General features: G+C 37.7%; 2 protein-coding genes and 1 pseudogene across 20 annotated transcripts; 2 read left to right on the forward strand and 1 right to left on the reverse strand.

The window, feature by feature from the left end:
* Positions 1-1,320: 1,320 nt before the first annotated feature.
* On the reverse strand, positions 1,321-242,259 carry MLLT10 (MLLT10 histone lysine methyltransferase DOT1L cofactor). 14 transcript variants are annotated; one of them, XM_081133058.1, is made up of 23 exons: positions 242,133-242,259; positions 231,960-232,119; positions 228,784-228,863; positions 186,025-186,079; positions 147,232-147,341; positions 120,324-120,427; positions 118,543-118,636; positions 116,529-116,624; positions 89,388-89,483; positions 70,023-70,275; positions 66,353-66,922; positions 59,319-59,363; positions 58,457-58,489; positions 26,670-26,848; positions 15,848-15,965; positions 14,391-14,463; positions 11,395-11,549; positions 9,316-9,504; positions 8,825-8,913; positions 8,328-8,689; positions 7,159-7,255; positions 5,084-5,293; positions 1,321-3,097 (listed from the first exon to the last, which is right to left on the reverse strand). In XM_081133058.1, exons 2-23 carry the CDS (start codon positions 232,117-232,119, stop codon positions 3,053-3,055), a joined length of 3,213 nt encoding a protein of 1,070 aa, XP_080989184.1. In that variant the 5' UTR covers positions 242,133-242,259; the 3' UTR covers positions 1,321-3,052. The 14 variants fall into 14 exon arrangements, with proteins under 14 accessions (XP_080989184.1, XP_080989182.1, XP_080989188.1 ...); XM_081133056.1 differs by lacking the exon at positions 242,133-242,259 and adding an exon at positions 232,256-232,748; XM_081133062.1 differs by lacking the exon at positions 242,133-242,259 and adding an exon at positions 232,282-232,611.
* Positions 189,081-189,881, forward strand: LOC308562765 (large ribosomal subunit protein eL8 pseudogene; annotated as a pseudogene). Its single transcript has one exon. The product of its transcript is annotated as a large ribosomal subunit protein eL8 pseudogene (transcript).
* Positions 242,260-247,196: 4,937 nt separating the features above from the next.
* Positions 247,197-253,111, forward strand: SKIDA1 (SKI/DACH domain containing 1). Of its 5 annotated transcripts, none has more exons than XM_081134217.1 (2): positions 247,197-248,063; positions 249,030-253,111. In XM_081134217.1, exon 2 carries the CDS (start codon positions 249,143-249,145, stop codon positions 251,807-251,809), a length of 2,667 nt encoding a protein of 888 aa, XP_080990343.1. In that variant the 5' UTR covers positions 247,197-248,063; positions 249,030-249,142; the 3' UTR covers positions 251,810-253,111. The 5 variants fall into 5 exon arrangements, with proteins under 5 accessions (XP_080990343.1, XP_080990344.1, XP_080990345.1 ...); XM_081134218.1 differs by having other exon boundaries at positions 247,940-248,110; XM_081134219.1 differs by having other exon boundaries at positions 247,940-248,110; positions 249,033-253,111.
* Positions 253,112-288,358: the final 35,247 nt, after the last annotated feature.

Genomic DNA, 288,358 nt, shown 5'->3' on the forward strand with positions numbered 1-288,358 from the left:
CCCAATATAGGAGCACCTAAAGATTTATAACTTCTGGAAAACTTTAAGGTAGAGATTGACAGCACTACAGTCACAGTATGTGACTTTAACACCCCACTGACTTCACTAGATAGATCTTCCAGACAAAAAAAATCAACAAGAAAACAGTGACTCTAAATGACACACTAGATCAGATAGATTTATGAAACTGTCATTTGACCTAGTGATCCCACTTCTAGGAATATATCCTAAGAAACCTGAAGCACCAATCAGAAAGAATCTATGCACCCCTTTGTTCACAGCAGCGCAATTTACAATAACTAAGATCTGGAAACAGCCCAAGTGCCCATCAGTAGATGAGTGGATAAAAAAGCTGTGGGACATTTACACCATGGAATACTATGCAGCTGTAAAACAGAAGGGTTTCTTACCCTTTGAGACAGCATGGTAGGACCTGCAGAGTATTATGCTAAGCCAAATAAGCCAGTCAGAGGAAGACAAGCATCACATGATCTTGCTCATATGTGGAATCTAAAGAACAAAATAAACTGATGAACAAAATAGATTCAGAGACATAGAAGCATGGACCAGACTGACCATTTTCAGAGGGAAGGCGGGGGTACGTGGGTGAGAAGAGATTAACCGAACTTATATGCATGTATGCATGACCCATGAACACAGACAATAGTGTGGTAAAGGCTGTGTGTGTGTGTGTGTGTGTGTGTGTGTGTGTGTGTCGGGGGGGGGTAGGTGCAGGGTACAAGGGGGAAAAAGAGGGACATTTGCAATACTTTCAACAATGAAGATAAATTTAAAAGAAAGAAAGAAACCAACCCTGTGTTTGTGACTACATTGATGGGACTTGAGTGCATTATGCTGAGTGACAGAGAAAGACAAATACTGGATGATCTCATGTGTGGAACCTATATTAAAAGGGGGGAAAAAGAAAGAAACCTAATAAGAAAAATGAAAAAGAGAACAGATTTGTAAGTACCAGAGGCAGGGTACGGCAGGAGTGGGAGGGGGAACTGGTCAAACGGTACAAATCTTCAGTTATAAGATTCAGAAATAAGTACTAAGGGATATAATGTACAGCATGATGACTATAGTTAACATTGCTTTATGGTATATTTGAAAGTTATTAAGAGAGTAAATTCTAAGAGTTCTCATCATAGGTAAAGAAAACTTTTTGTTCTCTTTTTTTGCGTATCTATAGGAGATAATGATAACTAAACTTGTAATCATCTCACAACATATGTAAGTCAAATTGTTGTGCTGTATACCTTAAACTTATACAATGCTATATGTCAATTATATCTCAATAAAACTAGAAAAAATGGCAGAGTTATAAACATTATTAAATTTTATTAACAAAAACTTTGTACATTTTCTTTAATACATGTGGAATTTTACATCTAGATAAAATAACAACACATTCAAAATTTACCATTTATACAAATTGTTACAGAATAACAACCAGTGGGTTAAATAAGTAAAATAAACCACACTGATTTTTTTAAATTATCTACAAAAGATTTGACTTTCTTTAAAATTCCCCTGAACATATAAAAATAAATTAATTTTACTTTTCAATTAAATCTACCAATTAGAAATATTACAAATCAAAATATCAATGTTATCTTACGAATTTTTCACAATACAAAACAGATTCACAAAACCTTATTTACAGAAATGAGGTAAGAACTGTGCAATGTTTAACCAAGAGACATATTGCAGAATTAACATGTTCTTCCAGCTAAGTACACAGTGGAGGTCTAATTACAGCTGGGTCTTTTCCACTAATAATTCACACATTTAAGAACAGTTCAATGATTACATCCCCAATTGTTTAATTTATACACTGCCATACTGTCACACCAGGTGTGTAGCTACCCAAAGTGGAAGGGTTGTAATACATATTTCACCTGTTTCAGGAACTGTAGTGGTGGGTTGCTTGTCTTGTTTTGTTTGTTTGAAATCGTCAGAAATGGAAAGTTATTTAAATTAAAAAACAAAAATTCTTAACAAATCCACTCATTTTTCTTGTGACTCATTAGTGGATAAACACCCAGGTAATAGTTTTGCCTGAGCTATCTACGGTGGCATAGAAAGTTTTTAATAAAGGCAGAACCATGGGGAAGGCTGCTGGTGCAACACTGACTATTCCTACTACTTACAAGGACTGACTATAGTATAGTGCAAGCTCAGCTGTCTAGAGCCATTTCAACACCATGGAGGTACTAACAGGCACTTGATTCAGGCCAAACCCAACCATCAGTTTCCAGAGTGGCCCCTCTTTCTGAAAGAAGTATTTCATTTTGAATTGATCTGGTTCCCCCAGCAGCCTTAGAATTCACTTAACTCAAAGTTTCTTTGAAATATGAGTAGGTCTTAACACTAAAGAAAAAGCATTTAGCAAAAAAAAATTACCTTTAGCAGAAGCAGACATTACCATCCTAACTTGATTACCAAAATTGCCCAAATCCCATTAGAAATGAAATTTTTATAACAAAGATTGCCAAGCCCCAGTTGACGACCTATTTATTTGCAATAACCAATAAAATTCCAGACGAAATTGGACAGTTCCTTGAAATGTGTTTTAAGTTTTGACTCACAGAGCAAGCACACTGTAACCCAAACAAAATATATTTTCATATTCCAACTTATGCAATGAAATCAAATAGTTTATAAATGGAATAAGTCTTTAGTTTTGCTATTCATTTCTCCAATTTGTAACAAAATTAGTTGTGCACCAACTATATTAAATTTCTCTTAGGTTGATAAACTCATTGCATGTAAATTATTTCACTGACAAAAGTTAGTAATTAAATTTTCTTTCAAAGTTCAAAAAATCTGAGTGAGGGATGGGGCACATGGGAATTCCATTTCAGTGCAATAAAGCAACAAGAAAATTAATCAAAGCTTTAAAAGAATGTCCTTGTGGTAATTAATCCTTTGTTGTGCAGTTAGCTTCTTGTTGCATTTCTTCATAGGTGTAGTAAGGGGGCTGCAACAGCAGCCAAATGAAGTGCTAGGACAGCAGGATAGGCAATTTCTAGACGTTTCTCAACTGTCAACTTTTCTCTTGAGTGACAGGCCCGGTTTTATCACTAAGTCTCTGCAGTTAAAACAAACAAAATCAGATGCGTTAGCTAAATCAATTTTTGGCCCATATTTGAGGTAATATCCTAAACTGAAATTATAAGTGAGGGCCCGGCCGGGCGTGGCTCAGCGGTTGAGCGTCGACCTAGGATCCAGGTGATCAGGGTTCAATTCCCGGTCAGGGCACATGCCCGGGTTGCGGGCTAGGCAGCCCATCAGTGACTCTCTCATCATTGATGTTTCCCTCTCTCTCTCTCCCTCTCCTTTCCTCTCTCTGAAATCAATAAAGACATATTTAAAAAAAAAAAAAAAATTATAAGTGAGGTAAAATGTGTATATACAGTTATTCCTTTTTTCCTACAAGTCAACATGGCTCTTTTTCAGCATAATATAAAGACATAAATTTACTGGTAAACATTATCAGTTGTTTTATAAACATGGAATTCAGCGGTAAACAAAGAGAGAAGTGCCCATCTGAGGGACAGAACTTACAAGGAATGAATTTAGATATCAGCCCCTGAAATCGACTTTTCCACAATAGTAACATGGTATTATGGAAAATGAAATTTTTATGGACTAACAAAGTCATGGGTTCTGATCTGACATATGCTATTTATCCTTTGATCTTTAATCTCTTTGAGTCTACTTTTACTAATCTATAAAAAATGGGATTACAGCCCATTATTATTTTAAAGATTGAAATCATGCATACGATTATATCTAAGATGTCTGGTATATAGCAGGTACTCATATATATTAATTTCCAGCTTTACTTTTCTGCATTAGGTAACTAATACTGTTTAGATTCTATTACTTACTATTGGTGGTTTTCCATTCAAAGTACATTCATATTGTAGAGAAAGTTAGCTTGCAATTAATTAACTTTTTAACACAAGAAAAAACTCAAGAAGAAAAAACAGTACAAAAAATTTCTAAATTAATATGAAATCATTTAAATTTCCCATGTCAGCTGAACATTAGAGAGGTAACTAAGTCTGTGACAATGACAGCATGTATTTACAATCAGGAAGTCAGAAACAGTAGGGCAACAAACAAAAAGCATTGAAGAGTTCATGAAAACCAATAATCTACATTTTAAACCAATTCGTGTTACTAGATACAAACTATAGTTTTTAAAAACTAAAGGCACAGTAAACAGCAAGCTTTCAAAGTTATGGGAAACAGCAAACACTGATTTTTAACACTTTTATTTGCCAAGTCTCCCATCTCATGCTTTCCCTTCTTCCTTTTCCTGATATCCAGTCTCCACTCTATATCCCAATATCCTTCCTCTAACAGGGTTCTGCACTGACCTGGAATTTAGGGAAAACATGTACTCCAGTTAAGTAGACCTAATCAAAGGGGAGAACTGATAGAAATAGCCATAAAATGTGTGTTACTATATGTATAATATACTGTTCCTGCATCCATTTTTAATTTATCTTAACTTATACATTGACAGGGTAGGATGCTATCACTTAATAATTTAAATTCCATCATAACTGTGATGATAATTTACTTTCTTTTTAAATGTAACCTGGTAAAATAGTTGGATTATCCTAAAATTTATATGTTAATTTTATTATAAATATGTCAGTTTTAGGAAGCACTTCAGAGCAAAATAATAAAAATATTTCTAAAATATCTAGACTAGCTCTGTAATTAAACAAATTAGATTCTCACAATGCACCAAGTATTCTTTTGAATGGACTGTCCCATACCACTATAAGTAAAATGTACTTTCATTTTGAAAACTGCTAAACTGTAAGACAGCCTTCAAACCTTATGTACATATTCAAACTGATATACTTAGGGAATAAAGAACTGGCTTAGGTCCTTTGTATTTACAATACCCAGCTGCTGAAACAACTGGTTTTAAGAAGAAATTACCAGGGGCATAATACATTTTTCAAAAAGGGAGAGACTGGAGAAAATCATCTCTAATTAGTGAATAAAATTCTTTTTATTATTTCACTACATATAATGAAACAAAGATACTTACTGTTCCTTTCTGACTTGCATTATCTCCATGGATGGTGAGAAATGGGTTGGTGGTAGCTGAGTGAAGTGGTGGCGCCTGAGTACCTGCAAGTAGGTTGTTTATGGGTATTTGTGTTGGTCCAGAGATCTGTAGCTGCTGTAGTTCAGGTTGGTGGTGCTGCTGGTGGTGATGCTGTTGCATTAACTGATACAGAAGGGCCTGATGTTGCTCCTTAGGTAAAAACATGTGAGAGAAGATGAGTTCCCTGTCACAGAATTCAGCAGTCAGTAAAGCCTGCCTTTTCTATTTTCTTCTTTAATATTTTAATTTAAGTTACATTCAAAATACAAAGAAAGAAAACTAGTATCTCATTGGGGAAAAATATGCTGCACTAGATAATAACGGTCTAATATAAAATGTCAATAACATCAGCGAATGGCTTATTTTCAAAAAGGGCAAAAAAATACAGGAGACCTCTATTTTAAAATTAAGTTAGCCTAGCCAGTGTGGCTCAGTGGATTGAGTCATCCTATGCACAAAGAGGTCACTCTTTCAATTCCGGGTCAGGGCACATGCCTGGGTTGTGGGCTTGATCCCCAGTCAGGAGAGTGCACGAGGCAGCCGATCAATGACTCTCTCATCATTGATGTTTCTATCTCTCTCTCTCCCTTTCCTTTCCTCTCTCTGAAATCAATAAAGATATATTTAAAATATATATATATATATACAATTCCAGCCTTGGCTGGTGTTGCTCAGTGGTTAGAGTGTTGGCCTGTGCACCAAAGGTTCTGGGTTTGATTCCTGGTCAAGGGCACATAACTGGGTTGCAGGTTCAATCCCTGCCCTGGTTGGGCACGTGAGGCAGCCAATCAATGTCTCTCTCTCACATCAGTATCTCTTTTTCTCTCTCTCCCCTCACCCCTTTTCCTCTCTCCCTCCCTCCCCCGCTCCTTCCTACTCTCTCTAAAAATGAATGGAAAAAATATCCTCGGGTGAGGATTAACACAAAAACAAACAAAATTCCAGAGTTTTCCGCCCGATTTCCAGACATGTGTTGCACTATTTTAAGACACCAACATCTACCTAGACTGCTCCTGTTTCTATTGTTGCCACCATCTCCTCTCTCAACACACATAAGACTATTTTCCATAATGCAGTAGCTAAACTCATCTCATCTTTTTAAAATATGATTGTCATGTTACTATTCTGTTCAAAGCCCTCTAATTCTTTAAAATAATCCTGGGGGGGGGGAAAGTGAGAATGTATGAAACAAAACTTTTTTTAAAATTGGGATAATTATTAAAGCTAGGTGATTAGTATATTATACTCTCTTTTGGTACACTTGAAAATGTCCATAATAGAAAGGTTTAAAAAAATCATCAACGGCTTTCCATCATACTTAAAATAAATCTAAGTTTCTTGTCACAGACAGCCAAACAAGACAGTCTATTACCTCTGGACCAAGCCCACCTATCTGACCTCCTCTCTTCTGCATTAGCCTCTCTCATTCTGCAGCATGCCAGCCTTCTTTCTAGTATCAAAAACACAAACACTTGTCCCTTTGAGGTCTTTTACAACTGCTGTTCCCTCTACCTGGAATGTGCTTTTTCTTCTATTCCCATGTCAGAAAGTCATGCTCCTTCAACTTTTATTCAGATCTGTGCTCAAAAGTCATCTACTCAAAGAAGCTGGATTATACTATCAAAAATGGCCCTCACACCACTGTTTTCTATCCCCTTATCCTGCTTTATTTTCCTTCTCAATATTTATCACTACCAAAAAGTATATATTTATTTACTGTCCATCTCCCCTATCAGAATGAAGTTCCACAAAAATACAAAGTCTTGTTCACCACTCTATCACCAGAGTCTACAAAGAGTACCACAGTACATGTTCTAATATCAGTAAATGAATTAATATGTCATTACTGGTATCACAGACTATACCAAATGACAAGACAAACTATTTTTGCATTATGCATCCCATAATGTTATTTTTCACAAAATGGGTAATCAATAAGGCACATGAATATCTATTTATAACTTAGATAACTTTCTCCTAATAAAAATCAAATATCATCAAAAAGAAGCACTTACTGGTGTGAGCTGTTGAGAATTTAACAACTGCTGAAATTGCTGTTGATGAAGAAATATTTGTCTTTGCTGATCAGATAGTAATCCTAGTCCTGAGGCACTGAAAAAAAATTAAAATTCTTACTTTCTACTATATACCTTTAATGTATTTTTAAATGTAAAATGAAAGACCACTCTTCGATTTAATGTTTAATAAGTTAAGTCAAGTTTTTAATCATAACACTTTTTGAAAACAATGGATGTACAAATTTATTTTTGTGTGTGTGCACACACATGCAAGCACGCATACAGATGAACAAGAATTCACATTGTCGAGAAATGTTTTGTTTCCTTTTTTATTGTAAACCAAGCAGGCACTAAGTTATTTTTATGGAATAGAAATTTACATGTGTTTATAACATGTACATGTAATAATTTATTCTTAACTATTCAAGAATAATTTAACCCACACTAAGTAACACATATTTAAAACAAGAAATAATTCAAACATACTACTGAGTGATTTGACCTAACCTTTTTAAATGGTCCCAACGGTCAGTAAAATTAAGCACCAATGAAGAGAGGGCCAGAAAAAAAGTTTACTAGTACCCACTGAAAATCCATTTAAAATGACTTATTCCTCAAAACTATGTTCAATAACATGTTAGTCTCATTTTGAACAAACATTCAAATGAAATTCCAATACAATGAAACAATGAGTCTCACTCCCTAGATATTCAAGTATTTAAACCTTCATCCTATTATCAAAATTTTTTCATTATAAAACTAACAAAATTACATAGCTCAATTTTAAGAAACCAATATTCATATGTGATCTTCATTACAATATCACTTTTCTTCAGAATTTATGATACATGAAGGCAACATACACATGGACAATAAAAATTAGTATTTAAAATATACATCACAGATCAAGACCAAAATTTTCAGCACAGAATATATTTAATGTTTTGTTATTAAAGTCATTTAATTTTGTTTTAATCTGAATTGCTTAAGTTTCAAAAATAAATGGCTCTCAGTAATAATATACTTATTTAAAAGTTTGGTGGGTTTTAATTTCTTAAGAGTACATCTAGAAGGAGCACATAAAAATCCCAATCTAAAACGTGGACAACATGGTATTATGTTGCACTGAAAAACCTAAAATATATTTAAGTAAGTAAGTTTCTTACCTGTTAGTCAGTGTAGCTGGCATTGGATGAGTTGCATTAGGTGGTACAGTTGTGTGGGTGAGGGGAGTAGGGTTCTGGGATATTGTGACAGGGGTCTGAATAACCCCATTTAAAGCTCCTACAATGCCATTAATTGCCAGTTGGTTACCTGGCAAAGCTCCAATTATCCCACCCACTCCAGGCACTGCAGGAATGGTGGATGTTACAGTCTGCATTCCACTAGCTAGTGCCCCCACCGTCACTCCATTGACCTGCTGAACTCCACTAACGCCTGGGCCCTGCTGAGCTGGACTCTGCCCAGCAGGAGGTGGAGTAGAAAGAGCTGATGAGCTGCTGGTGCTTTGTCCACTGGAGGTTAAGTCCTAATGGAAGAAAAAAATAGAAATTTAAATTGTAAGGGACACAGAAAAACTGTTTAAATAATTTAAACCATTTAATGTGATATACTATTGTTCATAAGTAAAATACACAAATGAAACTGACTACACAAAAATTACCTGATTTAACACAGGAAGAGAATTATCAGGTAAAAAGCTGTTTCCTAGATGAGGGCTCTTACTGCTGTTCAAGGAATCAGTAGTAGGAGCTAGAATAATAAAAGACAAAAAGAAAACCATTTACCTTGTTAAATTACATTATGTATAAGATTGAAGACCTATCTAAAAGCTTATATTGAAGTTCACATTAAAAACACTTAAAAATTAAGTCTTGCTCATCCTAAGACCAGTTTAAATAAAATCTATATCTTTATTAAATACCACAGCTTTAAATCAATAAAAAGATCATTACACATTTAAATAAAGTTTATCATTAAATTATGTGCAAAGTTAGAACAAATTCAGGTTCATCACTAAACAGGATTCTTTATGCTCTTTGAAATAACCTATTATTCCTTTTCTAAATCTTCATATAAATTATTTTTCACTTATTTAAAATGTATTGAAAGTCTAGCCTACTTTCCATAGATACACAATAAATATTTTCATACCATTCTGTGCTGAAAATGCATGAATTTGATGAGATGGACTAGGATTTGTTGTTATTGCTGGAAAAGGCACTGAGAGCTGTGCATTCAGTAACTGAAGGCGTTCCTTTTTGGCAGTTAAGTTTTTAATTTGTTCCTCTAATCTTCGATTTTCAACTTGAAGTTGGTGCAATGACTTCAGCATTCCTAAAACTAGCAAACAGTTGGATCGTTTTTAACAAAGACAAGTTCACACACAGGGTTAAGTACTTTAAGGACTTAAGTGTCAATAAGTTTAGAAATAAGTTGAAATAGAAAAGTAGAAATTCTGTAAAGCATTACTAAATGATTAGTTTTTATTTCTAAATTTATATATAGATATAAATATACCACAATATATTTTTACATATATAAGCATAACCAAAAATGCACCCACCTGGTGCAGGTAATTTCCATTCTCAAAAAAACCCAACAAAAACAAAAGACATTTTATTTTCATCAAAATAAAGGCCTAATTAAAAACTCAAAGGGCCTGCCATATTTTACATTAATAGCATAAAGTGGAAAAAAACCACAACAATATCCTTCAACACGATAAAGACCACATGTTTTTGTTTGCTGCTTGCTGAGTTAAGCTAAGTATGCCACCAGACAGGTGAGGAACCTCCAAGTCCAGCTGCTCAGCATGCTAATGCATACATCTCCCAGCAGGGGGCAGTGTGTGTGCATCGCAGTCCCCACTCCCAGAGAAGGCTCATCATCTGGAAACAGGCTGTTTTTGTACTGCCTCATCACCTCAAACATAACTCCAACTTTTAGACTGACAATAGAGTGCTACTGTTATGCCACAGTGATAGACACCAAAAGTTCTATGTCCTCAAAAACTGTATTTGCTTAACATGCCCTCAGGGCCTTAAAAAGTTACACTAATGGTACAAACACATAAGGTCATTTCCCAAGGATTTAAATATTATCCCTCCTCTTCAAGATCCCACAAAGAAACTCTTAGTGCACCCAAATGAGATGCAATAAGACTAAGCAAAACCTGTCCTCCAGCTATCATTTAAAGGTTTATCCCAGCATGAATTTCAGCATATTTTTTGCCAGGGCACCATTCATAAAAATACCAATTTATGGCACTTGTCTACTAACAATAAGCAAAATGTTTTGTTTTAATAAAATAAAGCACCAAAAGTTTATATCCCAAAATGATAAAAACCACCTATTTTTCCCCTCAAAGTATATTTTTAACACTAGGCCACTTTTCCAGCTAACCACCACCTGTACTATAACTTTCCTTTTTAGCACTTTTCACACAGGGTCCACCTGTAAATACTTAAAACTGTAAAGATACTAAATATGTATATATAACATATATAATATAATTTTAAAAAGTAAATGAAATGTAGTATATAAAAGTTTTATATATATATATATATATATATATATATATATATATATATATATATACACACACACACACACACACACATACATACAATTTGGTAATTATTATTCTTTCTTATCCAAATTATAAAATCAAGATAGTTGGCCATACTTGACTATATGCACTGTTTAAAATAAAAATAAATTCTCCAGAGATGAGCAAGTTTTCTTCAAATTAAGCTAAGAGAAAAATATAACTCGTGTATTTTAGTAAAAGTTAAAAATTGATAAGAACGAAGTACAATGAGAAACAATGCATCAATATTAGTATAATTATAAACAGTAACAATAATCAGTGAATAGTTAAGTGGTTTCTATGAGTCAGGCAATGTTTTTACAACACTATGATATAGGTACATTATCACTCCCATTCTACACATGGGATACCTAAAGTACAGTGACATTTAAAGAAACTTACCCATAACCATGATTCTAACAAACAGGTAAAGACAGGATTCAAGTTCAAGCAGTAAAACTGTAGAATTTGTTCTATTAAGCTACTGTATTACATTTTCTTACTATATAATATAAAATATATATCACAATTTTATTGCTATTCTTGATGAAGTGTGACTTCTGCATCTATCCACCTCTGTGTCAGTTCATCCACCCATCCATCTCTTCATCTTTCTTTAAAGACAAGACAAGAATACTTACTGTCACTAGGAGTACCCTGTTCTAATAAAAATTGCTGTCCTTCACTCCACTGCCTCTCCAAAAGCTGTTCTATGCTGGCTGCTACTGGAGGCAGATTTTCCAAACTGCTGTTGCCTGGTGGATCATAGCGAATCTGTAAGCTGCTTACAGGGGATCTGTTGAAAACATTAATTCTCAGGTTAAACAGAAGAACCCTTTGAAGGAGAGTGCATTCACATTTCTCACCTTATGCTGACCCCTTTCCTGTACAAGTTTTCTAACACCAAGCTGCCTATGCCAGAACAATAAAACTATAATCTACCTTAAAATTTAGTAACTATTCTTCCTTCTCAAACTGTAAAATCAAGAGACTAGGCTGGCCATACTTGATAATTAAAAACCACTATAAGGCATAGCACGTTTTGCTCAGTGGGTAGAACGTCAGCCTGAGGACTGAAGGCTCTCAGGTTTGATTCCAGTCAAGACACATACCTTGGTTGCAGGCTCGATCTCCCGCTCTGGTTGGGGCATGTGATGGAGGCAACCAATCAATGTGTCTCTATCACATCGATGTTTCTCTCTCTGACCCCCCACCCGAAAAGCGATGGAAAAGATATCCTTGAATGAGGAATAAAAACAAACAAAACTAGAAAATGTAAACACATCACCAATAACCTCTGAAAGAGACTATACAAGAACTTGAAACATGTTTATAAGACAAAAGGATTAGAAAGACTTTAACATAACTAGCCCGAAGAGAAAAGAGATCCACCATTCAGCTTTAATATGCAAAATATCAGAATAACATTGAGCAATTATAATAATGGAGATCTATTTTAATGTAGAATATATTTTAATTTACAATCAACAAAATCTCAATCAAATATTAGTAAAAAGAAATTTTTAATAATTTTAAAGGAGCCTTTTGTTCTAAATTCTAAAATACTTATTTGTAAGTATTTTCAGTATTAAGAAACATTATCAAAACCAAAGCAATTTTTATTTTGTGTCTTTTATACAAATTTTCCTAAAATGTCCTATCTGTAGTTAAAATGATGACTTAACACTTTCAAAACAAATATTACTTATATTAAGATGAATATGCAATTTCTCAATCACCCACTTTTTGTTTTAAATTAGTAAATGTTCCCAGCTTCCATATGAACATAACACATTAGAAAACAGCTTTAGAGTTTCCAAAGTGTTTCCACATAATCATCTCATATGATCTTCTCAACAACCTAGTGAGAAGTCAAACCTGGCTTATTGGCTCTATTTCCATCTGAGGAAACAAATGGGGCTGAGTGACCTGTCCAAAGACACAATGCCGGTAAATGACAGAGCTGGGGCTACAAGTCAGGTCTTCTAACAAACCACTATTGTTTTGCCACTGCCTTAAAATCCTTCTCTAGAAAAATGTCTTTAAATAAGAAGTTAAACAAATGAGGCTTTTTATTCCATATGAAAACGTCATGTGCTACATACATTGGCCATCACGCTCCAAACAGTTTATTATGCCAGGATAATTTAGGCTGTTACATTTCACGCTGATCTTTAAAGGGTAATATAAAGTTGGAAATATATGCTAAAAATAATTTTGTACCACTTACTGTGTTAAAATCCACTTAGCTAATGAAAAAATGATACCAAGCAAAACAGTACTAAAAGATCTTAAATAATTTCTGGGTAGCTTGTATGGTATTTTAAGTTTTAAAGGGGGAACACAGAAATGCTTCCTCTACTAAACATATGAACAAAAATTCATTAACTTTTTTCTTGAAAAGAATAAAACAATACAGAAGTAATCACAGCATAAAATTAGAGATCAGTCAGATGTTATCATTGTGTACTTCATATTCCTAGTTTCAAAAGAAATAACAATTTTCTGCAGAGTTCAATTAGGAAAAACAATACTACTTTTAGTTCATTCAAGAATTATATAGGAAAAAGGCACTGCTAGATATACTACCATCCAGGAAACAGCAAAAGTAGAGGTTAACTGTACTAATCTCTTTAATGACAAATAAATTTCTTAATAGAACTTCCCTGATTATATCAGCAACACAGATACTCATGGCAGCTATCACATAAAAATTCTAATTTTTAATATATTTTTTTGAAAATTACCATAGTTGAACATTTTGAGTTTCCCATAGTTGGAAAAAAGTCTCTAGAATGGGCTTTTTCCTCCTTCTGCTCTCCATTCTCACTTGAGGCAGAGATTACAAAATTTGAGAACAGAGAGGAAACAAACTAGGAGAAGGTGTAAGAAGCTGAAAGTGGAATAAAATCAGTAAAAAACGGACACATTTCCTATTATCATTCTCTCCATTGAGAATAGAAGATATGGGACACTTAGATTGTGCTCAGAGGAATTCAACCCTTCAGTACAACTCTGGTTAAGAGTGTCCTGCTAATAGGAATAACCTCACATATATTATATATTAATAAATGGTATATGAATTCTTCAATCCCTAGGGCAATTTCAAATAATAATATAATACATTTGCTATACTTTGATTCAAATAATTTTAAGGTTCAAACAATTTTAAGAACTAGAGGGATTTTAGAGATGAGCAACAAGAACCTCATTTACTAAATTAGGAACTAGAGACTAAAGGATTAAGTGAATTCCCCACAACAGAAGTAAAACTGGATGCCAAAGTTGAAAGCCTTGACTCTGTAGTAGCTTTAAGAGATTTTAAGATTTTATGAGCAAAAAGAATTACCTAAATTAATACATTAATAATAGTACCAGTAGCTGAATATATAAATAATAAAAACAAGAGCATTCAAATTGATTGGAAATCTAAAAGTTCTAGCTTTTAAAAAGCTTAGAAATCTGTTTAATATTCAAATAAATTCAGAATCATTTTTCTTGTCTGTCCAGACATGCTTCTTATCTTCAGAATGCTTTTATAGCCTCACAAATGTACACTCTGCTGATATGAGATAAAGAAGTTTCCAAACTCAAAATGTTTCTTTTGCTTATACTTTTCAGTGTAAATAATGCTTACCGTGGTGAGAGACTTCCTCGGGGTGAGCTTCCTCTGCCAACAAGGCTGCGGCTATTGTCTCCAAGATCCTGATCTGCAGTGTAAATATTTCATAGCCGATAAAGTGACTCACTAGATAAGGGGTTTTAAGCACTTGCCCTAATTTTTCCTAAAACATACATAAAACCTTTACCACTATCTTTGTAGTTACTATGAAAGTAGAAGATCTAGTATGTTGCCAGTTTAGAATTGCTGAACTATGGCATGTAAGGCGTTGTCCCTACACGTTTCTGTGGGTGTAGAAGGCCATGGATTATGTTTCATTCTTTCATTCCTTTCAATTTTACAGCACAGAAGCGTGGTTTGCATTTGCAGTACCCTCCCCTCAGCCACTTTTAATTTCTACGGTTAAAGTAATGAATCACAGCGGTGGACAGCTAATCTGTATGCTTATCACAGCAAATCCTTACGCTTTGTATTTTTAACACTTTGCAACCCAAGACAAGTCATAAAATAATGTATTACATAGAGACACACCAAGACTAAAATTATATATATATAAACATATACATATAACACACACATACACACACACATAAATTACATAGATGCTCACATCAAGAATAAAAGTTACATATAATGTTAAATATCCAATTCGACAAAAATAAGTAGGAACACAGAATTCTAATTAAAAGGAAAAGAATTTAATTTCTTAAAAATATTCCTGAGGTAACAGAATATCTCTGCTTGAAAAGTGACTTGTATTTCCTACAGTTAGTTACTTATAAAAATCATCCTATCTGGCCTCTTTCAAGGTTTTCCTCCCCTTATTCTGAATCAGGTAACCTCTGACCCTTAAAGGGTAAAGACATGACTGATCCATTCTTGGTGAACTGCTAAACCCATTCCCTTCCCCCAAACAGGCATGACTACTTGGACATGTCAACAAATCCTTAAGGATGGAATGAAACAAAGCAAATCCAGCAGCTCATTAAAACAGTACAAGAGGCAAATGCTACAAAATGTCAACTGGTAAAAATTCACAGGATTACTAAACACTGTAGAAATTCTCTAACAGGATTTTTTTAACCAAGTTTGTGTAATGCAATTTCATGAATTATGCAAATAAAGGTTTAGGCTATTCACCGAAAAGCCCAGTGTTATGTTACTTTCATTGCATAGAACTGAGAACTGAACACATCAATCACAGAAGTCACAGGAGACATTGTTGCATTCCTGCTTGCTGATGGCTCTGCTTAAACATTTACATTTCAGACAGTAAAAAAACCACATAACTATTTTCAAGCACAGCATACTATTTACTTCCCACTGTGATTCTTCTGGTAAAAAAAAAAAAAAGGCATAATTCTATATAAAGCACACCTTTAGACTTTTCAAATAAAATGAGCCATTGAGGGGAAAATCACGTTGGGTAAGGGTAAAAGAACTTTGGAGTTTAAAAATTCTTGAAAACTTACCTGTTTGAGTGTTTTCAGACTGAGCTATAAGAGCTGCCATTGAAGAATTTGGATTTAATCTATTGCCATACATATGAGATGGTGCCTGACTGAGAGAAGATCCAGATAGGGTATTTGCCTAAATAAAAAGAATTACAAAAATAAGTGAATTATATTTGAAAATATATTAATACTTTTCCTTCTGATAGACCTAATAACTATTTTTTCCAGCCTACAAATATAAGCAAAAATTCATGACTATCTGAAGAGCAAATTTCATTCTCACTTGTTTTACCATTACATTTCAATTTTTGAAAAGTTGCATAACTTCAAATTAAAATAAATAAATAAATAAAAAAGGATCAGGACATTCAAAGTGAACTATTCCTGCTTTAATTTCTAAGTATGTCGCCAATACCAAAACCCAGTGGCATGGTAACCATGTGAACATATGACTATTTAATCTTATTAAACCACTACAAAATAAGGGCATGTAGACAACAGATGTCTAACATGCTTTTTAGTCTTTTACATCATAGGATGCTAAGAAGGTCAAAACGTCCAACTTCTACTTTTAGTATTTTAACTATATAGAGCCATATTTCCATTGCTTAACTGTCATTAGTAAAACCTGCACACTATTTTGTTACTTTCTATTTTGCTAGACTTGGAAGCCTGCTGCTTTTTCTGTTTTGTTTTGTTTTTATTTTAAAAGAAAGCAAACAGGCATCACAAGTATGTTTTCTATACAATGCAAGGCTCAACGAATCACAGCTTTGCCCTGACCCCATATAAGGCACTGTCTTTTTGGCAGGAAGCCAGCTCTACTAACTGAAGAGCTGGTCCAAAGTTTGTGATTCATTCATGTTGCTAACCACAATTCTGAAGGCCTCTACTGGGACTTGTGCCAAACAAGCGAAAATGAACCCTTAAACAGATGAAGCTAAGGAGGCTGGCCAAAGTCTTGCGTAATCCAATGTAATAAAAATGCCTTCTTTGATGTGAACAGTTTCTCCCACTTTCCAAGAATATTATAACCTTAAAATGTGGCATTTTGGAAGCAAATCTCTTGTATACAAAATACTGTTATACTCACAGAAGGCTATTACTAGCCCGAAATACTCTTCAGATTTAACAGAAACACAAAATTTAAAGTATACTTCTTATTTGTTTTCATGAATGAAATCAAACTTAAGTTTTTATAAAACGAAATCATTGTACAGTTATTTCAGAATAAAATTCTGAAAAATAATTTCAAAGAATTGAAACACATCTAATATAAAGAAGCTGGGTAACAGGAGAACAAAAGATGTAGGACATTTTGACATGTATAACTGCACACAAGAGACTAAGATGACATAGTAGTTATAACAAGCAAAATATTACAGAGAAAAAATGGTGTTTCTGGAAAGACTCAGGCCCTGACATTATCTCTGGCCTCTATACAACTTATTAAGCAGGAAAATTGGACTTAAAATTCACAGAAAGAGTCTCCTTGATGTAGAATCCTGTCCTTGCTTTCCATTGTTTCAAAGAGCATATTTCACAATTCATACTTTAATGTCTAAGATCAATTGGTCAATTTCTGGGTTTCACTTTTCCTCTTATTAAAGATATGTATACAATGCCAGCATGTCTGTACTGGAAAGTCTTGTTTAACCATCAATTAGCCTTAGTAAAAGGTAAGTCATAATTTTAACCTGAAGATCATACCAGATACTTGCCATGTATATAGTGCTACATACATAAAATACACAATTCATAAACAAAAATATAGTAAGATTTTTTTTTTACCTCTCCAAAAGTCAAATACCAGGAAATCTTTGCTACTTATAAAACAACTTAGAAAAAGAAAAGTCCAAACAGACAAACAGAAAGACCAGATGTTACCAGAGACATGTGTTAAAATCTCGGATACCTTATACATAAAATTGCCTTTCACAGAGCCAATTTACTCTTACTCTAGACATAATTCTAAAAAGATCAACTATGCATATAACAGATTAGAAGTGGAAAATTAATTAGAAAGAGAAAGAAAAAGTAATATCTTAAGACAGTTTGTTGGCAGCAAGAAGTAACAGCTGACAGCAAGAAAGGAGAGAGAAGAATAGGAGCAAGAATAAACATATTACAGAGTGCTGGTAGGGTGGTGCTCAAAGAACATGGACATCTAGATGCCTTAGCATCTGCACCTTAGCCTTTTGATTCTCCTTTTTCATGTAGTTGTCTTTTGGCTGAATCAGAGCTATTATTATACCAGTTGGACTACTTTTTTTAGTTCAAATTATCAGTTTTATGAGCTGCCTTAGTCTCTTGATAAGAATCAAAAGATCCTATTCGAATCAGAAATACACCCTTTTCCAGGAAGGGTTCCTTCTGCCAAGGGCCTATATTTACCCTTATTAGCTTCAAATTTCTTGAGGTGGTCTCCAAATTATCTTCGTTTGCATATCACACACTAGGCTCACTATGCTAAAAGATCAAAATGCAAAGTAGTGCAACAGTACAACAGCTGATTCGCATAATGACTATTATTAGGAAAAGGATAAATCATCTTTAGCATAATTCCAAAGCAGCTAAGTATATATTTTATAAAGATGGTAGGCTAAAGTAAATTAATAAAATAATAAACTAAAATGGAAATGCATTCTTTATTATCCTACATGACCAGTTTTCCAAATTTTCTGAATGGGTAAAAATTATCTGGTAGTTGTTTTTTAAAAAAATTACTGCATTTATCTAAATGAGAAACTTTCAAAAGAGATTTTAAAATGTTATTCATTTTACCAGGTAGAGTTTTGTGGTATATTAAAACATCTACACCACTCTACATTAAAACTCAATTAATTAGCATCATATCATGTTAAGCAGGTAACATGAGCCACCAAAGACCCCACAAATATCTGACACCACTTAGTTTACACTTCTGAAATGTTTAGAATGACTAATGCTGGAAATCCTTAATAACTGTTGGCACCATAGGTAGGGCCAAGAAATCCCCAACATTTTAGTAAAAAGATTCCACAACTTAGTATCAATGAAGGAGGTAAGTGAGAGAGTGGGGAAAAGAAAGACACCTTACTAAGAAGAGTACACATGTAATGTCTGGCAATCTGTAGACTCAAAAACCTTTGTTGTCATTAATAAGTAACATGGGGGATGGAAAGATGTTCATGTGAACCTAAAGAAACTGGTTATGAAGCATAAAAAGCACTGAAAGATTTTATATGAAAGAAATCTGGAACAAGGAATAAAGGAAACCATGCATGGACTTTAAACAATACTATAAAGCAAATTACTAATGTACCATAAGTCTGCTTCAGAAAACCTGGCCAAGAGCAGAAATTCTTTAACTGCAGGTATATAGAATATTCCTAGAGTCTTCACTTCTGCAAAAAAATTAGCCCCCTCCCAGTTTTCTTGGTCTACTTTTGTTTTTTTAATATTTGATAGAGACATGAATATAATAAAATTTTTCCACTTTAACTACAACAGCAGCAAAATTTAAGTACTAGGTCATGCAACTGTAGACTAAGGCCAATTTTAGAGGACACAAGAGAGGAGTATAGTAAACAGGACAGTGTGAGTCCCACCAAGGAGGGTTAACCATTACTCAGGTACAGCCCACGGTTGACACATAGAAATGATGGTCCATAGTTACCAACTTTTCTAATTTTTAATTTTAAATGCTGACAGGAAATTCAAATTTAAAAAATACACATATGAAAACATGTTCCCACAAAATTTTGTACGTGAATGTTCACAGAGGCATTATTCCTAATAGGCAGAAAGTGGAAACAAATCAAATGTCTACCACTTCATAAATGGATTAACAAAATGTGGTTTAAAAAAAAAAGACTGGCAATTCTTTTTAGAGGGAAATACCTACCTTATGATATGTCAATTTTTATCTTGCCCAAGTAAGGAAAATGGCTATGTGGACAGATATCCTCCTTGGATCTACTGGCACTATAAGAATATGAGTTGTTAACATTGAGTGAAGGGTATCCATGATATATGTGAACTCTGTACTGTTTTTGCAACTTTTCTATACATCTAAAATTATTTCAAAATTAGAAGTTAAAACAAAAAGAATATGACTAAAAACAAACTAGGTACTTGCTTTATAGTGTCCTACTGAAATCAAGTCATCTCAAAATGTAAAAACAGGTGTGTTGGATTAGATCAAAGATAAAATACTGTATAAAATGATAAAAACATATTGGCATAATAAATTTTTGTTTTATCTTCCAATATATGTTATCTTAGAGAAGTTTTTTTGTTCCCTTCCCCAGATTAATAGTTGAAAGGAACCACTTCCACTCAAGATGTTACATTACACTTACTCTAATAACACTCTTGTAAAAGTATCGAGAAGCATAATTATTTTACAAGATGGAACCAAAAGACAAGCAGAGTAAGAATAAGCTGAACAATTACTGAGGTAAAGCTAAGTTATTCTGAAACAAAATATGTTTAGGTGCCTGAGTCAAAGAATACCCTTAGCAAAGTTCTAACTTACTATGTTAAACATCTAGAAAGATATGTGAGTCTACCAAGACAGTGTTCAAATGCAAAATAAATCAAAGAAATTTAGTGTTTCCTAAGTAGACTAGACTGACAAACCGTGTTAAAATATTAACAAGAGGGAAATTACATTTCAGCTTGAAATGTCCTTGTTAATAGTTTACCTCTTATATGAAATGTCTGCTTGTGACCACAGAGAAGTTTTAAAAGAGCTCTCTCAGAGTAAATCGCCAAATTCCTAGGCACTCGGCTCAACCTAAATGAGCTAGTTGTGGAGGGAAAAAGTCAGACTAAGTTTACTCAATTATGTGAATATCAGATTTAAAAGTGGGTATCGTTTTGGTAGATTTATTTCCCCCCCTAATGTTGAAAAAAGCAGAAAAATATGAAAAGAAAATTTAGGTTGGAAACAATAGTAACTATAGGAAAAATTTCACATTTACAAAGTTTCACATCAGTACATCATCTAGAGGTAGATATGAAACTTCAAACTTCACCATCATTCAGGAAGAGGTTATAGCAAGCATGTTTTAAAGTACAATTAAACTGTTAATAAACATTAAAATCAAATGATTCAAACAAGTTCTAAAACACAGTAGCTTTTCCTTCAAGCTTTCCAACCCTGACACGATTTAAAAATACATTCTTCCAAAATTTTGTCAGACTCACTAAACTGAATATTATTTTTAAAAATTCCTATTTCATATATACTATTCAAAGAAAACCTATTTATTATCACTATATCTGCCATAAACCAAGCCATCTCACTTGGGCAAAGTACTTAACCTCTCTGTTGTCAATCTGTAAAAATGGAGGTAACAGTACCTACCTCATAAGAATATTGTGAGAACTAGCTGAGTGAATATATGTAAAGGGCTTAAAAGAATATTTGGCACACGGTAAACCCTCAAATTTTAGCTTGTTATTAAAAAATTATTTTCATAAGTTATTATGGTTTCCATCTTTGCCATTAACTTTGTTAGAGAATATAATCTACCAATTATATTCTAGTTAACATGGCTATACTTCAAAGACTAAAACATAATTTACATAAGAAAAATTTAAAAAGGTATAAATGTTGCCCGGCCGGGCGTGGCTCAGCAGTTGAGCATCGACCTAGGATCCAGGCGATCAGGGTTCGATTCCCGGTCAGGGCACATGCCCGGATTGTGGGCTGCAGCAGATCAATGACTCTCTCATCGTTGATGTTTCTATCTCTCTCTCCCCCTCTCCCTTCCTCTGTCTGAAATCAATAAAGATATGTTTAAAAAAATTAAATTAAATTAAATTAAAATAAAAATAAATAAAAAGGTATAAATGTCTTCTTATGCAAGGATATCTTAATTTATATACAGGGGTGGGCAAAAGTAGGTTTACAGTTGTGAGTATGTGAAACAGTGTTTATTCTTTCATTATTTTTTTATTATTGTATTATTTAGTAATAATAAATAATACAATAATTAATCTACTTTTAGGTTAATTTGTTAACCTACTTTTGCCCACCCCTGTATAATAACATAGCAATACTACAAATATAATGTAAGGATCCAAATATTTTAATGACAATTTATGTCTTTTTTCAATTTGCAAACATAATTTGTTTGACTAGAAAAGCTTCCAGGAAAAATTGGGAAACACTAGAAAGCTTCCTATATTCTCTAACTCAATTCAAACTTTGCACTATGAAATGTATTCTGGTAACAGACCCCATTTCTGTGTCAGCTACCACCACTAAGGCTTTAATACTCAGCATGTGATGAGAGATGAAACCAAGTGTGAACAACTTTCAGGTCCCATGAGTAGGCTGACTGTTAAAGCTGTCAGGTTCAATCGCATCATTCTACATTAGTCAATGCCCCAAACTGCTCCCTAATTGTTAGGAGCTTAACATATTCAAAACCATTGTTTAGGCTAATGCTGAAATGCCCTACAATTGAGTTTCTAATAAAGTAGTGGGAGGGATCAAATTGTAGTTAGACCTTCACTGAACACTCATGATTGGACAACAGGACTACATAGAATAGCAAACGAATTCTAAAGTTTCCTAATTGGTTAATATCTAATCAATATCTTTTGGGGGAAAATTAAGTCCCTAGTACTACAGTAGTTACTGAAATAAGAACTGGAAGAGGCCTTAGTGAACCTAAAATGGGTAAAACTCATATATCTGTGTTAACATGGAATTATGAGTTTTAAAAGAAAAATGTAACACTATTTTTAGCAAAGGAAGTGTTTCTGTACAGTTTTTCTCATTGGTAATCAGGCTGCTTCTGTAACAGTTGAAATTAATTGTGTCCTATAACAATTATAACATCAGTATAATAGCCATTAATTCCAAAGTACATTACAGTTTGTAAAGTCCTTACTTTCATTTGAACTTCATAACATACATGTAAAGCAAGTAGAACAGGTACTTAAAGTTTTCATTTTATGTATGAAAAAAATGATGCCCACAAATTTAAAAGGCCTGTTTACACTAGTTACTAGTCACAGTTACACTAGTGAGTAGCAAAGCTCCTGGAACCCAGAATTTCTGACTCATATTTTGCTATTTTGCATTGTGTCACACAAATAGAAACAGTAAAATTCCTAACAATGCTTTTTAAAGAGATGCCTCTTGACAACGAGGCACATAATTGGGAAATTCATTTTTATGTTACAGATTAGTAAACCAGAGAGCAGGCTCAGGAGTCAGACTGCCTTGCTTCCAAACTTAAGTTTTACCACTTACTGGATGTGTGACCTTGTGCAGTTACTTTTAACTTTTTCATCATCCAGGTGATGTTACAGAGCACTGATAAAAAGTTACTTTGCTCAAAATGCTAATTTCCTTAAAATTATAAGTAATTATAAAATTATTTATTGAAACTTTTTTTTGACCAATCAAGTCAGGAGAACTGGCCTGGACAATTCCTTTTTATTAAAGGAATCATCTTTCAAACAATACACACTTTTTTTCTCAAACAGAATGAAAGTGTCGTTATCAGACACATCATCTGAAGGGAAATCAAGGACTACATCTAAGGCAACTCCCCAAAACAACCCCCCCCCAAAGTTATGCTATTGGAAAACAAAATATTCAGAGCTGACTGAAGTAAGTCTCACAGAAATCTACAAAACATTAGTCACTATACTGTACCTTTAAAATACTTAAATATCTTCATTTACTAAACATCATATAAACCTTGGAAGTTCCTTTATTTAAATTATTTAAAAATCTGTATCCTTCTTATAACAGCAACAGAGAGTTGACAATGAACCATGATTATCTACATGAACTGTATCCAAAAGCAAAACCTAGAATGCAGAATATATTAGAATACAAATTTTTTTCATTACATTCAGCCTTAAATTTTTTGTTAAAGGAATCATCCTTCAAACAATAAGCACTTGCATTCTCCCAAAGACAGAACAGAATGAATATAGAACTAGGAAACAGAAGGGAATTTGAAAGGCAAAATGGAAAATTAATGGCAGACCCACAGAAACTAATTTATACTTGTACTCATGATACAACAAGGGCAGAGCACATCATTAAGAAAATCACACGGACAGTAGTCCTCTGTTTCAATAATGTAAAAGAACTATAACTATATTGCTGATATCTGTGAAAGAATAATTATTCTAAAAACAAGTATATGGAATAAAACATAATGATTTAACACTGAAGAAAATAAAGCTGAGTTACTCAACATTTTTAAAAAGGTTTTTTCAAATCAGAGCACTGAACATCAGACACCCCCCCATCCCCACCATTAACACACAAAAATGTCTCCTTTTGTTCCCATTAAAAGCACAAATCTATTCCCAGTTTTAATTTCTATTAGTTTCCTGATCTTACCTCCCTGACCACTTTGCAGGGGACAATTCTTAAGACAGCAAATAATCCAAACAAGAGGCCTATCTAAAACCAAGGCCAGAAGATCAAGAATGACCTCTGGATTTTTCCTGCTGACACCAAGCCAGTCACTAAAAATTACAACTTTCATTAAGTTTTTTGGGGAGGAGGCAAAACATTATTCAAATTTAACATTTCTATCCTTTGACTTATATATCATGGTTTTCTTAACAACTGTAACAAGACTTCTATAATTACATTTTAAATACTGACCATTTTAATTTACCTTATAGCACTGCTCTCTTAATTTTAAATCAACTACCTATAAAGAAACCCTATATAAAAGGCTAGGATCTGATTATCTAAACATAATGATGTGTGTGACTTGAAAACAAACAGGGCCTATATGAAAATTATACCAGACATAAACTTTTGTCATTTTGAAAAGAAGATTCAATTACTAAGTACATCATAATTTTAAGGAGACCTATCTAAACATTCAATTTATTCTAAACATTTTTGTATCTTTTCCCTTGTACACTGCCTAGAAAATTCACATTTTGCGCATTCAATACCAATACTATTGTCTCAGGCAGCTAAATTGAAGTAGTTATGCTCTCAGTTCAACTGAGAGGTCAACGTGCCTCAGTTGCCTAGAGACTGATGGTTGCTACAGCAGCACCAGATAAGCCAGGCTAAATAAGCTCCAGCTTGAAGGCAGAAAGCCTTTACTGCTGGACAGAAACATAGATGCAGTTGTCTCAGCATGTAGCATTTGAGTCTAACTGGCTGATCACATTTATAAGAGACGCATCTTACTGAAACATGGAAAGAGGATAAACCGTAAAGATTTTAATTGGACTGAATCCTGGATTTCTTGCAACTATGATTTCTTTGTTCTTTAGTTGAGTCATATGTTAAGTGGAATTTTCCCTCTAGCTATAAATTTCTCTTTACCACCACTTCCCCCATCGACCTCCCTAAAGCCAACCCCTAAAACCACAAACATAATGAATAAGAAGAAATGAGATTTTTGCTTAAATCAGCCTGGAATTAACTGGAGAGTAATTGAAACAGACTTTTATAAAGAAAGAAAAGAAAAATGCATCGTGAAAATGTTCATGAGACTTAATCTAAGAATATAAAGCTATCAACAGCATATGGCTACACTTAATTAAAATTAAAAGAGATAAAATAAAAACAGATAAAACTATTTATCCTTTCACCCTCTCTATCCCCAAACCCCTATTATTATGGCTACTTCACTAAGGCTAGTGAAATAAGCTAAAGAAGAACTCTCCTAAACCAGTCAAACTCCCCTTATTCATGTTGAGAGGTTCACCAAATAGTTAACTTTCATTTTCAAAGATAATACCACTAATTATGCCATTGATTTTCTGTGCTGAATTTTCTGTTGTTTATTCTAATATGTAACCTAATTATAATAGTGATGGTTTATAATGCACCATTATAGACTTTAAAAATAAAAATGCTGTGCTTTATATACAGCTTACAGAAAATACTGGAAAAGTGTATACATTCTAAAGGCTCATACAATGAAAATTATGAATATATACATAAAGCATAAGGTTACAGCAAGTTACAAACATCTACTTAACTAGTTATTTGTAATTTATCACTGTTATAATTTTCTCAAAATGTTAACACATTTACTACTAGAGCTTTGAATAAAAGTAAAATAATAAAGAATTCCAAATAAACAAAAAAATATATACTTTAGGAATTTTAATATATCACCTTTAGGGAAATGTGGGGGTGGGGGTGGGCTGGAGAAGGGGTGTGTATGTGTATGTCTGTGTGTACATAGCTTTGCCCATTTACTGTCCTTTTTATGTAATTCAAGATGATGATTTTTCTGATTTGACTCTTGCTTTTAAAGCATTCCTGTAGACTAGGTCACCTATCAAATAACAGATTGAAACTGGAGGAAAGGATAAATAAAAAACCAACAACACAGTCACCATTATTTACAATATTTATGAACATTTCTTCTCTCCTACTAGGAGGACGGCCATATAGAACTTAATGGGATCATTCACTCTTTATTCTTTATTCTCCTACACTGGTTTTCAAAAATTTAGACAACAGATATTCATACATTATTTGTGTGGGTTTTGAAATTATAAATGGAATTTTTAAAACCACAAGCCCAAAACTGGTTCACAGTTCTTTTAAAAAGTCCAACTGTCTGAAAGAATAAAAGCTCCCCCACAAATTACTACTTTATATCGTTAGAAAAAAATTTAGAAACTCAGAAATTGAAAATAATCAGTTGGTGGCACCATATTCTTTTGTCTTCTCTCATGAGTATCATGTAAAAATGTCTATGATTTCCACTAACATGTCATTACAAATTTAGATACTTTATAAACTCCTATAGGAAGCCCTGTCTCATTTTTCTCTCTCCTCCAAACTTTCAAAACTGATAACCCGTCTTCATGCTACTTTATAATGTACCTGAGTTGTAGCAACAGCAGGGGTTGCAGATGATGCCACTGATGGGGACAGAGCTCCCACTTGTTGCAAATGCCCAGAAGACTGCTGAGGTAAATGAGAACTGGAGACAGGAGTACTAGATCCTGAGCCAGATACTACATTTGGAAATGATACTGCTACATCATTGCTGTTATAAATACCTGAAAGAAAAGAAATATTTTATAACTTAGCAGTGAAATTTGTCACAGACATACATTAATCAATAATCAATGAATCATTTCCTCCTGATCCCTCCCCCAATGACAAATTTTATTAGTGGTGGTAATAAAAAATAAATAAATAAAATACCAGTAATTAAATAAATAAATACTGATTTTTCATAAAACATGTTTCTAAAAGAACCCAAGTCTTTATTTATACATACATACAGTGCTTTGTAAAAATAATAACAAGGATTTTAGGAACTCCTAACAGTAAGGAAATGTTTCTTAAGTAGAACAAAGCAATTAGAGTTGCTTAAAAAGTACCTGGTAAGCCTTTCAAAATGCAGATACTAAAGGCCCCAGAACTCATGATTAAGAGGAGGTGAAATGGGAAGAGACTTTATTTTAAAAAGGTCACCCATGCTACAATGTAGAAAATAAAATGGAGTAGGACTAGACTTGAGATTCAGAGACCAATAAAGAGGCTGATGACATTGTGGGACACAGCTGTGAGAATAAAGAATATAGATGGATTCTAGGGATATTAAGGAGGTAGAATAGACAGGGCTGTATGACTGGCTAAATGGGGTGTTCAAGTTGGGGTTAGGGTGGAGGGTTACAGAGGGTTATGGGATAATCATGACATGGACTACTGGGTGGGTGGTAACAGTCTCTTCAAGGAACAAAGAACACAGTGGCACCACGGTGAAAGCTAGAAAGAAAGGGGGAAATGATAGTGGAAGCAAGTCATTCTAAAAAAGTGGGTGGGAAGGGGAAGGAGAGGGAAAATGAAAAAAAGAGAAAACAAGGAGTTACTAAAAAAATAATAATAATAAATAATAATAATAATAATAGTTTGTTTTGTGTTGTGTTGTGTTTTGTTTTTTTTAAGATGGGAGATCATGGCCCTGGCCGGGTAACTCAGTTGGTTAGAGCATCATCCTGACAGGCCAAGGTTGTGGGTTCAATCCCAATCAGGGCACATACAAAGAATCAACCAATGAATGCATAAATAAGTGGAACAACAAACTGACATTTCTTTCTCTCTCTAAAAATCATTAAAAAAAAAAAAAAAAAGATGCGAGGTAACGAAGAGCACACAGAGAAATAGAGGATCTCTGCAGATAAAGGAGATGAGATTATTTATAAATCAGTGGGGTTCTCAACTAGGGGTGATTTTGTTCCATAGAAGAATCTAACAATGTTTGGAGGCCTTTTTGGCTGTCAAAACTAGGGATTGCTACTGTATCTAGTACATAGAGGCAATGGATCTTAGAATGCCCAGGACAACTCCTCCCAATTAAGAATTATCTGGTCCATAGTGTCACTAGTGTGGATGTTGAGGAATCCTGTTATAAACTAAGGCTTTTGATAGAGTGGGAAGAAATAAGATCCTTAGAGCTTGACACTGCAACAAGAGGAAAACAGAAAAAAATGAACATAAGGGGACTACAGAAAAAAAAAATCTTTTTGAAGGTAACAATAGTTATTATTATATCAACAGTACAATTTACTTTGTTCTAAAGAACATAAATATTATTGATTCATAGTAAATAAAAGCACCCATAATCTTCAAACAAGGAGAATAAAAGAATTGGGACATTATAAAGTCCTTACAACTATAATTGAGGCTTCTAAGATATCTACAGTTTCTCCAGAAAAAAAACGTAATTTATTCATTCAACAAATGCATCCATTACGCAATCATCTGAGAGCTCACGGTTTGCCAGACATTATTCTAAGCCCTGGAGATATATACCCATTCAAGATATGTGGTCTCCGCCTTCAAGAAACTCAGTGGAAAAAAAGAGACAATAACAAAAGACTGTGAAGAGTGATAGAAACATCCTCAGGGGGCTATGAGTGCATATAAAGGGGAATCTAACCCAGACCTGGGGCAGACAGGGTAGGGTGAGGCCAGTCAAAAAAACTCACTGGAAGAGGCGGGTAGCTGCCTTTAAAGCTATAAAACAGAGGCAAAGGGTGGTTTGAGGAAGAAACATGCAACAGAGAGCAGGGTAAATTCTTTAGAACTTATAAGTACCATTTGTATAGAAATGAGGCAAAAAAATAAGCAGGAAACAAGTCAAGAAGAACATTAAAAGTTAAAATGTTAAAAGTTTAAAAATTTAGAGACAATAGGAAACTACTGAAGGACTAAACAGAAGCTTGGTGTGATCATATTGGTGTTTAAGTAGAACATCAATCACTGGCACAGGCAGAGAACAGATTAGGGGAGATATTAAAAAAAAGACCAAGAAAGCTATTAAGGATTACTACAATAATACTGATGAGCAAAAAATAGGGATTAAACTAACTAAGGTAACGGCAGTAAAGAGACATTACAAAGGCAAAGTTCATAGGACTGATAACTAATTAGACCTGAAGAATAAAAAAGTAGGAAGACACAGGAATGACTTAAGCACCAGTAAAGTGGCGAGAGTGGTGATACCAGTCACTAAAGCAGGAGTATTGAGAATATCCAATTACTATCTGGTTACTATTAAGTCACTAGCAAAATAGCATAATGAGGTAAATATCACTTTCACCTTACATATGATCAAACATTAGTGTAAAGAAAGAACTTGAGGTGTTTGCAGCTGAAGCACCACCTCATGCTCACTGAGCTCCAACTGAAGGAGAAGAGGGGTAAGTAAGGAGGTTTCTATACCGTGGCTCATACAAAGTGGACTGTCTGCAAATTGACCAGTGGTAAAGCACCAGGAAGTAACTGGCTACAAAAGCTGTTCCCAAGGTGGACCTTCTATTGGAGGGGTGTAGAAACTTCATGTTACAGGCCTGGTACCATGGCACTCCATGAAATTAAATGTTATCAGAAGTCCACTGAATTTCTGATTTGCAAACTTCCCTTCTAGCATCTGGTGCAAGAAATTGCTCAGGATTTCAAAACAGATTTGCGCTTTCATGGTGCAGCTATTGGTGCTTTGCAATAGGCAAGTGAGGCCTGTCTGACTGGCCTTTTTGAAGACACCAACAATTATGCCAAAAGACATCCAGGTAGCACACCATATACGTAGAGAACATGCTTAAGAATCCACTATGATGGGAAACATTTCATTCTTTAAAAAAAAAAAATTCTCTTCTTCCTGTTATTGGCAGTTCTAAACATTAGGTATTTTTTCCCCATAGAATCAAGAGGTACTTAAGTATATGATTATAAGTGAAAAATAGGGGACAGAAATCAGGTATTGGCAGTTTTTCCACTTTCATTTGTGTTTTTAAAATATGTTTTTATTGATTTCAGAGAGAGGAAGGGAGAGGGAGAGAGAGAGAGAGACACATCAATGATGAGAGTCATTGATTGGCTACCTCCTGCAAGCCCCCTACTGGGATTGAGCCCGCAACCTGGGCACGCGCCCTGACAGGGAATCAAACCGTGATCTCCTGGTTCATGGGTCGATGCTCAACGACTAAGCCACACTGGCTAGGCTGTGTGTGAATTTTTAGAATATAAATGTGGGCACATAAAAAATTAATGTTAGTCAAAATGTTTCAGTGACAAATTTCAGCAATTCAACTTTATAACAATTATAAAGAAACCTGTTAAATTTTTCTGGACAATGCCGGCATTTGGATTTTTTAAAAAACAAGTACATATATATGTATATTTTAATGTTCAACCAGGAATATTTTTTCCATTGCTTTTCAGAGAGTGGAAGGGAGAGAGACAGAGAGAAACACAGAGAGAAACACCAATGTGAGAGAGAGACACATCGATTGGTTGCCTCCCACACATGCCCTGACCGGGGCCGGAGATCGAACCCACACCGAGGCTTGTGCCTTTGGCAGGAATCAAACCCAGGACCCTTCAGTTCAAAGGCCAATGCTCTAACCACTGAGACAAACCAGCTAGGGTAACAACTACATTTCTTACTGATGGAACTATATGGTGTTTGTAGCATTTTTTAAAAAGTCCTCACCCAAAGATATGTTTTTATTGATCTTTAGAGAGAAAAGGGAGAGAGAAACACTGATGCCCCAACTGGGGATCGAACCCACAACCTAGGTATGTGCCCTGACCTGGAATTGAACCTGGAACCTTTTGGTGTACAGAATGATTTTCTCCAACCGAGCCACCTGGCCAGGGCCGGTGTTTGTAGCATTTTTATCACATAGTAGATGTCCCATCCATTCACTATACTTTTCTGAGTTGTCCTACATACAAGTATATGTTTTTAATGTTTTCTGTCTCCTGTGCTGTTCCTGTAAGTTTGCTATTAAAATACACTAAACTATAAAAAAAAAAATAAAGTCACTTGCTTAATGACCTAGTAGGTGGTAGAATCAGGATTCAAACTCACAGCTGTCTGATTCTATATCTGAAATCACTTCCTAATACAAGTTTAAGGTTCAGGTTGATCATTGTGGTCTTTGAGATACCTATGAACACAGAACTCTTATATAGTCTAAAATAGGATAAGATGAACCTAAAAATAAAACTTGGCAGAAAAGTCAGGTCTAGAGATACAAATCTAGGAATTAAAAGCATAGTAAAGTTACAACAAGTAAACATGAAAACTCAAAGCTTTCTGTTGGTGTGCACCATGTTTGACAATTTTAACTAGTTCATATTTAGAAACATGGAAATCTTACAAAACTCTAGATTTCTAATTTCTCGTGGCAAACTGAAGCTCTGTCAACACTGGATACTATAGTACTCTGAAATAACAACAATCTGCTGAAGCTTTGGGTAGACGCAGATTCTTTAATCCACCAAAGTCCCATTATTCCTTATTCTTCACCTCTTCTTCATTCATTACTGATTCATTTTTATCTTCACCTGAGGATATTTTTCCCACTGATTTTTAGAGAAAGTGGAAGGGAGGGAGGAGAGGGGGGGGGAAGAGAAACATTGACGTAAGCAAGACACATTGATTGGTTGCCTCTGGCAAGCGCCCTGACTGGGGCCAGGGATTGAACCTGCAACCCAGGTACGTGCCCATGACTGGGAATTGAACCCGAAACCCTTCAGTGTGCGGGCTGATGCTCTAACCAGTGAGCCACACCAGCGAGTGCCATTATAGATTTTTAATCCACCAGAGTCCCATCATTCCTTATTCTTCACCTCTTCTTCATTCACTTATATAACCTATCTGGCCCCAATAAGTATTTGATTTACAACTCCTGATATGAAAGTAGGTCAAAGTCAAGGAATGGAAAAATGAGACCACCCAGGGAAAGTTCTTAGCATGATCAAGAGGAAAGGACCAAAGATAAAAACCTAGGGAATATTACCATTTAAAGGGTAGACAATAAATAATAAATAAATAAATAAAACAAAAATAAAAGGTAAACAAAAAAAGACCACAAAGAACAAAATTTAAAAACTAAGAAACTCTTAGAAACCACTTGGAGGATTTCAAAGGAAAGGTCCAATGATCCTATTGGTCATTTAAGGTTAAGGCCAGAAAAAGGTGTCACTAAATATGACAATAAATGTTGGCAACATAACTCTTATAAGGTTGCCTGTGAAGAACAGAAAAGAGATAGCATATAAATGAAGCAAATATCTATAAACCTTATATTCCAAAGGACAGGCACGTAGCTGAGAAAAAAATTTTTTTAATTTTTACCCCATAGCTCATTTACCAAATATTTATTGAGGTTCTTACTATAAAAAAGGCACTGAAGATCACAAAGAACAGAAAGAAATTCTGCCTTCAGAGAACTTACAGTCTCATAACAGAGGTAATCAGTACTCATAAACTACTGATACAGGATAGAAATGCTAGATACAATGAGAAGGACATATGCCATGAAGGATGATTTCAGTTCAGAAGAAGAGACTGAAGTGGAAAAGTTCCAGCGAGAAGTACTTAATGAACTCTGCTTTTTAAAAGTTCCTTGAAAGGTAGAATGATTAGCTGTTTTTTTTTAATGGTGAAAATCATACTATACATGGAAATCTCCCACTTCTATTACTAAAAGACAAATGTTAGTTGGAGGCAGCATCTCTGAAATTCTTCTTTTCTATAAAACCAAGATAATAGCTACCTTAAAGGCTTTTATTTGAGAATATCCTTATAAAGACTGCAGCAATTCCTAATACACAATAAGTTTCCATAAATGGCAGCAATCGCTATTTTATTTTATTTTATTTTTATTTTTTTAAAAAATATATCTTTATTGATTTCAGAGAGAGGAAAGGAGGGGAGAGAGAGAGAGAAACATCAATGATGAGAGAGTCACTGATCAAGCCCGCAACTGGGCATGTGCCCTGACCGGGAATCGAACCCCAATCGCCTGGATCCTAGGTCAACGCTCAACCGCTGAGCCACGCCCGGCCGGGCAGCAATAGCTATTTTAGAGTTAATGCTCTAATTAAAATTTTATCTTTAAGTCAGGAAAGTACAGTATTATAATTGTCAGGTCCTCTAATGTCCCTACTACACTTTGAAAACTATAAATACCATTACCACACACAACAATATATAATAAAAGTACAATACTGAGAAGCAAAACTGTGGTGACCGAGGACCTTCAAGCTCAAACTTAATTTGTTTTAAACATGACCTAAATGGGAAAGCGCATAGCTAAACGTATAATGAAGTGATCACACTTTGAAACTGTGTCTGGTACTCAGGTTACTGCTATAAAAGAACAAATCAAAATTTTCCTTTCCTATCAAGACATGAAAGCATAAAATTCTAAATCTTTTTTTGAAAATGAGAATCATTGACACCTCAACTCCTTCATACCTCAGCTATAACTGGTACAGCATAAGCAGTTTACTAAGACCTCTATATCTTTTTTCACATCGCAAATAAGCTTCCTTACATTTTTCTGTACCTTCTTTCTATTTAACTTCACTCAATTTCCACCTTTTTACAAGTTACATGCTATTCCAATCCAAATCAAGGTGACACTCATCAAATTAAATAGAACTGAGTCCTGCAATGCACAGCTCTATGAAAATACCCTGAAATTCATCTGTTAAGGATAGAGAGTAGAAACACAGATGCAGAATCATAGGGTGGCCAGTGACATAATGATTCACTCATTCATTCATTAATCCATTCATCTATCTATCCACCTAACAAACAAATAATTATTAGGAGACAGGCACTGTGCCAGGAGCCAGGAATAAAGTAGGTAAACAAGACAAGATCTCTGCTCTCTAGAAATTTACAACTTAATAAGGGAGGCAAATACTAAAACAAACAGGTGACTATAAATTGTGACAGGTACAATGATGGAAGACAAAAGGGTCCCATGAAAGTGAAATATTAGGAAGAAGAAAAGAGTCATCTAAAGAAATGACACTAAAGCGATGACCTAAAAGTTAAGTTGGTAGAGTTAAGTAGAAAAGCTTGTTCAAAAGATAAGGAAAAAGAATAAACAGACAATGTGGCTAAAGTATAGTGGAGAGAGTGGTAGAAGACATGGCTGGAGAGAGGGAAGTCGCAGATCTCACAGGACCTTGTAAGCCATGTAAAGGTATTTACAATTAATGTTAAGATTAATAGGAAGACACCACCAACAAAGAACATGACTTAAGACATTCATTTAAATGATCATCCCTCTAATTGCTATGTAGCAAATGAACTGAAAGAGGGAAGAGTAGAAACAGAAAGATCATTTAGGGGGTAATTCCATAATCTCGATGAAAAGATTATGTACCTCTGGACTATAGCGGTAGTGGTAACTGAACAAGAAAAAAGGGAATCTAGAAGTTGGAATCACCTAAACTTGATGATAAGCTATATTTGGTAGATAAAGAACAGTACTATGAATGAATCCCAGGTTTCTGGCTGGTGATCAGAAGTGCCATTTACTAAGATGATGAAAAACGGAACAGGAAGAATGGATCAGGAAGAATGGATAAAAGTAAAAAAAAACTGGTTTAGGACTAAGTCTTCTTCAAGACTTCCGACATTTCAAGAATAGTTAGTGAGGGAAATTTGTAAAGAAAACTGAGATCACTAGAGTAGAAAGAAAACCATGAACACAGTGCTACTGAAATCAAGAAAAGAAAGTCCGAAGAAAGGCAGGACACCCATCAGCTGTATCACACAATGCTGAAGGCTAGTTAAGAAACAGATTGAAAACTCCATTGGATCTGGAAACATCAAGACAGATATGATCTTAGGATGAACAGTATAGTGTGGGCAGAGCCAAGAAAACATTGTTTAGACCTAAGCTACTTTTAGTATGCCCACTGGAGTTACATAAAATCAATATATAAGACAGAAGTATACTTCTGCAGTGACAAATATTACTGTTCACCAACCAGAGTTTCTGCTTCCCAGTTTCAAACTGCCTGGGAGGCCAAATCAGTACCACATCAAGTTGCTCATTCAACAAAGAGTAAATGAATGGGATAGTCTTGAGGAATATTTAACGAAGCAAATGATTAAGCCTGGTAAGTTATGTCTAACCCACATCCCAAGAGACTAAATATTCTTTTCTAATGGTTAATGTGTGAAATAGTTTAAAAGTTCAAATCCTGCTCTCTCATGCAAATAACAACCTCTATGAACATAATACACCTCATCTATAAGATGAAGATGGTACCAATGATTTCATATGGCTGGTGAAAGGATTAGCTAATATATGTAAAGCATACATCAATATTATTAGTATACTGTCTACCATACAGTAAGAATTTCATAAATAGTAGCCATATTATTAAAGGAGAAACAATGTCTATTAATGTTCAAAGAAATAAATAGGATAATATATATAATAATAGAAAGCTTCCATTGTTAATGTTGCCTTTATGTCCCTTCCCTTTGGCGACTAACGAATAAACACTTAGGATATTCTGTATCTTGGCTTTCCCTTTCTAGATTCTAGAATATGTCTCTATATGATGAACACGTTCATTATTCAGAGAGGGTAAAATAAAATATTATGTTGAGAAAGTAAGGGGAAGGAGGATGGGGAGGTGGGGAGGTGGGGAGGGAAGGTGTTTACAGTAAGAAGAAGTCTCAACAAAAAAATATGCTAAAAGGTCATCTAAGATGAAAACTGAAAAATACCTACTGGACTTGGCAATGTAAAAACTATTCCTGACCTGAGTGAAGTACTAGTTCTAGAAGCCAGTATGAAGTGGTTTAAAAATTCAATCAACAAGAGAGTTTCTGTTTCTGGCAATGAGGCAAACTGAATAGCCTAAGATCCTTCCTAATTAAAACCTAAGAATGAATAGCTAAGCCCTCAGAAAGTAAGAGATATCCTTAGGGGTAAAAATGGGGGACATCTGTAACAGTGTCAACAATAAAGAATAAAATAAAGAAATTAACATGTCTCAAATAAAATACATGTCTCAAGTGAAAAAAGAAGAGGAAAAAGCTTTAATAGGTGGTCCAAGAGGGGCCAGCCTATGTCAGTAACCTAGGAGCTTTGGCTTTAATTCCCACAAGGAAAAAGAGATAGGACTTTGGATCTCAAAAGGATGGAAAGTTGAAACTGTTGAGAATCCATTTATACCCTTTTAGGGGAAAGGTAGCACCATCACCCAAAACTCACAAAATCTAAATATCACAAGATAGGGAGAAAATAAGGATGCTTGCCCAATTTGACCTGAGTTCTGAATAGGGAATAAAAAGTCTGCCCGAGAATTTATGGCCATAGCTTTGGGCTGAACTTACACAATGTGCCTGGCCTGGTAAATTCCAAATATTGAATTAACGTAAGAAGGGGTCAGGTGTACTGTCACTTGAGTACAAAGTAAACACAAAACCTCTCTGAAGGGATAAATCCTCAATTCAGGCTATAAAATGAGTTCACAATCCAATATTAGAAAACACAGAAGGAAAGAATTCCTTTGAACACAAGTTAGCAGACATAAACATTAAAAATGAACATCTTCCAAGAACCTTAGAAAACAGAAACAGCAAATAAAAGTTATGAGATAAATACTTTAAATTACTATAAATCTAAGAGGAGGAATCAAATATGTGAGGAAAAACACAACACTCTAGCCCAGCCAGTGTGGCTCAGTGGATTAAGTCATCCTATGCACAAAGAGGTCACTCTTTCAATTCCGGGCAGGGCACATGCCTGGGTTATGGGCTGGATCCTCAGTAGGGGGAGTGCAGGAGGCAGCCGATCGATGTTTCTCTCTCTCATTGATGTTTCTATATCTCTCTCCTTCTTCCTTGCTCTCTAAAAATCAATAAAAACGTATTTTTTTAAAAAACAGAAACAAACAACACTCTATAAAAAAGAGGAACATGAGATACTGCTATGATAGGCGGATTTTAAGGCTGTCCTCCCAAGTTACCCATTCCTTGGTTATTCAAACACTAATCTAGGTACTACTGTGAAGAGACTTGGCAGATTGAATTAAGCTGCCAACTGATTAGCTGATCACCTTAAAATGGGTGGATTATCCTGGATTATGAGGGTGGGCCCTGTGTAATCACAGGAGCCCATAAAAACAGAAGAGGGGCAAAGTCAGTGGGATACGTAGCAGAAGAGAAACCAAGAGACATACAGGAGAAGGGGAAGTCAGAGAGATTCTAAGTGTAAAAAGGATTCAATTCACCTTTGCTGGTTCTAAAATGTAGAGAACACATGTGCAGGGACGGAAGAGAAGCCTCTAAGAGCTAAGGAAGGCCCTCAGCTGACAGCCAGAAAGGAAATTTTAACCTCAGTCTTATAACTGCAAGGAATAAACTACATTCTAAAAAAAACCTGAATGAGTTTGAAAGTTATTATTCCCACATAATAACAGCTCAGCTGGCCACCTTGATTTCAGCCTTGTGAGACTCTAAGCAGAGAAACCAGCTAACCCAACCTAGACTTCTGTGTGCTAATACATTTGTATGGTTTTGAAATGCTAATTTTGTGATAATTTGTAATGGAAACAGTAGAAAACTAATACACTTGCAGTGCCAGAAAGTAAGAGAGTGTTCAAAAAATAATGAGGGCATATAAAAAGACGTAGAGCAGCACTGGCCTGCAGACCAAAGGGTCAAGGGGTTCGATCGCAGGCCAAGTCGGGGCTTGTACAGGAGGCAACCAAAATTGATGTCTCTCTCTCACATAGTAGATGCTTTTCTCTCCCTCTCCCTTCAATGCTCTCTAAAAATCACAGGGAAAGTATCCTCATGTGAGGATTAAAAAAAAAAAAAAAAGGACATGGAGCCAGCTAAACTGAAAACAATTTGAGCATCATAACAGATGGATTATAACCCGTATTACTGATATAAACTGCAAGTTTGATTAGGAATGGGATATTTATGTGGTCTCACAGTTTATTCCAAAAAATACTTACTAATTATTAAGTGGAAAGGATAACCTTTTCATTGGAAAAGTCTGATTATGTGCCACCTGAAAAAATGCAATAATAGATCACTTCTATGATATCCTGTTTCAAAAAATAACCTGAGTCTAACAATAAAAAAATAAACCAAATCCAAAATAACTAGCCCACAACCTTCAAAAATGCTGATATAACTGTCAAAACGTAAATGGAATCTGAAGACACGAAAGATGGTAGTAATATGGTAATGTTTATTTCCTATTTTTGACAGTTGTACTGTGACTTTGTAGGAGAATGTCCTTGTTTGTTAGGAATATTTAAGTGTTCAGGGCTGGATGGGGTACTGCATATACAATTTACTCTCAAATTGCTTAGGAAAATAAAAGTTCTCTATACTAGCAACTTTTCTGTAAGTTTGAGACTATTTCAAAATAAAAATTTTTTTGGATGTGAGAAAAGAGCTACACATTCTTAAAAACAAGAAAGAAAAAAGAAAAACAAAATCTGACCCAGTCAATTTTAAAAAGGTTCACAAAGAATTACTAAAATTGAAAAACATGTTCACTAAAATTCTTTACTGAATAACCAGGTGAAACAAATTAATAGAGCTAAAAAAAAATAATGAATAAACAAAAAAGATCAAAAGAAATAACCCACTCTCAGCAAAGTGGGAATAGAGAGATCATACTTCAACATAATAAAGGCCATATATGAAAAACCTACAGCCAACATCATACTCAATGGGCAAAAACTAAAAGTATTTCCCCTAAGAACAGGAACAAGACAGGGTTATCCACTTTCACTACTCTCATTCAACATAGTACTGAAAGTCCTAGCCACAGTGATCGGACAGGAAGAAAACATAAAAGGCATCCAAACTGGAAAGGAGGAAACAAAACTGTCATTATTTGTATATGACATGATACTGAACATAGAAAAATCCTAAAGACTCCACCAAAACACTACTAAATTTAATAAATGAATTCAGCAAGGTAGCAGGATACAGAATTAACACCCAGAAATCGATGGCATTTTTATACACCAATAATGAACTCTCAGAAAGAGAAACTAAAAAAACAATCCCATATACTGCTGCAACTATAAAACTAAGATACCTAGGAATAGACTTAACCAAAGATGTAAAAGATCTGTATTCGGAAAACTACTGGACACTGAAAAAAGAAATAGAGGAAGATATGAACAAGTGGAAAAAATATACCATGTTCATGAACTGGAAGAATTAACATCATTAAAATGTCGACACTACCCAAAGCAATCTATAAATTCAATGCAATCCCTATTAAAATACCAACAGCACATTTCAAAGATCTAGAACAAACACTATGAAAATTTATATGGAACTAAAAAAGACCCTGAATAGCCATGGCAATCTTGAGAAAGAAGAACAAAGTTGGAGGGATCACAATACCAGATATCAAGTTATACTACAAAGTGACTGTAATCAAAACAGCCTGGTACTGGCACAAGAACAGACAGATAGAATAATGGAACAGAACAGAGAACCCAGAAATTGACCCACGCCATTATGGTCAATTAATATTTGACAAAGGAGACAAGAATATATAATAAAGACAGTGTCTTCAATAAATAGTGTTGGGAAAAGTGGATAGGTATACGCAAAAAAATGAAATTAGACCACCAACTTACACCATATGCAAAAATAAACTCAAAATAGATAAAAGACTTAAATGTAAGATGTGAAAACATAAAAATCCTAGAGGAAAACATAGGCAGCAAAATCTCAGGCATCCCCTCGTAGCAATATGTTTGCCAATACATCTCCTAGGGCAAGAGAAACAAAGAAGAAAATAAACAAATGGGACTGCATCAAAATAAAAAGCTTCTGCACAGCCAAAGAAACCATCAACAAAACAAAAAGGGAGCCTACTGTATGGGAGAACACATTTGCCAACGACACATCTGATAAAGGGTTAACATCCAAAATATATAAGGAACTCATACAACTTAACAAAAGGAAGACAAACAATCCAATTAAAAAATGGGCAAAGGACCTAAATAGACACTTCTCCAAAGAGGACATACAGATGGCTAAGAGATATATGAAAAAATGCTCAAAGTCACTAATCATCAGAGAGATACAAATTATAACCACCATGAGGTACCACTTCACACCTGCCAGAATGGCTGCCATCAACACATCAACGAATGACAAGTGCTGGCAGGACGTGGAGAAAGGGGAACCCTAGTACACTGCTGGTGAGAATGAAGACTGGTGCAGCCAGTCTATGGAAAGCAGGATGGAGTTTCCTCAAAAGATTAAAAATGGAGCTGCCATTTTACCCAGTTATCCTACTTCTAGGAATATATCCTAAGAAACTCGAAACACCAATCAAAAGGAACTTATGCACCCCTATGTTCACAGCAGTGAAATTTATAATAGCTAAGATGTGGAAACAGCCCAAGTGACCATCAGTAAATGAGTGGATAAAAAGCTGTGGTACATTTACACCATGGAATACTATGTAGCTGTAAAAAAGAAGGATCTTTTATCCTTTGGGACAGCATGGAGAGAATTAGAGAGTATTATGCTAAGTGAAATAAGCCAGTCAGAGAAAGAGAAGTACCACATGATCTCACTTATATGTGGAATGTAATAAAATAAACTGATGAACAAAACGGATCTCAGAGACATAGAAGCATGGAACAGACTGAGGGATCTCAGAGGGAAGGCAGGGGTGGAGGAGTGGGTGGGGAGAGATTAATCAAATAACTTATATGTTTATAAGCCTAACCCATGGACACAGACATTGGTCTGGGGAAGGCCTGGGGGTGGGGTGGATGCAGGGTGGAGGGGATCAATGGGGGTCAAAAAGAGGACATCTGTAATATTTTCAACAATAAAGATTAAAAGAAAGAAAAGAAATTACCCAGATATAGCATAGAAAAATTAAGAAATGTAAAGTATGAAAGAGTGATTAAGGAACATGAAGGACACAATGCAAGGCCATATATGTCTACCAAAAATTCCTAAAGAATATAAAAAACAGGAAGAAGCATATTGTAAAACATAAGGGCTATAACTGTTTCCAGAATTGATTGAAGACACAAATTCTCTCAAGAGGAAGCACAAGAAGTTCCAAGAATAAAGTTAAATAGAGACATAACTGCCCAAAACAGAGAGAGGATCTTGAGTGGGTAGGGTAGAACAGTTTGAGGGGTAGACAAATAGGAATGTGAAATTTTAAAGTTTGGGGTTGTTGTTTTGGTCTTGGGTTTTTTCAAGAGGAGAGACACTGGAGCATGTTTAGATAAATGATTGTGGACAAGAGAATGAGGAAACTAAAATGATAAGGTCTCGGGGTGGGGATGGGGGTGGGGGTGTGATCCAGAGAACAAGGACTAGTCTGACTGCAAGCAGAACTGGGGAGAAGGAAAAGAGGATGGATACAAATCAAGTAGGTTTGCAGAACTGGGAAATAAGATGATGTTTTTTCTGGGAATAAGAGACGAAGATATCTAATATTCTGCATATGGAGAAGGAGAAAAAAGAGTTAAGAAAACAAATAATCATGGTAAAAAAGTACAGAGGGTTTCCTAGAGATGTGTATTAACATTCAAGCAATTTAAATGCCAGTCGAGGCTAGTATCATGAATTGATAATTATATGAATTGGTACATGGTGCTATTTTTTTTAAAATCTAGAAACACTTAGCTCACATGAAATATAAAAATATAAGTGGTTAAGTTAATGAGGGAGAGTACTTGAACTAAGAAGAGATGAGACACACCTAAATTAATACCAATCATAAGCCTAGATGAGAAACATCACGTAGTGCATTACATGGTAATTTTGTTTGTTTGTTTCTATAGCTTAAGGCAATTAAAAGGAAGGTTTAGTGAGGGGGGGGGGAAGCCAATTAAAATGAAGAACATAATCTTATTAGATGTGGCAGCTTTTAAAACAATTTGTCATTCTTCATTAAAGTAATAACATTAAATTTTAGAAAATGAAGACAAGAAAAACTACTCTGCCTGGCCGGCATGGTTCAGTGATTGAGCACAGACCCATGAACCAGGAGATAGCAGTTCAATTCCCAGTCATGGCACATGCCTGGGTTATGGGCATGATCCCCAGTTGGGGGCGAGCAGGAGGCAGCTGATCAATGGCTCTCTCATCATTAATGCTTCCATCTCTCTCTCCCTCTCCCTTCCTCTCTCCGAAATCAATAAAGAAGAAAAAAAATTAACATTTTATTCTGTAATTATTCATTTATATTTCTGACTCTTCAAACTATAATCTGAGCCCTATGAAAACGAGAATCATATAGTAAGAAATTGACAGTCCTCTGTCATATATATATTATTTTATGCATAATACATACACAATTTGCTGTTCTGGGTTTGGTGTATGAGAAAATATGTCATGGATATACTTCCAAGTTGCTTGGTAAGTTTCCTAAATATCACTTGATAATCAAATCCAGGAGATGCTACAAGAAATATGAGTGTAATTTTTACACTTCCAGTATTTCTAATTTTTTGCTATGATAAATACCTCTACAAGTCCAGCCTTTCCATATGCTCCTTGAGACAGAAGTCACTTCTATTTAGTCCTTTTAGATCTCTTCCCAAGAAACATTTCATTTTAATAGTCAATGCATTAGAATTATTTCCTTGTTTTTGGTATTTTAAAATTTCCCCATAACATGTCCAGAAAAAGACTTTTCCTTCCCTCTTTTTTCTTCGGCACTCCACGGGCCATTTCAATCTAAGATCTGTCTTTTTTTTTTTTTTTTTTTAATATATCTTTATTGATTTCAGAGAGAGGAAAGGAGAAGGACAGAGAGATAGAAACATCAATGATGAGAGAGTCATTGATTGGCTGCCTCCTGCACGTCCCCGACTGGGGATCGAGCCTGCAACCCAGGCATGTGCCCTGACCGGGAATCGAACCCCTATCACCTGGATCCTAGGTCAATGCTCAACCGCTGAGCCACGCCCAGACGGGCTCTCATTTTTTTAAAGGTGGTTTACCTCCATTATTTCTTCAGATTATTTCCCCCTGTGCATTTCTCTCTCTCTTCCTTTCTGTTATCCAGGGCTCCTGTTATCTGGGTTCTACTTCTGTCTTCCATATTATATAGCATTTATTGTGTATGTGTATAGTCTTGGTCCTCTCCTCCTTCCTAGGAATTTTCTTACTCTGACCTACCCATTAAATTATTATTATTATTTTAATCCTCACCCAAGGATATTCTTTCCATTGCTCTTCAGAGAGAGTGAAAGGGAGGGAGGGAGGAAGGAAGGCAGAGTGAGAGTGAGAGGGAGAGAGACATCCAGGTACATGCCCTTGGCCACAATCAAACCCGGGGCCCTTCAGTCCTTGGGTATATGCTCTAACCACTGAGACAACCAGGCAGGGCCCATTAAATTATTTTGTTCCTAGGCTATATCCACTGTGCTATTTATCCCATGTGCTGTGTTCTTTACCTCGACTATTATAGTTTTCCATATCCCAAATTTCTAGTTGTTTCTTTTTAATATTTTTTCAAATTATTATCTTCCCTCATGTCTTTCATATGTTTATCACACTAATGTGTTTTCTCTATATAGTTCTATGAGGACTGATTTGGGTGGAAAATCATATTTCCTATTATTGCCAACATGGACTAAAGATTTTTGGTCTCCTAAATCTTGACATACCCAGAAACAACTTTCAATATAAGCTTCCTAATACACCTTTTGAATGAAAATACTACTTGCTCCTATTATTATTAGCATTTGGAGAATAGTCTGAGAAGCATAATTCCAAATACATAGCTGTTATATAAATATACTATTCCATCTAGAGATCCTGAAATAAAAATGACTCTCAGAGCATGACACTAATATTAGCCATCTATAGAAACAGCTCACCATAATACATGGTCTATAACTACATAATCAAGGTGATCGGGAGATAATTTCTATGAACACACGACTCGAAATTAATGTGAAAGGAAGCTGCAAAACAATCAACTGCATTATACAGAAGGAAAAGCATCTTATCAAGGAGGTGATAATCTTTAAACATGATTTAACTAACTGTCCTTTCTCTGTTGGCAGATTCACTAAGCAAGCAACTTCCCAATTATAATTCATCTTTCCAGGTTACTTTCGGGAAGAATAAGGCAAGTAAATTTGTTATTATAGGGTTATGTTTTTATCATAAATGACTAAATGACATACTTCCCTATCATCATTTCTGAGATACTGACCTGAGTAAGCCCACTTGACTGACTTTAGGTATACCGGACAAAACCTAAAGAAGGCTAATATTATTTAATAACCTGAGAAAGAGATGATGAGAGTATGAACCAACCCATAGCCATGAGGAAGATGGATTTAAAAACAGTAACGAAATTAGATATAAAAGTAATGTAAGGCCAGCCAGCGTGGCTCAGCGGTTGAGCATCGACCCTAAGATCCAGGAGATCAAGGTTCAATTCCCAGTCAGGGCACATGCCCGGGCTTCAGGCTCGATTCGAGCAGGGGGCGTGCAGGAGGCTGCCAATCAATGATACTCTCTCATCATTGATGTTTCTATCTCTCCTTCTCCCCCTTCCTCTCTCTGAAATCAATAGATATATTTTTTTAAATAGAGAATTTTTTTTAAAAAAAGGAATGTCAGGAAGCTTCAAATTAATTAATTAGAGAAAAATATTTAGAACGTACCATCTCGATGACCCATTCAATTAGGAGTAGGCAGAGAATAGGATGAGAGACAGAGACGCACATTCTTACCAAAGAATACAAGAGGAGAGGCAATAACATTTTAGGAGACTGTAAGATTACAAAAGAAAATAACTGTAGCTCACATGCAATACCTGACTCTTTACCTATAAAGGCACTTTTATTATTCTATGTAATAATCATTAAAACAGTAGTCTGAAGTACACTGAAAAACACTTTTGTAAACACATGTTACTACACATATTAAACACAATAATCATCGCTTTTGTGAGGAAACCTATTTTTAAAATTCCTACTAATTTAAACATTCTTTAGTCCAAAATTATGAAGATATTTTAAAATATTTTTAATTGATTTTTAGAAAGAGCGGAAGGGAGAGGAAGAGAGACAGAAACATCGATGTAAGAGCAAAACATTGATTAGCTACCTCCTGCATGCCTCCCACTGGGGATCGAGCATGCAGCTAGGATATGTGCATATGTGCCTTAACTAGGAACAGGCAACCAACTGGTGCAAGGGACAACATACAACCAACTGAACCACACCGGCCAGGGAAGAAGTTTTGTGGGGTTTATTTTACAATGAATGTTCTCACAGCTATTCTGCTTTCCTTCAAGTTGACTTTTTCTACTTGTTCACTTGATTGCTTCCCATCTATCCAGATTTTTGGTCCATCAAATATTACTCTCTTGCATCTTAATCCATTATCTTTCTAGAGTCTTCCTTCCCACCTATTAAGACTTTTCTATCTTAAAATAAACCTGATCCAACCTCTTTGTTTTCTCTATGGACATTTCTCAGCTATGATCAATCTCAGAGTTTCAGTTATTTACTCCTATATATGGACTACTTTCAATTTTCCTTCATGTACAAATTCTAATCTCATCTATTCAGTTGCATGCTAAATATCTCTACTTAAATGTCTTGTTGGTAAATGAATACCCATCCTCTCTCAGCTACTGCCATTCAATTCATTGACAATTACTAGCAGTTCTTCTTGGGTAATATACACACCATCAACTTGACTTCCGTTACCCCTATTCGGGCCCTCTACATTTGACTAGATCAGCAATTTTCAACTAGTGTGCTGTAAGAACTTTTAAAACATGCAATACCTGACTATTTAGTCTGCGGCACTGACTTCCCTTATATTTTCAAATTAAAAAATGACAACAGCCAACACATTAATAGCTGTCCTGTGTGAATGAATCAAAATTATACCTATATCTTTGTCAGATCAGCAAAAAATATATTTTTTGGTGTGCCGCAGAATTTTAGTAGTTAGTTTATGTGTGCCAGGAGATGAAAAAGACTGAAAATTCCTGGGCTGGACTGTACAAGTCTAACTGATTTCTCTGCTCAAACATTAGCTCCTTTCAATCTTATATGCTATGCAACCAGATAAATCTGGATTTTATCTTTTTTCCCCAACTTGAACACCAACAACTTTCAACTCCTTGGCCTAATACCTAAGGCTGTTATTTCTCATATATGTCATATCAAATATCAGTATCACCATCACTTCACACGGCCTGTGTATTCTCATTTATGTGCCATTGCTGGTGCTATCTGTATTCCTGGGATTGGGCATCTAGCCCTGATCCCTATCTCCAAATACCTAAATTCTACATAGTCTTTAAGCATCAAGTAAAATATTGCATTTTCTGGACATCTCGTTCCCTCAGTTTAAAGTAATTTTCCCTGACCTTAAACTCTTACTGTACTATAGATCATTAGGGAGCTCTAACTATGTATCCTGAAATTTTTATTTATATACACACAGCTCTTCCTTTTAGCTTTTATGTTCCCTATAGGCAGGATCCATGTGCAGTATAATATACTTATTTCCCCAAAGCAACTAACCAGGATCTCAGACACAGAAAGAACTTTTTACTTGTCAAATGGAAAAAAACTAAAACACTCTTGCGAAGTTCCATATTGCAGATACTCATATTGTGTAAAATGAGTCATATTAATATGTGATATGGAGTTTTTAGAGGAGGGAATGGGGTAGAATAGATGCATATATTAACTGATTAAGACTAGTGGATTCAGGATACACATGCTCACTCTCAACTGATCTCAAAGTATTTGAGAGATACATTACAGAATTAAAGAATTATTATATATCATAGTATATGGTCTCAGCTTCTTTCAGTAAGAAAGAAGGGTCACAGATTTAGAAAATGGTCTTAAAAATTAAAACCTAGGCCATCTAAACCCTGACAGGTAAGTAGTTTTAGAAATCCTAAAACCCACCCTACCATATCTTAAGCAATATGACAAGTCCAAGTATAACAGGTAAAAACATGTTCATCCCACCAACTATTCAAGATTATGGAGAATTCTTTTCAGTTACCATTTTTGTGACTACAGAGCGCTAATACTGCTTTATACAGGAAGGTTTTCAAACTACATTAGAATTAATTTAACACTATTACCTTAGAATTATGCTTGAGTTTGGTACACACCTATGAATTTAAGTTCGTGCTTTGTTACTATAAAACTGTCATCTCCATCTAAAGAAAAGACTCATTTTGATTTGGAATTTTTAATAACCTGTCCCTATAAACTACCATTATAAACAAGTTGAGAAACTTAAGTCATATGAGAGGGGAAAAAAGCGGTAAGGCTATGGTAAAAAACGAGCAAACAAACAAAAAATTATGAAAATTTTAAGTAATTATACATTTGTTTTCATGAAAATAAAAAGGTAGCACTCTAAACAGATTATTAATGGCATTACCATTTAATGAACTTAAAATTAACATAAAATTAGCGTAATTTTCATTTACACTAATTTCTTCACTTAATAGGAACTTTTCAGGTTCTGTCTCTCTTGCAGTTTCAATGAGAAGCTTATAAATTCATTTTACTTTGTAGTGGTTAACATGCATACTGAAAATTACTTTTTCTCCCCAGTGGGTGACTCACCATCCAAACGTTAATATCCTTCTGTGTTTATCACTTAAGAGTCTTTGAAGCCTATCTTCCAGAAACTTATACCGATTCAAGAGACAAAGAAGCTCGGATGCTTTGAAATGGAAAAGGTCTTACTGTTTCATTTACAGTATATGTACATAGTACGTATATGCTAAGACTGTATAGTACTAGTCCTCCCTACACATGAACAAACACTGGAACAAATAGTAGCATTTGTTTTATCCTAGGATGTAACAATTTATTGTATAGAAATAAAGAACATACCAACTGATCAGGTAAGAAGAAAAAACAAATCTATTGTGATTAAAAAGAAATCAGATCTAGAACAATCTATATCAATGGTTCTAAATCACTGTTCATAGCGACAACTCCTCATCAGTAATATCTCATTATACATAGTAAATCTCAAAAGATTGACAGACTATGGAACTGTTATGCCTCAGAATTACAAATCTCTATTCTCAGATCCATACCTTCATAATGCTTCCCTGAAATAAAAAGGGGACACATGTAAATAACACAGATCTAGTTTCCTATAAACTATTCCAACAAACCTGAGTAGGATACCATTCTTAAGGGAGAATGTTCATCCTAAAATCAATTAGCATTCATACTTATTCTCAATACTATAGCAGATATCTATGAATATTTGTTGGAATTACTTTGCCTCTTCCATCAAATGAGATTTGTTTAATGAGATTGGTCGTGACAAACTATAAGCACCATAATTAAAGGGAATTTAAAATCATAGTAAATGGAGCACAGAAATCAATTAACAATATACTGCTGTGAAAATAGATCCAAGCTTTTTAACTACTTTAATCTACTATTTCAAAATTATAAGTGAGAGTCGCCAAGACAAATGAAGCAACTCCATTACTACAGCAAAGAACCAAGTTACAAATTTGACAGAAACATGATTGACTAATGCAAAGCTTAATTACCAAAGAAAATGAACATTTTATTAAAAGTATATGAAATCTGCCTGGCCAACCTGGCACAATGGTTACAGCGGTGACATGTGCACCAAAGGGTCACAGGTTTGATTCCCTGTCAAGGGCATGTACCAGGATTGCAGGTTCGATACCTGGCCTTGGTCCAGGTGCATGTGGGAGGCAACCAATCAATGTGTCTATCTCACATCAATGTCTGTCTGTCTCTCTCTCTCTCTCTCCCCTCCTTCTCTCTCTCCCTCTCTTTCGCTCAGTAAATATGAATGGAAAAAAGATCCTCAGATGAAGATTAACAACAACAACAAATACATGAAATCCATTCAAGGACTGTGTAGCAACTGACAACTTATTTACTCATTAGGGAAATGCAAATTAAAACCACAAGATACCTCTTCACACCCATGTGGATGGATATGATTGTAAAAAATAAAAATAACAAGTCTTGGTGAGGATGTGAAGAAGCTGGAACCCTCATACCCTCATACATTGCTAATGGCAACATAAAAAATAGTGCAGCCTCTGTGGAAAACAGTTTAGCAGTTCCTCAAAAAGTTAAACACAGAGTTACCATATGACCCAGCAATTCTATTCCTAATTATATACCCAAAATAAAAACATATGTGCACATAAAAATGTGTGCTATGAATGTTCATAGCAACATCATTCATACTAGCCAAGAAATGAAAACAATCCAAATGTCCATCAATTGATGAATGGAAAACTGTGGCATATCCATACTATGTATATTATTCAGTCATTTTTTAAAAAAGTACTGATACATGCTACAACATGGATAAACCTTATGCTTAAAACATGGAAAACATTATGCTAAGCAAAGGAAATCAGACACAAAAGGCCACATATTGTATGATTTCCTGTACGTCTAACACAGGTAAATCTCTGAGACAGGAAGTAGATTAGTACAGTGATTTTAAACCAGTATGCCGCAAGAATTTTTAAAACATGCAATACCTGACTATTTAGTCAGCACTGACTTCTTTTCCCTTACCAAGTAAAAAAAAATAACAACAGCCAACACAACAGTAGTTGTCTGGTGTGAATGAATCAAAATTATACCTTTTTTTCCTTGTCAGATAGGCAAAAAATATATTTTTTGGTGTGCTGCAGAATTTTAGTAATTAGTTTATGTGTGCCATGAGATGACAAAGGTTGAAAATAGCTAGATTAGTGGTTGCCAGGAGATTTTGGGGGATGGGGAGAAGGGATTGGGATATGTGATTTCTTTTGTGGTTGATGGAAATTATCTGAAATTAGACAATGGTGACATTGCACAACATTTAAATGGTTCAAATGGTAATTTCTATGTTATATGAATTTTATCTCATTTAAAAATTGGGGGTGAAAATAGATACAGAAATACTGAAAAAGTCAAGCAAGAAACATTTATTCAAGAAAGGGAAGAGAGAAATGTAAAATAGAATGGGGGGTTTATTTTATACATACATACATGAAACAACTAATTAAAGCAAAGGAATAACAAACATAAAATTCAGGACAGTTCCTCTGGAGATTGCAGTGGTGATGAGCATGTGCTAGATTCAACAGTGTTGGCAATATTCTACTTCTTAAATTGGTAGTAGGTTCCTGAGTGTTCATTTCTTTAATGTGTGTAACTTCTACATATTGCTTTTAATGTACCAAATATTTCATAAAAGAATCAGAAAAGGATCTATAAATAAATGGAAAATATTAACAGGTGTTATATCTTTAATGAATTCATGATGTCTGTATTATTCTCTGTATTTCTGAAATATTTCATAATTTAAAAAAAGAAAGGAAAATGCTGTAGTGGAATACAAAGAACTTCAAAACAGAGTAGTCAACACTTTCACTTACAAAATCAAGTAAAATAAAAACCTATCTGTCTCCTGGAATGGTAACAAGAACTGGTCACTAGTAATTTAAAGGAGAAGAGTTAACCAAAAAGGTGTTAAGCCAATATTATCCATTAATTGTCTGATAATAAAACCTAACCCTAAATGATTTAAGCAATATCTTCTTGAAGTAAAGCAGTTAGAATAATTGTGAGCAAATGTGGTGGTCAGAATGCCTCCCCACACATACACCCCACCAAACACATCCATGCCTTAATGCCCAGAACCTGTGAATGGTACCTTAAATGGTAAAGGGGACTACACGAAAATGTATAAATTAAATACCTCAATATGAAGAGGTTATCCTGGATTGCCTAGGTGGGCCCAATCTAATCATCAGAGTCCTCATAAACTCTGAATCTGAGTACCAGATAGACGAAAGCAAGAGAGAAACTCCACCCAACATTGCTGGCTTTAAAGACAGAGGATGGAGCTAAAAGGCAAGGAAAGCCAGCAACCTCTAGAAGCCGGCCATAGTAAGGAAAGATTCACACTTAGAACCTTCAAAAGGAACAGTATCTGGAAACCTTGATTTTAATGCGATCCATGTCAGACTTCTAACCTATAGAACTGTAAGATAATAAATTTGTATTGTTTTAAGTTTGTGATAATTTGTTATAGCAACCATAGAAAACAAATACAGGAGAATAAGATAAAACGTAAATTCTTCTTTACCCTTCCTCCTCCACTGATAAGTCTCAAGCTTTTTATTGCTTGATGCCCAATGTAATGAAAAAAATTTTAAAGCTAATATTTGACACCTCACACTCATTAAACTGGTTACTATCAAAATATAGTATGTGCTGACAAGGATGTGGAAACACTGGAAGCCTTGTGCACTGTCAGTGGGAATGTAAAATGGTACAGCTACTATGGCAAACTATACGGCACTTTCTCAAAAGTTAAAAACAGAACTACCGTATGATCCAGAAATTGTACTTATGGGTAGAATGGAGACTCCAACAGATATATGCACATTCATAATTAAAGCAGCTTATTCACAATAGTCAAAAGGTTGAAGTAACTGAAGTATTCCTCAACAGATAAATACATAAACAAAATGGCATATCCACACCATGAAATATTATTCATCCAGAAAAAGGAAGAAAAGCCCCTGACCAGTGTGGCTCAGTTGGTTGGGTGTCGTCCTGTGGACCTCAAGGTCAATTCCTGATCACGGCACATGCCCAGGTTTTGGGATAGATCCCTGATAGAGGGCATGCAGGAGGCAGCCAATTGATGTAGCACTCTCACATTGTGTTTCTCTCTTTCTTTCTCTCCCTTCCTCTCTCTCTAAAAATCGATAAAAATATTTTAAAATTTTAAAAAATAAAGGAAGAAAATTTTGACACATGCTATAACATAAATAAACCTTGGGGACATTAAGTAAAGTGAAAGTCAGTCGCAAAAAGACAAATACTGTATGATTCTACTAACATGAAGTAGCTAGAAGTCAAGTTCATACACACAGAAAGTAGAATGGTAGTTGCCACGGGGAGCTGTTGTTTAATGAGTTTTAGATTTTTTAAGATGAAAAAGTTGTGAAGATTGGTTGTACAACAATGTGAATATATTTAACATTACTAAGCTGTACATTCAAAAACAGTTAAAATGATAAATTGTATGTGTATTTTGTCACATTTTTTTAAAAATAGCTAATACTTGGAGGGAAAAAAGACAAAAAACACAGAAATACGGATTTTTCAAACTAAGTCCAAGCAACTGACCCTAATCTTCCATAGGCTAAATATCACTTCACTAGATGCAGGATAAGTCCAGAGCAACTGCACAAGAAAAAGAAATAAAAAGCATCCAATTGTAAAGAAAGAAATAAAACTGTCACTATTTGCAGATGACATGATATTATATATAGAAAACCCTAAATATTTTACCAAAAAACTGTTACGACTAATAAATTCAATAAAGTTGCAAGATACAAAATCAATATACAAAAATATGTGCATTTCTATACACTAATAATCAATTATCAGAATGAGAAATTAAGAAAACAATCCCATTTACAATTATATCAAAAATAATAAAATGACTAGAAATAAATTTAACCAAGGAAGTTAAAGGCCTATACACTGAAAACTATTAGACATTAATGAAAGAAATTGAAAGACACACAAATAAATGCAAAGAGAGTCCACGATCCAAAGCACTCTACATGCAACTAAAAAAATAAGATACCTAGGAATAAACTTAACCAAGGATGTAAAAGACCTGTACTCGGAAAACTATGTGACACTGAAAAAAGAAATAGAGGAAGATTTAAACAAGTGGAAGAATATACCATGCTCATGGATTGGAAGAATTAATATCATTAAAATGTCCATACTACCCAAAGCAATTTATAAATTAAATGCAATTCCTATTAAAATACCAACAGCATATTTCACAGACCTAGAACAAACACTTAGAAAATTTATATGGAACCAAAAAAGACCCCGAATAGCTGCAGCCATCTTTAGATAAAAGAACAGAGTGGAAGGGATCACATTACCAGACTTCAAACTGTATTACAAAGCCACTGTAATCAAAACAGCCTGGTATTGGTACAACAACAGGCATATAGATCAGTGGAACAGTACAGAGACCCCAGAAATAGACCCACGCCATTATGGTCAGTTAATATTTGACAAAGGAGGCAAGAGTATCCAATGGAGTAAAGACAGTCTCTTCAATAAGTGGTGCTGGGAAAATTGGACACATACATGCAAAAGAATGAAACTAGACCACCAACTTTCACCATACACAAAAATAAACTCAAAATGGATAAAAGACTTAAATGTAAGTCACGAAACCATAAAAATCCTGGAAGAAAACATAGGCAGTAAAGTCACAGGCATCCCATGTAGTGGACTTTTCACTGATACATCTCTTAGGGCAAGAGAAACAAAAGAAAAAATAAACATCTGGGACTACATCAAACTAAAAAGCTTCTGCACAGCAAAAGAAAACAGCCTCAAAATACAAAGGAACCCCACGGCCTGGGAAAACATATTTGCCAAGGATGAACCTGATAAGGGGCTAATTTCCAAAGTGTACAAAGAACTCATAGCACTCAGCAAGAGGAAGACAAACAACGCAATTAAGAAATGGGCAAAGGACTTGAACAGACACTTCTCCAAAGAGGACATACAGATGGCCAAGAGACACATGAGAAAATGCTCAACGTCACTAATCATCAGAGAGATGCAAATTAAAACCACAATGAGGTATCACTTCACATCTGTCAGAATGGCTACCATCAACAAATCAACAAACGACATGTGCTGGTGAGGGTGTGGAGAAAGGGGAACCCTAGTACACTGCTGGTGGGAATGCAGACTGGTGCAGCCACTATGGAAAACAGTATGGAGGTTCCTCAAAAAATTAAAAATGGAGCTGCCATTTGACCCAGTGATTCCACTCCTAGAAATGTATCCTAAAAATCCTGAAACATTCATCAGAAAGAATGTATGTACCTCGATGTTCATAGCAGCACAGTTTACAATAGCCAAGATCTGGAAACAGCCCAAGTGCCCATCAGTAGATGAGTGGATAAAAAAGCTGTGGGACATTTATACCATGGAATACTATGCAGCTGTAAAGAAGAATCTCGTACCCTTTGGGACAGTATGGATGGACTTGGAGAATATTATGCTAAGTGAAATAAGCCAGGCAGAGAAAGACAAACATCACATGATCTTGCTTATACGTGGAATCTAAAGAACTTAAAAAACTGATGAACAGAATAGATTCAAGGACACGAAAGCATAGATGAGACTGACGAATGTCAGAGGGATGGAGAAGGGCGGGTGGGTGGAAGGGGAGAGAGTAACCAAAGAAATTATATGCATATATGCACAACCCAAGAACACGGACAATGGTGGGGAGAGCGACTGGGGAGGGGGAAGGGACGGGGTGGAACGGGTCATTGGGGAGAAAAAGGGACATCTGTAATATTTTAAACAAAAATAAAATTGAAAAAAAACACAGCAATCTACAGATTAAATACAATCAACCTCTATCAAAAGTCTGAAGGCATTTTTCACAGAAATAGAATAAACAGTCCTATAATTTGTATGGAACCATAAAAGACCCCAAATGGCCAAAACAATCTTGAGAAAAAAGAACAAAACTGGGGCATCACACTCCCTGATTTCAAACTGTATTACAGGCTCCCCCTTTCTCCCTTCCCCCTCTTCATCCCACCAGGGCACATTACCTTTGCCTTTCTCTCTTTAAGCTCCAAAGGCCCTTCTTCTGCCCCTGTAACTTGTTTCCTGAGCCTATGAAGCTCAGCTGGCTCACTTCTACTTATCTTTGTAACTTTCTAAATAAAATTTCTCTTATATTTTGAAAAAACAACAACAAAAAGACCCACTCCAAAATTGTATAACATAACTATAGCAACTGAAATAGTATAATATTGGCATAAAAACAGACACAAAGATCAGTAGAAGAGAATAGACAGGTCAGAAATAAACCCACACATATATGGTCAATTAATTTATGACAAAGGAGCCAAGAAAATATACAACGGGGAAAGAGCAATCTCTTTAATAAATGGTGCTAGGAAAACTGGACATCCACATGCAATGAATGAAACTGGACCACTATCATCCACCATACACAAAAATTAACTCAAAATGTATTAAAGACATGAATGTAAAACCTGAAACCATAAAAGTGCTAGAAGAAAACATAGGCAGTAAGCTCCCTGACACTGGTCATGGCGATGATTTGTTTTTTAGATCTGACACCAAAAGCAAATATAAACTAGGACTATACCAAACTAAAAGGCTTCTGCACAGCAAAGGAAACCATCAACAAAATGAAAAGGCAATATACTGAATGAGAGAAATAATTGTAAATCCTACATCTAATAAGGATAAGGGGCTAACATCACAAAATATATAAAGAACAAAAATAAGGAAACAAACAAAAAAATCCCCTAAAACATCCAACTAAAAAAATGAGAGGATGTGAACAGACATTTTCCAAAGAGGACATTCAGATGGCCAACAAGTATATGAAAAGATGCTCAACATCACTGATCATCAGGGAAATAAATGCTATCAAAACCATAATAAGATAATCATTCCATATCCATTTCTTGATAGTTAGAATGACTATTAAGAAAAACAGAGCCCAGCTGGCATGATTCAGCGGTTGAGCATTGACCTATGATCCAGGAGATTGAGGTTCCATTCACAGTCAGGGCACATGCTTGGGTCCTGGGATCAATCCCCAGTGTGTGTGTGTGTGTGGGGGGGGGGGTGCAATAGGCAATCGATCAATGACTCTGATCATTAATGTTTCTATCTCTCGCTCCCCGTCTCTCTGAAATCAATAAAGATTTTTTTTTAAAAAAAAGATATAAACATTTTAGGGAAAAAGAGAAGGAATAACATGTTGGTGAGAATCTGGAGAAAGGGAACCCTTGTGCACTGTTGGTGGAAATGTAAATTGGTGCAATCACTACGAGAACCAGTTTGGAGGTCCCTCAAAATATTAAAATAGAATTACCATATGATCTAGCAATTCCATTTCTGGGTATTTTTCCAAGAACAACAACGATGACAAAAACACTAATTTGAAAAGATACAGTTGACCCTCCCCACATCCATGGGTTCCACACTTGCAGATTCGACTAACTACAGATTGAATATATGGGATGGGGGGATGTTATATTGTTGCTAAACATACACAGACTTTTTTCCTTATCATTATTCCCTAAACAATACCACTATTTACATTGTATTAGGTATTATAAGTAATTCAGAGATTATTTAATGTATATGAGAGGATGTCTGTAGGTCATATGCAAATACTATGCCATTTTATATAAGGGACTTGAACATTCACAGATTTTGGTGTCCTTGGGGGTGTCCTGGAACCAATCCCCTGTGGATACCAAGGGATGATTATATATCCACCCCATGTTCATTACAGAATTATTTACAATAGCCAAGACATAAAAACAACTTAAATGTCCACTGACTGATGGATAAATGGAAAAAGAAAATACACACACGCATGTACAACACACTAAAATATTATTCAACCACAAAAAATAACTAAATCTTGCCATTTGTGATAACATAGATGAACCTTGACGGCTTAATGCTAAGTAAGATAAATCAGAAAGAAAAAAAACAAATACCATATGCTCTCACTTATATGTAGAATCTTTTCTTAAAAATGAACTCACAGATATGGAGAACAGATTGGTGGTTGCCTTGGGGGAGAGTGGGGGAAGGGCAAAATGGGTTAAAGGGGGTCAAAGGTATAAACTTCCAGTTATAAAATATTTAAGAGAAAATATAAGCCCACTACAATTCGTTTCTCTATACTATATGGCTAAGGCTACAGAAGTACCTGACTATTAGCTCTCTCTCAAACACAATCTTATAAAACCAAAAAAACTTTTTAAAAACCTATGTTCATTATATTAATCCCATGACACTAATTTCATTCATCCATACAGAGAAACATGACAAATGTCCCATGAAATTAATACATCCCAGCACTTTGTTAATAAAGGCAAAAGATTTATATGGCAGTTCATCCACAATTGCTCCCCACGACATGATTATCTACTTTGTTTTTACTTCAGGTATATTCTTTCCAAACTTCCAGCATACTTCCAAATTTTAATATCTCAAAATTAAAGAACAAATCTAAATTTACCTCTGCAAACTGAAAAAAAAAGTTTAACCTCTTCATTTCTTATACTTCCCTACCAAAGAATGGGTAACATGTTAGTTTATTCTCAAGAACAGTTCCAATGCTTTTTCCTCTAAATACCTAATGTTCAAGAGTTTCTTTTTATCTAGAGTATTCATTATCTAATACTCTTCAGTTCCAGGTTACATAGGGAAGCAAGAGTTATAAGTAAATGCATGCATTAATAAAATGATCACTTATAAAACCATGTCCCAACCACCCCTACCTTCAAATCAACATGAGTATCTATGTCTGCTCATCATGCCATTCATTATTCTCTTGCTGGCTGTTGATTTGTAAACACCTGACAGATAATGCAAACGCAATGCAAATTGACCACAAATTAAACTACATTACAAAATAAGCAAGATTTCATAAAGTTAATGAAAATGTGTTGGAAAAATGCCTGGAATCATATAAACAGTCTTGAACAAATAAGAGTTATGTCAGTTAAAAACCGAAAATCAATAAAGATGCCACTAGATTCAGAAGGTTTTTTTGAACATGAAAGAATTACAGAAGGTTATTGAAAATTAAACTCAAATATTTTTGCAAAAATGACCTTCATTATAATTACAAGGCAAAGGTGAAAACTGGTAGAAGCATTTGCTTTATATTCTGATTGCAGAGCCCAAACCAATCGATTCCCCTTTAGAAAACCTGGTCCCAAATTAGACATAATTTAAACGGCTATCTTCCTTTTATTCGTTATATGGAATACAGGTTTAAATTCTAAAAGTATTCTAAACATTAATTTGAAATCCTAAAAATAAAATTTTCATCTCAAGTTGTGGAAGACGCAGTAAATTCCTGATTCAGGTACCAATTACTAACTGCACTGGCAAGAGAAAACTCAAAAGAACTACAAAAACTATTTGCAAAAAGGGAAAAGACAAGACTTTCATAAAGTTAGAACAACACTATTGTATTTTGCCTCACAAAGAAATAAAAGCCAAACTGATGAACTATATTGACCTATTATCCTTCTATAGCCAGTCTACAAAAAGTTTTCACAAAGGTGCTGAACTGACTCACTGCAGAGCTGAATTTCATCTCCTCAACAGAACATGCAAGCTTTCAATCAGAATTCTCTGTAAAAGGCAACTTTTGTGATAAATGAACCACCAGAGAAGATTCTAATACAACTTACCATTGTGTATTGCATTCAGCAACTCTGAGAAAGCTTTTAAGTAAGGAAAAAAGGACTTCAGGTTAAGATCATTCTCAAACACAAAAAAGAAATACATAGGCATAGACTGAATCGGTATGATAAAATCCCACTAAGTCTATCATGTATCATTGTTTGAATCATTAAAACTGCAAGCTCATTTTTTACATGGTATAAAGTTATATTTGTCAACATATTACCTACTAAATTTAAATGTTATATTATCATAATTATGACAAATGCAAAATCACTTTTATTTTGTTTTGCAAAAATCACTTTTAAAAAGATACCTAGTAGTATAATTATGTAATGTCTTTCTTGTATAAAGTGAGTACCTAGATGCAATTCTATATAGGTAAATCCACCTTTGGTCACACTCAACAATATTTATTATAAAGAAAAAACTCATTTTATCACCTAACCCAATCAAACATACTCATATCCTGGAATTCAGTACAACAGTCTCAACAAATGTAGTACTCTGAGAGAGAAAGCTATCTAATACCAATATACAAAAATTGAAAAATTATATTAACATCAAGATTACTGGAAACCAAAATATTGAAAATATTACTTCACTGGTGACAGATGTCACAATTCTGCAATGGAAGCACCATATTAAAGGGCCAAACAATAATTAAAATTTGTTCACAATTTTTACTGTAATATGGATACTGCACACAGGACAAGGCAGCAATTAAGATATCTTTGTATGAGAAATCTATTCAATTAAAAACAAATTGCATTTTGGAAAATTAAAATTTAGATGTGGCATAATATACTAGAAAAAGCACTAGAGTAGGAGTCAAAAAGCCTGGGTTACCAACCCAGTTTGAAAACTTACTAGTTGTTGGACAAGCTCCATCATGCCGATACTGCATGGAAATTTCTGTTGGGAGGGAGAAGAAAGGAAATCAGCAAAGAAGTTGCCAGTGACTCAAGAGTAGAAAAAGAAACAGGCCAGAAAAACAGGAAAATATTCACCTAAAAGTCTAGCCAAGACGGGCAAAAAGAACTGTGGGAACAGAAATTATAGGCCAGTAATTGGGATGGGAGGGGTAGGAGGACCAAACATGATGGAATTCTCACGAATTGTAATGGGATAGTGTGCGAATATGTGTGTGCATGTGTGGGCAAAGAATGAGGAAAAGACATAAAGGCTTACAAATGAATCTGTATAACAAATGTCTAAGAATAAATGAATTCGCTACTAAAATAAAGTGTAGTTAGGCAACATGATAAACTAATGTGTTTTATATAATTCATTAGATGTGAACAGTTTATCAAAAACATTTAGAAATTACAAATTTAAGTATAAAATTATTTAGTTTATATATGACCAGAAATCCATTATGATTTATAGAACAGTATAAAACTCATTAAACTACACTTTCTTGTAACCTTTCGTTTTTGATGACATTAATGAATGAATAAGCCATTACTCTTATTCCTTTACTCTACCCAAATGAGAACAAGCAGAGGGTGACAAGAGGCAATAAAACACTGTTAAAACCAAAGCTGCTCAGAAAATGGGAAATAAATTTCTACTTGACGTTGGAAAGGCAAAAACAGTTGATAAAACCAGGACTAAGGTTCTGACTCACAAGCCCTGCTAATTCTGGAAACAACTTGTATTCCATGTGGCTAACACTGTTGGCCAAATTCTTTTAAAGGAGGGGTATTTGGGAATTCTCTGGATATTACTAAACCAAAAACATGACCTCTAGGAACCATGTGTACAACAGAGCCTTTCAGGTAACCACATATGTACCTCAGAAGTTGAGCCTAATCTTGGCACACTCTGAAAACTTGAAATAAGACAAAACAAGATAGAGCAAGCCAGTGCTCAGTTTCAATGACTGTAATGTTAAAAGAACTTTACATTCAATGTTGTTTAAAAAAAAAAAAAAATCAAACATTTAGCCCAGTTTATTGTAAGTCCTTTCCAGGGGACACTCAAAAATGAGACACAGTAGGAGAATTTGACACCTTAATGCTTCATTAACAAATCCAACACAAGTGAGATTTAAAAAGTGACTGAGGGCTATAGAAGAGACTAACATGGTACATTATAGAGAAATGGTAGCTGTTTGGAATGGTGTTGAAAAATAATCAAAGGACACTCAGAATAGCCAAAGAACTTTGTCAATGGAGTGGAAAAAAAAGAAATATGGCTATTCTGGCCTTTGATCTAGTACTTTTGTAGAAAGACAGCTTATATGAATTTTCAACTTATCAAAGACCAAAACAAAATCAAGGAATTTTCCAAGAAAGCAAATGCCAAGGTATATCCTGGTTTCAGTAGCATCCAATTCCCTATATGATTTTCATTTATGACCAATATAATCAAAGTATATAAAAATCACAAACCTGAGTCATCAAGATAGGTTTGAATTATGCTCAATAACTGTACCTACTCCTTAGTCTATAATACTGTATTAGTAACTCTACTCCTGTGAGTTAACTGGATTAATATTTGTATTTTTGTGTCCCTTATTTGTTTACAGAATCAGCCTATTCCTAATTAAAATATTTACCAGGGAAAGAAGTCTCAGTTTCATTTTACAACCTAGGTAGATATGAATGACATAAATAGGGACATATTTAACAAGAACCATTTCATAGTTATATGGGCTCAGGTTAAACTTTCTTAAACTTCATATTTCACTATAAGTCAGAACAAACTTCTCTTGAAGTGATATTTGCATTAATAACTCATCTCCATGAAATCTTTAAGATTTTAACACTAAATAGATTAGGATCACAACCAAAAGAGTGCCTTTCCAGGATCTCCTTTTGTAGCATTTATCACCACTAGAGAATTCCACCACTGAAATAGATTTCAAGTATCTCAACTTAGAAAGGTATGGCATTATATTAAAGAACTAGAGACAACTAAGATTTTTAAAAACAGAGAACCGTATACCTCGAAAAACAGTATTCCAAAAAAAAAAAAAGTTAATGTTAAACCATTAACTCCTTATCATTTAATGAATACCAGATTTTTCTCAGAGAAAATAACAAGATGTTGATTTTTGTGAAGAAAAAAAAGTTAACTTTCTTTGGGGGTGAGTATAGAATGGAGTATATAGATGTTGTATTATAAAGCTTCACACCTGAAATTTATATAGTTATAAACCAATGTTATCCCAATAAATAAATGTTAGCTTCCACTTTAGTACATCATAAACTCTCATAACATGGTTGAGATAAATAGGAGAAAGGAAAAGGACAAACACATGTCAACTCTTTAAATGCTGCACTAATTTTCAATGTCTCAAAAGACTGGGTGCCTACTTGTTAAGATCTCAAAAGAATATCTGTAGAAAAGAATTCCATCAAAAACTTAAGATAATCTATAAACCAAAACTTACAACCTGTATAAGTCACTGTAAAACAGTTAGGCCATTTATCAGGATGTACTTTAATTTATTATAATACAAATCTTACAATCCATACCCTTGATCAGACAAGGAGTTTATAGGTATTTTCTGGGTTTCTATTCTGATTGGATCTGGGGCTCCTAGAATAAATATCTTGCTACAGATACTCTATTATAATTTGAATATGTCTTAAGAAAATCACATCATAAGGACCTAATTTCTACTTCTGTTTTATATCCTAGTTGTGGTAAAACAGGAGAAATAACATCATCATCATCAGTAGTAGTAACTGTCCTGCCTATTTCATAAGGTTGTTCCAAGGATCAAATGAGATAGTAAAGAGTTCTTTAGAAACTGTTAGGTGCTCTCAAATAAAAGATATTAGTATCATTGCCCAGCCGGCATGGCTCAGCAGTTGAGCATCGATCTAGGATCCAAGAGATCACAGTTCGATTCCCAATCAGGGCACATGCCGGGGTTACAGGCTTAATCCCAAGGGGGGCATGCAGGAGGCAGCTGATCAATGACTTTCTCATCATTGATCTTTCTCTCTTTCTCTCCCTCTCCCCTCCTCTCTCTGAAATCAATAAAGACATTTTTTTTTTTAAAAAAAGATATTACTAATTATAAGCTGACAGAAGCAGTACTTTTTTTCTATTAGTGAATTTTTTTTAATAGTAAGTTGCCAGAATTAAGTCCAGGATGTTTATTCTGAAAAAAGACTACTAACCTATTAAGTGTGATTTCTTTAGCCTGGCATTCAACTCTCCATAAACCCATTCATTCTACCCTATTTAATTAATATTACCTCCAGCCCACAAACACAAGCTTCTTCTTTCTATTAGGTTAATCTTTCAAATATATCTATACTTACTTTTCTGATAATATTGCTGGCCTTTTTCTGCCTACTCCAAAGTACAATTCAAATCCCATCTTCTCCAACCTAATCATATATCCTAAACTGGTCTGTAATACTTACTACATGAATAGCTTTACAAATAATTAATTTCACTTGCAACCTGGTTATAAACACTTGGAAGGCAAGTAAAAAATAACATGATATGTTCTCACTGATTACTAGTAGTATTCATTCATTTTTTTAAAAGATGTTTAACATTTATTAAGCTCAAAGCACTGTGCTGGCAGTGAGCAGACAGTGGCGAACATGACAAACACAACCCCTAACCTCATGGAGCTAGGATTATAGTGCATGTGATAGTCTAACATCATAGCCAGCAGGTGCTTACAAAGGTCACTTTATTATTACTAAATTATGAACGTGTCATTACAGAAAATGAATCTGTTTTTAAAGGGCACCATGAAAAACAATTCTTGATAACACAGTACACAGTATGCATTTTCTCCTTCCTACTTATATAGGGCGAAAGCTTCCTGTTTTTACAATTACTGAATGATTTCCCAATCTAAAATTAATCTAAAGAAAATATTAATATTTTCATGCTAGTAGGAGATACTACTATTGCAAGTTAAATTATTGGCTCAAATTCTCTCACTGATCCTGTTCCTTAACGTATGATTGACAATATATACTAGTGTGGTTTTAGACTCTCATCAGAAAACATCCCTTGAATTTTATAATTGTTTGAAATCAAGGAAAATGCATAGGTCTACGACTTAGAGCTGTGAGAATTCTATCTCAGTTTCTTCTTCTATACGAGTAATAATTCTTGATACTTGTCAAGTGCTTAAGACAGTGTGTAACATATACTAAGTGTTAACAGCAGTTAGGAATTCTTAAATGTATGCCAAGAAGGCATAATTTCTAAATATTCATGGCATTTAGCCAGTTTCTTCTAGGTAAGAACAGACTTTTTAGTACTAAGTTTACCAATAAGAGAGTGATCTAACCCTAAAACTTTTATTAAAATGTATAAAATTAAAGAATATATTATCTTGAATAGTTTTCAGTAATGAATCTTATTACATTATTATAGCTTTAACTTTATAAAAAGACATACAAGTTTAAGAAACAACTTAGGTATAAATTTTAGTTTTCTAAGCACAACTTTTAAGAAAAAATTCCCAGGAAGTCTAAATTTAAGTCATTTGTTTTCAGGAAATAATATTTATGGAAATTTCTACCTAAATTGCTGTTTATCTAATGGTGAGGTACAAGGAATACAAATTCATATTTTTCTCCCACAGATATACCACAAACATTGCCCTCTGAAAGTAATCATTGTATAAAAAAATGGTATTTCCCATGCCTAAAATCTCTCTAAATCTGTAACAGGTAGGAAAATATTTTCAGGGATGTAAATCAATTAAATTCCACTAATTTGAAGATATGGGTTTCAAATGGCATCTTAATGCAATTTCTGAATTTCACTAATTATCAGACTAGGCTTCTATGTATAGGAAATCAGTGAGGCTCTCTTTTCACAAAAGCAAATTTAGGCTTAAATTTTTCATTAAGTACTCATCTGATTATTGTGCCTCTTGCTAAAAATGAATATAAACTCAATTTTTTATAAGTAAATTTATTTAAATTTACTTTTTGTGACTAGAGGCTAAAGCTAATTGCTAAGACATGCTGGTCTCAAATGTCAAATATGTTTCATATTACATAAATAAAATGTATTTTCAAGTGTGTGATATATTTGAAAATTTTCATAACCTCATTTCTCAACGCAATTTTTATATTTCTCCCCCTCTAAAACAGTAGTTCTCAGCCAAGGGAAATTTTCTGCTTCCTACCCCATGGGAGGGAACAGTTTTTGACTGGGGGATAGGGGGTCTTGGCTGCTACTGGCATCTAGAGGGTAAGGTCTAGGGATCCCGATAAACATCCTACAATGCACAGGACAGCACTGCACAACAAAAATTATCCCGATCAAAAGGGAAATAGTGCCAAGATTGAGAAATCCTGCTCTAGAATCACCCCTAATGCTGCTAATGAAACAATCCTTCCATACTTTCCACTCATTTCTGAAAAAAAACAAAAAACAAACAAACAAACAAAAGCTTGTCAAACAGGTCCACCACAGACATGGAAGCTAGATAGAGAGAAATCCCTGGTGTGTGACCTTAGGCAACTTATTTTACCTGTCTAAGCCTCAGTTTTATCAGCTGTAAAACAGAGGCATTAATAGTTTTTACTTCATAAGACTGTTGTGAGGATTATACAAGATAATAATTATAAAGCACTTAACAGACCCTGGCACAAAACAAATGGTAGTTATAGTTACTATTTTTCACATCTGACCTTTAAATGTGCTTTTCTCCCTTAGAATAGGTATCTTAAGCTTACTAACTGAAATTATCTTCAAAGGATAAAATTCGAATATTCTGCATTTATAAAATATGCATGAACATTCTTCATTAAATTGTATTTATCATTTTTCCATACTATTTCCTACCATCCTCTCCAATAGAACTGATAAAATCCAAAACAGTTTATTTTAACCAAAACCTCCTCATTTTTACAATCAGAAATCTAAAACCAAAAGGATGAGGTTTACAATTAACACATTTAAAATCATTTACCTTAAATTCAAGATGAAATTTAAAATATAAATGTGGGGATTTAACTAATATTGAAACTGTTAAGTTTCTGTCTAAAAACATGCATCTTAAAGTTTTTTAAAAACTGAAAATGATATTCATAACATAAATACATTTTGTTAAAGAAGCATCCCAATGGTGTGAATAACAACATATGTAAATTCACTTATACTAAAATAAAGATAATAGTAAAAACTGTTAAACATACTGAAAAACAAAAAGAATATAAATCATTTAATATATTTCGTAAAATTGTTAAAATCCATAAATTTAAAACATTTATCACTGATTGAAAAATATTCCAGATGGAGCTATTCAAGTAGAATTTGTGTGGGGAATTGTTGAGAAAATGAAGACTGAAATTTAGAGAAAGAAAGCTCAAAAGCAAATATCAATCAAAAACAGAGTGCAAAAACTGTCACAACTCAAATGTAAATTCTGAGTTGGTTTTTTGGAAAAAAAAAAAAATGTTTTTATTGACTTGAGAGAGAGAGAGACAGAGAGAAATATCGATGACAGAGAAAAACATTCATCTGCCTCCTGCATGCCCCCCCCACTGGGGATTGAGCCACACATGCCCTGACCAGGAATCTAACCATGACTTTTAAATGCATGGGAATGGGACAATGCTCAACCAACTCAGCCACACCGGCTGAGTTGGTTTTAAAAATACTCTGCAAGTGAAGCAAAAACAAAAATGGGAAATTAATTCTAGGTGTTTCATAAAAAATGACCAATAAACTATTTAGCCTATATGTAGTTAAGTAACGTCAGATTAGTGCCAAATGTCTTTTCCAAACACCAAATGTCTTTCTAAGATCACAGCACATTTTTTTCATTAAGATAATCAAATGTCACTTAGCAACTCAAATATTATCACAACAATAATTTAAAATGAATTTACTTCTTGGGGTAATGGAAGAGTGATGGTGATGGAAGTAAGGGAGAAAAACAATGGGCAAATCCCTACCTGAACCAACTGGAGATGAGCCAACACTAAGACTTTGTAAACTTCCATTCCTGAGCAATGTAGGAGATTTCTGAAGACTAGAGCTTGTTATACTTCCTGCAGCTGATGCTACAGATGATGTTGGTGAAGCAGAAGAAACTGAGAGATGAGAAACATTCTCTTGATTTTTGTTTCCTTTGGGTCTACCAGGCCCATGCTTACTTTGTTTATTTCCTTTTCTTTTCTTTTCCTTTACAGTTTCTTCTTCTATGCCAGAAGTTTGAGCCCGCTTATATCCTGCTGCAGGAAGGCTGGAATTACCCAAATCTCCAGGTGAGTTTTCAAAGTTTTTAGGCTGTGAAATAACAGCTGAGGTCGAAGGGAGACCAATTATGGAACTAAAACTATTTACCCCCCCTTCCTGGCTTCCAGACTCTCCTTTATGTACATCTTTGGTTGATGATGTCTGTTGGGAGTGAGTATAACTGTCATTACGTAGATCTGAGTCTGTAAAGCTCAAGAAATCCTGGGGAGACTGTACTGAACTTCCCGAAGATGACTTTACACTGCCTGGAGTTCCTGAAAAACTACCTGTAGTAAAAAAAAAAAAAAAAAAAAAGGGGGGGGGGGGATAGGAAAAGAAAAAAATTGGATGCAAAAGTTCCCATGAGCAGTAGAAATGATACAATCATCAAAAAGAGAGGGTGGGGGGGAAAAAACCTATAAAATTTAGGGCATCACTTATGTAATAAAGGTAGGTTTTGAAAAGGGTTATTACTGAAAACAAGTTTTTCTATAAAATTATCTTTAAAAATACTTGTCATTTTATAGTTATTAAATTAAATTACAAGCTATTACTTATACAATTACCACGCTATAAGATGTGCTTTATTTAACCTACCTTTTACCATTGGCCGCATTCTTCAATTCTTTCTCAAATATGTGTATACTTGAGGAAGGACTGAAGAATAGCAAAGTCTCAAGGAGACTTTGACAAGACTACAACTGGATTCAATGGCACTGGGAACTTCCTCTTTTTTAATTACTGAAGATATGATTATAAATGTTCCCAACATACAATAAGAACCAAGAGATGTTTGTTAGGTTATAAGTTCTAAGTTTTAACTTCTAGATAATGTTGGTGAATGTTGTCATTCGTTAAAGCTTCCCCACCAAAACACAGATTTAATCAAATAATCATCATCACATAGAACCTGATCTATATACCTTACATTCTTTCAGTCCACTTCCCACAGAGCTGCATAAAGAAAAGGAACCATCCACTAACATCCTGCTATTGTTTTTCTGAAAGTAAAGTCATAGGAAAGGCTCCTCTCATGAATCTCTTTCACAACTGCTTATTCTTTCCACACTCTTCAGTTAAAGAGCATTAGTAGTCCAACACATCATGCTATAAGTACCTCAGGTTCTTATTAACCTGGTAGAAAAATAATATGGTTGGGATGAAACAACAGTTTGGTTCCTCATCCCATGTGACCAAACCCTTTCTTCATGCTTGCCAAATAAAACAAGTAGACTTAGTTGTGACCACATAAGTTTCATAAAACTAAAGTCTATCATTTTAACTAATAATCCAAAAGTTAATCCATTTTAACTAATGGGTTTAGAAACAAAAGCTCAAAATAAAGTGTTTTATTGGAGTGGGAAGGAAATTCAAAGCTAAGTGTTAATTTTTATTGCAGAGAACATTTATAAGTAATCACACATAAATCCACCTAAATATTTATAAAGATATTTTTCTCACACAAAATAATTTCTTTTAAATAAAGTATCATGGTTTTGATTTTTAATTTTTAAGCTCGTATGAAATGGTTTATTTTAAAAGAACATTAATAGTTTAAAATTTAACTCTTTCAAGACAATATCTGTTTTATGCACTCATAAAAGTATTTTTTCCTATGTTAAGCATTTTCAGGCTATGTCTATATAGAAAACCATACATATTATGAAGCTATTTACATTACATCAATCATTTAAGGATAACGGCAATTTGCCACTTAATTAGCAGCTATAAAGAAGTTCTTTATTATCCATTCTGATCTGTCGTCATTCGTCTTTTTTCTACACATTTTTGTTTTTACAGCTGGTGCTAAAAGCTCACTACAGTGTAGCAAGTATTTTAAAATACTTAGTATACCCAATACTTTAAAGGCATATTTTCTAATATTCACATACTATCTGCAATGAAAAAAGTAAAACCAATTATTCTAAATATCCTTCCTTTATATTTCAACTTTTAAAACTTTTATAGACTATTACCTCAGATATAATAAAAATAAAATTTGCCACCACGTTTTAACAAAGGCAAGAAAAGATTCAATGTTGTGAAACTTAAGGAAATGAGAGATTTCTTTTCTAAATGGATTAGTGCTTCAAAGACATATTAAAAACTCAAAAATACAATTTTAACAGTGGAAAATAAGGTCTTAATTGTAGAGATGACTTAATTCTGCTAAAATCACATTTAAAATGTGAATGAAGTTACATTAAAAATTAAGGTTTTACTATTTATTTTCCACAGTGGCATAAAAAGAAAAACAAATATAAATAAACTTAGTAATATAAAACAACAAATTTGGCATTTTATTTCTTTTCTATTTGTCTACTGTTTTTGTATTCTGAGGCAAAATATATATAAATACATATATATATATTTGTGTATATATATGGGACTTGGAAGATCTTGAAGCTCAAAATAAGTATGAGTTTAAAATATATAAACAGAGTTTTTAATAAGGTCAGCTGACTAAACAATCTCTCTACATACTCAAATTATATCCTCGTACATTTTAGATACAATTTTTATCATTAGAAAAAGCTTGAATGGAGTAAAGAAAAAGACTATTTCCCCCCCTCATTTACTCCTAGGGGACAAAGGGGGAGGGCTTTTACTATACTTGACACATATTTATCTCAAGCAGTTTTAAAATTTCTCAAAAAATTTATGCTCATGTTAAGAATTACACAAAGTTAAAACCTAGAACACAGGGCTAATGTATTTTAAAGTTTAAATGAGTTACTCTGTTCTCCATAAAAGAGAGTTGCCATGTAAAATACAGCATGCCAAGCTAATATTAAATTTCAGCTAAATAACAAATTATTTTTCAACTGGGCATGCTGTAAATACAGTAGCCTTACCAAAAGATATGTAGGCTAAGCAAAATTCTACTTTAAACATCAAGTTTTATAATCAACGCATTAATAAATCAACAACTACTATTTACCGAGGACTACTTAGATCCCCTAAAAAATTACTCAACACTTGTTTACTTACTAAAAATATATACCTTAACCTTTTTTAGTGTATAATTAGGAAAGGTAAATAAAAACAATTTATAAAAAGAATAACCGTTCTATAGAGCAGAAAGGAAAACTTCAGCTTTTGCTGCTTTTTCTCCCCAAACTTAAGCTTTATTCCACATCTATTTAAACATTAAAATTACAGTTTAACTTTGGAAGGACATGTCACCACATAAGAAGAAAGCAAAAGTCCCCAAAATATTTTAACATGGAACACTAGTCTTGGAAGTAATCTTACTATAGCAACTAATCATAAAATAATCTCCAATGATCCATTAGTTATAAATAAAAAATAAATTCTTTTACAAAACTTAACTACTATTGATCATCATAAGAACAAGTATTTTAACTAAAACATCATAATTAATACCTTGCTGGAAAGGACTAGCTGCTGATACAGTTGTTCCTGGATTTCTTCCACCAGGCTTTCTTCCCCTTTGACCTGAGCTGTGAGTTGAAGATTTCTTCCCTTTGCCCTCTGATCCTCTAGCCTCTGAAACATCTTTTCCACTAGTTGTGTGCGTAGAAACTTCCTGGAAATTTGCATTTGTAAATCGAGCTGCAGTATCTTCTAAGCGCTTCAATGATCCAGATATAGAGTTGCTGCTAGTGCTCGTGTAAGTCTAACATTTTCATTGAGAAAGGAAGTAAAAGGAAAAAAATTTGATTATAATTTGGCTACATATAAAAAAAGATGGAACATTAATAATAAATAATTACTGGACTTGTAAGAAAAACAGAGGCAAATTTCTGTTATAAAAATAAGTCAGTCCACCTAACCAAATTATGTAAAAACAACTATTTTAGAGCCTGTTACAAATACTATTTTTAAAAATGTAAATAACTTATACTATGGCTGTTTAAGCATCAAACTGAAGCAATTAGTAAAAGTACATATTAGTCATATTTATTCAGTGACACACAGTAAATAATACTGAAGGTATTTGTTTCTCAAGCAACAGCATTCCCAACAAGAACACACTACTTCTTACACATGAAATTAAAAGCAGCTTTATTGTTCAGCACAGGAGACAACAATTAGAACTGAGGTGCTATAAACTGATTAGAGGAATATATCCATGAGATTATAAGGATCGAGCTAGTACAGGTTAGAGTAAGAATTTTAAAATTCAGGTGAAGGCTGCTTTTCAAAAAGAAAGACTAAAGCCTTTAAAACAAATTATTTCTTCCAAATACTAAGGTGAGAAAACAGTTATATTATGCAGTTAAGATTTTTAAAACTTGAAAGTATTATTATACCCTAAAATTGATTCTCAATCATCCCCTTGATCTAGGTATGTTAGGGAAAAGGACAAAATAAAGATTTGCTTAAACAATTAGTTTCCAGTTTTTAATATCATTTTAGTACAAGGTGTGTGCAAAAAACAGCAAACCAAATTACTATGAAAATGGGAAAATGTATTATACCAGATATACATTAGCTAACATGCTTCAAAATAAAAGGTGTTTAAGGTCCATAAGGTCCATAAGGTCAGGGATTTTTGTTGCTGTTAAGTTCACTAAGTACCTAGAATATAACCAGCTCTAAATTTCTGTTGAATAAATAAACTATTTAATATTTTTCTAAAAAATCTCCAATGCAATACAAATTAAAAACCTAAAAATACACAAAACTGAAATTTCCATATATAACCTTCACGCAATACAAACCGTTACGTACATAAATGTGAAAAATGAGAAAGTGACAATAAAATTGGGTTTCAAAATAGTTGGCATTTTTAGCAAAATCAATGTTCAGAAAGAAAAATAACAGAATACTTCAAATGTTTTGAAAACCGAATACTCTTCATTATTATTTTTCTGCTATCACTTTCTGGTGCTTTCCCCACCCCACATCATTTCACTGCTAATAACAGATTATCATCATCAAATAAGAGACCTTATCTCATAAAAACAAACTATAATCAGTATTCTAACAAACTATAATCCATAAATAAGACCAAAGGGTTCAATGTAAATTTCCAGAAGAAAACACACACTCATTTAACAATGGTTAAACTTCACAGATTATTTCAGAAACAACGCATGCTGGGCAGGTCACTTAGGAAACCTCTTACACTTCACAAATAATTTTCCCCAATAACTAGAGTTGATCCTGAGGTTCCCCACCCCACTCACATCTGACCCTAGTGAAGTTTAAAAGTCATCTAAAGAAAACACAGCATTTCTTCATTCATGCTCAGTACTTTCTCCATGCATCAAATAAGGAAAGGAGAGAAAACTGGGTGGGGTGCCAAAAAAAGAATATATTATTTGCTTCCACTGAGCAATCTAAATTAGGGTTGGTAAATTTTCCCATTCATTTCACAGAATATCCTTGTTTACCCCTGGAATATAAATATGCCCATAAATCTAATGCAAATATGACATTTGGAAGAAAAAGTATTATAAAGCAAGCAATGAATAAAAATTAAGCAAATTTCAGTGACAAAGGTCCTATTAAATAAAGCAGTTTTTAAAATTTATTTTTCAATTACAGTTGATATACAATACTATATTAGTATCATTTGTACAACACAGTGATTAGGTAGTACTTATTATATACCTTATGACATAACATTTTACTTTATAAAAAAACTTTTAAGGTTCAAAAGGCATCACAGATTTCTTTTTTTTTTAATCGTCACCCAAGGATATGTTTTTTAATGATTTTTTAGAGGGAGAGAAAGGGAGGGGGAAGGGGAGAGAGAGAGAGAGACAGAAAGAGAGAGGGAGAGAGAGAGTGAGTGAGCGCGCGCCAGCGAGAGATACCCAACAGGGAATGGAACACACAACCTAGGTATGTGCCCTGCCCAGGAATTGTACTCATAACCTTTTGATGTACGGGACGATGCTCCAACCAACTGAGCTACCTGGCCAGGGAGATCACAGATTTCTTAAGCAAAAAACCCAAAAAACTTTAGCTCAAGAATATATCAGTTAAAAAATTATACTTAATTGAAAAGAAAAAAAAGGCTATGTAAGTTTTACTCAAAGAAAGACCTCTACCTTAACTCCATGTTTGTAAGTTTATTTAAGAGTATTAATTCCATAATATTCTGTTTAAATAATACGGCACTGTGTAATTCCATTATAAATATATAGTCAACTCAAAATCAAGAAGGTGTAGAAAGAAGTCAAAGAAGATAGTAGTGGGGAAGTCTAAAGAGACACAATAAGTAAGCCTAAAATCACAAATCTGTTGTTTCCTTTGTTTCACAACCCAAATAACTCATAATATGAGCATCTCACTGCTCTGAGCAACTGTAGTGCTTAAAAATACACATTTTTCATGTAAACTGACCAATAAAATGCAAACTATTTCAACTGTTATTCAACTGAATAAAATATGGCCTTTTTTCTTTTCCACTATAGATAAAACTGGATATTTGGCCACACTGAGAGTCTCTAAAGAAGGGCATAAAGCCCTGGCCGGTGTGCTCAGTGGTTAGAGCATCAGCCCACTCACCAATGGGTCACGGGTTCAATTCCAAGGCCTGATCAGAGATTGTGTGGGAGGTGGCCAATCCATATGTTCCTCTCACATTGATGTTTCTCTCTCTCTCCCTCTTCTCCCCTCACCTCCCAGCCTCTCATCTACTCTCCCTAAGGATCAGTGGAAGAAATGTCCTCGTATGAGGATTAACAAAAAACAAACAAAAAGAAGTGCATAAATACTCTGGTCTACATTGTGATTTGCAGGCAATTTAATGAATTCTTTAGAACAGACATTTAGAACATCTGTGTTTGATGGCTAACTACAATTATTAGTCCTCAGATGAGATAAAATACCAAAATACTATTAATTAGAAACAAAAAAATTTCCCACTTCAAACAAAAATTTTAAATTAGACTCAAAATTCAACAATGACTCTGTAATAGTTAACCAAAGAAACAGCAGTTTGTTTGTTTTTTAAATCCTTACAGAACTCTACAAGGCTCTGTAATCCACATTTGGGAGAAGATAGAGGGAAGAGAAACAACCATGATGAAACATAATAATGCTGGCTTTTTAAAATTGTGCGCTATTCAAGTGTCTCATAAAAGCCACAAATTTTTCCCTAACCCATCTCTAAGAGCACAGCACATAAATTATCAAACATGAAGCAGAAAAAGACGACTTTAAGAAGGTGGGGGCGGGGGATAGGGTGGGAGGGGAGAGTCTGGGTAAGCTGTTGAACAGCCTAATTCACGTGTTATTGGAATACAAAAAGAAGAGTGGGAGAGGGGGAAAGAAAAGAAACAGCAGAAAATGTACAAAACTTGGTAAAAACTATAAACCTGCAGATCAACTATCCCCAAGCACAGAAACATGAGAAAACTCCATGAATGCACATCATAATTGAACTACTTATCACTAAAAACCAACAATAAAGAGAAAATGATAAACACAGGAGGTTAAAACTTTTAAGAAGATGCCTTATATGCTAAGAAATAAAGATAGGATGAAAATAAATTTTTCATGGAAACAACTGATGCTAGAAAACATAAGAGAAAAATCCTCAAAGTACTAAAACAACAAACAAACAATAACAACAAAAAACACCCAAACTATTAACCTAGAATTCTATAGTGAGCTAATATAACTTTCAAAAATAAAAGCAAAATAATTGCTTCTCAGATAAAAAAAAGCTGAAAGAATGACACCAGCAGATCAACACTAGAATAAATGCTAAAGATTGTCTTCTAGGCAGAAGGAAGAACAACAAAGGAAATGTGGATCTACACAAAGTAATTAAGAGCCCTAGAAACAATAATTACATGAGTAAATATAAAGACTTTCAAATTATTTAAATCTCTTTAAAAGTTAATTGATGATTTAGCACAACAGGTGAAAAATTTAAAATATGACAAAAATAGCACAAAAGCTAAAAGGGTAAGAATGGAAGTATATAGCTAAAAGGTTCTTACACAATACCTGAAAATGGTATAATATCACATGAAGGCAGACTGACATATTAAAGATGTATACTATAAACCCTAAAGGAACCCAATAAAATAATACAAGGAATTATTACTAATCCGTCAAAATAAAATAATTAAAATATTCAATAAATAAAAGAAAAAAGTAGATGAGAAATGGGCAAATAAAAAAGAATAAGCACATAAATTGGGGTGGTGAACACACAATACATTATATAGGTGATGTATTATAAAATTGTACACCTTAAACCTGTATAATTTTATTAACCGATGTAACCCCAATAAATTCAATTTAAAAAATTTTTAAAGAATTAGCCAATAATAAATTTAAATACAATTATATCAATAACCACATTATGTGTAAATAGCCTAAACACCCCATTGTACGGCAGAGATTATAACATTAAAAAAAGAAAAGACTATGAACTACCTACAAGAAACACATTTTATATAAAAGATAAAGATATTAAAAGTATAAGCATGGAAAATAAACATAAATCTAACAAATCAAAAGAAAGCTCAATTCACAATATTAGTATCAGACAAAGTAAATTTCAGACAAGAAATATTACCAAGATAAAGAGGTCTGTTCATCACGAGGATACAAAAATTCTATATATTTCTACACCTAATAAGAGACCTTCAAAATAAATGAAGTAAAAACCGACAAAATACAGAAAATGGTGACATAGCAAAATCCATAATTACATAACCTCTTCTCAGTAACTGACTGAACAAGTAAATACAACAAAATCATTAAGGATATGGAGAACTTAAAAAATAGCAATCAACCTAAATGGCATTTATAGAACAACTCCATACAACACAAGCAAAATGAACATACATTCTTTTGAAAAGTACACATAACATTAAACAAGATAATCCACTTATGTCATTTTTTTTAAATCTCAGAAATTTTAAAAGGAATTATAGAATACAAAGATATTAAATTAGAAACTACAAGAAAATTTGTGAAAAATCGCCGAATGTTTGAACAGTAAACAACACACTTCTAAGTAACCTGTGGGTCAAAGAAGAAATCATAACTAAATAAAAACAAAAATACAACATATCAAAATTCATAAGTGGTGCTTGGAACAAAGTTTATAGCATTAAATGCCTATATTAGCACTTCTGGATTCTGGTTCAGCACATAAAGAATTTAGAAGTCTTCATTCAGTCCTAACTAGTAAAAAGGCTGAACAAACTCAAACCAGCAGCTCCTCTTAGATTCATGGGAGCAGTGAGATCAAAGGGCAAACCACTGCCCAAAGATTGGAGAGTCAGGCAGATAGATACGGAGAACCACAATATACTCCAGCAGAAATCTCCGTGGGAACCATATCAGAGTAGGAAAACCTCAAGTATAATCAACAAATTGCTGAAGGCTCAGTGTGGACAAGTCTGAGAGAGAAAAGCTCCAGGAGGACTGAGTCATAGTGAAGCCCTCAAGCTTTTTTGAGTTTTACCTCCAGGAGCTCTATCAGGTATTCACAGTAAATATCAGAGCATAACCTGCTGGGGTTATATCAGAGCCTAAAGTCCCTGGGGAAGGGATATGGCCCCCCTCCTGCCACACACACACACACACACACACACACACACACACACACACACACACAGCAGCAGCAGCATCCTGTCCCACCTAAGGGGAGCAGAGGGGATGGTGAGAATCGCTTGTGAAGTTCACAGTCCAGGGGCACAGGATAATCAAAAGACTGAAAACTAATCACAAGATTACAGAATGCTTCCCCTCCCCACATGCCTTACCACCACATTTATAAAGGCCTATTTACCATAGTTCCTTTTATCCAGGGCATCATATTGTCCTTTCAACAAAAACTTCTGAGGCATACTAAAGGACAATACAGTTTAAAGAGAATAAACAAGCATCAGAACTAGGGAGAGGTTCTCTGGCAGGATTGCTGGTGTTGCTGGTGCAGGAAAATTTTTAAAACTATGGCTAACAGGCTAAGGATTTTAATGTAAAAAGCAGACAGCATGCAAGAACAGGTGGGTAATGTAAGCAGAGAGAAGGAAATTCTAAGAAAGAATAAAAAAGGAATGCCTGAGATAAAAAAAACCTGTAACAGAAATAAAGAATTCCCTTGATGTGCTCATAAGTAGACTGGCCATGGATGCTCGGGTTATCAGAGGATAACTGATTTTAAAGAGAGAGGAAAGGAGAAAGAGAGAGGGAGAGGAAGACAGGAAGAGAGAGGGGATTGGGCATTATTTTGTTTTTCCATTTATGCATTCATGGGTTGATTCTTTTATGTGCCCTGACTAGCACATATAGCCTTGGCATATTGGCACAATTCTCTAACCAACTGAGCTACCTCGCCAAGGCCCACAGCATAATTCTTTCTCTGGAAAGAATCTCAGAGCTTGAGGATATAAAAATAAAAACTTCCAAATATAAAAAGCAAAGTGAAAGAAGACTGAAAAACACAGCACTACATCCAAGAACCATGGGACAACTATAAACGATATAAGAAAGGTATAATGGGAATATCAAAAGAAAAGGAAGAAGGGGGGGAGGGAGGGCAGGCACACAATATTTGGAGCAATGACGACTAGCAAGTCTCCCCAATTTGATGTCAGAAACCAAAACACAGATCAAGGAAGCTCTGAGAATACAAAGAAAGATAAATGCCAAAAAAGCTACACCCAGGCATATATATAATCAGTCCCTACTACTTGAAATAAATTTCATGATACTAAAAAAATACATATATATTTTTGACTCACAGTTGGTTGAATCCACAGATGTGGAATCCGCAGGTATAGAGGACTAACCATATATTAAAAAAACGTACAGCTAACATCATACATAATGGTGAAAAATTAGAAGCATGACCAGTAGTATCAGGAACAAGGCAAGGATGTCTCTTCTCTTCCACCACTGCTTTTCAACATCATATTGTAAGTCCTAGCTTATAAAAAAGTTGAATTCAGCAATATATTAAAATGGTAACACATCACAACCAAGTAGGAGTTATTCTAAAAATGCAAGTTTGGCTTAACAATTGAAAAATAAATCAACCAATGTACTTCATATTAACAAATTAAAAAAGAAACAAAATCTTATGAATTTATCTATTTAAAATATGTAGAAAAATTATCTGACAAAATCTAATATCTATGGCCAATAAAAACTCTCAAGAATAGAAGGAAACTTCCTCAACATCACATGTAATGTTAAAAGATTAAATATTACATTTTCTCAAAGATCAAGAACAAAGCAAAGATGCTCACTCTCACCACTTCTATCAACATTGCAATGAGGGTTCTAGCAGGTACAATAGGAAATAAAAGCCACTCAGATTGAAAAGGATGAAGTAAAACTGTCTTATTCATAGCTGGCATGATCGTTTATGAAAAAATCCTATGGAATCAATAAGCTACTAGAAATAAGAAATGTTCAGCAAAGATACAGGATAACAGATCAACATACAAAGGTACAAAAATGAGATCCAAGATGGCAGCGGATTGTGTGAAAGTTACACTCTCCTCTTCCTAGGACCAAAGTGGAATTAAAAGAAACTCATCCTGAATAACCAACTGAAGACTAGCTAGAGAGAAGCCTTATAACCAAGGACTTACAGAAGAAGCCACATAGAGTCTGGTAAGAAGTACAGAGGCCACAAGAGGGCTGGCTGGGCACCCGTGGGGTCTAAACTCCAAGAGGGGCTCCCCAGTCTAGAGCACCAGAACTGGAAAGGGCGTCCACATAACATCCATCTGTGAAAATCAATGGGATTTCTGTCCACCAGGAAGAGATGGCTAAGGATGCAGGAACCCTCTTAAAGGGCCAATCCACAAAATTTCATTCACAGCCACTCATCCTGACCTCTGGCAGAGGGAGGACAGAGTGCAGTAGAGCCATGTGAAGAGACATTGGGGTTGGTAGCTCTGGGGAGAGATGAGAGGTCAGGCAAGGGATCCCTGTGCTAAGTTATTTCCACCATACTGCAGAGGCCATCTTTCTCAGGCATTCGAGCCAAACAGACACTTCTCCAAAGGGGGGAAAAAAATAAAGGTGGTCAACAGACACACAAAAAGATGTTCAACATCACATCATCAGAGAAATGCACATCAAACTACAATGACATACCAACTCACACCTGTCAGAATGGCTACCATCAATTAATCAAAAAACAACAAGTGTTGGTGAGGATATGGAGAAAGGAAGCCCTTGTGCGCTATTGGTGGGAATGCAGATTGGTACAGCCACTGTGGAAAACAGTATGGAGTTACATCAAAAAATTAAAAATGGAACTGCCTTATGATCCAGCAATTCCACTTCTGGGAATTTATCTGAAAAAACCCGAAACACTAATTCAAAAGAATATATGCACTCCTATGTTCATTGCAGTGTTATTTACAATAGACAAGATTTGGAAGTAGCCCAAGTGTCCATCAGTAGATGCATGGATAAAAAGCTGTGATACATTCACACAATGGAATACTACTGGACTGTAAAAAAAAAGAAAATCTTACCCTTTGGGACAGCATGGATAGACCTGTAGAACATTATGCTAAGTGAAATAAGCAAGTCAGAAAAAGACAAGTACCATATGATTTCAGTCATATGTAAAATCTTATGAACTGAACTTACAAGCAAAATAGAGACAGACTTAGATAGAGAGCAGGCTGATAGCTCTGGGGGTTGGGCGCTGGGGGTGGCGGTAGAGGAATTGAGGGGGGGGAAGCGGAAAAACTCATGGACATGGACAATAGTGTGCTGATTGCAGGGGTGTAGGAAGGGTGTAGGTGGGGCGTGGGGGAAGGGAAGGGGAGGGGGGAGGGGAGGGGATAAAGAGAAAAAACAAAAGCAATGTTCTACAAATGTGTTTCTATATACTAGCAAAGAACAATCAGAATATGACACTTTTAAAAAGTCTAAACAGTATGGTCATTACGGGGGTGGGTGGTGGAGGTGGAAGAGGATATAGGTGGGATAAATAATAGAAAAATAAAATTTAAATTTAAAAAAAGGAATATAACAGCATCTAAAAACATCAAATATTTAGGGATAAGCTGGAAAAAGCTGTAGAAAACCTACATACTCATTGCTGAATAAAGACATCAAGAGATAAACTGTGTTCATGGATAAGAGGACTAAATATTATTAAGATTTCAACTCTCCTCCAAATTGATTTGTAGACTGAATGAAGTTCAAATGAAAATATTGGCAGTCTTATTTCCACAAGCGGAAAATGAGTCTAAAATCATATAAAAATGCAAAGAACCTAGAATAGCGAAAATGACTTTGAAAGTGAAAAACAAAGTTGGAGATGGACACTACCTGATCTAAATAAAGGGTTATTATAAAGGTACAGCAATCAAGATAGTGTGGTTTTAATATAAGCACACACAAACAAATCAATGAACAAAACAGTCCAAAAATAGGCTCAAATAAATAGTCAACTAATTTTCAACAAATGGGGGTGAAGGCAATTCTGTGTACAAAGAACAATCTGTTCTACAAATGGCTCTGGAAAAACAGGACATCACTACTCAAGTAGACTTTGATGTAAAACTCACATCATATGCAAAAATTAACTTAAAACAGATCATAGACCAAATGTAAAACATAAAAATGTAAAACTTCTAGAAGAAAACAATTAAAAATTTTTCTTTCTTTATTGATTTGAGCAAGAAAGAAGAAAGGAGAGAGAAGAAAAGAAAGAGAAGGTTGGTGAGAAACATCAATTTTTGTTGTTCCACTTATTAATGCATTCATTGGTTGATTCTTATGTATGCCCTGACTGGGAATCAAACCCGCAACTTTGGCTTATACTGGGATGACAATCTAAACCAACTGAGCCGCCCTACCACAGCCTAGAAGAAAACATTTTTAAAATTATATACTGAACATCATAATTAAGAATGCCTGCTGAAGACCGCCAGTGTGGTTCAGTGGTTGAGGGTAGATCCATGAACCTGGCAGTCACGGTTTGATTCCCGGTCAGGGCACATGCCCAGGATTTCAGGCTCAATCCCCAGCAGAGGGGAGTTGGAGGAGTGGGCGTGCAGGAGGCAGGTGATCAATGATTCTCTTTCATCACTGAGGTTTCTATTTCTCTCTCCCTCTCCCTTCCTCTCTCTGAAATCAATAAAAACATTTTTATTTTTTTTAAGAAAAAGAATGCTCAAGTCGCTCAGTGAAAAATATTTTGGAAATACTGTTTGTGATAAAGGACTTGCATCTAGAAGGTATTCTGTCTCACAAAACTCAGTAATAAGAAAACAAGGCAATAAAAAAGAAAAGTGGTGGATAGATCTGAATAGACACTTCACCAAAGAAAATAAAAGAAAAAACAAACGCTACACACATGGAAAGATGTTCAGCATAATTACTCATTCATAAAATGCAAATTAGAACCACAACTAGAAACCAACTCCATACCCACTAAGCTAAAATAACAACAACAGACCGTACCAAGTGTTGCAGAGATTGTAGGGGAACAGGAACTCTTTTACGCTGCTGGTAAAATTCTTAAACGGCACAACCACTTTGGAAATAGTTTGACAGTGTCAAAAATTAAGGGTACACCTAATATGATTCAACTATTCCACTCCTTCCTAAAAGTGTACATCCATACAAAGATTTGTACAATGTTCTAGCTGTTTTATTTATAATAGCCCAAAACTGAAAACAACCTAAATGTCCATCAATTGTTGAATGGATAAACAAATTAGGTATGTCCATACAATAGAACAGTAGTCAACAATTAAAAGGAATGAACTATCCATACACACAACATGGGTGAATCTCAACTGAGCTGTGGGAAAGAAGTCAGATAAAGTTTACACTTTTAACATTCTAGAAAGTTTAAATTAATTAACAGTGACATAAAGCAGAAAAGTAGTTGCCTAGGCATGTGTAAGGGTAGAAGACAAAAAGAAGGGGATACACTGAGTAACAAGTAAACATTTCCTAGTGATTGTGGTGATGCTTTCACAAATTTGTCAAATTTTTCACTTTAAATATGTGCAATTTATTGTATGTCAACTGTATCTCATACAATCAACTTGTGTTTTTTTACTTTTAGTTTTTTTCATCACCAATTTTTTTTAATTTTATTTTTCAATTAGTTTACATTTGATATTATTTTGTATTAGTTTCAGGGATAAAGATAATTAACTTCTGAATACCTTTATTGTCATAAGATTTCCTTAAAACTTAATTACTAAAAAACATTTAAGGGTTAGCATTGAAATATGTGTTCTGTTGCTAGATAATACAAGGAAAGAACAAAGAGTAAAAACAAAGTGACTAAATCTATACCTGGATTTCATTATAAAAGTTGTGACGATATTTTTAAAAGTTAATCTTTAAAGAAACATACAGAAATTTAAAATTAAAACATTAAAAGAAATCAGTTAACCTACTTTACAGGAAAAAAACTATGTTCTACAATCAAAGACTCTTAGAAAAACAGTATAAAATTCAACCATTAATTTAAAAAATATACTTAAAATTAGGTCCTCATTTACCCTCTCTTTAAAAATACTGCAAAGACAAAGCACAAAAGAAAATTTAACATATCCTTGATACACAGGAAAGCCTTTAAAAAAGATAATAATGTACTTAACGTTAAATCACTACAAAATTTAAAAGACTAAAGATTAAGCTTTTTACAATCAAGGTGAGAACAACTAGCAATGATAAAAGGTAATGTCTTAAATAAAATGACTTCTAATAAGGTGCCAGGTTCAATTTTGCTACAAATTGAAAAACACAACCTAACTGTGGCAAGCATTCAGGAATTTTTTCAGAAACATTATACTGATATTAAACAGATTTACTCACGGTCAAGAGCTAATTTATGGGGTGGATCACTATGTAAGTTATATAAATGTCTAACCACTATGTAGTACACCTGAAACTAATATATTACTGAATGTCAACTGCAATGAAAAAGCAAACAAATATTAAAAAAAAAAAAAAAAAGTTAAGTGCTAAGGCTTGCTCTACTTATCTTTCTTGAGCAATATCTCTTTCTACTAGTTCTGTAAAAAGAATAAAACAGATTTGAAGTCCTCAAAAAGACTAAACTGAGGAAATCAAGGGAAGCAACTGTATTAGTCTACAAACACAAGGTGAGCCTTCTTTTCTGATGTCTTGACTTGTTTTATCATATAAAAGGATTACCATATTTAATAACTTAATCCTTTAAATTATTAAACCATTAAGTCTCTGCAGATATTTAATCCCATCTATTTCATCTAATCCTCTTTAACCAGGAATTCCAAGATGGGAGCAGATTAGGTGGAAGCTACACTGACCTACTCTCAGGACTAAACTGGAATTACAACTAAAATACAAAAAAATCATCCTGAATAACCAACTAAAGACAAGCTAGAGAAAAGCCTTAGAACCAAGGACGTAGACAGGAGGCCACATCAAGACTGGCAAGAAGTGCAGAGGCACAAGAGGACGGGCTTGGTTCCCACAGGCAGCAGCTAAAGTTCCAGCTGTGGGGGGTTCCCTCTGAGAAGTCTGGGGCCTAAACCCCAAGCCAGGCTCCTTAGCCCAGAGCACCAGAAGGGGGAAAGGTGCCCGCATAATATCTGGCTGTGAAAAGCAGCACAGTTTCTGTCTGCCAGGGAGAGGTGGCTAGAAATGCAGGCACCCGCTTAAAAAGGGGCCACACACCAAGTTTTGCGTGCAGCCACTCACCTTGGGCTCCGAAAGAGGGAGGGAAGAGTAGACTACAGCTGTGTGAAAAAAATTCAGGGTTGTGGGCTCTGAAAATAGAGCTCAGAGGGCAGCTATCTGGATTCCTTTGCTGAGTCATTCCCCCATACTGCAGAGGACATCTTTCTCAGGCAGACCTTTGCCAACCATGCAGCTTTTGCCTCGGGGGAGGGGGGGTTAGCAGTTGCCCTGCCCATTGACAAACCTCTTGTCCCACCCTGTGGAGTTTAGCCCTGTTGTTGTCTACAGCCCAAAACTCATTAAAAGAATCATATTAATCAGCCTGCAGGATGAGGAAGATCTCAGAGTGCTATGAGACTTTGTTTGATCTGCTTCTGGAACCAGATCTTGGAAAAGCAGACTTCGGTGTGCATCTTGGTCCTATCAAAACACACCTAGCCCCAAACAAGGTACTGAAGGCCAGTCATAAACAGTGCCAGACATTGTCCTGCACCAGAGAACCTCCAAAACGAATGAGAGTCCTAGCAGATCTACCCAATACATAGAAACAAACCCAAATAGGCACCCAAAATGGGGAGACAAAAAAACAAACCCCAAATGAAAGAAAAAGAGAATTCTCCAAAAGGAGAGTTAAGTGAAATGGAAGTAAGCAATCTATCAGATACAGAATACTGATTGTAAGGATGATGAGAAAAGATAGGGAAACTATGAATGAAATGAAGAGTGATATAGCAGAAATAAAGAATACATTGGAAGAAATGAACAGCAGATTAAAGGAAACTGAGGTTAGGATCAGAGAATCAGAAAACAGGTTAGAGAAAAAAAAATCACTCAATCAGAAAACAAAAAAAGAAAAAATAACAATTGAAAAACAGGACAGTCTAAGAAAGATGTGGGACAACATGAAATGTAACAATATTTGCATCATAGGAGTGCAAGAAGGGGAAGAGAATAACAAAGGGATAGAGTCTGCCTGAAGAAATAATGACAGAAAAGTTCCCTAACCTGGTGAAGGAAAAAGTCACACAAGTTCAGGAGGCACAGAAAGTACCAAGAATGAAGAACCCAAAGGGGACCAGGCCCAAACACATCATAATTAAAATGAAAAAGATAAAGACAAACAGAAAATCTTAAGGGCAACAAGAGAAAAGCAATCTGTTACCTACAAAGGAGCTCCCATAAAGTTGTCAGCTGACTTCTCATCAGAAACTCTACAGGCCAGAAGGGAGTGACATGAAGTATTCATGATAATGCAAAACAAGGATCTGAAACCAAGACTACTCTATCCAGCAAGACTATCATTCAAGATAGATGGTGAAATAAAGAGCTTCCCAGACCAAAAAAAAGGCTAAAGGACCTTATCACCATGAAACTGGCATTGCAGGAAATGTTAAAGGAACTGGTGTAATTAGAAGCAGAAATAGAGAGCAAGAGAAACATAGGCATAAAGAATTAAAATGGCAATAGATAAGTACCTATCAATAATAACCTTAAATGTAAATGGTAGCCGAGTGGATGAGAAAACATCACCCAAATATATGCTGTCTACAAGGCAACCACTTCAGAACAAAAGACTCACACCGAATGAGAGTGAAGGGATGAAAACAAATTTTCCATGCCAAAGGAAAAGAAAAAAAACCTGGGGTAGCAATACTCATATCTGCCAAAACATACTTCAAAATGAAGACCATAACAAGAGACAATGAAGGTCACTACATAATAATACTAAAGGGATTGATCCAACACGAGGATATAACCCTGATAAATATATGCACCCAATATAGGAGGACCTAAATTTATAAAAAAACTCTGGAGAACTTTAAGGGAGAGATAGCAATACAGTCATAGTAGAGGACTTTAACACCCCACTGACTTCACTGGATAGGTCTTCCAGAAAAAAGAATCAACAAGGAAACAGTGACCCTAAATGACACACTAGATCAGATGGATTTAGTTGACATTTACAGAACAATCCACCCAAAGGCTGCAGAATATGCATTCTTTTCAGGTGTGCATGGGACATTCTCTAAGATAGATGACATATTAGGACACAAAACAAGTCTCTACATGTGCAAGAAGTTTGAAATCACATCAAGCATCTTCTTGACCACAATGGCATGACATCAGAAATCAACTACAATAAACACAGTAAAAAACACTGAAACACATGGAGGCTAAATATCATGTTATTAAACAACGAATGGGTTACAAAAGAGATCAAGGAAGAAATAAATCAAAAACTTCCTGGAAACAAATAAAAATGAACACACAACAACTCCAAATCTATGGGACACAATGAAAGCAGTCCTGAAAGGGAAGTTCATAGCACTACAGGCCTACCTCAAAAAACAAGAAAAATTTCTAATAAACTCTCTAACCTTATGACTTAAAGACGTAGAAAGAGAACAACAACAAAAGGCCAAAGTAGAAGGAAGGAAATAATAAAGATCAGAGCAAAAATAAATGACAAAGAGACTAAAAAAAATACAAAAGTTCAATGAAACCAAAAAATGGCTCTTTGAAAAGGTAAACAAGAGTGATGAAGCTCTACCCAGACTCATCAAGAAACAAAAAGAGAAGGCCTAAATAAACCAAATCAGAGACGAAAGAGGTGAAATAACAACTGACCCAACAGAAATACAAAGGATTGTAAGAAAATACTATGAACAGCTATACACCACCAAGCTGGACAACCTGGATCAAATGGATAAATTCCTAGAAAAATACAACCTTCCAAAACTCAATGAGGAAGTCAGAAAGCCTGAACAGGCCGATAACTACTGAAGTTGAAACAGTAATAAAAAAACAACAACACACAAGAGCCCTGGTCCGGACGGCTTCACAGGGGAGTTGTACCAAACATTCAAAGAACTAACACCTATCCTCCTCAAACTATTCCAAAAAATCCAAGAGGAAGGAACACTTCCAAACTCTTTTTAAGAGGCCAGCATTAGCCTAATTCCAAAACCAGATAAAGACACTACAAAGAAAGTGAATTACAGGCCAATATCCCTGATGAACGTAGACGCTAAATTCCTCAACAAAATATCAGCAAACTGGATCCAGCAATATATTAAAAAGATCATACACCATGACCAAGTAGGCTTTATTCCAGGGATGCAATGCTGGTATAATACTTGCAAATCAATAAACATGATACATCACATAAACAAACTGAAAGACAAAAATTGTATCTAACAGCCATTTTTCATAAAAATTCTCAGCAAAGCGGGAATTGAGGAATCATACCTCAACATATGACAAACCTACAGCCAACATCATACTCAATGGGCAAAAACTAAAACCATTTCCCCTAAGAACACAAACAAGACAGGGGTGTCCACTTTCACTACTCTCATTCAATATAGTTACTGAAGTCCTAGCCACAGTGATCAGACAAGAAGAAAATATAAAAGGCACCCAAATTGGAAAGAAGGAGAACTGTCATTATTTGCAGATACATGATATTGTACATAGAAAATCCTAAACACTCCACCAAAAAACTACTAGATTTAATAAATGAATTTGGCAAAGAAGCAGGGTACGAAATTAACACCCAGAAATTGATGGCATTCTTATACACCAATAACGTCCTCTCAGAAAGAGAAACTAAAAAAACAATCCCATTTACCATGGCAACAAAAAAATTAAGATACTTACGAATAAACTTAACCAAGGAGGTAAAAGACCTCTACTGGGAAAACTACAGTACATTGAGATAAGAAATAGAGGAAGATACAAACAAATGGAAGAATATACCACGTTCTTGGATTGGAAGAATTAACACCATTAAAATTTCCATGCTCCCTAAAGCAATCTATAAATTCAATGCAATCTCTATTAAAATACCAAGAGCATATTTGACAGATCTAGAACAAACAGTTCAAAAATTTATATGGAACCAAACAGGACCCCAAATAAACTTGGCAATCTTGAGAAGAAAGAGCAAAGTTGAAGGGATCACAATACCAGATATCAAGTTATACTACAAAGCCACTGTAATCAAAACAGTCTGTAACTGGCACAGGAAGAGACATATAGATCAGTGGAACAGAACAGAGAGCCTAGAAATCGACCCAAGCCATTACACTCAATTAATACTTGACAAAGATGTTAAGAATTGTATAATGGAGTAAGACAGTCTCTTCAATAAATAGTTGGGAAAAGTGGACAGATCTATGCAAAAAAATCAAACTAGCCCTGGCCCATCTGACTTAGTAGAGTGTCAGCCTATGGAACAAAGGGCTGAGGGTTTGATTCCTGGTCAAGGGCACATACATTGGCTGCAGGTTCAATCCCAAGCCCCAGTACAGGCCCGTGGGAAGGTAACCAATCAATGTGTCTCTCTCACATCAATGTCTCTCTCCCCCACTGTTCTCTCTCCCCCTTCCACTCTCTCTGAAAAGCAATGGAAAAAATATCCTCCAGTGAGGATAAAAAAAAAATAAAATAAAAGGAAGACAATCCAATTAAAAAATGGGCAAAGGACCTAAATAGACACTTCTCCAAAAAGGTCATACAGATGGCCATCAACAAATCAACAATAGACAAGTGCTGGTGAGGATGCAGAGGAAAGGAAAGCCTAGTACACTGCTGGTGGTAATGTAGACTGGTGTGGCCACTATGGAAAACAGCATGGAGTTTTCTTAAAAAATTAAAAATCAAACTGCCATTTGACTCAGTGATCCCACTTCTAGAAATATATCCTAAGAAACCTGAAACACCAATCAGAAGGAACTTATGCACCCCTACGTTCATATCAGTGCAATTTATAATATCTAAGATCTGGAAACAGCCCAAGTGACCATCAGTAGATGAGTGGATAAAAAGGCTGTGGGATATTTACACCATGGAATACTATGCAGCTGTAAAAAGAAGGATCTCTAACCCTTTAGGACAGCATGGAGGGATCTGGAGAGTATTATGCTATGCAAAATAAGCCAGTCAAAGAATGACAAGTATCACATAATCTCACTCATATGTGGAATATAATGAACAAAATAAAATGATGAACAAAATAGATCCAGAGACAGAGAAGCATGGAACAGACTGAGGAATCTCAGAGGGAAGGTGGGGGTGAGGGAGTGAGCGGGAACAGATTAATCAAAGAACTTATATGCTTATATGCATAACCTACGGACACTGACAATGGTATGGGGAAGGCCTCGGGGTGGGGCAGATGTGGAGTGGAGGGGGTCAATGGGGAAAAAAAGGGGACATCTGTAATACTTTCAATAATGAAGATAAATTAAAAATAAATAAGTATAAAGATCTTTGTCTACCAAAAATAAATAAATAAATAAAACCATTAAAATGTATTCATTCAGAGTCTAATCACCTCTTAACCACCCTCCATGTTACCCCCATCTCTCTCTGGATTGTTTCAATAGCCTCCTAATGACCTTCCTGCTGTCATTCTTGATTCTCTATAGTCTATCTACAATGAAGCAGCCAGAGGTCCTTAAAGAACCTAAGTCAGACAGTGTTACATCTGGGTTCAGAACCTCCAATGACTCACTTTTCACTCAACCTAAAAAACAAAGTCCTTCCACAGCCCTACATGTTTGGCCCCTCATCTGGCCTCATATCCTACTATACTCTGACCCCCAACCCCTGCTTACTCTGTCCCAGCCACCTGTCCCTGTATTCATTTGTTTTCATATTAACCATGTGATAATAATCTTAGTAACATTTAACATTTACGAAGTAATACTTACTATGAACCAGACATTTTTCTAATTGCTTTACATATATTATCTCATTCAATTCCAATAGTTATTTCCCTCACTTTATGGATGATGAAATTGAGCTACAAAGAAGTTAATTAACGTGTCCTTAGAGCTCGTTAAGTGCTAAAGCCAGAATTCAAAATCACAGGTGAATGAAGCCCACTCCAGAGCCCAAATTCTAACCTTAATGTTTTTTCTCATTGGTTACCTTTATTTAACATTCTTCAGAACCAAGCATGATATAAACAAAAGGTAGATTAAGGACTAAGAAATGGAAATGTCAAAGTGTTTGATGTAGGGTTAGAGAGATTGGAAAAGTTAGAAAGAACACTGGGAATGAAAATACTTCTAAAAGGTAAGTTAGCACATAATTGATTATTATATGAAACAAAATACGGCATTTAAAACGTACTTTTTCTGTAGTAACAGTCAAGGAAGGAACCAATGCAGGTGATGGTTCTGGTTGCTTCTTGTGTTTTTGCTTGTGTTTGTCCTTTTCTTTGTATTTCTAAAAAATGAATAGAAGTAAAATCCAATTTAACTAATAACATACACACACATACACACACACGATGAGATTTTTAAAAATAATTGTTTAGTAATTTGAAATGTTAACATACTTGTCTAAAAAAAAAGTATAAAATCACTTCTAATCATAATCATACTATTTCATATATAAACAATACTAGTAATATATTTACATCACAGCATTACTATATATTGAAATACAATACTAATATATGTTATTTAAAATGATTTCAGCTTCCTTTTTTTGTTGTTAATCCTCACCCAAAAGTATTTTTTCCATTGATTTTTCGAGAGAGTAGAAGGGAGGGGGAGAGACAGTGAGAGAGACACATCTATTGGCTGCCTTCAGCACCTGCCCTGACAGGGCCTGGGGATCGAGCCTGCAACCGAGGTACATGCCCTTGACCCAAAATCGAACCCGAGACCTTCAGTATGAGGGCTGATGCTCTAACCACTGAGCCAGGTCGGCCAGGGTTCAGCTTCCTTCTTGAACAACATAAAATAATATATAAACAACTGAAGTCTATAATTATTTGCTACATTCATATCTGGCAAACTGTATGTTTGTTTCTCATTAAATACACAAAATACTTTGCGTACCTTTTATAAATAGAACTTTAAAATTTACATAGCACTTTAACATGCATTTTCACATCAGAATAGTGTCAGATTCTCCATCAACATGCGTTAAATTCTATGGCCCACAAACTAGAAACCAGGACAAAAAATTCTCCTAGGCTTATTCAGAAAATGGATTATTTAGTTATCATTAACAAATATAATTTAAAGTTATGGTTTCCTGCTTTACTTTGAAGTCCTAATACATTAACTGAATTTAAGAAGAAATTCAAATAAATAATAAATTAATTACATATTAGGAGTCCAACTTTATTTATTTTTTAATTTTAGAGAGGGAGGAAGGGAGAGAAAGAAACATCGATGTGAGAAAGATACATGTGCCTTGAAAGGGAACTGAACCCGCTACCTTCTGGTGTACGGGATGACACTCCAACCAAGTGAGCCACACTGGCCATGGCAAGAGCCCAACTTTATTTAATGTCAGACAATTTTAAACAAACTGTTCTCAATAGTTTGAATCAGTAGGTAAGAATCAGTATTGGGAGTGAAATTTACTACTATTTAAAGAGTTAATTCAACTTATTTCTCACAGTACTTAAAATTAACCATTCAGAGAACTTAATCTGTTCAAGGCATGAAAGATTAATATCACTGGATCTCTGTCCTGAAAGAGATTAAATACCAACAAAACAAAAAGCATAAAAATAAAGATAAATGTTTTATCTTAATACCCAAGTACTGTCACTTTTTGCCTTTAATTTCTGATGTAATTACATAAGACATTTCTTGACTATAATGTTAATACTTTAGCAACAGAGAATGTAAGACACCACAAGCAGTTTTTATTCTGTCTTTTTAAGGAAGCTTTCTTACTCTAAAGTTATTTTTAATTGTGACAAGTCATAATAACGACCACCAAGGAATCATGCCTCCATTTCTTTCTACTAGGATGCCACTGCTCCTCCCATCATAAAATGTCCTCTCCTCTTCTCCACTCCCATGAACATGAGCTAGCCTTGTGACTTGCTTTAGCCAAGAGGATGTAGCAGGAGCGATGCTGTGCCAGGTTCAGGAGCCTAGAGCTTAAGAAGTCTTGCATGGCTTCCACAATTGCCCCCTTGGGTCCCAGCCACCATGTAAATAATCAGTTCACACTCTCCTGATAGGCCAAGTGGAGAATGAGGCCTTATATTCTGAGGTACCCCAGCCTACAGCCAGTACCATCTAGGCCCAGCACATGTGAATAAGATGATCTTGAACCACCTAACCAGCCACCAGCTGAATGTAGCCTCATGAATAAACCCAGCTGATACCATGTGGGGAAACAATTAATTGTTCCTGTTAAGCCCTGCCTCAAGTCACTACAAATTGTGGGGTGGTTTATCAAGCAACAGTAGGTAAGCAAAACAAGACTAGAATTCACATGAAAGTTAAAGAAAGTACAAATTAAAAGTAACATACATTAGGTTTTGTTGGGGTTTTTTTTTTAATACACCAAATAAATATAATTATATAATCTAATGTATAAATGAGATTCAAATGACCCTGGTCTGTAAGTTCTATATCAATATTTTTTCCTCTATACAGATAATAAAGGAAACTTTTCTACTTTTCTGCATGTTCTACCTCCCATACTGGGTCTTATTCTGAAAAGATACAAGAGCTGGGATAATTTAATAGTGAATGACCCTGAATGACAACAAGGTAAACAAACTCTAAAAACCTGAAAAGCATAAGAGAATAAAAGGCATATAAAAGTATGCACATATACATGTGTGAGAGTGTAAATATATGTAAGTCATCATGGAATACTATAGAACTCTGGTCCTGTGTGATGCATCAAGAAATGTATTCTGTCCCAGCCAGTGTGGCTCAGTGGTAGAGCACTGGCCCAAGCACCAAAGGGTCTCAGGTTCGATTCCCAGTCAAGGCACATACCTGTATTACATTTTTTCCCTGCCCCTGGTCGGGGTACATGCAGGAGACAACCAATCTGTGTGTCTCTCTCACATCGATATTCCTCTCTCTCTCCTCCCTCCTCCCCCCCTTCCGTTCTCTCTAGAAATCAATGGAGAAAATATCCTCAGGTAAGGATTAGCAAATAAAAAAAGAGAAATGTATCCTGAAATGAGGATTGCAAATGTTCAGGGAAACAAACTGTGAATAAATTACATTCATTTTATTGGCCTGTAAAATATCAATCAAAACAGTCTATGACATTCACTAAAGACATAAAACAAAAGGAAGTTCCAGGAAAAGACTCAATTACATATAAATATTTAGTATATGATAAGGAAGGATTCCAAACCAGCAGGGAAAGACTAAAATTATTTAATAATGGTACTAGGAAAACTGGTTAGTAATTTGAATAAAAGTATCTTATACAAATAAAATCCAGAAGGATTAAAGGGTTAAATAACAATTAAAATAATCTAAGAAGCTAGGAGAAAATATTTTAAAAGTCTGTATCTAACTTTAAAAAAAAGGAAAGACTTCTATTTTTTCTAAAGTCAAAAATCAGAAAGGGAAAAGGCAGGTGTGGGGATTCAGAATAAGTCACCCCAAGATGTGCCTATGGCATAAGGACTGTTTTGAGCTAAAGGCAACTTTAATCTCTTGCTCAAGAGAAACTTTTGCCCTTCCCTTAACTACCTAGTAAAACCTGAATTAGGAGCCTTGTCCCCTTAATAGAAGATTATCAGAGATAACCTCTTTTGACCTATGTAAAGTGCAAGGTAAACTATTTATTAAACATCTGCTCTTCTTACCATCCTGCAATGAACCGCTGAAGACCCCAAGGCACCTTACCTCATCCCTGGCTCAGAATGTCTAATATACCCATTTTCCCTCTCAATCTCTGAACCTCTCAGTCATGTGGGGTCCATATTCTCACATGTATAAGTGGTTCCCACAGATACATATGTATTAAACTTGGTTATTTTCTCTTGTTAATGTCTCATATCTATTTAATTATTTGACTAGCCAAAAGAACCTTGAGGGCAGAGGAAAGTTTCTTCCTTCCTCTCACAGGTTTATTCAAGAAATCACCTAAATTATAGTACAGTAAACGTCTAAAAAGAGCCTCCCAAGCGTGAACAAGATGACAAAAAATTGCATGGCAAAGAGACTACACCTCCAAAACAAACAATATAAAAAGTGTAACATACATAAAATAAACAAAAATCTCAACCTAGCCCTAGCTGGTTTGGCTCAGTGGTTAGAGCATCAGCCTATGGACTGAAGGGTCCCAGGTTGAATTCTGGCCAAGGGCATGTACCTAGGTTGCAGGCTCGATCCCTGGCCCTGGTCAGGGCACGTGCAGGAGGCAACCAATCGATGTCTCTTTCACATCGATGTGTGTGTCTCTTTCTCTCTCTCTCTCTCTCCCTTCCACTCTCTCTGAAAAAGCAATGGGGAAAAAATATCCTCAGGTGAGGATTAAAAAAAAAGTCTCAACCTAAGAGTAAATATAACAGCATAAAGATATTTCTCAAAACTTAAATGAAACTTAAGTCTAACATAAGTTCAAACAAAGCTCAAGAACAAGATGATAACCAAAGAAGGGTAAAAAACAACAACAAAAACCCCTTGAGATACACAAAACTGAAGTAATTTACAAGCTAAAACAGAATTAGGAAATAAAACAGAAACAGCAAGGAAAAGAATATATATTGTTAAAAAAATATATATTGCTAAAAGAAAGGCATGAAATAATTACAGTGATACAAATGAAAAAAACAGCAGACATCAAAACAGAGAGGAAGTACCAAAAACAAAGATAAGCCCTGGCCAGGTTGGCTCAGTTAGTTGGAGGGTCATCCAGTAACCAAAAAGGTTGAGAGTTTGATTCCCAGTCAGGACACATACCTAGGTTGCGGGTTCAATCCCGGGTCAGGACGCAGTATGGGAGGCAACTGATCGATGTTTATCTCTCTTCCTCTCTCCTTCCCTCTCTCTTTCTTCAATCAATAAAAAACATATCCTCAAGTGAGGATTTTTTTAAAAAAGTGAAACCAAAAAAAGGATAATCTAACATAAGTATAACTTGTGTCCCTAAGTAGCGAATTTAATGAATGGGGGGGTGGGGGGAGCAGAAGATGTATTCAAACTTTTGTAAAAGGCCACAAAACAAAAATTGAAAAAAAATGCATTCTGAAAAATTCTGTTATGTTTTACAACAAGACTCACTGGAGTTAAATTTAATAGAGAATGCAAAAGGGAAAATATGTGTGTAAGTGGGGAGGAGAGACTGACTTTAGTCCTCTCCACAGCAATATTCCAGGCCCATTGTTTAATTTCTTAGGAGGAAAACAGTGTGACCCAATGATATTATATACACCTGAGACATAGTTTGAACATTAAGGCAAGAAGGAAACACTTTCTATTATGAAAACACTCAGAGGATACAGCTCCTAAGAACTTATTCTTGAAAAAAGTTATTTGACAATAAAACTAAGCCAATTTAAGAGATGATATAAAGAACTTACTGGAAAAGATGTGGTAAAAGGACTACTAGTGACAGTGACCATTTAACAAATTTGAGTTAAATGCAGAACAAATACCTAACTGATTCTGAGGATTATGTTTACAAAAGATAATGTCACAAACCTGAAAAGCAGAAAGCAAATGTCTTTAAAAACAAACAAATCAGATAGCAGGGAACTAGAGGAGCATGAAGATGCTATTAGTCTTTCATAGCAGAGCTCAATATAGATTTTGAGGCATGTAGTTAAAACAAAACATAATAATTTGCCACCAAACAGTAATTACACACAAGTCCCTTCCTTGTAGACAAAGTCCCTGGTTTTCTTTAGCTAATTACCCTCTGATAATCTCATAAAAGTGGCCCCATACTCCAGCCCAGAGGTGAAATGAGTGTACCTAACTCAGTTAAAATAAATCTATTCTCCTTAGCCACTGACTGCTTGAGGTCTGGGATAGATTTAGGTCAGGATAGTAAAACAGAAAGGAAAATTTTCTGTTCTTTCTTTTAAAAAGGTACTCCCTTCCTGCTCTTAGATGCTTAAGTGTTAGGCTATAACCCTTAGAACAACTACAGTGACCTGGCAACCATATCTAGAAAAGCTAAGAGAGCCATGAAAAAAACAATGCCCAACCATGGTTGAATTGGCTATTGTTAACTTAATCAGGATTTAAAAACTTAGCCTCTGAACTTCTTATTCAAAAGAGTAGAAAAGGTCTATTGCTTTAGGAATATTCTGTTATAGCTAAGAGCATCTAAACTGAAAACACAGTCTTACCTCTCAATGTTTTTTGTTTGTTTTATAATCTCTATTATTTAATTTAAAGGTGTATTTAAGGAAATATCTCTTGTGGTAAGGAAATTTTACTTGAAGCTCAACAATGTTATCTATTTTACTTCACTTTATTTTTCTTCTATATAGCCAAGTAAATCTGACCTTAATATTTTAAAAATCTTACAGCGTTACATCATTTTAACAAGATAATTTTTACCTACTAAACCATCTTTTTTATTTCTGTATAGGAAAAACATCTGGAATGTTTATTTAGTAGTAATGGCTATTTCTAGATGATGAATTCTGGAATGGGTTTTTAAAAAATTAACTTGCATTTTAAAAAATGCTCTGCCTTGTTTAAATTTTTTATAATTACACATAGCTTAAGAAAAGAATGGACTAAAGTGAAATAGACAGTCAGCTAGCTGTTAACCAAACCCATTTCTTTTTCTTACTCAAAATATAACTAGACATTTCCCACTTTTGAAGTTAGATGTGGCCATTTAATTGGATTCTAGCCAAATGCAATCTGAAAGAAAAATAATGTGTCACCTCTAGGCCTGGTTCTTAACAGCCCCAACTATTTAGTGTCCATGCTCCTTCCTCTTCCATGTACTACTACAAATGAGCATGGCGGCCATAGAAGCAACACTGAAAAGAAAGCTGAGTTACAAGGTGGAAGGAGCTCGAGATCCTAATTCATGGCTGGAAAAAAGGTGCCTGCTAATCAAGCACAAGGCTACAACAAGAGACAAAGAAGGACCTAGCAATTCCATTTCTGAGTATTTATCCCAATAAACCCAAAACACTAATTTGAAAAGACATATACATGCATATGTTCACTGCAGTATTATCTACAATAGCCAAGATATGGAAGTAACCTAACTGTCCTTCAGTAGATGAATAAAGAAGTGGTGCATATATAAATGGAATATGACTCAGCCATAAAAAAAATTAAATCTTGCCATCTGCAACATGGATGGAACTAGAGGGCATTGTGTTGAGTCAAATAAGTTAAATAGAAAAAGACAAATGCAGTATGAATTCACTTGCATGTGGAATCTAAAAAAAAAAAACAAATGAACAAATAGAACAGAAAGACATTCACAGATACAGAGAACATTTTGACGGTAGCCAGATGGGAGGAGGGGATGTGGAGATGGAAAAGGTGAATGGATTAAGAGGTACAAATTGAAACTAACAAAGTAGAAAGAGATTCATAGATACAGAGAGAAAAAACAAAGAAGTACAAATTGGTAATTATAGAATAGTCACAGGGGTGTACAGAACAGCACAGGAAATATATTCAACAATATTGTAATAACTATGTATGGTGTCAGATTGGTACTAGATTTATTGGGGTGATCACTTCGTAAGTTATATAAATGTCCCATCACTGGGTTGTACACCTGAAACTAATATAATATTGTATGTCAACTGTAACTGAAAATAAATTTTTTTAAAGAAATGATATCCTATGTTTGTACCTCACCCTATAACAGGCAAGTAATTTAGCCGAGCAAAGCAAAACAATAAAATGACAATTATGAATTAAGTGCAGAAACTGGGGGAATGATGACTTTTTTTTTTTAATAACATGGAAACGATCAAAAGCAGTACTCAAAACAACCACCAAAAAAAGAACACCTGTGTTGGACCTAATTGTGAATAAAAAATTAATATTGTATTAAATCAAACAAAATTTGAGAATTGTTATGTGTTGGGAGACAATTCTGTATGTTTCTACTATTTCTGCATGTCTTTCAAGTGAGGCAATGACTTGCCCATTGTTCTGGACTGTCAGAGTATGTCTTAAGAGCAAAGGGTAGCCACACTTTTTTTTTTTACTTTTTTAAAATTTAATATATCTTTGCTGATTTCAGAGAGAGGAAAGGAGAGGGAAAGAGAGAGATAGAAACATCAATGATGAGAGAGTCATTGATTGGCTGCATCCTGCATGCCCCTGACTGGGGATCGAGCCCGCAACCCAGGCATGTGCCCTGACTAGGAATCAAACCCTCAACGCCTGGGTCCTAGGCGATCAACCGCTGAGCCACGCCTGGCCGGGCAGCCACACTTAATGTCTACTACAAAAGACTCAAGTGCCCTAAGCTCAGGATTCCTCTACTGCAATGCAAAAGACTCTATGAGCAGATATCATCCAGCCCTCTCTGCATTACCCTATGGGAACTGGGTCTCGGGGGAACACATAATTCTCCTGTCTAGTTACATGTATGGTAACTAGTTACCATACATGTATGGTAAAATCAAAGACATCTTTCATAGTTCTTAACAGTTTGGTGATGAGAATGTGATGCTGTTAATGGCATGGCTTTCTGCAAAATGAAAGATAAGAGTCTCACAGGCCAATTAATGGGGTTTGAGGGATGTCTATGGGAATGGTTAGCAAACATAGTGAGTGTATCTTTTGGTCAATCAGGCAGTAAATGGTCCTCCACTTTATTGCCTGACAATGAGAAGGAACTGAGAAGGTGGTAGCAGGCTAAGTGTTGGGAAATACAGCAGGTCCTTGAATAATGTGGTTTAGTTCAACGGGTTTCATTATACCACTGATGAGATGCCATAAGAACTTCACTCTTGTCTGTATCAAATTATCCTATGGTAAAAGTGACTTCATTATACATCGTTTCGATTAAAGTCACAAAACCTACTGAAAACGTTAAATAAGGAGTTACTGTACAGTCAAAGAGGTGTGTCCAAATGATGTTCCGGTAATTGCTAAACCTCCTCCAGATAGGACCTCCCCAACAATACAGCAGTTGGCTTCAGTTCCACCCCACTGAAATAACTAGTACTAGGATTCATCCTTAGTGAACAGAAGGTTACAATCTTTTCAGAGAGGTTACAGAGATACTCACTTATATTAAACGTAAAAGAGGGAAACTGGCAATGAACATAACTCAAGCAAATCCTAAGAACTCTGGTTTGCTTGGGAGATGAGGAGGTAGGGCAGAGCATGTGAGGAAAAATAACAACAGCTAGGCTGTCTTAGAGCTCAACACCTCCTGCAGTCTACCCTGCTAACTTTAAATTCACTTGCAGATGACAGCAAAAGATCTCAGTAAAAGCTTTTGTTACAGTGGGTCCTGGTTGTTGTAAGGCAGCTTTAGTTCTATTAGGGAGAATTCCCAAAGATAGATCAACTCCCAGGAAATTATAGTTGAGACCTTGATTGGGATTTAGGCTCTTAATGCCCAGATTGGGTTTAAAAAACTAACAGAGCATTTACAGAGTGATAAAGGTGACCCACTGCCAAATGAGAAATCTAGGTAAATTCTTATCATTGGCGCTGCCACCCTGAAAAATTCTCCCAGCCCTTATGGAACTAGCACTTACTGAAATTAGGTGAAAACTTGAGACACTATTTTAGTAATCTGGGGTACCAGATGCCCCAGATTAAGGAGAGCTTTCCAAAACAGGACCCTGCTGTGTGTACCAAGATTCAGTCAACCAGAGTTTGCCAGCTGGCTGCTGAGTCAAGGGATTCCCAAGGCTGAAATAATTGGTTTCACCCTTGACTACATCACAATATAGAGCATTGTAAGTGCTGAAAACAAGGAAAATTTATTTGGTTGACCCACAAGCACCCACCATGCCCTTCCAAATCGAAAGTAAATACAAAGGTATATTTAACGGTATGGAGCCACTCTGTACCCACCACAATCTCTCTTCTTCAACCTCCTCACCCTTTAAGGCAACCTCAGTTGCTTTAAGAAGAAAAATGGAGATGGGGATGAGGTTTCCCTGTCCCCAGGGAGGAATCAATCAATGGCCATATGCACCCATCCAGTATGCTGGGGAATTTGGAGAGAGGAGAGACAAATTTTTAAGGCTCTGTCACACAGAGATACCCAGATCACTCTTCTCCTTGGACTCATGGAAGTAAAAGGCACCAGTATGCAGAGCAGAGATTAACAGTGGGGTAAGGAAGTTAACATCACTTTGTAAGCTGAGCCTTTCAGCAACTAGCTGTACTTTTGTTACCATTTATACATCTCAAATTATAGCAGGAATTGATATATCAGGAGTTGGCAAACTATAGCACCCAAGCTAGTAATGATCTTTACATCTTTTAAAGAGTTGTTTTAAAAAAAGGAAGAATACGTGACAGGGACTGTATGAGATCTGCAAAGACTGAAATACTTATTATCTGATTCTTTACAGAATAGGTTTGTAAACCCTTGTGTTGTATACTTGTCATTAGCCATCCTGTAAGTGCCAAAGAGTATTCTCCAAATCAGGAGACGCTAATGGAACATACAAATTGCTCCCCAAATCAATTTCCTTTCTTTGGTGGTCCAACAGAAACAGAACAGAATTACAGGAGGACAAAGGGAAACCACAACCTTGATTAAGAACTTAAAGTACCAGGGGTAGTAAGAAATGCAACATCTCAACACAAAAGCCCTGCTAGGACTGCGACAAAAGATTAACGGAAGCTGAAGGCATATAATGAATTGTTAACTGAGTTTAGTTATTGCTGTTATAGCCACCGCTGTTAGACTAAATCCATTACACAGAATGATGGTACTTAGTTGGTTGTCTTGGACACTGCTAAAGACTTCTTTGCCGTATCACTCATACCCACGGATGAAGATCAGTTCATATGCATGTTTCAAGGCCTCCAATACAAGTTTGTAGTGCTTCCCAAGGAAAACCTAAATTCCTTTGCCATTTGTCACCAATAGGCATGCCAGAGTTTAGTACAAGTGTCTCTATCTGATTTCCAAAACTTTCACTATTGGTTAGTAAGTCAGTAGCATGTCTCAACTGCTCTTACACTGATGTTATCACACCTCTCCCAGCAGGGCTGGCTGAAAACCCCCAATAAAATTCAGGGACCTGCTCAGCAAGTAGTTTCTTAGAAATATGTAAGTGGATTTACAATGTCCAGTCCCTCTCTTCAGAATCCCAGCATCAAAAAGAAGGCTAAGCCTGGCCAGCATGGCTCAGTGGTTGAGCCGATAATCCATGAACCAAGAGGTCACAGTTGAATTTCCAGTCAGGGCACATGCCCGGGTTGCAGGCTTGATCCCCAGTAGGGGGTGTGCATAAGGCAGCTGATCAATGACTCTCATCACTGATGTTTCTATCTCTCTCTCCCTCTCCCTTCCTCTCTCTGAAATCAACAAAAACTTATTTGAAAAAAGAAAAGAGTTAAAAAAAGTTGGAAAACAAAAAAGAGGCTGAGAATCTCATTGAACTTTTTAGGCAATTAGAGGCTCTATGTGATTCACTTTGACGTTCTACTTGGTCTTTGTATCAGCTAATTAATAATAACTGATTATTAATTCTCACTGTAACTTCTCTCTGACAAGTATATCTATTTTAAATATTTAATACTAAAGCTTTTTCTTCCTTCAGGGATAAAAGCCCATCAGGTATTATCCCTTTTCATGATTTCAGCAAAGTCCTTTTACTCCATTAACATCTTGTGCTCCAGTTTCATATTCCTATCTACCTATAAGTGTATATGTAGCTACTACATTGTGTTCAATGCAACTAAAATAAAAATTTCTCCAAAATCAATTCTTAATTACTCAAAAGTTGTCAACAATACTACCTTTATTCCCTTATCCCCACACTTAAAACTCCGAGTTTGTAAAAATAAAAGAAGCAAGAATTTCACATGGTTTCACTGTATTCAAGAAACCATATTAGACATCATGGGAAGAACAGTAAAGTACAAAAGATAGGGTTAAGCTCTGAGACATAATAGAGCCTGGCAATAAGACATATACTGATGACAACTAGTAATATAAAGTGAAAAAATAAGAAAACCATGTAAAAGATATCCAAAGCAAGAGATACAGTGTGATTCATACAAGACAAAGGAAGTTTAACTTCATTATAAAGCCAAAACTAAGTGCTGAATTTGAACTGAGATGGAAGAAAGAAAAGAGAAAAATGAAGACTAAAGAGGACCAATATTTGAGAGAATAATTAGAGCAAACAGAATAATGTTTAAAAAAACAAACAAACCCAAAACTTGTTAGAGGCAAGGGGTAGAATATGATTCAAACATTGTATCTAATATGCAAATATCCTAGTCCAAGCAAAGCCACATCACTTAAGTCTATCTGACAACTCTTCTGATATCTTCTTCACTATAAACCTGATCTCCTCACTTTACAAGCTTTTAAAATATGAGTAATTTAATTTATTTGGATCAAATATACATCTAGTCTGACCTATCTCAAATTCTAGACTCATTTTCAACTGCCTTTAAATGTTTCCCATTCCACCATACCTTAAATTTTATTGTGACTAAAATCAAATTAATCAGTTCCTCCTTTTTATAATGCACACAAATCAGCTTTTCCTCAAGTCCCTACCTGTACTTATGGTACCACATCCTCAGTTAAGACAGCCTATAGCCATCCATCACCTACAATACACCTTTTCCCTTGACCTGCCACTCCCAATCAGACCCTAGATCATATAGATTTTATTCCTTCAGCACCTTGAATATCATTCCCCATACCCTTCCATTCCTGTAGCCATTAAGCTCAGTTTAGACTTCATTACTTTTAATCTGATTCAGGCTAACTTAAGTGGTCAAGAGTATAGACTTGGGAGCCAGACTATGTGGGTTCTTATGCAGTTCTACTTTACTAACTATATCAAGGTGTTAAACTTCTATACCATAGTTTTCACTTCTGTAAAAAAAAATAATAGTAATATTAGTCCCTATCTCAAAAGTCTGTTGTTGGGAATTATACGAATTATTACATGTAAAGTACTTGGCACAATGTTCTAACATGTAGTAAAAACTGCACATTATTGTTGCTTTGCTGTCATTATAGTCACCATCATTACGATCATTCTCAAACTGGTCTCCTTATTTCAATCACTCATTAAGTAAAAATATTATTTATTTGGCACATAAACACTGACAGTACAAAGGTGAATAAAACTTATGAAGTCAAATAAGACTTAAGAAGAAATTCCATTGTTATAATGAAGAAAGTATATAAAACTTAGATAAATGCTATAAACAAAACTATCAGTCATCACAGTAGTTCCAAAGTTCTGTCACCTCATACAACACACTAGGTGAATAATCTTCCTCGTACCATTATTAAATACAAACTCCTCTTATGGAATTGCCATAAATGACCCCAATCTGTATTCATGCTTATCATTCCTATTCCCTTACCCCATATACTGTCAATAAACTGAACCTTCTTTATGTTTAAAATACTCTGAACTTTTCTTCAGTTTTTTTGTACTCTGAATATAGTGTTCTTGTCATTGAGAACACTGTCCCCGCATAACTCCTTAAGAAGCACCACTGACAACATTCAAGACTTTTCTTAAATACCACTTCTTCCACTTAGCATTTTCTGCTAAATTTCCACAAGCACTTTATTTTCCTCTCCACTGGCCCTATCTCACTCTAGCTTACCTGTATATTTATTTTATCCCTTCAGACTAACCTAAGCTACCAGTACTCAATTTCAGAAACCACTACAACCATACAAGTTTTTAAAAAATCGGCTGCGGTTACATGTGACAATTAAGGTTAAAAAGAAAATAGGCCTATACAAGAATTTAGTGAAAACATCAATTGAGTGACTGATTTTATACACAGAATCATATTCAGTAACTATCCTCTTTCTAAGTAGATTCTGCTAATAATTCATCAGTTAAGATTAAACTATTGGAGAAACAAGATGGCGGTGTAGGTAACAGCTGCACCCGCCGCCTCCTGCAACCACATCAAAATTACAACTAAAATACAGAACTACCATCACTCAGAACCTCCTGAAATTTGGCTGAACAGAAGCCCTACAACCAGGGCCCTGAAGAAGCATCAAGAATGATAGGAGGGGCGGAGACGTGGGCGGATGGGGCTGGATAGCAGAGACGGGGCTGCGGGCCAACACCCGGTGGGGGGGGGGGTGTTAAACCCAGGCGGGAATCTCAGCGGTGGAGGTTTCCCGGAGGAGGGAGGGGTCCCAGCCCCACAGCAGGTACCCAGCCCGGGGCTCCAGGGCCGGGAAGAGAAATCCCCACAACTTCAGGCTGTGAAAACCAGGGGGGCCTGTCGCTGAGGGTCCTGGAGGGTGCAGGAGTCCCAGGCTTTCCTCTTAAAGGGCCTGCACATGGACTCACTCAGACGCGCTCCCTCTGAGCCCCAGTGCTGGGTAGCAGCTTGAGGGGAACCTGGGACATTTGGGGAGGAACTAACCTGCCTGAAGTCTGGTCGAGAGCTGGAGGGGCAGCATTCTCCCAGGCAGAAGGGCTGGCAGAGGCCACTGCTCCTTTGGAGAGTCCTTCCCGCACACAGGAGGCAGGCAGGGGCCATATTTGAATTTCCAGCACCTGACTCACACCTTTGGCCCCACCCCTCCCACCTGCAAGCCCATCCAAGCCGTTTCCAGTGGCTTTTCTATGCAAGTGGCCTCTCGAGCCTTATGCTTAGGACTTTCCTAAAATCTCTCAAACAAGCAGCAGCATCCAAAAAACAGCTTGATAAGTGGCCCCAGGCCTGGCACGCAGCAGCCTGCATTGGTTCATGGCTTGGACTCTCCTGGACACCTCCAAGTCCAGCACAAGTAGCAGCCAACTACGGTTTGCTGTGTAGCTCATACTGGGTGGCCCTGGGCAAGGCACTGGCAGAGGCTGACTTTGCACCTCCTGGGAGGCCCCAGAGACAATCCTACCACATCCACAAGTGACACACTCAAGGGGCGCACTTGATGAACACCAAAGCCCCACTGAAGTAAATCCTGCTCCACAGTAGTGTCTCTAGCACAGCAGCTCTTTGGCTGTAGCTGCAGATGGTCCTCACAGCTGATTGGCCTGGGGGTCAATTCCTCCCAGTGACACCAAAAGCAACCAAGGCTCAACTACAACAGGACAGTGCACACAGCCCACACAGGGGAGCACCTAGAAGGCTCAGCTCAGGTGACTGGGGAGGCTGAGCCACTGGAACCTACAGGACACCTACTACACAAAGCCACTCTACAAATTTCAGGAGGCATAGCAGCTCTACCTAATACATAGAAACAAACACCTGGAAGGAGCCAAAATGTGGAGGCAAAGAAACATGTCACAAAGGAAAGAACAGAAGAAATCTCTAGAAGAGGAACTAAATGAAATAGATCTAAACAAGCTAACAGATACAGAGTTCAGAATTTTATTTATAAGGATGTTTAAGCATACTATTAGGGAAATAACTGAGAATATCACAACATAATAAAGTACCAATTTGAAATGAAGGCTACACAAAATGAAATGAAGAATACTTTACAGGGAATCAACAGTAGAGGACGCTGAGAATCAAATCAGCAATTTGGAACATGAGGTAACAAAAAACACCGAACCAGAAGAGCAAAAAGAAAAAAGAATCCAGAAAAATGAAGATAGTATACGGAGCCTTGGGGACAACTTCAAGAGGCCCAACATTCGTATTATTGGGGTGCCAGAAGGGGAAGAAAGAGACCAAGAAATTGAAAACCTATTTGAAAAAATAATTACAGAAAACTTCCCCTACTTGGGGAAAGAAATAGACTTACAAGTCCAGGAAGCACACAGGGTCCCAAACAAGAGGAACCCAAAGAGGCCCACACCAAGACACATTATAATTAAAATGCCAAAGGTTAAAGACAAAGAGAGAATCTTAAAAGCAGCAAGAGAAAAGCAATTAGTTACCTACAAAGGAGCACCCATACGACTCTCAGCTGATTTCTCAACAGAAACCTTGCAGGCCAGAAGAAAGTGGCAAGAAATATTCAAAGTGATGAAAAACATGGAACTACAACCAAGACTGCTCTACCCAGCAAAGCTATCATTTAGAACTGAAGGTCAAATAAAGAGCTTCACAGATAAAGCTAAAGGAGTTCATCACCACCAGACCAGCACTACAGGAAAAGTTGAAGGGTCTTCTTTAAGAAGAAGCTAATGAACAAAAGAATCTGACGAACTAAATAGATCCAGACACACTGACGTATGCAACAGATGATCATATTTCAGAGGAAAGAGGGAAGGGAGGTGGAGAGTGGGAAGAGATTAACCAAAGAAGTAATATGCATATATGCATAACCCATGGACACAGACAATAACAGGGTGAAGGCCTGGGGAGGGGGTGGGAGCGAGGTGGAGGGGATCAATTAGGGGGGGAAATGGGACACCTGTAATACTCTCAACAAAGATAAATTTTTTTAAAAAAAAGATTAAACTATTAATACACCCACAATTACTTATCACAAAAACATTATCAAGTCTATCTGCTGCCTGAATGAATTAGTATAAATTCCTTATGTATTACTGACTGACCTAAAATTTACTACTGCCCATATCTGAAAGTAATGCACTTCATGAAAAAGTAAATGGTTAAACAAAGTAAGAAATTAAATAAAAATCCTTATAACTCAAACACAAGTAACCCTAATGTTTATCCAGAAAACCTTAAATATGAACAAGCAGGCTCTTATTATTTACTACAGACATGCTGTCCAATATGATAAATAATTGCCACACATGGCGATTTAAATTTAACTTAACTAAAATTAAATATTCAGTAACATGTGATACATTTCAAGTGCTCAACAGGCAGATGTGGCTAGTGGCTACTGTATTAAAAGAGTTATAGAACATTTCCATCATTTCAGAAAGTATTTTTTGAGTGTGGTCTAGATTCATACTAAATCAATAAAAATTTACATTCTTTATACTCCTCTTACTTTTCCTCTACTGTAACTATCAAACAATAATCAGTACGCAAAGTTCATCTAACAGTAATCAGTCCCAAGTAGATAAAAAAAAAAAAAAGAGCCAAACACCAAGTAACTTATCATAATGAAGGCACAAAACCACTACAGAGAAAAATGTTAGCAAGCATGTGGAGAAATTTGAACCCTTGGTGGGAATGCAAAGCGGTACAGCTGCTATGGAAAACAGTATAGTGGTTCTTCAAAAAATTAAACACAGAATCACCATGTGATCTAGCAATTCCACTTCTGGTATATACCAAAAAGAATTGAAAGTAGGGTTTTGAAGAAATATTTGTACACTGATGTTCATAGCAGCATTATGTATAAGAGCTAGAAAGTGGAAACAACCCAAGTGTCCATCAACTGATAAATGAATAGGCAAAATGTGGTATATACATGCAAAAGATTACTCAACTTTAAAAAGCAAAAAAACTCTGACATGTGCCACAACACATGCATGAACCTTGAGGACAGTATGCTAAGTAAAATATGCCAGTCACAAAACAAATACCATATGATTCCATTTACAAGGAATCTAGAACAGTCAAATTCCTACAAAAAGGTAGAACAGTGGTTGCCAGGGGCTGGGGAGAGGGAGGAAGTGAAGAGTTAGTGTTAACAGCTACAGAGTTTTGGTTTTGCAAGATGAAAAGAGTTCTGAAGATAGATGGTGGTGGTGATAGATGCACAATATGAATGTATTTAATGCCACGGAACTGTACTTAAAAGTGTTTAAGATAGTAAATTTTTATGTAAGGGGAAGATTACTACATAGAACCTTGGAGCCCATGTCATTATCATTTGCATAAGTACAACAAGCTTAAACAGAGAAGTACAAGTGGTTGGAGAGCTACACTAAATAGTTTATTAATATATTCTGTCTATACACTACATACTTTTTCTTCACCCATTCCCCTTGTTAGTTAAAATGCAACAAGTAAAAGTTTGAGATTGACTTGTTTCTGCTATTGTCCATTTTTAAAGTGAAAAAATAAATCACTTGCTTTTAAAATAGTTATTACGACACAAAGGATTTGGTAATGCTGCCTTTGGGGTGCACAGCAGAGAGGTTGAGAGGCTCAAGACAACAAAGGAAAGAGGCAGGAGCACCTGATACTCCAAGGGTGAGGAAGGGAGGGCAGTCAGAGGAGTCAGCCCCAGTCAAGTTTTTTCCTCGTACCCTACAAATCTGGGAAATACACCATAAACCTTGGCAGTTGCAAACTTTAGGAGACTGCTGTGAGGTGTCTTGGGCCCACTAGAAAAAGCAGGCTCCATCCTGCTAATCCGAGTCATTGTGCACCATGTTCTAGGCTTTTCTTAATATAGTAGTTCCCCTGCCCCTTATCTACAATTTTATTTTCTATGATTTCATTTACCCAAGGTAAACCATGGTGCAAAAATATAAAGTGAAAAATTCCAAAAATAAATAATTCATATGCTTTATATTGTACTCAGTAGCAGTTCTGAATAGCAAGATGAAATTTCACACCATCCTGCTCTGCCCAGGACGTGAATCATCCCTTTGCCCAGCATCTCCACACTTGTATATGCTCCCACCTGTTAGTCACTTAGTAGCTGTCTAGGCTATCAGATTGACTATCAAGGTATCGCAGTGCTTGTGGTCAAGTGACCCTCATTTTACTTAACAGCCCCAAACTGCAATAGTAATGATGATGGCAACTTCAATTAGCTTCTCCTCCCATCTTTACACTGAAACAACTCCTCAAAAACTTCGTTAGTATTAAATCTGTGAAAGCTGACATAAGTGAAGCCATTTCAAAATGAAGTCAGAGCTGCCATTCCAGAGGAGCTAAGTGCCTTGTACATCTTAAAGACTATTTGAACTGGACCAGATCTTTGTCTTACAAAAAACTGTAAAAGAAGAAGAAAAGCAGACATCCTGAAAGGACAGATGAATATGGACTCTCTAATCTGAAGAAAGAATCAGTAACCAATCATGTATATCTGAAGAGTAACTCGGCTTACCAGCACCAATTGGAATTTCTTCTATTCATGTAATTAATTATTCCTTTCCAAACCCCTTGCCCTCGCCCTGTAACTGGAACACTATTTGGGAGTCAGCCTGAATCTGTGGCCCCCAAAATTTAACTCATTTCCCCCCCAAAATGTTTCTTGCCTCTCCACTTTTTAATTTCAGGTTAACAAACCCCAAAGAACATATTTATCCTTATATTACTTGTCCTTCCTATGCATCTAACACTGCTGAGCACTGACTGGCTGTCTTGAAACACTTTCCCTGGATTCCAAAATACCACTCCCTCTTAATTTCTTCCTACATTTAATGCTACATCTTGATTTCCTCTTTAGACAACTCCCCCACCCCTTACTGATAAAGAAAGGGAGAAAGGAAGGGAAGCTCTAACTTACAGAAGGCCAACTTATGGATGCAAAATGAATGATGGAATTAGAAATTCCCCTTGTGTCAAACACCATTTCAGGTAGAATCTTCAATGAATGCTAAGACTTATGGGTGAAAACTTGGTAAGAAACAATGGATTTGCCCAATTCTCAGGGTGTGGTAGTTAGCCTCCAAGATGGTTCCCAAAGATCTTTGCCCCTAGGTAGTACCCACCCACACTGAACAGGCTGTATTATGTAATCAACAGAATATTGCAAAAATGATGGTGTGTCTTAAAAGTGGTTAAAATGGCAAATATTTTATATATATATTTTACCACCAATAAATAATTTAGGGAAAAAAGGCATTACACTAGGGGGGAAAGACAATTATGTGACATCTAAGGCTAGGTCACACAAAAATATTACAGCTTTCACCTTGCTCTCTCTCTCTCAGCACACTCTCTCTGGGAAAAGGTGGGTGACATGTCACAAGGACACACAAGCAGCCCTGTGGAAAGGTCCATGCAGAAAGAAACTGAGGTTCTTGCTCAGCCAGCATCAACTTGTGAACCATATGAATAAGCCATCTTGGGAGGATATCCTCAATTTTCAGTCAAGCCTTCAAATAACTGTAGTCTGGCCAACATCTTTGACTGCAATCTGATGAGAAACCTGAGCTAGAAATACCCAGCTAAATCCAAATTCCTTACCTATAGAAATTATGAGACAATAAATATTTATTATAGTTTTAAGCCACTACATTTTAGGGCAATTTGTTACGCTGCAATAACAGAATAGAAACATTGTTATGAGGAGTGGGATACTACTATAACAAAATACCTAAAAATATGGGAGGCTGCATGGAATTAAGCAGTGGGCAGACGCTAGAAGGACTTTCAGATTCCGAGTGCCTAATAAGCATTAAAAACACTGGTAAGAATTCTTGGAGCCTTTCAGGAGGCTGCTATGGAAAGCTTAAAAGAAAGTGAGGGTTGCAGGAATGTAGTAACAAAGTTTAGCAACATTGTTGCTTATGGTAACATAGAAAATAGAAACCGTAATGAATTATATGATTTAACTAAGGAGATTGTCTTTTTTTTTTTAAATTTATCTTTATTGCTGAAAGTTTTACAGATGTCCCCTCCCCCCCGCCTTGACCCCCTCCAACCTCTTCCCACCTCCTCCCCAGGCCTTCCCCACACTATTGTCTGTGTCCACCGGTTATGCATATATGCATATAAGTTCTTTGGTTAATCCTCCCCACCCCCACCCCCCTGCTTCCTTCCCTATACCTGTCTGTTGCATGCTTCAATGTCTCTGGGTCTATTCTGTTAGTTAATTTTGTTCATTAGAGAGATTTTCTAGGTAATATGAAGGAGTATATTATCTGACTCCTGTGACCTTTTTGGTCCCTGGGCTTTGAGAGTGATGAGGAGGGCTGTTTCAAAGGCCACTTTCCACTTTGGTCTCTTCTTCTGTACTTGATTCCATCAATTCCTTTAGAGTCCTGACTCCAGGACCTGTCCAGGTTTTATCCTCATTTGCCATATTTGCAAGACCTTCTTAGGAGATGGGAAAACATTGGCTGCTCTTCCATTGCATTAGGGGCCCCCAAAAACGACCTGTCTGCAGGCCTATTTGCCTTATCAGGCCTCACAGCCATTTCTTGAGTCTGTTTGCCACACGTCAGGAAAGTACAATAGGTCAGTGCAGTGGATCTTATAAGATTATTACTCAGCAGTACTGTAAAGACAATGGACAGAGAGATTGTCCCTTTGAAATCCAGTTCTACATTGGCAGCATATCTCAGTCTACTAGATGCTCAGCCTGGAGTTTGTGGGCAAAACACACAGTTCCTTCTTGGGTACCCTGCAAAATCTTGATGCCCTTGCTCTTAATTCAGTCCCTTGCCTTTTTCTCCTTCCAGCACTCTACCTAGGCTGGGAATGTAGACAAATCCTAGCTCTCCCACATTTTGTATTCTTCTAAGTTTGTACATTTTGCTTCTGAAACTTGCTTTTCCTAGGGTCGGAAATGTCCTCTTTTTCTGCTATGATAACTCACCTTTAGATGATAGGCAACTTCTGGTCAACTTACCCATGGAAGAAGTTTACTGGGTAACAGAAAATTTTTGAAGGATAACACTTTGGTTAATATATCACAATGCCATCCTGCTACTTAAAGAAGTGCCTGCCCATTTGAGCCACCAAGTGGAGTGATCAGTTAAGTCCTAGGGGGCTGAGACAGGAAGTTATCTGCAGAGTCTGACTGATAAGTGATTGTGCCTGTCCTTCTGCTCTGTGTGGAGTATCACAGTGTCTCTCAGGGGCAGTGAGGCAATTTTGACCAAATATCTAAAAATCATTCAACTGCACCGCAATCACAGGTGTATGAATTTATCCCAGGGAGAACACATATCTGTCTGTAAGGCTTTGATGAAACTCTAGTTCATGCCAAATTGTTCATCCCTTGCCTGTTCTTTCTCCTTCAAATATGATTGTGATACACCATAATGAAGGAACTTATGAAGTTAAATGATGCCTCCATTTTTTAACTCTAATTAGTTATGTTTAAGCCACTGTTTTCATCATGTACATTTCCATGTATTATAAATACATTTAAAATTTTTAAATTATTAATCACATATTTTTATGACACTCAGAATCTGTTTCATATCTGCAAATTGTGGGACTGATAGATTAATATACTTCAATATATTTTTACAAGATTTTCTTCTTGCTTGTGGAAGGTTATGGCTCAGCAGCAGTTTCCCTAAAACCTACTCAAACTCCTGAACTTTGTGAAATTATCTTACTCCTTTTATTTCTCTTTCACCTGATTTAGTATCTACTATTAAAGTACCTTTTCTCAAATTGATAGGATTTTTTAAATTGCAAATATTGGATATCTTGAGAATGTACATTTTTTATTACGGTACTCTGTTCATCCCAGAAATATGATTAATTGCTTTGCCATAATTTGTTATATAATATACTTTGCTTTTTCTATAGTATACGTTAAGTGTCCTAAATACACCTTCTTGGATTTAAAAAGAAAGAAAGAATATTCCCACTCTCTCTACACATCAAATGCTAACAGTAAGGAATGGTTTTCAAAAATAAAATCTAGGCCACTGTCAGAAAACCATTGTATGAAAAGTAAAACAAGGGTGTGGCTGTAAAATCCATTGTTCAGATCTACAGCACTGCTTCAAAGAACCTGAAACCAAAGGGGTTCAGAGATGTCAAGGTCATAAAAGACAAATGAGGAAATATTCCAAACCAGGAAAAACTGAAGACCTGACAACAACTAAATGCAATATGTGATCCTGGATTAGATTCTGGACCAGTAAAAAAGTTTTCCCCCTTTAGTATAGACATTAATAGGTGAAATTTGAATATGATCTGTAAGATTAGCTCATAGTTCTGTAATAACGTTAATTTACTGATTTTGATCATTGTACTATAATAATGCAGGATTTTAATCATATTTATTAAAACTACACATTAAAGTACTTAGGATAAAGGCCATAATATTTGTAATTTACTGTCTAAAGGTCCAGAAAAAGATGAGGGTCGGGAGTAGGGGGGTAGGGATAGACAGCAAGGGGGGTTAAGGAGACATGAGAAAGCTAACATGATAAAATGTGTGAGTTATAGAGAAATAATGTGTAGTATTTTGTAACTTTTCTCAGTCTAAAATTATTGCAAAATCTAAAGTTTAAAAAAAAATTTGATCCTTCTGGCTGGCTGCCCAATGCCCCAGGATAAAGATAAAACTAGCATTACTCAAACTGGCCCCTTCTTATCTAAATAATCTCATCTCATGTCACTCTTCAGCCCCACCACACACACACCAGGCTTTCTAAATGGCTGTTCCTGAAAAGCCCTGCTGTCTCTTAACTCTGCACATGTAGAAGCTTAAAGCTTTAGCTTGAGCTTGAGTGGAAGATTTTCAAGTGAAGGACTCAAAAACAGACAAGGGGATGAGAGGCAGTTCTCAATGCAGAATTTTAAAATGACAGCAGCAATGACAACTCTTTGACTGAGTTTCATCTCTGAGAGCCACAGCACTAGCCAGGTTCTCTTCCAAGAGATAAGTAGCCCTAAACAAAAGGGAAGTTCAGTCAATCCTTGAACTTCACAAAACACTAACCAAAAAGCCTATCTCCCACAACCCCCCACCACACCTTAACAGTGTTTTATTGGCAACAGCTCCTTTATTTGTTGCCAGCTATTAACAGAATGGAACTATGGGCAAGTAAAGGGGGTGGAGTTGCGAGTAGGTAAAAGAAATCCCTCTAGCTATAATAGGGATGTTACCAGACAGCATCCTGAGTTAGAGGGAGGAGAGGGGGCTTGTCCCCTCCTCAGCTCTTGTCAATCTCAGAAGAAAGATTTCAGATGAGTAACAGGCAGCAGTACTGAAGCAAAGCAAGTGAATTTATTAAGGAAGCAAGGCAAGTAATTTTATTAAGAATACACTTGGCATATAAGCCGGCAACCCAGCTAGTCTGAGTGCCCTTGTCTGGTGGAGGTTTAGGAGTTCTATACTTTTCTGTCTACAGGTTTCAAGGTTCCTCTGCTGGATACACTGAGCAACAGACTAGATTTCAAGATCCCCCTTTTACTTTGTCGTGGCTTTCCCAGAATGTATAAGAACATCTGGCAATTTTATCTTCCCAAGTCCCAAGGCTGCTAACTTCTTTGTTTAGCGGGTAGGATAAAACTCTCCCATCTTTCCCCCTTCCCCTCCTTCTGCTTTAGTGGTTATCTTTCCTTCCTAACATTCCCCAAATGATATTTGTCCTTGGGTTTAGCTGCCACAAATGGCATTAATTGGTGGTCTTTGTTCTCTATTTTCCCAGGCCAGGGTGATTTAAGTTATGTACTCTCTGATAAGGGAGGAGAGGTATTAACCATTTGCTCTCAAGCGTCCTTGTTTGGGGAAGATAACGTCTTGCAAGTCACAATGTGGCTGTAAGCTGCCCAAACTGTTTGGCCTCATTTAATTTTGTCTCAGTTCCCCCATTTCACTTGCCCAGGAATTTTCCTAGCTTCTTACTATCCTGCCACAGGAGACAGATTTCTAGCATACCTACTTAGAACTGGTGAGGTGGCCATAAAGTATTATAAAAATAGCACTACATTTTTGATACATTATGGGTTAGTTAGCACTGATAGTTGACTCTAAGGATCAAATGAACTGGAAGATTACCTCAATGAAATAAATAGCCACTGATTTCTAAATAATTAACCTATAATTTAGCCTTTAGAAAAAAATTACTTCTGAAACTGGGAGCCTCCCAATAAAACCACACATTACTATATATAATGTACCTCTCCATTTCCTAGCCCTTGCCCACATCTCCTTCTATGGCAGTGCTCTATAAACATAAGAACACTAGGCTTAAAAGAAAATTCTATTTTACAATGAACATTAACTCTTGAATTAAATTCTCCCTACACATAGCTTTAATTCATTTCAAACATTTTCTTTGGTTCCTTTAAAAATACGTGAAATTTTCAATTTTTATAGAAACTGTCCCTTATTCCACATCGTATGTCACTTGTTAACTTTTCTTCCGTCCTTGCTGACATTTCAGTTAATATCTATCCAGTATTAATATCTCTTGTGTCACACAGAAATTCTCCAAAAAGCAAAGGCTATATATTTTATTATTTTATTAAAATTATATAAAAGGTTAATTCATAAATTGATTTCATTTTTAAATAAGTGATTTGGATAGCACAATATTTAGTATTAAATATTCCTTATCATTGCTTACTTAAAACTTAATAAATATTTTAAAATATATGCCAGGCCCAGCCAGGTGGCTCACTGGTTGGAGCATTGTCCCATACATAAAAAGGTTGTGGGTTCGATTCCTGGTCAGGACACATACCTAGGCTTCAGGTTCGATCCCATCAGGGCGCATACAAAAGGCAACTGACTGATGTTTCTCTCTCACAATGATGTTTCTCCCTCTCTTTCTAAAATCAATAATATATCCTAGGGTGAGGATTAAAAAAATAAAAATAAAAATATGTACCAGAATGAAGGTAGATAAAAGAATTCAGGAGAATCCTTCTAATATATCTTATAAACAATATCACCAAAATTTAGCTCATAATCTATACAGTAATTTTAAAAACTAAAATCTAAATGGATTATGAGTGCTGCCTTTCAGTGCAACATTTTTAACATTATAAGCATATTTTCAAGGCAACCCTACTCAATGTTGTAAGAAGTAAGGAGGGATGAAAAGAAAACTTGTCTTTAACATCAAATCTTTTTAGCTATATTATCACTTAACATCATACCATAATAAAAAGTTCCTTCCCAAATACTACCAAGGCAAGCAAACAAGTCTAACATTAACTTTGTAGTATGTTTACCACAAAACTTTATAAAGTATTAGATAATCTTAGCTATTACAAAATAAATGTACAAATAGATTTTAAGTTTGACAACAAAACTAAGTTGTATTAACCTTATATATGCTAAAAGTGAAATTCAAATAGCATTTGCACACTAATGAAAAGCCAACTGCTAAAATTTAAAGCTAAACAAGTGTCACTAAATAGAATGTTTTCTACTCTCGTATTCAAACAACTGCAAAAATCTCATAAAATGAATATTCTAATTTGTTTCTAGAGCAAGAAAAATGATTACTAAATAAAGTCATCAGCACTGGTATTTATTAAACATTGTACCACATTTAATAACTGTCCTTTAAAAATAACATGACAGGGTATATATTAAAATAAATATGATCATACAGGTGAACATTTTTTTAAACAAGATAATGTCTATGAAACGGCAGAACAACAGAAGAAAATCATTGGTAAGATTACCTCTTCACAATTTATAATGAGCCCTACCTAAGAATCCCTTGTTCGTAGATTTAAAAGCTTAAATAAAATCTGACGGTGCTTCTCACTAAAACTGCTAATTAAACCAAATCTGCCATTCTTCCATCAGCAATTTAAACAATAGACAGCAAGACAGAGAGCCCTACCACTGTCACCATCACAAAACTGCCTCATTAAAGAAATGAAACTGAGTATGTATACTTGCTGCATAAGACCTACAAAAAATTTTATAAACCTAACCAGTGCTCTAAATGTGACTATAAAGTTGTAATTACCATTTAACTCATAATTGGAAAATTAATATAAAAATTAAAAACTTAAGCTTTTAAAATGTTTACCTTAAAAAAAAGCACAAACATAAATTCAAACCAAATTTGTTTTAAAATAACATTAACTTTTCACCTTCCCAATCTAAAGTATTTACAAACATTTGAAAATGTTATGTGATTTAGTTTTTAACACAATCTGTAGAAATATGTTCCAAATTGCTTTTTACCAACTGTTTAAAAGACTAATATTCTTTTCTAATTTAAGATGTCCTTTGTGTCCTCACTTTGTTAAAAACAACTCACAGTAATCGTTTCCCTATGTTGGCAACATGTCCTATGAGTGATTCTACAGTACTTACTAGTTTACTAAAAATTACTCATAGCCTTTAAAATAAGTGAAAATGTAAGCAGAAAATAGATAAGTCAGAGAAGACAGTATTAGGCAAGCTTTTAATGTTTTAATTAAAAGACAAAATAGTCTCAAACAAATGGTATGACATTTGGCCATTAAAAAAATAATAAACCATTACTACCACTGTGAAAAAAAAAGTCAAGAATATACAGAACTTCCAAACTGTTCTATTATAACGAAAAAAGCTTATTATATGTGAAATAATAGGTTAATAATATGTAGCAACAAACTATTATTGCTTAGGTCACCTAAAGATTTCACAAGACGATCACAGTAACACATTCAAGAAATCCCTCTCATGTTTTCAATCAAGTTGTACTTCAAATTTTCAGTTGAATGGGTACACCATATTCACAAATATGGCATTATTTTAGACTTACTCTTTGACTTAATACTCTTTATTAATAAAAAAATTTCAGTATTTCAATGTCTACATTCAGCTATCAAGAACTTAATTTTATCTAAAAAAGAAAAAATATCTATTAAGTCGATGTGCTACATATTTAGCAACAACAAATCCACTTACTTTTTTCTCTTTCTCATGATGCTTATCCTGAGAGTGAGAGGAAGAATCACTTAAACTTTGATCATATGACCTATTAGATCCCCGTTTGCTCTTTTTCTAAAAAAGAAAATATATATACATATATGTATATGTATATAAAAATTTTTAAATAATCTTTTTGTTAGGCTTAAACCAATTCAAGTGTGATGGCTTTCAAAATGTCTATTAAAGATAAAATGTCTCACTATTTTAAACTATATAATCCAGTTTAGACACCATCCACATATTATCTATTGCATTATAAAGAAAAATCTAACCCTAAATTTAACATTAATGCCATATTTTTGTACATTTATTAAAACACGTGGAGACTCTATTTTCAAACAAGCAGTAGCTTATTTGTCACTTTACCACAAAACCACCTCATTAAAGAAATCACTATAATTTTCAATTTCTGCTTTAAAAAAGAAAAGTTTCAACCAAGATAGGGAATGCCATATTGAAGAAGGATGCCAAGACTAGAAGAAAAGAAAATATTTCAAGAGTTACTTTATGCCACTAAGAAAAGCAAAAAGCCTTTTAATCTCAAACAGTATTAAGGCATATAGTTTTCTAAAAAACTTGTTTTTGCAGTTAAGAAAAATTAAAGAAAACGTCAGTAATAGACCCACACATTTTTCAAAGCATTACTAAAAGTATTACACATTTCTGTTTAAAGTATTTACAAAACTTCCTAATAAAGTATTGTGAGAGTTATTTGAGGTGTTTAAAACTTGGTGGTACCATAACTAATTAGTTTAAACTATATAAAAAAAGACTATAAAGGTGCTCAAATTCCATGCAAATATACAGAGCTTATACAATCTTATTGAAGTGTTAAACAGACCTTTTATTCCCCTACCAGCAACTGGAAGAACAGCATGTCAATAACTAGCAATGACAAAATTCTATTTATATAAACTTCAAAATCCATTTTCTTTATTTCTATATTTTATCTATTATCATCTCTCATTTAGAAAATGAAAATTCCAGCATGCTTTTAACATTCAAGCTGCCAAATTTTCAATTTTACTACCTCAAAATTTCTCTTACACACTTCAGTATTCTTTGTCAGTCATTAAAATACATCAGTCTTCAATATCCAAACATATATATACATACTTTTAAGTATTTCATATGCATGAATCAGAATATTAGAGTTATGAGCTATTCATTCCAAGAGAAAGGGGCCCCTAATGATATTATCTATAAGGAAGGAAGGCAGAAAGGAAGGAAGGGGCCCCATCCACAAGGGAAAGGTAACAAAATTTTTTTTTAATTTTTTAAAAGACACTAAAGGAAAACAAAGAATCGTTAAACTTCCATATACATATCTGATTGTTATCAATGAGACCTGAGAAAAAGACACTTGGGACATTAAAGAAACATCAATCCTTCAAAGGACATGAACACAAAATAGTTAACAGCTAATCAAATATTACTTAGTCATCCATGCTATTGTGTAACAGTAAAGACTGATCAAATCTAAAATATTCCCCAAAATTGTACCTAAATATATTTTTTCAAGATCTTTAAGAAGTTAGAAAACAGCCTTATTTCAGTTTTACTATCTCCTAGTAAATAAATGCATACATAGAAATAAATAGCAATAGTAATAAAGCAAAAAGATGAGAAACAAGTGATAATCACAAAATGTAAAATACATAAATGTTAAAAATCAAATTAACTGAAAATAGTATTGAGTTACAGAGTTCTTTAAACATTTGCTTTTCCTACTAAACATACACCAACATTTACCATTAATCATTAATATATATTTTAAATTGGAATTTTAGAATATTCATCTGTATAAATGAACTGAAGAAAAGCAAAATCTTTTAAAATTACTAGATCTTTTTTCATCCCCAATGAAGAACATGCTAAGCAAACCTAATCTCAAGCAACAATCAAAGGAAAATAGCTATTATGCCTTTCTAAAAAGAGTCAACTTTACTGTCAAAACTAATCACTTAGCATTTTAATATTAAATTCTTACCAGCTTACTAAAATGGTATTTACAGTAGCCACAGTATTGGACGTTATCTGCACCATTCCCTTCTTCTTCACAAAGTAGTCCAGCAAACTGAGCACTGAAAATAAAAGCCAACTATATCAATAACATTTCAAACCACAATATATATACATATATAAATAAACGATAATTCTCTTCCAAGAATGTTAAGATTTGTAAGAAAAATCTTAGACCTCCTAATTAAAAAAAAGGAAGATAAAGGGCTTTATTCTGGCTGTGACCAAGTACACTTCACCCCAACGTGTAGTTGATATTTTTTTTAAAGTTATAATTATGGTCTAATATAAACTTTTCACCCATCTCTAACAAAGATGAAGATTTATGCATGTTTTACATGTTTTAACACAAAACAGACAACAAATTCTTTAAGAACCACCCCAACCCCCAATAATTAATACTTCATTTTACTTTTCCAATCTGTACCAGAGGTATAAATTAAAAGACCAAGCCTCTAAGGGGTTGAAAAGAAATGTGATGGTATTTGCCCATGGATGAAGATTATATACTGTTAGAAGGAAAATGCTTCAAGTCATAGCACAGTACCAGTAGGCAAGAAAAACATAAGCTGTGTTTTTCGATCAAAAACAATGGAAGAAATGGAACTGAAACCTAAAGTTATGATATTTATATACTTTAAAAATACAAAGTGCTAAAGTTTATAATCATGATCACAATTTAATCTCCCACTTTTAACATTCCAAAATTACAGATTAGTATATATCTCATACCCAAAAAATGAACTTGGAAAATTAAAAATTAACAACAGTATTAAAAGAAATTTGAAGAAAGAAAAAAATATATATATATATATTTTTCCCCTCCCATTTCCCATATAAATCCACCCAGTAAGAGTTCAGGAAATAAAGTATATACCTATATTGGCTATTAAATATAAACTGATTCTTTTCTTTTTTATTAATATATTTTTAATGATTTCAGAGAGGGGGAGGGGGGAGAGATGGAGGGAGAGGGAGAGATGGAGGGAGAGGTGGAGGGAGAGGGAGAGATGGAGGGGGACGGGGAGATGGGGGAGGGGGAGGGGAGGGGGAGGGGGAAACATCAATGATGAGAGTCACTGATCGGCTGCCTCCTGCACGCCCCCTGCTGGGGATGGAGCCCGCAACCCCGGCATGTGCCATGACTGGAAATCAAACCCTATCTCCTGGATCCTAGGTCAATGCTCAACCGCTGGGCCACATCCAGCCGGGCTAGACTGATTCTTAAAATTGTTAACTAAATGGTTATTTGCAGACTTTTATTTTGAACTACTATTATGTTGACTATTTTAGGGTAATTTTTGCTGTTGAAATTTTATGCTGAAAAACCATCTAAGTAACTTTTTAAGAAGAAGCCACTATAATAATAATAATGATGGGGATTGCTTTTTCCACCTTAAAACACAGACAGCAAAGAAATGGTACTATCATTCATTAAATCCTTTCTGGCACTGCATAAAATTTACCCACATCAGTTCTTTTAATCCTAATAACAAATCAAAGGGTAGGTAACCAACACTAATATTTTAAACAAAATGAAACTGAATAAGGGACCTTAGAACCAGGATCCACCTACTGACAATTCACTCTGGTAAATAACATTCAATTATTAGAACTATATTTATTATGAATAAGTAAATCTAAACACAGAAACTATCCCAATAAAATTTACTGTAAATAATATTTGGACACCTAACTAAATCTTTCAAAGTATACCCAATTTCTGTACAATTATGGAAACATACTTACCATGTCACATGGAAAGCCTGTCTACATCCGTGTTTATTACATGTCATGCAAGCACCAGTGGCTGCTTTGCTTTCTCTTCCTTGTTCATCACAAATGTAGCAAGTCTTAGGATACAGAAATGAAAACAAAAATGAAACAAAACCTTACAAGTACTTTGCAGGAATCTGAATTTTACACTTATCTTCAGAAGTTAAGATCATGGTTTACTATCTAACTTCACTTCAAACATGAATTCATTTTTTCTGACGATAATTTTTACAAACATGAAAACATAAACAAGGAAGTATAAATAGACCTAGGATTTCATGAAGGCAGTGTTTTCCTTAGACTCAAAACCCCTGCAAGATAAGAAAGAATCCTCACAGGCACTGAGACGAGAGACGAAAACCATAGTCTATCACACCTCAGTCTTAAAACCTCCTCACCAATATTGAACTGATTCCTGTTATAAGGCTGTAAAAAGAAATTTTGTTCCTTCCTTTCTTTTAGAAGTAAGCATATCTAAGGGAATTTGATAAAAGTAGTTGGGAGCTAAGAGATAAAAGACAATCCTATGTGAGTGAGCAAGGTTTAAGCCATTCCAACTGTCCACAAGAATCTTTAGCTAAGTCAGAGATGCCCCTAAGAGATATTAGCCAATGGAAACTCCTAGCAACTTTGACTGATATCCGTTTCCTTTTCCAAAATGAAAATAGCTGATAGACAGTACCACTATTCATGAAAGATTGAATTATATAAATGGCAATCTACAAGTATCTGTATAACGAATAAAATTATCAGCTGACTAGAAGTTGAGTATACAAAAATTAATGTCTAACTACATATATAATCAGGTGATGCACTTCTAAAATGAGACCAATTTCTGAACAATAGTAAGATATAACCTACCCAACTTCAATAGGATCACATGAATTTTTAGAGCTAGAGAGATTTCCCCCACAATGCACTGTGGTACCTAATAACACCATTCAACAATATTTACCAAAATAGCCTAATATCTAGTCAGGTAAATGAATATCAAATCCTTTTGAAAAATAAGGATTCAGACTGAACTGAATTACAGAAATTATTTTATACCTATAAAAAGTCCCAAGTTACAACAAACCAAGACATAATGAATAAGAACATGTCTAACTGTTCAAATTACAAGAAGAAAGTCTCAAACAATTACAATGGTAGAATGTAACATACATTTCTTAGCCTAAAAATGACCAAGAAGACTAAAAAAGAAAAGGACAGAGCTGACTAAAACAGTAACATTTTAGATACTGAAATTCTGGGAAAATATACAAATAGGCCTCAAAGAATACCTCAGTAACTTCCAAAGAGCTGACAGTGAAAAGACACCATCATTTGACCATTCAATAAAAGTAATAATTACAATGGGTCTTTTTTTTTTAAACAAACCAAAAAAAAGAGGTAGGACGTCCAGACTACTGGAATGGCACAGTGAAGGGCTCCACCGAGCTTCTCCCTAGTGAATCAATCATTTCACAGGTGAAAAACAAGAGTCTGAAGGCTCTAAAAATTGTCCTAAAGACATGCAACAGAGAAAATTTTATTCAAGAAAATCTACTAAATTTCAATAAGAACAGTGTCTGTGACATTTGAGTCATGATCTGCTCCTATTACCCCCACCTCGCCTCCACACACACAGCTAGATGCCTGTGATGGAAGTTCCCTTCTATTGAGTGTGATCAAGATGATGATGACTCCTTCTCACCCCAGCTCCTTGTGTAAGGCTATAATTTTACCCTAGGAAGGCCAAGTCTCCAGTGACTCTCATTCTATTCATCCCTAGTAGCTCCCACTCATAAACTCGCACCTAATAAGAGGCCAAGAATCCTGAGGTTCTGTCATCACTTCCCCAACTTGTGATACGAAGCCAGCAGGTACTATATGCCCTTCCCTCCTAGCACCCTGTAAGAATGCAGGTGACTCTTCTGTAGAAGCAGAGTGCTGTCCCCATTCCCAGCTCCAGAGCAGTATCACAGAGGTTCTGTCCTATGAGCCTTAAGAACAAATAGCTCAGCAGCTCTGCCTGAGAGGACTGACTTTATTTATTTGGAACAGGGCTTGGAGAAGTTCATGCCTAAGGGCACTGTCAAAAACACCGAGGTGGTGAGCAATTAAGTTAGGACTGGCACCTCCAGCCAGAAGGTTAGCAGAGAGAATCAGAGAAAGACAGCAAATAAGGGCCCTCCTAGGATCATGCTCCTCTCTGGGGGTCCAAAAGGCTATGCACGTGAACTAGGCTGCACCCAATCAGGAGAAATCGAAGTGGGATTTGGGGCAAATTTAAAAGCATTCCATAAAGGCACACACAAAGCCATCAATCAATGAGGGTCAAGAGGCTTTAGTATAACTTATGATCAAAAACTAGCTGAACAACCGGTTACTCTTAGGGCAACTCCTAACTAAGAATCCAGACTTAAAAATAAAATCACACTCATACCTGATGGTCTAAAAGACTGTGCATGCTCAAGGCTGCATGCTCTCAGAAAGGACTGAAAAGAGAACCTTGGGTGAACTCCTTGGAAAATAAATCTAAATCACACACACACACACGAAATGGCAAAGGATTAAAATCTAACTAGCTAAGGGGGCTTAAACACAATCTTTGAATAATAAATGGTTTATGTTGACCCAAAGGCAACATAAGAAGCCAGGATTGCCAGGTGGCTCAGTGCCTCAGTTGGTTGGATGTCGTTTCTCTCTCTCCCTTCCTTTCTCTAAAAAAAAAGGAAAGACATTTGAGTAAGGCCATCTGAGGCCATACACTGCTAGGAAAATAGACATCAGAGAATTAATCTAGCCAAACTGTTACACAAATAATTGAGCAAACAAACAATAGGACCCACAAGGGGAAGAAAGAATTATTCTTCCGACTGGCTATAATATACAGGGAGGGGCAAAAGTAGGTTTACAGTTGGGAGTACGTGAGTTTATTCATTATTTATTAATTATTGTATTATTAATTACTGTATTATTCTCCATATGAACAACTGTAAACCTACTTTTTGACCCACCCTGTATTATCTAAAATGTATGGTTTTTGAGAAAAAAAATTACAAGACATACAAAGCAACAGGAAAGTGCATCCATGCACAAGAAAAAAAACAGGCATTTGAAACTGCTTTTGGATGGGGGGGGGGGAGGGCGGGCAGACGTTAGACTTAGAAGACCTTCAACCAAATGGAAATTCTAGAGTTTAAAATTCACTAAAGGGGCTCAACAGATTTGAACTGGCAGTAGAAAAAACAACAACAAACTTAAAAATAGGATCTGTAGAGGTTATACAATCTAAAGAACAGATTTTTTAAATTATACTACCTAAAGAACAGTTTCAGAGAAATGTGGGACACCCATTAAGTACACCAACATATATATAACGAGAAAACCAGGAGTGAAAAAAGGGACAGAAATTGTATCTGAAGAAATAATGGCTAAAAACTTCCCAAAATTTATGAAAAACAATAATCCAAAAGCTTAACAAATTCCAAACAGGATAAACACATAAAAATCCACATTCAAAATGAAAGAGGACAAAAATAAACAGAAAATCTTGAAAACAATATGAGAAAAGTGATTCATCACATACAAGGAAACCATAATAAAATTAACACCTGAGGTCTCATTAGAAATAATGGAGGAAAGAAGGCAGTGGGAAAACATATTCAAAATGTTGAAACAACAAAACTATCAACAAAGAATCTTATATCCAACAAAACTATATTGCAAAAATGAAGGTGAAATAAAGATATTCTCAGAGAAAAAGTGAGACACTTTGTTCTCCAAACCTAAGAAGAAATATTAAAGAAAATTCTTTAGGCTAAAACCAAGTAATGCAAAACAGTAACTGAAATCTATCTACACACACACCAAAAAAAACACAGAGAGCTTCAGTCCATTATACCCCAGAAAAGCTGAAATTTAAAAAAATAAATAAAATAGACCAATTAAAAAGAACACACAAATGGAGAATATCGTGCTAAGTGAAATAAGCCCATCAGAGAAAGACAAATACCGTATGATCTCCCTCATATGTGGAATTTAATGAACAAAACAATTTACCAAGCAAAATAGAAACAGAAGCATAGATACACAGAACAGACTGACAGCTAGCAGAGAGTCGGGGTAGGGGTTAGGGGCTGGGAGAACAAAAGGTGAAGGAATTAAGCAAAAATAAATAACAACACACAGACACAGACAACAATACAGTGATGGCCAGAGGGAAAGGGGGTGAGGGGAGGTGGAAGAGGTCAAAGAGGGATAAATGGGGACAGAAAAACACTTTACTTTGGGTGATGGACATATGATGCAATATGCAGATGATGTTTTATTTTATTTTTTTCCTTTTAATATACCTTTACTGATTTCAGAGAGAGGAAGGGAGAGGGAGACAGAGAGAGAAACATCAATGATGAGAAGGTCATTACTGATCGGCTGCCTCCTGCACGCCCCCAACTGGGGATCAAGCCCGCAACCAGGGCATGTGCCCTGACAGGGAATCGAACTGCGATCGCCTGGATCCTAGGTCGATGCTCAACCGCTGAGCCACGCCGGTCGGGCCAGATGATGTTTTATTGAGTTGTACACTTGAAACCTATATGGTTTTGCTAACCAATGTCACCCTAATAAACTCAATTTAAAAAAAAAAAAGAACACATGGAGAACTCTGACATAGGTAGTTATGTAGGAAATAAAAGACCCGATAAAAGATGGTTTAATTAAATATTTCTTTCTTATTCTTCTCTTAATTTAAAAAACAACTGCATGAGCCCTGGCCAGTGTGGCTCGATGGTCAGCCTGCACACCGAAGGGTTGTGAGTTAGATTCCCAGTCAAGAGCCCGTGCCTGGGTTGCAGGTTCAATCCCTGATGTGGTCAGGGCACCTGCGGGAGGCAACCAACTGATGTATGTGTCTCTCTCACACTGGTCTCTCTCTCTTTCCCCCTCCCTCCCTTCTACTCTCTCTAAAAATCAATGGAAAAAGTATCCTTGGGTGAGGATTAACAACAAAAAAAGCAATTGCACAAAACAATGTAATATATTTGACAATGACAACACAGTTAAAGAGGGTGTGAATAAAGCTATACTGGAGTAAGGAAATAAAAATGGTAAGTAGGATATATACATACACACATGCATGCACTCTATAAATAAATCTCCCTCTCGTAGCTCCTTTAAAAGACGTAAGATTATATAAAGCAATAATTTTAACCATGTACTATTGGGTTTATAGTAAATACAGACATACTATCTGTAATAATCATAGCTCAAAGGGGGAAAGGAATGGCTATATAGGAATGAATTTTCTCCATCTTACTGGAGTTAAGTAGATTCTGCTAAGATGAACACTGTAAGCCCTAGAGCAACCACTAAGAAACTTATCCAAGAAAATGTAATTTAAAAATCATGAAAGGAATAAAAATGGTACACAAGAAAATATACACTTAAGATTAAAGAAGGTAGTATAAAAGAAAAAGAAAAACAAAATATTACAAGACAAAGAAAACAAGAAGTAAAACGGCAGACATAAATCCAACCATATTAATAATATGGATTAAAAATGGATTTAAAAAAACAAGTTCTATATGCTGTCCACAGGAGGTATACATTAGATTTGAAGGTACAAGTAAGTTAAAAGTAAAAGAATGAAAAAATTTTACTATGCAAAGGAAAAGCAGAAGACAGCTGGAATGGTTATCGTTATATCAGACAAAAAATAAAAAAGACTTTGAAACAGAAAGACAAAAAGGAATATTTTCTAATAACGAAAAAAGGTCAATCCATCAGAAAGATATAACAATTATAAGCATATATATGCATCTAACAACAGAGCCCCAAGACACATCAATCAAAGTAGGAAAATTGTGATTTGATCATTTAAAAATTCTCATTAAATAGCTATTAAAGCAAGAAGAAAACTGTAAACTGCCTGAGGATTATTGAGGAAATGTTCTCAAACAGCAAAATAACATCTATATAAAATGTCAAACATATGAATAAAGCTAAACTCAGAGGCAAATTCACAGCATGAAAGTGTTCACATTTTAGGGGGGGGGAGTCATACTTTGACCTAATTTTTTAAATAGAAGAAACAGTGTTTATATCAAAAGAACACAGGGGCCAAATTCGAACCCTACTAAGAAGTAGAAAGCTTAAAGAATATTATGCCAAACTTAACAAAAAGCCATTTAAACTTGAAAATCATAACTCTTCTTGAAAATATAAAAAATTTGCAGTTGCGCCCGGCTGGGCGTGGCTCAGCAGTTAAGCGTCGACTTAGGATCCAGGTGATCGGGTTCGATTCACAGACAGGGCACACGCCCGGGTTGCGGGCTCGATCCCCAGTCGGGGTGTGCAGGAGGCAGCCAATCAATGACTCGCTCATCACTGATGTTTCTCTCTCTCTCCCTCTCCTTTCCTCTCTCTGAAGTCAATAAAGACATGTTTTTTCAAAAATAAAAATAAATAAAAATAAAAAATTTGCAGTTCCAAGACAACCAAGTAGCCTCAATTCCAAAGAGAGACGCACTTTCCCCCACAACTCACTAAGAACCACAAGACACTCAGACTATCCAATGATAGAATAAGGGAGGAAAACAAGAAAAGAGGAAATTTTCAGCTAAAATTTTAACAAATTTCTAAAGGTTGACTGTGGGCTAGTATGCAACCATAGACAGAAGAAATGTTCACATTCACCCACAGGCTCTATTCTACAAACTTTTACAAGGAGCTCATGGGGAAGACTGAAAGCAAGGAGACAAAACAACCAGAAAGAATACCCCTTGGTGGGGCAGGCACAAAGGAAGGAATCAAGCACCACTAAGAGAAGCTATGAAATCTTACCTCTTGCCCAGACACTCCTTTCAAAAGCCTTAAGAATCTAGGGGATTGGCAGCAAACCCTGTCATGCCCATGGCATGAATAAAGACTCACCATGGTTAGGATGACAAAGGAAAAAAATCTTTTACCCCCTAGGCAAGGAGCAAGTAAAATTCCCAACCCTAGGACCAGCTGCCAATGCAATAGTTTTAAAGGTCTTCTAGGCTGAAAAAGGGGTAGGAAGCTCTCTCACAAGTCTTTCCACAGACACAAAGCAAAGTATGTCCTAAGAAGAAGGGGAATCCCTCAGGGCCAGATATACAGAGTCCACCAAAACTGAGGCTGGACCAAAACAATAGAGAAATGCCAAGTCCAAGACATCAAATAACAAACAACAGCAATCTAACACCAAGGGAGGGGCAAAAGTGTGGTAATGGTTAGAGCACAGAGAGAAACCACCTTCTGGGGCGTAGTGAACAATACAGCTGAAAGGTAAGGATGGAACACAAACATCATGGAACCAAAAACTCAATACTCTAGCCTTCAATTTATATATAAGGTATCATCCGAAGAAGACTAAGGGGCAGGGCCACCCTAATGGGTTCAGAAGACAGATCATCAATCCACATAGAATTATTCTCAGGTCTTAGAACCTAATGGAATTTGTTCTGCTAAATTACAAAACTGCTTTAGACCACTAATCCCCTTTTCCTTCTAATTTCTCCCTTTTGAAATAGAAACTTCTATACTATACCTGTGCCACCACTGTATCTTGGAAGCACACAACTCTTCTGTATTTCACAGGTTCACAGATCAAAAAGGATTTTGTCTTAGGATGGACTACACCCATGCCTGATTTAGAGGATTCAGAAGATGATATTTGGAATATCTGAGTTTATTATATTAAGATAAGATTTTGAACTTAAGAGTAGATGCTAGAATGGACTATGACTTTGAGAGATGTTGGGACAGAATGAAAGAATTTTTCAAGTTGTAAGAACATGAAGGGGGGGTACAGAGGCAGATGGCAGGCTACTATGGGTTGAGCTGTATCCCCTTCAAAAAGTTATGTGAAGTCCTAATAACCCCCCAGTATCTCAGATGTGATCTTATTTGGAAATCAGGTCACTGCAGGTACAATTAGTTAACATTAGGTCATAGTGGGGTAGGGTCGGCCCCTAATCCAATATGACTAGTGTCCTTATAGGAAGACGGCCACATAAAAACACAGAGACAAAGGAAGAACACCATGTGGATGAAGGCAGAGATTGAGGTGATGCATCTACAAGCCAAGGAATGACCAGGATTGCCAGCCATCACCAGAAGCTAGGAAAGAGGCATGGAACAGATTCTCCTTCAGGGTTTTCAGAAGAAATCAGCTCTGTCAATATCTTGATTTCAGACTTCTAGCTTCCATAACTTTGAGAGAACATATTTCTGTTGTTTTAAGCCACCCAGTTTGTGGTACTTTGTTATAGCATCCCTAGGAAACTAATACAGAAGCTGTATGAAAAACTGGCTATGATATGGTAATGTTTTAGAGCTGGATGACCAATGTGTGTGTGTGTGTGTGGATGGGGTGGGGGTTGGTTGGTTTCATTATATTATTTTAAACATACGGCAATTTACAAAATAGTTAAAACAAAAGAAATAATGTTTTAGTAATAAAGATAAAAATTAAAACTTTACAGCAGCAGAAGTAAGCAAATTAGAAAATATTTGAAAAGAATTAGAAATAAACCCCAAAAATGTTCTTTATATTAGGCACAAAAGAAATCGAGAATTTAGATAAAGGTAAAATATCCCAATCAAACTTTTATGTGAAGAAAACACAAGAGAAGAGGTGACAAAATATTCAACACTTTAAAAAAATAAAACCAATTTGTAGGAAAAAAAATCAGTTATTTTTATACTCTTCTAAAGATACATATGCCCCTAAAGACACACAGCATACCAATTCAGTAGCCTACTTCAACCCAGACTTTTGTGCAGTTAAGATGCATTTATTTATCTCCTCATCACTGTGGGAAGAGGTGGTAAGTACAAAAGGCACTTGACTTATCCCCTAAAAAGGGGGTCAGATGGTATACTATATGGGAATTCAAGTGGTCACAGTTTCAGAGCAAGTCAATGCTTTGAACTTTCAAAAAAACAACAACAAAAAAAAAACTAGAGCTATTATGGAGGTGGGAGAGAATGGCAAGCTGTGTGTTCTATAATTTGAGAAAAATCCTTACCAGCAGCAGTAAACCTAATCAATATTACAACTTGTTGCTAGGTGTTCTGCTTCCATTTGACACTATTTCATGGTCTTCTATTACCTAAGCACTGCTGAACATTACTGTTAATGGGATAAAGCCTCATTTTTCCAATTTCAGACCCAAAATGTATCCTTATTTTCTTATTAAACATTGTTTTTTTCCTTCTATCTGGAAACACTGATCATGCTATACTTTGCAATTACAAAAAGACATGTTTATATGACCCTATGAAATAAAACTTCCAATTTTCTACCTTTTAAAAGACTATGTGGGAATACAGACTGGTGCAGCCACTGTGGAAAGCAGTATGAAGTTACCTCAAAACATTAAAAATGAAAGTGCCTTCCAACCCAGAGATTCCACTTCTGAGAATATATCCAAAGAAACCCAAAAACACTAATTCAAAAGAATATATGTACACCACCCCTCCCATGTTCATTGCAACCTTATTTATAACAGCCCAAATTTGGAAGCAGCCCAAGTATGTATTAGTGGATGAGCAGATAAAAAACCTGTGGTACAGCCCTGGCCAGGTGGCTTAATTGGTTGGAGCATCATCCCATACACTAAAAGGTTTTGGGTTCAATGCCTCGTTGGGGCATGTACAACCAATTGATGTTTCTTTCTCTCTCTCTCCCTCCCTCTCTAAACATATCCTTGAGTGAGGATTTTTTTAAAAAGCTGTGGTACACTTACACAGCTCGGTTGTAAAAAAGAAGAAAACCTTGCCCTCTGCAACAGCATGGATGAACCTGGAGAACATTATGCTAAGTAAATAAGTCAGTCAGAGAAAGACAAGTACGGTATGATTTCACTCATATGTGGAATCTAATGAACAAACAAAACAGACTCATAGAGAACAGACTGACAGCTATCAGAGGAGGGGAGTTGGGGGCCTCCACAAAAAAGGTGAAGTAATTAAGGAAAAAAACAACTCACAGGCACGAAAACAGTATGGTGATTACAAGAGGAAAACAGGGGTGGAGAGAGGTAGAAGAAGGCATGAGGGAATAAATGATGATGGAAGGAGACTTGACTTGGGGTGGTGAACACACAATGTACAGACGTGTTATAGAACTGTACACCTGAAACCTATATAATTTTATTAACCAATATCACCCAATAAATTCAATAAAAAAGAAAAAAAATCAATCTAAAATAAAATACTAATATAAGCTATCTCCCAACCTACATAACCCCTCTATTCCCCGCTCCCTCTCTGAACCTGCACATATTTTGTCACCTTGCCACTTCCCTTTCTAACAAGTTAATCAATTTTTACTTGAGTTCAATATAAATTTGTCTAAAAAAATTAATTTGACTGAACAGGATGTCTAAACCAGCAGTACGGAAGATGACCATGAAGGATCCTCCCTCAATGCTGCAGGATGGATAAAGGCAGAGGCCTGGCCGACAATAACATATTGTCACAGTCTTCCCACAGTTGTGAGAAAAACCACTCAGCCAACATATCCAGATATGTGATTCAACCACTATTTGTTATTTGCTTCATAAAAAAATAATGGACCATGTGTGTATTATGGCACAAAAGACATTAGCTTCTGGAGATCCTTACATGTTTAATTTCAGCATTTTGGTTTTTAATACTACCAATGTAACCATTATGGCAATTGGATTTTCACCCTTAAAAAATAGCCTTTGACAATGAACAGTCATTTTCATCTTCCATGTGACTTTGAAATCTGCATAAGTTATCATTTTGCCTTATATATCTCACTTCCAGCATATAAAAAATATCAGATATTGCCCGAACGGGCGTGGCTCAGCGGTTGAGCATCGACCTAGGATCCAGGCAATCGGGATTCGATTCCCGGTCAGGGCACATGCCCGGGTTGCGGGCTCGATCAATGACTCTCTCATCATTGATATTTCTATCTCTCTCTCTCTCCCTCTCCTTTCCTCTCTCTGAAATCAATAAAGATATATTTAAATATATATATATATTTTTAAAATATATATATATGTATATATATATATATATATCAGATATTAGCCACCTGTGAAAAAATGAGCCAGAGTAAGGGTTGCAGCTATTTCTGTCAATTTCCTGAAATTATGCTGAATGGTAATAGGATTGAGATACATAACTTCCTTAGTCCTACAATGCTGTTCTGTGCTTATGTGAGGAAATTTGTTTTACAGAGAAAGATCGCTGCATTACAAGTGCAGAAAAATAATAATATTATAATTTGGTGCATGCTGTATGTTCTTACATAACCTAATTACTTTTAAAAGATTCCAAATTCTTAATCATCCTGTATATCTGACACCCCCCCAAAAAAAAACCTATAAAGCATAATTGTGTGTCTATGAGTACTTTCTTTAGAAAAGCAAAACTAAAAGGCAAGGAGGAAAAATGCATTATGGTATATACAGGCAAAAATTTAGTATAATGATTTAAAGAGCTCATAACTTAAGAAACCTAACAGTTTAAGAGATAAATGGGCAAAAAACAGACAAATCTGATGGCCTGACAAGTAGTCAGATGAAAATTAAACTAATTAGAAATCATTTTCAACTATCAAATTAACAAATATTAAAAATGACTTTAAAAAACTCAGTATGCCCAGCCGGGCGTGGCTCAGCGGTTGAGCATCGACCTAGGATCCAGGCGATCAGGGTTCGATTTCCGGTCAGGGCACATGCCGGGGTTGCGGGCTGCAGCCGATCAATGACTCTCTCATCATTGATGTTTCTACCTCTCTCTCTCCCTCTCCCTTCCTCTCTCTGAAATCAATAAAGATATATTTTTAAAAATTTTTTTAAATAAAAATAATAAAAAAAATAAAATAATAAAACAAAAAACTCAGTATGGGCAATGGTGGGGTAAAAAGGACATTTGCATAAATTATTAGCTATAAAAATACTATAGCTAGTATTATAAGAACTTTAGAAATGGGTATAGTATATGACATAATAATTCAAATTCTAGATTTCTAGCCAAAGGAAATAATCCAAAACACAGGGGAAAAGGCTTGGTGAAGCAAGATTTCTACCATGCTTTTATTTATAACAGAAAAATAGCTCAATAAAACCTAAATGTTCAGTAATATGGAAATAGTGAGGCAAATTATGGCACAAATATTAGAGTCATTAGTAAAGAGCCAGGAATAAAAACTGTATTTTTGGCATAATTAAAACTCTTTTCTTCCCTTTATAGATCAAAAAACAATTAGAAAACAATGTCAAAACACTATATATACACATACACACACACACACACACACACACACACGGGTGGGCAAAAATAGGTGTACAGTTGTGAGTATGCAAAACATAGTTTACTCTTGTGTTATTTATTTGTATTACAACTGTAAACTTAAGTTTACCCACCCCTCTATTTAACTTAAAATATATTATTTTTAAATATATCAAATGCTAAATTATTCAAGTATTATTTGATGTAATCTAAAATTTGGTAATCCTTATCATGACTGAGAAGCACAAGTTGGAGGATCTATCAAGGGGTATTCCTATATCCTCGAGAAAGAATATTTAAAATATTTTATGTTACATCACATTTGGGGTATATATTCTTCTGCAGAAAGATTCCTTATGTTTTATCTGAATCTTGAAGACTCAAATAAGGTAAAGAACCACTAGTTTAGAAAAATGTGACCTGCCTTCAAGTATGTCTCCCAGCAAACTGATACAAACAACTCATGCCTTTATTCAATCTGCTAGTGTTCTACAGTGAGAAAAAAAGAAGTCCCAATACACAATTATCCCTGGATCTGTTTTTCACAAAGTCTTCAAGCAACCCAAATCACCTCTTTTGAAAGTTGCCAAAAAACTCCCTTGTGAATTATTACTTTTAATTTATTGGGGGGAAGAAATAAATTCTCAAAAAGTTTGTGCATAATACTGAACTATTTTATTAAAATTAAAGAATCAGCATACGTGATTTGGCATCTGTACATCAGGAACAGTTTGTAGGCTTTTTAAACAGTTGTTTTAAATAGAATATCTATGGGACAGGAAGGTAAAGAACAACACCTAGACAACTCATACCTCTGTTGTAGAAATTATCCTCTATGTTCAATTTCTAATGACAGAATGGTATCTAGAGTACTCATGTTTTTCCTAGGTGAAAATGCCTTACTCTAAGCCCAGGTGCCTAGACAAGAGTTGCTCTGTTAGAAATTTATAACTAGGACACTGAGTCAGTTACCTGTAGGGAACTCAGATGAAACAGGAAGCAGAATTATAGAGATTACTATATGGAAGCAGACACGGACTACAGACATAAAAAGAAAAGAGACTGTAGAACCCTCAAAGATAGAGTAGACAGTATTCACTCTCTGACATTCTCATGTATGTTGTGAGACTACCTACTGTAGTCCTTCATCCAACCCCATTTGCGCTTTAGCTACTTTCAGTAAATTTAATTTATGACTAGAATAAAGTCTTTCATCTTAAATCTAAGCCCCTGTTATAAAATTGTCTCTATGGAAAAACAATTTGTCAAATTTGACTTGCCTTGTTTTAATATTGTATTGTATAGCAATGTAATCTGCCTTTAAGCATGAATTTTTATTAAAGCTTATCTCTTAATCAATTTCACTTAGCAGATTATATTATATAAACATCTATCATCTAGGAGTACCCAAGACATCAAACAAACATGAAAAAAACTGATATAGGCAATTTGTATGTTGGTGAGATTTTAATCCCATGAACTATCTTACAGTAACCACTGTGTACTGTTATTTCCAGAAGTTTAAATTGGAATGTTGCCTTTGGAAGTAAGAGGCGCAAACAAGTAACACTGAAGGAAATTATACTGCCATTCTCCCACAGTCCTTAGTAAACCCTATTTCATAAAATAACCTCTTGGAGTTGAGAAAAAGAAGGCAAATACAGGTGAAGTTGAATACAAAAGCACAAAACACACACACACAAAAAAACAAATATAATTAAAAAATAACAACTTACTATACTATGAGAAAAAAACAATAGCAAATGCAATAGAATGCATACATGTATGAATTGGGGGAAGAGAGACAAAGAAAACAGAGAGAAGCCAACGAGAAATTCAAATTGAGAATGAGCTGAGGTACCAGAAAGTGCAAAAGAATTTTTTAACAGATACAGTTGCAAGATGGTTTTGCTTTTCCAAATGATTCCATTGTCCACAAAAGAAAAAATGAATCTAAGTGTTCATTTGAGTAACTAGGATAAAGTAGCAAGCAAAAGTAAACATACATTAGATATATACAAAAGCAAATGCTCGATATTTTGGCAGAAATGTAAATTATTTCTTGGGGCCTTATTATCGTTATTGCTAATATACGCTAGCAAACAACTTTGTAGACATAAGATTTGTTTTGCAAACAAGGTAATAAATCCCACCAACATATGCCAAGAATTTCAAACTTAGTGTTTTTGTTTTAAGAAATGAGTCAGTTAACTTGACTCCTCTATATACACTGTATCTCGGGTGTGGATGATGTGCCTAGTACTGGTCTTCCTAAAACTGAAAATTCATTCTGATTTTTCCTCCTCCCTGATCATCTGTCACACTAAATTGATCATCAAGCTTGGTCAATCAAACCTCTTACACATTACCTAAATGTCTCTGTCCGTTCTTCATTCCTACCATTCTCTTCTACTTCAGACTCTTATTACCTCTCTCTGGAACACTGAAAACCTCAACAGTTTCTATGTAACTACTCTCCATTTCTTTCTATCACCCCTCTCCCAATCCTCCTTTCACTATCCATTAGAATGGCAGAGAGACCTTAGCATATTCCTCCAAAGTGTAAAAACCCTTCAACAGAGATAAAGTTCAAGCTCCTTAACATAATCTATAAGGCCCTTGAAAATCTGGTCCTGACAACCTGTCTCAGCATTCCATACACCACATTCAAAGTCCTAGCAATACTGCCCTTCCACTTAACCACCATCCCCTCTCCACTCTCCCCTCTTCCTCTCACCCTCCCTGCTTCAAAGCTTTTGCTCCTTCAGTCTGAAAAATTAATAGTCACTCATGTGCTCCCTTCCTGTCTCCACCCCTCAAAGCCAGGACCTGAAGGCCTCTTAAACTTTTTAAAATTCAGAGAAGCTGCAACCTTTTCTAAGATACTTCCCCCTTCTATTTCTTCAGCCATGTTAGTTAGATTAGGTTAAGTGAACAGTCTCTATTCCTTGTACATATTACACTGTTTAACAACCATTGATTTATGCATGTCTATTGTACCATATTGAACTATGTATTTCTCACTCTTCCAACAGTGCCTGGTACATATAATAGGACATGCCATAAATGCTGATAAATGAATGGATGGATGTGTAAAATGTTTAGCTCGCCAATCTGAAACCTAGTTTTTAAAATGGCACTAACAGGAGTCCTAAAAATGCAGAGAGAATATTTAGTACTTTCAAATATTTTCACCCAAACACTAAATATATTGATAAACACTTCTTTTTAATAGCTATCCACCACTATTCTCTTTGAAAAAAATTGAAAAGCTGGACTAGCAATGTTTAAGTTTTCCTCTACCTTTAAGCTTTTACAATCCAATGACACCATGTTTCATGGTGTGTGTTTTTTATTTTTTTGTTAATCCTCACTAGAGAATATTTTTCCATTGATTTTTTTTTTAGAGAGAGTAAAAGGGAAGGAAGGAGAGGAAGGAAAGGGAGGGAGAAAGGGAGGGAGAAAGGGAGGGAGGGAAGAAGGGAGGGAAGGAGGGACATCGATATGATTGATGTGAGAGACACATCGATTGGTTGCCTCCTGCACACACCCCAACCGGGCTGGGGATCAAACCTGCAACCCAGGTATATGCCCTTGACCTGGACTTGAATGAGAGACCCTTCAGTATGCCGGCCAATGCTCTAACCACTGAGAAACACCAGCCAGGGCATGTTTTACGGTGTTTTATATTTGCTTCTTTGTTTGGTCTATTATGATCCTTTCTATACTTATGAACACTATTCCTTCATGGCTATCTAATAAATAAAGACTATTCAAAAGGATATATAAAAGATATTATACATTATCTGCCAACTACTCTATGGAAATTGTATCTTTCTAAAATAATGCTTCCTTTACTCTGAACAACACAAGCTCCACCTCAAAAAAGTTGACAAATCTCTGTTGCCCAATCTTCACATTTCTTATCAGTAAAATGAGAAACTGATATAAGAAAACATAAGAGGTCAAAAACTAAAAACACAAATCTAGTGACAAATGGTACAAAAACTGGCCATTATATTCTTAATGGCATGTAGAAAATCTAACATGACAGGTCAATACAGTGAATTCTCTGAAATTTAGATATGCCTTACAGATATTCTAGAAAATTTCCTTTCCTACCATTCACAAAATTTCCTTTTATTTTTTCTAAATCCCACAATTTTCCAGCAAAACAAAATTATTTATTATTCTCTGAACTCCCTACCACCTCCCCTTTGCACCTACCACCCTATTTTTTTTTACTTCCTCTGTCTGGATTTATTACTTGATCCTATTTCCCACAGGTCAAATTCCTAGTTATTCTTCAAGAACCTTTTATAAAATCTCTTTATATCCCTTATTCAATTCCTTAGGCAAAAATAATCCCTACTTTCATTATGTTCCACAACATTTCAGATTATTTATAACATACATTATTATTCTTTTCATATACTGTAATTGCATATTTACTTGGCTATCTTTCTAACTGGGTTTTGCATTGAGGGGAAAACCCCTGTATTTTATGCATCTTTGAATTCCTAGTGTCCAGCAAAATGCTTGATACAAAGTAGGTCCATAGTAAGTGCCCACTACTTTAACAAATGCTTTCCAAATTATTCTTTACTACCATCCACTTAGTACTGATGTCTTCTAAAACTCAATAATCCATTTTCCAATTGTTCCTATAATTTCAGAATTTACATGCCTCCTATTAACCTAAATATTCATAAGCAGATTATTAAAATTTTAAGGTTAATTATATGAAACAAATCAACAATTATAAAAAAAATAAGAAACAATATAGCAACCACATATAATGAAAACCACAAAAAAAAGAAAGAAAAAACGAATTTGATAAATGGAGAGGTACACTGTGTTTCTGAAACAGAAGAGTCAACATTGTAAAAAGATAAATTCTTCCCCCAAATAATATTTTGGTGTAATGCCAATATAATAAAAATTTTATTTTGTTAGTCCTAGTGCTCATGTGGAGAAACACATGACGATATCTATTTTACCATGTACTATGATGTACATAAAGCCACAATAATTTAAGAATTCAATAATGATCCAAACAGTATTTCAAATCCTGAGAAAAACATAGATTATTCAATAATAATGTTTATAAAGTTGTCTGACCATGTGGGAAGAAAAAAGTTTAATACTCACCATATTCTAACCATATTCTAAAATTAACTCTAAATGGATAAAAAATTTAAGTCTAAACAATTCATTATTTCCTCTACCCTCCCTCCCTACTCCTTGAACACTTTAGCCTTAAAGTCATGAGGGGGACCAAGCATGGCAGCATCCATGCTTGGCCCCACACAACTGTCACAGCCCCAGTAAGGTTGCCTCCCATGATAAGGTTGGGGATTGGGGTCAGTGACAGAACCTGAACAAGGTGAGGAGACGAACCATGGAGGGGGTGGGAGGGAGTGGTGGTGAAAGAGACAGCTATACAGAGAAGCAGCTGCAACACAGGGTGGGGTGCAGAGCCCGAATGAGGTTAGAATGGGCTCTGCATTAAGGGATGGCAACAATAAAAGATTTCTTAACACACACACACACACACACACACAAAATCAAGTAAGTAAATATACTGAGGATAATGGGGATCAAATTTCTCACTGTCTGGAATGAGTCATAAATATGAAAAGAAATAATTAGAATAAATCCTGTATAGTTAGATTTGGAAAAGTTACTAAAAGTTTATGGTTCTCTATATATGGATCAATAGATATAAAAACAGATATGTGTGCATGTATATAACTCCATACATTGCATCAGAAGAATCATTGTGACCTCACAGTCTTCAATATACAGAGATAAGTATAGAAAAATGCAGGTGTGAAGGTATGTATATCTTTGTATCTGTATACATACATCTACTTCCTAGCTATCCCCATTAAGAGGGCATGGGAGTAGCAGTATTCCAATAACAATGAGCACACTTAGTGCCCATGTTGGTTTCTAAATTCATTCTCACCTAAAAGGTGAGTCCAGGGCTAGGGCAGGAATGATACAAGATAAACCTGAAACATACTATTGTGTCAGAAGTAAAGAACTGCTCACAGAATGGTAGAAACATGTCAAAAGACATAGAACCCAGCTTGAAGGGGTCCCACCAGCAAAACCTGAGATAATATGAGCATCAAAGTAAGCATAAGTAATGAAAAACGACCCATTAAAATAAAACAGTAACACACAGTCCATATTAGTCAATACTAATATAAATAACTGGAGAGAGAAAGCTTTTTCTTAAAGTGGAATACCAACAGATGAATGTAAAAGAAATGCTAAAATTAGAAAAGCACACTTGCCATCGATCATAGTAATAAGTTAATAAACCAAGAAACAATAATGGATGCTAAAATTAGTGGGTAAAACGCATAAGGAACAACATATTTACAAACAAAATACTTCCCACAAAATGCAAAATTATTGATTATAAAGGGAAAAAAGATTAATCTCCCAGTGGAGAAACCTTAGGCATCACCTTAACCAAGGGATCAAGATAACATCACCAGTAATGAAAAAAAACTGAAATCATGTACCACCTGCTAAGATGTAATGAGAAGAACTCAGCATCACTTTCGTGATATTTCTGCCAAAATCACATAATCTGAATTTAATCATGAAGAAACATTCTTAAAAAAATCCAAACAGAGGGACATTCTATTAAAATATCTGGCCTGTAACCTTCTGAAGTAAATTATAAAAGCCAGAGAAAAACTGAGTTACTATTTCAGATTAAAGGAGACTTAGAGACAAAATGCATTCTGCAATCTTTTGGCTATGAAAGATAATCCTGGAAAAATTTGAAGATATTTGGGAAATAATTATGAGGTCTGTGGAGTAGACAGAAAATAATGCATAAATGTTAATTTCTTGATTTTGATGGCCACGTAAGAGAAAGTCCTTCTTTATAAGAAATACATACTAAAGCATTCAAGGGTGTCAGTATCATATTGATACATTGCTCTCAAAAGGCTTAGGGGAGGAAAAGCTCTTTGTATTTACTATTAATGCAACCATTATCGAAGTTTGAAATTATTTCAAAATTAAAAGGAAAAACAAGTATTTTGAAAGTGAACTTTGAGGAGATTAAAGATGGCAGTGGACTGAGTGGAAGCTACACTGACGCTCTCCCAGGACCAAACTGGAATTACAACTAAAATATAGAAAAACCTTCCTGAACAATCAAATGAAGACTGGCTGGAGAGCACTCTCATAAACAAGGAGGAAAAGTGGAGACCACATAGAGGCTGGTAGGAAGCACGGAGGCGCAAGAGGGCTGGCTGGGCTACTGCCACAGGCAGCAGCTGAGGATCCAAAGGGGTATCTCACCTGTGGGGGAATCCCACTGAGGACTCTGGGGCCTAAACCCCAGGCTGGGTTTCCCAGCCAAGAGCGCCAGAACTGAGAAGGGTGCCCACACAACATCTGGCTGTGAAAACAGCCAGTTTCTGCCTGGCAGGGAGAGACGGCTAGAACTGCAGGCACCCTCATAAAGAGCCAAAGCACAAAGCTTCATATGCGGCCACTCACCTTGGGCTCCGGCAGAGGGAGGGCAGAGTGGAATGGAGCTGTGTGAGGAGAATCTAGGGTTGTGGGCTCTGGAGATAGAGCCCAGAGGGCATCCCTCTGGATTTCTGTGCCAAGTCATTTCCCCATACTGTAGAAGACATCTTTCTCAGGTAGACATTTTGCTGGGGGGGGGGGGGGGAGTCAGCAATTGCCCCAATCTGCTGGAAAACCTCTCACCCTATCCTAAAGAGTTTCTAAAGCACAAAGCTCATTAAGAGACTGATAACAATCAGCCACCATACTTGTGGAGTTTCTACAGCCTGAGGCTCATTAAGAGAATCAGACTAATAATCAGTCTGCAGGCACAGGCAGACTTGAGCACTTTGAGCCTTTGCTTGATCTGCTTCTAGACCCGGGCCTTGGAAAAGCAGACTTTGGTGTGCATCTTGGTCCTGTCCAAATGCACCCAGCCACAGCAGAGGAGACCTCAAGCCTAGGGTTGTCAACAGCTCCAAACAGGGAACTCAGGGCCACTCATAAACTGCGTCTGACATCAGCCTGCACCAGAGACCCTCCTAAAAGATTGAGAGTCCTAGCAGATCTACCTAATACTTAGAAACAAACCCAAACAGGCAGCCAAAATGGGGACACAAAAAAACAAGCCCCAAATGAAAGAACTAGAGAAGTCTCCAGAAAAAGAGCTAAATAAAATGGAGATAAGCAATCTATCAGATACAGACTTCAGGATACTGATTGTAAGGATGCTCAACAGCATGAACAAAGATATGGAAACTATGAAGGAAATTAAGAATGACATAGCAGAAATAAAGAATACAGTGGAAGGAATAAACAGCAAATTAGAGGAAGTTGAGGATTGGATCTGCAAATTAGAAGACAGGGTAGAAAAAAATCACTCAATCAGAGACTCAAAAAGGAAAAACAATTAAAAAACAGGAGGACAGTCTAAGGGGGAGCTGGGGGACAAAATGAAATGTCACAATATTCGCACCATAGGAGTGCCAGAGGAGGTCAAAAGTAAGCAAGGGTTAAAGAACCTGTTTGAAGAAATAACGGCAGAAAACTTCCCTTACCTGGTCAAGGAAAAAGTCACACAAGTTCAGGAGGCACAGAGAGTCCCAAGCAAGAAGAATCCAAAGAGATCCACACCAGACACATCATAATTAAAATGTCAAGCATTCAAGACAAAGAGAGAATGTTAAAGGCAACAAGAGAAAAGCAATCTGTTACCTACAAAGGAGCTCCCATAAATTTGTCAGCTGACTTCTCATCAGAAACTCTACAGGCCAGAAGGGAATGACATGAATTATTCAAGATAATGCAAAACAAGGATCCGAAACCAAGACTACTCTACCCAGCAAGACTATCATTCAAGATAGATGATTAAATAAAGAGCTTCCCAGACAAAAAAAAAAAGGCTAAAGGACTTTATCACCATGAAACTGGCATTGCAGCAGATGTTAAAGGAACTGCTATAATTAGAAGTAGAAATAGAGAGCAAGAGAAACAAAGGCATAAAGAATTAAAATGGCAATACTTAAGTATCTATCAATAACAACCTTAAATGTAAAACAACTCTCTACAAGTTCGAGAAGATTGAAATCATATCAAGCATCTCAGATCACAACGGCATGAAATTAGAAATCAACTACAGTAAAAACACTCAAAAACATTCAAACACATGCAGGCTAAATAACATATTATTAAACAATGAATGGGTTACCAATAAGATCAAGAAAGAAATCAAAAACTTCCTGGAAACAAATGAAAATCAACACACAACAACTCAAAATCTATGGGACACAGCAAAAGCAGTCCTAAGAGGGAAGTTCATAGCACTACAGGCCTACCTCAAAAAGCAAGAAAAATATTTAGTAAACTAACCCTACAACTTAAACAATTAGAAAGCTCCCCTGTGAAGTCATCCAGACCAGGGCTTTTGTTTGCTGGGAGTTTTTTAATTACTGCTTTGATTTCATCAGTTGTTATTAGCCTATTCAGGTTTTCTGATTCTTCCTGATTCAGTTTTACATGATCTCACTCATAAGTGGAATCTAATAAACAAAATAGTCTGAGGAACGAAATAGATCCAGAGGCACAGAAGTATGGAACAGACTGATGCATCTCAATGGGAAGGCAGGGATGGGGGAGTGGGCGGGGAGAGATTAATCAAAGAAATTATATGCAGATATGCATAAACCATGGACACAGACAATAGTGTGATGAAGCTCGGGGGGGGGGGGCGGGTGTGGAGGGGATCAATGGGGAAAATGAGGGGATATCTGTAATACTTTCAAGAATAAAAATCAAATAAATAAATAAAATGAACTTTGAAAGTACGAAAAATATATTTATACATTAGTGTTGAGAAAGATTTTCTTTGCATGGCATCAAAGGCACAAACAATAAAGAGTAGTTTTGTAAATTATATAAAAGATTTAAATTTCTGAACTAGGATACATTAGCCTGCTAGAATACCAACAATAAAAACCATGAAGACATAGTGAAAGTTTAAAATCAAATGTTAAATTTTGACCAAAAGCATACACAGCAAGTACGTAACACAAAAAAATAACATCTCTAATATAAAAAACACTTTGGAAGGAAAAAGAACATTACAATGTTAAAACAAATAGCTATTCAAAGTAAATTAACAAACATGAATAACCTTTGAAAGAAAACTTTAAAATATTTAACCTTACCAGTACTCAAAAAAAAGCATTCAAATATTCTTAATATTTTCATTAAAAAATAGCAAACACTGTTTTAACACAGTGATAATAGTGCATAAGGATATTAAGAAGAGATAAAGTTATACACAATCTCACATATTACTAATGTAGTATAAGTTAGAAACTGCATTCTAGAGGACAATTTCACACAATATACATACTGAAGCTTCCAAAATGTTCATACCCTTTTTTACACAGAGATTCTGTTGGCATTAACATGCCAAACATCACATGAGGCACGCACTTCAATTAGGGGTTCTGTAATTAAATTACAGTTTATCTAAACTAATAATACTGTACATTACATGCTAACTATTAACTAAAAATAATGGCAAAAACATAACTTATAGATACAAAAAAGTTCAGGTTATTTATTTTCAAAAACACACAAAACAGTAAAATCAATATAATCCAAAAATTTTTATAGTGTATGTAAAAATGAACACATAAAATCTAGAAGGATCTGAATGAGAATATTTAGGATGATTTTTGTCCTGCATTTTTCTATTTAGTTTTCTGTATGTTCAAATTTTTTAATTAAATGTTATTACATTTATTGGGGTGACACTGGTTAATAAAATTATATAGTTTTCAAGTGTACAATTCTATAATACATCATCTGTATAATGCATTGTGTGTTCACGGCCCAAAGTGACGTCTCCTTCTATCGCTACATATTTGACCCCCTATACCCTCTTCTACCTTCCCCCCAAATTCCTTTCCCCACCGTTTGCCACCATATCTGTCTGCAGCTATAAGTTTTTGTTTGTTTGTCTTGTTTGATCATTTGTTGTTTTCAGTTTTATATCCCACAAGTAAGTAAAATCATAGGATTCTTGTCTTTTTCCACCTGACTTACTTCACTTGGCATGATATTCTCAAAATCCATCCCCTGTTGCAAATTACAGTATTTTATCTTTTCTTATGGCTTAGTAGTATTCCATTGTATATGCATATATACCAAATCTTCTTTATCCAATCATCTAGCAAAGGACACGTTGGTTGTTTCTATGTCTGGACCACTGTGAAGAACGCTGCAATGAATATATGGGTACGTATATCTTTCCAAATAAATGTTTTCAAATTTTTCAGGTAGATACGCAGAAGAGGGATTGCTGGGTCATATGGTAAGTCTATTATTTTTGTTTCTTTGGTTTTTTTGATCCTCACCTGAGGATATTTTTTCCACTGCTTTTCAGAAAGAGTAGAAGACAGGGAGAAGGAGGGAGGAAAAGAGGGAGAGAGCAAGAGAGGGAAGAAGGGAGAGAAACATCGACATGAGAAAGACACACATTCATTGACTGACCGCCTCCTACAGGCGCCCTGACCAGGAGTATGGAGCAAACCTGCAACCCAGGCACATGCCCTTGACCAGTAATCGAACCCATGACCAATCCATGCGAAGGCTGATGCTCTAACCATTGAGCAACACCAGCCAGGGCTGGTAACTCTATTCTTACTTTTTAGATGAATCTCGACTGTTTTCCACAGTGGCTGTACCAGGTTACATTCCTACCAGCAGTGTACAAGGGTTCTACCACCTCTCTAACACTTGTTATCACTTGTCTTGTTGATAATAGCCATTTGAACAGGTGTGAAGTGGTATCTCACTGTGGTTTTGATTTGCATTTCCCTAATAGCTAGTGAAATTTAGCAGCTTTTCATGTATCTGTTGGCCATTTGTATGTCTTCTTGGAAGAAGTTTCTCTTCAGGTCCTCTGCCCATTTTTTAATTGGATTGTTTTTGTTAAGTTGTATGAGTTCTTTATATATTTTGGCTATAAACCCCTTGTTGGAGGTGTTGTATGTAAATATCTTGTCCCATTCGGTGGGCTTTTTCTTTTGTTGATTTCAGAAATCAACATTTGCTGTGCAAAAGCTTTTTCGTTTGACATAGTCCCATTCATTTATTTTTGCTTTTACTTCCCTTGACTTTCAGGTCAAATTCATAAAAACCTAAATCCAAGGTCCGTAACTTTGGTACCTATGTTTTCCACTACATAGTTTATTGTTTCAGGTCTTTGATCCTTTTTTTAGTTAAATTTTGTGAATGGTGACAAAGAGCAATCTAGTTTCATTCTTTTTCATGTGAATTTCCAATTATCCCAGCACCATTTATTGAACGGACTTTCTTTTCTCCATTGAATGACTTTGGCTCTTTTGTCAAAAATTATTTGCCCACATGTATGTGGGTTTATTTCTGGGCTCTCCACTCTGTGCCACTGGTCGGTGTGTCTTTTTTTTCTGCCTAAACCCTGCTGTTTTGAGTAATGTCACATTGTACTATTAATTTAAAGTCAGGGAATGTGATACCTCTGGCTTTGTTCTTTATTCTCAAGAGTGCTTTGACTATATGAGGTCTTCTATGGTTCCATACAAATCATGTTCTATTTATTTTAAAAATGCCACTGGAATTTTGATGGGGATTGCATTAAATGTATATATTGCTTTAAATAATATGGCCATTTTAACTATGTTGATTCTTCTAATCTATGAAAATGGAATATCTTTCCCTTTCTTTGTATCTTCTTAATAATGTCTTATAGTTTTCAGCGAAGAGGTCCTTTCACATCCTTTGTTAAGTTTATTCCTAGCTATTTTGTTCTTTTGATGGCAATCACATTTCTTATTCTGAAATTTAATTGTTAATATATAGGAACACAATATATTTTTATACAATGATTTTGTATACTGCAACTTTACTGTATTTGTTTATTGTTTCTAATAGTTTTTTGGTGGTGTCCTTAGGGCTTCCTATCTAAAGAATCAGGTCATCTGCAAAAAGTGACACTTTTACTTCTTCACTCCCAATTTAGATGCCTTTTATTCCTTTCTCTTGCCTGATTACTTTGGCTAGGACTTCCAATACTGTTGAATAACAGTGGTGAAACTGGAGATCCTTGTCTTGTTCATGATCTTAGAGGAAAAACTTTCTGTTTTTCACACTGAGTATGATATTAGCTGAGGGCCTGTCACATACAGCCTTTATTATGTTGAGGTACTTTCCTTCTATACCCATATTATTGAGTATGTTAATCATAAATGCATGTTGTATCTTTACAAATGCTTTTTCTGCATCTATTAATATAATCATATGATTTTTACCCTTTATTTTGTTAATGTGGTATAACACACTGATCAATTTATATGTTGAACTAACCTTGAGCTCCTGTAATAAACCCCACTTGATCGTGATGTGTTATCTTAATGTATTTAAATTTCACAAAATATACTTGTTGAAGCTTCCAAAATGTTCATACCCTTTTACACAGAGATTCGCTTGGTATTAACATGCCAAACATCAAATGAGGCACTTCAACGATAAAGGGTTCCTTAATTAAATTGCAGTTTCTCAAAACTAATAATACTCTGTATTACATGCTAAATATCCACTAAAAATAATGGCAAAAATATAATTTATTGACATAAAAAATATTCAGGTAACAGTATAGTCAATATAATCCAATATTGACTACGTAACAAAAATGCACACAATAAAATCTAGAAGGATCTGAATGAGAAGATTTGGGATGATTTCTGTCTTGCACTTTTCTATTTATTTTTCTGTATTTTCTGATTTTTTTAAATATTATTAACCTACATTATAAATGTTTAAGAAAAAATTTCTAAAACCTTAGAATTGGCTGTAGTAATACTTCCTCCACAGATGGAATAAATCAACAGGTACCTTAAATAAATGGTAACACTAAAAGGTACATTGGGTAACAGAAAAATCATCTAACATGCAAAAGACAATGGAAAAATAATATATATGTATGAAATAAAAAATATATATGGGGGGAAAAGCAAACGTTAACTAAGGTTTTAAAAAAGCTAATAACAAATATCCTATCATAGTGGTAGAAAATAATTTGAGGAAGGGAGAGGAGGAAGTAATATTCTGCAACAGGATTGTTTTTTAAGAAAGGATGTATGATATCAAAATTAATATTATACCAAATAATGATTACTTCAAATTTAATAGAATCTTGATGTCTGAAAGAATACAGAATGTCACTAATTCTTAAAGGAAAAATCCATAATAACTAAAATGTCATGTAAATATTACAATACTAAATAACTAAGTTAGTATAAAAGATAACATAGCTTTGTTTGTTTTGTACTACTGTGACCTTAGCAACATACTTTAATAACTGTAGTTTATCACAGTAATTATACCTTGTCCAAATCTCTCTGGAATTTGATGAAGACCTAGAATTTAAATTTTCTAATGTAGGCCTATAATAAAAAATACCAAAAAATTCCTTTACACTTCCCAGCTTCAAAACAAAAAACATTATATTCAAACATCAATAAAATAATATCCACTGTACCTTATTATAACGATCATGTGGAACAGACTGTAAAACGATTGGTTCCATTGTAGAAACATTGGCAAACTGTACCTCTGGAATATACAGGGCACAAACCACATGAGCCCAACCTAAAAATAAATAAAAATAACATCATTTTCCAGTTTTCAATAAAGATTTTTCAAAGATAAATAAAATCAGTAACTTTCTAAAGAGACCTTAGCCTGGCTGGTGTGGCTCAGCAGTTGAGCATCGACCTATGACCCAGCAAATCGAGGTTCGATTCCCTGTTAGGGCACATGCCCGGGTTGCGGGCTCGATTCCTGGGGGGGGGGGAGAGGGCATGCAGGAGGCAGCCAATCAATGACTCTCTCATCATTGATGTTTCTCTCTCTCCCCCTCTCCCTTCCTCTCTCTGAAATCAATAAAGACACATTTTTTTTAAAAAAAAGAGCAAGAGATCCTTAAATGCCTACTTAAGCAAATATATAATAAAATAATTTCTCAATATTGACTAAATAGTCAAACCACTATTGATAAAGCACTCAATCATTTCTCTAGTTATATGCACAGTAACACAAATAAAAGGAAACATTTTAAAATTCAGACTCTGGCACTGACTGACAATTCTTATAAATAATTCAGATCAACACTACTTCTGAGAACCACTGTAAAAATAAGAATTTTTATAGTTGAAAACCAAAAATAAAAAATTTAATTTTAATCTTGAATGTCAACATTATTTACTTTTATATTAATGTCAATTTTTTAAGTAAGTTTTTATTGATTTCAGAGAGAGGAAGGGAGAGGGAGAGACAGAAACATCAATGATGAGAGTCACTGATTGGCTGCCTCCTGCACGCCCCCTCCTGGGGATCGAGCCCACAACCTGGGCATGTGCCCTGACCAGGAATCGAACAGTGATCTCCTGGTTCTTGGGTAGACGCTCAACCACTGAACGTGCCAGCTGGGCAATTAATTTCAGTATTTTTAATTGATATTTTACTAGTACTAGCATTAATTATTTTCATATTTCACTTAAAATACTGTAACAATTAATATTAAATGTTAATATTTCTTTTCATTTTCAAAATGTGCTTGAGAATATCAAAGAGCTGATGTGATAGTGAGGAATTAATGATTCAAAACTGTAAAAGAATGAAAGTCCAGGTTGGTGAGTATAGCTTTTGGCTACTTTTGCCACCCAGGGGACATCTGCCTATTTCAGAGAAAGCAGCTAAGAGGGAAAAGGTGCTTGTGACAAACTCAGAAGGCTGGAAGTACAGAGTTTTATGTTCACAGACAACCAGGGAGAAGGGTAACTAGTAAGCCCCTCACCTGTTTCAGCTACACCTGAAGGGCTGCAAGCCAGGAGTAATAATTAACTAAAAATACACAGGTCCTCAAAGAGACTGCAGCTGGGCTTTGATCATCTCAAACTGTGAAATATGACTCATATAATCCTACATTACAAGTGCCTCAGGCACCAGACAGAAGTAAATATACATCCTCTCTGGAGAAAAACAATGTCATCTTGGCTACAAATAATTTCAAATATTAGTTCATTTCAACACAATAAAAAATACCAAACACTTTAAAGTCAAGACAGCATGAATGAAAACCAGCAGAACCAAGAAAATAAAAAGCAGATCTGGGGTGTGGGTTGCCATGGACATGGCCTGCACCTAGCTAGAGGGACCATTAGCTCCAGGGACATGCAGCCCAGGCCCAGGCCCTTATCCTCGACTTGCCGCCGCCGCCGCCACCACCAGAGCTCAAGCTAACTGAGGGGGGGCAACACAGAGCCTTAGGCAGAGGTCTGATTCTTCTCTTTGGTGCTAAGACCAGAGAAGTCCTGATGGTCCGGTGCTGAGCAAAGCTGAATTTGTTGAGCAAGTTCATCAGAGTAACCAGGCCTGCTACTGTTCTATACAATGAAACTCTGGCTATTGACCCTCAAAACTGCACCTTACACAGCAATAGATCTGCAGCATATGTATATGAAAATCCAGCAGTATGGCAAGGCCCTGGACGATGCAATCATAGTTTGACTTCTCTATTCCAAATAGCCTAAAGCATATTTCAGACAGATGTTGCCCTCCAGTACCTCGAAGGTCATGCTGATGCACTGGCAGCCTTTGCATGTTGACTGGCTGAGAAACCCTAGAGTCTGCAGTTTCTGGTGGGGATAGTAGCAGCTGCCATGAAATCTCCCATGAGACTCCCTCCAGCCCACTTACCAGCAGCTTCAGAAAATGAAACTGGACAAGAGTCCCTTAGTGGTCATATCTGTGATTGGGAACTCCTCACAGCTGGCCATCATGGGGCCTCTGTGGCTGTCCTAGAAACTGCTCTGAAGATTGGCACCTGCAACCTCAAACTGAGAGGTTCTATTTTCTGCCCTGAGCAGTGCTTACTGGTCTCTTGGAAACACAGAGAAGAACACTGCATATATGCAGCAGAACTTGGATGTAGTCAAAAACCTTAGGTGGCCAGACAGGAGAATGCTGAGCTCTTGGGAACCTAGTCTCTGCATTCTTCTCCAAAAGAAATTATCGGGAGACTCACTAACCACAGGCATCAGTTGATGCTCACCATGAACTCAAGGACGGAGAGGTGGCATCTGAGTGCTGCTTCTTGCCTGCCTGCAATTAACTGGAAATCTTTATTTCCATATCCCTGAAACCAGCCACCAATTATTAAGACTGGAGTTAATATTGGTTAAAATGCCTAAAGGAAACTACGGCAGTAATACATATTTTGTTTAGGTTCAAAATTTTAGTTGACCAGACTTCTGGGATTTAACTCAGTTAAGTGTGACGTCTGCTCATGAAGCACCTAAGGTGCACAGAGCACTGTGCTGAGGGTCCAGGTCCTAGGTGGTGTGTGGGGGAGTCACTCCCCTAAAGGAGCTTATGTTCTCTGAGAGAGAGCTTTAACACAGCAAACATATTAAAACACTGCTTGAGCAATAAATGCTAATGTTCTCTTAATCACTGCCAAGATTTTGGAATTCTAAAGGAGACAGAGACTAGTACAGGCTTGAGGAAGCTTTCTTAAACAGGTAGAAATCAAATCAGTCCCTGTATGAAGAACAGAAATTGGCATATGGGGTTCTAAGACCTTGTTAGCATATCAAGCATGCTTTGCTGAGTGATAAGATAGGTCATGCCTTTAGCAAAGATCAGATATTTTCCCCCATCTTTTTGGTATACTTACAGACTCTTGATTTTTATAAAAGGTAATTTTTATTAGTTTTACTCAATTACATAAGAAATACATGAAAATAACCAAGAGTAAGCATACCATCCTGTTAATATTTGGGGTATAATTTTTTGGTCATATATATATGGTCAATTATAATGGCTTATACCTACTCAAACAAAATTGAAATCCCATTGTAATACTTTTTATAACTTACTTTTTCATTAATATTTTTGCACTAATTTTTAAACATTTTTTCAGCTGTGTTTCAACAAACATATTTGTATTTTGGAGTTTCAGACAAAATAAATATGCTTATTATATTCAAATAACATATAACACAAAATTGAAAATTTCTTCACAGAACTGAAAACTATAATAATAAATGCAATAAAGATTCCAGAAGTAAAAAAAAAAAATGTTAAACCTCAATGGGTAAAATCAGCAATGATTTAGACATAAAAACAGAATCAGAGGGCAATAACAAAATAGGTCAGAAGAAAAATATCCAGAATGTTAGCACAAAACACAAAAGTATAAAAAATACAAAAACACAGAAGACATGAACAGCATAGTAAGCAAGCCTAACACATATATCAGAGAAATATGAAAATGTCACAAAAGCAACATTTAAAATGTTAATAACTAAAAGATACCCAGAAACTTTCCAAGCAGAAGAAAGCTGGCAAGTCACAGACTGAAGAATCATAATAAATCCAGGGTAAGTAAAAATAAATCCACACCTATGACCGTTAGCAAGAGAGAGAGAGAGATAAAAATTCTAAAACAGCCAAAAGGCAAGTTATCATTAAAAGAACTGGATAAATAAAGCCCAAAAATATCTTTAAACAAATTTCCATTAAAGGGAACACCAAACAATTTCCCTCAAGTAAAAACTGAGACAAGAAGGAAGCTCCAAGATGAATAAAGCATGGTAAACATATATACTTTCACTGGATGCTGACTGGATAAAACAACACCTTTTTTTTTGGGGGGGGGGTGGAGATTTAATTTTGTATAATTTTTTTTTTTAAACATATCTTTATTGATTTCAGAGAGAGGAAAGGAGGGAGAGAGAGAGAGATAGAAACATCAATGATGAGAGAGTCATTGATTGGCTGCCTAGCCCGCAACCCAGGCATGTGCCCTGACCGGGAATTGAACCCCCATCGCCTGGATCCTAGGTCAATGCTCAAACCGCTGAGCCACGCCCGGCCGGGCTGTATAATTTTTTTAAACTTATCTTTATTGTTGAAAGTTTTACAGATGTCCCCTTTCCCCCCACCCCCAACAATACCTTCTTTCACTTGAAATACATGACTACTTACATCAAAACTTTAAACGTTATATGGTAAAGTTTTCAATGTATGTAAGTTTAACACATATTAAAACTATTAAAGAGACTGGGGAAAGAGCAGGTAAAAGACATCTATATGGTTTCAAGGTTTCTACATTTTGTGGGAAGTTGTACACAGAGTAGATTGAATTTATTGGTATAATAATTATAATTCCCGAATAAACCACTACATATGTAACATTAATTTTTCTATATATAGAAAAATATGAGTATTAATAATATATATCATTAACAATATTATTAGTATTAATGTTTCTATATATAGAAAATTATAGCCAATGTTTCCAGTGGGTTTTCCATACAAATGGTCTGTCCTGGCTCGTGCTTCAGTCTTTCCTAAAAATCTCTCAAAAAAGCTGCATCTGGCCTTGATGTGCCCCATACCTCTCGCTAAAGTGGCCCCAGGTCAGCACTAGTGGCAGTCAGTCCTGGTTTGCAGCTTAGCCTCTCCTGGGCAGCTTCAAGTCCAACACAAGCAGCAGCCATCTGCAGATTGCTTTGTGGTGGCCCCAGGCATAACAAAGGTAGTGGCTGACCTTGTCCTGAACCTCCTGGGAGGCCCCAGAGCTAGTGCACCCTTTGGACAGCTTCAGATCACATTGAAGCACCACACAACCTCCTCCACGAGTGACACACTCAAGGGGCAGACTCAAGGGCATCAGAACCCTGCTGAAGTAAGTCCTGTTCCATGGGGTGAGACCCTGCACAGCTCATCCTCAACAGTGGTAATAGTCAGAGCTTGCTGCCGATCACCCTGGGGGTAAATCCCACACATTGACATGCCAACAGCAATCAAGGCTCAACTATAACAGGAGGGTGTACACAGCCCACAAAGGGTGGGGAGGGTGCTGGGGTGGGCGCACCTAGAGTGCCCAGCCCGGGTGAATGGGGAGGCTGTGCCACTGGACCCTACAGGACATCTACTACAGTAGGCCACTCTACCAAGCCCAGGAGACATAGCAGCTCTATCTAATACATAGAAACAAACACACGGAAGCAGCCAAAATGAGGAGACAAAGAAACAGGTCCCAAGTGAAAGAACAAAAAAAATAACTAAATGAAATGGAGGCAAAGCAAAACAATGGTTATAAGGATGCTCAAAGAACTTAGTGAGAACTTCAACAGCATAAAAAAGGACATGGAAACCATAAAAAAGAACGAGTCAGAAATGAAGTTTAATTTACAGAATTTACAGGGAATCAACAGTACATAAAGCCAAGAATCAAAACAGTGATTCAGAATATAAGAAAGCAAAAAACACCCAATCAGAACAGCAAAAAAAATCCCCTCCCCAAAATAAGGATAGTATAAAGAGCCTCTGGGACAACTTCAAGCCTACCAACATTCAGATCATGGCAGGATGCTGGAAGGAGAAAAGACAGCAAGAAACTGAAAACCTATTTGAAAAAAAAATGGCAGAAAACTTCCCTGACCTGGTGAAGGAAATAGACATACAAGTCCAGCAAGCACAGAGTCTCAAACAAGAGGAACCCAAAGAGACCCACACCAAGACACATCATAATTAAAATGCCAAAGGTTAAAGACAAAGAGAAAATCTTAAAAGCAGCAAGAGAAAAGCAGTTACCTACAAGGGAGCTCCTATATGACTGTCAGCTGATTTCTCAAAAGAAACTTTGCAGGCCAGAAAGGAGTGGCAAGAAATATTCAAAGTGATGAAAAACAAGGATCTACAACCACTATTGCTCTACCAAGTAACGCTATCATTTAGAATCAAAGGACAGATAAAGAGCTTCCCAGGCAGAAAAACCTAAAGGACTTCATCACTACCAAACCAGTATAACAATAAATGTTAAAAGATCTTCTTTAAGAAAAAAGTGATAAAACATGAGTAATAAAATGGCAATAAATACATATCTATCAACAATTACTTTAAATGCAAATGGATTAAATGTTCATACAAGAAGTACATGCAAGAAGAAGCAATCAATGAATACATAAATAAATGGAACAATAAATCTATAGTTCTCTCTTTCTCACTCTCCCCCCCTTCCCTTCCTCTCTCTAAAATCAATAAATCAACCAATAAATAAATAAAAAAGAAGTACAAATTGTTAGTTACAGAACAGTCATAGGGATGTGAAGGATAGTATAGGTAATATACTCAAAAATATTCTAATAACTATGTACGGTGTCAGATGGGTACAAGACTTATCAGGATGATCACTTAGTAAATTATATAATGTCTAATCGCTGAGGTGTATACCTGTAACTAATATAATATTGCATGTCAACTGTAATTGAAAAATAAAAAATGTTTTAAAAAAGAAAGACCAGCCAGTGTGGTTCAGTGGTTGAGCACTGACACATGCACCATGAGGCTTCCAGTTCAATTCCTGGTGGGGGAACATGCCCAGGTTGCAAGCTCAATCCCCAGAAGGGGGCAGCCAATCAACGTTGATGTTTCTCTCATGGATGTTTCTATCTCTCCCTCTCCCTTCCTCTCTCTAAAATCAATTTTTAAAAATTAAAAAAGAAAAATTATAGCCAAAAGGGAAATTTAATGCAATTAAATTAAATTTAAATGCAATAATTAATTGCATTATCATTCATATTGATGCCGAAAAATATTTGCAAAGAAGAAAGAAAAGAGGGAACAGAGAAACAATAAGAGAAATAATGAAGGTTAAGAAGGAGTAGCAGTAAACTTCCACTGCTGCCCAAGATGGAATAAAGAGGACCAAATATAGCCTTCTGCATGAAAAATGCACATGCCCTAATCCCAAAAAATGGACAATGGTTTTTAAGGCATTGGATATCAGGTAATAAAGGACAACAATCCCAATGAGACAAAAAAATATGTGAGCCCTCGGTTTCCCCATCTTAATGTCTTGAGAGTTCTTCCAGGCCAAGGCACAGGGTGAGGAACTAAGGCTAAGTCCAGGACTCTCACAAAGTTGAGGAGATCTGGTGAGACCAAGGCAGCTAAAATGGCAGGACAAAATACCAGAAATAAAGCTCTTCACAGAGAGAGACACACATAGAGCACTATCTGAGTACTAAGAAGAGAACATGTGAGTGAGGAAATTACACAGCTTAGAAAAATATCATCCAAAAGGATTAGTGGGAACAGTATCCAACAGGCACAAAGGGCCAGGAACTTTGCCAGTTTCCCCTAGCCAGACTGAAAAAGCTCATAACTCAGAGACCATTCGGTAGAATACTCGAAGGATCTTGCCTCAGTGGTGGGGAATAATTATCCCTAGATCCAGCACTGCTCTGGAACCACCTAATAAATCATAAGAGTAGAACTTTAAAGGATGAAACTGTTTCCAAAGAACATAACTTTCAGACCAAAACTCAGGATTTTTAGAAATGCAAAATATCCAGACTTAAGTCAGCAAAAAAGGTGGAGTAGGTAGCTTCAAGGGCACATTCCATCACAGGAACATAAAAAAAAAAAACCTCAAGCAGGGTCCTGGCCAATATGGCTCCGTGGTTAGAGTTGGCCTCTGCACCAAAGGGTCATTCAGAATCCATTCCTGGTCAAGGGCACGTACCTGGGTTGCAGGTTCAATCTCTGGCTCTGGTTGGGGCAAGTACATGATGCAATCAATTGATGTATGTTTCATACATTGATATTTCTCAGCCCCCCCCCCCCCGGTCCTCCTTCCCTCCATCCCACTCTCTCTAAAAATCAATGGAAAAAATATCCTGGGGTGAGGATTAAAAACAACAACAAAAATCAAGCAGGAACCAATTTTGTCGGAACAGCAAACAAGCAAATGCTCAATCAAGAAAAAAGCAACTTAAAAATGGTAAGAAAGCTTTTGGCATTTTTACTTTCCCTTGACCCATGTTCACCCTGAGTTCAGTGGAGGTCTTGAAGACAGCAATGAGTTCCAAGTGTGGAACCTTGGTTCCTGATTTCAGTAGGGACAGACCAGATCTTATATGCAAAGAAGTGTGTTTGTTCTAAAATATCTGTAGCTACTAAAGAATTGATAAAATAGGCTTGTTCTTCTTTTGACAAGCTCAGAACTCAGGGCAAAAAAGGGGTAGTTATTCATCAAATCACTAGAAGGTAGACCAAAAAAACCCACCCAAAGATGCCTGGGGCAAAACATTATGATTCAAGCATACAATCTAGTGCAAAAGCCTGGGAGGAAAATCAGAAAATATGGGGATAACGTTTCTCTGGGAAATTGGGGCATTCAAAACCACTTGTGTTTGCTAGGGTATTTAGAGAGCAGCACATGCCCAGGGCAGGATGTATCCTCAGAAAGACCTGAGATCCTAAACTCCTTTTTTGCTTATCTCTAGGTACAGTGCAAGCAGGATGTAAAGACTAAGCAAGGCAGAGCTGTAAACATGTTGGATAACCACTGAACAAATAGTCCCAGCACAGAGCCAATCTTCAAAGACTGGAAGAGGTGTTTCTTTTTACTGTTTTTTTTCTTTTTTATTCTCCCTCACTTTCTCACCTGGTAGTCAAGCAAATCTTTGTCAAAACACCAGTCAAACGCAAGCTGAAGAAATAGAGACTTTAGAGATGTAAGTGACAAAGAAAACACTTTTAAAAAACTGTTTCGAAACCACTAACAAAACAAAACAAAGAGCTGCAGCATACAGCAAGTAACAAAACTGTAAGGAATCTTCTCCTAAGAGTTACCACATTCAATATGTCCAGTTTTCAAGAAAGAGTTATAGAGCATGCAAACAAAAAGAAAGTATAGCCCATTCGCAGAAGAAATTAACAGAATCTGTCCCTCCAAAAGTGCAAAGATGGGACTTACTAGAAAAAGACTTTAAGAAAAAAGAATTTTAAAAAAAGAGTACCTATTAAATCTATATGCTTACCAACATATACACAACTTACATACAATCCCAGAAGGAAAGGATAAAAGGCAACAGGCAAAGAGAATAAATATCTGAAGAAATAAAAGCCCAAAACTTCCCAATATGATAAAAGACCTTAATCTACACACTCAAGAGGATCAAGAAACCACAAGAGGAATAAACACGAAGATCCAAACTGAGATACTTAATAATAACTGCTAAAAGCCAAGGGAAAAGAAAACTTTTGAAGCATTAACATAGAAGCAACTTGTTACATACAAGAAATCCTCAATAAGATTAACAACAGATTTCTCATCAAATTCAATGAAGGCCATTAAGGAGTACAATTACATTTTTTAATTTCTGAAAGAAAAAAGAAAAAAACCTGTCACCCAAAAATTCTGTATCAAGCAAGGCTATCCCTCAAATAAAGAGAAAGTAAGGCATTTCTAATGAAATGTAAGGCAAGATACTCTGTTGCTAATAGACCTGGCCAACAAGAAATGGTAAAGAAGGACCTTTAGGCTAAAATAAAAGAACACTAGACAGTAACTAAAAGCCATACAAAAAAATAAAGAACTATAGTAAAGATAAGTATAGGTAAAAATTAAAGCCAGCATTATAATATTTTTTATATGTAACTACCCTTTATCTTTCCTACATGATTTAAAAGACAAATCCATGACATAATAATTATAGATCTGTGTTAATGAGCACATGATATATAGGGAGGTATAAAGACACAATATATAAAGACAAATTTTAATAAAACAACATAAAAACGGGGATGCAGCTGTATAACAACACAGTTTTTGTATACTATTGAAGATAAGCTGACATCAATTCAAACAAAGTTATTATAAATTTAGGATGCTAATTTTAATCCCCAAGAAAACCAGCGAGGACATACTTAAAAGATATACACAAGCCTGGCGGGCATGGCTCAGCGGTTGAGCACTGACCTTATGATCCAGGAGATCTCGGTTCAATTCCCAGTCAGGGCACATGACTGGGTTGCTGGCTCAGTCCCCAGCAGGGGCGTGCAGGAGGCAGCCGATCCATGACTCTCTCATCACTGATGTTTCTATCTCTCTCCCTCTCCCTTCCTCTCTCTGAAATCAATAAAATATATACATATATATATTTTTTAAAAAGACATACACAAAAAGAAGAAATTCAAAAGGTCACAATACCCAAATAATCAATGTAAGGCAGTACCGAAGAAACTAAAGAACAAAAAGGGCATAAAACACAAGAAAAAATAGTAAAACAGCATATATTCTTATCACTAACTACTTTAAATGGGTTAAATTTGCCAATCAAAAAACAGAGATTAGCTGAATGAATTAAAAATGATTCAATTCCATGCTATTAGAAACTCACTTTGGATACACAGATGCAAACAGGTTGAAAGTAAAAGAATGGAAAAAGATACTCTATGCAAATAGTAATCAAAAGAGATCTGAATGGCTACACTAATATCACACAAAAAGATCTTTAAGTCAAAAACTGTGAAGAGAGACTAGGAAGGACATATTAATGGTCACTAAAAAGTCAATTCAGAGTGTAAAAAATTTAAACACACACACCAAACAGCAGACCCCAAAAATATATGAAACAAAAATTCACAGCATTGAAGGGAAAATACACAGTTCTAAAATAATACTTGGAGACTTTAACACCCCACTCTCAATAATGTATAAAACTACTACACAGAAGATAGGTAAAGATATAGAGGACCTGAACAACACAATAAGCCAACTAAACTTTATAGAACAACCAACCCAACAACAGCAGAATACATATTCTTCTCAATTGCACATGGGACATTCTCCAAAACAGACTCTATGTTAGAACATAAATCTCCATAAATTTAAAAATAATTAACTTATACAAAGTATTTCCCCAATTCCAATGGAATAAAGCTAGAAATCATTAAAGAAAATGAAAAAATTACAAGTACTTAGAAATTAAAAAGACAGTCTTAAAGGACCATCATAGAATTTTTTTTAATTGAACATATATATACACACACACACATATATATATAACAGTATAATTCACAATGTCTGAAATCCAATCAAAGATTACCATGCACTCAAAGAAGGAGGAAAACACAGCCCATAATAAGAATAATCAATCAAACCCAATCAAGAACTGATATAAATGGTGAAATTGACAGAAAAACAACTGCATTCTAAATGTTCAAATAGTTAAGTAGAAACATGGAAGATATAAAAAGAAGATCCACATTAAACAGTAAACAACTTTAAACAAAAATAATGACATTTAATGATGGGGTTTATAGCAAAGATACATGCATGACAACAACTGCAAAAAGGTCAAAAAAATAGAAGTGGAACTATATTACTTAAGATTTAATACTATATATGTAGTAGTATAATAGTATCACTTGATTGTAGACTGTACTGAGTAAAAAAGATGTATACTTTCAACCCTAAGACAATGACTAACACAATACAACAAAACATACAGCTAATAACACAACAAAGAAGGTAAGATGGAATCATAAAAATCTCAAACCAAAAGGAGGGCAATAAGAGGAAAAAAGATAAAAAACAGATGGAGCAAATAAAAAACAGTATCAAGATGGTAGCTTTAAATCTAACCATATCATTCATCACATTAAATAAAAATGAACTAGACACCCCAATTAAAATGCATAGATTGTCAGAATGAAGATAAATAAATGGTCAATGAGCACATGAAAAGATGCTCAACTTTATTAGTTATTAGAAAAACATAAATCAAAAACAAAATATCACTTCATTTTGGCTAAAACCAAAAGACAAACATTAAAAAGTGTTGACAAAGATAGGGAGAAAAAAGAAACTAAATGCACTACTAGTAGAAAATGTAAAATGGTACACCCACATTGGAAAATATACTGGCAGCTTCTCGAAAAGATAACAGTAAACATGTGACCCAGTAATACCACTTCCAAGAATAATCCAAAAAAAAATTAAGACATATTACACACACACACACACAAATGTTTAAAGCAGTATAATTCAAAACAGCCCAAAAGTGTAAACAACCCAAATATCCATGAACTGTTAAATGGGTAAACAAAATATATCCATACTATCCATTTGGCAATTTTTAACAAGTGAAATACTGATACATGGTACTGATATATGCTACAACATGGGTGAATCTGGAAAATAGTATGCTAAGATAAACAAGGAAGTTACAAAAGACCATATATTAAATGACTCCATTTATTAAAAATGTCCAGAATAGGCAAATGGACAGAGTAGGTTAATGGTTGCCTAGAGTGGAGGTGTTGAGGGGAAATGAGAAGTGAACACTAATGGTTACAGTATGTCTTTTTGGCAAGATGAAAATGTTCTAAAATTTCATTTAATGATGGTGCACAATTCTTTGAATACAGTCATGTGTCACATAACGACATTTCAGTCAACAATGGATCACATATGTGACAGTGGTCCCAAAAATTTTATAAGGGAGCTCTGAAACTAATATTAAAAAATTAAATTTAAAAAAATTACAGCCCCACCCTGGCCAGTGTAGCTAAGTTGGTTAGGCATCATCCAGTGCACCAAAGGGTTGCCAGTTCATTTCTGGTCAGAGCACATGCCCAGGTTCAGGGCTCAGTACCCAGTAGGGGGCTTGCAGGAGGAAGATGATTAATATTTCTCTCTCTACCTCTCCCTTTCTCTCAAAAAAACAAACAAACAAATGTATTTTTCTAAATTACAGCACCAAACAAAAACCAAAAACCCACTATAATGAAGCTGATAAATTCCTACTGACTAGTGACACCATAGTCATTATAATGCAACACATTACTGTGTCTGTGGTGATGTTGGTGTAAACAAACCTACTGTACTGCCAGTTATATAAATAATATATGCTATTAAACAATATGACATGTTAATACCTTTGGCAGCCTCATATATCTTGTGCTTATCAAGTCTCTTGATTGCATCATTTTCTCTTGTCCTTGATTTAATCTCATGTTGTTTTGTATAGTGACGTGCTGTAAAGGTGTCTAGTCTAGGAGCAATAGTTTAGGTGTATGGGAGGCTACACCATCTATGTTTCTGTAAGTACACTCTATGATGTTTACACAACAACAAAATCACCTAATGACACATTTCTCAGAACACGTCCATCACTGAGCAGAACATAACTGTATTTTTAAAACCACTCAATTGTATGCTTTAAGTGGGTTGATTGTCTAATATATGGTAACAGGAGATGATTTGACTTTGGGTGGTGGGCACACAGTACAATATACAGATCTTATAACAGAAATCCACAGCTGAAACCAATGTCCCCCCAATAAATTTAATTAAAAAAATAATAATAATAAAATAAAATGGTTAACTGTATGGTATATTAATAAAGCTGTTATATAAAACAATTAACAATAAAAAACGCCTCAATTTTTAAAATTGGCAAAAGATGTGAACACCTATCACTAAAGAAGATAGAATGGCAAAATTACTCATGAAAAGAAGCTAAAAAAATTTTTTTTAACTGATTGATTTTGGCAGGGGTGGGGGGGGAGATGGATTGATTTGTTGTTCCACTTATTTATGCATTTGTTGGTTGATTCTTGTGTGTACCCTGACCAGGGATCAAACCCAAAACCTTGGAGTATAAGGACAAGGCTTTAACCAACTGAGCTACCTGGCCAGGGCCAAGAAGCTAAAATTTATTACTCCTTAAGGAAATGTAAATTAAACCACAAGGATAGCGTTATACAACTATTAGAATGGCAAAAAGTAAAGACTGACCATACCAAATGCTGTAGAAGGTATAGAGCAACTGGAACTCTCATATGCTACTAGTGGGAATATAAAATGTAACCACAACTTTGAAAATAGTTTGTCACCCTTGGCTGGTGGTGCTCAGTGGTCAGAGCATCAGTCTAAGGACTGAAGGGTCGTGGGTTCAATTTCCAGTCAAGGCCACATACCTGGGTTGCAGGGCGATCCTCAGTCCCAGTGGGGCACATGTGGGAGGCACCAATCACATCGATGTTTCTCTCTCTCTAACCCCCACCTCCCTCCACACTCTCTACAAACCAATGCAAAAAAAATCCTTGAGTGAGGATTAACCGAAAAAAAAGAAAACAGTTTGTCAGTTCCTTAAATAATTAACATGCACATATCATTAAAAACTAGCCATTCCATGCCTAAGTATTTACCCAAGACAAATAAAAGGCTATCGTCATAAAGTATTATCACATGTTAATAATAGTTTAATTTGTAACAGCTAAAAATTAGAAACAATCTATCATTATCAACAGGTAAATGAATACACAACAAACAGAAATGAAATATTGATACATGTAATAAGAATGAATCTCAAGATATTTATACTGATGGAAATAAACCAGATAAAAATAGTGTGTATATATTACATACATATTTATGTGTCTAGACATACGTACATATATAGATTCCACTTATATAAAACTCTAAAAAATGCAAATTATTCTTAGTAATAGGAAGCAGATCAGTGGTTACCTGGAACAAAGCTAGGAAGACAAAAAGGTGGTACAGATATAGTGCAAAGGAGTATGAGGAAAGTTTTAGGAGTGATGCATATACTTGTGGACTTCACTGTGTTGATGGTTTCACTGGTATGCACATTAGTTAGAACTTATCAAACTGTTCGCTCTAAATATATGCAGTATTCTGAATGTCAATTGTATCTGATAAAAGATCTTTCAAATATGTTTTAAAAGAACAAAGAAATTTTAAAATAGATCTCAATCCTCCCAGTCAGAGTGGCTGTTAACAAGAAACAATTCAAACACATGAAAATACAGAAAAATTAAAACTAAAAGGAAAATTTGCCACTTGAAAACAAAAACTAATAGAAAGCTGAGGTAGTTATGTTACTATCATTTGAAATATACACTGAGACAAAAAGAGTACCAGAGAAAAAGGGGTACTCCACAATGATAAAAAATTCAATCTATAAGGAAGAGATACAGTAATTCTATATGTATATGGAACTAACAATCAAATCTGTTAGGCAAAAACTGAGACTACACAATGACAATGAGAAATATTAATATACTTTCATTAGTAAATAATAGAAAAAAATATTCAACAAATCAGCAAGGATAAAGAAAATGTTAACCTAAATATCAAATGTGACCTTATGGATATATATAAAACACTATACTCCAAGACTACAGAATTTTTAAAATTTATTTTCCAATTAGAGATGACATATAATATTGTATTTGTTTCAAGTATACAACATTGTGATTAGACATTTATACACCTTACAAGTAGAATACAGAACTTTTTAAGGTACATTGGAAATGTCTTTAAAAACCAACTATAGCCTGGCCAGCGTGACTCAGTGGTTGAGCATCAACCTGTGAACCAGGAGGTCACAGTCTGATTTCTGATCAGGGCACATACCCGGGTTTTGGGCACGATCCCCGGTAGGAAGCATGCAGGAGGCAACCAATCAATGACTCTCTCTCATCATTGATGTTTCTCTCTCTCTCTCTCTTACCCTTCCTCTCTCTGAAATCAATAAAAACATATTTTTTAAAAAAACACCAACAAAAAAACCCCAACCACAATCTAATAGTAAACCAAGTCTCATAACACATCCCATAGGACTAAAATCAAAGAGCATGTTTTCTGACCACAATGAAATCAAACTAGGAATCAATAATAAAAAGATTAAAACCTGATGTATCTGGAAATTAAGAAATAAACTTAATTATCAATGGGTCAAAGTAGTAATTAGAAAGGAAATTATAAGACTTTAACTTAAATTACATCTAAATTGTAAGATGAGCTAAATTCTTCCCTAGAAATATAGTTTTAAAAGCATATATTAGAAAGATCGCAAATTAATGAGATAAATAAGTTTCCATCTTAAAATTTTAGAAAATACCTAAATAACACCTCCCCAAAAATAGAAGGAAATAAAAATATTTGTAAATACTAACAAAAAGCAACAAAGCCAAATCAGTAGACTAACTTAGGAAAAAAGAGATGCCCAAATAATCAAGGACATTTTAAACTCTACAGACACTTAAAAGATTAGGAAGTGAAGAACTTTTTGCCAATATTCTTAAAAATTAATATGAAATAGATGAATTCCCCAAAACTACAACTTACCAAAACTAACCACAATTTAAAAATAGAAATTTTAAATAGCCTTTTAGCCCTGGACAGTGTGGCTCAGTAGTTATAGTGTCAGCTACTGCACTGAAGGGTCAAGGGTTCAAATCCCAGTAAAGGGCCAGTACCTAGGTTTCAGGTTCGCTCCCTACCCCCTGGTGGGGGAGAGTATGGGAGGCAACCAATCTATGTGTGTCTCTCACATTGATGTGTTTCCCTCTCTCTCTCTCTCTCTGTCCCCTCTTTCTTTCTCCCCCTCCCTTCCTTCCACTCTCTCTGAAAAGCAATGAAAAAAATATTCTCTGATGAAGATTAACAAATAAATAGCCCTTTAATCACTAAAAAAGATAAACACAATTATAATCTTTGGAAAACTCTAGACACAGGTTTACAAGAGAATCCCACAAAACACTTAAGGATAAAATAATAATGCCCTCCATATCCCTGGGTTTCACATCCACAGAGTCAACCAAACTCAAATTAAAATGAGTACATTCCATCCTTGGATGCAATAGGCAAACTTTCTGTATTGTTCTACACCATTTTACATAATGGACTTGAGCATCCTCAGATTTTGGTATTTGCAGGGGGTTTTGGAACCAATCCCCCATGGATACCAAGGGATGGATGTATCTCCATTCTAGATTTTTTAAAAAGAACAAACTCTTATCAAAATAGCATCAGAAGGTAATTTGCTCAATCTGTTAAAGCACAGTCACCAAAAAAATAAATAAGAGCAAGCAAACAAACAAATAAAACAAGAACTAACTATCACAACATAATGGTAAAATGCTCAACAAAATCCCTCTGAAGTTAAAAAAGAATGATATTTTACCATGTGCAAGAGCATGGATAGACCTAGAGGGTATTATACTAAGTGAAATAAGCCTGACATAGGGAGGCAAATATCATATGATATCACTTATATGTGGAATCTGGAATCTACAAAACAAAGTAAGTGAACAAACAAAACAGAAACAGAGTTATATATACAGAGAACAAACTGATGGAGGCCAGAGGGGAGGGGTCTTGGGAACAGAGTTTAAAAAGAAAAAAGGTGATGGGATTAAGGAGTATTAGTTGGTAGTTACAAAATAGGCATATGGATACAAGGTAAAGCATAGGGAATACAGTTAACAATGCTGTAATAACTATGGTGCCATGGATTACTTGAATTCTCAAATGGAACACACTATAAACTATATGAATGTCTATCTGCTGTGCTGTATACACTTAAAACTAATACAAGAGTGTTAAATGCAAACTGTAATTGGAAAATAAAATTAGAAAAAAGAAAACAATGTCTGCTATCACCACTTCAATTCAATGTACTGTTTAGTCCTGGCCAATGTATGAAGGCCAAAAAAAAGGGGGGGGGGGTCATTCAAACTTTTTTTAAAGGCCCTGCCCATTATTCTTTATTTTTGAAAATCTTTACTGTTGACAGTATTACAGATGACCCCTTTTTCCCCCTTGCCCCTCACTACCAGGTTCCTGCCCCACCCCAGGCCTTCACCACCCTATTGTCTTTGTTCATGGACAATGTATATATGCATATAAATTCTCTGATTAATCTCTTCCAGGCCCCCGACCCCCCTTTCCATGTTTTCATATCTCTGGTTCTATTTTATTCATCAGTTTTTTGTGATCATTAGATTCCTCATATAAGAGAGATCATGTGATATTTGTCTTCCTCTGACTAGCTTATTTCTCTTAGCATAATCACACTGTCCCTCCATGTCGTCTCTTATTTTAACTCTGATTTCTTTTTTAAAGCACGTAACAGAAAATTCACTACCTTAACCATTTTTTTCTGTTGTTAATCCTCAACCAAGGATATTTTGATCACTGACTTTTAGGAAAAGTGGGAAGGGGAGGACATATCGATGTGAGAGAGATACATAAATTGGTTGCCTCCCACATAACTCCCCAACTAGGGCCAGGGATTGAACCTGCAATCCAGGTACTCTCCCTTGACCGAGAATCAAACCAGAGAATCTTCAACATAGGCCAATGCTCTAACCACTGAGCAACACCAGCCAAGGGCGTACCTTAACCATTTTTAATTGTACAGTTCACTCCAGATTTTGCTATGCACCCTCTTCTTTATCTTTCTCCACATGAAATACTATACATTTTACTTACCTATCTTCTTTTTGGCCATTTTTCCTCACTATTTATAATCCCTGAGGGCACAGAATTTTGCTGTTTTGTTCATTGCTATATCTATCATACTGCCTGCATACAGGAGGCACATAATGAATGTACTGATAAAAGAAGGAAAACTTTCCCTAAGCTAATCTATAAATTCAAAACAATCATAAAAATAACAAAGGTTTTTTAAAAATGTTTTTCTTGATTTCAGAGAGAGGAAGGGAAAGGGAAAGAGAGAGGAAAATATCAATGATGAGAGAGAGTCACTGATCAGCTGCCTCCTGCATGCCCCCTACAGGGAATGGAGCCAGAAATCCGGGCATGTGCCCTGAGAGCAATGGAGCCGTGACCTCCTGGTTCACAGGTCGATGTTCAATCACTGAGCCACGCCAACCCGGCACAAAGGTATTTTTAAAAATTAAACATCCTGATAACATCAGTGATGTTGTATAGATTTTTTGTTCCTCTAATACAATGCAAAGAGAAGAGGACTTAACTTTGCAGTCTTCTTTTCCAAAACCCATAAACGCAATCTAATCATGAGAAAAACACCAGACAAAACCAGATTCAACAGGTACCTGCCCAATATTCCTCAAGATTGTCAAGGTCTTAAAAAACAAGAAATGACTGAAAACATTTACAGATCAGAGGTGACCACAGACATGGAAACAAAATACAAGCGGACATTAATAAAAAAAAATTGGTGAAATTCTTTTTTTAAAGTATAGAGTTAATAGTAATGTACCACTGTCAGTTTTTTAGTTTTGACAGATGTACCACACTAATGGGAAAAGTTAGTAGGAGAAACTTGGTAAAGGTATACAGGAACTCTCTATACTATTTTGCAACTTTTCTGTAAATCTAAAATTATTCCAAAACATAAAGTTCATTAAAACAAATTAAACAGAGGACAACAAGATGGCGGCACAGGTAAGCAGGGTACCTGCTGCCTCCCACAACATCATCAAAATTACAACTAGAATACAGGACCACCATCATTCAGAACCTCCTGAAATCTAGCTGAACAAAAGTCCTAAGGGTAGGAGGGGCGGAGATGTGGGGCACAATTGGGAGGAATGCGGAAACCGGGAACCTGGGTGCAGGGGTTTAAAACTGGGAGAGATATCTCATTGGTGGAGGTTTCCCAGACGAGCGAGGGGTCCCAGGCCCACATCAGACACCCCCAGGCCAAGGTTCCAGTGGAAGAGAAGTCCCCACAGGACACCTACTACACAAAGCCACTCTACAAATTCCAGGAGGCATAGCAGCTCTACAAAGAAACAAACATCAGGAAGCAGCCAAAATGTGGAGGCAAAAAAGCATGTCACAAAGGAAAGAACAAAAGAAATCTCCAGAAAAAGAACTAAATGAAATGTAGCAAAGCAAGCTACTACATACAAAGTTCAAAACAATCATTATAAGGATGCTCAAGGAACTTAACGAGAATGTCAAGGATCTTAGTTAAGACTTTTAAGGAAACTAGTGAGATCATCAATGACATAATAAAAAACCAGTCAGAAGTGAAGGCTACACTAACTGAAAGGAAGAATAATTTACAGGGAATCAACAGTAGAGAAGAGGACGCTGAGAATCAAATCGGCAATTTGGATTATGTATTGTGAATAAAGTTTGAATTAATACAATCTCAATAGAGGGGAAAGAGGCTAAAATTACAGATTTCAGAAGTTAACAGTGAAAAACCACTGAAATTAGAGATACACATACCCTCTGACCCAGCAATTCCACGTCTAGGAAATTTGGTCAATAGCTAATCACCCACACATATGATTATACTGTACATGATTATTTGTTTTAAAAGACTGAAAATAACTAAATGTCTATAAGAGACTGGTTAAATAAATTATGACTCATATATACAATTAAATATTATACAGAAGTACATGAGAGAAAAAGAGAGCTCTTTGTTACTTCTGTGTAATAATCTCCAAGATACATTATAAAATGAAGAAATTAATAAAATACTATGCCCTACATTTCTATAAAAAAAAATGTGTATAAAGAAAATAACTAGATAGATAAGAAGAATATGGTTAGCTTCCCAGTAAGGAAACTACATTAAAAAAAAGACAGGGAAATAAGAGCAAAAAGCTAGCATTATATCCCACTTCCTACTGACATATACATTATTCTGCTATCTCACCACCATCTAAACTCAACACATGAAAAGTAGTACACCTCAACATATTTATATATTCCTAAATAACTCTCCAAATACTATATTCATGACACTGTACATGAATAATTATGTTCAGTATCATGTACATTCCCTTACTCAGGTTTAACACCATCTACATTCAGCTGTCCACACAGAAATCTGAGTGACTCCCCTCACTCATCTCAGCTCATATCCATTAAGTCATATAATACTGCTGTAGATTTCTATTATTTAAGTGTGTTCGGTATCTAGTCCCTATTCTCCATAAACCAACCCCGTCATTCTAATCACTCCAAAATGCTAGCTGCTCAATTTTTAAGTCTACAAATTATGTCATAGCCTTCCATATATTCTTTTTGCTAAAGAATTTATTCTTTTTAACAGAATCCATCTCTGTTACTGGCAACCAAATAATATAATAGTATTTTAAATACTGGTAAGTAAAGCTTAAAAATGAAGCATTTAGAGTGATGGAAGCTCCTAGGGCCTGTGCTGTCATAGAAACACTGGAAAATGGAGGAGAAAATGTCAGAATCAACTTTGTAAGATCTGGAAAACAGTCTAAGTTTACAGCAACTGCCCTTGCCAGTGTGACTCAGTTGGTTGGAGCATTGTCCCATAAACCAAAGGTAGTGGGTTTGAGTCCCAGTCAGGGCACATACCCTGGTTGCAGGTTCGATCCTTGATCGGGGCACATCAGGGAGGCAACCAATCGATGTTTCTCCCCCCCCTTCTCACTTCCTCTCTCTCTATAATAAATGAAAAACATATCCTCCTCAGGTGAGGATTAAAAGAAAATAAAAATTTTTACAGCAACTAAGCAAATGTTCAATAAAGAGGCAATTTAAAAACAGTAAGAGCTTTGGCCCTGGCCAGGTGGCTCAGTTGGTTAGAGCATTGTCCCAGGTTCAATCCCTGGTCAGGGCACATACAAGAAACAACCAATGAATGTACAAATAAATGGAACAACAAACTGATGTTTCTCTTTCTCTCAAATCAATCAATAAATAAAACAACAGTAAGAGTTTTGTATCAGCTTTACTTGCCCTTGCTCTACACTGCCTCAGCTTAACAATGATCTTGAAGATAGCATTTCATGTTGACAGTGTGAAATCTGGTCCCTGGTTCCAGAAAGGACAGAGCAGAGACTGTTCTCAAAGAACTGTGTTTTACATTCTTTACTTATCTGGGGAAGGGGGAGAATGAGAGCCTGAAGGACTGACTCAAGGAAATTTGCCTTGTGTATCAAAGTCAGGTCTCTCTCAGGGTGTTCTAAGCTTAAGAGGTTGATTGTAATCCCCAGGATAACTACTAAAGAAATACATAAAAAATGAAGTAAGAATCAAAATCTGTTACAAGAGAAAAAGACGAATATTATACACTGAAAAGCAGTTCAAAACATCAAGAACATACAACAATTATAAAGATTTTTGCATCAAACATCAGAGCTTCAAAAAATATGGAGAGAGAAAAGAATTGAAAGGACAAATAGACAATTCTTCAAATACTTGAAAACTTCAAAACCCAAGTTTACATAATGGATAGAACTTAGAAAATCAATAAGCTGAATAACACTATAATACATCTAGACCACATTCTCCAAGATAGATCACAGGGTTAAGACCACAAAATAAGTATCAATAAATTTTAAAAGACCTGAAATCAGATCTTATCCAACACAATGGAATGAAAATAGAAATCAACAACAGAAGAAAAACTGAAAAATTCACAAATGTGTGAAAATTAAACGACACATTCTTTTTTAAATTTTTTATCAACTTTATAAGGCTGACATTGGTTTTTAAAATTATATGTTTCAGGTGTACAATTCTACAATATATCATCTGTATATTGTATTGTGTGTTCACTCCAAGTCTCCTTCCATCGTATCACCATTTATCCTTCCCCCTTCACTTTCTTCTACCCCACCCTTTTTTATAAAATCATTTTTTATTTTTCAATTACAGTTGATATACAATATGATGTCAGTTACAGTTGTACACCACAGTGATTAGACATTTTATAACTTACTAAGTGATCATACCAATAAATCTTGTACCCATCAGAATATTTATTCTTTAGAGAGAGGGAGGGAGGGAAGGAGGGGGAGAGAGAGAGAAACATCGACTAGCTGCCTCCTATACATGCCCAAAACGGGGACAGAACTGAAAACCTGGGTATGTGCCCTGACTAGGAATTGAACCTGCCACCTTTCAGTGTACAGGATGATGTTCCAACCAACTGAGCCTTCTAAGCCAGACAAAACATAAAGCCAAATTTCAAACTGATATTCCTTATGAATATAAATGTAAAAATTCGCAAAAAAAATACAAGTGTGTTGGTGTCCTACAGCAGCCATAAAAACTTAAAATTTTTTTCTCTCTCAGTTCTGGAAGCCAGATGTTAAAAACCAACATAGGAGGTTCCTAGATGGTGGCAGAATAAGTGGAAGTTACACTGACACACTCCCAAGACCTCACTGGAAATACAACTAAAATATAGAAAAACCATCCTGAATAATCAACAGAAGACTAGCTGGAAAGAACCCTCATAACCGAGGATATAAAGTGGAGATGAAATAGAGACTGGTAGGAAGTGCAGAGGCACGAGAGGGCTGGCTGGGCTTCCACAGGCAGCAGCCGAAGGTCCAGAGGGATATCTCAGCTGGGAGCGGGGGTTCCCACTAGGAACTCTGGGATCTAAACCCCAGGCTGAGCTACCCAGACCTGAGCACCAGAAGTGAGAAAGGTGCCCACATAACATCTGGCTGTGAAAAGCAGCGGAGTTTCAGTCTGCTAGGGAGAGAGAGCTAGAAATGCAGGCACCATCTTAAAGGGCGAATGCACAAAGTTTCATGTACAGCCATTCACCTTGGGCTCCGATAGAAAGCAGAGTAGACTAGAGCTATGTGAGGAGAATCCAGGACTTCTGGGCTCTGGGAAGAGAACTCGGATTCCTATGCCGAGTCATTCTCCCATATTGCAGAGGACATCTTTCCAAGGTAGACATTTGCCATTCAAACAGCTTTTGCCCTGGGGGGAAAAGCAATTGCCCCACCCACTGAAAACCTCTCAGTCCACCCTGTGGAGTTCACACATTGCTGTGGTCTACAGCCTGAGTCTCATTAAGAGGCTTACCATCAGCCTCTGGGTGCTTTGAGTTTTTGCCTGATTTGCTTCTGAACTCAGGGCTTGGAAAAGCAGAACTTGGTGCACATCCTGGTCCATTCAAAACGCACCCAGCCCCAGCAGAGGGAGCCACAATCTGTAGACTGCAAAAAGCTTCAGAGTTCTCAAGGCCAGTCAAAAACAGCATCTGACATTGGCCTGCACCAGAGACCATCCAAAAAGACTGGGAGTACTCGCAGATCTAATACATAAAAACAAACTGAAACAGGCAGCCAAAATGGGGACACAAAAAAACAAGTCCCAAATGAAAGAATGAGAGAATTATCCAGAAGAAGAGCTAAATAAAATGGAGATAAGCAATCTATCAGTAATAGAGTTCAGAATACTAATCATAAAGATGCTCAATAACATGAGAAAATATATGGAAACTATGAAGGAAATTAAGAATGATGTAGTAGAAATTTTTAAATACACTGGAAGGAATAGATAGCAGATTAGGGGAAACTGAGGATCACATCAGCGAATTAGAAGACAGGGAAGAAAAAAATCACTCAACCAGAGAACCAAAAAGAAAAAAACAATTAAAAAAGAGGAGGACAGCCCTAGGCAGTGTGGCTCATTGGTTAGAGCATTGGACTGCACACTGAAGAGCCTTGGTTTGATTCTGGCCAAGGGCACATGCCTCAGTTGCAGGCTCCATCCCCAGTCCTGGACAGGCCACATGCAGGAGTCAACCAATCAACATGTCTCTCTCACACCAATTTTTTCTCTCTCTCTGTCTCTCCCTTCCACTCTCTCTGAAAAGCAATGGAAAAAAATATCCTCAGGTGAAGATTAAAAAAACAAACAAACAAAAAAAGAACCAGGAGGACAGTTTAAGAAAGGCGTGGGACAACATAAAATGTAACAATATTCACAACATAGGACTGAGAGAAGATGAAGAGAGTAAGCAAGGGTTAGAGAACCTGTTTGCAAAAATGATGACAAAAAACTTCCCTAACCTTGTGAAGGAAAAAGTCACACAAGTTCAGGAGGCACAGAGAGTCCCAAGCAAGAACCCAAACACGCCCATGCCCAGACACATCATAATTAAAATGCCAAAAATTCAAGACAGAGAATCTTAATGGCAGCAAGAGAAAAGCAATCTGTTACCTACCAAAGGGCTCCCATAAGGCTGTCAGCTGAATTCTCATCAGAAACTCTACAAACCAGAAGGGAATGGCATGAAGTATTCAAGATAATGCAAAACAATCATCTGAAACCAAGACTACTCTATCCAGCAAGGCTTTCATTCAAAATATATGATGAAATAACGAACTTCCCAGACGAAAAATGGCCAAAGGAGTTTATCTCCACCAAACCAGCACTGCAAGAAACATTAAAGGGACTTTCTGTAATAAGATGTTGAAATAGAGAGAAACATAGGCATAAAGAATTAAAATGGCAATAGGTAAGTACCTATCAATAATAACTTTAAATGCAAATAGGTTAAATGCCCCAATCAAAAGACAGGGTAGCTGAATGTATAAGAAAACATGACCCAAATATATGCTGTCTACAAGAGACTCACCTCAGAACAAAGAAACACACAGGCTGAAAAATAACTTCTGGAGGACTTTAAGGGAGAGATCGACAGCAATACAGTCACAATAAGGGACTTTTAAAACCCCAAGGACTTCACTGGATCTTCCAGACAAAACAATCAACAAGAAAACAGTGACTCTAAATGACACACGAGATCAGATGGATTTAATTGACATTTACAAAACATGTCACCCAAAAGCTGCAGAACATACATTCTTCTCAAGTGCACATGGGACAGTCTCAAAGACAGACCACATGTTAGGACACAAAACAAGTCTCTACAAGTTCAAGAAGACTGAAATCATATCAAGCATTTTCTTAGACATTTACACCACGGAATACTCTGCAGCTGTAAAAAAAAGAGGGACCCTTTACGCTTTAAGACAGCATGGTGGGTCCTGGAGAGTATTATGCTAAGCGAAATAAGCCAGTAGGAGAAAGACAAGTATTACATGACCTTACATGCAATCTAATGAACAAAACAGATTCAGAGACATAGAAGCATGGAACATCTGACGAATCTCTGGGGTGGGTGGGTGGGGAGAGATTAACCTAAGAACTTACATGCATATATGCATAACCCATGGACACAGACAGTGTGGTGAAGGCCTCGGGTAGGGGGACAGAGGCGGGGTGGAGGGGATCAACTGGGAGGGGCATCTGTAATACTTACAACAATAAAGATAAATTTTAAAAAAACACCCAGCTGGCATCACTCAGAGGTTGAGCATTGACCTATGATCCAGGAAGTTGCAGTTCAATTCCTAGTCAGGGCACATGCCCAGGTTGCAGGCTCGATCCCCAGTGCAGGGCGTACAGGAGGCAGCTGGTCAAAGACTCTCTCATTATTGATGTTTCTATCTCTCTCTCCCGCCACCTTCTTCTGTCTGAAATCAATTAAAACATATTTTTAACAAAATCAACATGCTTCTCTCCTAAATTCTGGTAGGTCTGACAATCCTTGGCATTTTCTTGGTCTATAACTCCAATCTTCACATGGATCTTCATATAGCCATCTCACCTGTCTTTGTATCTTTTATTGTCTTTTACAAGGACATCTGTCAATGGACCAGGATGGTCTCATTTGAGATCTTTACCTTAGTTACATCTGAAAAGGCCCTTATTCCAAATAGGTCATACTCTGAGGTTCTGAATAGACAAATCTTTGAGGGAGACATCATTCAACCTACTACAACTATCAAATCAAATACAGCAGCCTACTAAAATGATTATACCTCACCATGAAAAGGGAATCATGCCAGTAATGCAAAGGGGGTTCAACATAAGAAAATTGATCAATGTCACAAACCACATTAATAGAACAAAGGACAAAAGCCACATAACCATCTCAATAGACATAGAAAAGCATGACAAAATCCAACACCTTTTCATGATAAATATTCAACAAAGTAGAAAGAAAAGGGAGCTTCTTTAGCATGATAAAGGGCATCTATAAGAAACCCACCAGCAACAGCTAACTCAATGATGAAAGACTAAAAGTTTGCCCCTAATATCAGGAAGAAGACAAGGATAGCCACTATTGTAATTTCTACACAACACTGTACTGTGGGAGGGGGAAAATCTAGCTAAAGTAATTAGGCAAGAGAAAAAAAAGGCATACAAATTGGAAAGGATGAAGTAAAACTAACATTATTCACAGACGACATGACCTTATATATAAAAAAAAAAAACTAAAGAACACACCAAAAAAGTATCAGAATGAACAAATTTAGCAATGTCACAAGGTACAAGTTAACACAGAAATTGGTTGTATTTCTAAACATTAACAATAAACAATGACAGGAAATTAAGAAAACAATTCATTTATGCCCAAAGAATAAAATATTCAAGAAAAATTTAACTAAGGTGGTGATAGACTCCTACACGGAAAACTTTAAAACAGTACTCAAAGAAATTAAAGACATAATGGGTGGAAAGATATCCCATGTTCATACAATGGAAAAGTTAATGTTAAGACTGACAATACTACTCAAAGCAATCTACAGATTCAGTGAAGCCCCTTATCAAAATTCTACTGTCCTTTTCTACAATCCTGAAATGTAGATGTAATTAAGGTAAAGTGTGCATTGGCATAAGAACAGGCATAAAGACCAATGGAACAGAGTCCAGAAATAAACCCCTGCACCTATGGACAACTGATTTTCAACAAGGGTACCAAGACCATTCAATGTGGAAAAAATAGTCTCTTCAACAAATGGTGCTGGGACATGTGGATATCCACATGCAAAAAAATTGAAGTCAAACCCTTAACTCACATCATATACAAAAATTAACTCAAAACAGATTAACAACCTAAGAAAAACTAAAAACATAAAACTCTTAGAAGAAAACATAGGCATAAATCTTTATGGCCTTGGATATCAATGGATTGTTAGATGTGACACCAAAAGCATGAGCGACTAAATAAAAATTAGATAAACTGGATCTCATCAATTTAAATACTATTGTGAATCCCAAGGACATTATCATAGAAATTAAAAGACAACCTATAGCCCTGGCTGGTGTGGTTCAGTTAGTTGGGCGTTGTCCGTGCACCAAAAGGTTGCTGGTTTCAATTCACATGCCAGGATTGCTGCCTCAATCCCTGGTAGGGGGCACACAGGAGGTAGCCAATCAATGTTTCCCTCTCACATAGATGTTTCTCTCTCTCCCGCTCTCCCTTTCTCTCTCTCTCTCTCTAAAAATCAGTAAAAAAATATTTTTAAAAAAGGACAACCTACAGAGTGGGAGAAAACAGTTACAAATAATATCTGATAGGTGTCTAGAATTCAGAATATATAAAGAACCATTACAGATCAACAACAAAAGGACAAAACAACCCAATTACAAAATGGACAAAGAATATGAATAGAAACTTTCCCGAAGATCTATAAATGATCAACAAGCACATTAAAAAAAAAGCTCAACATGGTCATGATTAGAGAAATGTAAATTAAAACCACAATGAGCCCTGGTCAGGTAGCTCAGTAGACTGGAGTGTTGTACTGATATACCAGAGTTGCAGGCTCAATCCCCAGTCAGGACACATACAAGAATCAACCAATGGAGATTTGTTGACAAGATGGTGGCATAGGTAGCAGCTGTACCACCACCTCCCACAACCACATCGAAATTACAACTAAAACACAGAACAACATCACGCGGAAGCTCCTGAAATCTAGCTGAACAGAAGCCCTACTGCCAGAGAACTGAAAAAGCAACGAGACCAGTAAGAGGGGCAGAGATGCGGGTGGGTGGATCGGACTGAATCCAGGAGACTCGGCCGCAGTCCCACACCTGGTGCCACAGGTAAAACCAGGAGGGATATCTCCACAGGGGAGGTTTCCCAGAGGAGTAAAGGGTCCCAGCTCCACATCAGGGCCCGCAGCCCAGGGTTCCAGGGCTGGGAAGAGAAGTCCCCACAACTTTGGGCTATAAAAACCAGTGGGGATGGTCACTGAGGGAGGCAGAGGGTACACAGTCCCAGGATTTCCTCTTAAAGAGCTGGCAAACAGACTCAGTCAGATGTGCTGCCTCTGAGCTCCAGCACTGGGGAGCAGCTTGAAAGGAACATGGGACATCTGGGGAGGAACTAATGTACCTGAAATTGAGGCAAGAGGTGGAGGGGAAGGTTTCTCTCACACAGAAAAGCTGGCAGAGGCCACTGCTCCTTTGGCGAGGCCTCCCCCACAGAGCAGGAAAGCAGGCACCATATTTAAATCTCCAACATCTGACTCACACCTTTGGCCCCACCCTGGTGATTTCGGGAGACCCTGCCCCTCCCTACTTGCGAGCTCATTCAAGCCATTTCCATTTTACATGCAAGTGGCCTCTCGAGCCGTATGCTTAGGACTTTCCTAAAATATCTCAAACAAACAGTAGCGTGTCCCATACCACTTGATAAGTGGCCCCAGGCCTGGCACTAGTGGCAGCCTGCATTGGTTCATAGCTTGGCCTCTTCTGGACACCTCCAAGCCCAGCACGAGTAGCAGTCAACTACAGTTTGCTGTGTAGCTCATGCTGGGTGGCCCTGGGCAAGGCACTGGCACAGGGTGACTTTGCACCTCCCGGGAGGCATCAGAAACAGTGCACCCAATGGTCAGCTTCGACTACACTGGATCACAACCCTACCACATCCACAAGTGACACACTCAAGGGGCACACTTGGTGAACACCAAATATCCACTAAAGTAAATCCTGCACCATAGGGTGTCTCCAGCACAGCAGCTCTTTGGCTGTAGCTGCAACTGGTCCTCACAGCTGATTGGCCTGCGGGTCAATTCCTCCCAGTGATGCCAACAGCAACCAAGGCTCAACTACAACAGGACAGTGCACACAGTCCACACAGGGGAGCACCTAGTAGGCCCAGCTAAAGTGACTGGGGAGGCTAAGCCACTGGACCCTACAGGACACCTACTACACAAAGCCACTCTACAGATTCCAGGAGGCATAGCAGCTCTACCTAACACAAAGAAACAAACACCTGGAAGCAGCCAAAATGTGGAGGCAAAGAAACATGTCACAAAGGAAAGAACAGAAGAAATCTCAAGAAAAGGAACTAAATGAAATAGGACCAAGCAAGATACTAGATACAGAGTTCAGAATTATCGTTATAAGGATGCTCAAGGATATTAGTAAGACTATTACGAAAACAAGTGAGACCATCAATGACATAATAAAGTATCTCAACAGTAGAGAAGAGGACACTGAGAATCAAATCAGCAATTTGGAACATGAGAAAACAAAAAACACCCAAATAGAAGGACAAAATGAAAAAAGAATACAGAAATATGAAGATAGCATAAGGAGTCCCTGGGACAACTTCAAGAGACCCAACATCCGTATTACTGGGGTACCAGAAGGAGAAGAAAGAAAGAAATAGAAAACCTATTTGAAAAAATAATTACAGAAAACTTCCCCTACTTGGAGAAAGAAATAGACTTACAAGTCTAGGAAGCACACAGGGTCCCAAACAAGAGGAACCCAAAGAGGCCCACAGCAAGACACATCATAATGAAAATGCCAAAGGTTAAAGACAAAGAGAGAATCTGAAAAGCAGCAAGAGAAAAGCAGTTTGTTACCTACAAGGGAGCACCCATACGACTCTCAGCTGATTTCTCAACAGAAACCTTGCAGGCCAGAAGGGAGTGGCAAGAAATATTCAAAGTGATGAAAAACAAGGAACTACAACCAAGATTGCTCTACTCAGCAAAGCTATCATTTAGTGCTGAAGATCAGCTAAAGAGCTTCACAGATAAGAAAAAGCTAAAGGAGTTCATCACCACCAGACCAGCACTACAGGAAATGCTGAAGGGTCTTCTTTAAGAAGAAGCTAATGAACAAAAGAATCTGACGAACTAAATAGATCCAGAGACACTGACGCATGCAACAGACGATCATATTTCAGAGGAAAGAGGGAAGGGGGGTGGAGGGTGGGTAGAGATTAACCAAAGAAGTTATATGCATATATGCATAACCCGTGGACACAGACAATAACGGGGTGAAGGCCTGGGGAGGAGGGAGGAGTGAGGTGGAAGGGGTCAATTGGGGGGAAAAATGGGACACCTGTAATACTTTCAACAATAAAGATAAATTTTTTAAAACATCAACCAATGAATGCATAAATGGGCGGAACAACAAATCGATGTTTGTTTCTCTCTCTCTCTCTCTCTCTCTCTCCCCCCCACACACACTCCCTCCCTCACTCCCTAAAATCAATCAATAAACACTTTTTTTAAAAAAAAAACACAATGAGGTGCCACCTTATACCCACTAGGAGAGCTATAATAAAAAATTCTGAAAACTAAGTGTTGGTGAGAATGAGAAGGAACAGAGTCTCTCATACACTGCTTATAGAAATATAATAATCAAGCAGCCACTGTGGAAAACAGTTGGTGGTTCCTCAAAAAGTTAAACACAGAATCACCATATGACCCATCATTGCCACTCCTCATATATATAAAGTGGAACTATATTTTAAAAAAATGTTTTGAATACTGCAAGAAAGTAAAAAAAAAAAAGTAAAATAAAGTGGAACTAAAACAAATGCTTGTAACACCAGTGTTTGTGGCAGCATCATTCACAATAGCTGAAAGGTAGAAACAACTCAAATGTCCTTCGTGAATGAAAGGATAAACAAAATGTGGTGTATATATACATAATGCAATATTATTCAGCCATAAAGAGAAATGAAGTACTAATATAGGCTGCAACACTGATGAACCTGAAAGACATTCTGTTAAGTGAAAGAAGGGCAGACGTTGTATGATTATAGTTTTGTAAAATATCCAGAACTGGTAAATCCAAAGAGACATAGGGGTTGGAAGAGGAAGGATGGAATGTGGAGTTTCTGCTTAAGAAAAGGGTGTTTTACTTTAGGGTGACAAAAACGTTTCAGAAATTGGAAGAGTTACTTACACATTGTGAAAGTAAGTGCCACTGAACTGCTCTTTGACTTCTAATGGGGTCATATCCCTATAAACCCATCATAAATTGAAAATAACCTACTGAACATCATAGCTTAGCCTACCTACCTTAAATGTGCTCAAAACACATTAGCCTACAATTGAGCAAAATGTTCTAACATAATGAATACACTGTAGAATATCAATTGTTTACCCTCATGGTCACATGGCTGACTGCCCAGCACTGGGAGACGACATCATATCACATATTGCTAGCCCAAGAAAAGATCAAAATTCAAAGTACTCTTTGTACTGAATGGGTATAGTTTTCACAGCTTCATTGAGCTGAACCATTATAAGTCTGGGACCATCTGTACCTTAAGGTAGTTAAATTTTATGCTATGTGAATTTTATTTCCATTTTTTAAAGAAAATAAGTATTTAATCTGTCCTTCCTTCACAAACTGCACTCAGGGTAACAAAACAGTTAATAAGGGAAAGGTTCTCTTTATAAAAGTAATCCTGCTAATACATATATGATAGAATATCACAATTTATTCAGTCTCTATTTAATAAAATAATGGGTCGAAATACTGATCAACAGTTGTTAACATCACACAAAAAAATCATATGCCTCTTGAAGGAAGTATACAACACTATCTATGAAATATTCTCATCTGCCCCACAAACTGAGTATCATCAAGCTTCTGAATACATCTAACTACCACTGTACCACTGCACAGAAAATACATGGAACAAAGTTAACATGTCAAAACACACACAGACTATCAAATATGCAATCAACATAATCTACTGTGGAAAACTATACAGGGCAAATGATCCAGATTTTTCCATAAGTGAATTGACAAGAAATGCTGGGGGGGAGGGTTACCAAGAGGAGGAAGATTACCAAGAGACCTAAGAGATATACCAAGCAATGGCAACTTTTTAAGATTTCTTTTTTTAACTTATTTCAGAGAGAGGGACAGGGAGAAAGGGATAGAAACATCAATGATGAGAGAGAATCATCCATTGGCTGCCTCCTGCATGCCCCCTACCAGGGATTGAGCCCGCAACCCAAGCACATGACCGGGAATCGAATTGTGACCTCCAGGTTCATGGGTCTACGCTCAACCATGGCTGGGCAAGCCGTGGCAACTTTTTAGGTGTGATTATATCTGCATATTTTTTAAACATCCATTTATGTTAGAGATGCTCAGAGAATTAAAAATAATCAGAAGAACAGGGGAGGGAAGGGTATAGATGAAACAAAACTGGCCATAACTTGATCACTGTTAAAGGTAGGTACGTACCTAGACATTCTCTCTACTTTTATGTATACTTGAAATTTTTCCACAATAAAAGAGTTTTTAAGAAACATACCTGTAAAATTTTACCATTCTAATATCTCTGATGTCCATTCCCTGATTTTTATCCCTCTGACTTTGTCTTCAACCAGTCCCTCATCATCTCTCCCTTGGACTTACTGCAAATAAAGCAGTGTCTTATCTGTGTGGGGTTTAGATTCTAATGTCAGAGAATAAAGCAAAAAATAAGCATTGTCAAAACAATCCTTAAAAGAAAAAGAGAAAGTACATTATACTGTATATCATTTTGAATATAAAACCCTATTGGATATTATAAGTTCTTCTAACTTTTCTGTCAGATAGTGTCTATTAATGGCCTTCAATTCATTTTAAAATTTCTTCTTTAAGAATATAAGTAAGCCATCATACCACCTCTTTTCCTGGCCCCCTCAATAATACATTTTATTGATTTTAGAGAGAGAGGAAGGGAGAGGGAGAGAGACATCGATGAGAGAGGGAAGTATCAATCTATATTTTTGTCAAAGGTGAAAGCCTTACAATTGTTCACAAGTTATTTCCATACAGGTTTGCCTAGAGCTGCGGTGGGGAACATTTGGCCTGTGGGCCACATACAGCCTGTGAAATCATTTGGTCTGGCCCTGCCAAGGCTTCACCAAAGGGAAGGAGTTCCAACCATCACATTAGGGATGAGTTAATTAAATGTCTGACCAAACATAGCAGGCTAATTTTTAAGTTGATAATTTCGTATGGCACAAGAATGATGTTATAAATATCCAAATGGCCCTTGGGAGAAAAAAGGTTCCTGGCCTAGAGCATATGCTCAGTGAGTAAAAATGGCAGACTAAATTATCCTCTATAATTTAAATTATTACTTTTTCTCTATCTCCCTCCATTTGTCCGGCCACATAGACAAGTTCAAGTACGTTAAGTGCACTTATGATCCAGCTCTACTTTTCTTTTTATAGTTGGTCTGATCTCATACCCTTCCAATCCATTCACCTCACCACTGTCTTAGAGCAATCTTTCTAAAATAGAAAACTCATGTTATTTCTCAGCTTCAATGGCTCCCCACAATTAATAGGAGTCCTTAGTATAAGAAAAAAAGGAAGGGAAGCAAATTAAAAGTTGAACTGAAAAACTCCTAATACTGACTGTCAGGAAAAGAAAGCCTAAACTAAAACTTAGAATACATTTCTAGCATGATAAAGGGTATTAGATACTAAAAAAAAGTATGACCAATATTGTACATCAGGTACACTGTGGGGTTTTGTTTTCTAGCCTGGAAATATAATTAGCATTTCTTTAGGAAAATGCATTCCAGGTTCCAAAATAACTTACAAGTCAATTCTGGAAGACAATTTAGTCAGAATTTTTAAACTATACAACAAATTTAGACGATAACAAAGATGGCATTTCAAATCAGTGAGGAAAAGATGAATTGTTCAATAAATGGTGATGGGACAAATGGTAGCATTTTGGCATCTAGGAAAAAATAAAGTTGGATCTATACCTCACATTGTATTACCTATTTACATTCAAAATGCATCAAAGATTAAACCTTTAAAAAAAAAATTTGGCATGGCTCAGCAGTTGAGCATCCACCTATGATCCAAGAGATCAAGGTTCAGTTCCCGGTCAGGGCACACGCTTGATCCCCAGCAGCAGGGGGCGTGCAGGACGTAGCGGATCAATGACTCTCTCTCGTCACTGATGTTTCTCTCTCTCTCCACCCCCTTCCTCTCTCTGAAATAAACAAAAAAATTTTTTAATTGGGAAAAAATAAAAATACTAGAGAAAAACATGAAAGAATTCTTTTATAACCTTGTAGTAGGGAAGACCTAACTAAATGGTTCAAAATACAGAAGCCACAAAAAACAAGATTAATGAACTCAACTAAAAAAATAACTAAAAACTTCTGCATAGTAAAAAGGCCCATAAGGAAAGGCTAACAGCTAGGCAAAGACTAGTTCAACTCATATCAACAAAGGCCTAATAATATATGAGGAGCTTCTATGAAAGCTCCAACAAATAAAAATAAAAAGATCACCAACTAAACAGAAAAAGCATATGAACAGACCACAAAAAGGAACATATACATTGCTCTTTAAAATATGAAAAGATGCTGAGCTTCACTTATAAATAAGAGAAATGTAAAATAACTGCTCAGAGATACCAATTTTCACCTACTGGATTACCAAGGGTGTAGAATTGTTGCTGGGAACATAATCTGGTACAACCACTAGGGAAAATAATTTGGAATTATCTACCAAAATTAACTGTAAAATCCCTTTGACCCTACAGTTCCACTTCTGGGAATTAATAATCCTACAGATGTATTTGCATACAAGCAAAATGGCATATATAAAAGCACTAGTTATAAAAGCAGATTAGAAAAAGTCGATCAATAGGTGACTGATTACATAACATGGTAAAAAAAGAAAGCTCTATACTGGTAATAGAGATAAAATGTTATGTGAAAAAAAATTAGGATGCAAGAGTATGTATAATATTCATCCAGTATAAAAACTGGAGCCCTGGCCAGTGTGGCTCAGTTGGTTGAGAGCCATCCCATGCACTGAAAGGTTACCAGTTCAATTCTGTCAGGGGGCGTGGGTTTGACCTGTCTAAATGTGTATGAGAGGCAACGTTTCTGATCCCCTTCCTCTCTCTCTAAAATCAAATTTTTTTAAATTGAAGAAAATATGTCTATTCATATGTACCTGCATTGCCAAAAGACCTAGGAGGATATGCAAAAAAAGTAATAACAGCAATTATATTGGTGGCAGGAAAGTTGTAGAGGAACCAGACAGATGGAGAACATGAGTAGTAGAGAGGGTTGTTAATATATTTTTAAATTTTGGATAATGTGACTAACCTAGTTTAAACATTAAATTAAAACATGTAAATATAGTCGACATCGCTCAGCGATTGAGCATCGACCTATGATCCAGGAGATCCAGGTTCGATTCCCAGTCAGGGTACATGCCCGGGTTGCAGGCTCAATCCCCAGTAGGGGGTGTGCAGAAGGTAGCCCATCAATGACTTTTCTCATCATTGATGTTTCTATCTCTCTCTCTCCCTCTCCCTTCCTCTCTCTGAAATCAATAAAGATATATTTTAAAATTTAATAAAATATTTGAAATACACACACATATATATATATATATATCCAAAAGCATTGTATTTTTCTCTTTTCTTTACTAATTGCCACCACTGTATTCTATGCCAAAACTACTTTAGAGGTCCCAGAAATAAACTCATTCCTTTATAGTCAATTAATATTTGACAAAGGAAGCAAAAATATACAATGGGGTAAAGATAATCTATTCAATAAATGGTGTTAAGGAATATCAAAAAGATATGTGCAAAACAATGAAACTAGACCACCTTCTTACACCAAACACAAAATGTGTTAGAGACTTACATGTTGACTCAAAACCATAAAAATTCTAGAAGAAAACATAGGCAGTAAAATCTCGGACATTTCTCATAGCAGTATTTTTTCTGATATATCTTCTCAGGCAAGGGAAACAAAAGAAAAAATAAACAAATGGGACTACATCAGACTAAAAAGTTTTTGCACAGCAAAGAAAACCATCAACAAAATGAAAAGACAACCCACTGAATAGGAGGAAATATTTGCCAATACATCTGATAAGGGGTTAATATCCAAAATTTATAGAGAACTTATAAAACTTGACACCAAAAAGCAAGCAATCCAATTAAGAAATGGGCAAAGGGCCAGAATAAACCTAATAAAGGACCTGAATAGACCCAAACAGGCCTCATAAGGGGTTAATATCCAAAATTTATAAAGAACTTATAAAATCAACACCCAAAAACTCACATTCCAATTTAAAAATAGGCAAAGGTTCAAGGAGGACATACAGATGGCCAATAGACATATAAAAGATGCTAAATGTCACTAATCAGAGAAATATAAATCAAAACCATAATGAGATATCACCTCACACCTGTCAGAATGATTATCATCAGCAAATCAACAAACAAGTGTTGGTGAGGATGTGGAGAAAAAGGAACCCTCATGCACTACTGGTGGGAATGCAGATTGGTGCAGCCACTGTGGAAAGTGGTATAGAGTTTCCTCAAAAAATTAAAAATGGATTTGCCTTATGACTCAGAGATTCCACTTCTGGGAATATATCTGAAGAAACCCAAAACACTGTTTCAAAAGAATATATGCACCCCTATGCTCCTCACAGCATTATTTACAATAGTCAAGATTTGGAAGTAGCCCAAGTGCCCATCAATAGATGAATGGATAAAAAAGCTGTAGTGCATTTATGCAATGGAATATTACTCAGTCATAAAAAAGAAGGAAATTTTACCCTTTGGGACAGCATGGATGGACCTGGAGAACATTATTCTAAGTGAAATAAGCCCTTCAGAGAAAAAACAAGTACCATATGATTTCACTCATAGGTGGAATCTAATGAACAAAATGACCTAACAAGCAAAATAGAGACAGACTCATAGAGAGCAGGCTGACAGCTGTGGGCAGAGCTACGTGGGGTTGGGTTGAGGAAAAAAGGGGGGAAGAAAAAAGAAAGAACTCATGGACAGAACAACAGTGTGGTAATGGGGGGGGCAGGTGGAGGAGGAGGGTATAGGGGAGATAAATGGTGAAGGATGGAGACCTGACTTAGGGTGATGAACACACAATAGTGCATAGATGATGTGTTGTAGAACTGTACACCTGAAATCTGTTTTTGTTAACCACTGTCACCCCAGTAAGTTCAATAAAAAGGAGAAAAAAATGCTTAAGAATTGGCTGCTCAAAATGGAAATGTATACTAATAGCAGTTATACCTCTACTTTTTTTAATTTCTTCATCAGTTACTTAATTTTCACAGTATGCCACAATTAAATTCATGGTACTGAGCTGTAAAGAAATATAGGTTTCTTTGAGGGAGATAACTAAAAACAGGAATGAAAATGAGAAACACAAGGGTTCTCAGGAAAAGCACAATAAAATTTAGAGACAGAAGTCAGCATTTCTTTTTATCAAGCAAAAAGACCCTCAAGTCTTAACATTCAATAGGAACATCATCTGTCCTGCAATAAACGAGAGGGGAAAAAAAATCTAAAACAAATTTTACCTCTAGCAAAAAAGAGAGGGGGGGACGGAGGGAGGGAGGGAGAGGGGTGGGGAGAGAGAGGGGGAGAGAGAGAGAGAGAGAGAGAGAGAGAGAGAGAGAGGGAGAGAATGGCTTATTTTTCAAAAATAATTTCTCTAAGGAACTGTATCCATAAAAAAAAAAAAAAACAGGATTTTAATTAAAAGTATGTGGATCGTTCTGCATTCAGAAAAAACAATGCTTAATTGTGTCCACCAAGTAGAAAAACTGTTTCAACAAAAAAAGAATTCATAAATTATATCCACTGCTGTTAAAAATATTTGAGTGGTAAACACTATTTAATTTTTTATAATAATATTAACTACCAAATATCTTCAAATACTTTTCCACTCTGGTTTTCAATAAAATTTTTTTCAAAAATCTCTGCACTTACCCCCATTATCTGTTCTTTTTAAAGCTCCATCCTTATGAGGACACAGTTCACATCTCTATTTAAAAAAAAAAAAAAAAAGAAAGGAAACAAAGAGATTTTTCAGATTACAAAAGTATAACATCTTCCTTGTAACTTCAAAACTATTAAAAAGATGGGAACAGCATTTGTACTAGTTGCCATCAAGAGTAACACTTCAGAACATTGCTCACAAAGTAATTCTCCTTGACATGAGATCTCCCTCAGAACACCAGATAACTTTTTAATAAAAAGTAAATACTGCTTAACTTTTAAATTCCTGCCAAGATTTTTTTAGCTTTAAATAAAAACAAAAAGATTCTCTCAACACAGGAGGGCATGGTTTTTAACTTTTGCTTCTATCTCTTTACTGTTTTTTTTTTTTTGGTGGTTGTTGTTGTTTTAAATCCTCACTCAAGGATATTTTCCATTGCTATTCAGAGAGAGAAGGGAGAAAGAAACATAGATGCAAGAGAGACACAATGAATAGTCACTTCCCACACCCGCCCCAACCGGGACCAGGGATCAAGCCTGCAACCAAGGTATGTGCCCTTGACCAGAATTGAACCCGAGACCCTTCAGTCCACAGGCCGACACTCTAACCCCTGAGCCAACCCGGCTAGGGCTTCCTTTCTACCTATGATCAGCTAGGATTATTCTAGTCAGGTATGGTTTGTTCTAAAATAAAGAACCAAACTCAAAAATTTAGATTTTTTTATTTAAGTGGGAAAGCGTGGTCTCACATATGCTGACCTGCCTTCTGGAAGGAAGGAAGTGCTCTAATTATTCTAGTTACTTTTATCATTCACACACAATGGTACTCAGAAGTCATATGGATCCCACTCCTTACCACCACCCCTCAATTTAAAACCAGAAATAAACACAGAAACAGTACTAACATTTCTTTTCACTATTGACAAGAGGGCAGATATAATTATAAAAATAATAAACAGTAAGTTTTTAAAATTTTTTTTTTACCGATTTTTATAGAGAAGGGAGAGGGGGAGAGAGAAACATCGATGTAAGAGCAAAACCTCGATCAGAATGTGCCTACAGCGATCAAGCCCGAAACCTGAATCCCAGACATGTGCCCTGACCAGGAATCTAACCGAAACTTTCAATGCACAGGATGATGCTCAACCAACTGAGCCATACCGGCCAGGGCTACACAGAGTACATTTAATGGCACTGTCTTACCATGAAGAATATGTTCCTGGAGTATTTATTTGTGTACCCCATCTTGTTCCCCAAAGAGCTTTTGCAGCATGTAATATAATAACATAAATTACAAAGGAAAAGAAGAACAGGAAATTAAGACAAAATAGTGAATAACTATATCAAATATTAAGCCATGATATGCTACTATTTCTTCTCATCCAGTATTTCACTCTCCTGACTTTCCTCTTACCACTTTGGCAGTACCTCTCTGATCACCTTATCCAACCTTTAAGTGTAGGAGTTCCTTGGCACTCTGACTTAAGATGCCTTCTCATTTCATGTTAAACACTAGGCAATCTCATTCATTTTCCATACATCTATCACCAATTAGTGGGATATGCCAGTGACTCACAAATTTTACCTATTTAGATTTGTCCTTGTATCCATATGTAAAACTTTATATAATACATAGGCACTTTAAACTCAGTCTCAAATTTATAACACTTACTCTTCCTACAGTTTTCCCTATCTTTGTAATAATACTCTTAACCACATATTGCCCATCCCTAAACATCATCTTTTGACGTTACCCTACTGCCTAACCTTGTATTTTTTAAAATATGTTTTTATTGATTTTAGAGAGAGAGGAAAGGAGAGGGAGAGAAACACTGATGTGAGAAACATAGATAGGCTGCCTCCTGCAAGCCCCCTACTGGGGATGGAGCCCACAACCCGGGCATGTGCCGCAATCAAGAATCAAACAAATGACCTTTTGGTGCATGGGATGATCTTCAACCAGCTAAGCCACATCAGACAGGGTTAACCACATAATCAATCACCACATTTTGGCCATTCTTCCTCCTAAATACTGGTGAGATTTGACTACCTCCTCCATCTACACTAGTATTAGCCAACTACATACAAGCCAACATCAACTTTCATCAGGACCACTTCAGTGGACTTCTACTAAATAGTCTCCCAATACCTGACCCCTACCAATCTACAGAATGAACTTCAAAAATGCAAGTCCAAATATATTACTTCCCCACTTACACCCTTTCAATGGTTTCCCTACATGATCTACCCGCTACTTTCCTCTACAACCTTCTCTTTTCAACATCTTACTGTCTGGGCAATACTGACTTTACTTCTTTCAGTTCAGTAAATACTCCAAGCTCATTCCTGCCTCATAGCCTTTAAATGTGTTGTTTTTACACTACCTGAAATAACACCCTTCACCCCGAACCAATTTCATAGTTGGATAACTTCTTATTCATCCCTCAGGTCCTGGCGTAAAGTCACTTCCTCAGAAAAGGTTTCCCTGAATCCTTACATTAGGTTAGGTGCCATATTATGAATTATCTATATACTTTCCTTCTTGTCATATATTGCAATCACAATTAATTATTTATGCAATTATGTTTATCTCCTACTGCTAGATTTAAGCTCCATTTCATGGCTATAGCTCTAGCATCTGTCACAGTTGGATAAATGGAAGGACTAAAACCACAACCACACTTGCTAAAGGCAGGCAATAATTTGGTTCTAAGTTATACATCCTTCACAGATGGAAACACTATCAGTCATATGACTTACCTTGTGGGAAAGAAAGTTGTTTGAAGAAGTATAAATCTAATATAAAGACTACAGCCAATGACAGATTACTCTTTGGGATGATGAGCAATTGGAAAAGAAAAAATCCAAAGTAGACCCTTAAAACTTTACTGGTCACAAATATAAATTCAAAATGTTTGAAAAACAATTTCAATATAAGAAGTAAAACAAAAAACAATTAGTCAAATCCAAAAAATTTAAAACTTCTATAAAAAACATTAGAAGAGACAGTTCAAAAATTTTATTTCTCTCTCTTCCCATAGCCCAAGATGCTAAAAGGAAAGAAGGGGAAGGGAAAGGAGGTGGGGAGGGCTCCTGCTATTGTGAAGAAGCAGGAGGCCAAGAAGGTGATATATCCCATTTGAGAAAAGGCCCAAGAATTCTGGCACTGAACAGGACATCCAGCCCAAAAGGCACTTCACCCACTTTGTCAAACAACCCCACTAACATTCGGCTGCAGCAGGAAAGGGCTATTCTCTGTAAGCGTCTAAAAGTGTCTCCTGCCATTAACCAGTTCACTTATGCCTTAGACTGCCATAAGGCTACTCAACTGCTTAAGCTGGCCCACAAGTACAGACCACCAGAGACAAAGCAAGAGAAGACACAGAAACTGTTGGCTTAGGCTGAGAAAAAAGCGGACAGCAAAGGGGGTGTCCCCAAGAAGCCACCTGTCCTTCAAGCAGGGGTTAACACTGTCCCCACCCTGGTGCAGAACAAGAAGGCCCAGCTAGTAGTGATTGCACACAATGTGGATCCCATCAAGCTGGTCATTTTCTTGCCTGCACTGTGCTGTAAGATGGGGGTTCTCTACTGAATCATCAAGAGGAAAGCCAGGCTGGGGCATCTAGTCCACAGGAAGACCTACACCACCTTAGGCTTCACACAGATTAACTCAGAAGACAAAGGAGCTCAGGCTAAGCTGGTGGAAGCTATTAGCACCAATTAAAATGACAGATGAGATCCACCACCACAGGGGAGGCAACGTCCTGGGTCCAAAGTCAGTGGCTTGCATTGCCAAGCTGGAAAAGGAAAAGGCATTTTTGCATACTAAGTTAGTAAAGCTTTCCTGAAAGGATAATCCCTAATGTTCAGAGTGCAGTAAACATTTATTTTCATATACTGTTGATGGCACCATAATCCAATTCTTTTGGAGAGCAATTTAGCAATATGATTCAAGAAAATTACTGATTCCATTACTTCACAGACAGCCAAAGGAAATATGATGGAAATAAGTACTATGTCATTTTTATATCATTTATATACTATAATTTCAAGACACGAAAAGAATGTTTATAAAAATATTTTATATGGCTGTTTATAACTATAAAAATTTTGTAAAAAGTCTAACTGTGTAACAGTGAGGGAACAAATGCTATATTCACAAATATTTTAACTGAGTTAACAAACAAATGCATAGAAGAAAATTCTAAAAGAAAATACACAAAATATGTTAACAGGACTGTGATAAGAATGGTTAGGTATGAGTGAATTTATTTCTTCATTACAAAATACTTCATGTCTTATAATTTAAATTTTTATAGAGATACATTATTATACGCTAAGTAAAATAATATGACTCTGTCTTCCCACTAAAAGTAAAAACAGATAGATAGGAGACTTGAGAGAAAAAATGATTACAGAAAAAAAATTTAAGTTATAGTTAGAAGACTGTACCCTAAGCTCAGGAAGAAAGAATCTGATATGAGGGACTCTGGACAAGAGAGACTTCAGATCCTACAGTAAACCAATCCAAACTGAAAAGTTTCACAGGGCAAGCTGCAGCTACACACGTTACCATTAGAATTCCACAGATCCAATCTTATTTTAGTGAGAGTAGTGTTAAAAAGGCACAAGTAAATCCTGTGAAAGGGGAAACATTATAAGGAGATCCCCCATCCCTCAAAAAAGCATATATTAAAGATCCCACCACATTTTACCAAGAAAAAATACCCTTTCATTGGAATGGGTTAAACAAGTAGAAATTATAACAAGGTGGTTCCTTCTTTTTTATATCATGTAGCATAGTAAGAAAGCATACAACTATTTTCCATCTTTATAATGTACAACAATTTCCAAATACTTTTTCTAGTTTATATTGTATTATTTGCCAAAGAATAAAACTCACTGTACTTCACGAAGTCAAGCTCACCCCAAAACACTGACCTTTAGGAGGCTGTGGCTAAGTAACTATCCATTCATCTACACTTGCTTACCCAGACTGTGATTACCATTATATTACAAAAAGCAGTAAGATAATTGAAAATAGTATTATAGCTTAATAAGAAGGATAAATTTAAGTTTTAAGTTTGATCTTCCTCATAAAGAAGATATAATTGTGGCATTAAAACATGGCTCTGTTGGTTGAGTGTTGTCCCATGCACCAAGAGGTCACCAGTTTGATTCCCAGTCAGAGCACATGCCCAGGTTGCAAGCTCAGTCCTGATAGGGAGTGTGCAGGAGGCAGCCGATCAATGTTTCTCTCTCTCCCTCTCCCTTCCTCTCTCTCTAAAATCCATAATAAAAAACACTATTTTTTTTAAAAGTATCTGTAGAAGAAAACATCTACCATAATCATTTCTTTATTTAAACAAAAGATAAAAATAAATCTAAATTAACCTATCTTTCCTTGTGTTTTAGAAAGAGCCATGACTACACTAGAAATGAGTTTCCCTAGTGCCCAGGTTGTGGTCCAGGACTCCTAGGATAAGTGATGATTCCTGGTCTAATACCTTGTTCTATCAGCAAGAAAGCTACAAAAGTCTACTTTAATCATGTTAAAAGGACTTATGGGCCAACCTAAAGAGGTTCCTGCTGGCCAAAGATGAAATTACTTAAGGCCAATGAAAATAACTAAAACAAACTTTTGAAAATACACCAATCTTTTAAAACCCATGATAAAATGATTTTCTATTCCAAAAGTAAACATATTCAAGGCAAATCCTTACACAGATAATAAACAGATTCTGATTTCCAGAAGTCAAATCTTAGAAGGCTTTTAGCCTGAAGATAAGCCAGTCAGCCCATAATGGCTCCTGAAGTTCTAATACCTGAAGAACCAAAAGATAAAAGTTCAGAGCAACCAGGAAAGTGAAATCTGAATCAACAAAAGGAAGAACTGGGGGAAGCCCCCAAATTTTTATGTACAGAATATACCCAAATCTCTCACTGAACTTAACAGGGCAGTCTAGAATCTAGTTAAGAAAAATAAAATAAAATAAAATAAATTTAAGCAATGCTCCAAATACATAATATGCAGTTTGAATCCAACAAAATCAACTGCTTATAAAAACAATAACAATTTCTTCAAAGGAATATAATAAAATCCAGACTTCCCACATATAACACTCACAGTTGTCTGGGAAACAATCCAAGTTACCTACCTGATCTATAAAGAAATAGGAAATGTTAACCATGCTTAAGATAAAGGACAATCAGTGCAGGTCAACACTAAGATGACCTAGACACTGGAATTAGGCTTTAAAATAGCTATAATAATTAAACTCTGTGAGGTAAATGAAAATGTACCTATAATAAGTGAACCAGGACATTTCAACAGCAAAAAGGAATGAAATAAAAATTCTAAAAATTTAAAGACAATATGTAAAGTAAAAAATTCACTGGACAGGCTGAACAATGGAATCAAGATGGTATGACAAAGGAAAGAGTCAGTGAGCATGAAGCTACATTAATACATAGGATATAATCTGGAAAAAATAAAATAGTGAAAAAAACCTAAAAGGGCTTCCAGAATATACTGAACAGTGTCAAGAAGTCTAATGTATAACTGAAGTCCTGGGGGGATGGGGGGTGGGGGTGGGAATACAAATGAATATGAGAATACGGCAGGAAAGAAAATTTTGAACACATAATGGCTGAAAACTTCCTCAGTTTGAAGAAAGACAAATTTATGGATCCAAGAAGCTCAGTGGACCCCAAGTAGCCAAACTGCTTGCTAAAAAGCAAACAAGGGGAAAAGTCTTAAAAGCAGCCAAGAGAAAATGACACATCAAATACAGGGGAACAGTACTGGATAAATGGTTGCTTTCTCATCATAAACTATAGAAGCCAAAAGAAAATAAAACAACACTTTTAAAGTATTGGGGGGAAAAGGAACTGTCAATCCAGAATTCTATATTTAACTAATAATCCTTCAAAAATGAAGGTAAAATAGGTATTTTCAGATAAAAGAGAACAGAATGCATCATCAGTAGACATAGGCTACAATAAAGACTAAAATAAGTCTTCAAAATGAAGGGAAATGGTACTGGATGAAAATGTAAATCTTCAAGAAGCAAAGAAGAGCACCCCAAAAGGTAAATACCTGGTAACTATAAAAGATTTTTAGTTCTTACTGAAAGCAAAAACTATAATCATCTTCTGGGGTATATAATATATGTAGATCTAATACATATGACAATAATTTAACTGACAGCAGAGAGGTGAAAAGAATCTCTTAAGGCTCCAAGTTTCCTACACTTTACAAGAAATGGTACAGTATTAACTATAAATGGTACACTATATGGACTGTAAAAAGGTAAGTAAATATATTGAAATTGCTAGAGGAATGCTAAGAAACTAATATAAAGAGAAATAGCTTTATAAAAGTTTTATGTTAAAAATTCTTATCCACATGCAAAAAAATTAAGTTGGACCCTTTATTCATGTAATTATATAAAAGGAACTCAAAATGGATCATATACTTAAAAGAGCTAACACTACAAAATTCTTAGAATGAAACAGGAGTAAATCTTCATGACCTAGGGCTGAGCAGCAGTTTTCTTAGATACACCAAAAGCAAAGGCAACAAAAGAAATAATAAATTACAACTTACCAAACCTAAAAACTTCTGTGCTGCAAATGATATCATCAAATAAGACAATCCACAGAATGAAAGAAATATTGCAAGTCACATATTTGATAAGGAACTTATATCCAGAATAAAGAGTCCTACAACTTAATAATAAAAAGGTAATACAAACCAATGAAAAATTGTACCAAGGATCTGAATAGACATTTCTCCAAATAAAACATGTAAGTAACCAAAACAAGCCCATGAAAAGATGTCTACCATCATTAGTCATTTAGGAAATACAAACCAACACAATAATGAGATACCACTAGGATGGCTAAAATCAAAGAGAAACAATAGGTAAAAATATTGTGTTGGCAAGAATATGGAGAAATTAGAACGCTCATATGTTACTGATGGAATGTAAAGAGGTATAACTGAGTTAGCAGTTCCTCAAATGGTTAGTTATCACATGGATCAAAAACTCCAAACCCAAAAGAAATGAAAAAAACACATCTACATAAGTTTATACACAAACATTCATAACAGTATTATTCGTAACAGCCAAAATGTAGATACAACCTAAATGTCCATCAATTAGTGAACTAGTACATAAAATGTGGTATATCCAAACAATGGAATGTTATTTGGCAATAAAAAGAAATAAAGTTCTAATATATGCTACAACATAAGTGAACCTTAAAAACATTATACTAAGAGGAAAAAAAGCCACTTACAAAATACCACGTATTGTACGACTCCATTTATATGAAATGTCCAGAATAGAGACAGAAAGATTAGTAGTTTCCAGGGACTGGAGAGGCTGGGTAATGGACAGTGGCTGCTAATGGGCACAGAGTTTTTTCTGAGGTGATGAAAATATTCTAAAATTGATTATAGTAATGGTTGTGCAATTCTGTGAACATAGTAAAAAACACTGAATTGTACACTTTAAATAGCTGAACTATGGACGACACAAGGCTTTTTCTGAGGTGATGAAAATATTCTAAAATTGATTATGGCAATGGTTGCACAATTCTGTGAATAGACTAAAAACCACTGAATTGTACACTATGTATGTGAATTTTACCATTAAAACTGTTTTTAAATACTAATTTTCAAATATATTAAAAAGAAAAAAAAAATGAGAGAAACAGAAAAAACTTACTAAAATGGTAGACCTAAATCGAAGCAAGTAATTTTGAGACTAAACTTGAGACTCATAAGCATCAAATAATGAAGACATAAATGTGTACCTCGTCGTAACAATGATTCAAAATATGAGGCAAAACTGTCATCAGTAAAGGACTAAATACACAATTCCACAAACATAAGAGTATTTTAACATTTCTGTCTTGGTAATTAACAAAATTAGATTAAAAAAATCAATAAATACATGGAAAATCTAAGCAATACCATAAATCATTATGCACATTCTTCTCAGGTAAACAAGGTACTTTCATCATGAAAGACCATATATAGGACATACACAAGTAAGACACAATGAATTTAAAAGGGCTGAAATCAGCTTGGACTGGGAGGCTCAGTGGTTGAGCATTGATCCAGGAACCAAGAGGTCATGGTTTGATTCCGGTTGGGGCACATGCGTGGGTTGCGGACTCAGTTCCCAATAGGGTACATACAGGAGGCAACCGATCAATGATTCTCTCTCATCACTGATGTTTCTGTCTCTCTCTCCCTCTCTCTGAAATCAATAAAAACATACTTACAAAGGGGAGGGGGGCTGAAATCATACAGAGTATGCTCCCTGAACACATTAGGAAAAAAAGGTATAAAATTAATGACCTAAGATTCCACCTAAAGAACCTACAAGAATACAAAGTAAACTGCCAGTTAAGTAGAAGAAAGCAAACAGTGGAGAGCAGAAAAAAATTAAATTAAAAAAAAAAAAAAAACAGTAGAGAAAATTTAAACTCAAAACTAGTCCTTCGGAAAGATCAACAAAGTTGATAAATCTCTAGCTAAATTGATTTTAAAACACACACAAATAACCAATATCAGGAATAAAGAAGGAATTATCACTATAGAACCCACAGATATTTAAAGGACAAAAGATTATTAATAACTTTACACTAATCAATTCAACAACTTGGGTAAAATGGAAAACTTCTCTGAAAAACACAAGTTACTAAAACTGACAAGATGAAATAAAAATTTAAAGAACCCTTTAAGTTGAATTCATTATCAAAATCCTTCCTCAAAGTAGAACTCTAGGCTCAGATTTTTCACTGGTAAATTCCTTCAAATCACCAAAGAAGAAATAGCATCACTTTCAGAAAATACAAATACTTTCAGAAAGTAGAGAATAATTCAGAAATCATTTTTGAGGTCAGCATAATACTAAAGAATATACCAATAATACTAAAACTTGAAAATCAACTACAAAAAAAATTTGCAGACTAACATTCCTCATGTACATAGATGCAAAAATATTCAATAAACTTAGCAATTTAAATCTAGCAATATATAAAAAGGATAATACAGAGTGACCAAGTGAAATTTATTCCAGAAATACTAGGTTGTTATAACATTTGAAAATAAAACAATGAAATTCACCATATTAACTTTTTAAAATATAAAATCATCTCAACAGATGCAGAAAAAGTATTTGACAAAAAATATCCATTCAGGCCCTGGTTGCATAGCTTAGTTGGTTAGAGTATCATCCCAATATGCCAAGGTTGTGGGCTTGATTCCCAGTCAGGGTAAAAACAAGAATCAATCATTGGGTGTATAAATAAGTGAAACAACAAATTGCTCTCTCTCCCTCTCCCTCCCTTCCTTCTTCTCTCTAAAAAGAAAAAATTTTCAATAAATTAAAATATATATATATGTATGTGTGTGTGTGTATACATACATATACATATACATATACATATACATATACATATACATATACATATACATATACATATACATATTCATTCAGCTATAAACTACCAGAAAACTAGGAATAGATCTTACTCAACCTGTATATTAATCATATCTTTTCATTCTGATTTTTGACAGTTTGGGGCTTGCTGATGCTAAAGGGACTGCCCCTCCCTCCCAAGACTGGCTAATTCCTGGAAACAGCAAACAATTCCCCAGCTAGCTTTCATATATAGGGTGTCTCAAAAAAAAAAAGTACATACACACTATGAATAATTATAAAAGCAATGTTTATTAAAGTACATTTCATTTTCAAAACTGAGCTATCAGCTGTTAAAGTGTGTCTACAGTTTTTTGGGAACACCGTTTTTAAGCAAAGCAACCAATCCAGAGTCTACACCCCCAGCCATCTTTATTTTATACTCCAGCCACTATATGTCCCTGCCTTAATCATCCCAGGGCTAGGTACCAGACAACTAGGCAAAGTCCCTATGCCCCCCCGAGTCCTTGAAATTATCCTAAATAGAAAATCCTAAACTTGATTACCATTCCTTAACTATTCCTTCCCTCAGAAGCCAAAATAAAGGCTCCTGCCTTTACTTTTTCCCTTTTGCTCCTTCTGCCTTGTAACTAACCTATATGGCCTCCTTGGTGTTAACAACTCCTCTGGGGATCTGTGAATATAACAAACTATCTTTTCAATAGCAGTCCTCTCCTGATCTATTAGCCTAGCCTGCAATACTTAAATAATAATAAAATCAATACTTAAAAACAACCTGGTAATAATCATCAATAAAAAGCCTACAGCTAACATCATAATTAATGGTACAAAACTGAATGCTTTCCCCAACGAATGGGAACAAGATTTAAGTATATGCAATAAAGGAAGAAAAAAAATTTTTTAAATACAAATTGTAAAGAGGTAAAGTTTTATGACATTATCAACTACTAGAAAAATCTAAGTTATCACCAAAAATCTCAAAGAATTAATGTGAGTCAAGTATGGTTGTATGACACAGGTCAATATACATAGGTCAATTCTACTTCCATATACTAAGAGCAAATACTTAAAAACTGAATCCTTAAAATACCACTTACACACTCACATAAAATATTGAAAAATAAAAGTAATTTTAAAAACAAGGCATATATGACCAAAGATTGAAAATCACAAAATACTACTCAGAAAAAACAAAGATGACCTAAATAAAAGAGAACTATACCATGCTAGTAAATATGAAGACTCAACACTGTTAACATGTCAATACTCCTCAAAAGGATCTATATATTCAAAGCAATTGTAATCATAATCACATCAGCCTTTCGGAGAATGGAAAAACTAGTATTAAAATTTATATGGAAGTGCTAAGGACTTAGAATACACAAAGCCACCCTGAAAAAGATGAAAAGGGTTGAAGGACTTGCAAATCTGACTTCAAGATTTCCTATAGAGTTAAGAATAATCAAAATACTGTAGTTAATGATATAAGGATAGACAAACAGATCAATGAAACGGAATAAAGATTCCTAAAATAGAGCTCACTTATGCAGCCATGTGATGTTTTACCAAAGCAAACAGTGCAGAAACAATTGGATATCCACACACAAAAAATAAAACCTATAAAACTTAATTTGAGCTGCATCGCAGACCTACATAAATATAAATTAGCAAAAACAAAAAGTTTTAGAGGAAACAAAGGGAATTACCTTCATGACTTCAGGGTTAGCCAAAAGTGTCTTAGCTCACAGTAAGCAATAACTATAAAAGAAAAAACTGATAAATTAGACTTAAATATTTCTGCTCATTAAAAGGCACAGTGAAGAAAATAGGAAACCACAGACTTGAAGAAAGTACTTACAAAATATTTATCTAACAAAGGACTGATATATCCAGGACATATAAGGAGCTCTCCAACTCAAAAAAAAGAAAAAAAAGAAAAGACAAACAGAATGAAGAAAGAAAAAAGGAGAGAAAGAAGGAAAAGGGCTAAAGGTATGAATAAACTCTTTAAACGAGAAAACACATGAACGATCAATAAGCAAATAAAATGTACTCAATATCAATAGTCATTACAAGAAAGCAAAATAAAACCACTTCCAGTCAAGACGGAATAAAAGGGACCAGGTTTAGCCATCTGCATGAAATAATAAAAACCTAACACAATATATGAAACAACAGCACTAAAGATTCTGGACAACAAGTAATGAAAGACAGTGATCCCTAGGAGACAAGAAACAAATGACATGAGTCATACATTTGCCCAGCTTACTGCCTTGAGAGTTTCCAGGCCGTGGAACAGGGAGAAGGAACCCAGGCAGGGCCTGTCTCCCCAAGTTGTGGAAATGGAGCTGCGAGTCCAAGGAAGCCAAGGTGGCTAGAGCTCACAAGGGAGAACAGCACTGAGTAGAGAGCTGGGGAGAGAGAGAAAAATGAAGAGGTCTACAGAGATTGACCCTAGAATATGTTGAGTAACTAACTAATCAGCACTGGCATGTGAGAAAAGCTATTCAAGGCCAGGGAGAGAATCACCAAAAGATTTAGAAGTAACAGCACCCAGAACTCATACAAGGATGCAAATAATGCTTGTTCCCAAAAGCCAGAATGGAAAACCTAGTCATTCATATCACATCAGAGTACTAAGAAGAGTAATGCCTCAGAAGGAGGGAAAATTTAACTCTAAACATAGCTCTGGTCTGTCCAAACAAAATAAAAACAAAACCCAAAAGGAACTATTTTCCAGTAACTTAACCATGTCACAGAACAAAGTCAAAAAATATTTTTATAAGCATACTAAAATAGAAACCCTAACAAGATAAATTCATAGATAAATTCGTAATGACTACAAGTCAATAAAAACTTACAAGACACATGCAGATATAGGAAATTACACCCCTAATGAAACAAAATCTAGTCAGTCAAACCAACCTTAAAATGACATAGATAACAGAATTATTGCCAAGTTCTTTAAAACAATTATTAGGAATACATTCTATATGTTCAAGAAACTAGAGGGAACATTAAACATGTAAGGTAGATACACCAAAAAATTTAAAAAAATTGGACACTTAGAGATGAAAATTATAAGGTCTAAGATTAAAAAAACATGCTGTATGAGATTCACAGCACATGAAACCAAGTAACAGTTACTAACCAAAATGAAACCCAGAAAAAAAAATACCTTAAAAAAATGAACAAAGCATAAGTTGGCTATGAGATAACTTCAAGAGGTCAAGATACTTGCAATTGGAGCCACAGGAGATAAATACAGAAAACAAAAGTCTGAAGAAACAGTGCCAATAATTTGCCATATTTAATAATTATAAACACACAGAACAAAGTAATCTTTAAAAAGCAGCCAGAGAAAAGGTCCTATTACATACTGCAAAATCAAAATAAAATTGAAATTATATTAATATCATATAAAGTAGATTTGAAAATCAAAAATATTACCCAAAAGAGAGGATCATTTCACAAAGATAAAGTGTTTAACTTATTAAGAAGATATTAAAATCCTAAACACTTATTCACTTAGTAACAGCTTCAAAATACATAAAGTAAAAATAAAAACTACAAGAAGAAATTTATTAAACACCCAAAATTACATTTGGAGAGTTCAACAAAACTCTCTGAATAACTGATAGAACTAGAAGACAGAAAATCAGTAAGGCTACAGATCCTTGAACAATACTATTCACCTGAATTAATACCACAACAAAAATGACATGAAGTAATATTTATAGAACACTCTACATAAACTAGAATACACATTCTGTTCAAAGACATATGAAACAGTCACCAAGACAGATCATAATCACGCCATGAAACAACTCTTAATAATTTTTAAAAGTTTCAGGTCATACATACAAAGAATCTTCTCTGACCACAATGCAATTAGTTTAGAAATCAATGTAATATCCCCAAATATTTAGAATCTAAATATACTTACTTCTAAACTAAGCAATGGGTCAAAGAATAAATTAAAAGAGAATATTAGCCCAGCCATTGAGCTCAGCAGTTGAGTGTTGACCTAGGATCCACGAGATAGTGGTTCGATTTCTAGTCAGGACACATCCCTGGGTTTCGGGCTCAGTAAGGGGCATGCAGGAGGCAGCCAATCAATGATTCTCTCTTTGATGTTTCTATCTCTTTCCCTTCCTGTCTCTGTAATCAATAAAAATGTCTTTTTTAAAAAAAAATTTTAATGTTCAGCTATACAAACCTGCAAGAGCAATTTTTCAACAAATGGCAATGAGCAATTTGGGCACCCACAGGCCAAAAAACCCCACAAAAACCATTCACCTAAGTCTCACACCTTATACAAAAATGATCTCAAAATGTATCACAAATTTAAATATAAAGCATAAAACTATAAAACTCTTAAAAGAAAACAGGAAATTTGGTGGAATTTAGAGTTAGAAAAAGTGTTTTAGATTTTACAACAAAAGCATGACCCATAAAAAGAAAAATTCATAAACTGGACTTCATCAAAATTAAAACCTGCATTAAAAAAATCCCATTCGGAGGAAAAACACAAAGTCCAGCATTGGAGAAAATAAGAGCAAATCACATACTTGACAAAGCACTCATGTCTACAATATATAAGAACCATAAAGCTCTACAGTAAATTAAAAAAAAGGGAAATGATGGCAAAATCACTATTTGGGGGAAAAATGACATAAACGAAGGAACCACTAATGAGCCAGAAGACTGAAGAAGGAAGAAAGAGTATGCGGGAAGTGAGGACAGCCAGGACTGAGGCTTCCTTTTCCACTCTAGGCCTGATGGAGAGAAGAATGCCTATGTTTAACTGGCTCCTGCCTATAATGCTTTTGAATGTTACCAACAAAACTGGAACCATCTAAAATAAACTGAGTCCAGCTGGCTAATTCAAAATGTATATGTTTTCTAAATACATACGTAGGTAAGCAAGCGAACAAATTAGAAAATAGGCAAAAGTGCCCTGGCCCATGTGGCTCAGTTGGTTGGGCACTGTCCTGTGCACTGAAAGGTTGCTGATTTGATTCCTGGTCTGGGCACATGCCCAGGTTGAAGGCTCGATTCCCAGGAGGGGGCAAGCAAGAGGCAGCCGATCGATGTTTCACTCTCATATCAATGTTTCTTTCTCTCTCTCCCTTCCTCTCTTAATGAAAATCTTTTTTTTTAAAAAAAAAAGGCAAAAGTCATCAGCAGACCAAAAGAAGATATAATGCCCTAGCCGGTTTGGCTCAGCGGTTAGAGTGGACCAAAAGGGTAGCAGGTTCCATTGCCAGTCAAGGGCACATACCTAGGTTGCAGATTCTCCCCATTCAGGTCCAGGACCGTGTGGAGGCAACCAATCCATGTGTCTCTCTCACATCAATGTTTACCTCTCTCTCTCTCCCTTTCTTTCTCTCCCTCCCTCCCACTCTCGCTCCAAAAAGCAGTGGGAAAAATATCCTTGGGTGAGGATTAACAAAAAAACCAAAAAAAAGAATCAGGGGTGGCTATAAAAAAGCGGCACCTGAAGGATCCTCGTGGTGATGGAATTATTCTGTTAACTGTATCAATTTCAATATCCTGGTGGTGATATTGTCCTATAGTTCTTCAAGATGTTAGCATCTTAAGGAAACAGGTAAATGGTATGAAGATCTCTCTGTATTATTTCTTATAGCTGCATGTCTTTAAATCTGACTCAGAAAGTTCAATTTTAAAATAATTGTAAATAAACAAAAAGAAAATTAAGAAAGCTATTGCAGATCATTCTCCCCTCCCACCTCAAGCACACCCTCGCCTTTCCCCTTCCCCTCTTCTTCCTCCAAGGCATGTTACACCTTCATCTTCCTATCTCCTAAGCTCCATGGGCCTTTCTTTTGCCTCTTTAACTTGTTTCCTAAGTGCATTTCTTCACTCACTCACTTGTTCTACCTCTGTGACTTTCTAAATAAACTTGCTCTTAAGAAGAAAAAGAAATTTCATTTACAATAGCATAAAAAACAAAGAAATTTAGGAATAAGCTTATCTAAGGAGTCAAAGAACTTGCACACTGAAAACTACAAAATGCTGCTGAAAGTACAGATAACATAAATAAAAGTAAAGACACCCCATGTTCATGGATTGGAAGACCCAATGCTGTTAAGATGTCACCACTATCCAAAGTGATCTACAGATTCAAGACAATCCCTACTAAAAATCCCAACAACATTTTACAAAAGTAGAAAAATGTATTACCAAAACCCTGCAGGACATTTGGTCCTGTCCAAACATCCACGGAGATATTTGGTCCACACCAACCCATCTACTTAACTGTATGTGCCATTACCAGCTAGGCTACCAAGGGAATAGAATTATTACTGGCAATACAGCCACAACGCAATTACTAAACTAATAAAACACAATAGTATTCTTCATAACTCAATCCTATAAACGAAAAGTATAAATAAATGTTATGGGCTATTTGAACCCAGGAATGTTTTCTAAGCATGGATGGTTTTTTGCTTTGCTTTGTTTTTTTCAAAAGAGAGGAAGGGAGAAGGAGAAAGAGATAGAAACATCAATGATGAGAGAGAATCATCGATTGGCTGCCTCATGCATGCCCCGCACTGAGGATCAAGCCACAACCTGGGCACGTGCCCTGACCAGGAATCAAACAGTGATTGCTTGGTTCCTGGGTCGACGCTCAACCACTGAGCCACACCTGGCTAGGTAGCATGGATGTTTTAAACAGGACCAAATAGCAAGTACAATTTGACATGGACCACATATGTTCATAGATGCTTTGAACATGAACAAATTTCAAGGACCTTTCTGCAAGGATCAAATGTCTCCATGACATTTTGGACAGGACCAAATGTGTCCATTAATCTCCTAAAATTCATTTAGAATCTCAAGGGACCTTGAATAACCAAAACAATCTTGAAAATGAGGAACAAAGTGAGTTGGAGGACTCACTTCCTCATTTCAAAACTAACTAAAAAGCTACAGTAATCAAAATGGTGTGGTATTGGCACAAAGACAGACACAGAGCAATGGAAGAGAATAAAGAGTGCAAAAATAAATCCTCACATATATGGCCAAGTGATTTTGGAAAAGAAAGTCAAACCATTTGATAGCGAAACGACAGTTTTTTAAACAAATGGTGCTAGGAAAACTGGATATCCACATGCAAAACGAAGTTGGAACCTTAACTTACTTATATACAAAAATTAACTGAAAATGGGTCAAAGACTAAACATAAGGGCTAAAACTTAAAAAAAAACAAAAAACTTTAAAAAATAGGGGAAACCTTGCCCTGACTGGGTGGCTCAGTTGGTTGGAGCGTCACACCATGCACAAAAGGGTTGAGGGTTTGATTCCCAGTCAGGGCACATACCTAAGTTGTGGGTCTGATCTGTGGTTGGGGCGGGTACAGGAGGCAACCAACCAAAGTTTCTCTCTCGCATTGATGTCTCTCTCTCTCTCCCTCTCAAATCAATAAACATATGCTCCAGTGAGGATGGAAAAAAAAAGAGGAAATCTTTGTGATACTAGGTTTGGCAATGATTTCTTGTATATGACATAGAAAGCACAAGCTAAAAAAAAAAAAATACCTAAAAACAGATAAACTGAACTTCATCAAAATTAAACTTTTGTGCACCTGAGAGTGAAAAAAATAACCCACAGAATACAAGAAAATATTTGCAAATCATGTATCTACTAAGAGTCTGGACACAGAACTAGATACTAGTTTTGGCATCCAGAACTAGATAAAGAACTCTTACAAATCAACAACAGAAACACAAACAATGCAATTACAAAATGGGCAAAGGACTGAATAGGCATTTCTCTAAAGATTTACAAATGGCCAAAAAGCACATGAGAAAATGCTTGGCATCACTAATCATTAGGGAAATACAAATCAAAACCACAAGGGGATACCACTTCACACCACGCATAGCTATAATAATAATAAAATTTAAAAAAGAGTTGGAGAAGATGTAGAAAACTGAACCCCTCACACACTACCGGTGGGAATGTAAAATAGTACACCTCTGTGAAAAACATTTTAACCATTCCTCAAGAAGTTGAACACAGAATAAACATATGATCCAGCAATTTCACTTCTAGTATATACCCCAAAAAATTGAAAAGAGAGACTCAAATAGATACTTGTACAACAATGTTCATAGCAGCATTATTCGCAATAGTCAAAAGGGAGAAACAGCACAAGTGTTCATCTACAGATGAATGGATAAACAAAATGTGGTATATACATACAATAGAATATTATTCAGCCATAAAAAGGCAATAAATTCTATATCTACAACATGGATGAATATCAAAAACAGTAAGTTAAGTGAAATAAGCTAAATACCAGGGATAAATATTGTATCATCCCACTTATATGAGGTATCTACAGTAGATAAATTCATAAGGTTAGAAAGTAGGGAGCATGGAGGGAGAATAAAGAGGGTAAAGGGAGTCAATATACGGTGCTAAAAGGAGACTAGACTTTGGATAGTGAGCATACAGTGCAATATAAAGATATTCTACATCTAAGTGAAATCATACGGTATTTCTCTTTCTGTATAGGTCATGGCATGTGCGGGAAGCAACCAATTACCAATTGATGTGTCTCTCTCACATTGATGTCTCTCTCTCACCCCACTCCCCCTCCTTTCCACTCTCTCTAAAGATCAATGGAAAAAATATCCTCAGGTAAGGATTAACAACAAAATAAAGAAGATATATCATATAAATGTACACTTGAAACTTGTATGTTACTGAACAATATTATCCCAATAAATTAAATTTTTAAAAAATATAAAGTAGAGCCCTGTCGGGCATGGCTCAGCGGTTGAGCGTCGACCTAGGATCCAGGCGATTGGGGTTCGATTCCCGGTCGGGGCACATGCCTGGATTGCGGGCTTGATCAATGACTCTCTCATCATTGATGTTTCTATCTCTCTCTCTCCCTCTCCTTTCCTCTCTCTGAAATCAATAAAGACATATTTAAAAGAAAAAATTATATATATATATATAAAGTAGAATAAAGGTCACCCGCTAAGATGGTAAAATGGGAGTTATTGTTTAACAGGTATAGAGTTTTGTTTGGGATGATGAAAAAGCTCTAGATAATATGTCCAATAAGGGGTTAATATCCAAAATATATAAGGAACTCATACAACTCAACGTAAAAAAAGTCCAATTAAAAAATTAGCAGAGGATCTGAACAGACATTTCTCAAAAGAGGTCATACAGATAGTCAAGAAAGACATGAAAAAATACTCAACATCACTGATTATCAGGAAAATGCAAATCAAAACCACAATGAAATAACACCTCACACCTGTGAGAATGGCTATTATCAAAAAGACAACAAAGAATAAGTGTTAACAATGATGTGGGGAAAAAGGAAGCCTTGTACATTATTGGTGGGTTTTGTATTGTTGGTGGATGCTGCCACTATGGAAAACAGCATGGAGAGTTCCCCAAAAATTAAAAATAGAACTACCATATGACTCAGCAATCCCACTTCTGGGTATTTATCTAAAGAAATTGAAAACACTAATTCAAAATGATACCCACATCCTTGTGTTAACTGCAGCATTATTTACAATAGCCAAGATATGGAAGCAACCTAGATGTCCATCACATATGAATAAAGATGTGGTATTTTATATATGTATACACACTCACACACACATATAAACAATGGAGTATTACTCAGCCATAAAAAGAATGACATCTTGCCATTTGCAGTAACACAGATGGACCTAGTGGGTATAAAGTGAAATAAGTCAGACAGAAAGACAAATGCCATATGATTTCACTTAGATGTAGAGAATCTAAAAAACAATACAAACAAACAAAACAAACTCACAGACATGGAGAACAAACTGATGGTTACCAGATGGGAGATGGGCAAAAAAGTAAAGAGGATTAAGTATAAACTGTTCATTATTAAATTAGTCATGAGGATATGAAGTACAGCATAGGGAATATATATAGTCAATGGTACTGTAATAACTATGCACAGTGTCAAAAGTGCATAACTATGCACTTATGAAGGTGATCACTTTGTAAGGTATATGTCTAATTACTATGTTGTACACCTGAAACTAATATAATATTGCATGTCAACTATATTTTTAAAATAAATTTTTTTTAAGTTCTGGATATAGACACGGGTGACGGTTATACATCATTGTGAATGTACTTAATGTCACTTATATACACACTCAAAAATGGTTAAAATGGTAAATTTTATGTTGTGTATATTTTACAAGAAAAAAAAACACCTAATAATTGGAGATTACCATCTTCATACATTTAAAGCTTCAAACTGTAAAAAAAAGTCTCAAATTGAATGCAAAGCCTATCAAAACACTAAAAGGATGTTTTTGTAGAATATGATTCTAAATGGTTATCAAATGCAAAGAGCAATGTATAAGATATTTTTTAAAAAGAGGAAAAGACAAGAAGAAAGGACTAATTTTATGTGGTCTCATGTCCAGGCTTTAAGATAAGCTACAGTAAGTTTAAAACTGTGGTATTGCCCTGGTCAGTGTGGCTCAGTTGGTTGGGCGTTGTCCCATGCACTGAAATGTCACCAGTTCGGTTCCCCATCAGGGCATATGCCCAGGTTGTGGGCTCGATCCACGGTCGAGGTGCATGAGAAAGGCAGCCAACTGATGTTTCTCACATCTATGTTTCTCTCCCCCTTCTCCCTTCGTCCCTCTAAAATCAATAAAAACATATTTAAAAGAACAAAACTGTGATAATGAAACATAGACAAATCAAAAGAACAGAACATCCAAAAACAAATCCATCCACATAAGAACTGCTGATTTATGACACAGTACCATTTTGCAGCAAAAGAGGAAAGAGTAGGTGTTAAAACAACTGGATGTTTAATATAACATGGAACACATAATATGTATAAACTATATAAATATATAATATATATAAAATAAATCTATGTTCTCCCCCTATTTTACTCTATACACAAAATCAAATCCAGATGGGGTGGTTATAGGCTTAAATGTAAAAGGAAGGGGAAAAAATTATTTTAGAAGATTATATAGGAGCCCTGCTTGGGTAGCTCAGTTGGTTAGAGCATCGTCCCTATACACCAAGATTTTGAGTTTGATTCCCAGTCAAGGCACATATAAGAACCAACCAATGAATACATCAATAAGTGGAACAAGAAATCGATGTCTGTCTCTCTCCCCCTCCCTACCTCAAAAAATAATTTAAAATTTTTACAAAAGATTCCCGGCTGGGCGTGGCTCAGCGGTTGAGGGTCGACCTAGGATCCAGGCAATCAGGGTTCGATTCCAGGTCAGGGCACATGCCTCGGTTGCAGGCCCAATCCCCAACAGGGGGCATGCAGGAGGCAGCCGATCAGTGACTCTCATCATTGATGTTTCTATCTCTCTCTCTCCCTCTCCTTTCCTCTCTCTGAAATCAATAAAGATATATTTAAAAAAAAAAAAATTTACAAAAGATTATATAGGAGAATAATTTCATGATCTAAAGTTAGGAAAAAATTTCTGTTTTAACAGATCACATGAAGCACTAACCACAAAAAAACAAAAAAACAAAAAAACCTGAAAATTTCGACATTGAAATTAAGAACTTTTCATAAAAAGAATTTAAAAAATGAACCACTAACATAGAAAAGCCATCTCCAAGTCACAAGTGAAAAAATCCAAACGGCCTATAAATATATGAAAAGGAGCTCACCAACATCAGGGAATTGCAAAGTAAAAACCACAAGGTCATACCAACCACACAACTACTAAAATGACTATAGTTAAAAAGATTGACATGCTCAGCATTGGATAAGGATGTAAAGCAAAGTCATTCACTGGTGGGAAAGTAAAGTAAAATAACCATTTCTGAAAATGAATTGGGCCTTCCTGACAACCTAGCAACTCCACTTCTAAGTATATACCCAGAGCAGTGATTTTCAACCAGTGTGCTACAAGAATTTTTAAAACATGCAATACCCAACTATTTAGTCAGGTGCACTGACCTATTCTCCCTCAGATTGAATATTACAACCCTGTATACACACAAAGGATACTGGAAATACACTGTGAGTTTTTTCCTGTCCCACTTCATCCCCCCCCTCCCCAATCAAAGTATTGAACAGGCAGTTGGCTTATGGAAGCTCAGGTCAGAGGAAAGTGGATTGCTCTGGACTGCTGATGTTTTGAAAGTTTTATTCAGTCCTTGAAAGGATATGATCTCAAATAAAACTTTTCACAACCCTACTGTACTTTCTTTATCTTTTAAGTAGAGCCCCTGGTCAGCCTTTGATCCTAAACTCCACTAAAGTTTCCAGTAATTCACCTGTCCCAGAGAGATACATTCTACACAACATTTCTGTAATTGCAAAACATCTAGTAAAACTTCAAGAGACAACAAAAAATATCTTAAAAGGCTATTTTAAAAATGATTATTTGCTAAATTACACTCCTTCCCCTCACCATTTGAAGTATTCTGCATATAAAATATGCCCAGGATTACCTAATTTAGAGAAGAAAAAATTTCCTTGCAATTTACCTTTCAGTAAGCGCATATTTTATAATAATCCTGCAGCTGTATTTTTCTTTCTAGTGCCTTTTCCTAACAAAATGTATTCCATATTCAATAATCCTTTCACCTGTAGGTTTACTGGGCACTGCTAATAATAACTAGACCTTTGCTATTTGTACAGAAAGCAGCTCAGTGAAAATGGGGTCAAGAAAATCTCTTTCTCAATGCATGCACAACCTCCTATCGAAAAGGAAGGCACTAAAGTTGTTTTCCAAATATATAAACATAATTTATAGCCACTTGAATTCTATGATTTTTATAAGAAATAAACATATTACATATTTTACAATTTCAAAATTACACTATGTAGACTCATGTTTCAATGCTGTTTAAAATAGAATGTTTTTTGGTGTGTTTTTTTAGGTCAAGTGTGACTAGAGGGTTACAAAGCTGTTGTCATAGCAATCGCTAATATATGATACCGCTGAAATACCAAATAAATCTATTTTAAAGTGGATATTGGACTTGAATGAATGCTAAGAAGATAAGATGGTGGGAGGCATAATATGCCTTATATTGCAACCCTGTATATATACACAGGATACCGGAAATACACTGTGAGTTTTTTCCTGTCTAACTTCATTTTTTTAATGCTGGACTACCCCACTAAACTGATTTTATGACCCTTTGTGGAGCACACCCAGCAACTGAAGAGTAGTGAGCTAGAGAAATTCTTGGGCATGTACAAAATATTCAAAACAGTAATTGTTCATAACTGCAAAACACTGACAAGTCTTCATGTCCATCAACAGCAGACTGGATAATGGTGTACTTTACATGTAGAAATATTATACAATAATGAAAATGAATCAACTATAACTACATGCATCAAACAGATGAATCTCGAAAGTATACTATGAATCAAGAAAAATCAATAGAGCATTATTCCATTTACACAAAGTTCAAAACAGCCACAACTAAATAATACACTGTTTAGAAATAAAACAAGAGAATCAAGAATAATTAATACAAAAATCAGGAAAATGTTTCCTTTGCCAAAGAGGGGAATGTAATCAGGGAGATGCACAACAGGGGTCAAAGGTATGAACAATGCTCTACTTATTAAGCTTGGTAAGTATGTGAATATTCACCTTTTTATTTTAACTGTCCATATAGTAGGTGTACCCTCTTTTCTTAGAATCACATATCTTACAATTAAATATAAGTTAAGAAAATTCTGCACACATACACATATATATACATACATACACACACACACACACACACACACAGGAGTAAGTAAAGTAAATTAAAATGCACAGGACTGGCCCAAAGAAATTAAAAGTCTTTGTTTGGACAAGAGTAAAATATTAATCCTTTCATAGCTTAAAATATATGGCTATTTGTTCAAATGACAAAAGAAACATACTTTGACATATATTATCCATACATCAAAGAACACCAAAGGATGGAATGTGTTTGGAAGAGAAAGCTCAAAGCTTCCCCAAAAAAATCAGCTACCAAACGCAGTTAAACATCCATAAATATTAATCATGTGTTGCCAAAGATTTAAAAAAACTTCTGGAAAGTCTAAGTAAAATGAAATTTTCCTGAACAGAAATATAGCTCATCGAAATATTTCCATTCTAACTTTAAAGACAAAGAAAATATGCCCAACTAGTGAGGGTCAATGGCTGAGCTTCGACTCATTAAACCTAGAGGTCACCAGTATGATTCCCAGCCAGGGCAGATGCACAGGTTGTGGGCTGAATCCCCAGTAGAGGGCGTGCAGGAGGCAGCCAACTGATGTTTCTCTCTCTCCCTCTCCCTTCCTCTAGCTCTAAAATCAATAAAAACATATTCGTTTTAAAAAGAGATGCCCTTGCCAGTGTAGCTAGATGGTTAGAGCATCAGATTGTGCACCAAGGGTCATGGGTTTGATCCCCAGTCAAGAACACATATCTGGGTTGTGGGCTCACTTCCCTATCAGGGAGCATGTGGGAGGGCAACCAGTCGATGTGTCTCTCTCACATTGATGTTTCTCTCCCCTTCCCTCCTCCATTCTGGTCTCTCAGAAAAGCAGTGAAAAAGCTCTTCAGTGAGGATTAACAAAACAGAGAGAAAGAATAAGTAAGAAAAAGGGGGTTAAGCCCAACTGGGCGTGGTTTAGCAGTTGAGCATCAACCTAGGATCCAGGAGATCAAGGTTCGTTTCCCAGTCAGGGCTCATGCCCAGGTTGCACGCTCGAACCCCGGTCGGGGGAATGCAGGGGACAGCCGATCAATGACGACTCTCTCATCATTGATGTTTCTATCTCTCTCTCCCTTTTCCTTCTTCCTCTCTCTAAAATCAATAAAGATATATTAAAAAAAGAAAAAGAAAAAGAAAAAGGGAGTTAAAACATACACATACAATGGCAGAAACTAATAAACCTCCAAAAAGATCCAACCATGAAAGAATACAGTAAACCCTCAATTTTGCAGACCTCAATTTAACGGACTTCAGATTTAACAGACCAAAGTTTCCCATCCGTATGTCATATGTGAAAATTAACACCCTGTTAATTTTAAAATGCTTTTAACCAAGATTTGCTTATAATTAAATTAACAGGATATTTTTTAACACATTTTAGCAAATAGGCCATATGTTGGAAAAAACACCATAGTAATTTCACCAACATAAATAAATATTACACATCTACAACTATAGTCTACATATTTAAATCCAAGAGTCACAGCTAGTAAACAACGTTCGGGGAATGATTCACATATGATCACAAAGAATCTCAAGGGGTAACTGGAAGAGTGACTTTCTTCAGCAGTTTTAAGGCATGCTCACTGATGTTCCAAACTGTGCTGTCAGGCCCCAGCCATGTGCATTTGTTTACTGTCAGTGACTGGTAAATGCATGCATTTACTAGACCTATTAATTATAAATTTAAAATTATTGTTTAATACATATAGAAAGCTTTTATGTGAAATTAACTTTTCATACATACTTAATTTTAATTACACAAACATGTCTACATAAGTAAAAACAGGTAAACTAACTAATTTGTCAGCTTTTTAACATGCATTTGGAAAGCCTACCTTATTATACAATGGACTTTCAGCCTTAACGGACATACCCTCGCCCGAATTAGTCCATTATACTGAGGTTTTACTGTAGTGTCCCTACAGTTAATATACTTCCTATTCTAACCACACTGATGCTATTTTCATTTTTCCCTTATTCTAAATTATCAAGATGAAGACAGTCAAATGTACATATGTCTTAACACTTCTAGTTACTTGCTTGAACATTATAGCATAGCACTTAAGAATATCATCTCTGGAGAACAGCATGTAGAAACTAATCTTTTGGGGTTATTAATCTACTCATGGTTATGCAGATGATGGAGTGGGGAGAGTAAACAGGAGTGGTAGGAACTAGATAAATGGCTAAAGAAGGGTTTACATTGCATTAGGGTAGCTTTAGTTTCTATTTGACTCTAGAGTAATACCACCACAAGTTTCTGATCCTACTGAGTAACTACAGAACTAGAATTTTTAGTGTTGGGGGTGAGGGTGGGGGGTGTTTACCCAGCCATACTCTGGAGAAATTAAATGTATAAGTGGAAATACAATACTTTAGTGAAAATACTATGGACCAGGAAAAAAAATCTTCCCTGCACCAATATTTAAGAAACACTATAGGAAATTGGGAAACAACAATCATATTTATTTTGAAGGAGATAATTTTGAAACAGAGGGGGACTAAACAGGAAAGATAAGGGAGAACTTCACTGTAAGTATGTGTGATACGCTACCTTTCTGTAAAAAAAAGAAAGAAAAACAAGAATCTGTATATGTATAAGCATGTACATATATAAAGGAACCAGGAAAATAAATGAAAAACATTACAATAGGAAGTTGGGAAGCAAAACTGGGCAAGTAAGAGAGGTTTAGGAGGAAGAACTTCCATTGTGTATCTTTATATATATATATATATTTTTTTAATATCTGTATTGATTTCAGAAAGAGGGAGGGACGGAGGGGGGAGAGAGAGAAACATCAATGATGAGAAAGTCATTGATCAGCTGCCTCCTGCATGCCCCACACTGGAATCCAGCCCGCAAACCCAGGCTTGTGCCCTGACCAGGAATCGAAGCTCGATCTCCTGGATCCATAGGTCGATGTTCAACCACTGAACCATGCCAGCCAGGCTCTTTTCATAGTTTTTAATTATATCACCTTATCAAAAATTAAATAAGTAATTTAAACTGTTGCAATAATCTAGACCAAAAAAAAAAAAAAATAGGGCTTAGATTATGTCAGTGACTAGATAAGTAGAAAAATTAAATTTACGATGCCTAGGATACCTAAATAGAGAAAGATATCCAGGAGGCAACTGCAAATATGGATCTGAAGACTAGAAAAAAATTGTTCAGGTGATATTGATGCCTAGAGGCATCCATAAGCATGCATAAGTTTACCTCAAGTGAGGTAATCAAATAAACAGGCCAGAAAAGCAATCGTATAAAATCACCTTTCAAGAAGTAAAGAAGTAATGCCAGCCCAAGCAGTGTGGCTTATTTGTTGAGCATTGACCCAAGCACCAGGAGGTTGGTCAGGGCACAAGCCTGGGTTGTGGGCTCTATCCCCAGCAGGGAGCATGAAGGAGGCAGCCACTCAATGTTTCTCTCATTGATGTGTCCATCTCTCTCTCCCTATCCCTCCCTCTCTCTCTAAATCAATAAAAACATATTTAAAAAAAAAAAAAAAGTAATGCCAAACAGCAATGTTCAAAGAGATAAAAGGAGAAAGCAGCTTCCCATAAGTCATGAGGAGTGTTGCAAGAAATATTGACTAATCACAGTTTTAAATGCTGAAAGTAGACCAAGTAAAATAAAAACCAAAAAGAAAATTTTAGACATGGCCATTTAAAGTTCACAAAATCAATAGAGTGGTGGACTTAAGAGCCAAATGTAATGGCTGGAAGGGTAAATGAATACAAAGGAGTTTGTGATATTTTATGTACTTATTTAAATATATAAAATTTTTTCAGAAAAGGATTTGAGGCAGCCTACAAATAAGGGATCTATATTATAACAATAAAAAACAGAAAAATGAACTCTGAAAGCCAATATGAGGGACATCCTCTGATTTAGGGAAACTCTCTTACCCCTGACTCCAACTAGGTAGTTCTAGTGAGGGTTGTCATTCATAGTACCCTCCCCAATCCAGCCACAGGAATGGTGAGTACATGATCCAAGACAGGCCAATCAGAGTCCTTCCCAGGATTCTTCAAGAGAGCCCCTTCTTCTGGTTGAAGGGGCTGGGAAGATGAGAGCCAAGAGCTGCCAGCAGTCATCGTTCCAGCCTCATGAAGTAGAGAGTCTGTAGTATGAGAGAATGAAATCAACATGCAGAGAAACAGAGATAAGAGGTGAAGTTCTAAACCCCACAGGAGGAGGAGGAGGAAGCAACTATACTAATAATCAGATTAATATAACTGATATAACTAAAGACCAGGTTTGTTTCTAGGCTGCCTGGTAGCTGGAACAAAAAGAAAAACAGAATGCGTGTCAGAGATATCAAAAAGAAGGAAATAAACCATATCCTCAAGGGAGACAATTTTCTTTATGCTAAATTATTAAAAGAATTTCTTGTACATGGATCTTTATATAATGGTCACTGAAAGACAAAATAGTGTCCATGATGAGATTATTATAGCAAATGCAGATTTCTATATTTCTATATGCTATTGTTTAAAATGAAAACTAAGTTATATCTCAAATATTAAGTATAACTAAGGCTAGACTATAAAAAGCAGTTGCAGAAGCAGAGATAGCAAATGGTTTTATTCTTCCAGGAAGTCTACTAGTGAAAGAGGAAAGATGGAAAGGTGAAAAACATAAAGGGAAAGTAGAATCCATAGGAAGATTCAAATATGTTTGTGGGCTGAGTGGGGAAAAAAGTAAAAATAACAGACTAAAAAAATAAAACAAGGACCCTGGAAGAAATGGGAAAAGACAACATCACAGGCACAGGTACTTAATTATACTTAAAAATTACCTCCTCTCTTTCCTAATATTCCACTAAATTATATTAAAAGGGCATAAAGCCACAAAGACAAAAAGAACAAAAGAGAAGACAGCAACTATAAAGTTTTGGAAGCTAGAAACAAGACAAGTAGTAAATGACTTAACAGATCAGAAAAGGTTGCTGCAGTAAGACAAGCCCAAAGGCAATGTATCTTGGACCACATAGCACCAGAAAATGGAACAACATTAGGCACAGGCATCAGGAGCAGGGAGTTATAAAAGCACAGTGGTGGTGTATATATCTGTGAGGAATAAGTTCAGGTAAGACTAAAAACAGAAGGAACTGGGTATAAGCTGAAAAAAATCACACACCTCCCTCCCAATCTCCTTCTACACTACACACTGTCTCTCCCTCACCCTAGAAAACTACAAAAAGGATAAATGAGGAATTCTAGACTTGGGGACACCAGGCACAGCTAAGAAAAGAGATACCATACTGAAAGAAGTAACTGAAAACCTAATTCTAAATAGTAAAATTCCAGCAACCACCTGGCTTAAAAAATATTGGTAACCAGGTTGGTCAATTCCAAATGGATGATTTTTCTCTACATAAACTAACCAGTTAATGGTCTCCTAATAGAAGAACCCAGCTAAAACCTATAATGAAGCCAAAAATCCCTGCTCATGCACAGAACTTCCAATTGACACATTATGAACTGGTTGGCTAAGAGTGACCAGATTTTTAAGCAAAGTCTTTAACAAGACAAGCCAAAACAAACGGTGCAGAGAAACTGATGAAAAGAGTCCCAGGAGCAGAAGAAAACTTCAGAAAACTGAAACAAAACAAAAAGAACCCGCTGATTAATATCTTCATAGAGTTAAGAAAAGATATTGCATCCAAAAAACAAAATCAGAAACTGAAAATAAGGAGCATTCAGAGAGCATAAAAGAGCCCTTAAAAATGAAAAGTGTAATAGAGCCCTAGCCAGTTTGGCTCAGTGGTTAGAGCATCGGCCCTTGGACTGAAGGATCCTGGGTTCAATTCAGGCCAAGGGCACGTACCTCAGTTGCAGGTTCCATCTCTGGTCCCAGTCTGGGTGCATGCAGGAAGCAACCAACTGATGTCTCTCTCTCACATAAATGTTTCTTTCTTCCCCCCCCCCCCCTTCCACTCTGTCTTAAAAGCAAAAGAAAAAATATCCTCAGGTGAGGATTAAAAAAAGTGTAAGAGAATTCAAAAATTTAAGTTAAGAGTTGGAAGATAAAGTAAGAAACTTCAGAAAATAGAACAAAAATACAAAATATAAAAAATTAGAAGATTAGTTCAAAAGGCCCAATATCCAAATAAAGAAACATACAGAAAAAACAAACAATGACAATGTTACTGAGGAAATTATCAAAGAAATAATTCAAAAATATTTCCCTTAACTGAAATGTTCTCCAACATGATTTACCAAATTAAAAGGGCCACTGTGTGCCCAGTATAATGAGTAAGGGAAAGCACACTACCATGAAAAGTATCAAAGTCCTGGCTGCTGTGGCTCAGTTGGTTGAGCTTCAGCCCATGCACCAAAAGGTCTCTGGATCGAGCCCCAGTCCCTGCACATGCCAGGGTTGTGGGCTCGATGCCCAATAGGGGGCATGCAGGAGGCAGCCAACTGATGTTTCTCTCCCTTTCCCTTCTTCTCTCTCTAAAATCAATAAAAACATTTTTTTTAAGCATCAGAAATAAACTGGATAAGGAAAAAGTACTAAATCCAGAGAAACAATCACATACAAAAACTTAGAAATTAGAACTTCATGGGACTTAACAGAAACACTGAAAGCTAAAAAGCAGTGGAGAAATATCTTCAAAATTCTGAAGGAAAACAATTACTTACTTGATTGATAGTTCAGACACACTATCAATCAAGTAAGATAATAAAACTACAACACCCAAAATCTTTAAAAATTTATTTCTCATACACCTTTTCCTATGCAGCTGCCGGAAGATGTGCCAACTAAAACAAGAAAATAAAACATTAAAAAGGAAAAAATGGGGGAGTGAAGGGTTAGAAAACAGGGAATCCAAAATAAGCAAAAAGTAAAGAAACTCCAGATGATAGAGAAGGGAAGTTCCAGGCCTAGAGAAACCAGGCCAGAGGAGAGCAGGGGAGACAGTATCTAGAGGAAGATCTACCAATTTAAAAGGAAAGGAGGAAGAGGGAAAGACGGAGGAGGGGGAGGAGGGAGAGGAGAGAGGAGGAGGAGAGGAGAGGTGGCAGCAGAGAAGGGAGAAAAGAGAGGAGAGAGGAAGGGGAGGAGAGAGGATGAAGACAGGAAGGGAGAGAGATGGAGAGGGATAGGAGATGGTGGAGAGAGGAAGAGGAAAAAGAAAAGGAAAGTAGTAAACAGAAGAAAAGAAAAATTGAATTTATAGACCACCTGATTCATTAACCAAATGGAAAATTATATGAAGCAATCATAGTATACGTGGCTTGAAAATTAGCAAAATATTTAAAGTCATAATAATGTAAATATTATTTAGCACTACTGATTTAACCAAAATTTGTGATACCATAAAAGGCAACAACTAAAAATATGTCCAAAAGTAGATGCTTAGACATTACTTTTAGAAATATAGAAGTAAATACCAGAAGGGGTTGCCTCTGAAGAATGAGATGAGGATTCAAGAATCAAGCAGCAAGGTGTTTTGTGTGTGAAGAGAAGCTTCTGGTACTACCTCACTTTAACTATGTGCATAACACTTTGATAAACATAAAATTAAACCTACACAAAAACATGGAATAAATAGATACCATATGCTGGGCAATGTATCTTACAAGGGCACCATGTTTTCATTTCTCTTACTAGTTATGTAGGCAGGTTAGAAAATGATACAAATATGTATTAAGCACCTACTTCAGGTCAGCCTAGGCTTTTCTCATAGTAAAAGAAAGAGGAATCAAAAAGAGAGACTAGCAGCCCCGCTGGTATAGCTCAGTGGTTGAGCATCAACCTATGATCTAGGAGATCTTGGTTTGATTCTCAGTCAGGGCTCATGCCGAGGTTGCAGGCTCAATCCCCAGCAGGCAGTATACAGGAGGCAGCCGACCAATGACCCTCTCTCATCACTAATGTTTCTATCACTCTCCCTCTCCCTTCCTCTTGCTGAAATCAATAAAAACATTTTTTTAAAAAAGGGGAGAGACTACCAAAAATTGGCTACTTGCTATTTTATCTATGGTGGTAAGCACTAATCTGTTAACTTTTTAAAATCTCCTCTTTCAAAGCTATAGGAACTTAGGATAGTGTACTGAATTTCTTAAAAGCAAAAATGACTCAGCAGTAAGAAATAATGTTAGCAAATGTTTAATTTTGAAGCCATTCTATTTAAAGTATATGGGATAAAAAGCTTGTACAGAAATTTTTTTTAAAAAGTTACATATAATTTTTTATTTAAAATGCAACTGGAGACATCCCATCCTGGCTTCATGCACTCAAAGGTCAAATATAAATAAATTTGAAAACACTTTTTAATTTTGTAGATAAGGGTTAATCTCCAGGTGGCCGAAATAAAAACGAACTTAAGCCCTAGCCAGTTTTGCTGAGTGGTTAGAGCTGACGTCCCGGGTTCAATTCCAGCCAAGGGCAAGCACCTCAGTTGCAGGTTCAATCCCCAGCCTCAGTCAGCACTCAAGTAGGAGGCAACCCATCAATGTGTCTCTCTCACATCAATGTTTCTATCTCTCAGTCTCCCTTCCATTCTCTCTGAAAAGGAATGGAAAAAAATATCCTCGGGTAAGGGGGGGAAAAAATGAACTTAAAAGCTAAAAGAATGAACATTAGTTGAAACTGAAGCAGTCAATGATGATATTAGATAGTAAACCTTAGAAGTTCAGATTGACTGTGACACCAGCATGGACCCTAAACGTCCAGAAGCTCTAACTGGCATCCCTGGATAAGGACTGGAACTGGTAAGGGCCTATTCCTACCACCAAAGGGGAAAGCTGTACTAGAAAAACATGGCCTGGATGACTAAGACTAGAGAAGCATGCACCAAAGTTAGATGCCTATTCTAGACTTGAGTAGATGAGTCACCCTAATGAAACAGGACACTTAAGCCTAGGCTAAGAGAATGAACTCTCTGATTTTACTGAGTTCACCAATGGGCCCATATTTTCCAGTCTAACAATTAAGAGCCAGTAAACTTAAGTATATACTGTTGAGCATATTTCACAGACCTAGAACAAACATTTCAAAAAATTATATGGAACCAAAAAAGACTGCGAATAGCTGCAGCCATCTTGAGAAAAAAGAACAGAGTGGGAGGGATCACATTACCAGACTTCAAACTAAATTACAAAGCCCCTGTAATCAAACGGCCTGGTATTGGTACAACAACAGGCATATAGATCAATGGAACAGTACAGAGACCCCAGAAATAGACCCACGCCATTATGGTCAGTTAATATTTGACAAAGGAGGCAAGAGTATCCAATGGAGTAAAGACAGTCTCTTCAATAAGTGGTGCTGGGAAAATTGGACAGATACATGCAAAAGAATGAAACTAGACCACCAACTTACTCCATACACAAAAATAAACTCAAAATGGATAAAAGACTTAAATGTAAGTCACGAAACCATAAAAATCCTGGAAGAAAACATAGGCAGTAAAGTCACAGACATCCCACATAGTGGACTTTTCACAGATACATCTCCTAGGGCAAGAGAAACAAAGGAAAAAATAAACATATGGGACTACATCAAACTAAAAAGCTTCTGCACAGCAAAAGAAAACAGCCTCAAAATATAAAAGAACCCCACGGCCTGGGAAAACATATTTGCCAAGGATGAATCTGATAAGGGGCTAATTTCCAAAGTGTACAAAGAACTCATAGCACTCAGCAAGAGGAAGACAAACAACCCAATTAAGAAATGGGCAAAGGACTTAAATAGACACTTCTCCAAAGAGGACATAGGGTTGGCCAAGAGACACATGAGAAAATGCTCGACGTCACTAATCATCAGAGAGATGCAAATTAAAACCACAATGAGGTATCACTTCACATCTGTCAGAATGGCTGCCATCAACAAATCAACAAACGACATGTGCTGGCGAGGGTGTGGAGAAAGGGGAGCCCTAGTACACTACTGGTGGGAATGCAGACTGGTGCAGCCACTATGGAAAACAGTATGGAGGTTCCTCAAAAAATTAAAAATGGAGCTGCCATTTGACCCAGTGATTCCACTCCTAGGAATGTATCCTAAGAATCCTGAAACATTCATCAGAAAGAATGTATGTACTCCGATGTTCATAGCAGCACAGTTTACAATAGATAAGATCTGGAAACAGCCCAAGTGCCCATCAGTAGATGAGTGGATAAAAAAGCTGTGGGACATTTACACCATGGAATACTACACAGCTGTAAAGAAGAATCTCGTACCCTTTGGGACAGTATGGATGGACCTGGAGAAAATTATGCTAAGTGAAATAAGCCAGGCAGCGAAAGACAAGTATCACATGATCTCGCTTATACGTGGAATCTAAAGAACTTAATAAACTGATGAACAGAATAGATTCAATGACATGGAAGCATAGATGAAACTGATGAATGTCAGAGGGATGGAGGAGGGCGGGTGGGTGGAGGGGGAGAGAGTAACCAAAGAATTTATGTGCATATATGCACAACCCAAGGACATGGACAATGGTGGGGAGAGGTACTGGGAGGGGGAAGGAACAGGGTGGAATGGGTCATTGGGGAGAAAAAGGGACATCTGTAATATTTTAAACAATAATAAAATTTTAAAAAATAAAAATTAATTATTTAATTTTTTTTAAAAAAGTATATACTGTTGAGTGGGGCTTCCAGGAAAACTTGTTTAAGAGGATAATTCAGCTGGAGAAAGAACCACTTTAACTTTACCCTCCCTCTTCTTTCTGCCTGGAACTTCATTCTCCAGTCACAATGACTATAGTTCCACCTGCCATGCTATAACTGGGATAACCCTGAAAATGAAAAACATGTGCTAAGGTTGGTTGGTACAATAGGAAAACAAAAAAAAGTCTAATCCCTAGTGACTTCACAGAGCTGTCACAAAACGTTTAAGTCTTTCTGAACTCCTCTTAAATAAAAGAATTTGTAAATTCCTATTTTGTACAAGCAATTGTAATCTGGTCTTTACTAACAGTCAAAGGCAATTCTTTTCTTTTTTTTTTTAAATATATCTTTATTGATTTCAGAGAGGAAGGGAGGAGAGATAGAAACATCAATGATGAGAGAACCGTCACTGATCGGCTGCCTCCTGCACTGGGGATTGAGCCTGCAACCCATGCAGGTGCCCTGACAAGGAATCAAACCCCAATCTCCTGGATCCTAGGTCAATGCTCAACCTCTGAGCCACCCCCAGCTGGGCTCAAAGGCAAGTATTAACAGAGAGCAAAGGCAAACACTCCCACAGCAACAGCTTCACAAATTCAGGTTAGAGGAACAGGAATCTTGAGGAAGACCAAAAAAATCTTGAAGATTAGCTCACAGTCAAAAATTACAAATTATATGAAGACATCTACCTCCAGAGTTAAACAAAACAAAAAAAAGACTTCCAAAATCTCTGAGGAGTTTTAAAATAAGTAGGTTTTCCGGTCCTAGCCAGGAAGCTCAGTTGGTTAGAGCGCCATCCCCATACACCAAGGTTAAGGGTTGGATCCCTGGTCAGGACACAAACAAATCAATGTTTCTTTCTCTCTTTCTCTCTCTTCCCCCTTCCTCTCTCTAAAATTGTTTTTAAAAAAAGTAGGTTTTAAATGTTCAAATAAATAAAGGAAAGCATATAATCTGTAAAGAAATAATAGCAAGATACTATTTTTTTTAAAAAGCAACAATTGAAAAATAAAAAATAATAGAAATTCTAGATTGGATTTATTCAGAAACAAGAAATCCATTGACTGGATTAACAATAAACATAAATTTGGAGCCAGAACTAAAGGGATTATCTGTAATAGAGAGATAACTGAAAATATGAAAGAGAAATTAAAAGACATGAAGAAAAAACAGGCCCCCAAACACCAATCCCAAAGAACTTATAGACCCCTATGTTCATAGCAGTGCAATATACAATAGCTAAGATTTGGAAACAGTCCAAGTGCCCATCAGTAGATGAGTAGATAAAAAAGCTGTGGCACATTTACACTATGGAATACTATGCAGCTGTAAAAAGGAAGGACCTTTTAGCCTTTGGCACAGCATAGAGAGAACTAGAAAGTATTATGCTAAGTGAAATAAGCCAGTCAGAGAAAGACAAGTACCACATGATCTCACTTATATGTGGAATATAATAAACAAAATAAACTGATGAACAAAATGGATCCAGAGACATAGAAGCATGGAACAAACTGAGAGATCTCAGAGGGAAGGGGGGGGGGGGGTGTGGGTGGGGAGAGATTAATCAGGGACCTGTATGTTTATGGGCATAGCCCATGGACATGGACATTGGTGTGGGGAGGGCCTGGGGGTGGGATGGATGTGGGGTGGAGGGGATCTATAGGGTTAAAAAGGGGACATGTGTAATGGTCTCAACAATAAAAATAACAAAACATTAAAAAGTTTTAAAAATTTAAAAAATTAAAAAAAGAAAAAACAGGAATCCCAAGCATACACGTAAGTAACAGTTTCAGGAAAAGAAAATATAATGGGAAGGTGATATTTGAAAATATAGAGCAGAAAATTTTCCAAAATGGAAGAAAAACATTCAATCCTCAGAATGAAAAAGCAGATCAACTCTCAAGCAGGATAAACAAACTACCAACATATTTCCTATTCTCACAGATACCAGAAAACAAGCTAGAATAAAACCTTAGTTATAGGAAAACAACTATTACCCTAGAATTCAAAGTAGCACACCAGAGCATAAAATAATGATACTTTTAGACATAAAAAGACTAATATAGCTTGCTTACTACTTACTAGCCACAGACCCCGGAAAAAAAACAAAACTTTTCAAAATGAGCCTAAAGCAGCAAGAGAACTGGGTTAGGCAAAAATCTCAGTAATGTTAAGTCTAAATTATAGATGATTATTTAAAAAAACACAACTACTAATTTGGGAGATTAAAAATAAGGTGGACCCTGGCCAATGTGGCTCAGTGGAAGAGCATCAGGCCAAGCATGGAAGGGTCACAGCCTCATACCTGGGTTGTGGGTACGTTCCCTGGCCCAGGTCAGGGTGCATGACAGAGGCAACAAATTGATGTGTCTCTCTCACATCAATGTTTCTCTCTCTCCATCCCTCCCTTCCACTCTCTCTAAAAATCAATGGAAAAAATATCCTCAGATGAGGATTAACAAAAAAAGTAAAATAATAAGGTGGAAGTAAAAAACAGACAACAATCACAGCTATTGCAAGGAAAAGATAGAGAGGGAATAAAAGTGATCCTAAGGTCCTGGGCTTTGTTCAAAAGGAGTACAGAAATTAATTTTAGAAAAATATAAAGTATGAACATTAAACTTTAGTATTTTAAAAGCAAACACTAAAAATAGAATAACCTTCATATCAGAACAGGATTTTTTTTTTAAAGGAATAAAGAATATTCACTTAGATGACATGAAAAAAGGGAGGAAAACAGTATGGTAAATAGGTAAAAAAAATTTTAGAAATAAACCCAAATGTATCAGTCATTACTATAAATGTAAACAAATTAAACTTGCCAATTAATACAGATTTTCAGACTGTATCTTTAAAATATCAAGCTTCACTGTATTTATAAGAATGTTCATTGCAGCACTATTTGTGAAAAACTGGAAACCTAAATGAAAATCAATAAGGGAATTAAATTATGGTATAGTCTGTGACAGAATACTAAAAAGCAGATAAAAAGAATGAGCTAGTCAGTTATGTATCAATGTAACTATAAGTTGAAGAACACATATACAGTATGGAATGCCATTCCTGTAAAATAATACAATACTGGATGGTGTTTATGGATATATGCATGTACTGTATTAGAACACAGATTTGGTATATACATACAAAGGAATATTATTCGGCCATAAAAAAGGAGACAATCCTGCTTCAACACAGATGTATCTTGAAGGCATTATGCTAAGTGAAACAAGTCAAACAGAGAAAGACAAAGCTGTATGATCTCACTTATTTGTGGAATCTAAAGAAACCAAACTCATAGAAACAGAGAACAGACTGGCGGTTGCCAGAGGCAGCATGTGGCAGGTGGGGAAAATGGGTGAAGGTAGTCAAAAGGTAAAAACGCCTGGTTTTAAGTCAAGTCCTGGTGATATAAGGTACAATATGATAACTATAATTAACAATACAGTGTTGTATATTTGAAAGTCTGCTAACAGTAGCAAATCTTAGTTCTCATCAATGGGAAAAATATCTGCAACTATGTGAGGTGAATAATGAATGTTAACTAAGCTTATTGTGGTAGTCATTTTGATACAATATATTATTATGTTGTAGACCTTAAACTAATATAATGTTATATGCCAACTGTATCTCAGTAAAATTGGGAAGAAAAAATCTATATACAAGGGTAGACACTGAAGGATAATGGTGGACTCAGACTGAGGAGAGTACAGAAAGTACTTCAACTTAATCTTTTATTATTTGTTTTAAGTAGAAGGGAAGGTTTGAAGCAAATATGAAGAAGTAACATTTGTTCATTCTGCGTGGGGAATACATATGTATTCATTTTATGTTCTATATTGTTCAGAACTATTTGTAATAATTAAATGTACATTAATATAATTTTATTGAAATTAAATATAAATATAATTAATATCATTAAGTACATAATTCATATAGTTTTATAGATTTATAGTGATTACAAAGCTTCATTAAGCAAAAATTTTTTTAAAAAATAGGAAAACCCTAGATCAATCCTAAAACCTTTACTTTTGATTCCATCCAGCAGTTTCTCCCTAACAATGTAAGAAACCAGGAAGAACTGCAATAAAAAGAGGCAGAATAGTAGAAAGGAATTACAGCTCACCCCCAGTAGGAAAGGAATAGTCTTTCATTTAGAGCTAGAATAGCAATATCTAAGTAGCAAATTCTTAATTGGTTTTTGGCCACTTTATTTTTTTGCACAATCCATTCTCAACATGTTTTCAAAGTAGAATATTTAAAATATAAAATATCCTGTATCAGATTGAAATATCTCTGTATCAGACTGAAATTATATTAGTAGATAAAATTTCTAGTAAATCTCTTCAACCTGTGGTAATTAAGAATGACAAATACACATTAAATACAAAAATAGTCATCAGTAAGTATTTTAACCCCTAAACACTATGATAATAACCAGTAAACTGTGTAAGGGCAATAAAAAATTTTCAGCAAAAATACATATTCATACTTGGCGTATATAAAGCAATTCAAGTGCTTTCCCTAAACAATGAATGTCTATCTATAAAGAGCTTCCCTTAAAAACCAACCAAACTTTCCTTCAACTCTACTTTTATTTCCTCTTTCCTTACTTGTTCAAAATTCAATCTAATTCTACAATGTCCTATAACTAGCATTCTGCCCAAACCAGGGAACTATAATTGCTGTCTCAAGAACTTTTCTTAGTCCAGCATCCTTGGCAGCAATGTCACTATCAACTATTCTTTCCTGAAAAACCAACTGTCTGTGTTGCTATTGTAGCTGCAGACTCTCCCTTCCTGACAGTTCATTATCCATCCTTGGTATCCTGTTCTCTTAGTCTCCCACATGTGAGTATTCACCACAGTCCTGTCTTTACTTTCCTTTTCTCTAACAAAAAAATAGTAATTTAGTTCCCAGTCTTCCTTCTATGTAGCTCTAACTTTAACCTGACTCCATTATTTTAATCATAAATTTCCAATGAAAAATCCTAGCAGCATCAAAACCAATGTGCCCAAAACAAAAATTTTCTTACTCTTCAATTTTGCTCTCCTTCCTCTATTACTATTACTCTATTACTATCAATATCACCATTCCCCCAGTGATCAACTTTGACATTTCAAGATCTTTGATTATTCCCTTTCCTTTACCCAACATCCATTTGTCATTTTATCAAAATTCTCCCTTCCTTCCTTTCTACTCCCTTTCTTTCTACTCTTACATATTTATACTAATAGTATCCTAGTCTTTACGTTTCTAACTTCCCCTTTCAAATGCATTCTAGCCTTAGCCAGTTGGCTCAGTGGTTAGAGTGTCAGCCTGAAAACTGAAAGGTCTCGGATTCTATTCCAGCCAAGGGCACATACCTTGGTTGCAGGCTTGATCCCCAGCCCAAGTTGGGGCACATGCAGGAGGCAACCAATCGATGTGTCTCTCTCACATCGATGTTTTTTTCTCTCTCTCTCCCTTCTACTCTCTCTAAAAAGCAATAGAAAAAATATCCTCGGGTAAGGATTAAAAAAATAATCCATCCTATTGCCACCAAACTACTTGTCTGAAAATACTGTTTCATTATTCTGGATTTTTTACTCTGTAATATCTGTCAAGGTGCCACCAGTTCATAATTCCACTTTCTGTGAGAAGTGAGCTATCCCAAAACCACAGAGATCTGTGTGTCTGAACCACTCAACCGTATTGTCTCGCCATGGCCAACTCGTGATATAGGCACCTCAACCAAGCCAAGCCGGAAGTTTTTGGGGGTTTTTCCAAAGGATCATGAGATTCAGACTGAGATTTAAACTCTTGATACAGAACGTAGAAAATATTAGGAGCTGAAGTATGGCCATCTTTCACCACAGGAGGCAACATATAACATGGTAATTGGAAGATTATTCAAAGCCCAGACTCCAACTAGATATGTACTGCTCTTAAAACTATGCTGTCGTTATCCATAAAATGAGAATAACAGAATATCTACCTCACAAATTTAATAGGATGATTAAAGGAGATAATTTATATAGAACAGTTAGCACAGTATCTGACGGATAGTAAACAGTCAAAAAAATTAACTATTGTTGTAGAAAGCAGCAGAGAAAATCTGCAGAAAGAATGAAACAGACATAGAGAACAGCAGAAATAAGATGAAGACTAATTCAATTCCCTTTCTAGGTCATGCATACACTTCCATGTTCTGGTTCTTAGCTCCTTTATCCTTATAATAAAATGCCCTTTCTTGACTTATTTTAGCTTGGAATAAGTTTTTGTTTCTTACAAGGACCCTAACTTTTGCAACTGTACACTACAGGAATTTAGAGGAGGTCGTGCCTCTTCTTTAATACCTTTAACTGCCCCCATATCTCATCAAATAAAGCTGAAATAAAATGCATCCTTCAGCCCTGGCCAGGTAGCTCAGTTGGTCAGAGCATCGTCCGGATACACATAGGTTACAGGTTCAATCCCGGGTCAGCGCACATACAAAAATCAACCAATGAATGCATAAATAAGTGGAACAACCAGATCAATGTTTCCTTCTTTCTCTCTCTTTCTCTTTCCCTCCCTCCCTCCATCCTTCCCTCTTTTCTCTCTCCCCCCCCAAAATCAATAAATAAAATTTTTTAAAACAAAAACGCATCAACCAACATAATTTTTATGATAACTTATTCACCTTAGTATCTTGACCATGCCCTTAAGAGAGGATAAAGGAATAAAAACAGGCAACAGGTGGAACCTGAGGCAAATAATGCTGCTGTTTTACCACTCCCGTTCACACCTTTACTCTCCCTCTGCTGATATCACCTTTCCTATTTTCTAATCTTCCTCTGGCCATGAATCTATTGTGACACCTCTGGAAGAGCCTCACCTTAACTGTCATTGTTTACCAATAAATTAAAGCGTAACTTCCTTTGATTAGTGGCTCAACCCCAAATCATAACATGCTACAAAGAGGCAAAAAAATAGAAGAGTATACCTATATATGCTACCACATCAAGTTTTAAAATTCTTATGATTGACTTCACCCTCCATTTGTTAATTCCCATTATGGTAACATTAGAACAATGGCTATAATTCTGCTACAGTGCATTTTCGCACTCACACAAAACATCAATAGAATATTGCTCTGAATTTCACAAACCTAAATAGGCTACTCAGCCATTTGATCAGGCAAAAATAAGATTCCACTTCTACTATACACGTAGAGAAGTTGAATTTTTTTTTTCCACCTTCTGTCAGATTCTCTAGTCAACACCAAAAGGAAGGAGCTATAACACTGCAAATGGTAATGCTTTTATATGATTAAGAGTAAATCTATTTCTCCCTGATAGACCCAGAAGTTCAACTGGAAAAATGCTTTTAGCCATAAAGAATAAATATTCCTCCCTCATTTTTATAAGAGGTTTACAAAGTGTTCAGAAAGAAGGTAGCCAGCTAAGTAAAAAAACGAAGATCTTTATGTTGCTTTGCCAAAGGGACTGAATGTCTGAAAATACTGAGCATTCAAAATTAAACTATACATGCGCAGACATAGTAAAAAGAATATGAATTGCTAAATTCTTGTGTTTTTTATTCATTAAAAAGAACTTGGCAGAATTATCAGTATAACTTCCTTATGTCCTACTGTCATATTCTAACTATGATTATCCAATTTAACCTTCAAACCAGTAGGTAGGGCTTATAAATCCAAATACAACTTTATATTTTATCTGCTTAAAGTATCCATCAATGTATACTTATGTTGTTCAATATCTTTTTCAGATTTTATAAAATTGGTTTAAAACTGTAAGTCAATGTTTGCCCCATATTCAATATTTGAACAAAAGACTGACAACCCTTCAAACTGAAACACGAGTATGGAGCATCCTAAGCTACTCAGTGAAGTATTTTAATGTTTTTCATAAACAGTCCTTACCACTCTGGCTGCTCTCTCCTGAGATTCACACTTCCTGCAAAACCATGGTCCAGTGGGTACTTGAACAATGCCATAGCAAGCTGTTGGGAAATAAAATATTTTAAATTATGTTAAGAATAAAGAATTATGGAAAATCAAATACCCTTTCAATTACCTCTCAAACTATTAATGTAAACCTGTTTGTAGAGAATTAAAACATTTTATATTTATATTTAACACATATATTACCTACTAGAAATTACATGACATAATAAAAATGTTAAAAATGCCAGTCTCGTTATTTCACTTAAGCATAAACATTACAATTTTAATTATTTATTCTTTCATAATGGGAAGAATATTAGATAAAATTTAACACATTACATTTTTTACATAAACTAATTCAGAAATTCATTAATTCATTCCAATATCCTGCAGTTTAAAAGTATTTTAGGTATGTCTAATGAAAATATTTCCAAATCACCTTTCAAAATGAGCATGAGATATTGCAAAAAAGAAAATGAAATGTAAAAGTGAAACACTTCCAGAATAGGCAAATCTATAGAGACAGAAAGTAGATTAGTTGTTGTCTAAGGAGTAGAAATGGGGAGTACAAGGTTTCTTGTTAGGGTGGTGACAATGTTCTAAAATTGATTGTGGTAGTGGCTGCAAAACTCTGTGAAAATACACAACATCCATGAATTGTACACTTTAAACGGGTGAATTGTATGGTGTGTGAGTCACATCTCAATAAAGCTGTTATTTCTAAGAAGTGCACATTTCTAAATATACGTGAATGTTCCAACAAGTAATATTAATATATATCACATATCTAAGTCTAGTTGTTTTTTTCTAATTGTTTAATATTTAATTATCTCAAAATTGAAATCTTTCCCAAAACCTAAAAACACTAATATCCAATTGACATTCTTGTATGAGCATGCTCGAAGGAAACTTGAAAATATCTTAAATATTGGAAATCACTTAAAGAATATAAAATCAGCACAAATTTTTAAATCTCCAAAAGCTAAACTCCTAATCCCTTTTAAAAATTGTAAATGTCAGCCCGGCTGGAGTGGCTCAGCGGTTGAGCATCCACCTAGGATCCAAGATGGATACCAGGTCAGGGCACATGCCGGGGTTGCAGGCTCAATCCCCAATAGGGGGCCTGCAGAAGGCAGCCAACTTACTCTCATCATTGATGTTTCTATCTCTCTCTTCCCCTCTCTGAAATCAATAAAGACATACTTTTTAAAAAATAAAAATAAAAATTGTAAATGTCAGAGTGAAAACATCCTATCAGCCAAGAAACACTACAGGAGTGTCCAAAAACACTCATGTAGTACTTGTAGAGAATAAAATTTTAACTTTAGAAAAAATTTTATGACTTAAATGAACATCCTCTATATTGAGATGAGATTACTTATCAAAACCTGTTAATTGTCCTGGCCCCTGTTGTTCAGTGGCTAGAGCACTGGCCTGCACAGGGAAATGTCAGGGGCAGTGCATCTGTTGCAGATTAGCTCCCCGTCACCTGGGCCTGCAGGAGGCAACCAATCCATGTCTCTCTCATATCCATGTTTCTCTCTTCTTCCTTCCCTCCCTTCTACTGTCTCAGAAAAGCAATGGAAAAGATATCCTCAGGTGAGGATTAACAAAAAAAACAAAAAAAAACAAAACACCTGACAATTTATCATCCAATTCATAAGAAATACCTCCATAAATGCCAATAAACGCTGGAATGCAATTACTATATACCAGTTTTCTAAGTTCTCAAAATCAGTATCTAGTTTTGACATTTTACTCCTTAAAGGAAGCTGTGCAACTTTGCTATTCGTTAAAAGAAAACGGGGCCCAGCTGGGCGTGGCTCGGCGGTTGAGCGTGGACCTAGGATCCAGGAGATTGGGGTTCGATTCTCAGTCAGGGCACATGCCCCGGTTGCAGGCTGCAGCGGATCAATGACTCTCTCATCATTGATGTTTCTCTCTCTCTCTCTCCCTTCCCTCTCCCTTCCTCTCTCTGAAATCAATAAAGATACATTTTAAAAAAAACTCTTAAACTCTTAAAAAAAAAAAAAAAGAAAATGGGAATAACTGCATTCTTAGGTTAATTCACTACCTCCTAAGTCTCCCTTCCCAGTCTCCAGTTCTGAGATTCCACTCTAAAGAATGCACTTTAGTCCCACACATCCATCACTCCATGCTAGATCCTGAAATGGGAATGAGGCGTATTGGAGAATAATAGGGAGAGTACAAGAGCCACCGAAAAAGTACCTAGATTTAGCCTCAATTCTTTACCACATGAAATGTCAATGTCCAGAGAACTGTCTTATTAGTTTCCTCGGCTTTTTGTATATCCAAAAAACTCACCCAGTGGGAACACCCAGAAATAAACTAAGATGCTCCCAAATCACTGGTGGTACCACCACCTCTTCTCTTCACTCAGTAGGCTGAGAAAGTGGCCTAATGCGGCCACTGAACAGCCTCATTCAGCAGTCCAGGCCAGTTCAGCCAAGCCACTCCTGCAGCAGCACAACTGCGGCGGCGACCTTCCGCCGTCTTCTCCGCTGGAAGCTCCCAGTCCCAAGCAGCAGAGTCTCTGCCAGAAAGCTTGGGGTGCAGCAGCGGGCGCCCCCCTCCTTCCTAATCTAAAGCAGCAAGGCAACCCCTTGTCCCCCTCCCCCACGCCCCAGAGCAATGAGTGGCGTTCCGAGGCTGATTCCATGCCACAGGAAGTCCCCAGACACACTGCGGCAGACCGGAGCAGGCATGAAGGGGGAGGGGTCTACACGTGCCCAAACCCACACCCACAGCCAAGGTAACACTACCGAGGGGCGCAAGCCCTGCCCCCCGCACTGCACCACCACCACCCCCCACAGCCCCGCACCCCCTTCTCCTCCAACCACGGCCTCGGAAAGTCTCCAGACCCACGGCTCCGGGCGCAAGTGGGGGCCAAATGACACTTGAGAGAATGAGCACCAAATCACATGACAGTCCAGGCCACACGCACTTTCTCCCACATGCAGAGCCCACACCCCGTGCTCCCAGCCGCGGACCCTCGGAGTCAAATCCCGGGCGGCGGAATGGGGCGGGGCGGGGGAGGGGCAGCAGGCAACTGGCAGTTGCTGCCTAGGTAGGGGAAGCCGTGACGGTTGGGAGTAGGCCGGGTTCGGCCGGGCGGGCGGTTGGGTGTTTACCTTGATGCACCGCGACGCTGCAGCCGTGCCCGTCGCAATAAACCAGCGGGTTCTCGGCCCAGCCTCTCTCGTCTGAGCAAACGCAACAGCCTCCAATCATCTCCTTCATACTATGGGAGACCTCGTCCTCCAGTGACACGGGCCGGTCGCTAGAGACCATCTAAGAGGGAGTTGGGGGGACCATTAAAAAACACATGCAAGCCAGTTAGTGCTTCCCCGCTGCACAGCCAGCCACCCGCGCTCCCGCTCCCTCCCGGCGCTCCCGGCCCCCGCCCGCCGCTCGGCCGCTCGCTCACTCGGGCTTTGCCGCTCAGTCACTCACGTTCCGCACAGGAGTCAGGAGCCATGTCCTTGCTGACACCCCCCCACCTCCCCTCCACCGCCTCCTCCGCCTCCTCCGCCGCCTCCTCCTCCTCCTCGTCTTCTTCCCTCCCCACCTCCACCCGGCGGCTAGCGCTGGAGCCCGGAGAGGGCACACATAATCAAGTAGGCCTCCGCACAGGCGCACTGGGGGGCTCCCGCTGGGCCTGGGGCGGCGAGGGAGGGGACGGGGGACTGCGCTTCCTCCTCCGAGCGTCACTTAGCGTGCGCGCCCGCCCTGCGGCCGACGTGAGAGAGAAGAGCCGGGAGAGGCGAGGCCTGCGTGCGCGTCGCCGCGTACGGCTGGCAGCGCCTACCTCCCGGCGCCTTCCCCTCCCCGGCGCCGCTCGCCGCCGCCGAGGTGTGCTGGAGGTTGGGAGTGATTGGAGCCGGCGGCGCGCCGAGGCCGGAACACGCCAACAGGAGGACTCGGGGGCGCGCACGCGGGGGCGGGGACGTTGGGGCAGTCCGCGGCGGCGCGGGTCTCGCGGGCGGCGTGTGCTCGCCGGGAAGAGGCCTCCGGGAGGGAAGGAGGTTGCTGAGGGCTGGGAAAGAGGGCGTCTGGTGAGAGGGGCTTCCCGGGGGCATCTCGGTGCACTGAGAATCTACCTGCTGGCCTTTTCCTGGAGAACTGGCCTTGACTGACTAGGCTTGGGCAAGCATGCCGCTTCCTTGAAGCCTGGCTTCCTGTAGGTAGTTGGCCGTACTATACACTGTGCTGCCGCAGCCTCTCCACCCATTCAATTCCCATCCCCTGGACTCGACCCAAAGTTCAGCCAGTGGAAGTGCCACCAGATCTGCCGCCCATTTACATACCACGTTGGTCCCAGTGACAAATGGAAGTGCATTACAGACTGGAGGTCAAAAGCCTGGCTAGGGTTATACTCAGAGAACACCAAAGCTACCCTCGGCTTGCCGTGTAGGAGTACAAATGCTTGTTAATCAGGAATTATCAATATAATGTGATAATCTGGAAAATACAGTTATATGATACTAAAAGATGAAGGAACCCATGCTCTCCTAGTCAGTCATCAAGCGATAATTTAACACCATGAAACTGGAGTCCAATTTGGAGTGAGGATTTCTCTGATCTGGCTCTGTACTCCAAATTTAACTGTTGAAAATTTAAGATCTTTTTTTTTTTTAATTCATTTAAGTGGTAGAAAGACGGGGGGCTCACTCCTCACATACAAATAGAAAATGAATTAGGCCTGTCTGAATAGATTAATTAGCTGGATACTGAGGAGTTTCGAGCTGTAAAATCTTCCACTGTTGCCCTATCCCCTATGTATCCTTGTAAGCCTAATATTGATTTTTAGACAAAAGTGTCTAATTGTAAAAGTTTAGCATGAAATAGGAACGTAGATACTTTGTTTAAATGACAAGCATAGTTACAAGGTAAATTCATGGCTTTAATTAATACCTTGCAGATACAAAATGGTTGTTTATCAGGAATTAGCAATAGAAAGTAAAGATCTGGAAAATGGAGTTACACAATGCTAAAGGATGAAGGAAACCAAGCTCTGGATAGCCACTAAAAGATAATGGTTTAAGCTTTAAAAGCATTCCATTCCAGATGTTCTAATGAAGAAAAATAATGGTAGCATTTCAAACTAATTGCTAGAAATCTATTTAAAAATAATAGATTTAATACCATGTAAGTATATATTATCAAATTTATTCAAACATTCTAAAACTAAGTGAGAAACCTATAGTAATGGAAATCTAAAAGTTTAAGATAAGGAAAATATGTACACTAAAGAGACACACAAAAAATGAGAATTCAATTTTAGCTCTAATAGTGCAGTTAGGAAATGTGACTACAAGATTACACGCTTAGAAAATGCAAATTCTTTTGGGGGCCATGGCAACAATTAATAAATTTCTGCACATATAATAATTATGTCTTTAAAGTGTCATTGATATTTATAAATGCCTTCAGAGAAAACTATTGTTTTATGTATCTTAACTGTGTATTTTATCTTTACCCTTTTACAAAGGATACCAACTTTACATCCAATTCCTGCTCAGGTTCAGACTCCTAATGAAGAGTTAACTCTAAGTTAAAATCAATGTGAAATTTCCCTTCTCAAACACTGCAGTCAAACTTTAATGAACTAAATTATTTAAAAATACATTCATTTTGTTTTTAGTGCATTAGAGCTTAGTTCTTGTGATAGAATTAATTTATATGTAAAGAAGGATGGGTGCTTTACCCTATTCTGTAACACTTAATAAAAGAAATGTAGGTAAACACTTGCTATTTCCAAATCAAAACAAAGTCATCATTTGTAAGAGACTTTGAAATTTAGAAAAATAGAGAAAATACACTACTTCATAAGAACAGGCTTACGTATAAATAATAGCATCTGATGCAGAAACATTATCAAAAGATGTATATATAAATGTTGACAAAATAAGCCAAATTACTTAAAACTGATATTTAACATATTAAATGTTGAGTTATAAAAAAGAAAAATCATAATGGATATAAATGGATTATTCTAATTTTAACTTAGAAAACTTTTACTTTATATATCAGAAGTGTAATATTTAATATATATTTTTATTAATCCTCACCCAAGGATATTTTTTCCATTGACTTTTACAGAGAATGGGGGGGGAGGGGAGAGAGAGAAACATAGATGTGAGAGAGACACATCAATTTGTTGCCTCCTGCACCCTAGGGCCAAGATCAAACCTGCAACCCTTTGGTGCACTGGCCGACACTCTATCCACCGAGCCACACTGGCCAGGGCTTTAATATATTTCTATCAAATATTAAGTGAAAAGAAAGAATAACAGCTATTATAAAATAGTGCAGGTATATGGTTATTCATTTATTCAGTAAACATTTATTGAACATTTACTGTGAACCAGGCACTGTTTTGGATACAGGAAATAGAGCAGTGATCAAGTTATATTTATCCTTTGTGTGATATACATACACATACATATATATGACAATTGGCTAAGTATGCTAATTCTCATACCTCAGAATGGATTTAAAACTTTATAATTAAATTGCCACAATTGTTAAAGTTCAAATAAGTTTTTAAAAATACATGGTAATATTTTTAAAATAGTCCATGGGATTTATAGAATAATTTCACAGAAAAGGACAATTTCAATCTTAAAAAGATGTTACCCTTTAAATTTGATTCTACATTCTCAAAATATATTTTGAAAAAGTGTATCTAGTACCTGTAGAATAAAACAAAAGCCTGTTTTCTCCAGTATTCTTCTTCACATAACAGCAGTTAACTCATACTGGCTCATCTAGTTCTCTATTTATCTGAGGTAAACCACAAAAAAACTCCAAGTATTTTATGATGTAACCTCTAGCCCTACTATAATGGGAAACTGTTATTTTTTTGCTCTATTGGTATATATCTTATAATTCTTGTTATATCTTCTTGTTATTTTTTTCTTTTCACTTTCTTTATTCCTGAACCTAGGCACCAAATTTTTGGATTTGCTTTTCCTTATTTATATAAATTGATATTATGAAAGAAATACTTAAACCCAAATTTGACTTATAGGTTAGTATTGCTCATTTTTTTTAATTAAATGTTTATTTGCCTTCTGTTTGTGCATATTATATTTAGTGTATATATCCATTGAGGTATATTTCTATAATGTTCTGTAATGTTAAGACTAGATTCACTTTCCTTAACTCAGGTTCTTGACTTCCACAGTGTTTAAAATTCCATATTGGCTCTGATACTAAAGTTATAAATAAATAAATAAATAAATAAATAAATAAATAAATAAATAATAAATAAATAAATAGCAATTATTAGAATTCATTCATCTACTAAACCTCATCAGAAACTATAATCTTGTTTCTAAATAAATTAGATGAAAAACGCAAAAAAGGCAATTTCTTATCATCTGTACAAACTTTCAGATATATCCTCTTTTACATGAAGTACGCTCTGAATAAAATTTTGTTTTGCTTATTGGGTACCCAAGATTTCTTACCTTTTATGTGAAAAGTTTATCATCAGACATATATTTATGCTCGTATGATTAAAACAGAGGTATTTCTTCCTCTACATTTGTTATTTGTCTCACCATAAGCAAATACTGTGTTTTTATAGATACAGACCTACACATGACACCTATATTATAGAGTACTATCAGAAATTTCATTAAAAGGTATTCATTTCCATTGTTTTCAATTGATATTTTGTTAATGGCTTTTGGGAAATTCCATTCAATGAAGATGTGTTAATCTTATTAGGTGATATTTTTACTCACCATACCACCTAGCAAGTGTCTTATGCCAAGTAGACCCATAATAAATATTCATTGATGTACAATATTGGTGTTTAAAAGGTTATTGCAACTGAGCTTTATTTTTCAGAATAAAGCAAGACTTTATTTTATATGTACAATTGAACTAAAATTTCTAAGTAATGATTAGCAGAAATTTTCAGATAAATAGGTTTCTTTTAATATTTTCAGTAGTTGAAATTAATATAGGTGAAGAGTTTTTATTTACCAGGTCATTTAGAAATGTATTTAAATAGCCCTCAAATGTTACCCACCTTTTCATGTAAATGTCATCATTTTCTTAAAAAGCAAACTCTAACTTAGAATCAATCATGATTAATATTGTTAGATATCTTTAATTATAGAAAAGTTTAGTGAGGTAATTCTGAAATTTAAATTGTGTTTAATCTAAATTCTAAAACTTTTTAAGACTCATTGCCTAATTTTACTTTAAAGGATCTGGTTTGGTTAATCTTGTGTTTGGCGTCAGAGTTACTCTGTTGCTATAAAATTGATATATATTGGCTTTGTTGACATTTTTGGGTAAAACACTATGTGATTACCAGTAGAAAAATAATATCTAAAAGATGCCTTTAGATTGTCTAGGCATTACATAAAGCTCAGTAACATTTCAGACTTGGACTATTGTTTTCTTCCAGGATGCAACAATACTTAAAAGTGTTACACTTTGACTTTTCCGAATATTTTCAATACAATGTAAGAGCAGAAATGTAAGGTCCATATTCCCTTTTTTTTTTTCTGACACCAAAGATTTGCATTCCTGTTATGATTAAAGTGACATTTATAGGTGTCTGTTTATAGGATATAATAAGGTTATCTAAGTGAAAAGATTCTGGACATGGAAAAGAGGAAAATCAGGTTCTGAAATGAAAGAGAACCTTGAAAGTAAATGAAACATATCTTGCACCAAAAACAAACAAACAAAAAAAGAAGAAGTAGAAGAAGAAGTGGAAGAAGAAGAAACTATTAAACTGAGTTGCTAAATACTATTTGGACCCACAGGAAAAAGAAAAAAGGGGTCGCTTTTTAAGATTTAAATGTTTTCCCCTCTGAAAGGGGCCACTGCTTACCAAATCCAGATACAAGCCCAAGAATATGTTAATTAACTGCATTGTGTCCCAGAAAGAATGAGGTTGACAAATTCATTTTTTATTCCTTCAATTAATAAACGGTTTGCCTAGTACATCTTAGATTTTTTTTAAACTATAAGGTGTATATTTACCTCTTGAAATTGTACAGTAACAGTGTCAAGGACCTATTGGGCCCACAGGGTAAATCTTATGAAGCTTAACATTCCTGGCGAATTAAAGACACAAGCCTCCAATCACTTTTTTGTCAGTCTTACTTTACTATGGTGCATAAGACCTAGAATGTATGTAATTTTTATATGGTACCACTTTACCCCAATTAAAAAAGCAATGATCATTGGTGCTAGCAAAAGTGGACAATATAATGACAAAATTAAAGAAATTATTTCAAACACTGACCAGGAATACTACATAAGTTCCTCTCCATCCCCAAACCCATTCATGTCCTATTTCCCACCCATTTGTTGTTTTTCTCACAAGTATATCATGACTTGTAACATTTTGTTTAACTTTAAATGAAACCCAAAAAAATACCTGAAACACTAAAAGGTGTAAAAAGATACACCTACAATCAACTACCTAGCAAATAAGCTTATAAAGCTATTCTAAATATTCAGACTTAAAAATAAAAAATGTAAATTGAATCCAAGTAGTTAGGGAGGGGGGACTATGGGAGGATGAGTGTGTAAGAAATGAACAGATTGAGAATACTTAATTTCCACACCAATTTTTTTCTGTTCAAACCTTTCCATAGTTAGACCGCAAATGATTTCTTATACAAGAATTTCTCCCTGTACCTCAAAATAATTGAATGATTTCCATGAGGAAATGCAAGTTTACGAAGAAGATCCGCAAAATAAAAGTGTTAAAATGCAAACCACTTCCATAGTATTTCAAATGTAAAATCACAACCACCACTATCTCCAACTAACTCTTAAGGGTACTCTGCAAACAGACGCTGTTTATGAACATCATCTGTTAACTTCTTCCTTGTAATTCAAAACTCTTGTCAAATTATGTTTTCATGATGACGTGTAAATATAATATTCCATTAGAGATCAATTCTAATTGGTTTTTAAAAATCCACCTTGGGAAACAGTGCTGCATACACAGACTAGTAATGGGTATTTTACGTGGAATTTCCGTAAAGTCTATTATAAATCTATGCGTAAATTACTCCCTTGCCCTAGTAAGGTTTGGGCAAAAGGATTGAAATTATTTCTTCATGAGTTTTCATGCACAATGACTTTGGTCTTGTCTTCAAGACCCGTGAGCACTTGTTGGAAATCTTCATTTTTTAAAAACTGTGACATTTGCCTGAAATACTTTTTCCACATGCCTCACAAAGGAAAAGAGTTCCGTACGTGGCTTGCAATTATTTGTTCCAAAACAGGGTTTAAAATCAAATGACACGTTTTTCCCTTTTGAATTTCTCTGTTACTTTGAAAATGCATTTCACGTTAAGAAATCAAGCCTGTTTTTGTTGGGGGTGGCTCAGCTCTTTTAAAATTAGACTTCATACACACAACAAAGAGCTGAATAATAACAAATAGAGACTGAGGAACGTGCTTTCCGAACTCCTTTAACCCCGAATCCATACATTTAAAGATATTTAAAAGATGGTCGAATCTGCTCTAACTCTCCTGATCCAGAAGAAAAGAAGCCCACATTTGTGTCTCCATCCAGTTAGCACTTTCTAAGCACAAGTAGGCTGTTTTGCCTCTAGAATGCGTGCGTTGCAGGCTGGCCCAGCCTCCGCCACTTTAGCGGCCCCTGGGAAAGCCTCCTAAGACCTCTGGAGTCGGGAACCCCTCGCCGGCCGGGTGTGCTAAGAGTTGCCGCGGCGACCCGGCCGGGCCAGGTCCTCGGAGTTCGGGGCGGGGGGGGGGGGCCGAGCTGGGCCGCAGGACCCCCCTCCCTCGGGAAGGGCGCGGCGGGCCAACAGCGGCGCGAGGGCGGAACAATGGGGGCGGCCGGGCGAGGGGCGCCCGGCTCCCGCTTCCTCCGCGCCCGGGCCGCGCGCCCTGCCCCGCCCCCCGCGGCCCTCCCGCCCGCGTTCCTGCGCTCGCCAGCCCGCGGCGTCCGGCCCCCAGCGCGCCGCCTTCCCCTCCCGCCGGCCCTCTCTCCTCGGACTCGGACGCGCCGCGCCGCCTTGCGCCGCTCCGGCTCCCGCGGCAGCCTCCTTCCCGCTATTTCGTTCGTATATTTTTTTCAATCTCCCTTTTATTTTCGGAAGTGGTTGAGGTGTCTTACTTCAACCTTAATTATAATTAGCCATTTCCCACCGAAAAATATTCCTCAGGAAACCCCAAATCTAGAAGTAACAGCAAATCGAATAAAACCTTTAACTTCAAGTACATCTCGTGTTGTTTTTTTTTAATTTAACACCCTGATGTCCTCTGAACTGCCAAAAGAACTCTCCCCTCTCTTTTTATTTAAATACTGTTGTTTTAAACTCTCCATCAAATGCATTTTGACGAGAGGGCAGAGACTGGGTCCCGCAGCAGCAGCAAAGCAGAGGTTTCCTCTAACGCCTCCTGGGACGAGGAAGAAGTGGAAGGTGGACGAGGGCGCTTCTAGGGAAGAAAGGCGGCGCGACTCGCCGGCCCCGGCCGCTCGGGCTGGGGCGGCGGGACGGGGCTCCGAGGGCCCGAGGGCTGCGAGCGGAAAAGCGCGTCTGGGGGAGAGAGGAGACGTAAATAGCGGGGCCGGGAGGGCGGTGGACCCGCGCGTGACTGGATGAGCCAGGACGGGGCAGCGGAGATTACTTTGCCTCCTCTATCCCCAAGAAAAAAAATAAAGTTGCAGGGAGGCGGAGAGAGCAGCCATCCTGCTTTCCTCCCCTGGTGTCTGCGGAAGGACTGGGGCCGCCGCGGGCTGGGAGAAGGCGCGCGACCGGGCGGACCAATAGCAGTCAACAGGTCCGGGCCTCGGCCGGGCCAGGGGGCTGGGCGGCCGGCCCCCCTCCGCTGTCTCCTCCCCCGCGGGCCGGCCGGTGTGGGGAAGCGGGCTCTGCGCTCGCGGCTGCACCGGCCTCTCAGCGGCCGCGAGGGCCGGGGCTCTCGGGGTGGAGGCGGGGGCGGGGGTGGGGCGGGGGTTCCCCGTCGGAGAATCCTCCCGCGGGGCTGGCGGCGGGGGGGAGGGGATGAAATCGGGGCCTGAAGGATTAGGAAGGACTCGAGCTCCGCACGAGCGCGGCCCGCGCGAGGCATCCTGGGTAAAAAGTGGCGGCGCGGCACCAGGCGAGCGGGGAGAGGAGCGGAGGTCAGAGGTCAGGGCCCTGGAGCCCCGAGTGCGGAGCCCCCCCGCCCCCCACGTGAACGCAGCGAGCAGGAGGAACCTTTTTGTTTTCCAGCGTGCCGGCATGCTCCCCTACGGACCGAGCTGCTTTTCCTGAGCCGGCGGAGAGAGCAGCTCCGTCCCGGATCTCCTAACCCCACCCCCTGCCACCGCCGACACACAGCCCGAGTCTCCCCTTCCTATCAACTCACTTCCCAGCCCCCCGTACCGGCTCGCAATAACGCAGTAAATTTGCTTTAACAACAAGTGGGGGTGGTTGCATTTACTCCTCCCTCTCCTCTCTCCTCCTTCTCTCGCTGCGGCTCTTGACACTACTACAAACCAGGACTATAAACATAAACATGTGTCACACTGTAACTGGGCAGGTAATATACGGGTTTGGGGGAGGGGGGTTGGTCGTCGCTTGGGGGGCTGTTAAATGTGTTTCACGTGCTGGCCGGTTTGGGGGGCTCCCCACACACACCGATCCATGGGCACTCGGTCACTTACTCATTCAGCCACGCAGACCCACAAAAGCAGACTTTCCAATAACCACCGTACCCCAAAAGCAAATACATTTGAATACGAATCCCTCTTCTTACCCAGCCACCGCTGCCATTTCCTCTCTCGGCGAAAAGTAGCCTCGAGACTTGAATCCCCTTTCCTTTTCAAAAATTCTTTCCCAGATAGCAACACTGTACATTGTTTTCGACCTAAATAGTACACCGATCTCTTCCCATAGACAGCCCCTACACGTTTTGTGCGCAGAAAGCTTTCCAGACAGCAAGAAAGGTGATTTCAATACCTGAGTTCGAAATCTGGAATGTAAAGGCTATTTCTCGGGCTTTGCCTTCATGCATCTAGCAACTTCTGCTCTAAGTTGCTGCCGACGGCGCCGTGGAGAGTCTCCACCGCGAGCCTTTATTATTGTTATTTAGTCTGTATTTACAATGCCGCTCAACTTTTTTCTCATTCCCGGTTCGACAAGCCTAGCAACAACTACTTAAGGTAGAGTAAAGCGAATCCCCTCGCAAGCTTTTTGGCTTGAAACGGAGGGAGAGACAGAAAATGTTCAGATGGAGAAGTGGTTCCCTTTGTTCTTTCATTGTTTCTCTAGGAACTGGTGACTACAAGGACAAACACTTACCTTCTCTTCTTTTTGCTCCAAAAAACAGACGTTCCCATCAGCCTTAAATACACAATCCACCTTGAAAGTAACTACGGATGTCAGGAGAGTTTGTATTTCATGCTTTTTCGCTCTCTGCCCTCTTTTAGCGTAGGATTAAGTTGCCGAGCACGTTGCTGCAAGCTGTAGCCCCCCGCCTTAGTGAATCGGTCACGTTTAGGACCCTCTAAGTCCATCCTAATTCTGCCTGTAGAATTGAGGGTATTGGAGCTCTAAACTTTCAATAGGAAAGGGGCCTGCGACTACCCAGCAAACTTGTAAATACCCTGACATTTTTTACCACTGTGTTTTTGTACCACAATCACCAAATAGAATTTACTAAGAAATATTAGATATTTCTTCGAGGGAAGTTTTTCCTAAGTTTATTTTTAGCATCGCCCTACATAGACAGTAAAAAGACAGGTCTGTATGGGCATTTAACTGAATGGGTGAGTTTCCCATGTTTGTTATGCCATGTGTATTTTAAAAACACAAACAAAACACTACTAGAACTGAGAAAGGAAGAAAATAGAAGTTTGAATTATAACGTTAAGGAATGACTTAAAGAGAGGCGTTTATGACTGTAAAACTTGGTCTCAAAAGCGAAAACTAAGCTTTTCAAAGTTAAAAAACTTAATTTTCACCCTATGATTTCAAAATAAAAAAGCGACTTTTCTGGTTAACATGTGATGTTTGTCAGTGTGTAGTGCCCGGCCTGGTGGGCATTACTGCCCAAACCTTGTTTAAATCTGATTATGATGTGATTTGTTGAAGTCATGAATATGAAATGATCCTTGTGTATCCATAAATGTGAACTTGGGATTTTTTGATCTCCCGCTTTTTTGTGTGCGCCCAGTAGCTGCAGCAGTGGAAGACAGTGATTGGCTCCAGTGCTCCTAGAAGGATTTGGGCTGAAGCCAGGGGAACAGAACCAGAGGATTCCCTGTACAGAGGCCATCAGGCCCCACATGTCTTATCTTTCCTTTCTCCCCTCATGGGTGCTCAAAATTTTAGTATGGCTTCAGCAGCCCATAGGTAGGCCTCAACACTTAGTGTCATCACTTCAGTCTCCACACATTCGACCCTTGTGGAAAATAAACAAAAATTGGGGCAACACAAATAAACTGTGGCTTTTGATATTTGTGTATTATATAATATATCAATGTTGAACTCTACTTTCTCAGATTTTTTTTCTATATTCAGGATCAATTGTGAGAGAACCTGGTGTCTCATAGGAAAATATTGCAACAAAACAAGATAATTGGGGGGAAAGGAGGTTGCAGTAGGAAAAGTGACTTTTCTTTGATAGCATTTAATTGGAATTAAAAGATTCTTGAGCTGTAAACATTCTTTATTTATTCAGCACACATAAGCAGGCATTGTTTTATCACCATCATAATTATGGTGTCCTTTAAACTGGCTGATAGCAGGAAAGATAAGGGAATGTGCCTGTAGATTCAGATCAGGTCTCCTTTCTTTCCTTTCCTCCCTCCACTCTCTACTACCCCCCTCCCATTCCATCCTTGGTCACTGGGTCCCCCATAGCCCTTGAGATAAGGAGAATAGGAAAATTTTGGCTTACCCATTTCTTACATCATGAAAGTGATTTGTACCACACACTAATTTGATGCAATCTATAACCTTCTTGTCTCTCACATTTATAACTGCTTTTTAGCTTGCAATATCTGTTATCTGAAGAGTTGCCTAATGCTCACCTATATAAAATCTTGTCCACGAGGGTTTGTTGCTTTACCTTTGTCTAATTCAGAAAGCACACTCTTAGGGCTTTTTCAGAACAAAGCCTCACAAAAACCCCTTTACCTCCAAGGATTTGCAAATTTATAAAGGCTGCATAGAATTCAAGATGAGTCAGGGGGCAAAAAAAGGGTAGAAGGTCACTGCATTTTGATTATGGGTCAGTAGACAACATGGCATATACTGTGTCCCAAACTTCTGTTAAAAACAGGATTTTTAAATGCCTAAGAACAGAAGGATGGGCCCTTTTGGAGACTTGCCATGATTTGTTTGGATGAGACAAAAAGAAAAAATTAAGGAAAATATACTAAGTTATAATTTAAGTTGTTCTTTAATTTAGCCATTTCCTCCTCCTGCATTCTCATTCTCCTCCCAAACAGCAGAGAACATGTGAGATTAGATAAATTTAGGTAAGAATTGTCGACTACCACACAAGCTCTTATTGTCCTATATCCTCAATTAATTCAGCTATATGAGGCTTTGAATTATTATTTTAGTCTTTGTTACGTTGTAAGTATTATAGTTACTTTTGGCTAACAGTACAAAAGGCTTCTTTTATTCTTCTAACTAGTATACTTACATTGTTGAGGCCTTTGTGATGTTCCTTGGTCTTTTCTGTCTAAATTCACTTTGAGCAAAATGTGCCCAGCAATCACTAAAACAAATGTATATAGTGAAGAGTTAGGCAGTAGGGATGGTTGGGGGGGGGGGGTATGCGGTGGTCCTCATTTAAATTATGTATGTATGGATGAAAGCTTGGAAGGAAAAGGACTATTTTAATGCTCTTCGGTACTTTAATTATATGACAGTTGTAGTGTAGAAATACAAAAGTACTCTTAGGTTTTCCTTCAGTTTTTCAAAAGAACTTTCCCCATTAGTAAACTACTTCTGCGAATTGCTATTGCATTTCCCAGCTAACCATTTAAAAGACTGTAAATGTCGTGTGCATTACTTTGCCCTAGAAGAAAGAGGTCAGACTGAATTGCAATGGTATTTAAACATGAAATACGGTAAAAATAAATCAAAATAGATCATCTGAAGGTAAATTTGACCATTCACACAGGATAAATAAAGACAAATATGTTCATATCTTCATAGCCCATCCCTTTAAAAACTGAAAGTGCTGATTTTTTACAATAAATGCATAAGTAAGTGAACATTAAGAATGTATTTCTCTGTATTTGCCACAAAGGATTCTCCTTTAGCAAGCAGCTTTGTTTTCAAAGCTAAAATACTTTTTATGATAGTGTGTAGATTATGCATTCCTCACAGAGTAAATAATCTCATTTAACTAACAAACTCAAAGCCTTTTATATATATACCTAAATTCTCAATAAGTAATTAATTCCCTGGCCCCTCAGAGATGGATATACACAAAATGTTAATTCGGGCATATCCACCAACATATGTATATGCGTTTGAGAAACATCGAAGTTGATATATCTTTTCTTAAAAAAGAATTTGAATACAGTCCATCATCTGAATTGGGTTCATCTTTGATTGTAGAGGCGGCTGACATGGTCAACAAATTTATCAAAGAAATCCCCTGGCTTTTGAAGAATAGTACTTTATACATCTGGATCTGCACATCCAGGCAAAGTAAGTAAATTATTGCATAACTTTAAGCATAATTGATAACAGACACCTTTAATTTTTCATCCCCATTCTTTTGGCCAGCTTTCACATTAATAATCTAAGCCATAAATGTTGGTAGCTATTGATCGAACTCCCCTGTGTGCATGCAAATCCATCTTAAAGTCCCCTGCCTTTCATGTGTGAGCGCTCAGGGGCCTCTCCTAGATCTTTTTATCGGGATCGACCCCCAATGTGCCTGGAGAAGACCCCGGATATGCAACGTGTGCTGATGGCCGCAAGAAAGCTGTCTGTCACATTCTCTGTGTGTGTATGCTATGAGTGTGAATGCGCGTGCTCACGCCTTCACACACACACACACACACACACACACACACACACAGGATGGGGGAAGTTAAAGGAACAAAAGAATGTATTAGACAAGAAAAAAGATGTGTAATAGGAGTATTAAAATGTACAGTGTATGGGTGCACATACGAAGATATTCCCATAAATTGTATATATAGACAAATTCCCAAATCCCCCAGCTTTTATATTTCTTTTTGATCCACCAGATTGTACCCTTAGTTTAAAAAAAACACTTAATATGCTACTAGTTTTAAAAACCACCTATATTGCCAGTATTTTAAAGGTTGAAAGAGAGGAAGGGAGAGGAAAAGAAGGTAATTTTGAATGGTTACTAAATCATGTTGCCATATGCAGGAGGCATAGGAGTGTGTGTGTGTGTGTGCGCGCGCGTGCGCGTGCGCGCGCCTCTGTGCGCGCTCGCAAATCTAAATAGGAATCGAGAACAACTAGAACTACCTGGCCAAAAAAAAAAAAAAAAAGGCAAGGGGGGGTGGCGGGGTGCAACGCTCTAGTCAACCTTTTGTAATGTCTTCTCAAAGGCTTTTTCTGAGTTTACTATTTCTTGGCTGTTTCACTCTTTGGTCGAAATCTTAAGGCTGGGGGAGGGGAATTGGACGGGGGTGGGGTGAGAGGAAGAGGCTGGCAGTATATAAGTGCATCAGGAGGAATTTTAAAACATTATTGTTGCTGGCAATAGAAAGACTCTGGTCCTTCCACCTTAAAAAACAAACATCAGCATCTGCTTTTCCTGGAAACTTTGCTTTCTGCTTAAACCTTCTGCATTTTCCCTCCTGTGAAAGTGAAAGAGAAAAACGCAGTGTGATGGATCCAGATGCAAAAGAAAGCCAACTCGGTGGATGGTATTAGCTGTGACGAGGCATTGTTCATTGCTGCCTCTCGGTTACGTTTAAAGCCTGAAATATCACGAGATCCATTCAATGATCCTTCTCTCATTCAAGGGACAAAAATGTAATTTGCTGTAGCTCTGATTTCTTGGATGGAAATGCTAGCCTTAGATTTCAAAGGCAAGAACTAGACATCGCGGTTTGTACACACATTGATTAAGTTGAAGAGCGGCGATTACATCTGTGCTGAGTGCAACAGTAGTCCAGGGCTGACTTTTCAAATCCCAACCTCTGAGTTACAGACTCTCTTAAATAGACTTCCTTAATTTCCGGATGCACTTCTTGAAATTCCCAATTCTCTTCAAAATTCCTGGGAAATTACAAGGGAGATGAAGGTGGGGGTGGGGAACTATGGCCGAGATTTCGTGCAAACTACCTTTTTGTATAAGATTTCTGGTTTTATGTTTGGGTTTTTTTTTTTTTAATCTTTTTTCTTTTTTGGAGCCATACCTGCTTTTGCTAGCCAAATCAGAGGAGTGGAAGCTGAAACTTTTGGACATAAAGGAATAAATTATTGTACATTTTTTTTCTTGCAGGCTCAGAAATATCCATTTATTCTTTTGACCTCAGGGATGTGTCTATTTTTGAAGGAACAAGGAAACATAAATGCCTGGGTTACATTTATGCTGTAGTTGCAAACACCTAACAGTTAAGAAGATTTTGCCGAATTTTGCAAAGCAGCCAACAAACCACCTTGGGATCGTGGTAACACAACTGGGAAGACCCGTGCTCTTATTTGGCAGTATTTTGGATATCCTTGAAAATGACAAAATATACCTTAATTTGAATAAGAAGAGGTTAAACAATATTGATATTCACCCAAAGTGATTTTTTAAAAAAAAGCAGATACTTGGCTTTCATGGAGGAAAAATGGGAGTTGTGGAAGATTCATTTAAACTACCAAGTAAAAGCATTATAGACCACTGAAATAGTCTGCATTGTACATCAGCACTTTCTTTTCATCGTTATTACGTAAAACCTCTGGAAGTACTTTGGGCGGTTTACGTTTTCTTTTCTTTGCTGCAGAAGCAAGCTGCTCCCTGGAATTCTGACCTGCGGTGAATAGGACCTAGGCAAAGGCTGTGCTGGGGACTCCAGGGCGATCCCGCCTCCAATCCAGCCTGGTTAATTGTGAAACGTGTACACATTTCTAGCTTATCTATGCTTTGTTATGGGTCTGACGTGAAACTACCTCCTCCCTTCACCACCCCCCAGCAGAGAACCCAAATCCAGATGAATTGTTACAGTGTTTCGGAGCCGGAGCCCTGAACTGCTTCCTTGGTCAAATAACTTTGTTTCTGGTTGTAAAAAGGTATTGCAGGAGGTGGGGGGAAAGGAAAATCGAGCGAAATTCAAAACGTAAGTCCGTACTGGGGCGATTCACCGCGCGGGTTTAACTTTGGAGCTCGCAGCCGGTCTCCTTCCCCATTCCCATAAGGGAAATACCAGGCTATTCTGCACATTTTCACTTACGCTCCATTTTCCAAAGGAAAAGGGGGGTGGGGTGTATCTATTTAGGCTTGATAATGTTTTTAAAATGCTTTTCTTTGAAATGATAATAGCTGTAGCGGTAAAATGCAAATAAAGCAAAAAATAGGCAATATTCCTTTAAAGGCGAATATACAGGGTTTTTTTTTTTTTTGGTTTTTTTTTTTTTTTTTTTTTAAGCATATACACACACTGGTTCAGATGAAGTCTGTGAGTCAGGCTGTTTCTGAGCTCCGATAGTTTAATGGAAAGATTTATATACCGACTGTATTATTTACTTTGGGAGGGGAGGTGGCAGTATAAGGGTATGCTAATTAGCGGGAGATTTTGGGGGGAAGGGGTGGAATATCAATTTTTATTGCATCACCTGTCAGGAGTGTCCAATCAGCGCTGGCTTTAGGGGAATTAATTGATGAAGGTGTCTCCGGACGAGCTCACTTCACTCTGTCATTTTATTTGTAGCTAAAGCAGCGACGGGAATAGCAGCTGCATTTCTTTTCTCTTTCTCCCTTCACATTCCATTATCAAAGTGCTCCAATGGAGAAGGAAGGAACAGAGGGGCCCAGGTACTGATCTGCATCGGGGACTTGCACTAACGCGCTGGCAGATCAGAAACCGGATGGTTTTTTCCCTCTTTTTTAAAAAAACGAAAACCAAAAAAAAAGCAAGAATCAAGTCAGTGTAATTTCACGTTGGCTTTTTGTTTGTTTGTTTTGTTTTTTTTCCAATAATTTCGCCTAGAGTTTGGCACTCCCTTCGCCGGGAATAACAGTCTTTGTTATTTTATTAGCAGGATGCCTTGAGACATACGCAGCATCTGGTGGAGGATTAACATACATACATGTGTATGGACGCGTCACGTATATATTTGCTGCAAATGGTGGGGATCATTTAGTGCCCGAGATGGGAGACCTGAAGTCAGGTTTTGAAGAGGTGGATGGCGTGAGGCTCGGCTACCTCATCATTAAAGGAAAGCAAATGTTTGCCCTCTCCCAAGTCTTCACGGACCTGCTGAAAAACATCCCGAGGACGACCGTGCACAAGCGCATGGATCATCTGAAAGTGAAGAAGCACCACTGCGACCTGGAGGAGTTGCGGAAACTCAAGGCCATCAACAGCATCGCCTTCCACGCCGCCAAATGCACGCTCATCTCCCGGGAAGACGTGGAAGCGCTCTACACCTCCTGCAAGACCGAGCGCGTCCTCAAGACCAAGCGCCGGCGGGCCGGCCGGGGCCTGGCGCCCGAGGCGCCGCCGCCCGAGCCCGCCGCCGGCCCCCGCGCGGCCGTCTGGAAGGACCGGCACCAACTTTGGCGGGGCCTGAGCGGAGCCGCGCGGCCCCTGCCAATCAGCGCGCAGTCCCCGCGCCCCGGCGCCGCCGCCGCGCGCCCCGCCGCCCATCTACCTCAGATTTTTAGCAAATACTCGGGCTCGCACTACCCAGAAATCGTGCGCTCGCCTTGCAAACCCCCTCTAAACTATGAAACTGTCCCGCTCCAGGGAAACTACGTCGCTTTCCACTCGGACCCGGCTTATTTCCGGACCCTGCTGTGCAGCAAGCACCCGGCCGCCGCCGCCGCCGCCGCTGCCGCCGCCGCTGCCGCCGCCGCCGCCGCCGCCTACTACTACCAGGCATCGGCGGCCGGGCCCCAGCCCAAGGCGGCGGCGGGCGGCGGCGACGGCCCGGTGAGCTTGACCTATCGCTGCAAGCGCAAGCGCGGGGGCGCCAGGGACTGCGTGCTCCCGCCTCGCGCCGGCGCCCGCCGCCTGCTGCTGCTGCCCAGGTCCAACAAAGCCAAAGCGGCGGCCGGGGCCACTTGCCTGGAGAGGTTCCATCTGGTTAACAGCTTCTGCCCGCCTCCCCACCACCACCACCACCACCACCATCACCACCACCACCACCACCACCACCACCACCGCGCCCAGCCGCCGCCGAGCCGCCCCCCCGCCCATCACCCCCGGCCGCAGCCCCATCCGGGCGGCTTCCCCGAGAGCTGCAGCAGCGACTCGGAGTCCAGCTCCTACTCGGACCACGCGGCCAACGACTCCGACTTTGGCTCCAGTTTGTCCAGCTCCAGCAACTCTGTGTCCTCGGAGGAGGAGGAGGAGGGGGAGGAGGAGGAGGAGGAGGAGGGGGTCAGCGGGGCCTCGGACTCCAGCGAAGTCAGCTCGGAGGAGGAGGACTCGTCCTCGGAGTCGGACTCCAGCTCGGGCTCCAGCCAGGTGTCGGTGCAGAGCATCCGCTTCAGGCGCGCCAGCTTCTGCAAGCCGCCGGGCGCCCCGGCGCAGGCCAGCCTCCTGTGCCGCCTGGCCGCCGCCAGGCCCGCCGCTCCCGAGGCCGCCGGCCGGCTGCCCGACCTCAGGGGCGGCGTCAAAGCCGAGTCGGCGGAGGAGTGGACTCTGCAGAGCTGGGCCCCCAAAGCGTCTCCGGTGTACTGCCCGGCCGGCCTGGGGAGTTGTTTCCCAGAGATAAGGAACGATAGGGTATCTGCGATTACATTCCCACACTCTGAAATCCCCGGCACTGTAAGGAGAACTGACCTGACAATTAACTGCCTGGCGGAGGGCGCCTCTTCACCCAGCCCAAAGACCAACAGTGTGTTTCCACAACAAAGAATACTCCGAGAAACTAGGAAATGCCTGCAAGCAACTCCTGCTACACACTGCGCAGATAACGCCACAATAGCTGCTAGGTTCTTCTACAGCGATTCTTCGCGAGCAGCAGCAAATTCAGGAAAAGATTCCAAAATCCCCCCTTGTACTGAATTTGCCTCGGATCTGCCCTCTTTGCAGACTGACCCTGGCGTGGATGCAGCAGCAGCAGCAGCAACAGCAACGAAAGCAGAGAATCCCTGCACTGACACGAGCGACAAGACGCTGCCACTTCTGCACAATATTAAAATCAAAGTCGAAGACAGTAGTGCTAATGAAGAATATGAACCTGACCTTATTACAAATAAGCTAAAGTGCGAGTGCAATGATACAAAGGGTGAGTTTTACAGTGTGACTGGGAGTAAAGAGGAGGACGCCTTGCTGACCACAGCCAAGGAAGGGTTTGCATGCCCTGAAGAAGAAACTCCCTCCTTAAACCCACTGGCTCTGAGTCAGGGCCTCTCATGCACTTTAGGTTCTCCAAAACCTGAGGATGGGGAATATAAATTTGGTGCCAGGGTGAGAAAAAATTACCGGACACTAGTCCTGGGAAAGCGACCTGTACTTCAGACCCCTCCAGTCAAACCAAATTTGAAATCAGCTAGAAGCCCTCGTCCTACAGGTAAAACTGAAACACATGAAGGAACACTGGATGATTTTACAGTTCTAAACAGACGCAAAAAGGTAGCCAGCAATGTAGCATCAGCAGTGAAAAGGCCGTTTAGTTTCATGGCAAATTTTCCTTGTCCACCGTCACTCGTTATTGGGAAGGATGGGGATCTGTGGCCTGCATACTCCTTAAACACCACTAAGGACTCCCAACCTCCTCACAAGGCCCATCCTATCTGGAAATGGCAGCTGGGCGGATCTGCAATACCTCTTCCACCTAGTCACAAATTCAGGAAATTTAATTCATAAAAGTGTTTTGGAAGATATTTTCTTGAACCATATTACCTTCCTTTTGTTGTAAACTGCACAGGATGGTTTGTACAAGTCCATTAATGTGTTACACCCCCTTTGGAGTCCTGGTTTATCACATTTTGAAGACAGAAATCGGATTACTTTTTTTTTCCATTGCGGGTTTTTTTTTTTTTTTTTTTAGTAGGGTGGGGGTGGGGTGGGAGAATGCTTGGTTTACATTCCACAGACTACTTCAGGCTAAAGACTCAAGTAAAACTCAGTTATTACGGTAGAGCTGGAACACTTTACTGTTTTAATGCTAATAATGCACCCGGTACCTCAATTCAACTGCTACAAATAAATGTCAAAAGGTTGAATAATAAATATTACAATGAGCCATTAAGTTTATGCACTAGATTTCAGACCTGAAAGTGTAACTTCATTCAGTGAAAGTTTGTTAGGTTACATGGTTACACAGTGAGGTAGCAAGAAGTTTCTGTGAGCCCAAAATGTTTTCTTCTGGAGCTCCTTTGTGGGGTATCTTTTTCTCTCCTCATTCCCTCTCCAAAAGTAGTTGCACTTAATTTTTCCTTTTTTGAGTGGAAAGATTGGGGAGTCCTGATTGAATGCTGGTAAAAGCTGCCTCATATATACTGAGTAAAATAAATATGAGACTGTATTTTTTTTTGTAAAGGGTGTGATTTTACTTTTACAGCCACTCCTTGCAATTAGAAGAGTCCTTTTTGTGTTCTTACCCAAAGGTTTTAAATAAGGTGACTAGTACTATTGTCCTGCTTACCTTGTAGTCTGAACATGACTCCTCAAACTTGTAAAACAATTAAAATTCAAACTTGCAAAACAATTAAAATATTTCTCTTAAGAGCAGGATATTTTCTGGTCTGACTCCTCATAGTGACAAAGCATTAAATACACCCAAGAAAAGTAAAATGAATCAGAGTTGTAAGAATACCCAAAATGAAAAATAACACTTATTTCAGGGCTTTTTGGTACTAGAACTCAGGCACTTGGATTGTATTACATTTTACTTTTCCTGCATCTCTCTAAACTTCTGTTTTCAGACCATCCTGTGTATAGAGCAGGAGAGTTTCTACTGCAAGTGACAATCAGAGGTGACTATCTATGTTTGCACTTAAAATCAAAGTAGTTCAACATGCAAATGGCTAGGGTCTAGCCCTTGGTAAGGGCCATGCTGGTGTACTATGTTGTGATGATGGAAGCAGTAAATCAAAATTATGGAAATTTGCACTGTTGAAAAGCATGCTTTAGCTTTATTTTCAATTAAAAATGCTGTTTAAAATTCCTGGTTCCATACATTTCTACTTATTCTAGATTGAAGAACGGTTAACAGAAATGAATGGTTTTGTTGACATTTTCACTTGTAATGTTTTTGCCTGAAAGAAATGCATTTGTTGGGTGTAGTGTTTTGTTGTATTACCATGTGATGACGCCAGTGAGGTTCTGTGCAAAACACTGGTAGATTTCTTCCTAAATGACAACAAAACTTTACAAACTTGTTACAAAGCAAGTGCAAAAAGTTTCAGGTTTAAGAAAGTGAAGCAGAGATCAATTGCCATTTTAATGAAAGTTAAATCTAATAAATTTTGGCCCACCTCCCTCAGCCTGACAAATTATGTATCTCAGATCTTTGCCATCTGAAACTTAAGGAGCTGCATCTATAGATCATAAATCACAAAACAAAACAAAACATCAATGAAATGTTTACTGTGTGAATTTAAGTCACTATTTCTCATGGAAATTCAGTCTTTTTTTCCCCCTTAACCTTTTAATTCCTACTCCCTTTGAAAATTTTCTTTTGTCTATAAATGTTTCAGATAGATCTGGATGGTCTCAGCTCTAATTGCTGTATATGCTCTGTGGTTTGACTCTTATTGTAAAAGACAGAGGCTGAGCATACCTGCATCCAAATACATTTGGATGGAGTAAACAGATGCTTTGAACTGCCTCCCTTCCTTTCCTTCTTGAATGTTGCCAGATGTAAGTGCACTGGATCCTTTTTTATTGGCATGATAGATATGGTCAAAGCAAAAAATTGGGGGATGTTATCCTTGAATTCATGTTTGTGTGTAATTCCAAAGACCAGTACAAGTTACAGTTAAAGCATCAGAAAGCTGAACAATTGGCTTCTCAGTTTGAGTTCTTTCCTCCTTGGAAGGCAATACAGAATTTGGGTGCAGTGAGTTGTCCTGCAAAATCAATCTGTAAAAAGTGTGACATGCACACACTGGAAGTCTGTCATTTCTAGTCTTTAATTACTGATAAGTCAAGAGAGTTGAAAGTATGATGACTACTATATTTAGTACTTTTCTTGTTGGTTATGGAATCACTGTTAAGAAATTATAAATTGAGAGTATATTTGAACCCTACAGATCTTGGGTGTGGGTGGACCACGAGATGGAGTAAGCATACTTTAAAACAAATATACCCTATAGAATTTCTGACATAAAATATCAGCCTCCAGCTTTGACACTTGGTCTCCAGCCCTCAGAGAATCAATAGTTTCAGTTTATAGGAGCTGGAGAATGAGCAGCATGGAGGCATTCCAGAGTGATACCATCAAAAGGAAAGAAATTAAATAGTCAACACAAATTTCACCCCACAGTACTCCTTACAAGCCAGCCAACCACAGCAAAACTTGAGTTGGGGCTTCTGTTGGGAAAGTGTACCAAATGGTATTCCGTAACTTGCAAATATAAGGTATTCTTTCAATTTCTGGTGGCCCCTTAGTTGTCTGCCCATTCTGCTGTGGGAATTATTCTTAGAACAGTTTATTTCATTTTGGTTGTCTTATGATTAATGACAATATCTAGATTTCCTAAGATACTATAAATGTCCCATTTGTTCAAAAAGTTAAGCCTTATTGAGAGAAAAACAAAAGTTACCTCCATTGACAGATTGCATTTTTACATTTAAATGTTTTCAGGTGATAGAATATTTTTTTAAAAGGCACTATATGGTCCCAGGGTCCCTGATTCCTGTGTCTAAAGCCCAACACTCACAGACATGAGGAAAATGCAGGAAAGGGCTCTTTCTCTGACTTTGAGGAAACAAGTTTATTTGGGGTCTCCTAGAAAAGTAGTTTCCTGATAAGACCATGAAATGAAGATTTAATTATTTTTTAAAGAGATGCGTGTACTCTGTCTTCCACAGCCAGGTTATCTGCCTTTTTCAAAAAGGCAGCTTGCTCTTACTCAACGATTTACTTTTTAAAGCGGGTGTTTTTTCCTACTGGCTTACTTGATTACAGTGGAGTAATCTCAATAATGGTTGTTTATTTTAAAATCAACAACAAGGAGCCACAACTAAACAGCAATAACACAAACTAGATGGGCTGGTGTGTGGGTTTTTATCTTATCTGTGTCTGGGTGACTTTTAATGGTCTAGAAATTCCTCAAAGTTCAGTCCCAAGAATTGGAAGTTTCTGCTGATATGAGAATGATAGTTTTGTTTGCATGCAGGAAGAGATGTAGACTAATTCCTCAAAAGCATTTTTTTTCAAAGAAAATGAAAATCCTCATGTTAAGAAGAAAAAAAAACATTAAAAAATAAAGCATTAGCATCTACGAAAGACCAAAAAATGTGGTGAGTTTTGCTTCACCTTACAAATAACTTTCTGCTGAAAAGGATATGAAAAGGAGTTTCTAGAGCCAAACTAGGGGTAAAAATTAAAGGCTCCCCATCAACTAACCTCAGGAAATTGGCATGGAGGAACAGGGCATTCACCTTAGGGAGTCCACCCAGACGCTCCGGTCTTCCCTTGGATTTCCCCCCATTCCTGGAAGAACTATTTTTAATGCTAGCTTTGGTTTTGGTTTGCTCCCTAGGCCAAAGGGCATTTTGCAAACTAGCCTGGGGGTGGGGACTTAGGGCCGACCTAGGAGGTGGGGGAGGGCTGCATTTTACCTGTTTGGCAGGCCTCTTTTGCAATTAAAAAAAAAAGAAAGAAAAAAAAGAAAGAAAGAAAGAAAAAGGGGGGGGGCAGCTATCATTCTTTGCCCAAGCCCTAGGCCCCCGCTCCTCTCTCGCTCCTTTTCAAACTGTGGCGGCCTCACAAGCTCCTACTTTAAAAGGCCTGAGATGTTTTGCATGAAGCCCTCACAATAGGGGTTGAGGGAATTGACAGTTTCAAAAACAAGGCGTTCAGTCCTTTCCAGCTGCCAGGCCGGCTCTCTCGCACCAACTCCCCGCTCCTCACTGCTGGTGGCGTCCTCGGGAGCCCGCGGCCTCTCCCACCCCGCCAGCCGGCGCTCCCGGGCCCCGCTCCGCCCCCGGGCTGTGTTTGTAAACAGGGGTCAGTGTCTAGGGGCTGCAGGCGCGGGCTTCGGGACAGGCGGGCCGGCGGGAAGGCAGGGGACGACCCGAGGGCCGAGCGGGTTTTAGGGTCGCTTTCCCCCTCGCTGTCCCCCCCCTCCCCGGGCGTCCCTCTCTGGCCACCGGGGTGACCCAGGGCAGCCCTCCGCTTTCTGGCCTGGGCCACTACCACCAGAAAGATGTTTAAATGCCGCCATTTTGCAAGGTGACAAACCAATGTCTTTGTGACTTTTTTTCCCGCCCAGATCTCTGAATTCACGAGCCTCCCGCGCCCGGGCGGAAGAGCCCGCAGCCCCGTGCGCGGCCCCGCAGCAGCTCGGCCTCCGGTCCCCGCGGCCCGCGGGCCGGGCCCACCTGCAGCAGGGGCGGCGGGGAGCGCGCCCGGCCTTGGCCCCCGTGTCCCCGGCCGGGTCTCGAGGACTGGGCCGCCTCGGCTCGCCTGGCACCGCTTTCGTGCGCCCTGGAGCCTCTCCCACCCCCGCACACGCACTCCGCCTGGCCCTTTCTCACCTTCGCGCCCAGGCCTCATTTCTCGTCCCCAGTCAAATGTGCGCAGCTTTTTTTTTTTTTTTTTTTGCACCGGGCGGAGGGCTGGCCAAGGCTTCCAAAATGCGGGTGTGGAATGCAAGTGGCAAAGAGATGGGGCTTCACACTGGGCCAGCCGGCGTGGCTGCGAACGGCTTCTGGGAAGTGGCCCAAGACCAGGGCCCGAGTCCCCCGGTGGGGACCATGCGATGGGCCGAGGCCTGCTGGGGTGGGCGCCGTGGTTCCTGCGCCTGGAATCTCGCAGCGCATCGGAAAGTGGGATGATGACCTGGAAACGGGAAACGGGAGACAGTGACCTGGAAAAGGGTTGGAGAGGTTGGAGTGCAGCAGAGCAAACAAAGCTGCTCCTGTTGGAAGAGGGGACAGAGGTGCGCCGCGGCGAGGTCACAGGAAAACGCAGCGAGCTTGTTTTCCCGGGTGTTTAAAATGCAGCCCCAGTTGTAAAGTGTGTGAAATTACGCACTGGTCTCTTAAAGAGTGCCTAATTTATAGTAAATAGCAAGGCCTTTGTAAATGGCTTTATTATGTTGTTTCTTGTTAATTGTTGAGAGAATCTCCATTGTTGAGTGTGAAAGGCTTTATGAGCTAACCTGGTCCTGGGCGCAATCAGAGGGCAGTAAATGGCCGCTCGGCCGCAGAGGCCGGCCCCGAGCGCCGGCGACCCTGCGGGCGCGGCCTCCTCCTGGGAGGAAGGCGGCCGGGCTTCCAGGCTCTCAGCGAAGAGGAGGCGTATTTTGCACTCGTGGGCCCCCAAGAGCAGCTGGCGGAGCGCGCCTGGGAGAACCGGGAGGCGCGGGGCGACCTCGGCAGCGAAGGCCACCGGCAGGCAGAGTGGCCCGGCGCCCCTCTCCGGTCCCAGCCTCGACCACGGCGCGGAGGCCCCGGCTCGAGCACGCTGGGGTGCAGTGGGTTCTTGGGCTTTGTCTCCAGGTCTCAGCCGATGGAGCCCGGTTCAGCCAAGCCCGCGGGACGCCCGAAAACGCGGGGCCGGAGCGCAGGAGGGGCGACAGGCCGAGCAGTCCCCGGAGGAGAGCTCCAGACCCCTGCCTGCGCTGCCTCCCCTTTTGTTTAAAGCTTTCTCTCTCCCTTTCTCTCTTACGTGCGATCTCTCTCTCTCTCTCTCTCTCTCTCTCTCTCTCTCTCTCTCTCTCTCTCTCTGTCTCTCTCAAACCTGAAATGGACTCAAGACAGGAGAAATAAGGGCTGTGTGTGTGTGTGTGTGTGTGTGTGTGTGTGTGTGTGTGTAACAAGGGAAAGGATTTCTTCTTTAGTCTAAGATAAGACATTCCTATCTCCTTTTCCCATCTCCTTCAGGTCTCTTTCCAGCCAGCTGGGACCCAGGAAGGGTACGGGGCAAGCGCGGGCAGGCGCTGGGTCATTAGATTAACTCTGAGGCGAGAGCCCCCGGGTCCCGCAGGCGGGAGAGGGCGGGCGCAGAGCGCCTCCCGGCTCGGCCCTGCGGGCTCCCCGGGACTTCAGACCGAGTGGGTCGGGGAAAAGCAGCCGCGGCCTCTGAGCTCTGGCAGCGCAGCTACAGAGAAGACAATTTCTTCGTGAGCCTACACTGGGGGGAAAACCTGGGGTAGGTGGACTGTGCGTAAAGGTTTGGACATTAGCAAATGCAAATCACAAGGAAATGTTAAGCCCAGTCAGAAAAACCTATATTCAGCTATCTGCCTTCCCTTCTAAGATGGCCCTCTGCTTGCGCACTCTCGCTCTCTCACCAAATTAGCTATTACGTGAAATCCCCCTGGGTTTAAAGCACTTGTTTGGCGGATTCTCCTACAACCCATATTAACCATGCACTTTCTGCTATTCCTCTTGTGACTGTCCCTGACTCTTCCTTCTTTGAGGAGAGTATGATGCATTTTATTTTAGTCCAATCGATGCGTGCAAATACTGGGATAACACAACCCACACTTCTGCCATGGCGGCTGTTTTCAAAATTGAGTTTAGGGATCAATACTAGGTCGAAATGCTCCACATTGCAGGAATTCACCAAATTCAAGCCTTGGGCTCCTGAAGCCCTTTCCTGACTGACGCACCCGAAGGCAGCATCAGTGGTTTCACCCGTCCTGCTTCTCAAAACAGGATGTTTTCATCACGTGTATTTGACTTTCCCTAAAAATCACTCCGGTTTGTTTGCAAAAACACGGTCCCAAAACGTGTGTAGTTAAACCCCTGTCAATGCCTTGCAGGAGGGGCTCCTCTCACACTTGCATTGCTGGCTGCCATTCCTCTTTCTCGTCTTAGGACCTAACAGCTGCACCTAAAATTGCCCTAGTCAGGGTGCTCTGAAAACGCCTTCCCAGTTGAATTCCAGTTTTACTGGTCTGGGAGCGGTGCTCTCCTGGGCCATTGCTCGACTCCCACCACTGCCTCCCCCAGGGCCCGCCGTGTGTGTTGCAGCACAGCCAGCTCTCTATTCTGGGGCAGCAGCCCCGGCTGCAGGGCCGGCTGGTGCCTAACTGGGGGGAGGGCAGTGGTTGTCCCCTTGCAAGGGACATTAAGGCTAGAGAGGTGGAGGAAGAGGAATTTCGAAAGGGCGTTAAGAGAGCCTGCTGCCCACAGTTAGGTGTGTCCTGTAGTCTGAAAAGAACGTCTACAGGAGAAATAGGCCAAAGATCTGGCATACCAGGGCATCCCTGATTCCTTAGCTCCTGTTGCCTGAAACCTCCTTGAGAGGACTGGAGCAAGACAGAAAGAAGTGGCGAGAGGGTGTCAGGCAGCCTGGAGGCTCTCCTATAAGATCCAGTTATTCACACAATCACTGTCATAAAGATGTTTGTATTTGACCCTTTTGGATGGAAGAGGCTTAGCAGTCAATAGACTTAGACCCTAAAACATCACTAGTCTAGCAAAGAACAACTGCTTACAGGTCTGCAAAGGCCCTCCCCCAGCCGGGATGCTCAGAAGGAAGGGAGGGAAACAGAAGGGAAACAGTCTGAGTGGCTGCCTGCCCTCTTCCCCAAGCCATCAAAACAAGCAAACAAACTCGAGTTTTCCTGGAGACTGGGCAACTGCGCAAGCACAGGTAGGGCTCTGAAAGGTTGGAATATGGTTCCCATTGTTAGTGCTTGCCCCCTTCAAGATCGGTGTAAGTTAGCTCCAGGAACAACACAATCCTTGGGGCAAGTGATGAGCAGGAGAGAGGAAAAACAGTATGGAAGATAGACTGCACTAAGCTTCGGCTGCCGCCCTCCCTCTTTCCTGTGAAAGTTAGAAACGACACAAATATGTAAACGACTTCAAGGCTACAGCCTGGTCAGTAGGCAAGGGTTTCAGTCTCTGAAATGACTGGAAAGGACCTAGATTCTTGGATCTCAGGAATAAAGGCACATTTTACATTCATTCTCCCTCACGTCTCTCTGGCTACCCCTTTTTTCCTCCCTCTCAAATGAATACCCTGATTGTCAGTGGTGCAAATGTGAGAGATGAGTTTTCTTCCTTTACATTGGACTCAAATATGCAGACCAGTGGATGGTTAAGCTTTCAGATGCCTAGTTATAATATCCATTCAAAGTAAAACCTGCGTGGCAGAGTAGAAACTGCCACAACCAGGTTTATTTACCTTTTCCCCTTTTTTCTTTATCTTCTTTTTTTTCTTTTTCCCCCCATCTTCTCAGCTTTTCCTCTTCCCCTCCTCCTCCCTAACCCTTGCACCCAGGTGATGGTTTCATGGGGGAAAAATACCAATAATTAGCAATACTTTTTCCAGAGGTGGAAACGGTAAAAATCTGCACTTAAAACAGTGCTGATAGAGGCCTCGTGGGAGCCTTCGGTGACCCTGAGCTTCCTTGCTGGGGTGAGGGGCCAGGGCTTCCCAGCCTCTTGTCCTGCATGTGCTGAGCTATTCCGGTTAGGCTATAAAAAACAGCATGCATCTCAAGACCAGGAGAGCTCAACTCTATAAACACATGGCTATGGCTCTGACATGGAGTGCACTGCCAGATGCAAATGCGCAGAGATGCTTTCAATTTTGTCCCAAGTGTTACATATCATGTGGCAAATTGGTCTTCAGAAAGCCAATGTTGATCTTTTTCTGTTAATAATAAAGACTTTTAAAAAACAATCTTAAACATATATGGTTGAGAATTAAAAGGGTATACATCATTACTACCAGAGTAGTAATTTTTTATCTGAATTTAAAAAGAGAGGTGGTGCTTTTTTGTCCCTCCTAAATAAGGGAACATTTTTTAAGTAGAAGAGCTTGGTTGGCATTTGAATCGTTTAGTTGTTCTGCTGCTCATATTATTTTAAGACAACAAAAATATTTCAACTCTTGAGTTCTTCTCAAAAAATATTTTTACGTCTTTATGTATATAAATTTAAAAAGTAAACTAGGAAATTAGGTATACACTCCTGTCATCTTCTTTAGAGAAATGACTGCAGAAACATCTACTTTGCCTAAAACATCATCATCTCATATTATCTCAAACATTTCAGTCTGGGGCTTGTGACTTAACATTGCTATTAAATAGGAGGAAGACAGAATTTATTTTGTATAACTCAAATATATCTTATTTTGTAGACTTCGGGAGGTTGCAAGGGCTTCTGAAATCTTGTCCTCTTTACCAATTTCTAGCTGGTTTCTCTGAATAGGATAGGATCCTACATAACATGAAGGCTTAAATGTAACATTCTGACACAATGGAAGGATTTCTAGATGAACTGGAAACATCCTGATTGTGAGGTTCCTATCTTTTCCTGTTTTGAACCAATGCTTTAGTGTATACTTTGAGGTTGATTTTACATGTGATCTCTTTCAAGAAAAATAAGTGCAAAAAAATAATTGTGAGAAAAGCAAGAAATTTTTTTATAAACACTGCTAGGACCATTGATCCCAGTTACCTGCTATAATGTGAATGGAATGATTATGACTGTTCCATTGACATGGTTTCTTCATTCAGGATCCTGGCCAAAGGAATAGCATGTGTCAATGTGTAAAATTCTAGCCAAAGATAAGCCATTACAATGGAAATCGCGATGTGCAAAGTCTCATTGAAGCCAATGAAATTGAGTGTAATATCCATACCGCATTCTCATCTGCTTGCCCCAGGATTTAGTATGCGGCTCTGCATTGAAATGAGATTATGCATATAAAATGCCAATATAGAATACAATGCCCAATAAAACATTAGAAAAGCAACTTGCAGCCCATATACATGGGCTTTACTTAAATTTTAACTTCGTGTGCAAAATAAACCATAGCACCATGAGAACACTAAATCTACAAAATGTCCTCGCTCTGTTTTTCATGCTTCTTTCTGCATGATTCCCCCATTCCTCCTCCTATCCAAACACAATTCTTTTAAGGGCACTCTTCAAATCATCTAACAATTCCCAAAGGGTATTCCAGGAGTCTCTTAAAGTGTCTTTCTAAATTAAAAGGCCCCAAACAATTTAAGTGCATTTTTGAACCAAAAATATCAGAAAGTATTTGGACTTGCAAACCTATGTGTGAAAAAGAAGAAAGAGACCAAAGAGAAAAATGCCCCTGCAGTGGATTACAAGGTTATGGGACAGGTCACTAGGAAAGGGAAATAAAGCTGAACGTTAGGTTGGGCTTGTAAATTATGCACCTTTCAGGGAAAGCAGTTTTAAGGTCTCTTCACTCAAGGTTTTTTTTTTCACCCCCCCCCCCATCCATTTTGCTATTAATTCTTAACTCTTGGTAGGCAGCTCTTTAATGAGGTTGTTTGTGGCAGGTTAATTTTCTCCAATCTACTGAGCTCCTCATTTTCCCTTTTAAGTGCCATGCCGCCTAGAGCTTTCAGTAGTTTCCATACCAGAAAACAAAATAAACGTGAAGTTGCCGGGCTGGGCTGAGAATTAAAGGCGTTGTGTGGACAGAAAAACAGAGGGGGCCTGGACAGATGGGAGTGGGAGGGGAGAAACCAGGCTGAGTTGAGGGCGTAGGGAGAGAATTCAGTCTTAGGAGAGCAATGACCCTAGGAGTGTAATATATTAAATATTGCAGTGATCGATTTCAATACCCCAAGTGGACACGGGAATAAAGATTCACCAACAAGCTGAGGTGATTGGGAATGCTTTGTTGCAAGGGGGGGGAAAAATGTGATTTTCTTCAGATCCTTTTTGTTCAGGGTAGAAAGGCCTAGGCAGTCCAAGTCAAAGCCCGACCCCCAGTTTGGAATATAACTCTAAAGGTTAGTCATATTTCAGTGGTGCTTCTGATGGAAGAGATGGGCCTTTGTCCTAAGGAAGATTAAACATCAACCACAATTAGGGGCTGGTCACTCTAGGAGCTTTCCTCCCAAACCGAAGAAGAGGACATTTTGGGAAGGCTGCTCCTTGCCTGTGTATTAGTCTTTGTTTTAGCTCTGGGACAAAGTAGTTGCTTTTGCACAGTTCTTCTCTCATTAAATAAAATCCAGGGGGAAAACGTACAGTATGGCTTGCAGAAGGTTGATTCACAATAGCAAGACCGTAAAAACAGTCTTTGGTGCTAGTATGGCAGAAACATTTTTTAATGTCATTCTGGGGCCAAAAGTTAAGAAATTGTCATATACACAGGCACCAATACCCACTACCGCACATGATTTCCTTCGCGATTTCAGAGTTGGGTGGGGTTTTCTGTTATTTTTTTCCACCAAGCCCAACTCTTAGATGTTCATGCTATGAACTGTGTTTTTCTCAGTCCAGGAATATATTTAGGGATTTGAGGCAGTCACTGTGGAGGCTGCTTGGAGTGAGGGGATTGTTTTCAGTCACAGCCTAATGGGCAAGGCCTGGGCTCTTCATACTGGGGACACCAAGTCTGCTGCTAGGGGCACACTGCTGGATGTCAGCCTGCAGCAGCAGCCACCGCAGCTGCCTACCGCCTCCGCCTTCAGTGTGGTTGCCACAAATCTGGGAAAGACATGCAGCATCATACAAAGGATTTCTTTAATGAGGATGAGTTCCTCAGAGAGACTGGGAGTTGTGACTGCTGCTTAGGCCTCTCTTTCCCTCTGCCAGGTCTTCCTGCACCCATTGTAGCATTCCTTATACACTATCCTAGGGTTGGAAAAGGTACCCCCCCCCCCCCAGGTCCTCCTGATAACCCAGAGGCTGACGTCTATTTTACCCTGGTAGCTGAGTGAGTGGGGCTGGACTGGAAGGTCTGAGTACTAAGTAGGCTGGAACCCCAAAGTTGGGCAAAAGCAAACACCTTTTTTGCCCCTCTCCCTTCTCTGCCTTCAATCTCCCAGTCTTCTTCCATCCTAGCTACCAGTTATGATGTCTAACTCCCACCTGCTGCGTGGGTCATAGGGACTAGCTATATTTCTGTACTAAGTTCCCCTTACCAAGGAACGGTCAGGGTAGGAGAAGAAACCGTAAGCATCTCCATTTTCTTTGAATCTAATTAGAAGTGACCAGGGCTGGACAAAGGCTGAGATTGGTTGTGCTACAGAGCACTTAGGCTCCTACAGCTTGAAACTCCCAGGCTCTCTGTGGAATGATGACTGGCTACAGAGAGGCCAGTCTGCCCTATAGAGCTGTTTATCTTCCTAAAGCTACATGGCTCCTTCTCTTCAGGTTGGTGCCATTCAGGTCCAGGAGCAAAATGTCACCAAAAAAAGCTACTTTGGGAAGCTGGAGTTATTGAAACCAGTTATGTCTTCGTGAGTGTGGGAAAGACTGAGTTAAGGGCCATTGGGATAAGTGTACCGGCCCCCCTCCCCCCGTTAGTCTGCCTTTACTTTATTCTGTATCTCCCCGACTTTCTACTCCCCTCTCCCACCTTCTTCTTCTTCTGAACCACGTCAGGAAGGACAAGCAGGTTGAAAGCAGGACAAGCTTACACTGCGAGGGCCTGCGGAGGCTGCACGGAGGCCCGGCGGCGCCTGGGCAGGTGGCTCTCAGTGCAGAGATTCCTGCGCTCGTGGGGCTGAGGGGTGATGGGCACAAATGAATCTCCTGGTGGGGGAGGGGGCTCGGGGAGGGACTCCCGGTCCCAGGTCACGGAGAAGCGGGTGCTGTGTCGGGCCTAAGCTTGCTGCGGGGTGGGTACCTGTTGCTTGAAGCTGCTTGGGAGGCTTTGGGCCCCTGCTCTATTGTAAGTCTTGGGGGTTAGGCCTGACTTCCCCTGGGGCTGCTGGATTCACCTGTCATTACGCTCACTGCCCAGGAACCCTGACAAACCTTCACAATGTGGGTCTGAAACAGGGTGTTTAAGGTTCACTGATCTGTGTGTAGAACTTTGCAAAACTGCAAATAAGCGAGAAAATTTGTCTATTCTTGTGACGGGAAATACAAGTTTACACTTAACATGGGAGCATGAGAAAAAGAGGGGAGGGGGAAACTCCTGGCCCAAAGCCCCACTGTAATCTCCAGAACAATTTCATTTCCTCTGCAGCACCCTGGCTACCCTAGCTGCGGCCTCGGAAAGGTCAGGGAGGAGATGGAGCTTAAAAGCGGGGGGTGGGGAAGAAGAGAGGTGGCTGGGCTCTGGCGAGACCTCAGGTGAGGGCCAGGCCGGGTGGCGCGAGGCGACTGACAGGATGGAAGGCCACAGGCTTTGGGGAGGGGGGGCGAGGAGCGGAGCCACATCTTTTGGAAGGTTTTGGTGTTTTCGAAAGGGGTTTTCTGAGGAATTCGCTAGGCCTGCCTCCAGGGCAGCTCGCTAGCGGTCTACCCCGCCCCTTCTTGAAGAGCAGGTCGAAGGGAGCTCGGGTTTCCGCGAGGCCCAGGGCCGCCAGCCCTGGGCAGACAGGCCTGTCCGCTTGCTGAGAAAGGGAAAAGCGTGCGCCTCTGCTCGTAGGGGCGGGGTGCATGTTTGTGCCGAGGGACGGTGGGTCCTCGGGGGGCCCAACTACCACCTGCCAGCTCTGTCACCGGCGGGAGAGGCTGTCTCTGGGAAGTGGCTCCTGCGAAGGGCGGGCGAGATCCCCAGTTGTTGAAGGGCTGCTGGGAATCCGCGCTACAGAAAGAAGCATGTTTTCTCCCCTTCAAGGGGAGGTTGGAACTTTTGAACCCTTTACTTTAAAGTGATTGATCGAGTACCACCAGAGAGTGGCTCCACCTCCGCTGCCTTCCCTCGTCACCTCGGCCCTAAGTGCGCGCCCAGCCCGAGCCGCGCGACGCGGGTGCGTTTGGAGATGGGCGCTGCGAGCGCGAGGATTCGTGCGTCCAGCAGCCCCAGCCCCAGAGGCTGTCTCGACTTTGGGTGAATCCAGACGTGAAAACCCATAGCAGGAGGGTCGGTTCGCACCTCCTTCCTCACAGCCCTCTGGGTGAAAGACACAGCTTTTCCCACGAAACCTCCCCGCACGCCTGCCTCCTTCAGTGGAAATCCTCGCAGAAGCCGGGCTCCGCGATGGGCGCCTTCAGGGAACTCAGGAGCAAGGCTCAAAGCCTCAATCAGTAAAGTTGATTATTAATTTGGGCTGCTGGGGGCGAGTGACACAGTCAACGCCTTTGGCTTTGGGAATTGTCCGGGAGCTGGGACCGAGGCCCAGGGCCTCGGATGGGAAATGCGATTTGCAGAGGCTCCCGACGTTCTGAGCGGGCTGGGTAGAGCTCCCGGGGCAAAGGTTGGCTCTTCCTTGCCCCCAAATAAATTATTGGTTAACTAGTGTAGACTAAACACATTAGTATTATTAAATAGGGTAAAACAGACGGGGTTGAAAGTGGGGGCACGTCAAATGGACCCAGACCCGGTCGTACTTCTCCCCCGGTGACAAGTCAGGGTGCTTCCAACACGAAAATAGAAATGTAACGTCCAACTGGACGGATTAATTTTTGACGGATTTACGGTATGATTTCTTTCCAGTGGTATTCATTGGTTCTTTCGATCCGTAGTGTGGCCCAAAGACAGAAATATAAACAAGCACTTTCTGCTTTTCGGAAACCCCTTAACAGTATCTCCCAAAGAAAGATCAAGACACTTTGTGAATTTTCCCCAGATAATGCCTCATATTCCGAATGACTGATCAGAGAACTCTGGTATTGTTAAATAAAATGAGAGGAAGGCGAGTGACGTGAGAGTCAAACAATGGCGTTTCTGAATCCGTTTGCTTGATTGACATCTGGGTGCTTCATGACCCCAGGGAACAGGACTCATTACGGGGAACACACCAAAACATCAACCAAGATTAGAACTCTAGATCCTGTTTTAATCCCATTTCAGTCTAAATTATAGTGGGAAAATATAAAATCAAGAGGAGAGAATCACTCCATCATATATTGACCTAAAGTTTTAATTGTTCTGAAGGGAAAATAAGAGTGGAAAACTGATAAAGACTTTTTTCATCACTTTAGGAGCACCGACAAGTGTAGCATACGGGTTTGGTGGTGTGGTACCAAGAATATTTAGGTGGTATAAACTATTTTAGACTTATTCGTAAAGACATACTGGAGAAATACACAGGGAGGGTTTTTTTGTTTGTTTTTTATTGTTTTTGTTTTTGCACGTATGAGAAAAACACTATCCCCCTCCACTGAGTAAAAGTGAGGGTCGTCAGCAAATTGACGCTGAGAAACAGACACCCTGAAGGTGGAGTCTAAATTTCCATTATTATTTGGAAGGCTTCTCCATTTCTTAGGAGGGGATTTCTTTTTAATGTCAAAAGTTGAGTTAACGTGTAAATGCAAAACCCAGGAAATTGTTGAGAGATAATCTTCAATTCATGGTAGAGAAAGGGAATGTGTTTGAGCAAAGTCTATTTTTAACTGCAGAAAAGTGCAAGATACTGAGGGCTGTGTGAAGTAGGTGGGAGTGTAACCTAAGGCAACATCACTATATAAAAATGTTTGACTCTTCAATGGAACCTCAGAAACTTAAAAGACCTCAAACCTCAGAAACTGAAAAGACCAGAAACCTTAAGTATTGTATATGAAACTGCACCAGCAGAACGCAGGCAGGCAAAGCTGGTAAAACACGTAGTTATATTCTCCTATTTTTTTAGTAGGTAAATTACAGCAAAGGGGAACAACACAAGATATAATAAAAATACAGCAAATACGTTACAAATAATGAAATAGGAAGGGTTGATTCACAATATAGCTTCACAACCTTACGTTGTGAAGGGTAGTTTTTAATGAGAAGCCTCTGTGTTGTAGGGGAACTGGGAATCCTAAGAATTATTTATGCAGCAAGAAGGAACAAAATTAATTATTGGGAGCTCAGTAATCACCAAATAAACTCTGAGCTTTGAGGTTAAAAACAGACGACTATTTCCATGTTCAATTATACTGTATCAATTACTAATACAACTGATGTTTCATCGTCTCAGGGAGACCAGATACCATCTTCTGTGGAGATACCTTGGTATTAATTAATGACTGCTTTATTCTCATTATTCACGAGGAAAAATAGGGGTCGTGTCACATTAAAATTAAGATTATCTTAGTTTATCTGGGCTCTTGAACAAAGATCACTCCAAGTAATTATATTTTGAATTAACAGCGGTAGGTAATTTATCGTTATTATTATTTTTTTTTTGCTCAAAGACACAAAATAAAGATCAGAAATAAGCAAAGTTTCACTTTGAAGATAGAAAGAACCAACCAAACATGTCTTGACTTCTGCAATATTTCCCTTGCTAAAGGGGGAATGAGGGAACTGTGAAAGACGTGACTTTGCAAAGTCAAGTCCTTTTTAAAAGACTCGGATCGAAATTCTTGCTATGCAACAAGGATTCAGGTTTGATTAATTTTCTGCAAGCGACGTGACAGCGGTGTTTTAAAAGATTAATTAAAATGAAGTGATACGGAGCAGGAATTCAACCTGCAGAGACGTCCCCGACGCCTGAGGTGGGGGCGGGGGGAGGTTTGTGAGCGAGCCCGGAGCCCCAACTACCGGCTTTCCCGAGTCTGGGACGCGAGTCCCGGTCTCGTGGCGAGGCAGGCGGAATTTGGCAGGGCGCCCGCCCGGCCGCCTGGCATCCCGAGCTGGCCGCCAGCTCTTGGGGGTGGGGACGGGGTGTGTCCCGGGGAACCCGCTGCGGAGAGAACTGCGGGCGCGGCTCTGGACCAGCCAGTGAGGCTGGGTCGCGAGGAGAGGCCGGAGGGGACCCGGGAAGCCTGGAGCGCACGGCCGCCCGCCGCCTCCGCGGCTCCGGGGGAGGGGGGACACCTACTTTGAGGCCTGCTCGCGCGGAGCCCCCTTCCCGGTGGCGAGCGTGCTGGGTGCGTGGACCGCACCGTGTGAAGACGCCTCCACAGGGCCCGAGGACGCGGGGGCTCAGCCTGGGCCGCGGCCGCCGGGGTCGGGGTCGGGGCATGGGCCTGCCGGGCGCTCCGGCCTCGTGAACTCGGACCCCGGACTCCAAGAGGCCCTCACGGCTCGGCCGCCCGGCCGCGTCCTCCTACCTCTCCGCTCACTTTCCCGCCCCAGCCTCTCTCCTCCCGCCGCACCCCCGGCCCCTCGCTCCCCGCCGCGCCTCCCAGCCCGAGTGAGAAGTGGAGCTGAGCGCAGTTGTAACCGTCCTCAAGATGCGATCGCGGGAGCCCCGGGGTCGCGCACTGCGGGGCGAGGCGGGCGGGGGCCCGGGGCGGCTGGGCGGGAGGAAAAAGGGGGCGTTCGATCGCATTTCTCCTCCCCCGGCACAAACCGTGGTGCCCCCAGGTCTCCGGCTGGGGGCTCGGCGGGACTGGGCTGTGCGCCCCTGCCTGGGCTCCACAGGGACGCGGCGGGGCTCGGGCCCTCCGCCCTGCGGCGGCGCCAGGAACCCCTTCCGCGGCGGCCAGTCCCGAGGGTCGGGGCCTAAAAGCCTTCCTGGGGATCCTCCGGGCCACAAAGGCGACGTGGTTCCTCTACTCCCTCGCTTCTGCCTCTCCCACCCTCCACCCAGAGACCTCGGGGGTGGCGGAGCACAGGGAAGGGAGGCGGGCAGACAGACGAAGGCCAGGGAGCCGGAGCTCGGGCACCGGCGGAGTCCGGGTCTGAAAGGCGGCGTTGGGACGAGAAGGAAGAGGCTGTGGGGTCTGAGGACTCGTCTGGGGCTCTGGGTGGGGGCGGGTGGGACGAGAGTCCCCTCTCTTCAGAGCGGCGCACGGGGACCTCTTCCTTGGGGAACACCCCACCCAGCAGCGCTCATCCTCGAGAACAAAGGGTCTGGGAAGCGAGGCCGGGGTCGGCGAGCGGAGGTGGCGGGAGGCAGGCGATGGGGGCAGGGAGGGCGCCTCTCCGTATTTCCTCTCGTGGCCGAAGTACGGAAAGCTCCTTCCAGCCAAAGCCTCACAGAGGCCACTGCAAAATCGGGAGGGCTCGGGTTCCTTACCTAACGGCTGCACTCGCTCCCTTCCTCCCCCAGCGTCCCCACCCCCTTCGGGGACTGGGGCCAGAGAGCGCCAAGGTTGCGGCGCGGGGTGGCGCGGGCGGAACCGCGGGGCAGCAGCGCCTCCTGCAGGTGCCAGGCGCCTCCGCAGCCACCGCGGCGCACTGGCTCTTAAGGTGGAACCGGCCGGGTTCCCGCCCGCGCGTTCGGCTCTCTGGCAACCCAGGTTCCGCCGCGGCAAGTTTCCCTCGCAAAGCGGGTCTGGCCGCCGGCACGGTCGGAGTCTGCCGGACCTTGATCTACTGGCCCCACCACCTGCAGGACCTCGTCCGCGGATGCCCGGCTATTGATTTCGACAATCACAATTGATAGTTCCTTGCTGGTAAAAGGTATAAAAGGGTGTATTAAGTCATGCGTCAGGGTGGAAAGGCCAGAACGACGTTTCTTTAACCTGAAAGCAAACTTTTATTTCGTTTATTAAAGGCAAAAGGCCAGCGGGAGAGGGTCGCCCAGGGCTGACCTACCCATGGGTGTTTCGAATCGCAGGGGTCAGGATGAGACCGGTCGATCCCAGAATCGTGCTCAGCGCCCACACCCCGCAAACTCGTGGGCGGCTGCGGCTGCCCGCGGCTGGGGAGGAGCGGTGAGCCGCAGGGAACCCTTCCTCGGGCACCTCGGGCGCCCCCGGCTTCAGCCCGGGCTCGTCGGGACGCTTTGTTAACTTGGTAAAAGCAGGGAACGTGGAGAGGATGGAAGGGCAGTTTTCCTTTTCACTAACTGTGAGTGTGAACTCGTCGTTTCCTGATGTGTGTACTGGGTGAGCTCGAGAATCTTGGGGAAGACCGAAGAGCCCAGGACCGGACACGAAGAAGGCAACTCGCGCCGGTGCGATCTGCAGCCACTTCTTCCCTTTTGCTCTTCCCAGCTCCGCTTCCCGGAGAGACGGGCCCGCGGAGTTGCCCCAGGGCTCCCGCACACCCGGGACCCCGAGCCTGGGAGCGGAGCCCAGGCCCGAGAGCGAGGGCGGAGGGAGGGCTCCGGGAGGGGAGGCGGGCTGGGGCCCCGCGGGGAGTCGACGGGAACCGTGGGAACCTCCCATCCCCCGAGGCGCGGTCTCGGCTCCACCCTGGGGCCCGCCCCCTGGGAGCCGCGACCGCGGGCCGGGCTGCCGCAGGGGGAAGCTCGCCCCGGCAGGTGCCGCTGGGTCACACCCGCCCCGGGGGTTGCAAACCGCAAGCGAAAGTCGAGAGGGGCTGCAGCTTTTCCTCTAATCCGTTTTACACTGTGAAAACCGCAAAGCCGTCGCCTAGGCGGCCACTTTTAATTGGGAGGCAAACAGACGAAAAACCAAAACAAACGTGCGAGCTGACTTTCTTTCCCGGCGTTTTTCCTTCTCAATAAAAAGCCGGCTCCCTAGAGGGAAACCGATCCGCGCTCAGGTCCGCTCGCTCCGGGGCCCGGACTAGGGCGCGCGGGCGGCGGCGGCGCCGCGGGGCAGCCCGCGTCCCTCTCCCGCGCCCCTCTGGGTGCTGCTCGGCGCGCGGGGCTGCACCCGCGTCCCGCCTCTCCACGGGCCACTCCGCGTCCGCAGGCTCTGTGCACGCCCCACCCCGCGCTTTCTCGCTGTGTCTGATGCGCAGATGCGTGCGCTCGGGTGTCGGGGGCTCCGGGCGCCCTGAATTGGCCTCAGGTTTAGTTTCCCCCGAAGCCGGGCGGGAGGCGTAGGCCGCCACTCCCGAGGCCCGCAGGCTTCCCAGCCGCCCGCTAGCCGCCCGTGCGGACGCGCTTCGGGTCCCGCAGGCTTCCCCGGGGAAAAGCAGAAGTTGGCAGACGCGGCGCGGTGCTGGAGCAAACTTTCGACTTACCGCGCGCCCTGCCTGGGGTGCTCAGACCCTCGGGGCACCCCCAGAGGAGCGAGGAGAGCAGAGGGCGCGGCGAGGCAGCGGGGTCCACCCGAGTCCGTGGGCCAAGTCCCAGGATGGCAGGTGCCCCCGTCCCACGCTGATGAGTTAAAAGAGTTCTACGTGGAAAATCATTTTTAGCCAAACTCGCGGTCGTTGAAGTAGGAAGAGGGAAGTCAAAAGAAAGAGGGAGACAGACCTTTATTCAAAAAGAAAAAACTAGGAAAAATGGGGTGGCCAACTGTGGAGAGGTAGGGAGAGAGAGAAGGGAAGATGGGGAAGGCTTTCCTTCTTTGTTCTTTAAAAGCCGGAGCATTTTCTTTCAAAATCAAAATACAGAGAGGCAGTCCTTCTTGGAGCTTGTTGATGGGCTCGAGAGAGACTGCTCATTAGTTCACGTTTAAAGCACTTGCTGGGTTGAGGAAAGTTGCAGAAGGTTCTTTCTCACCCAGCCCCTGTTTGAAGCTCAACTCATGTTTACATAAAGCAGATTTGAGATAAAAATTCCAGAAAAGTGTGTACGCATATACACATGCAGCAGAGTTCGCATTCCCTCCAGTCTACTTCTAAGACAAAAGATTCTACAGTAAATTATATATGATGGCTGCTTTTTTCTTAGTATTGCATTGTCACCAGAGAGAGAAGTCCTGAGTTATCTTTTTCTCCACTTCCCATTAATAAATCTCCTAACAGAGATAACTCTCATTATAGGATTGTGGCTCCCCCCCCTCTTTCTGGCTTGCTTTCTTTCCCACACAAAACACACACACAGGATATACATCATGTGCGGCCTTTCCCCTAATCAGCCGGTTATGTAGGATCTATAAATCCATGCTCATGTTTTAAGTTTCCATTGAACAGCACTGTTGAGGATCTACGTTTGTTTCTCGCTGTGTGCATTTTAGCAGGGATCTCTGGTAAACCAGTAAACCATAGCTTTGAGTTGATTTCTTTGTGATTAAGTGAAAAGTAGTATTAATGAATGTTTTAATTGCTATTTTATATTAACATCAACAAATAATACAAACAAACCATAAGTGTTCCAAATGTTCAGAATGATGGCTTCCCATTTGCAGACTTTTTTTTGACAAAACTACTTTACATTAATTGAAAATGACTAAAACAGTGCCTGCATTCTATATATAGAGACTTATTCACCGAGCTTTACCTCCAACAATTTAAACTATCTGGTTCAAATTACTTACGTAATTCCTACTGAAGGAGGGGGAAAATTAGGAACTGTGGAATAATTTTTTTTTTTGGTCTTTTCGTGGAGTTTTAATTAAATTTGATTTTTGTGAAAACTAAAACAATACAATAATCTCTTAAGTGGTCTTGTAAAATAGTATGTAACTGTTATTAAAAAATGTGTGCCCAAATTATATATTCAACGAAAACTAGATGAATACAAATATAACTGTGAAGTTGTTTTTCTGGTGTTTTTCCTTCTCTCAAATGTAAGACAGAAGAAAACCATTCCTGGTTTTCTCAGAAGAGTACAGTTATCTAGGGGCAATGCCAAAATCGTTATATCAGCATCATCTTTCCTATCATATTGTTGTCTACATGAAATTCCATTGTCGGCAATACACAAGAATATTATGCTTGTTTCAGAAGCTTGAAAGTACAATTGAATTTGAAATATTGAAAATATTTTGAGTTGACAGTATCTTAGAAGTTGCAGAGGTGTCTCTTTTTGAGATGACTTTAATAACTACTGACTTTAATAATGCTGGAAAATAAGGAAAGATTTCAATAGCGGGCAAGATGTAATGAATAGATGCAAGGAACAATGAAGCTATTGACAAAACATGCTAACTTTTAGAATTCCATCTAAATTACTATTTTTTTCTTCCAGTCCAGAGGAGGACACCCAAGTGCATCAGTGTTCGTCAGATGCAGGGTAATAAAAATGTAAGCGATGGCCAATGGACCGTGACTGTAATATGACTGTTAGTGGAGGTGGGTGAGCGCACTGAAACATTTGGCCCTGTTTAAAAAGGTCTGTGGTCCTCAGTCGAGATCGGGAAAGTTTGTAGAAAATTGAGGCTAAGAAGGAGAGGAGGGAAAGAAATCAAAAAAGGAATAAAGCAAGTTTGGTAATTTAAAAAACACACACTATTTGTTTTCTATTTTAGATTTGACTTTAGTCAGTTGTTCCTGCTAGCTATTTAGATGAAATAAATGGAATATCGCTTGATAGTCAGATGCTCTGATACATTTTCTTCCTGAAGGATCTGATTCCTGGCATCCAAAGGAAACTGGAATTCAAGTTAGTATTAGAACTTGAATTTGTTCTGCCAGAGTGAAAATTGGTTCCATTAGGCGTCAGTCACAGAACTCTTACAGACCTGCTTAGAGCTGTGGGTAAAATGTATCCAACTAGCTGAAATAATAAAGTCTTAAGTAATGCTAGATGTGCTTTGGGAAACCATCCAGGGGGGTTTAATTCTTTTTTTTTTTTTTAATGAAAGTTCCCTAATTTTATAGTCCTCATAAATCTGGAACAAGTCTAATTGAGGTGATCAGGGCCAGTGAAAGCTTAACGCCTGACCCTATGGAGATAACATAAGAATAACTTAAAATGTGAAATATTCAATTTTGTGCAATCTTTAGCAAGGATTCGTTCCTGGAAATTTTTCTTACTCACTGGCCCATACTTCCTTCTCATTGCAAATTTGTAGCACTCTGGGGGAAACCCTTGGAAGAAGTGATATATCCAAAAGCTTAAAGGTTAGTGTCTGACTCTATAAATGAAAATCTAAGCAATAGCCACAGAAAGGAAAATCAACTGTATTATTATATCCAATATATTAAGAGGAATGGGGGAAATGTGCATGTTATTCAAAAGTTCATAATTTGTTAAATTTAAGAGGGATTCAGATAAGGTCAAGTCATAATATACATGTGGATTTATATACATAAGCAATGATCACTCATAAATTAAATAAAATTGATTGGAACCTTAGCATGGTCCTTATATGAAAATATTTGATAGCTTTCGTTAACTAATTAATTGCACTTTATAAGAATTTAAGTATTACTAATGAGAACTAGAATATTAGATTCAACAGAAAAATTAAAATAAATTTAAATTCTCCTTAATTTATCATAGAAATCTGTTGTTTATTACTTTTCCTTTTGAGCAGAATATTTGATAACTTATTATTTGGCACCAATTTCTCCTTCTATGTATTTTGTTTTATTTACTTGTGAACAAATGTTATTAGCTAAGTCAACAGTACCAAACAGAGTGATCATAAAATCTTAGAAGTAATGTTTTGACATGAATAGTAATTCAAATTTAGAAGTACTTATGGATAACTCAGAAAGCGTACTTACTTTAGTTAATTATTTCCTTATTCTGGACTCGTCTTATGCCACCAGATTTTTAACATCTTTTGTCTACAACGGCAGATTTTCAAGACATGTAAAAACAAATGCTAGCTTCAACAGTTTTGTACTTTGAGACTTGAACTGGGTCTGTCCAAGTTCTTTAACAAATGGTTAAGAGTAGATGAAGGAAGCAGTTTGCATTTCTTTTGCTGATTAAGAAAAAAATTGAGGAATACTCCTCTAAATAAATTTAGGTTTTTTTTTTTTTTTTTTTTTCAGTTCTTGCAAAATAGCTGTTGGTTCCAAAAATCATTGAGCAGCAACAAAAAAGTTAATGCCCACCCAGCTGTTCAAAAAAGTTAATGCCCACCCAGCCATTCAAAAGTAGTTCCGTTGACTTTACTAGAAGCTGCACGTTAGAGTCTGGCTCTTCCTGGGATCTTCCCCTTTCTAGATTCAGAGATTGCTTTGCCTTGTGGGAGCCCTGCTATTCCCAACGAGTGAGGAAAAAAATGCAATAGGCAGTTCCAGGAGTGTTGCCTTTGACAGCTTGTCTCATGGAACTTAATATTCTAGGTGGCAGTTGGCCAAAATAAGTAGGAAACTTAGGTAACTGCCAAGCTACAATACCGATGAAAGTACTGCCATAGCTAACTAGAAAGTGGAAGGAAAGTTTCTACATTAAAAGAACTGAGAATTGAATGGCCACTGGTGAGGTAGAACTGCTTCTGGTGTGTATGTGTAGGGTGAAGGATACACATTTGTTGATTTTTATAACAATCTTATAAAAACGCTATTTGAGAATTGGTTTTATAAGAAGTCTTATAACAAAGCTATTTGAGAGTAGCTTTGTTTGTTTGATTATTGCTTCCTTTCATGCTTTAAAAATCAGAATTAAGTCATTAACTTACATTGGTCTGAGCTGTGAAAATAATACAGTGAGGAATCACAACCATTGTTTTAATGTCCACAAGTACCTCCCATTTCCCTTGGCAATGTGACTTCACTGCTCCTACCCAGAAGTGGAATTGATTCTCCACCTCCTGGAACATGGACTGGACTTGTGACTTACTTTGACTAGTTGGATTTAGCAGAAGTGATGTACAAGTTCTGGAATTCGGGCCTCAAGAAGCTTTGCAGCTTCTGCCTTTGTCCCCTTGGAATGCCATGTCCGAAGCAGCCTGGGATGAAAGATCAAGAGGAGAGAGGGGTCCTGCTGCCCCAGATACTCCTGATGAGCCCAGCCCCCAGGGTGCCCCCCAGGCTGAATGTTGCTACATGACTGAGCGCAGGCAAAATCAGCAGAAGAACCACCCAGCCAACAGAATTATGAAAAACAATAAACCACTGTTGTTTTCAGCCACTAAGCTTTGAGGTGGTTTGTTACACTGCAATAGATAACCATAACTGTCTTGTTATCTGCAATTATAACAATCATATAAAGTCGAGAGGGAATTTGTTGATATAGCAGGTGTCTAAATTGTGATCAAGACCAGTGGCCAATGAGTTGATCAATCATGCCTCGCTAATCAAGTCTGCACAAAGTACCAAAAAAGGACAGAGTTGGGAGAGCTTCCAGGTTGGTGAACACGTGGAGGTTTGTGGAGAGCAGGGCTCCTGGAGTGGGCATGGAAGCTCCACACCCCTTTACCACATCTTGTCCTATGCGTCTCTTCCATCTGGCTGTTCCTGAGTTCAGATGCCTGAAAAGGCTAAGCCATACATTACTGAGACCACTTGTGTTCTTAGAACTTGGCAAGATCAAATGGAAACCCCAAAACCTGAGTGGCCTCACCCTGGGAGACATTTTTAGATGATACGATGCTGGACTGGATAGTTATTAATGACTGAATGAGATTCTAGTAATGTGCCAGTATCTTTTGACTTTTGTGATTGTTTTGCTATTAGGGATCGGTGTTCCAAGACCAGGAGGTGGACTGTGATATTGTGATTTATAAGAAATATATATTTGGTTTTCAAAAAAAAAAAATTGTGATCAAATTCAAAAGCTCAGTTTTTTAAGAGCCCGAGTCAGCCTATGTGAAGCCACCATAGGCCCAAGTTACTATCTGTGATTGTTATTGTGATATTTAATTTTCACCCCTGAGGCTGGTAATATTTAAGAAAGTCACATGATTTTATATCATTCATATAGCAACTCAGTGAAACAGGCAGTGTGGTTATTATCCACATTCTAAAGAGCAACAGTGTTGAGACCAAGTGGCTTGAGAAAGGATCTCTCTGGGGAGATGTCAATGAACCTCATTTCTTCTTACTTGGAAAATGAGGGGATTGTATTAGAGGGTTCCTTTAGTCATATCAGGGTTCTAAGGTTGGGTTACATTAAGCAGAGCCAGTGGAGAGAAGGAATCTGAGACCAATAAGAACAGAAGTTGTTTCTTCTGATTCACTGGGTTGGAGTGTGGGTCTTTTGCTCTGAGCCAGATTGACTGAGGTCGAATGGTCTAGAATGGCCTTTCTGTCTGGAGCCTCAGCTGACAGAAAGTGGGGGTGGGGATGGTGGGTCTCTTCCCAGGAATCTTTCATCGAGGAGGCTAGCTGGGCTTTTTTAAAATTTTTTTTTAAATGTTTTTATGGATTTTAGAGAGAGAGGAAGGGAGATGGAGAGAGAAACATTAATGAGACAGAAAAACATTGATTGGCTGCCTCCTGCATGCCCCCTACTGGTGATTGAGCCTGCAATCCAGGAATGTGCCTTGACTAGGAATTGAACCAGTGACCTCTTGGTTCAAGGGTCGACAGTCAACCACTGAGCCACACAGGCTGGGCTGACTCCAATTCTTGATTGGCAGGGGCTGCAAAGTCATGTAGTAAAGGAACATATATACAGCAATAAAAAAAAATTTGTGGTCATTTTTTCACAGTTTATTGAAGTCCATGCTCTGGATACAAATTATTCACATTCCTTCCATATGTGAAACATGCTTATACACGTTTATACACATGTGAGACTTGAAGTTCACTATCTTTTAATGTGCACCAGATCTGAATGTGGTTAAGGCTCTTTGGGTATGGCTATTCCTTTTTTCTTTTTTAATTTTTAAAAACATGTTTTTATTGAGATTAAAGATGGCAGTGAACTGAGTGGAAGCTACACTGACACTCTCCTGGGACCAAACTGGAATTAGAACTAAAATATAGGAAAACCATCCTGAATAATCAAATGAAGACTGGCTGGAGAGAACCCTCAGAACCAAGGAGGAAAAGTGGAGACCACATAGAGGCTGGTAGGAAGTGCAGAGGAGCAAGAGGGCTGGCTGGACCCCCACAGGCAGTAGCTGAAGGTCCAGAGCGGTAGTGGAGGGTTCCCACTGAGGACTCTGGGGCCTAAACCACAGGCTGGGCTTCCCAGCCCAGAGCACGAGAACTGAGAAAGGTGACCATATAATATCTGGCTGTGAAAAGCAGCCAGGTTTCTGTCTACCAGGGAAAGAAAAGTTTCGTGTGCAGCCACTCACCTTGGGCTCCAGCAGAGGCAGGGCAGAGTGGACTGGAGCTATGTGAGGAGAATCTAGGGTTGTGGGCTCTGGAGATAGAGCTCAGAGGGCACCCCTCTGGATTCCTGTGCTGAGTCATTTCCCCATACTGGAGAGGACATCTTTCACAGGTAGACATTTACCTTCCAAGCAGCTTTTGCCTGAGGGAGAAGCAATTTTCCCACCCTGCTGGAAAACCTCTGGCCCTACCCCATGGAGTTCCTATAGCCTGAGGCTCATTAAGAGAATCAGATTAATCAGCCTACAGGCAGAGGCAGACCTCAGAGTGCTTTGAGTCTTTGCTTGATCTGCTTCTGGACCCAGGTCTTGGAAAAGCAGACTTTGGTGTGCATCTTGGTCCTGTCCAAATGCAACCAGCCCCAACAGAGGGGACCTCAAGCCGTGGGTTGTTGATAGCTCCAAACAGGGCACTCAAGGCCAGTCATAAACAACGTCTGATATTGGTTTGCACCAGAGACCTTCCAAAAAGACTGAGAGTCCTAGCAGGCCTACCTAATACCTAGAAACAAACCCAAATAGGCAGCCAAAATGGGGAGACGAAAAAACAGTCCCCAAATGAAAGAACAAGAGACGTCTCCAGAAAAAGAGCTAAATGAAATGGAAATAAGCAATCTACCAGGTATAGAGTTCAGAATACTAATTGTAAGGATGATCAACAGCATGAAAAAAGATATGGAATCTATGAAAAATGACCAGTCAGAAATGAAGAATGACATAACAGATATAAAGAATATATTGGAAGGAATAAAGAGCAGATTAGAGGAAGTTGAGGATAGGATCAGTGAATTACAAGACAGGGTAGAAAAAAATCACTCAATCAGATATTCAAAAAGAAAAAACAATTAAAAAACAGGACAGTCTAAGGGAGCTGTGGGATAACAGGAAATGAAACATTTGTATCATAGGAGTGCCAGAAGAGGTAAAAAATAAGCAAGGGTTAGAGAACCTGTTTGAAGAAATAATAGCAGAAAATTTCCCTAACCTGGTCAAGGAAAAAGTCACACAAGTTCAGGAGGCACAGAGAGTCCCAAACAAGAAGAATCCAAAGAGGCCCATGCCCACACACATCATAATTAAAATGCCAAGAATTCAAGACAAAGAGAGAATCTTAAAGGCAGCAAGAGGAAAACAGTCTGTTACCTACAAAGGAGCTCCCATAAGGTTGTCAGCTGACTTCTCATCAGAAACTCTACAGGCCAGAAGGGAATGGCATGAAGTATTCAAGGTAATGCAAACCAAGGATCTGAAACCAAGACTACTCTATCCAGCAAGGCTATCATTCAAAATAGATGGTGAAATAAAGAGCTTCCCAGACAAAAAAGGCTAAAGGAGTTTATCACCACCAAGTCAGCATTGTAGGAAATGTTAAAAGGACTGCGGTGATTAGAAGTAGAAATGAAGCATTGCAAGAACTTAAAGGGACTACTGTAAGAATAAGAAGAAACACAGAGAGAAACATAGGCATAAAGAATGAAAATGGCAATAAATAAGGACCTATCAATCATAACCTTAAGGACTTTAAGGGAGAGAACAACAGCAATACAGTCAATAATCGTGGACTTTAACACTGCACTGACTTCACTGGATAGATCTTCCAGGCAACAAGTCAACAGAGGAACAGTGACTCTAAATGGCACACTAGGTCAGATAGATTTAATTGATATTTACAGAACATTTCACCCCAAAACTGCAGAATATACATTTCTCTCAAATGCACATGGGTAATTCTCAAAGACAGACACATATTAGGACACAGAACAAGTCTCTATAAGTTCAAGAAGATTGAAATCATATCAAGCATCTCAGATCACAATGGCATGAAATTAGAAATCAACTATAGTAAAAACACTCAAAAACATTCAAACACATGCAGGCTAAATAGCATGTTATTAAACAATGAATAGGTTACCAATAAGATCAAGAAAGAAATCAAAAACTTCCCGGAAACAAATGAAAATGAACACACAACAACACAAAATCTATGGGACACAGCGAAAGCAGTCCTAAGAGGAAAGTTCATAGCACTACAGGCCTACCTCAAAAAGCAAGAAAAATTTTTAGTAAACTATCTAACCCTACAACTTAAAGAATTAGAAAGGTCCCCTGTGAAGCCGTCCGGACCAAGGCCTTTGTTTGCTGGGAGTTTTTTTTTTATTACTGCTTCAATTTCATCAGTTGTTATTAGCCTATTCAGGTTTTCTGATTCTTCCTGATTCAGTTTTATATGATCTCACTCATATGTGGAATCTAATAAACAAAATAGACTGAGAAACAAAATAGATCCAGAGACATAGATGCATGGAACAGTCTGATGAATCTCAGTGGAAGGCGAGGGTAGGGGAGTGGGTGGGGAGAGATGAATCAAAGAACTTATATGCATATATGCATAACCCATGAACACAGACAATGGTGTGGTGAAGGCCTGCGGGGGGGGGGGGGGAGTCGATGTAGGGTGGAGGGGATCAATGGGAGGAAAAAGAGGGATATCTGTAATACTTTCAGCAATAAAGATAAATTTAAAAAAAGTTTTTATTGATTTCAGAGAGTTCAGGAAGGGAGAGGGAGAGAGATGATAGAAACATCAATGATGAGAGTCATTGATATGCTGCCTCCTGCACGCCCCTGACTGGGGACCAAGCCTGCAATCCGGGCATGTGCCCTGGCCGGGAACTGAACCATGACCTTCTGGTTCATAGGTCAATGCCCAACCACTGAGCCATATCAGCTGAACTATTCCTTTTTTCTTTATAAAACTGTCATAAGATATACATTAGAGCCCTGGTCAGAGTGTCATACCGTACACCAAAGGGTTGTGGGATTTTTTTTTTTGTTTGTTTTAAATATGTTTTTATTGATTTCAGAGAGAGGAAAGGAGAGGGAGAGAGAGATAGAAACATCAATGATGAGAAACATTGATTGGCTGCCTCCTGCACTCTCCCTGTTGGGGATCGAGCCTGCAACCTGGGCATGTGCCCTGACTGAGGATCAAGCCCTGACCTCCAGGTTCCTGGGTTGATGCTCAACCACTGAGCAACACCAGCCTGCCAGGGATGCAGGTTTGTTTCCCGGCGAGGGCACATACCTAGGTTTTGGGTTTGATCCCTGGTCCAGGGACATGCGGGAAGTAACTGATCGATGCTTCCACATAAATGTTTCTCTCCCTCTCTTTCCCTTCCCCCCTCTCTAAAAATGAATAGAGCCCAGCTGGGCGTGGCTCAGCAGTTGAGTGTCAACCTAGGATCCAGGAGATGGGGTTCGATTCCCGGTCAGGGCACATGCCTGGGTTTCGGGCTGCAGCAGATCAATGACTCTCTCGTCATTGATGTTTCTATCTTTGTCTCTTCCTCTCCCTTCCTCTCTCTGAAATCAGTAAAGATATATTTAAAAAAATAAATAAAAAAAATAAAAATGAATAGAAACATATTCTTGTGTGAGGATTAAAAAAAAGATATACATTACATAAAATTTACCATTTTAGCCATTTTAAATATACAGTTCAGTGGTATTAAGTACATTCACACTGTTGTACAATCTTCACTACCATCCATCTCCAGAACTTTATCTTGCAAAACTAAAACTCTATACACATCAGCCCCCGACAGCCACCATTCTGCTTTCTGTCTTTGACTAATCATCTCATAGGAGTGGAATTAGACAGTATTCGTCCTTTTGTGACTAGCTTAATTCACTCAGCATGTCTTCAAGTTTTCATTCATGTTGAAGCATGTGTCAGAAGTTTCTGTCTTTTTAAGGCTGAATAATATTCCATTGTATGTATATACCACATGATGTTTATCCAACTGTGTACATAACAATTACTGGTTCATATCAATTGTGAAATCCAATTGGGCACATGTAGCCAGATCCTTCCACTGGGGACAAAGAATGTTCCTTGATTAGGGCCTGGCTCTGCTCTGTGAAGTGGCTTCCTAGTTCATTGCTCTTTGAGGCTTTTAGTTCCATCCTTAGGGATTGTGGCTCTACTTTCTGAGATATCCTATTGTCCATAAAAAACAGCCTATGTTTGTAGCTGAGTAGTTTCCTGTGCCTGTTTTCTACCCATAGAAACTTGGGGGCCAAGAAGTCTATTTGCAGTTTGGACAATCTCAGTCTCTTTTAGTCTGAACTGATACAAGTTCCTTAAAAAACGGTGGGCTTTCGCCTGGCTAGGCGTGGCTCAGCGGTTGAGCGTCGACCTGGGATCCAGGTGATCAAGTTTCGATTCCCGGTATATTTAAAAAAAAAACACACAAAAAAAAACCCTGTGGGCTTTCTATGTATCAGATTTATAGTCCACTCCATTAGGAGAAACCACATCCACAATTTGAGACAGGCCCACCCTTTATTTTTATTTTATTATTATTATTTTTAATATATCTTCATTGATTTCAGAGAGAGGAAAGGAGAGGGAGAGAGAGAGACAGAAACATCAATGATGAGAAAGTCATTGATCGAGCGCGCAACCCGGGCATGTGCCCTGACTGGGAACCGAACCCCAATCTCCTGGATCCTAGGTAGACGCTCAACAGCTGAGCCATGCCTGGCCGGGCAGGCCTAACCTTTAGATTTTTTCATAGCCATTTTGGGATTAGATCTCTTTGGGACCATGCCCTTAAGATTACTAGAAGCACTTTTGACCAACTGAGAGTGTTTACCTGGCATTGCCTTTAATGTTTTTGAAGTTTTAGCAAAGAGTCTGATAGCCAAACCCTTGATTTGATTTTTACTCTGAGGCTATTTTTTACTCTGAGAATCTTTTGCTGCCTGGATTTGTGGTAGGCAGTTAGGCAGACATGAGCAGAGCAAGGAGGACAGGCCAGGTACAGAAGGTCACCAGGGCAGAAAGCCCTGGGTGCCTAGCAACAAGCAAAACTGGGAAAACAAGGACCTTGCCCCCCAGGGTAACCTTTCCTCCCTTAGCATATCACTGATTGTGCAGTTCAGACCCTCCCCTGACATTTCCTCCCCTAGCATGTTGCTGGTCATATGGGTTAGACCCCCTTAGAAGGGGAATGAAAATGGGGGCTGGAGAATAGCCCTTAAGCGTTAAGCCCCTAGGACAGTGAGGTTCTGACCCACATTGATTAATGACCAATCAGTGGAGACCACGACCCTGAAAAGACACACCTGGAAAGCTGATAAATTGAGATTCTCCCCTTGGACCTCCCCTAAAATCTCCACCCTTAAAAGCCCTTAGGACAGAGAACCCGGTGCCTTCTTCCTACTGGGAGCACACCCATACCTTTCGCCTTCCCATCCCCTTCTCCTCTCCTTCCAGGCATGTTTTCCTTACCTCTCTCTTTCTCCTAAGCTCCAAGGGCCCTTCTTTTGCCTCTGTAACTTGTTTCCTAAGCCCATCTCTCCTACAACTCACTTCTACCTCTGTGACTTTCTAAATAAACTTTCTCTTATAGTTTGAGTCTTGACCATGAATTCTTTCTTACCCAGAACTCAAGTAATGAGGTTGCTGAACAGAGGTCCTATCTGACCCAATCAGTATAACACCTGGTGCTGTTCTTGATGCTGACAACAGATCAGCTGAAGATGTGAAACAGTTTTGTTTTCCAAGAGAAGCAAGTCCTGAATTTTCCATTTCTTATAAATTCTGCCTGAAAATTACAGTTTTCTCCCCCCCCCCCCCTTGTACTTTATCACGTGCAGCTAGTATTAACCAACTGGTACTTTAAACATTCTGCTTGGAAATCACCATAGCTAAATATAAAAGTTCCTTAGATACAGTTTCTATCTTCCAAGTTACCACAGGTGACAGTGTTCCCAATTGTTTTACTGCTATACATTAAGTTCTCACTTAATATAGCCAATAGATTTTGAGACTGTGGGAAATGATGTATGAGACCAGTTTTATCATAGGCTAATTGATATGAACAAGTTAAATTTCCACAGCATCTCATCAACATTATAACAAAACTATATTGAATGAAATGATGTTATTCAAAGACCTGCTGTATAGCACATATTACCTTTCCAGTCCGCAATAGCAGTTTTCCATTACTTGCAGTCAACCAGATTGACAATAGCACAATCTAGTACACACTCCATACATTTTTCTATGCCTCCTGGGAAAATGGTACCATTTCATTTGAGGTCCATTGTGAGAGGTATAGAACTACCAAGTCTAGGCATTCATGTGTGTGCGAGGGAATGGGATAGAGGGAAGTAGGTTGAGTGTGATTATGGTTTTTAAAGACTGATTGGTCTAACTATTTTCTGTTGGAAAATGGAATCTACCCTGACAATTCAAGAATTATCTACAGTTGTTTTATAACACTTGATTTCACATTAAATTCTAGGCCCACTATTATCTGTCTCCATTAAAACTAATCTTATCAAGGGCACTAATGATTTCCTTGATGTTAAATATAATGGACACTGTTTGGTTTTCACTGTATTTCACTTTGGCACGTGTGTGTATGTGTGTATTGTCAACTGTTTCCTCCTTTGCATTCTTTTTTTCTGTTGTTCCTAGGATGGTTCTTTCTTTCAAGATTTCTTTTGTTCTGTTTATCCCTTAAATATTCATGTTAGGGTTGTATATGAGGCTCTCTTCTATTTAGTGGTGTGCTGGAGCTGGCTTGCAGCAGCTCTCAAGAACCAATTGGGTGCATCTCTTCACAACTCCATGTTCAGTGATGACAAGTTGGTAGTTTGAAATTGACCTCAGTGGGAGTATTTACACCCCAGACATCAGCAAATGCTACAAATCAGGGCTTCTTTTGCTGGAGTGTTAAACACTTAACAGCCCATTACTGCTTTTATTCTGGCTTTTTGCACTCTCCCTGGATAATCTACAGTTATAGTTTCAAGCACTATCTCTATATTGATGACTATCACATCTTTCATCTATAGTTAAGATCTGTCTTTAGGCCCTTCTGGCTTCCCTTGGCTGTTCCACAAGCATATCATATTTCCCTTTAAAATAGCTCTTTTTTTTCAAAGTGTGTTTCTGTAAATGGCACCATCCTTGCCTCTTTCTCACCCCTCATCTCCCCACTCCTTATTCAAACAATCATCAAATATGCTCAATTACTACTCGAATTCTTTTTAAAATCCATCTTCTCTTCTTCATACCCACTACTACAACCATGGATCGAAGTTTGCAGATTCTTTATGCTAAGGCTCTGCTTACCTTTTCAACCTCATGGCTTATCACAGCTTCCCCTGACACTTTTCATTACAGCCATAGCTCATCAAGATTTTTCAGCCCTGGGGCTTTAATGTGCAGTGCCCTCCTCTCCACCTCTCCACTATCACCTTTTCTGTTTTACCCACTCTCATCCTTTAACTTAGAAATTGCTTCTTCTGTGTGACAGAGACAATGCTGTATATTCACTAAATCATTTCATTTTCTTCCTGTTGCCCACAAAGCCTCCATGACTCATGCATCTAGATGGGGCCATGTGGCTAGTCCTGGCTAATCCAATATAAATGAAAGTTATGTGTGTTACTTCTAGGCCCAAGTTGTTAACTATATGATGGGCCTTTTCCTTTCAGACCACCATCTCCACCCCCACTCCATCCTACCCCTGCCCTATATTCCAGCTGGCTTATGCTTGGGTAGCCCTGAAGCTATAAGTTGGTCTGGTCACAAAAGGGAAGTTGCCTGTGTCCCTGAGACACATTCAAAGGAGAGCACCAAGAACTCTGCCTGAACTGAACAAACAATAAATATTTATTGTGTTAAATCACTGACATTGAGGGATTGTTTATTTTGTCAGCTAGCAAAAAATGTTCTGATTAATGAAGTTTGGGAATAATGCTCCTACCTACCCTTAGACTTGGTTGAGTACTCCTCTACCTGTTTCCATAACACTCTCTACTTATTCATAACACAGAACTTCTATATAACATAAATGCCTGTTTTCTTGTTTCTTTCTGGCAGCTGTAAGCTCTTTGAGGCTGGGGATTTTATCTTGTTCATGGCAGCCTAGCACAGCATCCAGCAGAACTGCATCTGGTTTGCCAGCTTGCTATGCTAGGACAGGTACCGTTCTTATCCTCTCTATTAATCGAGGCCTCACAAGTGCATGAAGTCCAGAATGTCTCTTTTGAAGCTGTCCTCTGTCAGCTACTCACCCAACAATAATAGGGGCTTATTCATTCCAAAGGGGTAGGTTCTGGTCTCAAACATCTGGTAGAGAAAGAGCAAGAGAATTAAATTAGTTCATTAGTGGGCTCTGGTTGAGGGCTGCTGCTCCTTAAATGATTGCTCTGTGACATCACTGCACAAGAGTATTTCAGCCCAGGCCTGGTTCCCATTGCAGGAACGATGCCCCTGCTAGTCCTGATCTCTATGGAGGCCCACAAGTGGGCTTCCAAGGAACAGTTCTTCTAGTTTACACTCATGTTCAGTCATTATTCCTAAGGCCAAACCACTGGCTCTGGTAGTTGGATCCAGAGAGTTTGCCATCTTCAGTTTCATACTTTGTAGGAGCTACTCCTCCTTTGGGACCTTCTAGGCTCTGATGTGGGACCTGGATCACCTATGCAGAGTTCTCCATTGTGGTGAGTTCCCCTTTGAATCCTTTTATATTCTTTGTTCCCACCAGTTCTCAAGCCTTCAGAGTGGTTACAAAGACATTAAATCTCACAGAGAAAGGGTTAGGGTTTGATAACTTTCCTCTCTGGATGCTTTTTGGTTACCATGTAAATTTATACACAGTGACCACCTCTGTGGACCAAGCTTTGAGGGACAGCCTTTTTTCAGGTCACAAAAGGTCCTTTTACCCTTTCTCCCAGAGCAGCAGGTGCCTGTTCATCATATATTTACATAACTAATAAAGGCCACTCATGGATTTTTCCTGAACAAAAAGCAGGTACATTCTAAAATGACTTTCTCTGTTCAGATAAAACCGGCAGTTCTGGAACTTTTTGGACTCTGGACACTTTTTCACTCTTAAGAATTATTGAACTTTTATTTTGGAGGTTCTGTTTATCTATATTTACTATTTAGAAATTAGAGAAATTTAAAAATATATTCATCAATTAGTTTTAAAATAACAATAAATCCTTTATATTAATACAAATAAAATATATTTTATAAAAAAAGCTATATTTTCCAAAATAAAAATGATTTAGTGAGAAGAAATTGTTTTACATTTTTGTAAATGTCTTTATTATCTGGCCTTATAGAAGACACTAGATTCTCATATTTGCTTCTGCATTCAATGTATTGCAATATTTTGTTTGGGTTGAAGTAGTTGGAAAATGGAGGAGTATTTTAGTGACCTTTTTAGATAATCATAGCTATTATTCTTTGATACCAAAACTCAACAAGTGGTAGTTTCTTAAAACTTAGTTGCAGTGTAGAATCTGAAATTCATCTCCTTTGTACTTTGATGGATCTTTTACCCATACATAACTTTGTCATATTGTGCATTCTTCACATAGAAAATACTAGCCTACTGAATTATGCAGATCTTCTCATTAAACAATATTAAAAGAATCACACTTGTTATTATCATCACCAATCTCGTAAAAAAACCCTTAAGTATTGGGAAGCTGTTAAGCTCACAGTGGCAGATTCAAGTTTAACAAAATTCTAATTTTTACTTAAAAGCTCAAATTTTACCACTGGCAACCAGCACTGTCAGTTGTTTCCCTTGAAGTGACAGGCTCACTTAATTTATGTTTGAGAAAATGTGCCAAATACCCAAATCAAAATAATCATAGTAT

Source organism: Miniopterus schreibersii, assembly GCF_964146895.1.
Source record: "Miniopterus schreibersii genome assembly, chromosome: 1".
Classification (NCBI taxonomy): Eukaryota; Metazoa; Chordata; class Mammalia; order Chiroptera; family Miniopteridae; genus Miniopterus; species Miniopterus schreibersii.

What these genes read in the sequence shown, in the direction of transcription:
- MLLT10 (XM_081133058.1), bottom strand. Translation starts at nt 232,119, where the DNA reads ATGGTCTCTAGCGACCGGCCCGTGTCACTGGAGGACGAGGTCTCCCAT. An exon ending in TGCATTTTCAGCACAGAATG is followed by an intron (nt 8,914 to 9,315) that starts GTATGAAAATAT and finishes TTATTATTCTAG; the next exon opens with CTCCTACTACTGATTCCTTG. An exon ending in CTCTTCCTGTGTTAAATCAG is followed by an intron (nt 8,690 to 8,824) that starts GTAATTTTTGTG and finishes TTCTTCCATTAG; the next exon opens with GACTTAACCTCCAGTGGACA.
- SKIDA1 (XM_081134217.1), top strand. Translation starts at nt 249,143, where the DNA reads ATGGGAGACCTGAAGTCAGGTTTTGAAGAGGTGGATGGCGTGAGGCTC.